This window comes from Erpetoichthys calabaricus, chromosome 4 (genome assembly GCF_900747795.2).
Source record: "Erpetoichthys calabaricus chromosome 4, fErpCal1.3, whole genome shotgun sequence".
Taxonomy (NCBI): Eukaryota; Metazoa; Chordata; class Cladistia; order Polypteriformes; family Polypteridae; genus Erpetoichthys; species Erpetoichthys calabaricus.
This window is the reverse complement of record NC_041397.2, coordinates 121,211,562-121,499,919: the sequence shown is the minus strand read 5'-3', so window position 1 is coordinate 121,499,919 and position 288,358 is coordinate 121,211,562. Positions and strand designations below refer to the sequence as shown.

Here is a 288,358-nt window from a genome sequence, read left to right as displayed (position 1 = left end):
TCGAGGCTGTGAGGGAAAAAGGAGAGAAGACTTTTAGCTACAGTGCCCCCTTTCATCCTGGAGAGGTACGACATAGCTTAGGTGAGTCTGGAAGATGTCCCTCTGACACACATGCGTGACATCACATGTGACACATCATTTTGGACTATAAGTGTGTTATTTGAAAGCTTATACACTCACCCTTAGAATACCAGACAAAATAATACATGAATAAAAATCAATAAGTAAATAATACACTGTTAATTATGTTGGGAAAAATGTGAAAGAATATTTACTTTAAAATAAACATACAAAAGAGCCATTAAAAACAGTAAAATGTGTAAATTCTTGTTTGGCACCACCTCAAAAAAGACATTTATAAAAAGTTTTGGGGCTACGAAATTGAATACGAAATTAAGTTTGTCTGTTTTACTCATCCCAGAAACTTCTCAAAATAACCTGGCAGCTAAAAGGTGCCTGCCTACTTTAACTAAACATGTACAGGCATTCTACCTAAGTTGACCATTGCAGAAATTAACAACATTTAATAAAATGACAAATTAATATGTACCCAATACCCAATAGGAGAAAATCATCAATGCAGATTTCATGCACTGACCTGCTGTTTTGGAGTGCGCATGCATTTTATTAAAGCTTGTGGTTGGCGAGGTGGTGTGAACTGCATTATGTGAAATTTGAAACTTTTAAAATGAAAATATTTCATGCAATTTCTAGTGTCTAGAAATCGCTAGTATAAACTTCAGCTTCTCAACTTCAAATTTATTGTTATATGTACTCAGTACAATGAAAATCCAGTATAAATAAGACACAGTATGTTCATGTAATTCTTAACATTCATACTAATCCTTCTTGTTTTTGAATTATTATTGCAAAATATAAAAAAAATGTAATTGCATAAAAATAATGCCCTTAAGAAAGTGCTGCTCAAGATGATTTCCTTGTCACCTCACCCTATGTGCCAGCCCTGCCCACCATAAATGTCCAGATTCATGTTTGAGAAATCTGTTAAATGTAATTATATGAGCTAAATTTTTTCATAATAATGTCCTGATTTGCTTATAAAAAAATTAATCAGATGAAAAATTGTATGGTTCAGTTTTGTTGGATTTAGAATGAAACATTTGAATTTGGTTCTCCCCATGTCTGTGTGGGTTTCCTCCGGGCGCTCCGGTTTCCTCCCACAGTCCAAAGACATGATTGGCGATTCTAAATTGGCCCTAGTGTGTGCTGTGTGTGTGGGTGTGTGTGTGTGGGTCCTGCGGTGGGTTGGCACCCTGCCCGGGATTGGTTCCTGCCTTGTGCCCTGTGTTGGCTGGGATTGGTTCCAGCAGACCCCTGTGACCCTGTGTTCGGATTCAGCAGGTTGGAAAATGGATGGATGGATAGACATTTAAATTTGATTGTGTAGAAAGTGGTATTATCATCTGTAAAGTAGCTGTAAAGTACAAGGTGAGTCTAGCATTTGAATGGCGGAAACAATTCATTCACAAAATATATTTCGTATGTGCAAGATGATTTACAGGAATGTCTCAACCTGTTCAGCATCATGTTCAACACATTTACCATATGTGGCACATAAATTGTCCACAAAAATTGTACATAAGTATATACTGTACATAGCAGTACCATTAGTGTTAACATAATTTTGACTCACCCTGTATTTCTTGAATTGTTGTTATAGAATGTCTTATAGCATGACCTGTAGGATTTGAAAGTAAGGATCTAAAGTCTTCTAAAATCTTTTATAGTACACACTTTTTTAATTAAAATATGATATCTGAGTCCACACTGAATTCCTTCAAGGACTGGTTGTGATCCTGTTTCTATATGGCTTAATGTCATTTGGGAAGTTATTTAACCATATGGCCCTATACAAAGTGAGTCAGTAGGGTATCAAGAGTAAGAAGCACATTAAAAATGATTTTTTAGCAAAACACATAGCAATGTGCCTTGTTGTGCCTAGGTAGGCTACTGCTATCCATTCCATTTGTATATAATGTATGGTACAGATCTTCAAATGAAGGTCTGTTTATAATTTCAAGAGCCAAACTGAAAAGAAGTGGTGAGGTGGCCTTTTGCGGTTATGCATCTAACATTTGGACTACTTTACCAATAGAAATTCACGAGGCTAATAATGTAGAACAATTTTAAAAAACTGCTAAAAGCCATTATTTTAAAATGGCTTTTTTGTAGCTACATTTAAGCTGTATCCGTATTAGTCTTTATGGGCATTAAATTATCATTTTCCTCTGGGTTCTGCAATTCCGTACTAATCTGTAATATTGTCTGCTGGCTTTCCTGGTTCTTCTGTGGTAGCGATCTGCGCCACCACCACCTGATCAAGGCACCATGCTGCACATGTGTTTATAGTGTGCTATATGTTCAGGGGGATCAGCCATGGACTGTGCAATACCTCCCCCTGGATGCTAGATGGCTAGCCTCCCTGGGTTGGATCAGTGCCTCGCTTTCCTGCAGGACTCCATGGGAATTGGAGTTGGGTGCAGCCCTGTTGGGACTCCTGAGCCCGTATGGGCAGTGTATTCGCCACACCCAGAAGGGCAGCCGGAACTCGGCAGTCAACCACCTGAAGCACTTCCGGGTGGACTATAAAAGGGGCCAGCAGCCACCACTCAATGGCTAGAGTTCGGGAGGAGGAGGATGAAGCTTGGAAGAGGAGTGGTGGTACTAAAAAAGAGTGTTTTGTGCTTGTGTGTTTACTTGTGGAACTGTGTTGTGCCTGTGGGGATCACAGGGAAGACGTGCCCACAGGTGAAGAAAAATAAAAAGTTCTTTGTTTTTATCCGTGCCTCCGGTGTGAGTCTGTGTCAGGTCAGGGGCCTATATAGCACCTTGTTACAATGGATTGAATGGCGGGTGTCCTAGATGTCCTCATGACTATCATTATCAGATTCTTTCATGTGAAGCCTGTAAACCATGAGGACTGATTTAGAACATCTATGTTAGGTAGAATGCCCAGTGGGGGCTGTGTGGTCCTCTGGCCTTGGAACCCCTGCAGATTTTGTTTTTTTCTCCAGCATAAGTGGAGTTTTTTTTTTGTTTGCTTCTGTCGTCCTGGCCATTAAACATTTTTCCTTGTTATATATAGGCGGCACGGTGGCACAGTGGGTAGCACTGCTGCCTCGCAGTTGGGACACCTGGGGACCTGGGTTCGATTCCCGGGTCCTCCCTGCGTGGAGTTTGCATATTCTCCCCGTGTCTGCGTGAGTTTCCTCCGGGTGCTCCGGTTTCCTCCCACAGTCCAAAGACATGCTGGTTTGGTGAATTGGCGATTCTAAATTGGCCCTAGTGGGTGTGTTTGTGTGTGTCCTGTGGTGGGTTGGCACCCTGCCCAGGATTGGTTCCTGCTTTGTGCCCTGTGTTGGCTGGGATTGGCTCCAGCAGACTCCCGTGACCCTGTGTTCGGATTCAGCGGGTTGGAAAATGGATGGATGGATGGACATACTGTATAATATTGCCTTCTCTTGTTTATCTATAATAATAAAAGGCAAAGCCCTCACTGACTGACTCACTCACTCACTCACTCACTGACTGACTCACTCATCACTAATTCTCCAACTTCCCGTGTAGGTGGAAGGCTGAAATTTGGCAGGCTCATTCCTTACAGCTTACTTACAAAAGTTAGGCAGGTTTCATTTCGAAATTCAAAGCGTAATGGTCATAACTGGAACATATTTTTTGTCCATACACTGTAATGGAGGAGGCGGAGTCACGTATCGCGTCATCACGCCTCCTACGTAATCACGTGAACTAAAAACAAGGAAGACATTTACAGCACGAGTCACACGCGGGAACGAAGGTAAATGACGTTAATTTTTGACTGTCTTTTAATACTGTGTAAGCATACATATTAACACATGTGCAATTAAACATGTGCATTTACGGGGTGATTTCTCAGGCTTAAAAGCTCACCTTTTATCAAACGCGGGAACAAAGGTAACTGACGTTGTTCACTGTCTTTTAATACTGTGTAACCATACATATTAACACATGTCCAATTAAACGTGTGCATTTACGGGGTGATTTCTCAGGCTTAAAAGCTCGCCTTTTACTAAAAAGGTAAATGCAAAACTATTTTCAATCAGTTTATTGAAACGCTCCAGTTAAGGATTGCAATAACATATTCGCGAGATAAAAGAACGAAGTAGGGGGAAATGGAGGAACAGCCGCAAACAGCAAAGAGCAAAAAATTAATTAAACAATTGAGAACGGAGCGAGTTAAGCATACAAGCATGTTCATAAGGGAAACAAAGCACGGTGTAAAACGTAAGTTTAAATTAAGTTTATAGAAACGCTCCCGCTGCGGATTGCAATAACATATTCGCGAGATAAAAGTTTAATGAGAAGACACGAGGTATAAACGAACCACACGCCGTGGCGCAACGTTAGGGGCAACAGTTTCAACCATTCTATGATCTGCTTCTCGCAACTGAAAGACGGCACATGGCGGATGTTAGCCGACTTGCTGACCGCAACGTTAGGGGCTTCAACTATGGCGCTGACGCCACATCTCAGTGCCAACACTTTGCAGACTGTACTTAAAAGACACGCCCTCCTCACTGGACAGTTAAAAACACCAATCAAACTAACGATGACATCAAGTATTACCCAATCAAAACTAGGAAAGGAGGCATCTTCATAAAATGCGTGTGGGATGATTTGCATGAGACGCTGCTTTAAAAAAAAAATGATAAAAAAAAATACGGGATAAATCCCGTCCAGTATTGATTCAAAACGGGACGCGCAATTTCATTCTCAAACGCGGCACGATTCCGTATTTTAAAGGACGGGTGGCAACCCTACACTGCCAGGTAACCACCCATACAATCAGATTGTGATTCAGACTAGGAATGCAATGAATGTAATTACCCCGATCTACATACAAGGCGAAAGTCTTGCAACATTCAAAGATGATGGTTTGGGATAAGTACACCATACAACATAAAAGAGCTTATGAAGCCTTGAACCGAAAAAAGCAAGATCTCAGAGATCGTAAAAAAAAAAAAAGGAGGTAATGTCGTTTTACTCGCTGTAGATTTTATTCAAACATTACCAGATATTCCACGAGGGAGACCAGCAGATGAACTCAACGCGTGTTTAAAATCCATGCTTCTCCCATGCTCTGTTATATGTCGCGTGTTCTCGGGTAGGTGCACCAAAAAATTTATACATTTAAGCATGTAATGGGCAAACAAAAAATGAGGTATACCCGAAGGCACTGCAGTAGTACTTAATGTAACTTTACTTCTTAAATGTTAATGTTTTACTGTTTAATAATTTATACGCTTCTTATATGTTGTTCAAATTCTTTTATCAAAATACCACTGACAGCGCAATGCACGATAACATGGAGTGAATACACCATATGCATCCGCCCACGGCTGCCCTGCTGTGCGCAGATAGGAGTTGATTCTACAATAAAATAAAATAAAGATAAAAAGAGTAAAACAATCATCACCCATAAAGCGTGTGTGTGTGTATATATGTGTATATATATATGTTGATATGTGGATGTGTATATGTATATATATATATATATATATATATATATATGTAGATATGTATATATATGTGTATATGTATATGTATATATATGTTTATATGTGTGTGTGTGTATTTTATATATATAAAACACAGCAACACTCATAACAATGACAACACAATTACATTGACAATCATGTTACGTTATTTTTAAAATGTTTCCTTTTTTTTTCATAAACTCTTTAACACACTACTTCTCCGCTGCGAAGCGCGGGTATTTTGCTAGTGTTTTATATAGGGTGGTCCAGATCTAACTATGCAATTATTGCATTGCATTAAAAGTTGCATAGTTCAATCTGGACCACCCTGTATATTAACTTCCTTTTATTTCATCTTGTAAAGCATGTTGTGGTTGTTGAACTGCTTATGGCCATTTAGGCCAAGTCCACAAAAAACCCACCTTATTAAAATGATAAGAGCTTTTGTGTCTGTCCAGTTGCTATGTCTCTGTCATTTCAAAAGATGGTGCATCACAAACCTTTTTAGTAATATAATACATTTAATTTGTCATTCCAACAGATGGCACATCACAAATATTAACAATGCTTATACGTATCCCATACCAAATGACATGAAACAGAGACGTATGCATTGCATGGTGCACTGCAAACTTAAGTGATGAGGTCTACGTTGCTCACTTAGATTTCGACCCATCTTAGACAGGTAACACAGCTAGTGTGTAATGAATACTTGTGTGCTGGTCATGTTGGTTTGCATGACATGGAAGATAGCTGCAATGTCTGCACACAACTCATGTATATTCATTTTGCTTATGGTGGCATCTTTTCTTCTTGACTTGCTACAGTTATCAGCTGCTAGACACTTTACAAAAAATATCAGAGATGTATCAAGTAATCCCTTTCAGAGCACACAGAATTTTCTGCCTATCACCTTAAGCACACTGCAGCCAAATAAAACATGGCACAACAGTGGACATTTGTGACAGCGTGCCTCCATGTCTGCATATGTGTCTGTGTGCTCTCAGAGGAAACAAGTGGGACTTATTTAGCAGAACTGTTTGAGCTCAGATTTGATCTGAGAGTGTTTCATTCTGCATTCACCTGCCCAAAGAATAGTGCCCGAGCAAAGTTACATATGTATAATTGAAATCGTTGCTACATTGCCTATAAAAACAGTAACTGCTGAATAAGGATTTTCTAAGCTCAGCTTGGTTAAGTCCAAATCCAGAAATTTATGTGGACAACTAAGGCTCTCCGATCATCTGATTCTGTACATAAATAAATATATCACTAAGAACAAAGATGAAGTCATTGCAATCTGTCAAAATATGGGATCCAGAACTCTGCTTTTGCTGTTAAACCCAGAAACTGACAAGACCTAGAAAGCAAACATCTATTATTGTTATTCTTGTTCTGTCTTTATTGCTTAGACATCATATTTCATATAGTATATATAAAATCTCGGTATACTGAATTTCATGGCTTTGTATTGTGAACATTTTACTTTTCCTTGCTGAAAATCTAATGGTGATCTATGGTACTGGATGATCAAGTTATTGGCTTTTTGAATATTTCATCCACAATGAGACTGGAACTCTTTTGTTTGGTAATGCATCTTTTAATATTTGTTATATTTGTAAAATAAAGTACTGTATATGCGCAGTGGAAGGGGGCCTTTTCTGATAATCCAACATAACGAGCATTCGTGGACATACATTTTTGCCACATTTATGAAAATTACAGTGCCCCTTTATCTTGAAATTAAAAACACAGAAATGAAGGGTCACACTAATTTGTATCCAGTGCTAAAATGTAACACTTTCTGTCCCCTTATGAGCCAATGCCTACCAAAAGGTCAGTGCAGATCACTGATTTAAAGCCTTATTTTACTTAGTCCACTATAGGAAACCACATATTCAGTATTTAAATTTATCATTCTGTATCTCTTTTGGCAACATTCTGTGTTGTTACCATTGCTATGTAAATATCAGTTGACTAACCATTATTATTGTGTGCTTGCTGTTTTCACACACGTGAGCCTGGGGTACAGCTTAAAGGCTCTGGTGGTGGTAATTCCTTGCCGATCAGCATGGTGAAGTTGTTTACTAACACGTCTTCTCTTCCTCCCTCTACAGACTGGATGATTACCTCTAACGTCACTTCTGGTGTCAGTCCCCCTGGACCTGCCTCTTCCTCCCCTCCCTGTACTTAACTGGAAGTGTTACCATCTTGTAGCAGTCTCTTTGTCGATGTGTTAATAACATCACATTTATTTTGAATTAAATGGGGTTTGCCTGTGCGTGCCCCAACTCTTTATGTTTGTGTTTTTCATTGCACTGTGTAATTCATGAAAATGTATTGGTAGGTACAGCAGGAAATATAGATTAAGAATGAGAAATGTCTAGTTATCTATACATGCTGCTTGACAAGTTACACCGCAAGTTCACCCTAATAATGCTTAAACTGAAACATATACAGTAGACCAGCATCACCAGTTAATAAGAATCAACCTTTTACTAATCACAAATATGCCACATTACATTAACAGAATGTACAGTGGTGCAGCTATTTTTACATATAGGCTAGCCCTACTCACATGAATATTTGAATTATAAAATAACTGAACATACTGTATATAAATTAAATTCATTCTATATGGAGTATTTGTGAAAATTTAGATCACATTATCAGTCTTTACTGAGTTTTTGTATGTGTTTACAATTGGCTTGAGTGGAATTACAGACAGAATACAGTGTGAGATTTTTGAGTTCTGTTGTGATCCTCTCCAACGGTGCTGCACGCAGAAACGCAGTTGACAAGTCTGTCAAGGGTTGGCTGTCCATCGCCAAGGCAACCGTAGGTTCCTGGTGCCACCAAGGCACTGCAAGTTCGTAGCCTTCCCGGGTAACACATCTGTCGCCCGATGGTTGATGTAGGGAAAATTCTAACCCGGCCACCGACCTGGCCCCGTCACTGCTTTCTTGCTATTTATGTGTGTATTAAAGTGGTAGCTCCCATTTGCATAATTACTCTGAATGTTCCTGTTTTGATTGGAATAAAGTTGGTTTTCTTAAAGTCTTTGGACTCAGCATAAGATAGTGACTCATACATCACAACAGGAACAAGAAGCCACAACATAGTCACTGTTGTTGAAAAGAAAGCAGTTTTCTCTCATGTATATTAATTTATCCAAATACCATTCACTTTAAGTCAAAGTACAGAGCAATACTAATCTTCACCACTGGGTATCATAAAAGCAGCTATCCAGGTTTTAAGATTGTAAGGATCAAATTCAATCAAGTAGAAGAAAACAAGATGTACTCACCAGCAGGCTGAAAACAGTCCAGGAGTAAATCAAAGGCAAGAGAGTCCGAAAATCCAAATATAAAAATAAATAGTTTAAAACTAATTGGAAGTAATAGAAACACGGATATAAAGTTAAAGCAAATCTTATTTTACTGGGCATGTTTTTAATTTGATAATGACAGCAGGAAAGTGTCATGACTGAGTATCAATGGTTGACCCAGGATTAGGAACATTCATAAATCAGACACTGAATCTGGGCTGAAGATTAGCAAAAAAAAAATATTATGAAGTCCACCCTTACAAGTATGTACACTGTAAGAACAATACATGTGATTTACGGCATTTTAATATGGACATGGATTTCATTTTTCTTCTAGTAATATAGTTTTATAATTCAAAGTAAGACTCTTCTTTGGTTGAAAAATAAAGTCTTCTTGTTTATTTATCAAAAACAGAGAATATGTCAATTGTGTGAATTTCATATCATAAGCCAACCCTTAACATTGATCACTATTTTTGTTGAGCTGCTGTAAAGTCTTATTTTCCCTTGGTATTATCTATCTATCTATCTATCTATCTATCTATCTATCTATCTATCTATCTATCTATCTATCTATCTATCTATCTATCTATCTATCTATCTATCTATCTATCTATCTATCTATCTATCTATCTATCTATCTATCTATCTATCTATCTATCTATCTGCAACAGTCTGGAATTTAGTGAATGGCCAAAAATGTAATGACTGCTCAGACATGTGAAGCCATAATCATAAAAGGTTTTAAATTAAGGTTCAGGAGATGAAGTCAGAAAAGCAAGCTAAGGCTGATGCCAGTCAGTAAGAAAATTAGTCTTTTAAACAGAGCCCAAAACATGAAGGAGAAATCTGAGCCATAAAGGATGCAGTGAGAGGATCCAGGAAGTCGAGTACAATTTATTAACGAATAGAAGAGGCAAGAGTCCAAGACAGGAATCTGAAACGAGTCAAAACTAAGAGATCAAATGTATAGAATAAGTCACACGGCAAGTTCTTTGAAGTAATCGGAATACTCAGGTGCCAACCTTTATCCCATTGTGGAGATGATGCTACATGACGTGCACCTCCAAGTCAATAAGCCTAGCAACAGCCTAGCAGCTGCACAACAACAATGGCAGTGTTTATACAAAACTGATATAGCGTTATGGGAGAAAGAATTCACAAAGAAATCTCCCAGAGAGAGAATAGTTTATAAGGAGTAAGGTTCAAGCATCACTCTAGCTAATCATACTTCCATTGTGACCAGTGTTTATATACAGTGATTGGCCTGTGGTTTATGTTGCAATTGACTGGTTTCTCTATTACCTTTAGCATCTCTCCCACAAGTTGTTTTTTTGGAAACTATAATATTGGATAATTATCTAGCCTTACAAATTTCTGCAAAACATAACATGCATCTATGCCTATTAATGTCTACTGCTTTAATAACCAGAATTCATGCTTTTAAAAAAATCACTTCTTTCCTTCCAGTAACTAGCTTCACTAACACTGTTGCATCCTGTTTGGGTCGCACAAAGTAACTTAATTTAGAATGGAAGATGAAATTTTGCAGACTATATTGTTACACATTCTGCAATACACAGTTGCACATAATATGATAGAGATCAATTCAAATACAGTGAGTTGGTATCAGGTTTTCTTTGGCTTGAATACGCTTTGAAAACATCGTAAACTGAGAACACAAAAGCTTCTTTCATTGAAAAGATCTCAGTCGTTACTTTTGCCAATTTTTGTACAGTTCTAAGCACATGGTATGTAATAGGGACTTCACTATTGATATCACTCTGTGCCCTGACCATAAACTAATAACAATACCAAATAATAAACACCTGCCTTTCTCACTCCATTGTTTGTGCTTTACTAAACACTTCCTTAGATGTCCAGCAGCCTCCATTACTATGCATCATTAAATGTTTTCAAATTCTCAGCCTAACTTAATTTTGCTTGCTGTGGGCACTACCATATTGCCTTCTGTTCTATATGCTCCTCTCCCAAGCAACAGTAGTAGTCACAGAGTTCAGTGAAATTCTCACTTTCATGCCTACCAACACTGCCAATCTCTGGTACAAGGATAAACAAGAATTTATTAAAAGAGACAAGTTTAGGGTAACTTATTTAGGTGATATATTGGAAGGAGCATCCAGAGATTGCATTTGGGGGATTCTTCAGTTGCCAAAGCCAGTTTCTAGAGCCATCACACACTGCAGTGGGTACTCCACTCATGCAAAATGCCAGAGAATTTTACCTTTGTTTGCTATGAGCTCTCATTTTCACTTTGTTAGCCTTTCTTTTGAATTCTAGTAGCATCTTCTGGACTTGGCTTTATACTACAGGTTTACAGTTGCAACCCATTCTTGAGTTCACAGTAAAATAGATAATAATGTAGAAGATCTTAAAAACATTATCGTGCATCACCTTCAGGCTCATCTGATGTATGTAATGCCCCTCCAGATCCTCTCCCTTTCCCCCCATAGTGCCGAGAAGATGCCCAGTTAGAGTAACTGACCCTGCCCCTTCCAGTCACTTGCCCACTTGTCGGCCGGAAGAAGGCGTCATTTAGCTGACCGATCAACCCACAAGATGGAGATCTCTAGCCAGACAAGAAAAGAGAGAGAAGCCTTATTATTATAAACCCAAGAGAAGTTGTTTTGTTAAATTATTTATGTTACTTGTGTCATTGAGTGCCTTTTTTCTGCTTTTGCCATAAAGGACATTGAAGTAAAAGTGGAAGACCATTAAAGACTTCAGTCATAGCTGTTCTGCAATATGTTTTGATCCTTGGCAAGTCATTTTACATGCTATATCCAAAAGCCTGGCTAACTGTCATTGCCTTCTTTTATTGTCCACAGAAGACATCTTACAAGTTGGCTGGGATATCCTACACGCATATAACTTTCTCTTGTAGCATCTAATTTTGGAACCATTCAGAAAACAAGCCAATATCAAGAACGCTGTAAAAGCTGTTATATAGCACATATTGGTTAATAACCATATACCAATGGTTATGAAGCCTTCATACAATAGGAAGATGACTCGATTGAATAAGACAAACAATGTTTGGAGTTGATGCATTCTAAACCAAAAAAGTAATAGTTTGCAATAAACATTAGTAGCATTATATTCCATCCATCCATTTTCCAACCCGCTGAATCCGAACACAGGGTCACGGGGGGTCTGCTGGAGCCAATCCCAGCCAACACAGGGCACAAGGCAGGAACTAATCCCGGGCAGGGTGCCAACCCACCGCAGGTAGCATTATATTGATATTCATTAATAAATTTGAATTATATTAATGACATATCCTAATGTACATTCAGGGTCAGATTTCCCATAAGGCCAACCTAGGCCATGGCCTAAGGCACAGCAGTCAGGGGGGCGTATATAAAGAAGAAATAACAACCAAATATTTACAAATTTTTCAGTATTATTTTGAAAAGGCCTTATAAAATGCTGTTTTTTAAATTTACATCCATATACTGTACATTAAATAAATTGAGCGGTACATTTACGTTGCCCACCTCTACAGCTTGCGCTGTGTTGCTCAGTCACAGGCAAAAAGCATTTGCTATTTCTCTCTCACACACTCAGCGTAAACCACGTGTTAAAGGAAAATTCCAAATTTGGCATTACAGTAGTGATTCCAAGTGATTCATTACGCTCATATCGCTTGACTTCTGCATATCTACTGATAGTAGGTACGTAAAATATATATCGTGACTACTTTTATATACTGTTTAGTTTACTCAGGGCCATAAGCCTGAAAACCGTAAGCAGAAAAAGTTGACAGGGATGTTCGACCAATTTGTAAGGGGGGCTGAGATTTTTATTACAAAGCATGAAACATACACAACCTATGGCTTGTTTATACAGCATCATTTAATGTGGTGTAATGTAAGTTTGACACAAAATGCAAAAGATTTCAATAAAATTCTATAATTTCAGATAAGAATCGATGTAAATCTTTTGCATTTTATGTCAATTTTATTCGCTGTTTTTCGTATTGAATACGCTATCTGGGTGAATAATTTGAACTAATCAAAGAAGTAATCGTCAAAGTGGCTACAAGAAAAAGGATTCCAAACAGTTTATTCAAACGTTGACATTTTATTAAGAATGTTTGTCTGCACACCAGTGACGAATTCCTCGAAAAGAATCAAAGATCATTTAAGATCTATGATGTAGTAAAATAAGCTGAATGCCCTTTCACTTCTTTGCATTTAAGCAGATTTAACAAGATCTGTTGACTTCAATGAAACAATTGAAGCCCTTTCATGGACAAGAGCGCGAAGGAAGAAATTCTAGTATGTATTTAAGATGACTTGAAGAAATTCGATGGAAAGTTTTTTTGTAGGTGTTAATGTTATGCAGTTTCATAAGTAGTATAGTAGTGTAGTTTTGAATTAAAAATATAATGTGGTTCAAAGAATATAAATATTGTATTAAGTGCTTATATGTTTCAAAAATAAACTATTACATATTAAATTGAAAATTATAAATCAACTTTGGGGGGTGGGGGGGGGGGGGGGGGGGGAGCGCAGAATTACGTACTTTGGCCTAGGGCGTAGAAATGTGTAAATCCGGCCCTGTGTATATTTTATTACAATGAGCTACAGAAATAAATACGGATAGTAATATAATTTCTGAACACAAGAATTGACTAAAGTAACAGTAAGTCTACACAGCTTGATATCATTCAGTTCTAAGTCAAAGTCAAAGTGAACTTTATTGTCATCTCAACCATATACAAGTATACAGATAGATGAAATTGTGAAGCTCAGGGTCCACAGTGTAACAACATGACGTGCAAATAATAATTTAAAAATAGAATTAAAATTTAAATTAAAATTAAAATTAAAACACAAACAAGACAAGACATTGCGCAAAGACAAGACAAAGACAAAGAAGTAGCAGCAATATTGATGTGTAAGATATGTAATATAATAAATAATAATAAATAATAGATATACATAATATAGAAATTATCAGTGTATGATAATAGTTGTTTAACACACATGTAAACAATGACAGGTCAGAATGTTTCACAGCAGAAGGATAACAAGAGTGTCAAAATACTTAAGGGTCAGTAGGAGATTTCCAGTTCTTGTCTCCATGCACACTCGTCTTTGCAGTAAAGTGGCTCACATGTATAAAAGTTCTGTTTTTAGAGGTGGTTGAGGCCATGTGGAAGGTCCCAGGGGGCAGCCTAGTGTTAAGGAGTCTAACAGCTTGGGGGTAAAAACTCTCCTGCAGCCTGGCAGATCTGGCTTTCATGCTGCAGTATCTTCTCTTGGAAAGCAGAAGTGTGAAAAGTCCATGTGAGGGGTGTAAGGGGTCCTGCACAATGCTGCAGGCCTTGCGTACACTGCGTTTGTACCCTGTAAAATATGTCCTGTAGTGAAGGGAGAGGCACCCCAATAATGTTCTCTGCTGTCTTCACTATCCTTTGCAGGCGCTTGCGGTCGGATATGTTGCAGTTGCCATACCAGACAGTGATGCAGCTGGTCAGAACACTCTCAATGGTGCCTCTGTAGAACATGGTGAGGATGGAAGGGGGAAGACTTGCTCGGGCTTTCTTGTTTAGTGATGAGGTGTTATGTGTCCACATAAGTTCCTCAGTTATGTGCACACCGAGGAACTTGGTACTCCTAACAGTCTCCACATCTAAACTGTTGATGCTGAGTGGGATGTGGGCAGGATGTGATTTTCTGAAGTCCACGATTATCTCTTTTGTCTTGTCGACAATTGAGAGATAGATTGTTGTATTCACACCATGCAGACAGCTGTTCCACCTCATCTCTGTATGCTGTTTCACCATCCCTGGTTATCAGTCCCAGCACTGTCGTATCATCCTCAAACTTGATGATGTGGTTGGTGTTGTGCGTGGCTGTGCAGTCGTGAGTCAGCAGGGTGAAGAGCAGTGGACTAAGCATGCAGCCCTGCGGTGCTCCAATGCTCAGTGTGATGATGCTGCAAGTGTTGTAGCCCATCCGAACTGACTGGGGCCTCTCTGTCAAGAAGTCCAGGATCCAATTGCAGAGTGTGGTGTTCAGACCCAACCTGCTCAGTTTTACAACCAGCTTTGGAGGGATGATTGTGTTGAAGGCAGAGGTAAAGTCTATGAATAGCATCCTGACATATGTGTCTTTTTTTATCCAGATGTGTCAGGGAGAGGTGAAGGGCAGAGCATATGGCATCCTCAGTTGACCTGTTTGAGTGGTATGCAAATTGAAGAGGGTCAGGGGAGGCAGGGAGATTAGTCTTTATGTGTGACATGACTAACCTTTCGAAGCACTTCATTATGATTGCTGTAATGAAGAGTTGGATGGAAGCAGGGAGTTAGGCTTCATTGCTAAGTGACCACTGAGTGACAGCCTGTTTTAAGATTGCATGTTCTCCACCTGTCTGTCTGTCTGCCTGCCTTATTTATTTATGTATTTTTATTTATTCAGTGGATATGCAGGTTTTCATTCAACATGTTAAAAAGCTAAACGATAGTCTGATCACTCTCAATTGCTATGGTCACAACTTACAATTACTGGCGTCAAATGGCAACAACTAGGATGTATTGCTACGCTCAAAATGGTCAATGGCACTAATGCAAAACCAACAAAAGGGTGGTAATCGTAATAATGAAAAAACAGCAACCAAAATAATAAATAACTCACTTAGCTGTGTAACACTAGATGGCGCTATACCAGTGCTTAACCCGACACACAGACACTGACAACACGTTTTAAAACACCAAGAAGCTGTTTAATTTCTTTTACCTTCTTGTACAGTGCCCAAAGCACCTCCACCACAATAACCAAATACACAAAATAATACTCAAATCTCTCCTCCACACCTCCCAGCAAGCTCTATCCACTACCACCCAACTCAGCCTTGGCTTGCTGGGTTCCCATCAGTTCTTTAAATAGTTCTTGACCTGGAAGTGCTTCTGTCCTTCCGACCACGTGACTGGCAGGCACTTCTGGATCTAATGAAGAAAGGAAAGAATATGTCCCCAGGTCCTTCGACAACTCCTGGCAGCACCCACGGCACCCAACAGGGCTGAGAATTCGAACACCAAGTCCCAGGATGCCCTGCGGGTATCCGGGGCACCGTTACACTCCAAGGGAGCTGCCATCTAGCATTTTGGGGGAACCAGTGTCGGCAAGTAGCTGCCTTCCCCCATCCTTCCATTCCAGGGGCGTCCATCACAGCTGATATCTAAAAATAAATGATCAACAGATTATGAATTATTAAAATTATCGAAAAATAAATGAATGCTTTGCTTTTACATGCATTATAAACTCTTATGGCATGGTATAATAAACACAAAAAAAACCTCAAAATTCTGAAAAGTTACACAACAAATGATAAAATCTAAAGGAATACATTTTAAACATGTAACACTATTTAAGTATAATTAAATTGTTTTTCACTTGAAAATGAGCCATTGCGAGCATGGTAGACAGATACCGCTCTTTCCAACAACTACCACCATTACAGCAGAACCATTCTTTTGTTTTGGGATAATAATTGGTTCTAATCCCACTGCTGACACCAGTGTAACAATCTAGCAGGATGAGAGACAAGGGAATGGATTCAACACCCTGACAGCAACAGATGACCCTTAAAAAAGGCTTTTTGGTTTTTTTTTCACAGCCGAAACCAACATCTTTTTTGGCCACCCGTAAACTCCACTGCAGCCATCTCGATCTTCCACAGCTCCTTTCAGGTGTTCTCATCTTCCACATGCTGCACATTCACATCACCACCTCCTCCTCACTCCTCTCAGAGGCTCGCCATTTGCCTCACATTCTACACTTCTAGAACAAATCCAAGCCAGGAAATTTCCTGAGACTTTTCAGTGACTATACAACCAGACCAATGGACAGTACCAATGGAAAAACACATCTAAAGTGTTTTGAGGTAAGTAGTCAATATCTGTACTCCCCTTTCCTACACTGTGCATGCTCCTTTTATGGCTTCTCCAGATCTCTTTGCCACTTCTGATAGTCTATAGACTGAACAACTTGTCTTTCTAAGGTACACTCCAGGGATCTTCCAACATAATATAGCTAATATTTTCTATTAAATGGAACTTTGAAACAATGAAAAAACAATTAGCAAGAGGAAAAATAAATACATTTTAGACCTTAAATATGCCAGTCTCTGAGTGCTGTGCATTGTTGGTAATGTGTGAACTGGTCTGAAGTAGAATGGAAAAGAATAAACATCCTGCTAAACAGCACTAGCTGGCAGCATGTGGCCATGCAAAAGTGATGAGATGGACATCATTTTGCTTTTGTATGTGGTTTAATACTTGAAGGGATTTCTTAAAAATCCTAAAAGCCTATTATATACATATTGCATTTGTTCAGTTTGGAATTTAAGCAGCCTTTGTACTTAATCTCCATTCTCTTTAACTTGTTCGTGTATTGACAAGTTTGTACTGAGACATGTGCAGGCTGGCATCTAATGTCTGTGTAAGAAGTGAATGTTGTGAAAACCTGAGTCCAAAATGAAGCCTTTTATTGTCCTCAACATAGGCTTCATGAAAACACTGAAAATACTAACAAAATGTATTCTGTAAGATGTGCCCCTTAAAGAACCAGTGATTTACCTTCATTTCTCCTCAAGGTGGTATGTGTGAAAAGCTGGGCAGCAAACCGGTTATTCAGCTGCCATGGTAATTTTCCATAGCTTTCAGCGAGTGCCTCAGAAAACACCCCCTATTCCCAAGTGCAATACTTGTAACGTAAGCAACTGAATAGGAAACCTCACGCTCCCACCCACCCACACACACAGGCTGTCTAGCTTATTGTTTCTATTTATAGCCGGGCAGCTCTGCTCTAAAGGCAGAATCTACTCTAAATCCAATATCCCATGTCACTGAAAGTAAATATAGAATACATCGACTTTTGCGGCTCCCTCAAATAAAGCTTACATCAATAAAACAGCAGTTAGTGTGACCTTTATAATGACTCTACACATGCATGAGAGTGGGCTGGAGAAAAAAAAAAAGAAGAAAAAAACCAGGATGTCGCTTCTTTATAAAGCAGACAGCTTTGATGGGTGGCACACTGACATCATGGAGAGTGAGAGTGAAACACACTGGGATAGTCCTATTGAAAGCAGGGCAGACCAGTTCAAGGTTAGAATATGATATGCTATCACGTCAGCCGATCCCTCCATCTACAGTCACGCAGCACTCTGCCGCTACATGTGACCTGATGGCAGAATGGGAGTTTCGAATTGAAGGAAGGAGCTTTGCAAAAAACAGGACAAGGCTTTCCAAAAATAAATAAATGTATGTGCATAGTTTTCTCATTTCTTTAAAAGTGACCAAGACTTTATGGCACATGATTATTTCTTTTATATGAAAAAGGTATCATGACTGACTGAATTGTGTCTGGTTTGTTACCCTTAGACCAGTAACATCATAAACGTTTTGTCTATACATTAATATTTGCAAGATTCATGTTTGTTTATTTGTTAAAATCACATAGTGGTGCAGTGGTTAACACTGCTTTTATGCCTCTCCAGAGTACTGGGTTCACACCTTAGCATATTCTCACAAGTGTTGGTGTGGGGTCTTCTCCGGGAGCTCTCCTGGTACTTATATCCTCAGGACATGCACCTTAAGTTGACTCAGATTTCGTACTGTATGGCTCAATGGAGATGTATGTGTGTTGTCACAGCAATGAACTGGCTCTCCTTCCTGGTCTGGTTCAAGCCTTCCTATGAATAATACAGACATAGTCACAGGCTTTTTCTGTCTGTAGGCCTGTTGTGAAATCAACAGATTTAAAATATGAATGAATATGCACACAATTCAGTATAACGGAGGCTGGAGCCTGTCCCGGTGGCTTTAGATACAAGGAAGCAGCTGACACTGGATTGGATCATGCATTAAGTAATTAGTAATTAAATACAACATGTTTATATAATGGTAATTATATCAGTGTGTAGAAGCAAATCTTTTAATTAAAAGAATCAATCATTTTAGCATAGAGTAACCCTTGTTGTCTAGTGAAGCTGTTTGTATTTTCATTAATAATTGCAGCTGCTACTATTATAAGCAATTACCATTCTTTTTCCCCTTCCTAATGTTGTTCGCTGGCACTAGGCTTTACTGTGGTTTTGATAAAGTTACCTCTAAAGCACTTATAACCATGAGAGTGTATAAAAACATAAGAAATTTGACAAATGAGCAGAGACCATTCAGTCCATCAAGCTCATTTTGTTTTGCTAATAGCTTAGATGTCCCAATATCTCATCCAGATATTTCATAAAGGTTGTCAAGGTTTCTGCTTCAACTACATGTCTCAGTAATTTGTTCCACATTCTCACAATGCTGTGCATAAAGAAGTGCTTCCTGGCTTCAGTGTTAAATGCATGCCCCCTTAATTTTCATTGGCGTACCCAAGTAAGTGATTCACCGTTACGTTGAAAGAACTCTTCTGAATCTTCATTATTAATGCCTTTGAAAGTTTTGAAGACTTGGATTAGGTCCCCATGCAGTCTCCCGTCTTGAGACTAAATGGGTTTAATTCTCTGTCAGAGAAAGATATGTCCTTAACTCCTGGGATGTATCCTGGTTGCTGTTCTTATCTGCACAGCTTCAAGTGCTGCTATGTCTTTCTTGTTGCACGGTGGTCAGAACTGCACACAGTACTTAAGATGAGGTCTCATAGTGCATTATATTGTCTGAGCATAACGCCCATTTATTGAACAGTTTTTATGATATAACCTAACATTTCATTTTGCCTTTTAATAGCTTCCACACAATGCTTAGATGATGGAAATGTTTTGTCAACATAACCCTTAAATCCATTTTACAGATTCCTGTAAGACAGTATCACCATTTTGTATGTATTAATTTTGTCCACATGCAGCATTTGCATTTGACAGTTAACATCATCTTTCTTTAAAAGATCCACTATCTGACTCTTTTTTATAACCACTAAAATGCCAGTCACAAGCCTGTGTCATATTTACTTAGGTCCATTGCTCCTCTTAGAATGTAGACCATTGACCACAGTTCTCCAGTGTCTTTTGTTCTGTAGTACCATAATCTGTAGTACCATAACCAGCTGCAGCCATGCAAACCCTGTCAGTTTACCATCTTCATTGAGACCTCTTCTTCACAGGTTTCTTGGTCTTCCTACTTTCCTTTTCCCTTTGGGTTTCCATGTCAATAACTGTTGCGTGAGTGACATTGAATAATGGGTTTTGTTAAAGTGTGTCCAGGCCAATCCCATCTTCTCTTTAGGATTTCCATTTAATTGCACACTGCTATATTCTTTGCCACCAGTCAGTGTTGCTGATAGTTTCTGACCAGAAAATGTGCAGAATTCCTCATATAGGCAATGCTCTGCAAACATCTGGATCTTTTTCATGGTGGTCTTGATGATTCTCCAAATTTGGTTTTTGGTAGAACAGTCCATCTATTTAGATCTTTAGATGTTTGTGGTCAGGCTGATTGCTGCTCTTGCTTTGCTGATTCTAGCTTTAGCGTCCATTTCTGAACATCCTTATTTGTTTACCACATTTCCCAGATAAGTGAAGCCTTTGACTTCTATAAGGGCACTTCTCTCAGTCTGATTTGCTGTTCACAGTCTGTATTCACCTCCAGAACCTTCACTTTTCCTTTTGTGGATAATGAATCCAATTTGGGCTGAGACTAAAAGCAGGTCTATGACTTTTCTTGCATATGTTGATGGCTCTGGGACACAAGTGCCGGATTACTGGCAAAATCCAGATCATCAAATTGTGACCATAGTTTCTGCTGCATTCCATTTCTCTTATACTTGATAACTGTTGTCATTATCCAGTCTATGACCAGCAGGAACAGAAACAGTGAGAATAAGGGCCCTTGTCTGAGGCCAGTCTTCAGCTCAAAGCTTCTTGTCAGTCACCCTTCATGCATGTTATTCCTTCACATGAGTTTCATATTAAATTGGCAATCTTCTTGGTGATCCCAAAGTGCTGAAGCAACTAAACAGTATCTCTCTTTTTTCACTGTCAAATACCTTCTGATATTCCACAACATCGATATAAAGTGGTGAATGCTTCCACTCGACAGACTGCATCATAGAACTTTGTAGAAGGTAAAGGCAGGGGGTTGGGAGCCATTTATTTATTCATTTTTATGGACACCAGAGTTTTAATTTTCACTAGGATTTGTGTAGACTGGAAGCTTGTTTCCTCTTCTCAAATTCTCATTAGATCTTAGGTTATATAGAGTATTTTCATTTACTTATCACATTACTTTTAGAAGCATTATGAAAATAATAAATACAATCGATAAATACTTAGTTTGTATGTACTGTCGTAAGAGGCGGTGCATTTAGGACTGAAGCCGAGAACCGTTTCTTTATGCAAAGAGTTATGGGAATCTGAAACAAACTCCCAAAACATTTAGATAAGAGAGAACCTTTAAGAAGTACCCGAATAAGGTATTGGTATAGCTTAGCTATTAGTTAAACAGACTAGCTTGATGGACTGAATGGTCTCCTCTTATTTGTCAGATTTCTTATGTTCTTATATAAGGAGAACAGAAATAGTTAATATTGCAGATCCTACACACTGCATGACCTTACCCAAATTGCTCAACACTACTAGGGATGGCATCAGAGGCGGCCTTAGGGGTTTGCGGGGCCTAGGGCTGACCAACCCCCCTTGGAGCAGGTTATGTCAAACGCTGTTACCTGTATGTGTGAACTGTATAAACATGCACGCGATGTTAATAAAAATAATGTTTACATACACCGGATTTTCTCATTACAGTATTCAGCTACATTTTTGCAAGATGACATGCGGACTTTATCAAAATATAACTGGAGAATATAACTTGACAAATCCGCTCGAACAGGACATGCAGACCTCAAAAGTGGGGCCCCCTTAGGCACGGAGCCACCCCCAAACGCCGCTCTTGGATGGCATTTACCACAAATGGAACTACAGACAGTAATAGTGGGGAGAGATGGACTGCATTCTAATTATCATTGCTACGAATTTAGAATCAATTTTTCCATGATCTTGCACTGAAAAAAACAAGATTTGGAAATTGGAAGAATTGTATTATGGAAATTTGTGTTTTCATAGGGATCATGTTCTTTTTTAACAATACCAACATGTTGTTCATAATTAGTTTCACTTTGTTATAGTCTCCAGGCTGTAGAAGAAAAGAAATTTATAGATGATTACCCTAAACAATATGTATAGGACACCTATGACTGGACGTTTTGCCTATAATATTATAGAGAACCTCTGTGCTGTTAATTCAACATTAACACATTAACAAGTTTAGGCTAACAGAATTTTAACACATGTCCACTAAGATCAACAAAAATGCAGGATGGTGCTCTTTGCAGTATTGGTTTTCTTTTACTCTATCATTCATTAACATGTTCTCTGTGTGCAGCTTATAGGCTAGATCAGGGTGTCAAGCTCAGATCCTAGAGTGGCTGCAGTGATTTCAGATTTTCTTTCCAGCCACTTTCTAAATAAGCAACGGGTTACTATTCCCAATTGAACACACTTTTTTTGCCTTAATTATAATTGACTTACTATTTTTTTTCCCTTAAACCTGTCACATGAAGCCTGAAAACCATGAGGACTGCTTTAGATCATGTATGTCAGACAGAATGCCCAAAGGGGGCTGGGTGGTTTCTTGGCCTTGGAACCCCTGCAGATTTTTTTTCTCCAGCCCATTTGGAGATTTTTTTTTTTTTTTGGTTTGTTTTTTTCTGTCCTCTTGGTCATTTGACCTTACTTTATTCTTTGTTACTTAGTATTGCGTAATCTTATTTTTGTTTCATATATACTGTAAACGTTTCTTTCTTCATCTTGTAAAACACTTTCAGCTACACTATTTGTATGAAAATGTGCTATAGAAATAAATTTTGTTGTTGTTAAACTGCAGCCAATCAATACAGACATTCAGACATTCAATGTAAGCCAACAGATGACCAGCTATACTCAAAGGGTCCTGGAAGACCACCAGTTTCACTCCAATCAATGCCCCATTTAGCTATTAGTGAAGCCCATTACATAATTCTTTGACTTGTTAGCTTTGTCTTTCCAAAACTCATTTACTTTTATCTGTTATCAGCATCCTAATGCTTTGCGGACTACACGATGTCAGTATTTCCCAAACCTTCACTTTTTAAGTTATAAAATATGTTGTTGAGACCTGTTGAGTGAAAGACAATAGCATCTGAGTTAGCTGATCATCTGTTGGCTCGCTTTGCCTTTCATTATTGTTGGGTTGCTAATTAAAGAAAAAACTGAAACAAAATGCAAGTCAATTAAAATTAAAATGCAACATAGTATGTTTAAATAGTGCTAGTAACAGGTTACTGTAGCATGTTGGAAAACTAATTTTATGATGACATTGCACCGAACGTCCTGTGCAGCATTATGGGCAGGGGAAATGAGTCGTGATTGGAAGAACAGTACCAGTCTCTTCTCATTTATTGTGTGTTTAAACACAATAAAGATGACTCCAGTTAGATTAGATTAGATCATGCTTTATTTATCCCCAAGAGGAAATTAAAATTTACAAATTTTCCCAAAATAAATAAATATAATTAGTACAAACAACAACCCCCTCCACAAACACATATAAAAACTTCTGGCTTGGATAACAAAGAGATGCTGCTGTAGGTGTCATAAAGATCTGGTTGTGCTATAGGTTTATATTTAAAGTCCTAAATATCTGGAAAGAGCAGATCCAGCTTGCAGTGTCCACAAATGGAACATGCCTAATAGACACTGTATTCCTTGTTTGAGGTCACCGGCATTCAGAATGTTTCATCATTAAGATACTGGTACAGAGTGAATGATTTCTGTTGCTGAGTCAGGCAGGATGATGTAACTTGTTTTCCTGAGCAAAGACATAGATGAATTCAGTCCACATTGCAAATGTCTAGGTTACACTTTTTCTTATTAATTGTGCTTTGCTCCCTTTTTCATCATTCCACATTCACAAAAATCTCCAATCCCCCTCCTGATTTTTCCACTCCACTTCCATTCAGAATTAAAATAGTGTCTGTACCCAAAATATCACAGTACCTGAACTTGCCTTATGAGATATCACAGTTCAAACAACTTATATGAGAGTAATAGTACACATTAGATGAACTCAAGCCAAATCTGAATCCTTTCCACCTTACTTTTATTCTCACTCTGGATCTTCGCCTCTTTCATCTCCAGATGAGTTAGCAACTTTTATCCTGGCTGTGGATATTCACCCTTTTAATTTTTACATGAGCAGCTCTACTGATAGGCCGTAACAGAGTTCTACTAGATGTACTGTATAAGGAAATGTTTAAATTTATCCAGCTTTACATTCCTCATAGTCTCTTATATTCTCAAATGTTATAGACTTAGGAAGCCATCAGATCTTTTACTCTCACTGCGTGACATTTGTCAAGTTTGCAGCTTGTCTGAGTGGCAGTTGAGGTGGGCTGGTGCACTGGCCTATATTGACAGCAGCATCTCTTTAGTTTATTTTATTTATTCATTCAAAAATGTATAGGCACAAGCCGGAGGCCAAATCTTAACATTACTTATTAATAACATTAATTAATTACATTAAAACATTAATAATTCTTAAAACATTAAGAATTATTAATTAAAAAAAAGAAAAAAGCTACTGTAAAAGCTGCTGCATAGCATGGCACGCAGAAGTACAGTATATAGTTGGGCACTTCTGTGTCCTTTATTTCTTCTGAATTGCACACGCAACAGCGCTACAGTTACAATACTAAAGGAAAAAGTTCCTGGAACAAAAATTTGTAGCCACTGCAGCCCTCCAGGACCTGTTTTGACATTCCTGGTCTAAATCTTCTTTCACACAAAGAACTTTGGCCATACTTGGATTAATTGTCCCAAGAATTTACTGGGATTTGTCCATTTACACGTTTGTTTAATTTCTTGGTTAAATGTTATTCACACATGTAAATCCCATTACTGGAAAGTTAAGGAAACAATCTGTGACTCTGTTATAACAATTGTTTTTCATCTAAAAAAAGGAAACTGATGTTGATCAGCAAAGTTCAAGTTCTCTGTTTCTGTGTTCACTCAAATTATTATTTGATACAAAGTATCCATCCATCCATCCATTTTCAAACCCGCTGAATCCGAACACAGGGTCACGGGGGGGTCTGCTGGAGCCAATCCCAGCCAACACAGGGCACAAGGCAGGAACCAATCCCGGGCAGGATGCCAACCCACCGCAGGACACACACAAACACACCCACACACTAGGGCCAATTTAGAATCACCAATCCACCTAACCTGCATGTCTTTGGACTGTGGGAGGAAACCGGAGCGCCCGGAGGAAACCCACGCAGACACGGGGAGAACATGCAAACTCCACGCAGGGAGGACCCGGGAAGCGAACCCAGGTCCCCAGGTCTCCCAACTGCGAGGCAACAGCACTACCCAATGCACCACCATGCCGCCCTGATACAAAGTATGTGCAACACAATTTGTTAATAACCCAATTGTCTCACTGTGTCCAGGGCTTTATTATTTGTTCATATGCTACTGCATCTTTTAAAATTCTGAAAGCTGCAAAATAGTTTCATCCCTGGCTTGGATGAAAACCAGCACCTTTATCTCAGAGCTCATCTGATTTCCAGACACATTTTAAACATCTGCTTTTTACATTTTGCACTTTTTTTAACTCTCAGGCCAGCCACTTACACAGGTCATGTTATGGGGAGTGCACTTGTATTAACAATATTACTTCTTATTTAAAGCTTTCATGACATTTTGCATGTGTAACATGGCAGTTTTACCACTTTGATAATATACACCCAAAGAAGGTTGATTCAAGGCGATAATTGTAGGGTCTCAACCAACTAAAGAGAATTGCTGGATCGAATTTCCCAGGATATCAACTATGGCTTTTGTTTACATATCACAACAATGCAGTAATACTTGGGATAACAAGCACGTCTGGCAGTGTAACCTACAAGTGGGCATCTTCTGTCAGCAAGAGAATATCGGATAATATGGGCATTGAGTCACAATCTTACAAACTTAAAATAACAAATGAATCAATGTTACAGTGGTTGAAACATTCTAAAAAGTATCAATTTTATCAAATTCTGTAGACTGTTAGTATTTGTAACAATCAGTATATATGGATTGTGAACTTACACCTCATGTACTGTACAGTATAACTGAAGCCACTGAGTTGAGGCACAGTACGTTTCTGCATTGATTGAGAAAATAGTTTGGTACGTGGGCAAAATTACTAATAAAAAGTGCAATGAAAGAAGCATCATCAGGTTTCAAGAATAATTTCACAGTCACTTGAAAGACAGTTCATTTTTAAATACGATAACATTGCACTGTAATCTTATGATGGCATTGCAGAGAATTCTCTGAACCCAGAACAACTGAAAGAAACCAAGAAGTATAAAAAAATAAATAAAACACAGGGGAGAGTTTACATCCTGGGACAATACAGAGTATTAAATGCACAAAAGAAGACAAGCAACCTACTGCCTCTCTGGGTCTCGCTATTAAGGTTTTCTTCCTGTCTACTGTTTGATGAGCCTGAAGCACTTACTCATTTCCAGAACTAAATAAATGTGCTGCTTCTCATATCCGTCATCCTTCTTCCACCTGTGGCCTCTCCTTCGCCTCTATCTCGCTAGATGAACTTTTAAAAAATAGCCCAAGAACACCTTTGGGGTCAATAAGTGGTTCTGAGTGGCTCCTTGATCACTTGATAGACATGCTGCTGTCTTCTTAATGGACAAGCTCCTGTACTTGGAGTAGAGCAGAGTAGAGTAGAGTAGAGTAGAGCTATAGCTTCCTTTTGCTACTGAGTGGCTGGGAGAACTATCTGCTGCCCTCCTGATCTCCCCTGGTACCCTTTACTGCCTTTAACATCCCGTGCAGGCAGTAATCTTGCTGAACTCCTGGGCAGCTTGCAGGCCTCCCATCTCGGCACCTCTTGTATGGCTCAGCAACATCTCGTCAGATGTGTTAGATGTGATCAAACATAAAAGGTAAATATTGAATAAACATTACTTGTTTTTCAATACATTCATTTGTGTTTGTTTAAAATTTGTCATTACCTGCTGCTTAGCGACCGCTAAAAATGTCTGGCCAGCTAAATTTCTTAGTTTGAAAATCTGGCCCAACTGAATTTGTATTTGAATAGCCCTGCAGATAGGTGTCAGCAGACAACAACTGGACTACTGTGTATAGTTTAGTCTGTCTAGAATCTCTCCGGGTTCTGCATATACATAAGAAGCTGGGGGTTTCCTTGGTCTTTAGGGCAGACCCACCTGTAGTCATTAAGGGTCAGTTGCAGTGTACCTGAGATCACACTACCTGCAGACCAAGACCAGACTACATAGTACAGTACGAAGAGGAGACAATCCTCAGGTCTAAGTGCTATTGTAGTGTACAGTGAAACAAAATCAATACCAAGTTTAACTAATTCACAGCTAAATATAAAATATGTTTTCATATTTGTATTGGCATATTTGTGCTTGTTCATGTTTGCAACAGTCTGTCTAATGTGTGCAGACTTTATATTGTAACATGACTTACTGTACTAAACCTGCTCACAAGGTGGTCTAAAGTAGTATGCAGCTTTGTTCCCCTTCTCCGACTGCAGAAGAAGACTGCAGCTGCACTTGGTCTTGGTGCTGAGCCACTGTTAGTCTGCAGCTCTGAGGTACACTGTAATGGTGCTAATCCCGAAAGTTAGTCTTGTTACCATAAATATTTACTACAACTAGACCAGTAGGGGATGACCACCAGCTCAGTGGACACTAGAACTGACAAGGTGTCTACTTCAGTGTTGTGCATGAACTAGCTCAAAGTTCAGTTCACACAGATTAAAATGAATAAATTCACGTTCATAGTTCACCATTTCAATTTTGAACTAGTTCATTTTCAGTTCATTTTGTATTTTTAATGAGTGAGAATAAGTGACCCATGAGTTTACTTTTTTCAATTTTGAATGCCTTATATTAGGCTATTACAGTGTTCGTGAATAAAATACAATAATTATGAAAACTTTTTTATTTAAATACACTTTATTGAGTTATACCCAGCAACAAACACATATAACCATATATGCTAATATCAAAAGAGAAATGAAACACATGCAAGTTGTCACACACGTGTGTTTAGGGGACAACCTAAGGGCCTTAATAAATGTAGTTCCACGCCAGACCAGGAGGTGGCAAAGTGCACTGATTCTCTCTTTCAATTCCTTGCAGACCATTCTCAGGAAATTCCGCCCTGTTCTGGGGCAGCCAACGACATCACTTCCGGTTCCGGCCCTGATGACATCACTTTCCCTGCAAGGGTTTAAAAGCAGCCATCTTAAGATGATACTCAGTTCTGTTTTGGACTCGATTGTGTGAACATGTCTTTGTATTTGGACAGATTTTGCAGCCGGGAAATATTATACGAGTGGCTGCCCCAAACCTTCCCAGTGTCTCTGGGGTTTTCTTGTTACAAAGTATACATATAAATTACCACTCTATTTCCAACCGTGTGACACAAATGGTGACTGTGGAACCAGCGTGTAGGTGAACTAACTTATTACACTGCCTCTCAAAATTCGCGTCACATATTGCATGTCAAAATTTTTAGTGAAGCAGTATTTAGTTGTATGAACTTAAATCAAATGTGAAAAACTGGATGTGCAAAAATTTGGGTCCCCTTGTAATTTTGCTGATTTTAATGCATGTAACTGCTCAATACTGATTACTTGCAACGCCAAATTGGTTGGATTAGCTCGTTAAGCCTTGAGCTTCATAGACAGGTGTGTCCAATCATGAGAAAAGGTATTTAAGGTGGTCAATTGCAAGTTGTGCTTCCCTTTGACTCTCCTCTGAAGAGTGACAGCATGGGATCCTCAAAGCAACTCTCAAAAGATCTGAAAACAAAGATTGTTCAGTATCATGGTTTAGGGGAAGGCTACAAAAAGCTATCTCAGAGTTTTAAACTGTCAGTTTCAACTGTAAGGAATGTAATCAGGAAATGGAAGGCCACAGGCACAGTTGCTGTTAAGTCCAGGTCTGGCAGGCCAAGAAAAATACAGGAGTGGCATTTGTGCAGGATTGTGAGAATGGTTACAGACAACCCACAGATCACCTCCAAAGACCTGCAAGAACATCTTGCTGCAGATGGTGTATCTATACATCGTTGTACAATTCAGTGCAATTTGCACAAAGAACATCTGTATGGCAGGGTGATGAGAAAGAAGCTCTTTCTGCACTCACACCACAAACAGAGTCGTTTGTTGTATGCAAATGCTCTTTTAGACAAGCCAGATTCATTTTGTGCTTTGGACTGATGAGACCAAAATTTAGTTATTTGGTCATAACAAAAAGCGCTTTGCATGATGGAAGAAGAACACCACATTCCAAGAAAAACACCTTCTACCTACTGTCAAATTTGGTGGAGGTTCCATCATGCTGTGGGGCTGTGTGGCTAGTTCAGGGACTGGGGCCCTTGTTAAATTCAAGGGTCGGACGAATTCAACCCAATTTCAACAAATTCTTCAGGATAATGATGAGGCATCAATCACAAAGTTGAAGTTACGCAGGGGTTGGGTATTCCAACAAGACAATGACCCAAAACACAGTTTGAAATCTACAAAGGCATTCATGGAGAGGGAGAAGTACAATGTTCTGGAATGGCCTTCACAGTCCCCTGACTTGAATATCATTGAAAATCTATGGGATGATTTGAAGTAGGCTGTCCATGCTCGGCACCCATCAAATTTAACTGAACTTGGGAGATTTTGTATGGAAGAATGGTCAAAAATGCCTCCATCCAGAATCCAGACACTCATCAAAGACTATAGGAGGCGTCTAGAGGCTGTTATATTTGCAAAAGGAGGCTCAACCAAGTATTGATGTAATATCTCTGTTTGGGTGCCCAAATTTATGCAGCTGCCTAATTTTGTTATGATGCATATTGCATATTTTCTGTTAATCCAATAAATTTAATGTCACTGCTGAAATACTACTGTTTCCATAAGGCATGTCATATATTAAAAAGAAGTTGCTACTTTGAAAGCTCAGCCAATGATAAACAAAAATTCAAAGAATTAAGAGGGGTTCCGAAACTTTTTCATAAGACTGTATTATACACCAATGAACAAACGAATAAACTTAAGTGGAGTTTTACTAAGATAGTGGAAACTAGCAGATCATCTAAGGACAAAGAAAAGGACTGGATGATAAATAAATCACAAATCGAGAGCACACAGGTCGAAGTCAGAAAGTCAAAAGATTGTTTCACTAAAACCCAATATATTACTACACTTGATGTAAAACAAATACACAAATAGTTCCTGGTTCCATGGAAATATTTTAAACAATTAGCTACACAAGGAAAGTCTTTTGAAAGATACATAAAGTTTGCCACTGAGAGTAGTGAGTTGACATTGTATATAAGTGGGGAACAATGGCTATATGGCACAGGAACCTTTGTCAAGTAATCAGAAACAGGCAGACAACCTGGCTAAGTCAATGCAAGAACACACAGAATGGCTGTGCTGGTGAAAATAAATCAAAGTACAAAATGGTAAGGCAATGACATTATGAAACGATGATAAAATAATGAACAATATTTGAGAGAGAAAGGTTGGGACCATGCACCACAGAACAAACCTCATAGATTGGAACCTGAGTGCAGCAGGTGACACCTCAGCTCCTCAGTAGAACTGTGTGAGGTTTTTTACAGTGGGTGAAGTGCCAATCCTGCCACCAACGCCCAAGTTTTCCCTGTAAGTTGGAGGACCTGATTACTTGCAGAGATGGATGCAGATTAATGTCATGCCCAGGATGAAGCAATTGCAGTTTAAGAGCCTTGCTCAAGGGCCCAATGGAGTAGAGTCACTTTTAGCATTTATGGGATTCGAACCGGCCACCTTCTGATTGTAGGTGCAGATCCCTAGCCTCAGAACCACCACTCTGCCCATATAGTTGGGAATAAAAACAAAAGTAAAAAATAAGCACAGAAATTAATGCAAAGCCACATAAATCTTACATGCGTCTATATAAGTGGTGATGCAGAAGGCATGTTCCTCTTCTCCAGTGTAAATTCAGCATTAGGCAACTTTCGGAAACTTCAAGAAAATGCAAGAGCATACATCTTTGGGGCTTTGCTACTTTGTTAAAACTCTTCTATTTTTCAATTTCTGTCCCATTTTATTGTTTCAATCTTGAGTATGTATGTATAACTCAAGTGCATTATGCAAAAAAAAAAAAACATTTGGAAAACAATAGAGAAAAACAAACACACTACTTGATTGTTAGTGCTCATCAGCCTGTAATGTTAGTGGTCACAAAACTTTGCAAATCTTTGAGGATTGCTGCCACAGAATTGTCATCCTGCATGTAAATACTATCGACCTGGGAAATTACTGCATCATTCGGGTATGTATGAATGAACAAATCCCACCGAATCAAAGAAGCCAGATGGACTGAACACTTCTTACACATTTAACTTCCTAGCAGTTTCAAGTCTGCATTCTTCACAGATTCAATCTGCTTTTAGTATTTTCTTCAGTTTCCTCCTACAGAACACATGCTTTCTTTTAATTGGCCTTTGTGAGATACATACCCGTAGGCAACAGGCTTTCTCATCCAAGATACAAATTGAGGTTTGGCTCTGTTTTGCCAGCACTGATTCTACTGAACAATGCCAGCAGAATAATTCAAACTGTATGTATTCCAAGAAAATTACTGGATGCATCCCCGTATTTGTTCTTATTATAGCTAATATTGTATGAAAATAATATTGCAAATGATGTGCATAGACCTTGCACCAGTATAATGCAGTCCATTTAATTTCCTGTTTTTGATATTGTAAAAGACAAATTGCTTAGGAGACATGCTTTAAAAAGTGTAATATTTAAAACTTTTTCATGAATGTATAATGAATAATCCACTTTTAGACCAAGTGATCTTAGCCTGATATTTAGAACTTTTCTATATTCAAAAGATTATAAAAATAATATCAGAAAGCAGACAAGTAAATAATTGCTGTACTGAAATCTGATAAAATATAAAATAAAATGAATTTTTTACATCAATGAGAAAAATGCGTTCTGTGTAATTTTAATAGGCAAGACATATTTTAATAATGTTTTGTCCATTTGTGCTAGTACAATTTCAGAAAATGGGTATTGACTGACACTTCAGAATTGCACTGAAGTCAACGTGTTTGGATGTGTTTATATGTAGCTTGTGGCCAGTATGTCGCTCTAGGGTCATTCCTGAAATCCAAATGAAAATTAAGGAAGGCCACAAAAATGATAAAGTATAATTTAGTAATGAAAATAAACAAACAGAGTAGATAAACTGAGAATAAGCAAAAACAGAACAAAAACAGAGAATAAGAGATCCTAACGTTTCGCTGGGACTGCCTAAAAGGAATAATGGGTCCCTTACTATCACATAGGGTGACTGTTCCACTCCCCAACAAACATCCAGAAATACTAGAAATAGTCCTTGCTTACCTTCCTTTCCTATCTCTTGATCCAATTGAGCCTCTCCTCTTCCTCTATCCAAGTTGAGCCCTTGCCCCTCAGTACACTCCTGACTCCAAACTTGTGAGCTTGTAAGAACCATTTGAAGACTATTGTGCTCATTTAAAATTACTTATGAACACTTTAAATGCTCCTCCTGAGTCACTGGTATGTGAAAACCTCTGCATATGATATAACATTTGACTCGTTTTGATGTCCATTTATGCAAGACATTGAACTTTTTTGGGTTTTTTTTTCCCCTATTTTTGGCCCTCTACACATGAAAAATCCTCCCTTTTAGGCTATTTTTGGACCAAATTTTCTTCAGGAATTTTAGCATTATGATAAAGAGTAAATTAATAGATATCTTTAGTAAAAATGATCAGAAGAACTTGAAGATGGGTATGCCACATCAATTGATCCCAGAGGGATATGAGGGGGCAAAGTTACTCCATTTCACAAAACTGAAAAAATGGGGAACGGTAATATAGGATTCTGGAGGGTTGTTTTATGTTATTCTGTGGTTGCTGATCATAAATGATCATCAGACCCCTCATAGACCCAGTGATCATCAAAGGTGACTGTGTGCAGATGGTGCAGACCTATAAATATCTGGGAGTGCAGCTGGATGATAAATTAGACTGGACTGCCAATACTGATGCACTGTGCAAGAAAGGACAGAGCTGGTTATACTACCTTAGAAGGCTGGCGTCCTTCAACATCTGCAATAAGATGCTGCAGATGTTCTATCAGACAGTTGTGGCGAGTGCCCTCATCTACGCAGTGGTGTGCTGGGGAGGCAGCATTAAGAGGAAAGACGCCTCACGTCTGGACAAACTGGTGAGGAAGGCAAGCTCTATTGTTGGCATGGAGCTGGACAGTTTAACATCTGTGGTAGAGCGAAGGGCGCTCAGCAGGGTCCTCTCAATTATGGAGAATCCACTGCATCCACTTAATAGTATCATCTCCAGACAGAAGAGCAGCTTCAGCAACAGACTGCTGTCACTGTCCTGCTCCACTGACAGATTGAGGAGATCGTTCCTCCCCCAAACTATGCGACTCTTTAATTTCATCCGGGGGGTAAACGTTAACATTTAACATTATACATAGTTATTGTCTGTTTTTCACCTGCATTATTATCATTCTTTAATTTAATATTATTTATTGTATCAGTATGCTGCTGCTGAAGAATGTGAATTTCCCATTGGGATTAATAAAGTATCTATCTATCTATCTATCTATCTATCTATCTATCTATCTATCTATCTATCTATCTATCTATCTATCTATCTATCTATCTATCTATCTATCTATCTATCTATCTATCTATCTATCTATAATAATATTTTTGATATATTGATTCTTTACAGTTGGTCCTAGCCATCTAAGAACCACTCCCTAAAGTTTAAAAATGACAAATTTCAAACATAAGCATGTGGGGTATTGTTTTAGACAATTTTAAGGTTGGTGATTATGCATATGATGTGTTTTTTGATTTTTGATTGTTTTCTAAGGATTTGCATGTTTAATTTTTGCGATTTCAGCTATTCACACAATTTAATTTGTAACTTTTTTTACTTTCACATTGGCAGCCTCACATTCACAAGCTTTGCAGCTATGCTTAGTGGAGAAGAAAGTAAGAGGTACAAGTTTGGGGAATGGTAATAACTTTGTTTTTAAGAGAAAGAAATTTTGACCTTCCACTGATCCATAGAGAAGGAGGTGTTCTAATGTCGATTTCTGTACAAGCCCTGATTGTAAAACGTCACGGATTTCAAATTTTGATTGATATTTTTTTCCATCAGGGATGGGGTGACTGAATTGGACACAACAGGCGTCTTGTTCACCATATTGGTGTAGAGCACCCCATGCATTTGTGCAAATTTTTATTGTTTTGCCTAAAATATCAAATTGTATGCTCCAATTATTCCCCCAAAGTGTAGTGTGCATCCTTCAGGCTCTAAGTCCAAGTGTGCAAAGTCAGTAATGCAACTTAGTGAGACAATAAAGGCATCAGATAAACTTTGTGCCAGTATGTTGACAGCCGCTGTTTGGTATTAATGAACCAACCAGCTGGCTAGAGACACTGAGGCGGCTGATCTCATCATCACTGCAGCCTCAAAATTAAACTTCAATTTACCTCTGCCATGCGATGAAGCTCTTAAGAATCTCAAGTGGCATATGAAGCAGACATCTCTGATGGACAATTTCAAGACAGTGTGACCTTCACAATCTCTAACGCCATCCACCAGCTGAGAAGGATAGAGTGTTGAAGGTGATACCTTCCAACAGCAGTGACTTATATATTTTTTTTTTTTTTTTTGTAGATGTTAGCACAAAAGGTCACGGAATTCTAGGGAATGACTACCGAGACAAAATGTTTTTTGCACCAATTTTATTTTGTATACTACATTTTATGGGTTACTGTGTTATGAAACTGCGGTGGGCTGGCGCCCTGCCCGGGCTTTGTTTCCTGCCTTGTGCCCTGTGTTGGCTGGGATTGGCCCCAGTAGACCCCCGTGACCCTGTAGTTAGGATATACCGGGTTGGATAATGGATAGATGGATGTGTTATGAAAAGTGAATATCATCGAAAATAGTGTTTTTTAGAAAGAATTTCATGAAGAAACGTGTATCTAGCCAAAGATTACATTTTTTGGTAGTCACTGAAACTAAACCCCCTATTTCCCATAGGTTCAATGGATTAACATTTGTGTCTTCAACTTTCATATCATTTCCTGAGAACATACAGTTAGGTCCATAAATATTTGGACAGAGACAACTTTTTTCTAATTTTGGTTCTGTACATTACCACAATGAATTTTAAATGAAACAACTCAGATGCAGTTGAAGTGCAGACTTTCAGCTTTAATTCAGTGGGGTGAACAAAACGATTGCATAAAAATGAGAGGCAACTAAAGCATTTTTTTAACACAATCCCTTCATTTCAGGGGCTCAAAAGTAATTGGACAAATTAAATAACTGGAAATAAAATGTTTATTTCTAATACTTGGTTGAAAACCCTTTGCTGGCAATGACAACCTGAAGTCTTGAACTCATGGACATCACCAGATGCTGGGTTTCCTCCTTTTTAATGCTCTTCCAGGCCTTTACTGCAGCGGCTTTCAGTTGCTGTTTGTTTGTGGGCCTTTCTGTCTGAAGTTTAGTCTTCAACAAGTGAAATGCCTGCTCAATTGGGTTAATATCAGGTGACTGACTTGGCCATTCAAGAATTTTCCACTTCTTTGCTTTAATAAACTCCTGGGTTGCTTTGGTTGTATGTTTTGGGTCATCGTCCATCTGTATCATGAAACACCGCCCAATCAATTTGACTGCATTTAGCTAGATTTGAGTAAACAGTATGTCTCTGAACACCTCAGAATTCATTCGGCTGCTTCTGTCCTGTGTCACATCATCAATAAACACTAGTGTCCCAGTGCCACTGGCAGCCATGCACGCCCAAGCCATCACACTGCCTCCACGGTGTTTTACAGATGATGTGGTATGCTTTGGATAATGAGCTGTTCCACGCCTTCTCCATACTTTTTTCTTGCCATCATTCTGGTAGAGGTTGATCTTGGTTTCATCTGTCCAAAGAATGTTTTTCCAGAACTGTGCTGGCTTTTTTAGATGTTCTTTAGCAAAGTCCAATCTAGCCTTTCTATTCTTTAGGGTTATGCGTGGCTTGCACCTTGCAGTGCACCCTCTGTATTTACTTTCATGCAGTCTTCTCTTTATGGTAGACTTGGATATCGACACACCTACCCCCTGGAGAGTGTTGTTCACTTGGTTGGCTGTTGTGAAAGGGTTTCTCTTCACCATGGAAATGATTCTGCAATCATCCACCACTGTTGTCTTCCGTGGAAGTCCAGGTCTTTTCGTGTTGCTGAGTCCACCAGTGCTTGCTTTCTTTCTCAGGATGTACCAAACTGTAGATTTTGCCACTCGTAATATTGTAGCAATTTCTCGGATGGGTTTTTTCTGTTTTCGCAGCTTAACGATGGCTTCTTTCACCTGCATGGAGAGCTCCTTTGACCGCATGTTGTCTGTTCACAGCAAAATCTTCCACATGCAAGCACCACACCTCAAATTAACTCCTGGCCTATTATCTGCTTACTTGATAATGACATAACGACGGACTTGCCCACACCTGCCCATGAAATAGCCTTTGAGTCAATTGTCCAATTACTTTTGAGCCCCTGAAATGAAGGGATTGTGTTAAAAAATGCTTTAGTTGCCTTACATTTTTATGCAATCGTTTTGTTCACCCCACTGAATTAAAGCTGAAAGTCTGCACTTCAACTGCATCTGAGTTGTTTCATTTAAAATTCATTGTGGTAATGTACAGAACCAGAATTATAAAAAAGTTGTCTCTGTCCAAATATTTATGGACCTAACTGTAACACCCATGAAGGTTGATTATTTGACGCAATTTCTTCTTCTTCTTCTTTTGGCTGCTCCCGTTAAAGGTTGCCACAGTGGATCATCTTCTTCCATAACTATTCTTGTTTATTATATACTTCTACTTCATGAAGTAAATCTTTACATTTCTTATAATTGCCCCAATTAGAGCTGCTTAAGCTAATTCAGAGTTTTTTCCAGGTTAAATGGTCAGTGATGCTGTTCAAAACTCTTTGGGATGTCCTCTTAAACTCACCCAGAAGCCCCAGGAATCCCTGCAGTCCCAAGTCCCAACTTACGCTAAAAGGGCCAGTGAACTGCTTAGAGGCCTGATTAACATAATAAGTAGCAGGGTGCCATGTGCCTGTCCCTGCTGCTGGCTTAAGGGACTCATAATTGATTCACTTACACCCTCATTCATTTTCCATTATTATACTGGGAATTCTTCTATTATATAAAGATATTGTGTCTCTCCAAACCAAAAATCTTTTTTGCACTGTAGCCAATGCCATTTATGCCAGGACATCTCAGTAGGCATCTTATGCAGTAGGGTGGACAACAAGTTGTAAATCCAACCCTGGCCACAATAATGTAACATCTGTAACTTTATAAGAAATACTTCAAAAATAGCTACATGTTTTAGAAACTCCTTGGTATCTCATTTATGATTTAAACAAGCACAATTTTAGGGAGAGTAATATTCTTTTACCTTTAATCCTATTGATAATTCTTCCGTTTCTTGAGAATAGATGTTATTAATGCATCTGTCTAATTTTTGAATCCACTTTTGCCAATGCAGAATTGTTGAGAGGCAGTACCTAATCCAAATGCATCAGTTGCACTGCAGGGACCAACCCTGATAAGGCTGCCACCACAGGGCACACTTATTCATATAAGGCAGATTTACAGATTCAAATCACCTGAAAATTCTTGCCTTTGGAGTTTGGATAATTCAGATACAGGAGTTATAAATCAGTAGCACTAACCTTTACACCTCCATGCCGCCCTCCAGTATCCTTTAGAGAGACACATCACATTCATTTACAATAGCCTCTTGTTAAATCTCTAAGACCATCTCCAGCTGGAAATCAGAAAATTGAAAATATTGATCCCTTGTTTCATGAAGTGTGTGGAACACCACATCATAAGGCTTTCATTTATCACACTGGAAGAATGTAGTAGTGACCTTTGCTGTGGAAGAACATATCTGGCAGGTCCAGCATCCTAGAGAAATTCTTTAGCACTATAAGTTTATAATGATTCATAGATGCATATGCCACATTACCTTGACAGAAGTGTGTTGCCTTTTCTCTTGTAGAAAGCTTAATTTTGTTTCCTCTAGCTCTTTCATGCAAAAAAGTAGGATTCAGTGAGTCATTTTCCTTTGATATATTTCAATATGAAGACTTCAAAAGAATGATTAATTTTTTTTGATGCCGCCCACTATATTTAACTTGCTGAACTCCTTTTGTTCTAAAGTGCTCTACTTATGCCATTTAGACTTTTAGAAACTGAAGTTCAATTCAACTCCTTGCAATTCAGTTATTTTTTTTGTTGTTGTTGTTTAATACTTGGGGGGGTTGGTGGCAGGGTTGGCACTCCAGCCACTGTAAAAAACCTCACAGTGTTCAGTGTGGTGCTGAGGTGTCACCCATTGCACAGCCCGAGTGGTGGGTTCGGCAACGTGTAGTAATCAGTGCATGCTCCCAACCTCTCTCTTACAGACAACCAGTGGCATCTCTGCCTTAAGGGCAAGTACGGCACTGCCCACCCATCTTCCACCAGATGGCAATGTTGTGCAGAAATTAAAGTAAGTAAACTGACCTCAGTAATCAATCCATCCATTATCCAACCTGCTGAATCCAAACACAGGGTCACGGGAGTCTGCTGGAGCCAATCCCAGCCAACACAGGGCACAAGGCAGCAACCAATCCCAGGCAGGGTGCCAACCCACCGCAGGACACACACAAACACACCCACACACCAAGCACACACTAGGACCAATTTAGAATCACCAATCCACCTAACCTGCATGTCTTTGGACTGTGGGAGGAAACCGGAGCGCCCGGAGGAAACCCACGCAGACACGGGGAGAACATGCAATCTCCACGCAGGGAGGACCTGGGAGACCTCAGTAATGCATTTTAAAAATGTTTATAGCACACTTGATTTAATCATAACATTACATGCTTAATGCAATTTCTTGTCTAGAAAAAAGGTTTCTTTTTGAAATATACAGCATTTTCTTTGTGCCTGGCACTACTAGCCTGATTTTAGATTGCTCATACCTGGCAGTGTTTTTTGCTACATCTTTGCTCATTTGTGCACAGTTTTCAGTTCCACCTTGTGGACTGAGAAATTCAGTCACTTTAAGTGGCCCATTGACTGATTTTTTTTTTTGTGACACAATGCAAAGCATGCAATGACTGGTGCATATTGTATTATTTTGGAGTAGTTATCATCCTCATCATTATGAATCATGTCTATTACTTATGTACAATATGAACTTGCATTTTGCCCATTGGACAAAGCCAGAAATGTATTAATCGCAAACTCAGTCCCATTCAGGGTCATCATGCCATCTTGACAACACCAGGCACAAGGCAAGGAACAACTCAAGACAGAGTGGTAGCACATCTCAGGGCTTAGCCACACATACTGTACACAGAGGGACCAATTTGGAATCACCTGTTAACTTAACCTGCTGATTTTTAGAAATTTACGATAAAAACCAGAGTACCCATGAAGATGTAAGGTTCATTTGTAAACTGTATACTCCTGGGTGCCAGCTTCAAAACCACTGCATAAACATTTTATGTTATAGTTTTTTGGATAGTAGCCAACATTTTGTGATTATCTCACCATGGTCACAGCCACATTGCATACAGCTGATATGTGCATTTCCAGTCATGTGACACAGAGGTCACATGATACAGTATATTGAGTCAACATTCCCAACCGACAGTATTTAATACTTGCAGTGTGCATCTGTGGGCGTTAATGTGAGTTAGCAGAAAGAAACCCAAGGTAGTATTATAATTTCTGGCTTCTAATCTACCTAGAGGAAGGCAGGCTCTATTGTAGGCATGGAGCTGGACAGTTTGACATCCGTGGCAGAGTGACGGGCGCTGAGCAGGCTCCTGTCAATCATGCAGAAGCCACTGCATCCACTGAACAGTATCATCTCCAGACAGAGGAGCAGCTTCAGTGACAGACTTCTGTCACTGTCCTGCTCCACTGACAGACTGAGGAGATCGTTCCTCCCCCACACTATGCGACTCTTCAATTCCACCCTGGGGGGTAAACGTTAACATTATACAAAGTTATTGTCTGTCTGTATACCTGCATTGTTATCACTCTTTAATTTAATATTGTTTTTTATCAGCATGCTGCTGCTGGAGTATGTGAATTTCCCCTAGGGATTAATAAAGTATCTATTTATCTATTTTTTTGACTACCATTTCAATTTTTGTACAGTACTTCTGTTTTGGTCTGTAAGTTTAATTTGCTTTGGGTTTCTGGTTTTTGAACTCCTACCTGTCCCATGACCACATTCTAGTCTCTTCCCAGTTGACTCTCACCATCTCTTGGAATTCTCCATTCTAGTTAAAATCTTAATTCCTTCACCACTATCCACAATAGTCACAATTCAAATTCAAATTGGGTGTGTTTCATACATATATGTAGTCTTACTCAAGGCCAAGCCACGCATTCTGATATTGTCAAAAATATGTTTATCAAAGGAAGAATCTTAGAAAAAGAAAGCTTATTTCTCTACTTTTCTTTTTTTTTAGTTTTGTTTGTTTCTGACTTTCATTTTGCCATTCTTATCAATTAATTTGGAAACTTTCTGTGTTGTATTTATTTTCTCTGTATTTGCACACATTGGCTCCATTTTTTCATAAAGTACATTCTGTATAGATTGATTATACTGTAAGTAAGTTCAAGTGTGAGTGATTGTTCTCTTGGCACTCTGTTTAACGTTGGTTCGTGTCTTTCTTGTACAGGACATAAATTTCTACAATCCCGTGTTGAATTTAGTTTGCTTTAGAAATGTGAAAAGAGTGAAAAATATTCAGTACATTCTGATTTATTATACGCAGTATCCTAATTGTGAGTTGGTCTTCATTTTGCCATCAGAACAGTCTGAATTTATTAGAGTACAGACTAAACAATAAGCTACAAGAATTGAGGTCCTATACAGTAGTTGCTACAAATTAGCTAGTGTAGGATCTTTCCTCCAAATAGCTCCCTCCATGTCATCCATAAGATCCTTGATTTGACTGAGATTTTCCGATTGGGTGCCAGTTTTATTAAGATGAATACAGTGTTATGTTCCCTTAACCTTTCTAAGGCTTCCTTAGCCTAGTGGTATAGATCATAATTTCACTGAAAAAGTGTATTCTCTGAAGGAAAACAATAGAACGAGCAACAATGTTCAGACATCCTGATACATTCAGATATTAATCTACTCGAAATAAAGTACCCCAGCTATTGCACTGCCATCACTAGTGTGATGACCTGATACAATTAATTCATGGATGCAGTGATTTAGCCATACCCCATCAGTAATAATCGGAATGTGTCAGACCAGCTCACTAACATCTGTGTTTATTAACTAACCTTAACTTCCACAGCAGCACCTCTCTATGCGCTGCTGTCGGGAGAAGAAGCCAGTTGGGTCATTCATTGCAATACACCATCTTTGACAATGCAGAATACGCCTCCTTCAGCACAGCTGTTGTATTCAACAGTTAGTTGACTGACTGCAGTCTGTCACTTGCTCTTCAGTTTTACTTTGTCAGACTCACGCAGTCTGTTTCTCATCTCAGTATTGCCATTCAATAGATATTTTTGAGATGTGGCCCATCGCCAATATACGTGTGAAAATTCTAGCAGGGTGCTGCAGTGAAAGTGAAAATTTAACTTTGTTAATTTATTATCAGCCTTGCCGTCAGCAATGCCAGTGGTCAATTAAATAAATTGGTAAGGCACCTACTTTACTTTTCGTACCTTTCTCTGTTGTAGGAGGCAGTCTTTGGCCACTGCACTTATATCAAAGTATAAATGAAGCACACTTGTTTTAAGAAACAGATCAACACAATTTATTGATTAACACAAGGGTTATAAAAATATGATAACTACTGTGGAATAAGGACACAAAGAAGGATAAAGTTTTGGGGTTTTTAGCCCCGTATACTGTAAAGTAATTGTCAATTTTGTTTTGCATAAACTCAAAAAGACATTGAAGGGAGGGAGGACAGACATTTTATGCTGGCGGACAGGAAATTAACGTGATGGATGCTGGGAAGAGTCGTGGTGGATTCTGGGAGCATGCCATCATCATAGGACAGCAGGGGGAAGGAATGAATCCGGAAGTGTGCGCTTTCTAGAGCCGTCCGGGCGCTCTTTACGGTTGCGCCATCTCTGCCTTTCTAAGGAAGTAAAGAGAGAAAGATTAGTACACTGCCGTTGTCCCCCCGCGGAGTATTTTACACAGCAAACCGGGTCGATCGACTGTTCCCCAAGCGCTCGTGCGTGACACTACATATCTCTATACACACGATGGCGCAGTGGTAGCGCTGCTGCCTCGCAGTTAGGAGACCTGGGTTCGCTTCCCGGGTCCTCTCTGTGTGGAGTTTGCATGTTCTCCCCGTGTGTGCGTGGGTTTCCTCTGGGTACTCCGGTTTCCTCCCACAGTCCAAAGACATGCAGGTTAGGTGCAATGGCGATCCTAAATTGTCACTAGTGTGTGCTTGGTGTGTGTGTGTGTGTGCACCCTGCCCGGGATTGGTTCCTGCCTTGTGCTCTGTGTTGGCTGGGATTGGCTCCAGCAGACCCCCGTGACCCTGTGTTAGGATATAGCGGGTTAGATAATGGATGGATGGATGGATGGATATCTCTGTATATACAAAATCCAACATCTGTATGTCTGTCTGCTTTTCATGAGAGAACTACTTAATATATTTAGATCGGGTTTTTTTTCTATAATTTGTTTGAACATTCTGGTTGATTTTCCCACTTCTCTCATCGAGCTAAGTATCATAGTTCGCTTGTGGTACTAATTTATTTGTGTGAATCTGAGAGACACACAGTGGGCTGAGGGGAGAGGGGGACCTCCTCACTCACACACCAGCTTCGGGGAATTACTTACTTCCGCTTAGCTAGCGAACAAGAGAACTACTTAACAGATTTAGATCGGATTTTTTTCTATAATTTGCTTGAACATTCTGGTTGATTTTGCGACTTCTCTCATCGCGCTATCATAGTTCGCTTGCAGGAGTGATTTATTCGTGCTAATTTGAGACAGAGGCTGCATGCTGAGGGGAGGGGGAAGTGTAACGTCAGGAGTAGGGAGCCAGGCAAGGCCCTCCTCACTGTCCTGTTTCACTACTACATGGGCGGAGCCACGGGGGATGGCTAGTATATATATATATATATATATATATATATATATATATATATATATATATATATATATATATATACAGTATATATTGACATACTGTATAAAACAGTATGCAAAATAAACAAAACAAACATATAACATAGAAGAGGCTGGCTGTTTACTGACTATTCAGATTTCTAATATTACTTGGCACAGATAAATAGGTTTACAATAACCAGCATTTAAAGATTATGTTCAATGTTGTGTGGATCTGAGTGTTGTTCCTTTTGGTTCAAGTGGAGGATTTTCATACATTGAAGTGCACTCTTTCTCTATGTGACATGGTCTTTGGTTCAAGGTGTGATGTGCTTTCCTCACCTCCTTGTTATTTAATATGTCATCTGCAACTTCACAGGAAACACATTAGTCTTTCTGATGCAAGAGTTTAGATGCGGAAGTTCCCTTATTGAAGTAATGGTTGGTTTTTAGTCTTCTTGGAAGAGTGGGTCTGACAAGATCCATAAAAAAAAAAAGATTGTCAGCTTTCAGCTCCTCAAAGATAAAGCAGTTCATCAGCTTCTAGGTTTCTGAGAGCGGTCATTTCAGAGAGTGCAAGAGGGTATTATGGAGAGTGCCAACAGAGTTTTCCTGTGTGAAAAATTGCTAGTTTTTGAAGGAATGGGTAACCTCTGGTAATTAGATTAAATTCACTTCCAGTTACAAAATCAGTGCCTTCTCATAGGCACCTTTTTATCCATCACAGTTTTCATTTGTTGAAATATAGCTTTTTGTTTGGACTCTAGCTTTCATTTCATGCCTTTGGTGAGAAGGAGCCCCTGCAAAGATGTCTGTTCAACTATGATTTATACCTTTGTTATTAGAAGAAGTACAATTTGAAATTGGTACCAACTGCCATTCAGCCACTAAGTTTGAAGTGTAAGTGGGGTTTTGGTGCAGATGGATCTCTGCATCCCTGTTAAATCTGCTGCCTTATAATATAAGAGTACATGAATAATAGATCCATTTTTGCAGTACCTAAACTAAAGTGTTACCAATGATCTCTATGTATGTGTCAATGCTTGTTTTAACCTTATCTCATGTGGAGAAGTAGGAAAATGTATGACTCAGCATATTACCTCACATGTTGTAAGGGCATTGCAAGTCTGGTGCAAAATTCAAGAAAAGATTTGTTGCGATACTTCCAGAACTTTGCCATTGCAAAGCTGTATTTTCCCTGTGGCCAAACATGTACCGTTACCACCAACTTTTATTTCGACTGGCAGCACATGGGTTCTCTGCATAGATGGAGCAATAACTTGTACTTAGAGCGATTTGTAACAAATATTATTCCATCTTTGCAAAATTAATATATCTTTTTATGAGTTGTTTTCCAGAGTTTCAAAAACATTCCGCCTTTCGTAGGATGTGCATACCAAACTCTGCCTGAACGCCATTATGACAGCTCACAAGCTCTCCTAAATCTGTGGTGTAGTTAGGCGCAGTTTCCTAAATTAAGAAAATTGATAAAATGGACCGAATTTGTGTCATTTTGAGAGTTTTGAGCCAGTTATGACCATTTTCCTACTCTGCTTGATAAACACAGGCACAGAAGTACAGTTACTTTCTACTACAGTTTAAAGTGTTATAATTATTTTATTTTCAGTATTTCCTTTTCCACTTCTAAAAATACTTGGCAGACATATGGTGGCGCCGGGGTTGATGCTACAATAGCACAGCTCCAGGTTAGGTTAATGAAGGACTTGGTCTAAGTGAATGTGTGGTAGGGTGGTTTGTTGTGAACATTTGTCTGAAGCAACTGGGCTCCTGGGGGACCCTGAACAGTTTGTGCATAAATTCTTTATTTTTGTAATGGAGTCATATGTAACAATATTGGTAAGAATGGTGGCGGCAACTGAATGGCGCTACAGAAGGTAGGAACACATATTGACCTGAAGCAAGCGGGTCATTAAGCAAATTAGCATTCTGCTTCTTGTACCTGACAGCCTGCCACAGGATAAAATCAGCCCCTCCACGTCAAATAGATTTCAGTTCTTCCACTGAACGGTCCTTTTAAAGACAGTAGTCTGAAATCCACGAGTACACAGTCTTGTGATCCTGTCCATAGAATGGGAGCTGACGCATCAAGTCAGTTTAGCGGAAGTCATTTATGACTTTGCAACTGTAAAAGCTCTGGGGTGGATTCTGTAAAACTTAGTGCATTAAGATAGGACCTGATTTTAACTGTGTTTGATTTTCATGATGTTTGAAAGATATTTTGTTTTATTTGGTTTGCAGTGTTACAAATACGAGCTGGTAATCTTTTGCATTTGGATTGAAACTGAAAAAAATAAATGTTACACAATATGTGTTGATAATGTTTTACATTTGGTTTATTATTATGAAACACGCATTGATAATATTCTGTTAGGAACAGTGCTGATAAATGGCTAATACTGTATGTTGCGAGGTTGAGGTGAGGCCCATTTCTACAGTTTTCTCCAGGCTCTGACATGCATTGCGCTGCCCCTGAGTGTGGGTACGTATGTTAGTGCCTTCTGTGATGGCCTGGAATAACTCCAGGGCTGGTTCATATCCTGCTGGGAAAGGCAAATCAGAATTTATTGAAACAAGGATGCATAATGGATGGAAGGGAGAAACATTAAAGAAAGAAATGGCAAGGGATTTCTCTTTTGGATCCATCTGTAAGAGTAAGTCTTAAATGTTATTTATGTACTTTGCAAGCCTTTCTCATATAATGTATGTTTTTTGTAAACAATGAATTGGACACCAGCAAAGGGTGACAAACAGCATAACATTTTTTATTGCACAATAAACATTTACAGATTACAATATTTTTTTTCACTCCTCATTTACTTTTCCTGGCATTGAATGTTTCCCACCAACTAAAATGTGCTAGTAATTTTAGTTGCAATTACATTGTCTCATTTTAAATGTTTAAGATCATTTTGTTGTTATGGTTTGATGAAAAAAAATATATACAGCATGCAATGAAAAAGCAAGAAAACAAAGATTATTTAAAAATTAAATCATTAATGATTATTAATTAAGATGTGCACTTTGTACTGTATTACTTTATTGAAAACAATTTAAAAAAATACACGAGAGCCAAATATGCGATGAACTGCAGTGTGTTTTTCTTACTCTAATAAACTGATATAAACAACAACCTACTCAATGCTTTCAAGAGCCAAATGAATATTTAGTGTGAAACAGCAGCTAATAAACATAAAAACAGCAAACTGTAACATCGTATTTACAGCAAATACAGCAGGTATTCATACTTGCCATAAAGCCTCTATAGGTTCTCTGTGGTAAATACAAATAATTACCTTCACCTACAGCTGCCCACATTTATGAGCAGTTTTCTATTGAATATGCCTTAGATTCATAATATTTTTCTTATTGATGAAATTGCTCAAGTTGTTTTGAAAGAACGTAATAAAAAGTTAACAACAGGCCATTCAGCCCATAACAGATTATTATTAGCGCACTCATTTCTCTCTTCCTGGGGGTGGCATAGATGTGGGAGCCGGGGGGTAAAGCGAGCAAAAGTAGAAACAGGATAAAAAAATGCTTCAAGAAAGTTAAAGAAGCACAAGTGCAGAATAACAATTATTCATTGGCACACTAAGAAACATTGTGTCTGTACTCTAAGCTGAAATTGAAAGAGACCTGCTCAGAAAACTAACACAGGTAGAGCATGCAGCAGATGGCTTCTGGGTATGGTAACTGAACCCACAATGCTTGAATTGTAAAACTGCACGCCATGATGGTTCAAAGTCATACTAAGCAGTTACTACAAATCAACATAGGCTTGAATTCTTCATTAAACATGTAGTTCTAAATAAAGTCAAAGTTTTGCTCAGAATATGACTCTGTGTGTGCCGATGTGTAAAAATGGGTAAAGATGAGAGGTTACATAGGCATTGTATTTGTTGGTGTTTATGCACAGCTATGACATGTAGTACACATGACCAATCCTAGACACCTATACATCATTAGAATGCTCTGATCCTCAGCTATCCAGTGGTAATGAGCCTTTTACAGTATGCAGCTCGACGTAGGAGGGATGTTTGATAAGGAAGACTAACTTAGTTGTGACGCACTGATTGCCTCAATGGTATGCAAATCACATATTTTAATAATGAAAAAGAACAGACAAAATGGAAACTTATGATTTATTTGCAAGAAAACACCTTTCGGAGGGACACATCGTGCATAGGTGGTTAAGGACATTAAAAATATTGCATGTCTTAGTGCAACATATTTATTGTTGCCACCATTCTGTAAAATTTTTGTTTATGCTTGCCCTAATGCTGCCATGCTCAGACAGCTAGACATGCATGGCATGTCACTTACATGACAATTCAAAGGTCAGTGTTGTGCCCTACCTGAGTATTCAAGATTGCAGATTCTTCTCAAAAAGATGTAGTGGGAAATTTTCTAGAGCTACTCATGAATGAATCTCTTCTTGTGAACTCTAACCACACATTTAGTCTTGTGTTTTGGCTTGACGACCCACTTTATTTTCCTTTATTTTCATCCTAGATTTTTAAACTTTGGCTAAGCCTACGGTGATGTTTTTTCTACTGGTCTTATTTAAGAAGACCATATTCTGCCTTGTTCCTTTCACTGAGGGAACAGCCACTTAGCAGTGATAGAGCTTTCTTGTGCAACAGCAAGTGTGTCTCTCTCAGCTTCACTGTGTGCACACAACTGGTTACCTCATCTCCCTAAACCATCTGCCAACAATGATCTCAGCTCTGAAATTTTCTCTGTAGTCTTGCAGTGATCAGTATTTACACTGTGTCACAAAAACGACCATAAGACATTGAGAAGGTTTGGGGCAGCCACCCGTATAATTGTTCCCGGCTGCAAAACAGATTCAAAATGAAAGACATGTTCATACAACTGAGTCCAAAACAGAACTGATTCTCTTGAGACAAGATGGCAGCTTTAAAGGCCAGTGGAGGAAGTGATGTCATCAATACCGGAACTGAAAGTGACATCATTGGCTGCCCCAGAGCCGGGCAGGATTTCCCTAAAATGGTCTGCAAAAGATCAAGAGGGAAAGTTAGTGCACTTCGCCACCTCCTGGTCTGGCATGGAATCATATGTATTCAAGCCCTATAGTCGTCTCCTAAACACACATGTGTGACAACTGGAAAGGCACACTTTGTGTGTGCAATGTCAGGCTGTATTTTTTTGCAGTCCTCCTCTTGTGTGTGAACCTGGACTGTAAAAATTAGTTTTGGATTTGTCTTTTTGAATCTTTATTATACTTATGTGTTAATTGCAATTTCTGCTTCCTTGTATTTTGCACTTTTACTTGTTATTTTACATTTAGTTTTTTTATCTCCTTAAAGTTCTATTCCTTCATTTCTCTTTGTATCTTGAAGCTGCATTTCTCTTGTATTTTTGATTCTTTTTTGATTTATTTCCCTTTTATATTAGTGCTTTCCCCTTTGTCCTGTTTTTGTACTGTCACCACTAGGTAGCAGCATTATATAAATGAGAATGGAATCAGAGGACAGATCGTGGCTTTATTAACAGGAAAAGGACAATACTGGGACAACAATAATCTTAAAAAATAACTTAGGACATGAAACCTATATCTTAATTCAAAGAAAATAGTGAAAGCTAAACCTAAAATGGAAGAAGAAACTTATAGTCTATTAAAAATAGAATTTTGTTGCTTAAAATTACATCAAAGTACTAATGAGAATACTAAGTCTTTTCTTTTTTATAACCAAAAACTTAGACAACCAGGAAGTGCACAAAGCTTACCTTTATACCTTCAATCTGGAGGTGTCACATGACCCCCACTTCCAGGTGACTTTACCTAGTAATGGCATAGCAACTGTCAACAGAAAGGTCCCAAAATGGCTTCTCCAATAAGATAAATAACATGGTTTTGCAGAAGAAGACATTTAGTTTTAAAATTTATTAAAATCACATTGAAAAATAAAAATAAATGTAACCACTGAATTCCATAACCCCAAAATGATGCCTTAAATACTTAGACACCAAGGAATAGCTGTAAAAAAAATTAAAAATTAAAAAAACAAAAGCCAGAATACGACAGTTTGTGTTTAGTTACTACCCATTTTGTCTTAATGTGCTTAAATAAATCTTATGTGTTTCTAGAGTGGCCAGGGTTTTTCTCCATGGTTTCCCTCTCTTTTTTTGCATTTTGTGACAACACTCATTAAAAGATTATTAATTTCTTTGGTAGAAGTAGAATATTTCGTCTTAGGAAATATCTGGCCATGTAGATGGTGCATTGACTACTACAACAAAGACCTCATGCATAATGCCGTTTGTAGAATTCACATTAAAACATGGTGTATGGACAAAAGCAGAATTGAGCATACACACAAAAAAATCCAGATGCATAAAGCTGTACGTATGCCAACTTCCACATTTTTCCACTCCATAAATCCCAGTCAGCATGAAAAGTAATGCACGTGCACGCGCCTGCTGCCACTCTCCAAACTCCTCCCAGAATTACGCCTCTTTGAATATGCAAATCAATATAAATAGCTCTTAAGCTCAGCATTCTGTGAAAAGACAATGACAAAAGCACAGGGGGAAAATAGAAGAATTTCAGCGAATACCAAGTGGAGGCAAGGAAAAACGTACTATTTGTTGATTTAAACAGTGGTATAAACAACAAAAGGAAGTTGGTTGAGTGACATAGCGTGTTGAAGAAACTTGAAAACTCAAATTCACAAAGTCGCACAGTGCCTGAAATAAAAAAGAAGTTGTCAGATATCAACGTCGCCATGAAAAGACGAGTCGTAGCCCACTGTCTGAGTGTCATATGGAAGCTTATTAGGGTACAGAGAAAAGAAAAAAAAATAGGCACACAGTAGGAAAAAAGCTCGAAATGTCAACTTTAATCTCAAAATTTCCACTTTAATCATGTAGTTTATTTTGTCATTAAAGTAGAACATCATAAACTTCATCTTTAAATCGTTTAATTTACTAGTTTCTGAAATACAGTGGAACCTTGGTTTACGAGCATAATTCAATCTGGAAACATGCCTGTAATCCAAAGCACTCGTGTATATAAGAAATTATGGAAACTCAGATAATTCGTTTCACAACCCACAAATATCTACGTATATAAAAATGATTAATACAAAATATAAAGTAAAAATACGTAAAAGAAATTAACCTGCACTTTACCTTTTAACAGAATCGTGGCTGGTGTGACGGAGACGAGAGAGAGGAGAGGAGAAGAAGGAAGAAAGTTATTGTGTAGGACGACTTTGACTCTAACTAACAGAATCACTGCTATCTGTTGGCTCACTGGAATCATTTTTTTTTTTTGCAACTTTAACAAGAAAACCTATCCAATGACAACTGCTTTTGCCTGAACACTCACTACACTTGGACACAAAATAAAAAAAATGCTTTAAGCACTGTAAAGTTTCTAAACTCTTTTGGGATCTCCCCCCCAATGAGACACGCAAAAGAGCTTCCCGAAGTAACCGCAGGCTCCCAGCGCTGTAGTGAATCAGAAAAGATCATGGTCAAGCTATAAGCGCCTGCCGTTGATGGGTGATGCAAGGAACATCATAAATGCAAGAGCACAGTATTACTTAGCCACTAACCTGGTCACGACCCTGCCTGATTGCTGTGTCTCTGTATAGGAGAGCGGTAGATCCCGCTACAATAAAAAAACGTGCTTATTTCACGCCTGAATAACGCTGGTTTTGCTAAAGTAGTGAGACGCAGCCTCGTGAACAGGGTGCCAGCTCGTCGCTAGTGCTGTGACACCGTACATTTTATCTGTATAATGTGATAAACATATTTTGCTGCTTTTCGTCATAAAAATGATATCATCATCATATGTAAATACGCGCTTTATAAAGTGGCTCAGGTTGTGCAATATTAGAACTGTATCGCAAGTTTACAGTGAGGTAATTGTACTTATAAGTACAAACAGTTTACAAGGAGCACTTGATGGACTGATTGAGTGCGGTTATAGTTCTTGGGATGAAACTGTTTCTGAGCCGCGAGGTCCATACAGGAAAGGCTCAGAAGAGTTTGTTGTATGAGAGCAGTTCAATAGACAGTGTGCATGGCTGAGGCAGCGTGTGCTTGATGCTGTATACCGATAATTCTCTTTCCAATCACCTGCTGTAGAGCTGTGATTCCACACTCAGATACAGTGGGATAAATACTTGAGAGTAACAACGCTAAAGCAGCTATGATATTTGGAATAGATTGGCCATTCTGTGGACCATTTTATTGTTACAGGTTAATTACAATCAGATGCCTTAAACTAATAAACAACATACGGTTAATTTCAGTGTATTTGATGAAGCCGCGTCAGGGATGTGGATCTAAAAAAGAAAGGGAAACCACACTGGAACAAAAGCACTGTTTTGTATCTGAGTGCTGCCAGTTTGCAAAACCAAGTGGAGAACTTGCGTAAGCCAGGGATTGAGCTAGCGTGAAAATGTGCGTGGCTTTACACCAAGTTTAGTTATTATACATTGAGATGTGAGTGTGGAAACGGGCATACGCAACATTTTTGTGCATACGCACCGTTTATACATAAGGCCCCATATCATAGAATAACCTGTTTGTGAACCATTTGCTAGAATGTACTCAGCCATTGTCTTGTGTGAAGAGGAGCTTGTTAGGGCTGTTGCCAAGATTGTTGCTTTTTAGAATAAAGCCTTTTTTTACCTTCAATTCCAGGTAGTCATGTAAGTGTAAAGGATAAACCAGACATTTTTGCAACTCCCAATTTTCCCTTTAGATTTACTTTAGGGACTCTTAAATGGAAATTAGGTAGTTTAATCATTCTTGTGTTCCACATGATACAACCTTAGGAAATTTGTAGCTGGTCATTTTAGATTGGGTGTAGGGCTGTGAATCACCTTTGGTGGGCAAATCATTCAGTTTTCTTTTATTCAGTTTTCTGTCATCAAGTTTAAGATTTGTCTAGATTGAAATAAAACATGTGCTATGTTTAAAGGTTCAGTTGGATCACTGTTTATGTTTTTTTTGACTCAGGTTGCATACACAGGAATTGAATTGAAATGTGTTTATTTTCAAACAATTATGTAATTAAGGACATCTACAAATTATGCCCATCATTGAAAATATACAGCTGCTATGGTTAAAACACAAGGGTTTGAAAATGGGATCTGCTGTAGGCAATCAGTAATCTATGTGAAATGCTTCAGATATATATTGTTATGATTAAAAGTCAATTTTCTTTTATTACTTTTGTCATTTTTAATACTAGTTTTGTTTTTTTTTTCCCTTTCTGTACTATGTTGTTCTTTTCTTATCTTGTATAGTAAGTGTTTTATATCTTATGTTACTTGTGTTAGTTATTGTACTTGTGATGTTCCATGTTTGTTGTATGTTCAGCCTATGGGGATGGGGCCACTCCTATGATTTTATAACACTGGAAAGACCTAGGGCCCAGTTCATTCTTGTTTCTCTGGCTCTCTCTTGTTTTTGTATACTTTTCTAAGTACCCAATTATAGAATTCTGAGTTTTGATTCTTTACCTCTGGTATGTTTCTATATCACAAACTTAGTTTTGCCTGCTTCTAGGTTTGCCTTTTGGCATCTTTTTTGATTACGTTTTTTTTTTCTTGTACTGAATATCTGATAATAAATATTTAATTATGAAGGACCATTGCTTCTTTATTGTTATGGGCTTCTACACCTTATTTTCTTTGTATTTTGAACACATTTTGTTGCTGAGCTTTTATTTTTATTTAATTTGTTTTTGCTATTGTGTTAATTTCATTGCTTTTCAGACATTAGCTGTTAGCTACAGGTTTTTGCAGTTTTTTTGATTTGACACATTTCCCCAGACCACACTACATACTCTTAATACAGCTATCCAAATCCTTCATTTTTTGCACATCCGATTGTACATATTCATTGCTGCCACATAAATTTCAAAATATATTCAACATACATCCCAATCACTGCACAGAACATTCTCCAAACCAAGAGTTATAACAACCATCTAAACTCTTAATAATTGTTTCAAATGCAATAACACATTTGTTATTGTTTGGACACATATTCCTATGAAACCTCCCATCTTGGTATATTCCCATTTCATTTGTCACTAAATTGAGGTTAATCAATTAAGAAAGACAGACAAAGCCTGAAGTGCATTTTGCTTAATTTTTCACTCACTTGTCAGTGCTTTGATGACTATACAAAGTATCATATGTGGAGGTTCTTGATCCTGAAGTGATGGAGGAAGGAAGAGTGAAAGGAAGCTTCAGTATGAGAGAAGGAAGACATAGAGGTGGGTGTGGGAGAGGAAGAGAATAGGGAAGATGTTAGGAAAGGGGACAGGTGATGCAGGTACAGTAAGTTGAGAGGGTGAGAAGAGAAGGACGAGGAAGAACACACAGAAGTGTGTCAGATTAATTGAGGGCCACAATCATAGACCACATACTCAATAATGTTCTTTCCCAGATGTGTGTAGATTGACATTGGCTTCAGTTATGGTGAAGTGAGCAAGTCTTCCCCCTTCCACCCTCACCATGTTCTACAGCTACACCATTGAGAGTGTTCTGACCAGCTGCATCACTGTCTGGTATGGCAACTGCAACATATCTGACCACAAGAGCCTGCAAAGGATAGTGAAGACAGCAGAGAACATTATTGGGGTGCCTCTCCCTTCACTACAGAACATATTTTACGAGCGCAGTGTCCGCAAGACCTGCAGCAATGTGCAGGACCCCTTACACCCCTCACATGGACTTTTCACACTTCTGCCATCCAAGAGAAGATACTGCAGCATCAAAGCCAGATCTGCCAGGCTGAAGGAGAGTTTTTACCCCCAAGCTGTCAGACTCCTTAACACCAGGCTGCCCCCTGGGATCTTCCACACTGCCTCAACCACCTCTAAAAGCAGAATTTTTATACATGCAAGCCACTTTCCTGCAAAGACGAGTGTGCATGTAGAAAAGAATTGAAAGTCTCATACTGACCTTTAAGTATTTTGACACTCTTGATATCCTTCTGCTGTGAAACATTCTGCCCTGTCATTGTTTACACATGTCTTAAACAACTATTATCATACACTGATTATTTCTGTATTATTTATATCTATTACAGGTAAAATTCTGTTACAACGAACTCCCAGGGACCTAAAAAATATTTCGTTGTTTAATGAAAATTTTGTTGTAATGAGATTCTGTATTTGTTGCTATAGTGCTTTCTTTAACTTGCGCTCAGGCGTTTGCAATCATTTCAGTAGCTTCTTTTGCGTTAATTTTAATCTCCTCCTGCCTACAAGTTATGCTGATGAGAATTTTTCTCAGCATTTCCTTGTGGTAATACACTTTCAGGGTGCAAATGATGCCCAAACCCAATGGCTGAAGCACTGCCATGCAATTGGGTGGGAGGAATTCAACTCGAACATTATCTAAATGTGGAAGCATGTTGTGGGCAGCACAGTTATCAATCAGAAGCTGAATTATCCTTTTTTTTTCATATTGTGAGGTTTCTGAACTCTTTTGAGACCCCCCCCCCCACTCCCCACCCAATGGGAACGACACGCTGAAGTGCGTCCCAAAGCGCGATTGCTGTGTCTGTGGAAGCTTGTTTGTCTGTTGCCGGGCAGGGTAACAGCAGGCTCAAAGCGCTGCAGTGAAGTGACACAGAAACAAATCATAAAAGATCAGGGTCGCGCTATAAGTCCCTGTCTTGCACCCCAAAACACAAGGCTGAGTCTCAGTACTATAGCAAAACCAGCTTTATTCAGCTTGAAACAGGAATGGCACACTTATTTATTGTAGCGTGATCTGCCACTCTGCTTTACACAGACACAGCAGATCAGTGATCAAGTTACCTTTTACCTGCATTTACAATGTTCCTGGCATATCACCCATCGATATCTTTTCTGTTTACTTTGGCTGAGAGACTCAGCACAGCTTTAAGCCGGCTGTTGCCCCAGCAACAGATAAACAGTCTTCCATAGACGAGGAGTTTGGACTTCGGGACGCTCTTCGGCGTGTCGTCTAGTTGGGGGAGGTCCCAAAAGAGTTTAGAAACCTGACATTTTCTTGATTGAGTGCCGTATTAATAGGAATGTTTCTTGAATGCGCATCACTGTGAATTTGAATGTGAATTTCCCATTGGGATTAATAAAGTATCTATCTATCTATCTATCTATCTATCTATCTATCTATCTATCTATCACTGAACCACATAAAAACTGCTTTTTCGACGTCTTCAAATGCAGCAGTTCACATAAGTTTGCAACCTGAGATTTTTCTTCTTTTTTTGCTCGGTCTTTCAAGAAAGTTGACAGCGTCAGTAGTGATAGCGAAATTCCGAATTCATTGGCAACGTCTTTTTTCTTTTTGCCACAATCGAGTACTGCAAAAAATGTAAAGTTTTTTTTTTCTAATATGAACTGTTATCATTTTTTCGTGTCTGCCGTTTCTATAGGAGGGTGACAATGAGTTAAACTTCAATGGATGTTTTTCAAATGTTGACGAGCAATAAATAAAAGGTATCACTGAAATCCGCAGGAAACAAAAAAGGCAAGAAAAAAAAAAACTACAAGGAAAGTTCGAAGAAAGAAAAAATTTTTACAATGTTTCTGTTTGGGGGGTTGTTGTGCACAACTGAGCTGCGATCGCAGAACTAACTGCTCTGCGGATGATTCACTCAAGCATTTCAAGGTCTTTTGTGCACTTCGTTGTAATGAAAGTATCTACTGAATGTACTTCGTAGTAACGAGATTTCTATAAACTCACGTCATATGGGGACGCTGTCGGGACAATAAAAACACTTTGTTGTAATGAAAATTTTGTTGTAAAGATATTCGTTGTAACGGAATTTTACCTGTATTTATTATTTATTTATTATATTACATATCTATTGACTATATTTATGCATCTAGATTGCAAATACCATACATTGCATCAATGTTCATATTGCTAACTATACGTCAATATTGCTGCTACTTCTTTGTCTTGTCTTTGCACAATGTCTTGTCTTATCTGTGTTTTAATTTTAATCCTATTTTAATTTTAATTTTATTTTGATTTATTTGGACTTCATGTTGTTACACTGTAGATCCTGAGCTTCACAATTTCATCTATCTATATATTTGTATATGGTTTAGATGACAATAAAGTTCACTTTGACTTTGACTTGAGTTATTCCAAAGTTGCTGAGAGAGAATAGGTCAGTGCACACTGGGCATTGGAATTCGGAACATTAGCACTCCATTTTTTTTAATTGAACGTTTGCTGAAGTGTGACAGTTGCAAATGTTTAATATTTTTTCATACGTTTCTCATAATGGAACCAAGATCACATTCAGACAGATGTGCATGTCTACTGTCAGAAAAACAAGAACATGCTGTAGTGAAAATCGTGTTATAGGATAGCACCATTCATCTTGCAGTAATCTAGAAAAGGTTTGTTCAAGTCAACACTGTTTTTCACAATATTCAGCAATGTAGTGCAGCCACACTTGACCATGTGAACAGAAGAAATGCTTTATGCATGAAACAAGTGCATAAAGTGCCCTTTGAAAGGAACTCAGAAAGAGTAAAGGAGCTGTGGTTTCAGTTTGTTTGGATGAGTGTATTCAGATTCTGTATTTTTTAGAGGAGAGCACATACATTGGCCTCAAATGCACTGTCAGCTATATTCTTCCATAAGCAATAGTGTGGTTCTTTTCAGAGGATTTCAGAGTTGGACGGCAGCCAAATAAATCATGAATACATTGTGAGGTTTCTGAACTTTTTTGGTACTCCCACCCAACCCCCCTCACCCCAAATTGGATGGCACGATTGCCGCATCTGTGGAAGATTGCTTGTCAGTTGCCGGAACAACCATAGGCTCACAGTGCTGCAGCGGAGCACCGAGGAAGCAAATCTTATCCGATCACAGTTATGCTATAATGCAAGGTGATGCAAGGAACATTATAAATGCAGGGAACAGTATTACTTGGTCATGACCCTGCCTTACTGCTGTGTCTTTGTGTCTTTGCTGTGCTTCTGATCCCTCAGTCCATGTGATTTCCTAGCACTTCCGGGTCAGATCAAAACTCTTCTTTTTCTTTATCCCGGAAGTACATCATTTCTTCCACTCCCATAACTGGGAAGTACTTCTAGGTTATAGGGAAAGTAGCAGTCCCTGCTCCTCCCTGCAGCGTCCCCTGGAGGCCCCCATGGTATCCACCAAGGCTGTGATGTAAAACTCCACTGTCCATGATGTCCTGCTGGAACTCAGGGCACCTCTATGTTGCAAGAAGGGCTCCACCTGGCGGCCTGGGGCTATTGGCTGGGATGAATGGCCAGCTATATCCCACAATGTGTTTCAGACAACAATTATATTGTATAAAATTTACTACTATCCCTCATTAACTATTGAATTGGTAAAGTATGTCAATAGTTGTACAAATTGCCATTTTGGTTATAGGTAACAAACTTCTTTTGAGGAAACATGAGGGAATGTTATAAATGTATAAATTCATTGGGTTGTCCTTGCTGAATAATATATGTAATCAACCAATGACAATGTGGTGGTTTTTGAGGCAAATATTTACTTTTGAAAAACTATTAACAGAAAATAATGCAGCGTTACAATTTGTACTTGAGTTGTGCTGTTGTGCAACATGAAACATCTGTTTTGATGGCTGTGTTAATTGTTCAGACAACCTGGTTGTTTGTTCAGGGAAGTATATGACATCGACTGAGAATAACTGTATTATAGATAGGCACCCACTGTGACTGTGTAGAGTCAGGAATCTTAGTGTATGGCTGCCATGTAGCTTCATATTTCTGCCTAATCTTACAGCCTGAAAGGTGTTCAAGCACCATGTGCTGTCACCTTTCATTTGTTTCCCTGTCAATGCTTAAATCCAAGCTACTCAGTGGTATTTTTTTTATCCCACCACAAAATTAATATTTATTTTTAGATGCCTGATGGTGTCATGACAAGATTCAGCAAACTATTCCCATAAAACCATCAAGAGATTTGCTCAGATTTTCTTCTAAGATTTGAAAGTGCACAAAATAGAATAAGCTTTTTGACATTCTTGGGCTTGCCTGTCAGAATCCTACATGAATTAAATTTATTTTGCATTCTTATGGATTTTTTTGGTGTTTGTTTCTCTAAAAATGTATGTATCATCTTTAATCTTTCTTATCATCTTGTTGCTGATGTGATTATGTTAGTTTTGTTAGTTTGTTTTGTGTCTTAGGATGTTTCCCTGCTGCCCACTGTGCCTTAGTGCATGCACCATATCATTTAAGAAGTGAGAGGCTGTGGTAACTGCAGAAAATAAAAAATCTCAAAATCAAAAGAAGTAACTTGTTTTATATGTTCTGGTAATAAATACAGTGGAACCTCTAGATACGAGTTTAATTCGTTCCAGCACTGAGCTTGTATAGCGAATTTCTCGTATCTAGAACAAACTTCCCCATTGAAAATAATTGAAATCCAGTTAATCCGTTCCGCACCCCAAATATATTAACATAAAAATCAATTTTCCTAACAAATAACACTGATAAATTATATATACTGTAGTCTACCTTTAATAAATAACACTGGTAAATAATATAACTGATTATTAAAAGAATCAAAACAGGTGTCCAAAGTGCAGTAGAGCATTCAATAAATGTTTAAATAAATAATCCTTAAAACAGTTGTGAAGTGGAGGTTTAAAATACACAAGAATAACAATCCTTTAACACGAGGTTAAAAAGTCAAAAGGATGCAGTCTTTAAAAAACAGACGACAATCCCCGGTGCTTCTTCTCTGTTAGCGTCTCACCTGCGGGCTCTGCAACAGGCGAGACACTCTTAATGCAGCTGACCTTCTCTACACCGTCCTGCTTCAGCTGTTTGGCTCGCCTGTTCAGCTCACTGTTCAGCTACACGCGAGCCTGCACTCGTTCGCTCTCCCGCACCGACCTCCTGCTGCCTGCCTTTTTTTTTTTCCTTCTTCTCTCTCTCTCTCTCTCTCTCTCTCTCTCTCTCTCTTAACCGGCTCGCGCTTCTCTATATATGCGGGGAGGACATGGCAGCTGCAGCCCATCAGCCACAGGAACAATCATGGATGTGGGCAGTTTCCCACCTGTGCACTTAAGTGAGAAACGCAGACACCGCAGATCGCGGCTCGCAACTGCTACCACGCCCCCTCGCTAAGCCGCGAGCTATACCCACAGCCTGGCTCGTGGCTCGTTACACGAGCCAATGCTCGCATTTAGATCTGAATTTTTCGCTCATACTTTCCTCGTATTTTGAATTTCTCGTATACAGAGGTGATCGTATCTCGAGGTTCCACTGTATTTGCTTCCTTGACTTTGATATTTGCTTTACAAGATTTTTCACTTGATCAATTGACTCTTGCCTCTCCAACAGCTATGGTTTCAGAATTTTTACTCATTGCTTCTGCATTCATTACCACCACACTGTTACAGTATATATCATGAAAGTTGTTTTTGCAGGTCACATTTGTGACAATGTAATAATTTTGTAAATGCTTTCTGCATCAATTGTCTTTGTACAGTACTCTTGCTGTGATTGGGAGATAGGAATATTGTGAAATGATGTGTAAGGCCTCAGAAAGTAAGCCACAAAGCATAAGATGCATCAGCCCAAGTCAGCCAGTCCCCGACTACTAACAGCCGGATTTGGCCTAAGCAGACCCAAAAGTAGGTAGCTGGCTTTTAAAGTTCAAAACACATTGAAAGTCCCAAAGTATATCAAGAAATGTCCTACAAAGTGGAGGGTAATCGTAAACCACTAACTTGAAATGAATAGGCAACAATGAAACTTTATAAATGTAGATGTATTTAAAAACATATAACAAAATCATCAAAAGAGCAAAAAGGGATTTGCCAAAAATGCAAACTAGATTCAATGAGTCCCAATACTGTAATTCCAAAGGCAAAGCAAAATTCCACAAAAAGACCAGAAAATCCAAAAGAAAAATAAAACTCACACTAAACTCCACAAACTCAATAATCTGTTCCTGAGATCATTTCTCTGATTCTGACTCGAATATATGGCCAGAGGGAAGTTCCAGCAGCAGTGCCGTCAGGTTGGCCCTGTCTCTTGGGGTTCAACCCACAAAACACAAGGATGAGCAAAATATTTAAAGATATAGTACAAAAAATCATAAACAAATAACATACATTTAATAAAAAATATGAAAAATCCAAAATAACAAAAACAACAATACACAAAGCCCAGGCTGACACACACAAATTCAGCATAGTTTCATAATTGTTCTTATTTGTCCTCAGTCTGGTAAAGGCTGTTCAGGAATTTCTGGGTAAATAGTGGCATCATTTGAGTTCCATAGATGTCCTCTAAAGTTAGGATCATAGTCCTTCACAATGTAGAAGAGGAAGATATCACTCCAAATAGTATCCTTAATGGTAAAAGAGCCTCATTATTTATAGTATTAGAGAAACAAACATAATACTTCTACTCATTTTCCCCTCTCCCTTTTAGGCTGTTCAATGGAAAACACAACTTCTAAAAGCATAACCATCACCATAGCTTGGCTTACCATGTGGGGTGCAAGCCTCAAAAATACCCTAAACCAGACCAGTATTCAGCTGGTGCAAGCAGCCTGAACTCAAACTCAAGAAACTCAAGACGGCTTCAAGGTCTCCTAGACCCAAAATGGGGCTTGGGGTTTTGAAGTTCAAAAATGTATTTAAAATTTCCCAAATGTACCTGCCTTTAAGGGGAGAGGAACCCAAAGAAATCTGACCTAATGAACAAGGCCAACACAGAATGTTTTTAACTGAAGAATTTTTTCACAAAAAAAGGCAATAAAAGGCAAATAAGAAAAATAAATTTGTATAAAAAAGCAATACAAAACAAACAAGGCCAAATACTTAAGTCAAAATCAAAATCCATCCATTATCCAACCCACTATATCCTAACTACAGGGTCACGGGGGTCTGCTGGAGCCAATCCCAGTCAGCAAAGGGCGCAAGGCAGGAACAAACCAGGGCAGGGCGCCAGCCCACCGCAGGTCACACACACACCAAGCACACACTTGGGACAATTTAGGATTGCCAATGCACCTAACCTGCATGTCTTTGGACTGTGGAAGGAAACCGGAGCACCCGGAGGAAATCCATGCAGACATGGGGTGAACATGCAAACTCCACAGAGGAAGGACCCGGGAAGCAAACCCAGGTCTCTTTACTACAAGGCAGCAGCGCTACCACTGCACCACAAAGGACAAAATATAATATGTCCAATAAAGACATTTAAAAAGCATCAGAGTACATTAAATGAAAATCAATTTAATCCAGAGTTGAAACCCTGGCTAAAACATGATATCTGCTTCCATTTATTTAATTTGTTTTCAATTCCATCTTGGAATATCAGTGAGGAGGGAGAAGCTAATTGGAAGTTCATTTTCTCTTGAGTTCTATTGTAATTTGTTTATTTTATGCCAGCTAAACTGGATACTTACAAACAATGTGTGTCCAATAAAAGGAGCATTAATGTATGAACTTGGCATTTAGCTTTGTTGTAGTACATCACTTTGGATTTTCCAGTTTTACAAGGTTGGTTTCAGGTGCACACTTTTGATATTTTTTCATAGTTTATTTATGAGATGATTTTCATTGCCACTATTCTTCTTTTTTAATTGCCCTATTTTCAATTCAGCAGTTGCCAAAGGGATTTTAAGACCATTGTCTTTCACCTTTGGATCATAGCCAATCCAGTTTTATGTGGGTACCTACAAACATGAGGGGTGACTCAGTTGTATGCAGACAGGAGATAGTCAGATGAACACACTTGCTTCTGGTGGGATGAACTTAGTTTAGGCGATTTTTATTCTGTGATGAATATCTATCAGGCTTCTCAGACCTGAAATTAATGTGTGGTAGTTGTACATATTTTACAATTTACAATACAATACAATTTATTTTTGTATAGCCCAAAATCGCACAAGAAGTGCCACAATGGGCTTTAACAGGCCCTGCCTTTTGACGGCCCCCCAGCCTTGACTCTCTAAGAAGACAAAGAAAAACTCCCAAAAAACCCTTGTAGGGAAAAAATGGAAGAAACTTTGGGAAAGGCAGTTCAAAAAGAGGCCCTTTTCCAGGTAGGTGGGGCATGCAGTGGGTGTCAAAGAAAAGTGGATAAATACAATACAATACACAGAACAGAACACAAGAATCCTCAATACAGTATAACAGTAAAATAAAAATATTACAAATACAGAGCAGAATTTAACAGTAGATGATATCACATAATATGATTTGGCGCTAGGCCAGCCAATCCGATGAAAGGACCTCTCCATCCCACGATTCCTGGGATCCACCATCAGAGATGACTTTACCTTAGGCAGGCAAAACCACTTGGCAGGTGGGCAGTGGCACCAAGTGCCACATTTGAGTACTGAGAAGAGAAACAGAATAGATGAAGGTTAGTAACAAATTATAACTATCACTTAAATGTGTTACTTATGTTTTAGTGCTAATGACCAACAACAGAAATGCAGTCTGTACAGCTAATCAGCAGCTCTAGTCAGGGTATGCTAAACTGAAGTAGTGAGTCTTCAGCCGGGATTTGAAAGCTGAGACTGAAGGGACATCTCTTATAGTATCAGGCAGACCATTCCATTGTTTAGGGGCCCTGTAACTAAAAGCTCGACCTTCCACTTTTATTTTATTAATCCTTGGAATCATAACGTGACCGGCATCTTGAGATCTTAATGTGCGTTCTGGTTTGAAGTCATGATAACAAGCAATATCCTCTTCCCCTGTCCCCTTCTGTCATTACTTCCTTTTTGAGTTGTTTTTTTTCACTTTAAAGATTGATAGGCTGGAATTGTCCAGAATTTATAGCAGTTGTAACTGTGTGATAGTGAATTATCAGAATAATTGAACCCTTATTTTAAAGCTGTATACCAGGATTTCATGGTGTAAATGCAACATTACAATACAAATATTAATAGTAGTATAAGACAAGGGCAACGCTGACTAAAATTATTTGGTGCTCCAACAAAAGTAATCTGAATCAAACTTTTCTTGTGCCAAATTTTTTTTCTTTTTCCTTTCTTTGAATACTTTTTTTGGTGCTCATTCCGTTATACTCTCTGTAGTCTTCGTCTCCAATACAAAATTCACCCTGTCTGTAATTATTATTTCCCCCTCTAAAACGATTATGCGTTACTAAGCAATGCCAAATGTAAGCCTGAGTGATGGATTGCAGATACATGCTGTGTCGTACACAAACAATATTTATAGAAGCAGTATATTGTGACTGAAAAATACATCTTTTCATTGAAATTTGTATTTTTGGCTTTTTGTTGTGGAAAATGTTGTTATCTCTTAACTACAAAACCAAAAGCATAAGAAAGGCAGGTTTGATATGTTAAGGGGCAAATCAAGATACATACTTTCATTCTGTTGTGAGATTGTAGCCATTTTACCAACAATCCATTGCTCTATCACAACAATCCACTGCTAAACCATGAACTGTAGCAAGTGTTGTAAGAGAACAGGCATCCCTGGAAATTAGTGTAACGTTAGCATGAATCAGGTCAGTAAAATGCAACAAGCTTAATGGGAGAAGTAAAGAAAAATTAATCAAAAATGGAAGAAAATTATTCTAAACTACCAAATGTACTGTATTTTAAAGTTCTGTAGATCCTGACAGAGGTCATTTCACATGAGTAATGTGAAGAAAGTCCTCACGTAGACTAACATGCTCAATCATTCTTTACCCTATTCAGCAACTATGGCTATCTCATCTAATTCTTAGAAGACACAGAAAAGAAGTAACAGCAGAAGGGGTTGTCATCAGTCCTACAACGTTGTACACACAGTATGAGGAATATCAGGATTTAAAGGTATCTGTAAAAGTACACCAAGCCTTCACTTCTCCTGTTTGAACCTATACGTGAGATAGTGATTCTCATTACTCTGACTTGTGAATGTGCATCTCTGTCACATAAACTATAGGAATTTTTAACATCCTTCTATGTACGGGGAAACAAGAAATATCTACTGAGTATGTATTGCCAATGTATATAACCACCAGAAAACAGAGGGTTGAAAAATTTAAAAAGAAGGGATACCACATCATCAAAATGGACAGCATGAAATAATGATTTATTGGCTGTACTCAGAGTGCAGCATTGAACAGTCACTGCCTGTTCTTTCAAGGAAATTGATTGTAGATGTTTCAGTCTGGTCACTTTTCATTCCCAAAAATCAGGTTAAAATGTTTGAGATAGCATGGCAGCAAATTTTGATCTTGAAAAAAATTAAGTAATGTATGTATGTAAGTAATATTTATTAGTGTGTGCAGGTGTTCAGTATTTTAAGTGTCTTCCTTAAGCGTAACCCTGGGGGCTCCAGTAGCTGCATTTTTTTTTTCAACCAAATTGTTTAATTAGAATGCAATTCTTGTTTAACTTGTTTTATAATTGTATGTCTTGATAGAGTTTTCATTATAGAACATTAGGTAATTCTTATATCATAGATGTTTCCTTTCTGAAGCTATCATACAAATATGGAGCAGATTAGTAATTCTGAGTTCTTCATTTTTTTTCTCTCTTCCATTTCTTTCCAAATATTTTCTTAAAATAAGATGAAGATGATAAAGGAGCCAGTGGTTAAGCTTATAACTTGCTTCCATTTACACCTGCATGCTCCTCTTTTTCAAAATGACAGGTGGTTAAAAAAAATTAAAACAAGGAGTAGTTAAAAACAGAGAATGCATCTGTTTAAAGACCTATTCAGAGTGGATTAATATTACACTAGGAGGTGAAGTTAAAGTAATTTTTACAGGAGGGCCTCTGTAATATTAGTCCTGTCCAAACTGTTCACATCGGTAACTTCTTGCAAATTGAGAGTTTGCATTTCAGTAAAAATTACCAAGCCTTTTACCTTCTATAAAGAATCTGTAAAGAATAAACAAGCTCCTTGTAAATGAACGTGTCAGTAAAAGTCTGTCATTTCTGGTGAAAACAGCATTTTCCCCAGGATTTTAGAGGTTCAGCGGAGTGAGCAATAGTTTCATAGTTATAATGTGTGCGATTCTTCTGAGGTGATGACATTATGTAACACCATAGAAGGAATGTCTACCTGTGTAATTTTTCCAGACATATCCTGTATAAACCCATTATAAAAACTCACGGCCAGCGAGCGTTGTTTGTTAACTGTGACTTTATGGACAAATATCCTAAAAGCTTATCCTATCTGACTAGGGGGGTATTTTCCTTACGTCACTTATATCATCCGAGATCAGGTGCCTCATCTTGGATGAGTTAATGCCAGTGAAACTCATCTGGGATAAGTCGGTTTTTCAAACGCAGCCATGTATTAGATTAGTCTAGATGGATCTAATCATACGAGATGAATGAGTGAAAAGCCCATATATATTGAGTCTAGAAAACATGATCAGCAAGTCTTTGATAGGCTGTAACAAAATGACAAAAGAACGGGCGCTTTTTTTTTCACACACGCGGCGCAAGACCTTTTATTCAAAGGACATGAAGAATTTCAAGATTTAATATGCACAAGGGGTAACACTGCAAAAGCAGCCCAAACCAGAAAAGACGGCTAGCAAAAAGTGGCCGACAAATTAAACGCTAAGTAGTGTGCATTGTACTTACTGAATGCAGCGTTTCATTTCCTATGTGTCAGATTAATTATTATTTAATATGTCATAATTCCAGATCAAACATGAGCACAAGAAGAACCTGGGAACAGGTTAAAGTGAAGTACAAGAATATACTTCAAACTGGTAAATATTGGTATATAACTATTTAAAGAATTGTTGACATAAATAATCATAATATAAAAAACATTAATTTTAAAGCTAATAAGAAGGCAGACAAGCAAAAAACAGGTGGAGGTCCACGTGGTCCAGACCGAACCCCTGCAGAAGAGTTGGCTCTCCAGCAAAATGCCCATCACCCTGTTTCTGAGGGCATTCCAGGGGGAAGCTCCTCCTCAGTACCAGTAGCAGGATGCAGTGGTCACTTCATTTCAGGTAAAGGATGGTCATTGTATATATTTGTCCTCAATGTGTGCCATAGGTATGTTCCATATAACCCTCTTTTTTTTGTTGGGTCAGTTGCAGGGAATGTCATATCCCTAGAACTTGTGTCTGACCAACGAGATATTGACGAAGGTCAAATATTTGATGAAGACATTGTCTCTGATTATTCATCAGGAGGAGAGGTACATTTTCCAAATAATGTTTGATCAAACTCCACTCTGATCAGTCCCATGTGCCCCAATCACATTTGGAAATCCTGGGTAATGAGAATGTTAGGCTGATTGTGAGATTCTTTATGGAACTGTGGGTGTTTTTGCCTGTGTATTACCTACCTACAATGGCATGAAACACCTCTTTTATTGTCTGTACACGCAGGTGTCCAGGAAACACTCTGAAAACCCGAAGGAGATATTTCAGAGCCAAACAGACTTTACTAATTGCCTGGCAAACTACACTTTTAGATAGATTTTACGCATCGCCTACACTATATAAAAAAAGTGCCGCTTGCAAAAAACCTCAAAGCAATGCATACTGTCTATGTGGCTGTGAGAGCCCGACTTCGCCTAGATTGACACTGAATATAAGGTGCTAATAAATCTTTGAGGTACAATATTCCCCCTCGGCTAAAGCGGTATCTTTTGAAAAGAATTTCCTCCGGGAGCAATAAAGGATCTTGCCGATCACGCAAAACCCTCTCTATATGAAATTCCCTTCTTATAATTTGCGCACCGATATCAATTGGTCGGTCATTCATGAAGCCATGACTGAATGAATTCCATGCACGGATACTGATTAAGTGTGTGAGCTAATCCTTGTTTACATAGAACAAACCTGCTCCAAGCAGGTTTGAGGATTTGGATGTGCTGCTATGACAACACATCCAGCAAGAGTTTCAAAAAACCGATAGATCCAAGATCAGGCCAAATCGTCAACAATTACATCCGGCTAAACGAGTAATCCACAGCCCCCAAGGGCTGTAGAATAAAAGAACAACAACAACGATGCATTTCTTGCCCAATCCAAAATCACACAGGGAATGCCTCAATGGTCTTTAACATTCCTTATTTTTTGACAGCCCCCTAGCCTTGACTGTCTAAAAAAAACTCTTGTAGGGAAGACACAAAAAAAAAAAATGGAAGAAGCCTTAGGAAAGACAATATAGAGAGAGAGACCTCGTTCTAGGTAGGTTCTTACACTCTATATGTTTTGGCTCTTTTTCACAGACTGACATGTACATGTTTCACAAAAAAAAAACACATAAAAATTAGCCAAACATTTTGATGGCTGCCTTTTTGTCACAAGAAGTGCACACAGCTGTCCCAAAAATAAAAGTCAGCAGTTTTCTCCATGACCTTATGTTGGAAAAACTATTTTCAGATCATATACAAAGTAGTAAAATTTTAAAAAGCATATTGGGAGGATGTCATTCACACTTCAATAGGTCACTTTTTGAATTCAGAGAAAAATTACATTTAAAAGATCTCAGTTGCTCTTGAGTACATCATATCATTCATAGTAAGCAGTTTAATAAAGGATGCTTTGTATACTTATCTGAAATACATTTTAAATATACATTTTAGAATGGTGCACAGATGTGACCTCAGTTGGCATGATTAGCTAAGGAAGGTTGAAGATTTATAGAAAACAACATTGTAACTACATCCATTACCGTTGTTCAGCCAGCTTATTAAAGTGCTTCACTGGTGCCAGATAATTGCCCAAATAGATAATAATCTCACAAAGCGAACCCAGGAATACGTCAATGGGATCCCCTCAGGGAATTTCCAGTGTCCGTATGACTCATGTTCATTGTCTCTTGACAATTATTTCATTTTGTGTGGGGTTCAGAAGTCACATTATCTAAATTAACGTTGAATTGTTTTCTGTAAAGCTTAGTTGCACTGCACTGCTCTGTTTTCATCACAGGATAAACCCAAATGTTGTCATTTAAGCCAGGAATGTGTGAAAAGATTATAACAGAAAATACAGTACATGGCCACTGCTCTAACTGTAAATGTGCAATTGAATGGTTATTTTCGGAAATAAAGGAATGAATCCTGACACCATTATTTCTAGCATTTTTTACAGTCTACAGTGATAATATTTAAAAAAGGTATTGTATACAGTGCAATAAGTAAGAATGTCTAGAAATAACAAAATCAAAGTCCATCCCTGGTCTATAATGAGGGAACTTCAAGTTTCAAAGTGCCTCACTTTGCTGGTCTGTATGAGTCTGAAGAGGTCTTCTGTTGATGGGTCTTATATCATACATGTGGCACCCATATTAAATTTCAACTTGTGTTTTAACATCTTTTTTATACCAGATTTAAAAAAAATTAAATATATAAAAACAGATTTGGACAAATTATTAAAATATATTATTACTGAGAGGCGATATTATAATACTTAAATTATGTTCAGTGGACACCTACCAACTCCAAGACAAGGATTAATAGCTAAATTCTTTCAATGTGGCCCTACATTAAAATTAAAAACATTGTTTAAAGAAACAAAAAACAGCATTCTTAAAACAAAGATGGAACACAAGCAATTAAACCACTGTGTTAATGTTACTATATCACTTTTATTATTAAATGAGGTTCGTTGTTTAACTTTTAGCTGTACTGATTGGTTGCAAATAAGATAGTTGATGCCAGATGAATTTTTATCTGTTTTTGTCTTTAGAACTGGAATTCTTACTCATACATTTGCCGTCACTGGAGCAGACCCTCAGGTCAGCAGTGCAAGTAGGTGTCCCCTAACACAACAGGGGGACTAAACTTGCAGGATGAGGAGGGTGGTATGGCCAGTGTCTTGCCAGCACTAACAGAGGAAATTGGGGGTCATAAAACCAGAATTCTTCCCTTCCATTTCACCCTCCTCTACATAGTATGTTTCTTTCAAATGCCCATATGATAAACTGGGTAAGTTTCAATTACTTATTAGCTCTTGGACTGATTATTCTCTTGCTTCAGTGTTTCATTTTTCACATACTTGGCTGGCTGATTTAATCCTCAATGAGGCTGTCGGTCTTACTGGATATAATCTTTTTAGAGCTGATCGAAGTTATGATCTCTGCAGCCAATGTTAAGTGTGCATCTTTCTTAACAACTGAAATGTCAAAGTGTTTAAAGAAGCTGCTTTCCTCATTTGGAATTTCTGACGATTAATTGCAGACTATTTTATCTGCTTAGAGAGTAGAGGAATGAAGGTCAGTAGGATCAAGACAGAATACATGTGTGTAAATGAGAGAGAGGTCAGTGGAATGGTGAGGATGCAAGGAGTAAAGTTGGTGAAGGTGGAATAGTTTAAATACTTGGGGTCAACAATACAGAGTAACGGGGATTGTGGAAGAGAGGTGAAGAAGAGAGTTCAGGCAGGGTGGAATGGGCAGAGAAGAGCATCAGGAGTAATTTGTGACAGACGGATATCAGCAAGAGTGAAAGGGAAGGTCTACAGGACGGTAGTGAGACCAGCTATGTTATATGGGCTGGAGACGGTGGCACTGACCTCTGACTATTGCAGTGCAGTTTTTAGCAGATTAAGTCTCAGCTGCTGTGAATACATAACCTTTTGTCCACAGTTATCATTTTGGTTGACTTTAAAAATTCCTTCTTGGTATCTGAGCAACCCAAGTACAAAGCAGCTGGTGGAATGTGCTGCTGAAGAGGGGAAAAACTCCGGGCTTGTGCTACAGATGCTTATCAAGTCAGCCCACAGGCAACTTTGATACCACTGACCATGCTATATTTTTTGTTCCTTTCTATAGACAAAAATTAAAATCAGCTAAAACCATTAATAAAAACTGCATAATTGTTTTAGTAAAACTATGGAAATGCTAGACCTGAAGTCTACTCTGTGGGAAGTGTTAAAAGAAGTTTGTGTTTCATTATATGAGTGTACAGACACATTTACTCATCACACAGCTTTTTGCCAGGAAAACTGTATTCCAACAAAAACAATAATCAAGACAAAGCTTACCAAAGAGAGACAAAAAAGCAAAATATTAAATAGTCAAGGCAGTTAAGGATCCTTAAAGCAGATTTAAGACCAAGCTGGAATATAATCTTTTCCCTAATGACTACTCCCCTGTCTGGAAAGCTCTTCACAAAAGTATTAGATATGCACAACCCTCCTGCTAGAAACTCATCTCTCTCGATCTTCTCTATGTAATTAGCTAATCAGTTTCTATTATTGATTTGAATAATGATTTATGCTAAATTAAATTTGCAATGTAATTTAGTTTCATTTGGCAAAATAATTAGGGTAACAAATGATGACCAGTGAAAGTTGTGCCATTGACACAGAAAGAAAGGTGTTCAGTTCTTGTCTGTGAATATTGTCCTGAATTAATTTCACATGCATCTATTTAAATATTATTTTATTTATTTGTTTTATTATAATATTTATTTATTTAAATAAAGATTTTGATTGAGAATAAAATAAATGACCCATGTGTAGATGAGCTGAAAAATGTGTATTGTGCTTGTTCTGGTAGAATGATGCTAACTTTTCCAATTTTGATGTCAAATCTTAGCAATGGTAATCTTAAAAATGTGTCAGAGACAGAAACAATACACAAAGCTCCATGCAGCTTGAAGCATAAATGTCCTTACCCTCTCCCACAGGAATTAAAAAACAGGAAAGGGAAGTTATTAGTGTTATTTATATGCATCAGATGGTCACCCTCCGAGTTCTTCCAAGGTATGTAGTTCCACCATGGACCAAGAGTGGGGCAATGCTGCTAACTAATTTGTCTTCCTTTTTTACCACTGTACCGAGAAACTACCCAAGGAGGGCAACTGACTCCATCCCTTCTGGTTTCTGGGCCATAAAAACACAACCACCTGGAAGGAGGCCTCACTTCATGACTGTGTAGCTGGCAAGACAAAGCTCATTTACTACCTAGTAGGACCTCTTTGCCAGGACCTAAGGAGGAAATCTTTTGTTATAGTCTTGACGCCATCATGTGCTTGTTTATTTTAGCTTATTATCTGGAAGTAAACAGGGACTGTTGGGTTGGTGCACCAACATTTATCTTTGTTCATGACCTCTCATTCCCTTGGATGACCACACTAGATGGTCTGTGGAGAATAAGCATAAATTTGCATTATGATGTGTTTCGGTTTGTGTTTGCGTGGAAAAAATGTAGCATGTCGCATTTTTGAAAAGCAGACTATATTGCTCTGAGATGGTGTGAACGAGGGCCATAAAACAGCATTCATTTTACTTGTATGCTTTAAATTACCAGTGTTCTGCCTAAAAATACTTTACAAACTGCTGAAAAGCTCTTTTTAGAGAGTTCTATGCTTCAGTATTGCAAAATTACATCTAAATATAGCAACAGGTTCACAAAACTGTGTTTGAAGCAAAACTTGGCTGTATTGCTTGTCACTATTTTCTATTGCACATTTAAGAAGCACCCCTCCAGCACTCAGGACCCTGTGTTTTGGCCCTGGACCTTCTCTCTTTTACAGTCTAACTCCTCCTTCCCCTTTTAATGTTTCTAAGTATGAAGTGCAATTGCTCATCAGGAGGCAGAAATGTTGTAAAGCTCCTGGTCCAGGCAACATCTCTCCCTCAACACTAAGAAACTGTGCTGGTCACTTAGCTCATGTGTTTAGAGACAGTCTTTGGCTCAAAGCAGAGTCCCTGCCTGTTTGAGACAATCCACAATCATCCCTGTTCCCAAGAATAAAAGTACTTCTTATCCTAATGGTTCCAGCCTAGTGGCATTGACCTCTGTCATAATGAAGACATGTGAATGTCTTATTGTTGTTATGATTATCTACAAGGCTTTAATTTTTGTGTTTTCTGACCACCGTTTTGACCGCCTGTTTACTGAATAAGTGTGTTGGCTCCTTGACCATTTTTGTTTGAATTTTCTGGGGTTTTTTTTCTCTTATTTCTGGTTCTTGACACTTTGTGCTCTGTGGTTTTGGTTTTATTTATTCTGGATCATTTTTTTTTGTTTTTGGAATTATTGTATTACTTTTGAATATTGTCACTTGGACAATTTTAGATGTTTCTGACTGGTTTTTAAACATTTTCTTTATTTAATAAATATTTTTAAAAGATTTTTGGTTGTTTCTTTGGGCCAGGAGTTTTATGGTTCACCTCTTTCTTAATGTGAAGTTTAAGGTCTAGGCATCTTTTGAAGATTTCAGGCCTTTTTTTGTTGTGGACACCAGATCTTAAATCTTCAGTATCTCAAGTCTGTTTCAGACTCTGTCTTTCACCAACTTGTAAAAGAAATGAGTGGGTCAAGGGAGGAAAGAAACACACTATAGTTTACATACTTTGCCAACAGGTCAGTTGAAGATGAAGTAAATATGACTCACTACTAAAAGGTGCAGTATTCAGACCTTCTAGGTACTTACACAAGGATTGTAATAGTGAATTTACGTTAGTATTTCACACAAAGGTGATGTAGTGAGAAGCCAAGCAAAATGACACCTTTTATTGGCTAACTAAAGAGATTACAATATGCAAGCTTTCGCGGCAACTCAGGTCCTTTCTTCAGGCAAGACTACATTCATAATGGCTAACATGGTACAACACCCTAGTACTACACACAAAGGTGATGGAAAACATCTTAGTTTTATCTTTGACTTTGCCATAAGTCGCTGGATACTTTAAGAGATCAGACAGTGAAGCTAGGCAAACATCAGTCAGGGTCTTTGACCCATAGAATTGGATCATCTCTGGGATGAACACTCACTTCTTTCTGTTTCTCTGTCTCTATACCACTGACTGCACCTCCAGTAAGCCATAAAGCTGCTGATGTTTGCTTGTGACACCACTCTGACTGGCTTGACAATAGACAAGAATGAGGTGCCATTTTTCAGGGAGGTGGATCAGCTGCCCAGATATTGGCACCAGCAGTCTTCCTCCTAATACTTTGAAAACTGTAGAAAAGTTTGTGAATTTTTAGTGCAAGCTTTAATGCAAACCCATTCAGGAGATGCTTGTACTTTTAATTAAATTAGTTTTGGACTTTAAAGATCCTTAGGGGCATAAAGCTACTGAACATGGATATGAGGGTGGAATCTGGAAAAAAAGTTTAGCTGTTTGGAAGGAAGAAAAAGGTTTTGAAAGCTGATAGACATGGTGATTTTTGTTGAATTTGTAGAGTGGTAAATATATAAGATACCCCAGAGACAGAGAGGGGTTGTGAATTGTATTTGGTCCAGTGAAGTGGCCAGAATATTTGATACTTTTTTTTATTTGACACTTTATTATTTTTTGTGTTACCCCCTCTTTATATTCATCATTTCATAAATAATAAGAGGTTGTTTCATAACTGTGGACTCTTACTCAATGTCTGGGGATGGCTTGTGAGTACCTCTATTATTTACACTACTAAATAAACACAACTCATCGGTTCCTTAAAACCTTCCAATCTGATCTGTAGCCACCTTATGAAGAGGTGGAGTTTCATGAAAAGGATTCAACCTGTCGTAGTACAAACATATAGAAAAAAACCAAGTATATGCTAAATATATTCTGCATAAGGGCTACAGACAAATAACAAGTTCTCTGTCAGCTTTGGTAAATCATCCAACTGGGTCACAACACAGTTTAAAAAATGGATTACAACTCAGCATGGGAAGCTTGTGTGAATGAAACTACAGTACATAAGACTCCATAAACTTCAGTTATTTGTCCCCTGAGAACAGAAAAGGCATTGGTTAAGCTGGGCTTTCAATAACTGCATGCTGTACCCTTCATACACAGTATCGTAATTATAAGCTAGTAATTTACAGAGAACCATAAATATGCAATTGCCAGTATTGTGCTAAGTAAAACCACAAGCAGATCTTTTAGATTACCTTTTTTATAAAATTAACTTTAACAGTATATTTATAAAGCTTTATATTTATGTATAATTACATAATTAAGTTTTTTAGATTTACAGTTAATTATATGTCTGTATCCTTATTGTTTTCAATTACAAACATTTTTGTATATATGCTAAAGAATATTTTTTCTACATTTCACATGATCTTACACTATAATTAACCCTGAAATCACAGGGGTTTAAGTTAATTTTATTATCAGAACATCTTATTGGAAGAATACAGATTTTGATGAATTGCGTAAAGAACAGGAGTGCAATGACAGTTGTGGTTCTTTTCTGTGTTCCAGTTAATAGTGAATGATGTGCTATTTCTTCATATTTGAAAGGGATTCATCCAAAGCCATACTACTGATAAATACATTGTAAACTGCAGGGGGCACTCTTGAACAAGCCCCAAATTAAAAAGACACACAGACAACAGGCAAACTCCAAAACAAAGAGGAATTCATGGAGGTTGGGTAGGCTAAAACCAGCAAAGGGTGAAAAGAATGAGAGACCCATGCTATACAAGAGAAAACCAGCCTCATCCAGGCTTCACTGCAGTTTTACTGTCTCACTTTGCCTCTTTACTATTGTCTTGTCCTTGATCTTGCCCTTTTCTTTTTCCACTGCAGCTCAGCCCTTTCCCTTTTCCCACACTCGACTGTTGGCTCACCTGGCAGCAGGACAAGATATTGTTTAAAGGACAACCCATCCATACGTCAGTGGTCATATCCAGCTGACCAGCACATAGTGGGTCATCTCTTACCTCTTGAGAGGTATGCAGCTCTCTCATTAAAGAGTCCAGTGTCCCTATTTGTGGTGAGAGTGTACTGGTAACCTCCTGCACTGCTTGAGTAGCTCAGAGGAATTACTGTTCACCTTCTGAGCTCCTCTGGCAGCCTTAAACTCCCTGATTCTTCTATCTAGTGTGTGGCTTCCTGTAACTCCTGAACAGCTTCTGGGTATCCCATCCTGGCTGTAGTCCAGCTCAGCTCCCAGATGGCTCTTTGGTTTCCTTTACTGGCAGTGGTCTAGCCCAACTTCCAAGTGAAACAACATCCATGCAGTGCCTCCCCACACCTTGCCATTCCTGGCTATTTTCAGTCATGAACAAAAAGATTCAAGGACGGATGAACAGGAAAAACGTTGTGCAAGATTAGTCATTTACTGGACAAATAAAATAGATATGTTTTCTATATTGTAAAAGGTAAACATAACTTGGTCATTTTAGAGCTGAATTGTTAGTTGTCATTTAGAAATGAATTAGATATGTAAAAGGCAAAACTATCAAAAGAGGCATTGTGTTCAGGAAGGCATGTCTTACTGATAAGAGCAGCTGTGTTTTATTATATTATAAATGCTTATTTAATGTTCCCACTGAGTCTTTAGGAAATTGTGTTAAATGCTGATTCAGGATGTGCAATGGAACCGATTGCACAAGAATGCTTTGTTTTAAAACTCATCATTTCTGACATAGTTTACAAGCGACTTGCTGAATGCAAAGCTGACACTTCCATATTCTATTTGTGATGTCAGAAATGTGAATTTAGTTTGTATGAGCTTCATATATCAAAGACTGGGATATTTTATATTATATAAGCCCAGAAAGCCTGGACTAGAGAGGATAAATCAATTTCTGAGTCTGGAAGAGAATCAGGTTTGAGAAGGCAGTCTATGACCTAATGACTGGTTATCCTTGGTTTCTTGTTTGTTTGAAATTGGACAGGATGCTTACAAGAAGTAAAAAAGCAGTTGAAATGGAAGAGTGAGTTATTTCTAAATAGGATTGGTCACTGAATTAGAAGAGTCAACCTACACCACTATGCTTCAATGGTCCATGAGGTGTGGTAGATAAACCAAAGCCTGACCAGTGACTAATCAGCATAATAAGATAGAGAGTCACCTGGTTGCTTGTTTTCAGGTGGTATTATTTTAACAACACTCATTGCACTCTGCTATTTCTGGCATATTATCTACTAGCTGCCCCCCCCCCCCACCCCCCGTGGCTCCGCCTGTGTAGTAGTGAAACAGGACAAACTTTAAAAATCAATAAACAAACAGGTATCGCTAGTAAGTGGAGGCAAGGTACACTCCAAAACATGTCCAGAGATAGACCAATTCGAACGGAGGCTGGTGCGTGAGTGAGGAGGGCCCCGCCTGGCTCCCCACTCCCAACATCATGCTGCCCCCTTCTCTCAGCCCACAGCCTCTGTCTCAGATTAGTGCAAATATATCGATCCTCCATGAACTATGATACTTAACTCAATGAGAGAAGTCGCAAAATCAACCAGAATGTTCAAGCAAATTATAGAAAAAAAACCTGATCTAAATCTGTTAAGTAGTTCTCTCATTTGCTAGTTAAGCGGAGGCAGGGTACGCTCCGAGGCTGGCCCGTGAGTGAGGAGTCCCCTGCCCGGCTCTCCACTCCTGACGTCATGCTTCCCCCTCCTCTCGGCCCGCAGCTTCTGTCTCGGATTAGCGCAAATAAATCGCTCCTGCAAGCAAACTATGATACTTAACGCAATGACAGAAGTTGCAAAATCAACAGGAATGTTCAAGCAAATTATTGAAAAAAACCCGATCTAAATCCGTTAAGTAGTTCTCTCATGAAAGCAGACAGACAGACAAACAGACATTGGATTTTATATATATACAGTAGAGATAATGAATAAATAAATGTATAACTTTCTCTCCTGCCTCTTCTGGGACTCCATCTAATTGCCTGGGTTATAGATGTAAAAGAAAGGAAGAAATATTAAACTACAATAGCAGTCAATCCTGATGGTGTGGTAGAGTATGGGATCTGGGGCACTCTGTTATGGTCTATGTAAAAAAGAGTATAAAGGGGAGAACAGGGCCACCCTAGGGCCATACCATGACAAAACACAACTAAACCATGTTTATCCACTACATTCAACATCAGAACTCCATGATTCCCTGTATGTTCCGGCTTGATTGCCTTCTGCAGAATAAATAAAAAAAACCTTCATACAGTATATGGCCTGTTGCTTCTTAAAATATGTAAATCTCTTCATGGTTTTAACCAAGAAGATAAGTCCCTATTTGTTTAATGGGCTGAATTTGAGTAGACTGTTACAGTCTCTAAACAACATCTATATCTCTTTGTCAGCTACTTAGGTAATCTAAGCTGTCTTTACTGCTTCAGTTCCTCCAAAAATAATGAGAGGAGTAGTGGAAGCCAAAGTGCTGGGGAAGTGAGGGTTGGCAGCAGTAGTTAAGCTGGGTTCTTTCAGGCCAAAAGGGTTCTCAGCCCACTTACCAATTTTTCTAGTATCCTATCTTTCCAGTTGTTGCTTTTGGTGGTAGAAGCAAAGCCTGGATCTGGAACTCCTGAAGAAATTCTTATTGTTATGGCTCTGTGGAAGTCCTGTACCTGGGATCCTGCAGTTCAATCTTGAAGGGGAGCTGCAGAGCTTCTTCCCAGTGGGCAGCTTTTTTGCAGAATTTCTTCTACAATGGAAGAGTTCCACAGATGTTCGGTTTCACGGGTGGTGCAATGCAGATTCTCTTCCTCATCTTCTAGGATATTTTACCCTTCCTTAAAAGACCAGATGTTCTTGCATTTGCCTTTAAAACTATTACACACTATGTATTCCTTTAAAATAAAGGACTTTCCCACTATTAACACTGGCAGGCCAGTACCAGCCAACCTATCATGGACACCTTAACTGTAGAAGCCCTTGGTAAGGAATTAGAAAGGTCACAATACCTTGTTGGTAGCATGATCCCAAATAGAGAGAAAATAGATATTTCACTTCTAAACATTACGCTTTATTTCAACAGGTCACCCTAAGGTGCATTTGTACACCTTCACTCCAAAAGACTCCTCTCAAAACTCTCTTTGTACAGCTACTGCTGCGGCATCAAGTGTAGCTTACTCTTTCTTCCAAAGAACATCTAATCAAAAAAGAGAGAGGCATGGTCTCTATAATAAACTAAATTATCTACTATGATGCAACTTTTTGTTCTCATCAAGTCTTTATACAAATTTAAAACATACTGTAAACCATTAAGGTTTACAGAAGCTGTATAACTGTATATAGTTGTTTGCAGCTTTTTAATTTATTTTTCTTTTTAGTTTTGCAAAGTTTGACAAAAAGTTTTGAATAAGGGAAGACACATTTGAGCAGAATCTATTTTGTAACATTTATGATGGTAGGCTATATCCTGATTTAACAAAGTTGTGTTTTGTGATGAAGTTCTAAAATAGTTAAAACAATTTTAATATTCATGTTTTGTACAAAAAATCTGTTTCAGTCAACATTTGACATGACATATCTGACAGCTCCATTTTATAGGGATAGAAACATGTTTCAAAGTTCGTTTTGAAACATGTTCAACTCTTGCAATAAAATTCTTTTTCCCATTGACACAACCCTTTCCCTATTTTGGTTTGTGACTTTTCAGAGGTAGGCTGTTGTGCAAAAAATGTACTTCTTTACTATAAGTCATTTACTGGACAATGAGAAAAATAGATATGTGAGGCTATGTTATAAAAAGTAAATGTAATGTAACGCTGAAGCACTACTCTGTGAATGGGGTCCATTTTGCTGGGATAAAAACAGAAGCAAACATATGAAGAAAATTTTAATTTTAGCTTTTCATTTTTCATTTTCTAGGTGCATAAATTGTTATTAATTTCTTGCACAAGGTATATAATTTAAAGATTTAGGAATAATATTTTAGTATGAAATTAGGCCCAAACTCCCAACTTTCTAAGGCATCTAAATTCTCTGTTTCTGTTGATGGTACACTTGTCAAACCTGCTCCTGCTGTCAGAAATCTTGGTGTTTTGTTTGATTCACCACTTAACTTTGAGTTATACATTAGGTCTCTTTCCAAAATTTCATTCTATCATTTCTATAACATTTCCCGCCTCCATCCATTTCTGTCCTTTAATGATGCTCAAACTCTGGTTCATTGTTTCATAAAGTCTTGTATTGATTACTGTAATTCCATCTTCATCAGTCACCCTGATAAATTTTTACAGAACCTACAGTATATTCAGAACTCTGCAGCCAGAGTCCTCACCCACACAAAGCGTTTTGTCTCTCCCAGCTTCACTGGTTACCGGTTCCATCAAAGATTAAATTCAAGATTCTGATTCTCACCTTCAAAGCCCTGCATAACTTGTGACCCCCCCTACTCAGCTCCTAGCTCCTTACACTCTTTTTCACTCTATCAGGTCCTCGAGCAGTAATCTCCTTACTATCCCACACACCAGACTCTTCACCCTGGGAGGCAGGCCCATCAGTGTTATGGCCCTTCAACTCTGCAACTCTCTTCCTCAGTCTCTCCGAGATTGCTCCTCTTTCTCCACCTTTAAATCTCAACTGAAAACTTTCCTCTTCTACAAACTTTTGTCTTCTGTGTATTTTTTTTTATTCCATGTAAAGTGACCTTGGGTTTGTGAAAGGTGCTCTATAAATATTATTATTATTATTTACTATTAGGGAAAGTATGAACATGATTCCTGAAAAATGTACTTTGGAGTAAGTCTACTCAGTCATACATTTAAACATCATTGAACAAATCTGACATGCCCCACTTATTTCCACTACATCCATTAAAAAGGATTTGGAAATGTAAAAAGGCCTGGTATTAGTGGGTGCTGGTGTGTCATATGTACAAATTAACGCAATGTTTTTCTACCATTACAACAGAGCTTCTGCTTTATGGTTGCCTTCTTTTCTGTTCTTCTGGCTCTTCCCCTCTGGTTCATTATGACTCCAATTCAGAATCTGTAGTTTGTGCAGCAAGCACTGGTTCTTTCTGCGCTGTTTCACTCCATGAATACAAGGCTAGCCTTGTTCTGCAAGAAACCTTTTTGGGGCATCAGGATAAAGGAGCAGCTGATCAATAGTAAAATGACATTTCCCTTTAATAATGGCATCCTATTTATTAGGGTTTTCTTCTACAGGGTAGGTCCAAAAGCTCCATTCCCACATATTTTAAGCTGAAGATGGTGAAGAAGCTAAGGACCTTTGATCAAGACCTCTACTATTTGATTATTTAATTTTTCAACCCAAAACAGGAGATTTGCCAATACATTTACATTTACTTATTTAGCTGATGCCTTTATCCAAGTCAGCTTACAACATTTATGATACCACCAGTTACATTTCTTTTAGGATTTCCAATTGGAGCACAGGCAGGTTAAGTGACTTGCTCAGGGTCACAGTGTCAGTAGTGGGATTTGAATCTAAAACATCAGGGTTTGAAGTCCAAAGCCTTAACCACTACACCACACTGCCTATCTGCAGTTATAAAAGTGGTTGCTTCACGTGAACCTAAAAGTCACAACAGGTAAATTACCAGGTTGATGTTGTTTTCATTATAAAGCTTTATTCAGCAGTTGTTTAGACATGGGGATATAAACTGCAAATCAAGCAATACACATATTGTAATGTAAGGACTAACTGAATATGATATACATTACTGAAACCTTTTAAAATAACAGTGTTATCATTTCAAATATAATGACAACCAAGAAAGGGAATTGCACAGATATTAAAAAGATTTTCAGAGAAGAGACTTCTAAATTTAAATGTGCCATCTACTCCAACTCCATGTACCTGTACCCAGATTTCATTATATATATAATTTCCACCTGAAACTGAAAAGCTGTGCCATGAATTACAAAAAATTCATAAAATCCAGTAAGCGAACCAATGTTGTCTTCACACACAAGTAGATAGTTCAAGCAATGAATCTATGGTCAGAAGGGTGACAGGTCCTTGGTTTGACTTGAGTAGAGGATCATTTTGCTTTCAAAAATTTTCAAAGCTGCAGTCGAATTCTGTCATTCGGCATACTACATATTTCCATTGGCGATCTCTGAAAAAGGAATATACAGGAGACATAATTAGTTTGAAATCTTTTGTTTTTCATGCATGGTCAGCATTTTCAAAGGCATTTCACTCTCATATGATTCTGTTCCTCAAAATTGTGTAAAAATGTTTTAAAAATCCACTGAAATTGTTGTGAAGTTCCTTAGGTTCCTTAATAGTATTTTATTAATCTAAGATGGTGCAGTGTTTAGCACTGCTGCCTTACAACTCCAGAACTCAAAATCCAACCCAGCTCATTCCCAGCATGAAATGACAAAGGAAACAGAGAATTACTAATCAGTTGCAGTCCACAGAGTATTTGGATGATAATCTGAGAAATATCAACAATATAGGAATGCCTTGACATGACAGAATGAAAGCTCTAATGAGCCATAAAATGAAATAAGATGCCTCGTTATCAGTTAGGATTGATTTCTAATTAAGAAAGTGAGTTGGAACAAATACCTGAAGACAAGTTGAAAAGTCAAGTTTATAACAATAGATAAGGAGAATTGTATATTTTTAATTGATATCATTCACATACAATTGCTCAACTTTACTGCCATGTATATTTTCATTTGACCTAGGTAAAGCAACAGCCAGCCGAGTGTGGGCTGGGCTCTCTGGAAGACAAAACATCATAAGAAGAGTTACAGTATATCCTAATCCTCCAGACTTATCTGTCAACAGCTCTGAAAAGGCCATGACTTTGTCTGTAATGCATCTAATAGTGGAAACATATGACTCCTCAAGAGCATCCAAACCCAAGATAGAACTGTTGAAAATTGGAGTTTCAGACATGTGAGGCATCCAAAACTGTCCATTTTTGTATAATTTTAATGGGTATAAAATTAGGCCAGAACCTTCAATAACATGCACAGTTGTAGACTCACACATAGGTGGGCAGTACCTAATTACTACCTGTTGGCCGCGGCATTTTCCATGCTCAAAAAATGGGAATATAGCTTAAAATGGTCAAAATATTTCTTAATAGTCCCAAAATATACAAAAATGCCTTACTAGGGAGAAGGTAACTGTAAAGGCCTGACTTGCTAAGACAAGACAAATCAAAAATATTTATAAATAATATATTGAAGAAAAGCAAAATTAGTTCAAAAATACAATAAAATGGAAAAGGGGTAAAAAGGATTTTCTAAGAAGGCAATCCAAAACAAACTAGTACAAATGCACAATCTAAAAGCAGTACTTCAATAAACAGAGTAAGATAATTTAGTAATGAGAAATAAAGCAAAGACCAGCAATATTCATGAAACTATAACTCTTACTGTCCCACTGCTGGGACCCTCTCTCTGATTTCAAAATAATGCCTGAGGGAGGACTCAGCAGACCTCAGCCTCCTTTGGCACCACCCACAAAGTAGGAACAAGAAGAAAAGGTTAATGGATGAATATTAAATGAGAAGGGGGTAACGTTACTAGTACTTTAATATGTCAGTACAAATCTGGTCTAAGAAGGTGTACTATAAGGCTAAATATATTCAAATGAATTTTGACTTCAGTAGTGGGTATAAAAAATTACAACAACAACATTTATTTATATAGCACATTTTCATACAAAAAGTAGCTCAAAGTGCTTTACATAATGAAGAAAAGAAAAATAAAAGACAAAATAAGAAATTAAAATAAGACAACATTAGTTAACATAGAAAAAGAGTAGGGGGGGGGGGGGGGGGAAAGAAAAAACAAAAAAAACTCCAGACAGCTGGAGAAAAAAATTAAATCTGCAGGTGTTCCAGGCCACGAGACCGCCCAGTCCCCTCTGGGCATTCTACCTAACATAAATGAAATAGTCCTCTTTGTAATTAGGGTTCTCACGGAAGGAATTGATGATGATGATCATGCAGACTTCTGGCTTTTAATCCATCACTGTTGGAACATCACAGTGCTTTGAGTAGATGGTGGTGGCTTGTGCCACCACCAAAAGGACACCGGAAAAGGAAACACAAGAGAGAGTAGGGGTTAGTATAGATTTTAGAGCCACCATGAATAGTTATTATTATAATGAATTGGATATACAGAGTATCAGGATTAAATTACAGTGAAGTTATGAGAAGGCCATGTTAAAGTAATGTGTTTTCAGCAGTTTTTTAAAGTGCTCCACTGTATTAGCCTGGCGAATTCCTACTGGCAGGCTATTCCAGATTTTAGGTGCATAACAGCAGAAGGCCGCCTCACCACTTCTTTTAAGTTTTGCTCTTGGAATTCTAAGGAGACACTCATTTAAGGATCTGAGGTTACGATTTGGAATATAAGATGTCAGACATTCTGATATATAAGATGGGGCGAGATTATTTAAGGCTTTATAAACCATAAGCAGAATTTTAAAGTCAATCCTGAATGACACAGGCAACCAGTGTAGTGACTTCAAAACTGGAGAAATGTGCTCGGATTTGCTTTTCCTGGTAAGGATTCTAGCAGCTGCATTCTGCACTAGTTGCAAACGATTTATGTCTTTTTTGGGTATTCCTGAGAGGATTGCGTTACAGTAATCTAGCCGACTGAAAACAAACGCGTCAACTAATTTCTCAGCATCTTTCAATGATATAAGAGGTCTAACTTTTGCTATGTTTCTTAAGTGAAAAAATTCTGTCCTAGTGATCTGATTAATATGCGATTTAAAATTCAGATTACAGTCAACAGTTACCCCTAAGCTTTTTACCTCCGTCTTGACTTTTAATCCTAATGCATCCAGTTTATTTCTAATAGCCTCATTGTATCCATTATTGCCAATCACTAAGATTTCAGTTTTCTCTTTATTTAGCTTGAGAAAATGACTATTCATCCATTCTGAAATATAAGTCAGACATTGTGTTAGTGAATCGAGAGAATCGGGGTCATCAAGTGCTATTGATAAATACAGCTGTGTGTCATCAGCATAGCTGTGGTAGCTCATGTTGTGCCCTGAGACAATCTGACCTAATGGAAGCATGTAGATTGAGAAGAGCAGTGGACCCAGGATAGAGCCTTGTGGAACACCATATAGGATATCATGTGTGTTTGAGTTGTAATTACCACAACTAACAAAGAATTTTCTCCCTTCCAGGTAGGATTCAAACCAATTTAAGACACTGCCAGAGAGGCCCACCCATTGACTAAGGCAATTTCTAAGAATATTATGATCAATGGTGTCAAATGCGGCACTCAGATCTAAGAGGATTAGAACAGATAAATGGCTTCTGTCTGCATTTACTTGCAAGTCATTTACTACTTTAACGAGTGCAGTTTCTGTGCTGTGATTTGTTCTAAAACCTGACTGAAATTTATCAAGAATAGAATGTTTATTGAGGTGGTCATTTAACTGCATAATGACTGCCTTCTCCAGAATTTTACTTAAGAAAGGCAGGTTAGAGATGGGTCTAAAATTTTCAAGAGCAGAGGGGTCGAGGTTATTGTTCTTAAGTAGGGGTTTAACTACAGCAGTCTTAAGACAGTCTGACAACGAAACAATGAGTGAAGAGGTCAGCAGTCCAATGGCATGAACAATGTGACACAGCAATTTGCAGGATGCTATTTAAGAAGTCTGGAGTTGAAACTTCATGAGAGTTTCAAATAGAAATGCTTTCTCCTTTGTGGTACTCACCTTTGAAGGTGTAGGTTGATAGACTAACTGAACCACAACATTTTGCTACAACTTGGACCAATAATGTCTTAAAAACGGATGATGAAGTGGCTGTGTCCTTATTTTGCACAAGAGAATTTCCTGCCAAATGACTGCAATAAAACTTAACAGGCATTTTCTCAGTGGTTTACCTGTAACCTGTATGTCTAATAGTATTTCCAATCTCTTCACCCGCTAGAATCAAGAATATATGCTGTTAGGCCAAAAGTGATAACAAAAGCTTATGTTATGGGCTAACATATATCATGTATACTGCTGGCATAGTTTTTCTTTAAAAGTTACATTGTAACTATGATGTTCTTGTCAAAAGGTAAGTTAGGTATTATTTTAAAAAAGAAATGATTTGTGAAATAAAAGTCTATTATTTTGGGAAAACAATGTATGAAATAGAAAAAGAAATACAGAAGTAAGTCACATTTCATGTGCACAAGTAAGAACACCCTAGGTTTTATTGTCTCCTAAAGTTATTACAGTACATCAACTAAATGAATTATCAACCAGTAGATTGATGGGCCTGGCTTTATATACAGATGAGAATAGGGTGGACGAGCTTGTTCACCTCAATGGCCTGTTCTTGTTCTAACGTTCTAAGGAGAGATTTGGTCTGCTTTTGTCATAACCATACAGATGTATGGTATATTCTGCCATAATTAATGGCAAGATCATGAGGTGGGGCTGTTTGAACTATGATAGATGGTAGCTCTTTAAGTCCAAATACAACACCAAGTAGGCACAAATGAACTGAAAATGTCACTTTTATGAAACAAAAATAAGCTCACAAGATAGATCATCAAAGGAAGATCCCAAAACTACAAATAAACTAAGGTAAAATAGTACAATCTGGCTACTAATAAACATTTGAATCACTCTTTATCTGGTGGGGTACCTGGCATATTTGGCCACTACATTACCACCCCAAACACTCCAACCCCCCATTTCTTTTTCTTTGTCTCCACACTCTGGCCACTCTTCATGTATCATCCCCCCTTCTTAGCTCGGGCTATGAGATGGAAGAATCTTCCAGCTAACAGGATAACAGCCATGGTCAGGATGACCCTCCATCTACTCCAGGGACCTAATACTAGAACTTCCATGAGTGGCTCCTGTTGTCCCTGCACATTCAATGCTTCAATCGACCTTAACACTAGAATCCCTGAAGCCTACGAAAATTTCACTAAAATATGAAAAATGTTTCTTTTTTAGTTATGTGTTCCACAACTCCTGCCTCACATTTCATCCTACATTTACACAGATCTTTGTAGACACAAAACACACATGAAATGCATTTATTCCAAATAATGATATACTGTATTATTTACCAAATACAACTCCAGGCACCTCACACGCAGATAAGGAGCCTTGTGCTGGGAGAACTTTTTGCCCGAGTTGAGCTCCATTGAGGGGGGGATAGGATAGCAGGCTGCTTGCTGCTTGTGCTGATCGACTCATTTATAAAACATAAGACGCTGATGGAGAGGTGCAAAAGGATTTAAGGTAGGCTTCAGGGATTCTACTGTTAAAGAAGGTCTCCAAGGCAGCTCCACAGCTGAGACAGAATTGCCTCTGGTTGCTCAAAGATGTTTCTATTTCTACCATTTTATCCCTGGCTTCACATTTTCATTTTTTCAAATGGTTCGACATCCACATGGAGTATTTCATGTTTCAACCCAGGCAACATATCTTTCCTACTTTCCTGTATTGATGACCCTGTGTAACACATATAGAAGACATACCACTTTATATTTGGCTCAAAGAAGGTTTCTTTGCTGGTAGAATTTCAGTGGAACTTGCTTAGTGACATGCTGTGGTGTCCTTGACCTTGACAACCCTCATAGTCTGCAGTACCGCACGCCATGCCCTGTAGATCAAGCTCTTTCTTTCACTTTGACCACACTGACATTGCAATGTGAGAGATGCCTTTTAGATGTGTCAGTTTTTACCTGGGGTTTTTGGAGAGTTCTTTGAGTATCTTTAAGTGAGTGTACACAGGCTGATATTTATAGAATGTCGGTGGGCTTGAGTGTCTCTTCTTGTGAATATCTCTTTCTGTTCTGGAAAGAATGATGTCTGCATTTGTTTGTAGCTCCTCTAAAAACATATTGACCTCAGCAACATTTATTCTGAGTGTATTAAAAACATCTATTGAGCAATCACCTGTCTGTTTAAGAACAAACAAGACAAAGCTTCTCATTTTTATGTTAAACTGGTCCTTCATTCTGTGATTTCCAATTGTCTATATCTAGTATGTTGCACCTGACATAAACTATAATCAGTATTTAATGATTGATGCAGAGGTTCACTTACTTTTGCACTTGAGCTAATTTCTGTTTATTTTAATAGTGCATGCATCAGTGTACATAAATCCTTTCATCCAGAAAAGTACACACTAGCATTAATTAAGCAATAACTTGCCAGCAAAAATGCAATTTTTAAATAACTATAAAATAGAAATCTTCATATATGTCACATTTTACAATTTTCTTTATCTTTCTTTGTCTAGCACTTATTTTCTATAATAAATCTGTGACGAGAATTATAGGAGGGAGAGTTTTAAATTCGATGGTTGACCTAGATTAACATTAGCATTCTTATCTAGCCCCCTGGAGCTGTTCCCACGGTCATAAATTACCAGTACAGTGTTTTAGTAATTGCATTTACTCATCATACTGAGTAATATATATTGCAGTGGAACAGTTTGTCATCAGTAAAATGTCTTCCTTTCATCAAGTGATTTGAGCTTAATCGATTCACCTAGAAATTACAGTCTGATTATGCTTTTTTTTAAACACTGTGATCTTGATTCTGCATTTAATGTTCTTGGACACAGAGTGTAGGTCAGACTGATCTGACACAAATTGAGCTGAATATCATAAAGTTTAATAGACTTCCTTTGGCAAAGGTACAATTGTGAATGTAGGAAGTAAACAGGAACCAACTTATGGGGCCTTGAAATGTGTGCATATGGCCCTAATAGAGCAGTTTTCAGCTCTGTGTTTTTGGCAAGATATCACCAACAGGTGACAGAAGCTGCACTCAGATAAACAGGTTATGTTTCAAAAATGAATAGAATGCAGGTGGAAAGGATCAGTGAAGCTATCTTGAATCCCTTTACAACAATCCTTAATTTTATTTAGGGATTTAAGTTATTTAGGAATTTTTTGAATGAGACACAGTAACTACTTTACCAGATTTCGAAGATGTTATTTTCACTGTTTTTGCATAAGAGGTACAAAAAGTTCAGAATTTGTGAAAAGCCTCTAGTGTCTTGTCTGGTTTCAAGACTTAAAGAATTAATGATCTGTTAATATATTCTGACCAAAAAGCTGTAAGTGACACATATATACTCTATCAATAACTCATTCCAAGAGTTTGATCAGTTTGACAGGTCAAAGGCTCTACAATTAAAAATGTTCCTCATGTAACTCCTTTTAGGGCAGTAGTGGAGGTGTGTTAAAGGTCTTCCTCTGACATAAAACAATTCTTTTACAGAAAAGCTGCATCTTTTCTGTACTTCTCTATTATCGTGACACAAATCGGTGGGGCTGCCACCCCGGTTACTTAATTTTTGGATTTTAAATGATTAGACTGGCCTACTCCAACCACAAAAAATAACCTTAAACTTAGTGGGGGTGGAGCATAGTTACCTATAGGTCCCTAATGTTAATGTCCCCTTTGGGTGTCTAATCTTATAAACGATAATCCGATTTGCGTCACGATAATAGAAAAGTACCTCTTTTCTTTCAGTGTAATCTTATATGATGAAACGAATGTCGACAATACCACAAATTTTGAAAGGCATGGCATGTCACATGACAATTTTTGGAATAAATAAAAAATATCAGATAAATTGTAGATAGTCTGATTATTTTCAGGGTCTGCATGTCCTTAATGTCTTTAATTTAAAATGACTGGTGAATTGTTGCAAAGTTTTTGAAAGTTACAATTTTTATGTTATTTTTCTCGTATTTGACAACAGACAAAATGTGTTGTGCCCACTTCTTTTAAAAAGCTGACCAGCACCTCCACTTCCTCAGATATTTGTTGACAGCTCTCATTTCTTCATCTCTTCTCACAGACTTCTTTAGGTGCATGGTGGAGACCGTCCTCACTGGATGAATTTACATGCAGGTTCAGCTCCTGCTCAGCTAAAGAATGTAAAGCACTGAAGAGGGAGGTTCTGAAGGCACAGAATGTTTTCAGCACCCAAGCTGCCTTATTCTCAGGACCGATACAACACTTTTTGTCTTACAAAATCAAACAGTATTATTAGAGCAATCATGGACATTTTTCTCATTCCTTCCTTCTGCCAAACTGTCAGGGCTATTAGCACTCACACCAGTAGATTTAAGCAAAGTTTATACCCATAAGTCATAAGGTTGATGAACGGTCAATCATAAGAATTATATATTGCTATGTATACTATTTTTTTATTTATTTTTTTATTGTATTTTGTTAATGTTATGAGGAGACATGAAGGTAAAAACATCATTGTACTTTGTGCACTATGTAGTGTCACACTTGTGCACCTGGAGATATCCTTTCTAGCTCTTCTAAGGTAAAGTGATAACAGTCTGGGATGAGAGGAGGTACTGTTGCTGTCTATCTTTTCTCTTTCACCTACAGTTCTGAGAAGTCACCCAGTGAGGGTACCTTACCTCACACACAGCACATTGAAAGGTGACATTGCATTTAGACCCGGATCTCGCGAAATTCAGAGCTCCAGCATGATTCTTCCTTAAAGCCGCACCTGACAGAGAATCTTACCAGTTTAACCACTACATAGCCATACTGTGGTGCAATTTTTGTCTTTTTTCTTGTTAATTAAACAGGGTCAACTAGATGGTGCCCAGACACATTTTAATGGATTCTCATAGTTTTTAGTCATGGTCACAGTAGCTATACACATGACAGTGAACTTGACTTGACTCGACCTAACTTGTGTGTGTTAAGCCACACAGATCTAATAGAAGTGATTTCATTCAAAGTAATGTCAAACCTGTCAATGTTTGAACAATTGCAAAACCCTGAATCAGTGGCGTAGCTAGGGGTGGGCAGAGGGGGTGGTTCACCCTGGGTGGCACATTTTTTTGGGGGGGTCATTATTGGCCAAAAGGCTCAGTACAATTTGTGTGTAAGCAGTAGGGTTCAGTGAAAAAAGTAAATTTCTCAGATTTTTATCCACAAATGCTTCTAAAATAATTTTCAGACTGACCTGTGACGGCATCAGACACAGTAGTTGACATTTATGAGGCGATAACAAAAATAAACATAAACATTACACCGATAATAATTTCTAGGAAGATAAACAACTAATTTACAATTTATAATTTTGTTTCGTTATCAATCCTAATGCGTTCTTGCTCTGTGCAGAAAACATCCCCACCTATCACTTGTACACTACACTGATTCTGGTTTTTGCAGCGTAAATATATTAAACTAATAATTAAAACACGGCTTATCAGTGCATCTATACTATACTGTATCCCAGAACTGTTGCATAATCGATAAAAACAGTTAAAATATGTAATAGGAATTAAAGGTCTACTTAGAAATATCATATGTTTTAATGGATACAAATTAATTAATAGCAACATCTTTTAATTTTTTATATCATCCTAACTAAATCCAAACTATTACAAATATTTCTCACGTTTTCCTATAAAGTTTTTCTTTCTAGTTGATGTTTTCAAATTGAAATTATGAAATTTCAAAGCTTCACATTTAAAATAATACCAAGTATGTCTACCAAGAGGGCCCTTAGGTATATTAAAACAGATCAACTGCTGCAGAGGTTTGCCCTCATCCTGGAAGAGCCATTAGAGCATCCCTTGTCTGCTACAGACTAGATAAATGATTATTGGAGTTAAGTGTGCCTCATCAATTGACATTGTGCACCAGAAGTGATTACTCCAGTGGTGCTGACATAAAGAGAGAAAGGTTGAAGGGAATGAACTGAAGGACTGAAGAGTTCTCCTAATCATTCATGGCAACAGATCCCCTGCATGGAAGACGTTTGGACATGTTTCAGGTTTTAGAACATATATTGTTGTGGCACCACTTGACATCCTTAAAGTCATCCATTGAGATAAGGCATGAAAAAAAAACTTAGGCCACCAGAAGGATCTCTGAGAAAAAATGAAAAAGATCTTTCTAGACACATTTTCGATCCTGGAAGTGGTTCAGGGATCGGCCCGGGACACAGCCTTAAAGCTATAACTATAGGCTTTTGAGCTTAGAGTTATGAAGCAAAGTGGATAAGGACTGAACCAGACAGAGTTAAGAGAGGATATGCAAACTTGGGAAGGGTTGAGGGAGATAATTGGTGTTTATGGATAGTTTGTTAGTAAGTTAGGGAATGAGTCATAATGTCCTTGTTACTTTATGTTCTCCCATTATCTATCACTTTCCTGTATATTTAATTTTGTGCATTAAATAGATTTTTTTTTTTTAAATAAATAACTTGGTTTTGGGAGTTTTCCTTTCAAGTGCTGGTGGCACAAAGAAAGAAAGTCCATCACATTACCCGTGACATAATACAAATGCCACCTATATTTTTGCTGGTACTGCAGCTCGTGCACATGTCGTGCTAATTTCTGATAATGCGCTCAGAAGACGCATCAAAAGAATGCTGGGAATGCGTGGCAGCCATGATGCATGCATTTAAGTGTTCTAAGCATAAAGTATAAACCAGCCCTTAGGCTCAGCAGACAAATAGCAGAAATTCTTTGAATTTGAAATTAATTGAAATTCTTAACAAACAAACAAACACTCATTAAAGAATAATAATATAGAAAAAGAAAGAAAACAAAATTTGTTTAGAATTTTAAAACAAAAATATGCAAAAAAACAAAAAATGAACAAATTCAGATATCAAAAGCTAAAGCCAGGGATGGAGTCCTGACCAAACCATCGCAGTAAGAATTTTACACTGAGTGTTTTTGGCTACTTCAGAAAACCCTGCTTCTTGATATAGCAACTGTATGCAGTTTTGGTCTCCAGGCTACAAAAAGGACATAGCAGCACTAGAAAAGGTCCAGAGAAGAGCGACTAGGCTGATTCCAAGGCTACAGGGGTTGAATTATGAGGAAAGATTAAAAGAGCTGAGCCTTTACAGTTTAAGCAAAAGAAGATTAAGAGGTGACATGATTGAAGTGTTTAAAATTATGAAGGGAATTAGTACAGTGGATTGAGACTGTTATTTTAAAATAAGTTCATCAAGAACACGGGGACACGGTTGGAAACTTGTTAAGCGCAAATTTCGCACAAACATTAGGAAGTTTTTCTTTACACAAAGAACGATAGCCACTTGGAATAAGCTACCAAGTATTGTGGTAGACAGTAAGGCGTTGGAGACTTTCAAAACTCAGCTTGATGTTTTTTTGGAAGAAATAAGTGGATAGGACTGGCGAGCTTTGTTGGGCTGAATGGCCTGTTCTCGTCTAGAGTGTTCTAATGTTCTAACATTCTCAACCTCTTGAATTATGTGAAAAGGGCAGATTGTGAGAAGCAAAAAATAAAGAATGAAGAAAGAGGAAAAAAATAAACTGCATAACAGTGCAGAATAATATACAAATATAAATATTCTCAACCATCAATTATAACAGTCTATAATGTATAGTCTTGACACTGCTTGTATAACCTTAATTCTGCAGAAGAACTGATTATAAGCGATTTTAGAAGTAATGGACAATCAATTTGATAATAACAAGTAATTGTAAGCTTTTTGTTTTTCAGAAGCTCTTACATCTGGAAGAATAATTATAATCCACTTGCAATCAGTAAACTGCCAACATCCTTACACATTGCTTAGTAAACTTGCTTCCTTTTATAGAATAACAGAATAATGGATTACATTTTTGCTGATGACTTGACAAAAGAGTTTTCTTAGAAAGTGAAACTTTTTCCTGTAAATTGATTATATCCATTGTATGTTAGCTAGCAATTTACTGAAATTTCAAATCAAGAATGAAAGATTTGTGAAAATAAAATGACAGAAGATTTACTGAAACAATACCTGCTCAAGCTAAGAATAGTGTACTGGATACAACATATATATATATATATATTTATAAATTAAAATTTCTTCAGTTTATTATGTATGCTTAAAATTCATACATAAAGGAGTACAGGAGAAAATGGGACACTAAGAACTTAAAAAGAAACATTAAACTACTTTGAAGTACTATATTGATAGCTGTTCCAACTGTGGAGTGGGTTTAGTGCTTTGTGAATTTTATGATATGCTGTATTTTAATATTCATAACATGTTGCTAGATTCAAACTAAGGGACTCTCTATGGCCTGTTTCACCAAGATCAGAAAATAATTAAAGTTTCTTGGAAATAGTCAGTGTGCTATTGGAGGTTATAGAAAAAAGATGAGATGGCCTATTATCAGTGAGTGTAGATCGCGAGTGTGCAGCGTGGTTTGGTGCCCAATTCAGGGTTGGTTTCCACCTGTACCCGATGCTGCCAGGACAGGATCTTACATTTGATGATTTACTTGTATTAAGCAGATTCTAAAATGGTTGGATGAATGGAACATTTTAACTGCCCTATGTACATGTTTTCATCAAACTTCCCGTATTGAATCATAGAATATCCAACAATCCATTTTCTAAAACATTTCCTGCTAAGTATTAGAAAGACTGAATGTCTTTTAAAACAGTTTCTAGGTCACGGCACTTAGTCAAACCATGGTACACTGCACTCAAGCCTGGACAGTGTCACCTTGTCTTTAATTCAGCAAATTGACAAACTACTGTACATTTAGTTCTGAATAGTCAATCAATAAATGTTTATTAGCATTAGTACATAATGAAGTAGTATAAAACAGTTTAAAAATACTGCTGTAGAACAGAACTGATCAACATAGCCAAACCAGTGTATTTAGACCTTGATTTCAAGGATGGCTGCATCACAGAGTCTAATATAGGTGTGTGAAGGATTAATCTTCAAATAAATGGGCATAACATTAAACATCTTTGTACTGCTTTTGTGCTGCATCATATTGGTTGGCAAGAATGTCAGTCAGCTGAGCACATTTTATTATTTTTCTACTTTTACACAATTTATATTCTTAATTATTAGTTTCTTTATTGCTTGGATGGTGTTCTTACTTTGTTCTAGAGAGCAAGATAATATTACATCTGATGAACATGCCTTTATGATGTCATGCAAAACGTTTTTGGAAAAAAATATTTATGGGCCCATTAAATTAAAAATTAAGTTTGGGTAAGAGAGAGTTTTAAAAATGTTTGTTCTCAACTTTTTAATTGAAATAATTTTGGGCACGGACTGAAGCTCAAAAATCAACTTCTAGCCACATGCTTGGTGAGTACATGACGTCCAAGGTAATGCTATACCTAAAGTTGTGTTTCTTTCTTCAGATAAAACTTCTAATGATAGGAAATAATGTTAACAGTACCATATCTCTATTTAAGATGTCACTGGATGACATCCTGAGATGTTTGACCAATTAAATGAAAAACATCTGATCACCCAGATAGTTTATCAACTTTTTAAGCATTCTTATGTTCATCAAAGTGATGTCTATGGTCACATTATTGACTTAATTAAGGTCAGTTTACAGAAGACTTCACTTTACGTAATCCAGAGGTAAAACAAACCACAAAGTCCTTACTTTCCCAGTTACATTTTCCTTTTAAGTAAATTAACAAATAATGGGTTGAATGACTGCATCAGGAACACTTGGTCTATTTTCAGAGCAGCAGAGGGTAGAGCAGCTCTTCACAAACAGACATATAGATAGATTGATAGATGGATAGCTGTGTCCCATTGACAGCACGTCAAGCACTCTAGTCCGTCAGACCAACAAACTAATCATTTCTTATTCATCAGTACAACACTGGGCTGTAGCACTGTTTAAATGACATGTCTTTGTTTCCTCCTATGCCTGTAGTTTCTCAGCCATATCCACTGCCTTTCTTTAAATCAAAGTTCTGCAAGTGCAGTATCCCAAACTAAATCCACCCTTAAATCAATGGTGCCCTATAATTGCAATTGATCATAGCAGAGTGGTTCATGTATTTTATAGTTAAGCAAGAAAACACAATGATGTAAAACATCAAATATCAAAGACCTTTATGCAGCTTCCACCATCTTAAACTAAAACAATACTTTTTTAGGAGAGTGTTTCTGTTGAAAATGTGTCCATGATGATTAAAAGATGCAAGAAGATGCAAACATTTCACTGTTCCATGTAATGTAACAATAATGACTATATAAACTTACAAACCTATGGTCTGAAACCATAATAATAAAAACAAGATATGCAAGCACAACAGGCTAAACAAGATATAACCAACTCTGCTAATTACGGCTGCTGTGGTGATTGCATTTCTGATCAACCAGGAGGTTTGAAATGTCTTATGAACCAGTAATGTCCATTTTCAGATTATTGCCTTAATTAAAGTGGATTTACAGAAGTAATCCACAGGTAAGACAAACCGCAAAGCCCTCACCTTCCCATCTACATTTCCTCTTTAAGTAGACTATTCAAACTGGACTTGTCACTTTTTTCACATTTTGCTGTTGTAACCATGTGCTAAAATAACTTACATTTATTTTTTTCCCCCACATAAAACAAGACTTGGTTCTGCAGAGTGACAGGATTTTAGAAATTTGTGCAAATTAATTAAAAAATAAAAAAAACTGGAATATTCCATTGACCCTTTGCTATGACACTTGAAATTTGGCTCAAGTCCATCCCAATGCATTGATCATTGTTGACATGTTTCCGCATCTTGTTTAGATTCCACCTGTGGCCAATTTAATTCACTGGACATGATTGGCAAAGGCACACACCCATCTACAGAAGGTCCTACCATTGACACTGTGCTTCAGAGCAAAAACCAAGCCATGAGGCTGCAGAGCCTAGAAAAAGGATTATGATGGGGTACTGATCTGGAGAAGGATACAGAACATTCCTGCAGCATTGAAGGATCCCGAAAGCACAATTGCCTTCATAATTTTTAAATGGAAGAGGTTTAGACCAACCATGACTCTTCCTGGACCAGGCAGCTCAGCCAAACTAAACAATTGTGATAGATGGTCTATAGTAAGAGTAAGAGAGATGACCAACATTCCTACAGTCACTCTGGCTTAGCCCCAGAGAACCTGTGTGGAGATGGGAGAAACTTCCTGAAGGACATTGATCACTGCAACATTCCACTGATCTGGACTTTAGGACAGAGTGGCCAGACAGAAGCCCCCCCTCAGTAAAAGACATACTGTAGCAAAACAAAATTAACATAATTTCAGGAGGAAACCAGACACCTCTCATCACATGTGGAATACTATTCCAATGGTGAAGCACTGTGGTTACATCATCATGCTGGGGGTTGTGTTTTAGTGGCAAGGACAAGGAGACTATACAAGGTTGAAGGAAAGTGGAACAGAGCAAAGTATATAGATATCCTTAAGGAGAACCTGCTCCAGAGTACCCTGTACCTCAGACTGGGTTGAAGGTTCACCTTCCAACAGGACACTTACCCCAAAGCAAAGACCAGATAGGAGTGGCTTAGGGACAACTCTCTGAATGTTCTTAAATGGCCCAGCCAGAACCTGAACTTAAACCCAATCAAACATCTCTGAAGAGACCTAAAAATTGACAGTCTCCATCTAACCTGACAAAACTTGAGAGGATCTGCAGAGAAGAATGGAAGAAATTCCCCAAATCCTAGTGTGCAAAACATGTTGTGTCATACACAAGAAAATTATTGGCTCCAATCACTGCCAAAGGTGCTTTAACTAAGTGCTAACTAAGGGGTTTGAATACTTGCGGCAAAGTGATACTTTCAGTTTTTTGTTTTTAATAAATTTGCTTTTTTCATTAAGGGGCATAGGGGTGTTGCTTGATATGATAAAAAACATAATTAAAATGATTTTAGCACAAGACTGCAAAGTTAAAAAAAAAATTTGAAAAAAGTGAAGGGGTCTGAATGCTTTCTGAATCCAAAGACATAAATACAGAACCAGTGAAATGTTTTAGGACATCCACATGTTTTAAAATTTTAATTGATATTTAAGCAGTTCAAGTCCAGTGAATAACCAAAAAGAGGTTCTAAGGTAAGTGGTAAACTGCCAGAGGTTTAAAAGAAAGCTTAGGTTGCCAAATATGGGAAAATACTGTTATTTTCAGAGTAATACAAAAAGACTGTTTACAGAAAACAATTAATGGGTTTATAACTTAAAGCACTGCTGTAGCAATGGAAATCAATTAAGCCTATAAAGCTGATGCAAGCAATTCCTTCAGGTGCCCCAATGTTTGTTGATTACTTACAAACCCTCTGTCCGTATAAATGCAGTGTTGAAACAAACTGTGTTGCTGCACCCTCCCAAGTATTATTTGGTTCTGTATTTTGCTATGACAATGGAGAGAAAAGGGCAACTTATAATGGAAGATAGTCAAACCATTATAGTCCTTAATAGTGTTAGTGTTTTCTTTAAAGAAAATACAGAAAACTAAGGTGTTAGTGAGTATAGTTTCCTACACCATCAAAAGGAACTTGGAAACTGGAAGAAACACTGACAGGAGCAGGTCTTGCAAACCCACAGCCACAACCGTCACGGCAGCTTGAAAGTAATGGTAGCAGATTTTAAGAATTCTTTGTGCCTGTCAAATTCTTACTGTTAAGAGGCTGAAGTTTCATCAACAGAACCAACAACAGAAAGAATTTGTGACCCAGTATATCACTGCTTTATGAGAGCTAGCTCTCTGTGACTTCAAGGTGTTTGAGAAGGAAATAATGAGAGACTGGTTCATGCAGAAGACCAGCTGATATAAGAGATATCAGTACCTTTCTAATTGGAGAAAGCAATTGCAATTTCCAGTACTGTTTTGAGGGATGTTAAAGCTTATTTAGCTTATTTTAAGTTTGTTTTGCGTTACTACCTCACACCTCCGGAGTTCTGAATTTGAATCCCAGCCCAGGCGTAGTGTATTTAGAGTTTGTACCACCTGGCTTTTTTCCTGGTACTTTATTTTCAACAAACCTTTACAAATGGTTGGCTAGTGGTGGAACAGAATCCTGTCCTGGATTGGTACCTGTCTTCTGCCTGATGTTACTGTGATTATCCCTGTATTAGAGTCTTCTTGTTTGAAAAATGAATGAATGAGTTTCAGAATTTGAAAAGTTCTGTTCTTTTAATATATACTGTTAAGTGAGTCGAACAATTTGACATAAAAGTATTTGTTATAAATGATCAATTTTGTAATCACTAATTGATGTTCAGGATAGAAAACAACAATATAAGAAACTAAAAAAAATTGATATACAAATAAAATGTTAAGGTGGGGCCATGTGAATGAAGTTAAAAAGGTAAACCATACCAAATGTGTTTATATCCAACCTAAACTAAATGAAATAACATAGATTATCTAAATAAACTAAAAAACTAAATGAACTGAGAGCTCAGAAAAGATTAACCTCTGGAAGGATTTAGATGAAGCCTCTAAGTTGGCTTCTCTCAGTGCACTCACCTATGTACGCCACTGAAAGTAGTACTTGCTCCCCTGATGAAGTATCCATAGTTTGTAATGACAAAGTCTCCCTCTTCTTTGTAGTGCTCTGGGACCTCATTAGTCATCCTTCATAAACAACAAAACAGATTACAATGAATAAGCAGCTGCATTCCTTTCCACTATTTTTTCTAATAGATTATAGACTCTGACAAAAGCAGCTGACATAATTTACCCATTCATAATACTGCTGTATTACACTGAGGGTCACAAAGAGAGCCAAAGCTTATCCTGGCAAATACAGGTGAAAAACAGAATTGAATCCTGAATATGGCTTTTCTTTATCACAAGGAGCACTCCTGCAATTCGTCAAAGTTGATCAGTGTGATAGTACTACTTTAAACTTTATGAAGAAATCAGAAAGTCTTAAGGAAACCAATTGGAACGTCGGATAGACTATCAGACATCACTACAAAGACGGCCTGTGCCAACTTTAATCCTGATTTTAACATAGTGACGCTAATGTCCACTTTGCCCAGCCTCCCAAATTTGCGCAATGAAAATCACAGTTGAAATAAATTGAACATAATCCAAACATTGAATTCAAGAACAAAAATTAATATAATGCAAGAGAAAGAAATGAAAAACACAGAACAGTTACAGGTAAACTAAGCTACACAAAAACTAATGTAAGTAATAAAAAGAAAAAAAAACACAGAACAGTTACACATAAACTAAAGTACATAAGAAAGTAATAAACTAGCAATACCATAGGAGGGGCATTTAACTTGATTGGGCACCTAATCGAGAAATAATCTTGGACTTATCCTACTCTCTGTATACTTGTAACAAATATTGACTCATGATAATAGATTTTGTTAGGTTAGGCTTGTTGCTTTCACACGTTCTATTGATTTGAGAGGAAACAGAGTCTATAATTCAAGAGCCAGATAAAATATATTTCAGGTCTGACTATAGCTTTGAGAATTGAAAGCAGCATATCTGGTACTATGGCATTGACAGAGGAAAGATAAATGCCTTTAGACCTTACAGCAATGTAGTCAGCAAAGTGATAAGCAACTCTAGCAGTTTGTTACTGTACACATGAAAAGCAAATAACATTTTCGTGATCTAGCATCAAGTAATCTAAGGTTTTCAGAGAACATTAACGCTTGCCTGAATGTATTTATGCTGTATAATCATAATACTGACAGGTTAAGGAAATAAATATCCTTCTGTTCAGCCATCATCTAACCTGCTTTATACAGTTCAGTGTTGGGGTCCAAGCAAAGAAAATATGGAGGATATACATGTACAATATTTTTAAAAAATTCAATATGTAATAAAATAATGAATGAAAACTTTACAAATGAATGTATTCTAATTAAAAGCTTTGACAAACTATACACAAAATGTGCCAGAGTTAATCTAGCAAAATAAATAAAGAAACAAACACCTTTGTAAAAGACCTTAAATTTCAGTCCAACTAAAAATAAACAGCTGAATAATGTTTTAGGGAATATAATAAATAATGCAGGATATATGTAATGAATCGGTGACACCTTGTCCAAGGATTGTTCGTGCCTTGCTCCCAATACGTCCTGGGATAGGCTCCAACCTTCCTGCAACCCTGCTCTGGATAAGCGGCTTTGGACAATGGATAGATGGGTGTAATGAATTAAATAATTGTTTTACTCAAAAATTTACTAAGGAAGAAATGAAAGTGTTGTTCCAGTCAAAATTAATTATTAAGCTTTGAAATTATGGATTTATATAAACAAGCAGTACATACTGTATGCAGGTGACATAAAAGCAAAAAAAAAACAAATAGCTCAGACAACATTTTAACTTTAGTGCTAAATTGATTAAAAAATGTTACTATATTTCTTATTCTAGCTGTAAGTTAGCATGACATTCTCATACCTGTTTAAACCAGTTTAAGGTTGCAGTAAGATGAAGCCTATACTGGCAGGACTGGGCACAAGTCCCAGAACAGAATGCTAGTAGATTCTGTAACTAAATAGTCTCAAATGTATTTCCAAAATGTAATTCTAGTAATAACTAGTCTTGCAGGATCAAATGTACATTGTGAATATATATAGAAAACAAGAGAGAAATGATGAAGGGTTGGAGACCAGCCGGTGCCCCGTTTAGTCTAGCAAAAAGAATGTAAATCAAAAATACCAGCAACAGAAGGAATCATAAATGTGAATGTCTGATGATGCCCCTCTCTCTAGGCCGCTCTGGTTGGAACAATTGGAACTCCATGCTTTTTCTAATCTGGTTTGCCCACAAACACTTGACTACATGGACTTTTGGTCTTTAAATCACACACAGGGCCGAAGCAGCAGGATTTTCAGGGCCATAATAGAGTTCATTTTTTAGGCTGCAGTTGAAAGTTGCCATTTTGTGAGTCCTTACCTCCAAATTGTTGCTTGGATGCTCTTGATTTGCACCCATGCAACAATTTGTTATGTCTGGAGACAAGTTTAAATGTGGATGGAAACAATGAGAATGTTCCTTGAGTGTGATGTTTTTAAACTATTCAACTCCTCAAAGTAGCAGTCGGGATTTAAGCAGCAAAGAACAATGGTGCCGAGTCAGTGTCGTCCAACCAATAGCAAGACAGTTACAATAGATGAATCTATAGATGTTAAACATATAAACATGAGACATATGTGTATAAAGTTCATGGCATTTAACATTACTAAACTAGTGGTAAAAGTGAATGATGCATTGCAGCCGACTGTATGAGGTCTTTGTCACATGCTGTTACAATGACACAGTCAGAACAAATGTGAGGTTCATAGAATAGGCAGCTATATTCATGAAAAGATGAACTCTTGAATGTGCTAGATGGTGTGTAGTCACAAACTGCAAAAATTAGATTGAAAACAGATGCTGTTAAAGCACAGGAGATGCAGATTTCTGTAGTAAGTAGTCCTAGAACAGTAAATGTGCTCTGACACCAGCAGAGCCATAGACACGGCTGCACAGCATCCAACTTCTGACTGTGCATCTTAAGGTTAAAATTAGTAAATTTAAACACCAACCATGCCAACCCAGCTTGGACCACAAAGCCTAAGAGAATGTTATTCTTAAGACATCCATTTTGAAACACTACTGTTAGTGTTGCCTTAAGAAACTTGATAAATTTTGCCATCCATCAAGATTGTTTTCGGTTGTTCCCCAAACATTGGAGGTGGCTTTTTAGAAATAAACTTTTTTGGCATAGCCTTCTCAGTTGTGAATTCTACTGCTCTCCATTAACAAGTGGGAGAGCAAACCCGACCACAGACAGACAGACACCGTTCTTAAGTCCACCACACAAGGTTTATTTACAGTTGTCAAAGTCCCACACAGCACACAGTGCTCCCGCACCAAACATCCTTGTCTTGGGCTTCTCAATGGTCCTCATCGGGCCGCCTTCTCATCCCACTCTGAAGCCTTGTCCTCGCTTTTTGATTGTTGGAAGGCGGCCCCTTATATGCTCACCTGGATATGCTCCAGGTGCCCATTAATGAACCTCCAACGGCACTTCCTGGTGTGACGGAAGTGCCACTCGAGCACCTGGAAGCACTCCGGGTGACCACAGAATTCCTTCTGCCAGCACTTCTTGGTGTGGCGGGAGTACTGGCTTCCAGGGCTCTAGGATCCACCGGGCACCTCCTAGCAGTGGCCACGGGTCCCTATAGGGTTCCCGTGACCCCCATAGCAACCAGGGTATAATCCCTCTCCCAGTCCTTCCAGGCGGCCCGGCTAGGTATGGCGCCCAGCCACCCGCCACAGAAGATTTTAGCAAATTTGTTCTCAGATGTGTATTCTGGCTCAGATAATACTTGTCTGGCCCTGTGACACTGGTTAACGACAGTCTAATTACAAGGAATCCTACATCTGAATCCATTTAAATAAGGAACACATACTGAGAAATAATGTCTTTATCTGGTATACAATGCTTCTAAAAGCCTTGCTCCAAAGGAACCAATTTTAAAATGTATAAATCAATAAGGTAAACATTCTACCTGTTTAATTAGCAAAATAAATGTATTCCCTAGAGGATGACACATACTGCAGAATCATCAAGGCAGCAAAAAACTATTTATCAAAAAACATTTTGGTAACCATGCCTATTTCTCTGAATACTCCCACTCCCCTAAATAGATCCAATTTCAATTTTGTAAAGTAAAGTAATAACATTGCCTGCAAAGCTATAACATGCATATTTGTGGCCTGCTGAGAAATAAAACTGAATAGGGCTGTTATATAAAAACAAAGAGATGAGGAGTAACTGTGGCTAAAAGTAAAACATACCACTATGTTTTGCTCCTTTCCTTCCCCATTGCAATGCTCTAGGCCTACCAGGGCCGGCTTAATGTATGGGCGCAATGGTACTGGTTTGGGGCCCCAGGAACATAAGGACCCACAATGTTTCTAACTCCTATGTATGTTTCTGTTTTACTACGAAAAGAGGGACCCCAGCGCACTACTTTGCCTGGGGGCCTATGATTCTAAGATGATGAAGATGTTATGACAGCCATGGGCCATACCTCCCACAAGCAGTCGTATATACCTGTTGCTTGGCATTTTCAGTTAAGGCACACACACACGCACGCACACATCATTTGGTCAGTATGTAAAAGCACTGCAGCTTGAGGGTGGTATCAGTCAACCCTGAAAATAAACTATCCTGCTAGTCTTCATAATGAGACATGGAGCTTTAGCTTCATAATTTTGCAGACTTACAGGAAATGAAATGGCTCAGAATGGAACAAAAGAGAGACAGACTTAAATGTGAATTTTAAAATGACATGTGTTGTTGAAGTACTAGACAATCAAAATGTCAGAGAATCAAGAGGATCAAAGCAACACACAAGGACTTGGTAAGAATATGGCAAAGGAATGAGCAAAGTAAGAGGTCTATACAAAATTGTCATCAGAATGAAAATAAATAAATAGAAACAAGCAGGCAATGAGATATATTCGCTAAGGCACTGGACTTGAAACCACAAGTTTACCAGTTCAGCTCCTGCCTCTGAATCACTATGTGACACTGCTCAAGTCACATAAGGCTGGCAGCATACTGCACAACTTTTGAATTGGAGAGTATGTCAAATTTAATGACTGCAGTTGCTGGATCTTGTCACCTTATGAATGTCAGATAACCCATCTATCACAAGGGATGATGAATTACAGAACTGCCTTACAAGTTTTCAGCACAGTTTCAAATTTCTGAACTATCATGAGCTCTTCAAATTTTGATAGCAAATTAATGTGCTGCCTAAGATCTCTGGTAGCAATACAAAAGTATTCCAGGTATGGTGAGCTGGCTGCCGATTTTCTTTTCTGTTCTGTCACGTTACAATAAAAATTAGCCAATTGACAGTTGAGCCTCTCTTCTGTTACATAATTCAAAACACACATTTTTCTTCTTGCCTTGGGGGTTCATTGTATGCATCTACTTCCAGAAGAGCTCTCACTGCTTGTCAACTCTTGCACACTACTACAACTTCTTAGAAAATCAAACCTGACTGCCAGGGTTGGTGCTCCCTTTTCTCCATGGTTAATAATGGATTCATCTGTTGTTCTGTCCTATAATGTTTACATTTCTCCATGTATAAATGTGATTTCTACATTTTTTTAAAAGGGTTCTAATCCCAAAAGGAAAGAAAGCCAGTATGTTACCAGTATTTTTTCTATTATTGTTTTCATACTGCATTGCATGCTGGTTAAAATCTGCTATTCTTGAACACCTTTAATATGTATTCAGGTAAGTATTAACATTCATTACTGAAAAGGCTGTTCCTCTTCTACTATATAACATTTCTCTTATCACACTGCGGAGAATTTCGCACCATCCTTCAAAGTGGCTTGTTAATATTGTAGATGTGGCGAGTACAATTTAAGTATTTATATTTTCTTTATTCTTAAAATGAGACCAAATAAGAGTGAATATTATTATTGTTATCAAAAAATCATTTATTTAGCAGACACCTTTAGCCAAATAGACTTTCACAAGTCATGACATGACAACGTTGAATGTCAATAAAATTCAATTTCTAAAGGTTTTTACTCTGTTGCACAAGAATGTAAGTTTGAAAGTTTCTGTTGATGTTTAGCTTGTGCAGAAATGTTTGAAAAGGCATTTTGCTTCCAGACAATGGAGTCATTGATCTGTAACAACCTGGTCTATGGGGTGATCAGTCATGTGAGTTTGGACTAAAATAGTATTTATAGAACAGTTCATTAAAGCTTTCAAAGTAGAGCATAGTATTATAAATATTTTCTAGCCCTTGGCTCAGTTTTAAATAAAATGATACACTGTTTAGTGGTCAATGGAAGTGTATGAATTTGCTTTTCTTACAGTATTCACAAATATATGCACATTAAATCTTTGAAGCACATGAGCATCATACCTTTGAATGTCAGAGAACTGATAGTGATTGCTAAGTCGCTAAATGAAACAGACAGATTTAGCTGAGATTTTTTGTTTACCTTGACATAATATTATTTAAATATATAAATCAGCAAGAAGCCATATGATTCAAAGGAAGCTATTTTAACACCAGCAGGCTCCTACTTTAAATCATGGCTTAGCTGTCTCTTCACTGTGTGAATCTAAGAAGAAGCCAGAGGGGGGCTGAATAGTCATTTTATCAAAAGTAGCTCCACTGCAGGGTGACAGTGAAATCTAAATTAAATGACCACATTCTAACAAAATTTACATGACAGGGGTGAAATAGTAGAAGGTTACGCTATAATTCAAAAAAACTCTCATAAAGTACACAGATTAGTAGAATGGGCAGAATTCAGGTTTCAGTAATGAAACAATCCTTGTATGAAACAATACAATTTAAATAGCAATATAAAACTAAAAACTTGCAAAGAAAGAAAGAAATTTGACTGTGCACTCCTTACGAAGAGGTGCAACTTAACCAGCCATCTACTGTGTACTGTATATGTTTTCAGCCAACCCTGCAGTTGGAAAATAAGTCATGTTATCATTTTAAGTGGCAAAATGAATGCTAAATATACGTAAAATCAAACAGATTTATTAAAGGATATTTGCTCTCTGTTCACAGTGTTTCTAATGTAATTTTTGAGCATTTACATAAAAATGAGTTTACTGGTATTACATTATACCTGCAAATATGAGTAAGTATTCTGAGCTTTTACTTAGTGAAAAGCACTATATAAGAATAAAGTCGGAGTCACGTGATGCCTCTCCATGATGGCTGCCCAGGGCTTGAGCTCTGACTCCTCACGCCAACAAAATCCACTTTTCTACGTTTTTCTCCCACCTTACTTTTACTATTAAATCGACAGACTGTACCATATTTCTCACAGTCACCGAGAACAGATGTATTCTTCAGACCCCATTCTTAGCCAACTAACTCACCAAAGAAGCTTAAACATCCTTTAGCAGAATCCAGTGCCAATATGAAGACATACTGGGGCTCAATGTAAATTCTCCACCTCCAATACACCACCATGTTGAATACTACAATTGAGACCAACTTCACTGAAATAAAGGCCACCTGAAAGCTATTAAAGAGGAGCAGGCAAAACTGAGCAAGGATGTTCAAGCCTTACAGTCCACCATATCCCATCACGATATGGAGATGAAGGCGGTCTGTAAAGAACTCACTGACTTGAAAGATAAACTGATCAATCAAGAAGACAGGGCTCAAAGGGACAATTTAAGAATTGTTGGACTTAAAGAAGGGGCTGAGAAAGACAATCCGTTTAACTTCCTCTCCCAAATGTGGCAAATGTGGTTACCAATCCTCTCAAACTTTGAGATCATGCGGTGTCATCATGTGTACACTGGTCATGCTGATGCTGTCATCTCGCGGCCTCTTATAATAAAATTTCTGAGGTTTTAGGTCCACCAACAAATTCTGTCTTAGGCACACCATGTTCAAAACATTTATTTTGAAGGCTCACGGATTTTCTTCATCCCAGATTTCAGTTCATTCACTGTGCAGCAAAGGAAAGCCATGGCCCCAGTTGCACAGAAAGCTCATGCCGCCAGTCTTCAGCCATATTTGCTCTATTCTGCAAAACTGAAAATAAGTCTCAGCACATCACCTGCTCGATTCGCAGCACTCTGAAGACCTCTGAAGCACTCGCAGTGATTGACGTTATTTTGATCTATGTGTTCATTTTGTTCTCTGCACTGCGCATTCTATTTCAAGAAATAATTCATTCCTTTTCATTAATTAAGTGAGAATGAGGATCAGGTTGTATGGGTGGTTTTTGGCCACTCTTCTTGCCCTAATTTTATGGTAGTTTTTTCTGGTTACACACCTGAGAGGCCTGAGTCCTGGGGTGGTTTGGGGATTGGTTGGGGATGGGATGTGTGGGTACTGGGGGTGGTTTGAGACATCAGTGCTTGCTTCTGCTTTTATGCATTTACTTATTGTGGGGTCCCTGCCACTGGGGGTAGTTTGTAGGTTGGTCGGAGTGGGTTTGGGAGGGAACCTGAGCTGGGGAGACTTTTGGTTTTTATGTTTGTGATATTTCCAGTTGCCACACAACTACACACTAATACTTCCTTTTCTTGTGTTTCCATTCTATCTTCTGCCAGTCTCTTTTCTCAGTCTAATTATGGCAAAGCTTAACATTATATCATGGAACGTTAAAGCCCTGAACTCAGGTCAGTGGCGCGCTTGCCTCCTCAATCTGCTCTACTGTAACCACGTGGACATGACTTTAAATCACGAGTCACACCTGTTGGCTGCCGACATCTCCCGCTGTAATAATAAGTTGTACAACGCTGTGGCATCCTACTCCACTCACTCTAAGAGATGTGGCATTCTTATTCTGCTGCACCTTACAAATTAAGGTTGTGGAATTAGGTATCAGCGGGTAGATTTTTTTACTTGAAGTCCAAGCTAGGAGGTTGTAAATTACTCCTCATTTCCACCTATGAATGTGGATATACCTCATATCAGCCCTCCTTTTTCCCAGACCTCACCATCCGTCTTCTTAAGTTCTCTGACTGTGAACTTCTAGTTGGCATTGACGGAAACGCCGTCTTAAACCCATTGCTAGACAGATCTCCACAACTGGTCAGCAAGCGCACACCTCATTCTACATATACTTATGCAATTTTACTGCCAATCTTAATTAAATAGATTAATTTTAATTAATACTTAATCGTTTAGTCAAAGAATTCTCTTTTTTCTCTTCCTGTCACAATTCACAGTCTCGCATTGATTATATTTTCACATCACACAACCTGGTTTCATTGGTTTCAGATGCTTCATTGGTCTCATCTGCTATATCTGATGACAAATGTAATAATTTACAGTTTATCTTTCCCTTTTTAACATCTCGCACCTATAGGTGGAAATTCAACACGTCTTTTCTGAAAAACAAATCGTTTTGTGAACAACTTGTTATCAAACTAGAGGAGCTCTTATCTTTCAGTATTGGCTCTGTAGAAAATGCAATTGCCATCTGATAGGCAATTAAAGGTTTTATTCAGGACTTTACTATTTCCTTTTCCTCACACTTGGCACATACTAAACTCCAAAAACTAAAAGATCTTGAGTTTAATCTTTCCTCCTTAGAAAAAGCATGCCCCTTGTGGTTAATAAGGAACATGAATTACGGATTGCTAACACCAGATCCAAACTTAATAGCCTTTTAATCCAAAGAGCTGAATTCTTAATCCACCGTACTAGGGCTCACTATTATGTCTTTGGGGCCAGGCTGAGAAGACTAAGATTAAGAAAAATTCCTCATTCGCCTCTATACCTTCTATCCATACTAAATCTGGCTCGATCTCTAATGATCCCCAGATAATGAATAATGAAATCATAGATTACTACTCTAAACTATTTACTGATAACTCTGGCACCACTCCCTTAGATATCCAATCATTCCTTAACACCCTTCCATTCCCCTGTCTCACTAAGGAAGATGTTTGTCTCCTACTGTAGGTGCTCCCATCTCTTTGCCTGAACTTAAAGAGGTGTTAGATTCAATGAGCACAGGCAAGTCCCTAGGATGAATGTGTTTCTGTCTGAGGTAATTTTCACATTCTGGAAACACTTATCCCTTCCCCTTTTTACGATGCTCAGTGAAGTTGATTCCTCTGACCATTTAAACCCTAGTATTAATATTGCAGTTATTACATTATTTTTGAAGCAAATTAAAGACCCTACTCTGTGTCAGAGTTACAGACCCCTCTCCCTCATTAATATGGATACAAAACTGCTAGCTAAAGTTCTGGGCCCTCCTTTTACAGAAAGTCATTAGCAAATTAATCCACCCCAACCAGTCTGGTTTCATACATTCACGGTTAGCCTCAGATAACATGAGAAGACTTCTGCATGTCATTAATTCAGCTCTCTCCCTTCCCAGCCCTGCTGCACTCTACTGTGTTTGAAATGACTAAACTTTCATAAATGCAGTTTAGCACTATGCATGTAAATGTACACCACATATAAAATCAACTTTCAGATTTCAAAATGAAAGTTCCTACCCTTGTAGATCACAACCTTTTTGTTTCACAGTATGAGTTCTTGCTTTTTAAGAAATAGCCCAGGGTCACTCTATAAGAGAGAGATATTGTGTAATATTTGGTATTTGGCCAGATCAGATCTTTAAATGGGAATGTCTTTACCTGTATATTTCTACGCTGATGTGGTAAGTTTGACTTACAAAGTACATTTCTGCAGGTCTGTCTTCTTCGTTCTATTAACTGCTTCCAGAACAGTGCAAAGGCAGAACCATTTAATTCAGTTTGATTTGCTGCATCATCGTAATCCTATCACAAGATGAAAGTGCTGCCTTAAGCCTACTGGGCTGCTTTTACAGTATATTATAAAACAGTATGGGGTTAATAAAGTGGTTAGCAGAAGGCTTGTAAATACAACAACTAGAATATATTTGTTGGTTTTAAAATTAGACTTTTTTGAATTGCCTTTCGTAGTATACCAATTAATAATTTCATAGTAGTGTATTGTTAAGGCAATTTAAAATACCAATGGATGCATGTTATGCAATCATTCTTTTAATTTTCTGTTTCCTGGTCCCAGCACTAGGGCATTATCTGAGGCACATGATTACCGCCTAATTTATCATACTGTCTTAATGCTGGTAAATGGCACTCCAACTAATTTCCAAAGGTTGTACAATCCTGCAGTTTCGGAAAACAGCTTGCAATTAAGTGGTTCTCCTTAAACCTTATGTTTCTGTAAGTGACCTTTCAGCTTTTTTCTTGATGATTATAGTAGAAAGCACTTAGAGTGAAACTGCAGCAGTGGTTGTTATATAATATCTAAGAACACTGATATGAAATGTAAATATTATAGCAATATACTACCTTCTGCATATTTCAGACACCAGGATAGATCTGGTAGTGCTGACCTTTAGAAAAGAGTTGCTGGGCTAATTTAATTCCACTTAACAAATATGAAGCATATAAATGAGTTATCTTTCATTTGATCAAAGATTGCACATGAGAAGTTGGGCACCAAACTAAAAAAAAATAAAAAGGAATTCAAGGTATAGTGTATGAATACTTTAGGTGCCAATATTGGCTAAAATGTGGGATGCAAAGGATTAAAGTGTGAGGATCCTTATTAGAATTACGTGATGATAAAATAGTGTCTGTGAAGGTTCATTCCTGGGGTCACTACCATGTTTAATATAAATAAACAATCTGGATGGAACATAAGGGACAGGTTAAGTTTGCAGATGATACCACAGTGGGATGGCAGATAATCTGGAATCAGTACATTTGGAGCTTAGATAGAATACAGGCTTGTGGCAGATGAAATTGAATGTAAGTAAATGCAAGGTTGAAACGTAAGTAAATTACATGTAGGAAATAAAAATGTTAGATTTAAATAAACATTGAGAGGGTTGAAATTTGAAAGTATTCCTTATAAGAAGGACCTAGGAGTCATAGTGGGCTCATCACTATCTACTTCAAAAAAGTGTACAAAAGCCATTAAGAAGGCTAACAGAATAATATGTTATATAGCACAATGTCTAGAATATAGGAGGAAGGAGGTTATGTATTAGCTTTACAACTCAATAGGGAGTATTGAGTGCAGTTTTGGTCTCTGGGCTACAAACAAGACATTGCAGTATTAGAAAAAGTCCAGAGGAGAGTGATTAGTTTGATTCTGGGATGGAGAGGTATGAGCTTTGAGGTGCAATTAAACAATTTCAGTTCAAGTAAACAGAGGTGATATGACTGATTAAAATTATAAAAGGAAATAGTACAGACAGTAATGCAAAATATGGAGATTCAAAAAACAAAGAATCAAAGTTACAGTAAGGCATTTATAACAGAGAACTAAAAAAAGCAACTGTAAATCCTTATGGTGGTTGTGCAGTTTTATATGTGTTTATTTATTTACTGTGTATTACTTATAATGTGATCAATATGATCAAGAAAAAAATCAATTATAATCTCACACAAAGACAGCATATGTACATATAGTGGGAACAGAGCATTCTCTGTTTATATGACCATGCACCATTACGGTATATTATTACATATCATGGTGGTTGGCACTGCTGTAGAGTGGATCAACATCTTGGGTTAAGGTCTCAATTATGGGTTTTCCTTTATGTGGGATATGAACATTCTTTATGTCTGAGTGGGTTTTCCACCCACATACTTGGGTGACTCTAAATTAGCCCCAGTGTAAGTGACTGTTGATGTGTTTATGTGAGTGCTCTGCCATAAACTGGCAGGATTCTAGCATGTGGTGCTGCCAGGATACACTTCAGTTTCCCATGACCCTGAATTTGATTAAGTGGGTCAACGTGTGGCATACTGGTCACACATACAAGTATAAATGTTTGTGCACGTTGTATACTTGGCAAAACTACTGCTACTACTACTATTACTACTACTGTTACTTCATAATATATTTAGACCACCTTACAGACATCACTGCTTCTAAAACTACCAGCCATTAAGCTTGTATTTGGTGGTCCTTTTCAATTTCTCCATTGTCAAAGAAATTAGACTTCCCATGTCAGGCAGACAAATGTTTTCCAAAGCAATGTAAGCTATTGTTCCAGGACTTTCATTTTTAAATATAAAAACTATGCAGCTATGTAGCTCTCTCCACTTCTGGAAATTGGATTGACGAACAAATTGCAAAGGTTTGTTGTCAGATATATCACCATAAACCAAAATGTGAAATGGTAATGCATCTGAAGGATGATCAGTATCCAGCTGCTCTCCATTGATTCTTTTTGTAGCGGTGCAATGCAGTGTACAAATGTAAAAGAACATTGCAAAATACACTTCAGTTGAGTTATTTGAAACTGAGGGATGCATTAGTTCCTGTAGAAACTAAAGCTGCCTTATGTTATGTTTCATTCAGGGTTGTTTCCCTGGCTAAATGCATCTTTTGTTAATTTAATCCTTTTGTTGTTTTTTAAATATAATTATTTATATTTTTCAATGAATTCTATTATTGTTTTGCCTTTGTTTCATTTATTTAGAATAATGATTTTAGTTATTGTTATGTATATTGTGTTAATGGTTCTACTTTTAGTGATGTATGTATACTGTTAACCATTATGTGTGCATATGCCCATTGATATAAGTTCTCTTGGTAATACAGTAAGTTACAATAAAAAGAAAAACATAGAAAGCGGTTATTACACAGCGTTTCTCAATTTTATATAAGGTAGAATGTTGTAAGACACAACAGTTATGTTGTGTTTAGTACCTGCTTTTCATTTTTCTATTATGTTAAGTTTCAAGATGTTGGCTTTCGGTGTTATTTGCCCTGCCTCCTTTATGTTAAACCAAAGGAGGTGAGGCCACCTGATTATGCAGCTAGATGGAGAAGCTTCTTCAGCATTGCTCTTTTTGAATTCCCAATTCTTGATTTTGTGATTCTTGTTTTGTATGGATACCCTGGTTTTGACTCGCAGCTTTGGTTAAGTTTTTGTTTTCCATTTAGGCTATTGGCTTTGTTTGCTTGTAGGTAGGCGGCACGGTGGCGCAGTGGGTAGCGCTGCTGCCTCGCAGTTGGGAGATCTGGGGCCCTGGGTTCGATTCCCGGGTCCTCCCTGTGTGGAGTTTGCATGTTCTCCCCGTGTCTGCGTGGGTTTCCTCCGGGCGCTCCAGTTTCCTCCCACAGTCCAAAGACATGCAGGTTAGGTGGATTGGCGATTCTAAATTGGCCCTAGTGTGTGTTTGGTGTGTTTGTGTGTGTCCTGTGGTGGGTTGGCACCCTGCCCAGGATTGTTTCCTGCCTTGTGCCCTGTGTTGGCTGAGATTGGCTCCAGCAGACCCCCGTGACCCTGTATTCGGATTCAGCGGGTTGGAAAATGGATGGATGGATGCTTGTAGGTATGCCTTCTGGTAAATACATCTTTTGTTTTGTTGCCAATTTGTGCTTCTTTCTTAATTATACTTAATTAAGATTTAAAATAATAAAGCAACTTTGTTTTGTTGACATGGGCCAGCATTTTTTTTCACATTTTCCTTCACTCCTTATATTTTGTGATATTTAGATCTTTAGCCCCATTGGCTACCTGAGGTGGGGCATATTCTGGGAGAACAGATGTTTTGGAGGCCTGCTCCCATTTTTGAAAGGCAGGATTTAAACACCTTACAGTAAGAATGAAATGTGAAAATAAATTAGAGGCATGGGGGAACAAATAAGCTTAGTTAGATATTACATTTTAGAAGGTCATCGTGTTTTTGTGTCTGCTTTCTCCATAATTTTAAAACCTTCCTGCATGATTAAACAGATTAAACTTTGTTTATTGAGATTAAAAAATGTTGTCTCAGCCATCACTTCAAGCTACATGGGGTAAGCATCAAATACATAGTATATTTTTTGGTTGAAGTATTATTGTAGGTCACATAACACATTCAAATTGCTTAAATCTGAGGGTTTATAAAAATCCTGCAATGAACTGACCCTATACTTGCTGGGATAGGTTCCAGCTCCCTGCAACCCTGCTAAGGATTAAGCAGGTTTAGAAAATGGTATGGTATAGTTTATGAAAAGTCAATAAACTTTTTTATTACTGGAATAACATGGTCATAAAGAAAACTGACAGCTGCAAATCACTGAGATAAAAGCAAAGTCCTTGATATTGTGCTTTTAATGTAACTTGTGTAATTTCATTAGTGTTTCTTTGGCATAACTTTTCTGAAAGTTAAGTTTTGAATCAGCGTTTTCTAACCTTTTTGGTGTCACTGCCCAGTTTTTCAAATATTTTCCTGACCCTGTTAGACTTTAGTAGGGTGTGTTTCTTCAAAGCAGTTCCCTCACGATCACCAGTGTGAATGCTTTTCCTCCTTGGTGAATCAAGTATCAATATCAGAGCTGGGGTTGAGGAGGTTGTCCAGGATTGGCCATGATCCCCCTTCCATGCTGCCACTGTGAATCAAGTCGATCGTCAGAGTGGTGAAGGGTGTGAGAAGTTTCATCTGCAGTTGGCCGCTGAGAAGTTTCATCTGCAGTTGGCCGCTGCCCACCAGCATTGCCGTTACAGCCCACCACAGGTAGGGAACGCTGTTTTAGGTGATGTATAAAATGTATGTGAGCTTATTATAAACTAGACTTTTAATAATAAACATGTGTTAATAAAAACAAAATAATCACTACACACTGTCAATCAAAATAATAATAACAATAACAAAAAAAAACATCTTTTATGTTCTGGGTATCAGAAGATTTTAAAAGAGTGTGTTACTATAATGTCCTGGGTATGACGTTAAACTGCCTCCGGCCCTGCAAGCGGTCCTCCAACTTGCAGGGAAATCATGGGGATTGGTGGCAGGATTGGCACTCCAGCCACCATAAAAAAACTTCACAAAGCTCCGAGACTACAGAAAGGACTCCTTTTTGCTCTCCGCGGAAGTAGCTCTGCTGCAGCTACCCACAGGAAGGCTGCTCACATCATGAAGGGGATGGAGGAAAGCCCTCGGGAGCCCCATCCCCGGAAGAGTCGAAACCGTTGGAGAGCCAATAGGGTCAGGTCTGTTGGGGATCGCAACTGGTGTGGTGCTGAGGCGTCGCCCGCTGCACGGCAGCACCTGGGTCCCAATTTGAAGCGGCCCATACGGGTGGGTGCATGGAACGTCTTGTCTCTCCAGCAAGATGATCATCTTCCTCTGCCGTCGGAAGAGCTGCGTAAACTTCTTATTTCAGTGGAGGCACTCTTTGAGGTGCGCAGACTGGGGACTGGCCAGATCTCTGTAGGTGGATACACCTTTTATTGGTCTGGTCAGTCTGATGGCTGTCATACTCGGGGAGTAGCTGTTGCTGTAGAGGATTGACTTCTTCCAATGGTGTCCGATGTCACTCCTTTCAACAAGCGTATTATGAGACTCAGATTACTGCACTCTCTGGGTGCCTTGTCTGTTGTCTCAGTGTATGCTCCGACCGCGGTGAGTGATGTCTCAGTGAGGGAGACATTTTATTCGCAGCTTTGCTCGGTGGTTGATGGGTGCCCACAAGGTGACACTCCTCTGGTCATGGGTGACTTCAATGCAACCACTGGCACTGACAGGGCTGGCTATGAGGATGGTCTCGGTCCCCATGGGTCTGGTGACCGTGGTGAAAGTGGCTCCATGTTCCTTGACTTTGCAAAAGGTCAGGGGCTGCGAATTGCTGGATCCTGGTTCCAGCTCCCTGAACCGCATCGTTGGACTTGGTACTCCAATACTGGTGGTGTGGTGAAGGAGATCGATCACATCCTCTTGGGCAGACACTGGATGCTCTTGCAAAACTGCAGGGTCCACAGAAGTGCCCAGTTTGTGAATTCTGACCACAGACTTGTTGTTGCTACTCTTAGGATCCAGCTTAGGTCCAGTAGGTTACCACCTACTAGGAAAATGAGCCTGGACTTGGCCAGACTCCAAGACCAGGCTGTTTCCAATGGGTTTGCACACAGTTTGTGTGAGGAACTTTAAGATTTGTGTACGACTGCCGATCCTAATGTGATGTGGGAGACCTTCCGTGACAAGACCCTGAAGGTTGCTGAGGATTGTGTTGGTGTTACCGGTGTTCCCAGAAGGAGGTGTTTCATCTTGCAGGGCACCCTGGATATCATTGAGAGGAGTCGCAGTGCACAGCTCAATGGCAACTCTGGTCTGTACGGGGAACTGAGAGGGATGGCTACAAGGGCTCTGAGGGCAGATAAAGAGGCGTTTGTTAGAGGAATCTGTGAGCAAGTGACACACCATCTGTGGTCTAGCAACCCACGTCCTGCATACAGAGGACTTGAAGCATTACGCACATCTGAATCTGTTCCTTGGAGAGTCGTAGTCAGGGTAGCTGATGGAACGGTCCTTACAGATGACATTGCAGTTGTGACCCGCTGGGCTGGCTGCTTTGAGCAGTTGTTCAAGCTGATACTCTGGTTAGGATGTTGGATATCTCTGGATCCACGATTCTTGAGGCTGATCCTCCAATTAGCTGTGAACCACCCAGTCTCACTGAGATTACACAGGTCGTGAACCAGCTAAGGGAGGGAAAGGCTGCAGGGATCTGTGGTATCCGGGATGAACTTCTCCAGGCTGGTGGTAAGGCTGTCCTCCTGGTATTGCAAGCAATCTTTGCTTCCATTTGGGAGACTGGCATCATCCCAACTGACTGGAAAATGGGACTTGTCGTCCCTATCTGGAAAGCGAAGGGTGATCGCCTGGATTGCAGCAACTACAGGGGGATAACACTGCTCTCGGTGCCAGGTAAGATCCTTGCTAGGGTCCTCCTCAATAGGATCCATGATCACTTGCTCACCAACCAGCGGCCGGAACAGTCTGGTTTTAAGCCTAAGAATTCTACCATCGACCACATCCTGGCACTGAGGGTTCTCATGGAGCGCAGACGCGAATATCGGCAGAGTTTCTTTGCAGCCTTTGTCGATTTTCGCAAAGCGTTCAACTCAGTTGATTGAGCTGCCCTGTGGGACATCCTGAGGATTTTCGGGATTCTCTTGAGGGTGTTGGATATCATGGCCGGCCTATACACTGGTACTGTGAGTGTTGTGCAGAGTGGAGGCAGGACCTCTGCATTTTTCCCAGTTTATTCTAGGGTTCGTCAGGGGTGTGTTCTTGCTCCTACTCTGTTCAATGCTTGTATGGACTGGGTGTTGAGCAAGGTCGTGGAGTCCAGTGGCTGTGGGGAATCTGTTGGTGAAGAAAGATTCACGGATCTTGACTTTGCTGACGATGCTCTGATCAGGGCTCTCAAGAGACTGAGTGAGGAGTCTGAGTGTCTGTGCTTGCGAGTGTCCTGGATAAAAACCAAGATCCAGGCCTTTAATGACCTCTTGGGCACAGCCATCAGCAGTGTGTCCATTTGCGGAGAGAGTGTTGACCTTGTTGAGAGGTCTACTTACCTTGGCAGTGACATTCATGCCTCTGGTGACTCTTCCTATGAAGTCAGTAGACGGATTGGGTGAGCATGGGGGATCATGAGGTCGCTGGAAAGGGGTGTGTGGTGCTCCCGATATCTATGCAAAAGGACAAAGGTCCAAGTCTTTAGAGTTCTGGTGCTTCCTGTCTTGCTATATGGTTTTGAGGCATGGATGCTATCCAGTGACCTTAGACGAAGACTGGACTCCTTTGGTACTGTGTCTCTCTGGAAAATACTTGGGTACCGTTGGTTTGACTTTGTATCTAATGAGCGGTTGCTCATGGAGTCCCGAATGAGGCACATTACCTGCATTGTGAGGGAGCATCAGTTACGGCACTACGGCCATGTGGTGCGTTTCCCCGAGGGCGATCCAGCTCGTAAAGTCCTCATTGTTGGGGACCTGAGGTGCTGGAGCAGACCAAGGGGTCACCCATATAACACCTGGCTGCGGCAGATAGAGGGTCATTTCCGGAGGGTGGGACTGGACCACGTGTCTGCCTGGGTGGTTGCAAACTGGGATCCCGAGATGTTTCGTTGTGTAGTTGGTGCGGCAATGCACTGTACCAGTGCATGCTCCTCAACTTGACTTGACTTGACTTGTTACTATAATATCTGTTCAATAATGCAGCTGACAGCAGAGGACCCAAGGAGATCCTTGTTTACTGCATTAATTACAGAAGTGAACTACCAAGATAACTAAAAGACACAGAACTAAGTGGAAATGATTAATGGAACACATTAGTTGCTCATCAATGCAACATTTCCAAAAAATAGATGCATCCACAAGACATTTGAAAAAAAGATCTCTCATAAAATACATCAGACTTTTTACCTTTACACAGCAATTTTTTACATAAGGAAAATCTATAGACTTCACCCATTTTCCTAACTTATTTTTTCCATTACATGGGTGCATGAATGTCCATTCTAGTAGAACTGGGCTCAGTGTTGGTACATTCAGGCTACTGTTAAAAGTGGATAACAGAGATTGACAGTTTGTTATTGTTTAGTTTTAGAAAATAACTAGACATTCAGGCATTGTCATAATTCAAGTACCGTATATACTTGCATATAAGTAGGGCCTTGAAACCCGAAAAATCTATCATAAAATCAGACCCCGACTTATAGACCCGTTAAAAAATATGACACTTAATTTTTATTTTTTTTTTACATCTTCTTCGTTCCTCCAATCTTGCATCAGTTTCTCAGACAAATCAAATTTTCTTTTCTTTCGCCACTTCAATGACTTTTAATTTAAAACCAGCTTCATACTTTCTTTTGATTGAATGCTCCATCGTAGATAAGGGATGCTCTTACGATAAAGGTGTATGAGAATGTGAGATACAAAAAACACTAAACAATGCAAACGTCGCTTCAGAATAGTTCAAGTATTACTGTGTTGTCATGTAGGCAGAAAACATAGAAAAAAAGGCAGTGTACTCCATGGTTACCCTTTCAGGTGGGCGTTAACATATCATAATCTCATGGACCAATAGCGTCAGTTTTCCGCATTTGATTTATACCACCGACATTATAAATAACCGGAAATAATATGGTAAAATCAAGCCCACGGGAGAACTTAAATGCAAGTACATACGGTATATACCCAAAGCTTGTTCAACTTGTGATAAGACTTGCAAAAAAAAAAAAAGGCAAGCATTAATAAAACAAACTTCTGCAACCAAAAAGTCTACATAAATATGCAAGTTTGCTTTGAAATAAAATAAAAGCTTGAAAGTGACACATTCTGGCAACATGCAGCATCACAACAAAAAATTATGACCACACCATGAAAATGGAGTGTGAAGTGGTGGCACTGTTTCAAAATTGTAGTGGATGACACCATTGTCATAATAATAAATTAAGCGATATAAACAATTTTTGAAAAAATGTAACAAATAAATTTTAAAATATGCACATATGTGGAATGTGTTATTGTGTGGACAGGCCTGCTAAAACCAATGACAGTTGATCTAACCCACATATTTCATAAAAGGATTTCCAGCACTTTTAAATTACCTTATCTATATTCACATTGCAGGTTGTTGACCTGGAACATCTTAAAAGAAGTTAGTCGTCCTGTGCAGTTGCCTTTCACCTTTTCATTCTGCAGACATTACTAATGTGTAGGGCTCCAAAATGAATTACAGCAGCTCTTGTCTAACTGATTCATTTTATAAAATGGAAAACACCTCCTTCTGTGACCTCTGCTGGAAGAATTGCCATAAATCTGGTGAACAGTTCAATTTTTTTAGAAAGGAAAAAAAAGACACAATTTCTTAGTGCCATAGCTCAGACATGAACCTGTTTACTATTTTTGTAAAAAAACTTCTTCATATTGACAATTTCTTTGATTTGTAGCTCGATTCTGTTTTTTATTTTGAAGGCTACCCTTGATTTTCCTTGCCTTATTTGAAGATAAAATAAAAATTTCAACAGAATATAAATGTTTTATTTCCCATTGATATAAGCTAGTGCTTCTTTCTTCATCTTAAAAACACAAAAGCTATTTGTTCATAATATCAAACAGAACTAAAATTATTGCTTTATATACAGATAACTGAAATTGTTACCTTACTCTAAAGTACATTTACCACTTTGCAGCCGGAATAATTTGAATTGGACGTTTGACCCTAAAACTCTGATTTAGATAGATGGAACTTTATTTGTCCCCAGGGGAAAATATGTTTTTTTATGAAAGCTCTTAAAATACATAAATGCATAAACACATAAATAAATGAGGGCTGGGAATCTATAAAAAAAATTAACTAATTAATCACATAAAGGTATGAAATTAATTGTGATTAATTGCATCTAACAGTAAAACATGTAATTATAAAATGAATACATAAATCATGAAGTAAATACACACTGAATCATAAATATAATTTAGAATGAACACTTTTAAAAAAATACAATGATAAATGAACCTACTGTAGGGGACAGAGCCTTTAGGTGTAGGACTCTTGAGTGGTGCAATGATACCTCATTACATTTGACTTTAAAATAAGTCCGAGAACCCATTTTATTAGAATGGAACATTCCTGTTAGGGCTGCTGGTGTGGCCAATCACATATATTTTTCTTCTTCTTCTTTTTTTTACAGTAATTGTGGTTGCCATTATGACCAACTATTATTAAGCCACTCTTTTTCTTCTTGGTGACCTGCAATTATATTTGACATCATTCTAACTTTATCTAAGTTTTGCCTCTAGGTCTTGGAAAGGAACCAAATAATGGATGGGATAAAATGGTGTCACAGTTGACTGACCCAGGTTTAGATCATTGTTATATTACACAGAAATCACAGACTTTTGTCCTCACTGTAGAACAATGCAGAACTCTGTGGGAGAGGCATGAGAGCCAGTTGGCCTACATAGGATTAACTTTGATTTCTTTTCTCATGGCATCTGTATCTTCAGAGTGCTTTTTGTCTTTTGTTATTTTAGTTTCGTGATGTCATGTATAATGCCTACTGGCTTTTTCTACCCACCACAAAAGTAATTTGATAACTAAACTAGCACCTAGACGTTTCTGTAGTTTACAGTAATCTGTACAGAGATTAAGAGGAGGATAATTGATGTATGGTGTTTAAAATACTGAAGGTAACAAGTAAGTCTGATGACTTTTGCCACAGAATTTTCCATTGACATACTCATTCAAGGACTCTTTTCAAAGTAACACAAATGGGATGGAATGCTGGACTGGAAATCTAATATACTTACAGTACCTGTTGTTCTCTCCACATTGAAAAAGACAACATGTCACCAGTGAATTTAGGTGTATATTTCCTGTCTCCTCAAATTTCTGATAATCTGGGAAGCGACAGACAGAGATTTGCTGAAGGATAACAGTGGGAGAGGGAGAGAGAATGAAAGGGAGTGCTAGCTGAAAGACAGTGTTGCAGTGTGGAGTTGAACAACCTATCTACTAAATAAATCATTGTGTGGTGAAGCTTGTTACTGGTCTATGATGGTGCATTATTTTAGCAATAAAACAGTGTGTCTTTGACTTAATGGGTGTGGGCTTGTGAAAAGCTGTGTGGCCACAGAGAATTTGATGAGGTAATGCTCTTAATATGTGTCATCGTAGCTCCACAGGACACTTGCTGCACCTACACTCACAAGAGGTAAAAGCAGTCTGAGCAGGATAGCAAGGAGATGAAGAAAAGAACGGTATGAATCAGGAGATGGTAGTCAGTGTGGCGGAAAGGAGGCAAAGCGTTCAGGAAGAGGCCCTACGGGGAGTGAGAGGAATGGTACTCCAGTAGAGGGATGCTCCTGCTGGGCATCCAGGAAGCAGGCACGGCCAAAGGGGTTCATCCTATGGATGCCTAAGAATGGTGACGAGACAATGGAGCCGGGCCTTGAGTATCCCAGTGGTTGGCTGACTGAGTTGGCCGGGACGAAAAATGGATAATCGCATTTGCCAGTGTTCTAGCCTAACTGAGAAGAACCCAAAGGAGCAGGAAAGACGAGGGAGAAAGATGTTCTGGGCATGCAGGAGAGAGAATGTAAGAGCACACAATTTCTGTTTTATTCTTCATTCATTTTACCCTTTACTTGCATTTGTTTTTTTATTGGATTATTTATTGGTGAAATATTTAAAGTAGAAATGCACTGCACTCATTTATTTGCATATCGTCTTTTTCATGTGAATAAACTGGACTAAGAACTTCTGTTGCATCAGTCTTGTTGTTGTGTGTCCTCATCGCCCTAGTCTGTCCTGGTCATGACTATTGATGTCCTGTGTTCAAGAAGATGCCAAGGCTATGGGAACAATGGGGCATCACACAGTGAAGAAACCTTTTTCATTTTGCCTTGTTATACTCGGGTCATAAAAGATCACAGCTGGCATACTGGTGAGTGTGTCTAACCTCAAAGCCAGGTATGGTCTTAGGTGTAGAAATAATAATGGAGAGGATATCCCCAATAAGGTCCTCCTCATCATGTGACCTAAGGTTTTCTTCACTATCCACCTGTTGACTAAAAGGAGGATTCAGATTTGTTTATTGAGTGGCACAGGAGTAAAACGGAGCTGAAAATTTAATTGCTGGAATCTTCTGTATCTCACAAACTGTGTCATCACAAATGATGATTTTCAGTGTTTCAGTTTATAGGGGAAAACATACAAAGCAGAATATCATTTACTGGATGAGCACAGTCCATGAGATTCAGAAGCAACAGGCCTCTTTCTCTGTATGCTGCATTAAATGGATGCATCACCTATGACATGAAAGGGACTGGGAAGACTGAGAAGAGATAGATCTTAAACTGAATTGGCATGACTCTAGTCCTAAGAAGTATCATCTATAAATATCAGTTGTTGTATTACAAAAAGTTTCTGAAAGAACTGAAATTTAATAGGCTAACTAATAGCGAACTGCAAATCAATATTCCAGTAGCCAAAGCTACGCATCCAAAAGCTGTAAATGACTTCAGATCAATGGTCTTAACCTCTAATATCATAAAAACATTTGAGATTGCAGGAAAGACAAAGACAGGATAGTTCCGGAGAGATGCTATAAACAACTTAGCTGCAATGGCTAGGAGAGAGAAAGGGATTAGGGAGAGTTGCTAAACAAAATGCAGACCATCTGGATTCTTACCAATTGTATATTTGTATTTGGAAGGATCAAAAATACATGCTGTTGATGTTTATGATTTTATATATGCTTCTGGTACAATCCAGCATTAGATTTTAGGCGACCAACTGATTGATAAATTATGTTTGGACCCTAACTTGGCGGGGTGAATTCTGTACTTTTTAACTTATACAACACAAAGATGGAATATTGATGGATGTTTTTCTAATATTCTTACTCAATCCACTTGATCACCTCAAACCTGCAGTTTGTCTTTTATTCTGTTTATTTTTTGTACACAACTGACTATAGGAGTTCACATACAGTAAGCATAGGCATATCTTGAAATTTGCAGATGACTGTGACATTGTAAATCTGTTGTAAGAGGGACAATAATGGACCTGTTTTTGATAAATATGTTCAGTAATGTGTTTACTCATTTTTACATCTAAATATCTCTAAAAGCCTTGCAACAAGACACAACTTTTACAGAAATTTCCAGTCAGAGACTTTATTTTTTAGAAATGAGAACAATCTGGGCAGGCCATTCAGTCTGACAAAGCTTTCCAGTCATATCCATTAATTCTTCCAATATAACATCAAGTCTATTTTTGAAGGTCTCTAAAGTTCTGCCGTGTACCACACTACTAGGCAACTTATGTGTTATGGTTCACCGTATGAAGAAAAACTTACTAATGTTTGTGGAAAATGTACCTTTAACAATTTTCCAACTGTGTCCCATTGTTCTTGATGAACTCATTTTAAAATAACAGTCTCGATTTACTGTACTAATTCTCTTCATAACCTAAACATTTCATTCATGTCAGCTCTTTATCTTCTTTTGCTGAAAACTGAAAAAACTTTCCTCCTTCAATCTTTCCTCATAGCTCTTTTCTGGACTTTTTCTAGCACTTATATGTCTTTTTGTAGCCTGAAGACCAAAACTGTACACAGTACTCCAGACGAGAGTGACTTGTACTCCACACAAACATACAGTCAGAGCCAGTCACAGAGTGTCCCCGTGGTCAATAATCATGTAGTATGACAAACTCAGCGACTCAGTCCAACTAATCTTCAACTCACCCTGACAAAATCAAACAGGTTTTTAGTTTTTATGCTTGTGACAGCTGACAACCAGTGAGCGCTCACCCAGAAGTTCAAGGTATATAATGCCACTATTAGGAATAAGGAACATGGGTGTTTAGCTTACAATACATTTGAAGTGTGAAACTGTGCTACAGAGTAATACACAATTTTCTAATTTAACACACCCTGTAACTTTTGCTCTGTAATCTGACATCCTTAGGCAACAAGATTAGCAACTGCAGTCGCCAAGTTTGACATTCTCTCCGAATAGAAGTTATGTAAAGTGATATCAGCATAAGATCAAGGGTACTAGGATATGGCTTTAGAGTTTAGGTGTTCCACTCCTTACCACATCTCCACAATAATAAAATGGAAGAACGTGGACATGATGGAGTATCACAAATATTTAGGAACAATCATTGATAAGAGGCAAACCTTTGATCTCAATGCAGAACAAATTTGTTAAAAGGAGCAGCAGTAGTAGTAGTAGTAGTAGTTAAGTTATGTTTAGTTGTAAGTCTTACCATTAAGAACATAAACTGTGTTAAGCACATTGTTAAAATTAGTAGTATAGAAAATAAAAAGTCATGTACTGGCATGGATAAATGTAAACATAGTAAGAATGTCTATAAGCATTAAACTTAGTGTGAATTAGGTATGTCAAGTGTCATACACGTGTGAGTAGGAGGCAGCTAAAGGGTCTGAGTAATTGTAATAAAACATCCGACCAGGGGGCGGCGGAATGCGCTGACTGTCTTTCTCAGTTCCCTACAGACATTTCCCGGGAAATCCTGCAAGGTTCTGGCGCCTCAGATAACGTCACTTCCGAAGCCGGCCCCTTTGCTGACGTCACTTCTGAAGCCGGCCCCTTTGCTGACATCACTTCCAGTCCAGACGACATCACTTCTGGTTCCAGCCCTTTAAGTGATGTCAGTTCCTCTACGGGCCTTTAAAGCCTCCATCTTTGTCTGTTGTAATCACTTCTGTTTTGGACTCTGTTCTATGCACATCGTGCTACTTATTTCAACCTTTTGCAGCCAGGAAAAACAATATACGGGTGGTTGCCCCAAAACTTTATGATGTCTTGGACTCTTACTTGTTACACAAGTAAATAGTTAAATAAAGGCATTTGCCATATTTCTTTTTTAGTTAAGCTCAGAGAGAAACCACCAATATTTACTAATTCAGAAAGACAGAGAAAAGGAAGAATGACGAACAGAAACTGCACGAGGTCAGAGAAGGGGGAACACCTGTTGTTTGAAGGCCAGTTAGGAAATAAGGGAAGCAAAGAATGAAAGTAAGAGATAAGCTGAGAACAATATTGGTGGCCAAGAAAGGGCCCGTGAGAATCCAGCTGGAGTAGGAAGTCAGGATGAACAGTGCATGAATTGTTTCAAACGAGGTCAAGATGATAAGAAATGATTATATAAACTGATTTTTGGCTTTTTCAGGGCTCAGCTCAGTTTGGCCTAATTGGGTTGAGTCCATGTTATTGTTTATTGCAATAAAATTAATTACTCTGCCTATTCTTCGACTCCTAGAGCCTTCTTTCAATTTGAGAATCTTCGGTGTATTTTACACTTCCACAGTACTACAATTGGTTTGCATTTCTATTGGGGCTACATTAAAAACAAATTAGAAAGACAGCCAACTTATTTCTTTTTCAAGGGTTTCATTTATTGCAAACAGGCTGCAGATTTAGGTTCCTCAGATTCAAGAGCAACAGATTTAAAGAACTCTTTTACCCCGAGAGCTATTAGCGTTTTGTATTCTAGTAGTTGTAGTACCCTGCTTTCTTCCTAAATTATTATTGGGTATTGTTAAATATAATTATTCTTATTTGTAGAATTTTGTAGAAATCTTGTGGATGTGTATATTGAGGATATGTATATTGATTATAAAATGCACTGTCATATTAGCACATTACATCAGTATTGAAGTGCACAAAAAGTTTAAGACCTTGCATTGCAGGATAATCTAAATAAATGGAAAGCCAGAATGAAATACATAGTAATTTGGAAGCAGCATGGTGCACAGCTGAGGCCAAAAGGCATGTTTGTGTAGCAGTAGACACTAGCCTGTGACAAAAAGCTGTTAAATCCCTGCTTTCTGCATGAACGGGCACCTGCAGGCAATCCCCATAAAATGCCATTTTGCTGAATATCTTTGGCTGAAGAGAATGTGAAGTCTTGTCCTGTGTTATTTGTAAATGGTATTTTGTCAGGAACAATAACCTTATTAACTTCATACAGCCACACACAAAGCCCGCCAGCAATAACTATACAACACAGGAATCCACAGCCTCATACAGAAAATACTTTGTATCAGCACAAAAGACTAGTGTGTAAACAGAGAATGTTTTTGGGTATCGTTCATTTCATACAATGGCCCATGGGTAAGTACTGTATATACAGTATTGTAACCAATGACTACAGGTTTCTAGAGGCTGCAATGGCCAGAAACCATCCCTATGATCATTTGTAGATTAGTAGCAAACACATTCTTTCTCCTTTTGTTCCATCTGTCCAGCTGGTTCTTAAGTATTTTTTGTCACACTTTTTTATTCCATGTAGCTCACTGGTGCTTAGGGTGAGTCAAATAATTGTCCCAGGGTTATTAGTAGTGCATTTTAGAAGGGCAAATTAGATTTGATTAGATCAATGTGGAAATTTGTTTTGCTCTTAAAGGTCATCAAGTTTCTGCTTCAACTTCTTGACTCAGTAGTTTTGTTCCAGATTCTCATGGCACAGTAAGTGAAGGAGGGCTTCCTGGCTTTTGTCTTAAATGTACCTCCATTTAACTTCCATGATTTGCTATTTAGTTGAAAGAATTCTGTTGATCTATTTTATCAATGCCTTTGAGAATTTTTAAAACATGAATTAGGTCTCTGCATGGCCTCCTCTGCTCGTGATTAAAGAAGTTTAACTCCTTGAGTTGGTCAAAATAGGACAAGCCCTTTATACAGAGTTGGACAAGCACTTGGTTGCTCTCTTCTGCACACCTTCAAATACTTTTAAAATACTGTAATTATTTTAAAGCGGTAAAAGATTTAAATTTCACTACTAGCTCAAAGTGTGAATTACACCTGACATATGATAATATATTATTGTATAAAATTATCATTGTAGAATTTTAGTAGAATACAGTATTTTTGCTACTGTATAATAAGTACTGTGTCATGCTAACAATACATCCCAGGTTGACTGATTTTTAAACTTACTAAAGTCTGCCATCACATAACTGAACTGGTACCACTCTACTACAGGATCATTAATATGTCATAGCCTCATTCCTTACAATACTTCATTTGCTGGTTAAATAATTATTGAAAACAATGTCAGGATACATCACTTTGTTGCAGTGTTTTTACTTTACTTGATAAGATAAACAAAGAAGTAAAACCCTTTAAAAAGTCTATTTACTTATTTCTGACTAGACATCCTCATGGCTATTTTTCAGTAATACTCACCAGCATGAATAGGGGCATCGTCGGCTGTACCTACAGCAGTAAAACTGCCATTCTCGATCCAGGACGGCATTGAAATACTGGCTCTGAACACCTGCAACCAGCCCATTATTGGAGCACAAGTGGTACCTGGAAATAGAACCCACAAATGTTATTTTTGAATGCATCACTTTACAATACGTACCATGGCATTATGTGATTCACCCACATGGGAGCTAATTTAACTCATGGCTACTAAGCCCATGCTTGTTACAAGGAGGATTAAGAGTGGCATACTGTTACGTATGTGAGTCATTAAGGCATATTATAATCCAGAAAAAGGAAATTATGCTGAAAATAATAATAGCGCAGAATTTTTTTAAGAGTATCAAATGACTAAATTCATCTATTCCTGCCATGAAAATAATTGACACAAAATCAGGGAAATATTTTCAGTATATCATAATATTGACATACAGTGGAAATTGAATTCCCATTCAGTTTAGCAATCCAATAAAATTTGACATGTCATACAAAAGAATATATAATAATTTTCACATATAAGGTATTGGCAGCAGTATCATTTTTTTTAACCTAATTTCAATTAAAAATATCAAAGCAGATTAAATCTATGTACAGTTATCCTGTATTATCCATGAAAAGTGTGTTAGCTTTATCTTTAATAGTAAAACCAACTAAATATTTGTAAGGACATTTAACTGTGGCAACAAACAACAATGCATTTGTAATTGTAATGTATTTGTATGTGATTTATGTAATTTGATCTTTTGATTCTTGGGGGAAAACAAGTAAAAAAAAAACAAAAACATTGGGATGTGCTTCACGTTTGTGGGACTTTTTAGTCCATCTGGGAAGGTTTCTACCGACTTTGATCAGCTCTGTTCAACCAAGTTAAAATCAAGCCATGTGCCTACAGCCAGCCATTTCCCTTTCTGTTGATCAACAGACATTTCATTTTCTGAACAATAAGAAATAAGAAGAAAAAGAAATGAGGTGTGTGTCCAGGACTCAGGAAGTTTCAGCATTAAAGAATAACATTCCCTTCCATTGCCTCAGATAGTCTATAATTATTAAATAGTAAAGCATGCAAAGCAAATCCAATCACAATTATTGTTCAGAAGCGCCTTTTGATCTATTCAACTTGATGACTAAAAGAGCAGAAAATCAATGGTGAGATACCCATGAGATCTGTCTGCCTACTGTATGTCTTAATGACATTGATGCATTTTTCTTCATCATTTAACTGTATTTTGGTTTATGTGCCTGCCCAGGATTGGCTCCTGCCTTGTGCCCTGTGTTGGCTGGGATTGGCTCCAGCAGACCCCCGTGACCCTGTAGTTAGGATTCAGCAGGTTGGAAAATGGATGGATGGATGGTGCCAAAAACAATATTATTGTTTATTTTTGGCTTGAAATTATGTTGCCAGCTGGGTCTCTGATGTCTTTGTAGATTTTACAGAGGGTGCCTTAAGTAATTTTCCATTTTGGAGTTCATGTATGTCTAGTTTGACTGTTCTCTGCTGTCTTTTTTATAGTTATGTTATCAATCCCATTTTGATTTGTCTTGTATTTTGGTCATTTGTGTTGATCTTTGCATGGCAGAGGCCTTATTAACATTTTTTTATCCTAATTTCCTGTTATGTGACATGAAAATCATGTAAAGTGTCATGTCATCTTACCCTACCTATAAAAGCTACTCTCATCCTTATCTGATCCATTCTCTGTGTCTGTCTTTAGTGTAGAGTAACCTAAAGGACCTTCCAAAAACATATCAGTGTTAGAACCTTTGCTTTTTTCTTTGAGTATGTTTCTTGCTTTTGTATTTTGTATTTGGCTATTGTTATTTTTCTCTACTTTATGTCTTTGTACTAATCAGCCTGTCCCTAACCACAATCTTCCTAATCCCTGTCAGTGCCCTTTCCCAGATAACATTATTCTTCTGGCCTTGCTTCTTGTCATTCATGCATACACAACAATATTTTGTCTTACTCCTGCTCTATGCCTGCAAGAAACAGTCACAGTTTAGTTGAGGAAATAACCAGAAGACAGAGGGTGAAAACAAAGTCTAAAGATGTGACTGGGTCCGAAAACAAAAGATTTAGCTAACCGAAGACAAATCATAGTCTTTACTGGAAATATAGTGCACTCAAAAATTGCTCTAGCTATCCTCAGAATTTCCTCACAACCTTGGACAACACTGGACCTGTGTAATTTCAATATATAAACATTCAAAGTTAACATCATAACAAGGCGAATGTGCCAATCACAAGTGCAGTGCCACATTGTTGTCATAACAACAGCTCATGGCTGCTCGGAAAATACACAAAATGATGGCACAAACATCATATAAATATATACATTTTAATTTTAATTCAAAACAAATTGGGTGAAAAAAATGAAAAAAAAAACATACATGAAACCTTTATAAAGTAATCCAAAAGTCTAGAAATCATAACTGCTCTATCGATTGCCCTAAGGATATGCTTTTGTCCCATTGCTGTAGGTGCTATATAAATCAGTGAACAAGCTTTCACTGCTCAGGTCTAATAAATTAATATACAGACAACTATTTTATTGTTAACTTATGGCAAGGGGAGCGGTAGAATCGTATGTCAATCGTAATGGAGTTAAGCCCTTTGGTATTAATAAATGTTTCCAAAAAGTAAAATAAGATTAATAAATAAAAATAGGTAGGTTAATACCACTGTACCTTTAAATCAGGATGGCAAGTTAAGTTTTGGATTAAAGGTTCATTGTACAGTATTTAAAAAAAAAGGGTAATGATACCTGGTTAAGGAGGCATGGATGTTTTAATACACATGACTGATGGCTGATTATGTTGTATCTGGCTTTAATTTGATCAACTGGTTTGAAAAATCTGAACCTGAGTAGTAAAATAAACTTGGGAATGATGTTAAGTGATGTCAAATAGTCATTGGTGCTAACTCTAGGTCACAATTGAAGGAGGACCTTATGAACCCTTTGCATAAACATAAGTAAGAATGTGCTAAGTTCAAAACAAAATCATTCCCATTCATAGCTACAACTGAACCCTTGGTGAGTGAATGTTTACTTTATGTTTAAATGTATTCCTACAGTACATTTGCATCATCAATGCTCCACCAACATACTTGGTGCATGCTTGGAACTTGGTGCGAAGCTATTATAATGATATGTTTTGCTTTGCATTGCTACCAAACAAGTCACCTTTGATCTTAAATATCCAAAGGATATTGTTCTACAAGTTTTCTAGATCATTCAGATTTAACTTTACAAACCTAGCGAGTTTCTCCTGGGTAAACTTCCATGGAAACAATATTTGTTCAGTCTTTTTCTGAGAGCAAAGTCATGACATGTAACGTTTACCATATTGTCAGAGGCCTCTGGATACACATTTTGGATGTTTTACTGTTTCTCTGAGCATCACATTTAGTAATCTCTGAATGAATTTACAGAAACATCCAGGAAGGTTGACAGATGTCTTGAATATTGTCCATTTGCCAATATGTCTCCTTGTTGTGGATTGTTTAAAATTTGTAATCTATTTTTAAATATTCCCAGACTGATGAGCTGTAACAGTTGCCTCTCTGAGATCATTGCAGGTGGTGGAGCTGTAACACAAATATGAATGTACCAAATAAAACTCCCCACAGTTCTGTTCTTACAGAAAAATTAACTTGTAATTATATATTCAGCTGTAATTACTGGACTGTAATTACCTCATTTTTTTGAGGACTGATTATGATTATTTAGACCATTGATGTTAGGTAGAATACCCAGTAGGGGCTGGGTGGACTTGTGGCCTCGTAACCCCTGCAGATTTTGTTTTTTGTTTCTCCAGCCCTGTGGAGTTTTTTTTTTTACTTTTTCTGTCCTCCTGGCCATTGGACCTTACTTTATTATTTGTTACTTAGTATTGCCTAATCTTATTTTTATATTTTTCTTTTTTCTTTCTTCATCTTGTAAAAGCACTTTGAGCTACATCATTTGTATGAAAACAAGCTATATAAATTAATGTTATTGTTGTTGTTTTCACACATTGCTTATTTTTATTGAATAACTAATAAGTAAGGAGAATCCTTTGTGTGTTTTTCATCAACTGACTAATTTTACAACATGGTGAAGTTTAGATAATTCTTAGTTATATCCTACTATGAAATACCATAGAATTGAAAGAGAGTGCACTTACTGTTTACTATATGTTGCTTTCCTCAGCATAAGTACAAACAGAAATGAATTTTTCAAAATCACGCAGTACAACTTGAGTTGCCTTGAGGCAGTCTTGCTTGGTGAAGCACTTGCTTATGACCCGAATAGTGTTCTCTCTAAATTGAATGTATGAGCAATTGCTTATACATTTTAGGAGGATCATTCACAGATTTTACATGGTTGCACACAAAAAGACCCGACTTTCACAAAAAAAAAATAACCCATTAAAATAAAGTAAAAATGGATTAAACTGAATCAAACTGACCTGTCACTTCTACTGCTGTTTGTTTGTCACTTAAACCATGTCTAAACGTAAAGCTGAAATGAGTTCAAGTAGTACATCTAAGAAACGATGTTTGGGGTTTAAGATGGAATGGGTGACAGAATGCTTTCTTAAAACAGACTTACTACATAGTGACAGACAGCACACGCTTCTGGGAGAAATTTTTAACTACTCTGAGATCGATGGTATAATTTGCAAAATATGCTTGAAAGTGGGATCTTTTAATGAATAGACTTCAGGGAAGTATTAAATGACTCGGAAACTGACCATATCAAACAACATTTGAACCAGAAATCTCATATCAATTCAGTCACAAAACTTAAAAATCAATTGAAAAGTTTGTTCAAAACAATATTAACTAATCTAAATTAGTTAATCTAAAACAATCTAAACAAAAACATGACAGAAAACAAATTCTGCACCAAAAATATATGATACCTGATGAGGTAAGAGTTTAAACAAATGTTTTGCTGACTGTTAAAAAAATTCTCCTATGTTGGCTGTCCAGGATATTCAGGCATTGTTGACAAACACATGAGAATATTTGAAAGTGGGCAAAGTAACAATTACAGTACATCTTTGAGTTCATCGAGTGCATAAATTCAACAATCAAAACCAACATGTTAAGTGAAATTGCCACACTTTGATAGTGGATGTATCAACTGACATAACAGTTTCAAAAATATTAATTTTATACATTAACTTTAGAAATGAAAGCAACTCGATGAATAAAACTTTGTTCACTGGTATAAAATCCATCCATCCATCATCCAACCTGCTGAATCTAAACACAGGGTCACGGGGGTCTGCTGGAGCCAATCCCAGCCAACACAGGGCAGGAACCAATCCCGGGCAGGGTGCCAACCCACCACAGGACACACACATACACACCAAGCACACACTAGGGACAATTTAGAATCGCCACTCCACCTAACCAGCATGTCTTTGGACAGTGGGAGGAAACCGGAGCGCCCAGAGGAAACCCACGCAGACACGGGGAGAACATGCAAACTCCATGCAGGGAGGACCCGGGAAGCGAACCCAGGTCCCCCAACTGCGAGGCAGCAGCGCTACCCACTGCGCCACCGTGCCACCCCGGTATAAAATAATTACAATAATGTGTAGCTTCTGTTTTGTGCCAGTCCATTCCATACTTATCAGAGCAACATTGTATGGCACATCGTGAGGACCTGAGTACAGACATTACCCTGATGATCGACATTGTGACTTTTGTAAGAACTATTTGAACCTTTTTCTGCAGGTAATCTGGTAAGAAGGCAAAATTTGAAAGACTTGCCCAAAGCTGCAGATGCAGATGTGATTGCGTTAGAAACACTAAATGAATTCAGGAGACTATTCAGATATTTCAAAGTAAATGTTGTGGTTAGGAACTATGATGTATTAGCGAAATACTGCAAAAAATTTTAAAAGGCGACAATGATCCTATTCACAAATACTGCTTGGATAAATTGCAAAATGCAGAACATCATGGTGCTATCTTCATACTTAATAACATTCCAGAAGAACTGGCAGACATATGAAAAATTCTGCAAAGAAGTGTACTTTTGACTGTTGAAGCTTTCCATTGTGGAAAATCAAAAATAAGGAACTTAGGTCACAGTATCAGGGAGACAAGCCGCATTTCTGAGAAGAAACATGTGATCTGTGCTTTCATTTCATTTCCAGTTCAAACAATGACAATGATTGCTTTTATCCAGTAGATATGAGACCATATGGACAATTGGTTTCCACTTGAAGAACTGAAAGATTGGTTTGCTTTTCTACATCTGCAAATCTGGAAAATATCTGTTTGGATTTGAGCAGATGAATAAGCTTGCCATCAAATACTGTGCTCAGCTGAAAAAAAAAAGATGAATTTCTTTCTAAAGGAGGTACTGTATGTAACCAGTTTCCAGAGTTCAGATATTACTTAAGCAAAAATTAGAAACTGGAATTTTAAAGACATTTTCAGATAAACAACAAGATCATTTCAAGTACTTATTTTCATTTTTGGACATTTGTGGCATACTCCAGGCACCAAGTACTGACTGTGAAGGAGGATTTAGTCAATGAACACTATAAAAACAAAATCCATAACATAAATGCCGAGCATTTGGACAACTTGATGAGTATTACATTTTTAAAATTCTGTTAATGTTAATAGAGTTTATAATTTATGGAAGACAGAAAAAGTCACATTCAGTGAAATTTTGAATAGAAATAAACTCTAATAAAAAAAAATTATTATACCAGTTCAGTTAATTTTTCGATACTTAACATTACAATACAGGTTATAATCATGTGTAATTATTTTGTGCTATATACAAAATGCATTACTAACATTGACACTCAAAAATCGTTGGTTTGTAGAACTTTTCGCTCACACACACACAAAAAAATTGCATGCACCAAGCCACTCCTTAGAGGGAACATTGGACCTGAAACACTTTTAAAATATGTTTTTATACGAAGACGGGAAGCATTCAACAAATTTACTGTAACTTTGCATGACCACTAAGGTGCCTGTGGTACAGGGTGGAGGGTGCCCTTAAAACATGAACAGCTTACACTACAGAGCATGGTCCTCATCTCAGCTGTGCTGAGTTCTTTCGACACTATACTGGTATCTTTTGAATTTAACTAATATAGTATTTTTCTTTGGAACTGGCTAATGGTTAATAAAATGAATGTTCCTTTACTATGACAAAAAATGATGCTCACTGTCAGTCTTTGAGAAGGACAGGTTTCCTTACTGTTTGGTGTGTTGCATATCTTCAGGCAATTATTTACTGGAAGTTGTGCTTACCTCAAGCTTTTTCGTCTTCTAAAGACACCAACAAGCAGCTGACTGTGTCTTCGTGTACCTGGCACTATTACTAATATAATATTTTGCCAAGCGGCACCTGTTTTTGTTGTGACCCATCACGATGATCATATGTTCTAGCCTGTAGTTGTGAAACCTCTTGGTTATTGATTGCAGTACAGTTTTCCAGCACAGAGTGATACTGCCTTCCCATTCACCCTGAAACATCACCAGTAATATATGCAAGAAAACCATCATGACTGATAATCTTAGTACTGCAATGATCCAAGAACTGGTACAGAACTGGTTTTAGTGTTAAACTTAACATTGGAACAATGCAATGGTGGTTTAAATTTGAACTGTGTTTGACTTTTTTGACTTCCTCCCTCTCTCACAAATGCTTTCTTTTGACAGATCCAAGTCACTTTTAAAGGTTTCTGGGTCAAATCTTGTACCTGCTCTAGTTCCACTTCTTTCTTTTTTTTGATAAATTCTGGGGACTCTGCTACTTGGGTGTTTGCTTGAGTGATGACAAATCATTCTCTGTGGTGCTGATGAAGTTCTCTGCCAAATATTAACTGAATTTATGTAAACCTAGTGGTAATGGGTACTAGTGTTCTGTGCAGCAGCAAGAAGGAGTAAAAATTGGTTCCAGTTTTGCTTTAGTTGTCATGAATATAATACATAAACCATTGTTTTATAGATATTATGCTGTTCTCAGGCCGAATGACAATTCACATTTAGGTATTGAATGTGTATCTACTAGTGCATACAGAGTGAGCACATCCCCGATAGCGCATTATACCTGCCAAGCTTCCAACTTCTCCCGCGTCATGGAGCTCTCGGGGAAAACGAAAGGAGGCGGAATCTGTTTCTACATAAACGAAGGTTGGTGTACAGATGTCACAGTACTAATCAAAACATGCAGCCCTCACTTAGAGTCTTTTTTCATTGACTGTAAACCGTTCTATTCACCGCGGGAGTTTTCCTCGTTTATTCTGGTTGGTGTTTACATCCCACCTCAGGCCTGTGTTAGTGAAGCATTACAACACCTGGCTGACCAGATAACTAACATGGAGCACAAACACCCGGACTCCCCGCTCATTGTTCTTGGTGATTTTAACAGAGCAAACCTCAGGCAAGAACTGCCAAAATTCAGTCAGCATATTAAGTGTCCTACCAGGGACAAAAACACACTGGACCACTGCTACACTACATTAAAGGATGCTTTTCGCTCTGTCCCTCGTGCTGCCCTGGGACTCTCTGACCACTGTTTGGTTCATCTTCTCCCGACTTACAGGCAGAACTTAAGATCTGCAAAGCCTGTGGTGAAAACGGTGAAGAGATGGACCAACGAGGCAAAGCTGGAACTACAAGCCTGCTTTGACTGTACTGATTAGAGTGTTTTTGAGTCTGCAGCGACAGACCTGGATGAGCTTACTGACACTGTGACATCCTACGTCAGTTTTTGTGAGGATATGTGTGTGCCCATGAAATATTTTCGCACATACAACAACAACAAACCCTGGTTTACTACAAAACTCAGGCAGCTTCGTCAGGCTAAGGAGAAGGCCTACAGACGTGGGGACAGAATCCTGTATAATCAGGCCAGAAACACATTGACAAAGGAGATCAGAGTAGCAAAGAGGTGCTACACTGAAAAGCTAGAAAATAGGTTTACAGCCAACGACCATGCATCAGTGTGGAGAGGTTTGAAAGACATCACCAACTACAGGAAACCATCTCCCCATACTGAAGAGAACCATCAACTGGCCAACGAGCTGAATTTGTTCTACTGCAGGTTTGATAATCCCTCTTTCACACCTCTCACCCACGCCAATCAAAATACACTCCCAGCACTCACTACCAAGCCCCTGCCCTTCTCCACTGACACCATACCTGCACTCAGGATCTGTGAAGGGGACGTGAGTCAGCTCTTCAGGAGACAGAAGATCAGGAAGGCACCAGGTCCAGATGGTGTGTCACCCTCCTGTCTTAAAGTCTGTGCTGATCAGCTGGCCCCCACATTTACACAGATCTTCAAAAGATATCTGGAGCTATGTGAAGTGCCCTCCTGCCTTAAGCGTTCCACAATTATCCCGGTTCCAAAGAAAACCTCCATCACAGGGTTAAATGACTACAGGCCAGTCGCCCTGACGTCTGTGGTCATGAAATCCTTTGAAAGACTGGTGTTGACCTACCTGAAGGACATTACAGACCCCCTGCTTGACCCCCTACAGTTTGCTTACCGAGCAAACAGGTCAGTGGATGATGCAATCAACATGGGACTGCACTACATCCTGCAACATCTATACTCTCCAGGGACATATGCTAGGATCCTGTTTGTGGACTTCAGCTCGGCGTTCAACACTATCATTCCAGAAGTCCTCCACACCAAACTCACTTGGCTCACTGTACCAGCTCCCATCTCCCGGTGGATCAAAAACTTCCTGACAGATAGGAAGCAGCAAGTGAGACTGGGAAAAATCACATCCAGCACACGAACAGTCAGCACTGGCGCCCCCCAGGGATGTGTCCTCTCTCCTCTGCTCTTCTCCCTCTACACAAATGACTGCACCTCAAGAGACCCGTCTGTTAAAATCCTGAAGTTCGCAGATGATATGACAGTCATTGACCTCATCAAGGACAGTGACGAGTCTGTATACAGACGAGAGGTCGAACAGCTGGCCCTCTGGTGTGGTCAAAACAACCTGGAGCTGAACAAGCTTAAAACTGTGGAGATGACAGTGTACTTCAGGAGGAGTCCCCCAGTGCTGCCCCCTCTCACACTTACTCAACAGCATTGTGTCTGCTGTGGTAAACTTTAGGTTTCTGGGATCCACAATTTCCCAGGACCTAAAGTGGGAACTAAACATAAACACAATTGTTAAAAAGGCCCAGCAGAGGTTGTACTTCCTGCGCCAGCTCAGGAAGTTCAACCTGCCTCAGGAGCTGCTCATCCAATTTTACTCTGCAGTAATCCAGTCTGTTCTCTGTTCATCTATCACAGTCTGGTTTGGCTCAGCCACAAAACAGGACAGGAACAGACTTCAACGGACAGTCAGGATTGCAGAAGAAATCATTGGTGTTGATCTGCCCTCCATTCAAGACTTATACAGATCTCGAGTCAGGAAACGGGCAGAAAACATCATTGCAGACCCATCACACCCTGGTTACAACCTTTTTCAACTTCTTCCCTCTGGTAGGTGCTACAGAGCACTGTACGCCAAAACTACCAGACATGTGAACAGTTTCTTTCCTCAGGCCATCACTCTCATGAACACTTAAGTCAATCTCACAGCATCAGGGACAATACTAGGTAAAACCGGAGTCCAATTCCTTGTATGTGTACATATACTTGGCCAATAAAGCTGATTCTGATTCTGATTCTATAGAAACAGGTTCTCTTGTTCCTGGAAAGCTATGGTGTAAGCTTTATGAAAGGACTTATATCTCTAGTGTTAATGCAATAGGTAATCTTGGAAAATTATCCAGGTTTATTGTTACTCGTTGTGAAGATAGAAAGTTAAAGTTAAAGTAATGCAGTAAGCTTTTTTTTATCTTCTGCTGAGCTCATTAATGGATGACTTTGTAGACTTATTGGACATCCGTGAGCACTTGCAGGATGGATTAATGGGTATGTGCCTTGCTAATTTTGTTCTGAGTTTACTAAACAAGACTGGTTTCATTTATGCAAGGATACTGAAGTGGATACTGCTGCATTTTGTGAAGATATTGTGCTTATTTGAAATGGTACACATTTGCCTATGCACACCAGGACACTCCCTAGAGACAGACCATGTGGAAGGCCTGCTGGTTTCCGGGCTGCTCTGCCCCCACACCCACCAAACTTCACCCCCCCAATATGTGCCACTCACCATAAATGGAATTGCAAAAGTACCCTATGTGCTTTACTTCCAATAAAGATAGTTCTCAGTGCATGAATAGGCAACTGAGAAAGGTTGATCATAGACTGGAGCTTCAGCCCATATAACTCCCATCTCAGTGACTTGCTGCCAGTATCACTGCTTGTGTGCCGTACATCTCTCTTCCTTATTATTCTCTTCATTATACATCTTTTTGTTCTTTATTATTCTTTGCACACATGCACTGGGTTAGAACATCACTGTTTTTCCATCCTTAACTGTTTATATAAGTCTAGTGGGATGACGGTTACTTCAGATTTGCCATCTACAACAGCCTAAGCGGGGATGCCGTTGATGACGACAGGGGTTTACAGACTTGACCCTGGCACAGCTGTTTATTTCCACACTAGCAAATGAAAGAACTGTTAAATTACTGGATACTTTCTCCAAATTGTCTGGTGTGACCACCTACACTGTTGACTTGTCCTTCCTAAATGTCTGGCTTCTAGCATTAATTTTCTACTTGATTTGTTACCCACAGTGACCACAGATCCACTTGTCTATGACAACTGCCTTTAGTAAAAAGAGCTGGGTGGTTTACATAGGACTAAGGGGGTCAGGTTACTCTGTTTTTGTCTTTGTCCATGTCTTATATGTCGGTGTTTCATGGACTGGAGGGTGGTCAGTGAAAAGCAGACCCACTGTTATTAACTCTTAGCTTTTAGGACCAATTGAGGTCTTTCCATTTTGTACATTATGACCTGCAGCTGCCACCAGTCCACATGTATCTAAGTTAGAATCCCCTGAGATTGAAAAAGTGTTTTTTATTTGTCTCATTCAGTCTCAAGTTGCATTATTGAAGTAGCACTGATAGCTTGGCCGTCTAGCTCTCTGAAGAGGATTACTTGTATTTGGGTTTTGTGTGTTCTATTTACCCCATTTTTTGACACCAATTGCATGCCCAACCTACCTGGAAGGAGGTCTCTCTCTCTCTGAACTGGCTTTCCCAATATTTCTTCTATTTTTTTCCCCCTATAAGGTTTCTTTTGAGAGGAATTTTTTCTGGTCTTTTTAGGGAGTCAGGTCTGGGGAGCTGTCAAAAAACAGGGCTTGTTAAAGCCCACTGTGGCATTCCTTGCATGATTTTGGGCTATACAAGAAATTGTTGCTGTCATGGATGTGGTTGGGGAGTCTATGTGCCTTAGGTGTTTCAACAGTTACATAATGTGATATATCAATTTTTGATAAAAGAGGGTCAAATGACTTTTTGCGGTCTTTCCCCTTTTATTTAAAATTCCACAATGCTCTTGTTTTAAAGCTTTCAATCTATGACAAAGTAAATATGCCAAAACACAAAAGTACATTTTTAGAAAAGATAATCCTGTGTTGGGCGGCACGGTGGCGCAGTGATAGCGCTGCTGCCTCACAGTTAGGAGACCTGGGTTCGCTTCCCGGGTCCTCCCTGTGGGGAGTTTGCATGTTGTCTCCTCCGGGCGCTCCGGTTTCCTCCCACAGTCCAAAGACATGCAGGTTAGGTGGATTGGCGATTCTAAATTGGCCCTAGTGTGTGCTTGGTGTGTGGGTGTGTTTGTGTGTGTCCTGCAGTAGGTTGGCACCCTGCCCGGGATTGGTTCCTGCCTTGTGCCCTGTGTTGGCTGGGATTGGCTCCAGCAGACCCCTGTGACCCTGTGTTCGGATTCAGCGGGTGGATGGATAATCCTCTGTTGCATGCAGTGGAAGTGAGAATACGTACTGCATAACTGGCTCTGTTAGTTGCTTATACTGTACAGTTAGGTAAGAATAACTAAAATTGAGTAGTTAAAAGGATCAGGAAAAGAGGCATTGTCATTAAACAGGAAAAGATCAGAACCGGAAAAAATATAATTTTTTGACAAGCCCAAAATGATAATCAAAAATTTAAGTCAAAACTCATGCAAGAAAGTCAATAACCAGAATACACAAAAAGAATATTAAATTGAAGCACCAAAGAGTAAACAGAGCTTGCTTAAAGACAAGACTTGAGTAGTAACACTTTATTCCATTGCTCCAATGATGTCTAGTGCCTCACGGTTTTAGGTCATTTCCTGGGAAACATATCAACAAAAGGCATCAGAACTTACTTTATTCTTTGTTACTTAGTATTGCCTAATATTACGTTTGTTTTTTTATAAACTTTTGTTACTTCATATTGTAAAGATTTTCGAGCTACACCATTTGTATTAAAATGTGATATATACTGTAAATACATGTTGTTGTTGTTGTTGATCCCTCCTGGGGATTGATGTTGGTTAATTCCATATATATATATATAGTTTGGTTGAGCATTGTTGTCAAATAGTTGTCACAAGCATCTCGCATCCTAGCTGTAATGGATTATGGCATCTTGTTTGGGAAGTAGTGACATACTATGGAATCTGTAGCAGGATCTTTCATTGGATGGACTGAAGATATGTAGACTGGTGGTCAGCCTAGCATATGCAGATTGCACAGTGCTGTCATTCACAGACAAGATTGGGAAACGCTGGGTCTGATCAGCTGGTCTGACAAAGAAAAGCTGGGTCTTGCTTGTCCTCAAATATGAGATACATAACTACTGTACACCCTTGAGCCTTTTAGGGATTAGGGCTGCCATCCTGCTGGATTCTGAGAGGCGATAACATATGCTATAAGTGCCGCTTTTAGTCAGAGTGGTAGTCTGGAACTGCAGCCCTTTCAACTTTTAGAGTTTTTTCTTCTGCTGCCTCTGTGATGATGATGATTATTATTAATTTCTCTGTCTCACTTGCACAGACATTGATCTAAAATATTGAACATTTTTAAAAATCGAAATATATTCTAAGATCTTATTTTCCTTAGTTAAAAAAGCACTTCACAAGATTTATCTATGATATTATGTTTAATAAGCATACTATAAACATCCAAGTAAGTTTAAATGCAAAGAAAGAAATAGAGCAGTGCACATTTCACTAATGTATAGTAATAAAAGACATTTTATAACATATGAAGTTGCACACACAGAGTACACAAGATGCAACATACAGCCTTGGACATGTTTCTGTTTTCTTTTAAATGGATAAATTGAATCCCCATATTTTATCTTGAGTACTTACTGCATTAAATATATTCATTGCCTCCCTACCAATATAAATATGCTAAGCTAAGTTCAGGTTCATAAACACAGCAATTCTTTATTTATATTGACAAAGTATGCAGCAGACCGTAACTTGCTCAATTATACTGTGCATTCTCTAATTCTTGTGTACCATGAAAAAAGTCAGCTCCACTCAGATTTAATCTCGTGAATTAATTATGGTCTTGTACCGTAAGTGGATTTAAGTATCAGCAGGGTGAACACATGCTAAGAACAATTAATTCAGCTGAATGAGACCGGATTATATCAACAGTATTAGTTCAGTAAACCCGCTCTGGTGTTGCCATAGCTGTTTATGTGTGGAGAAGCCATATTGCATCTTCTGATGTGGTTTTCAATAAGCCATACATGGAAAAGCATTTAAAATGTATTTATTTATCGTACTGGACAAAGTTTACAAAGGTTTCATGACACAGATTAAGGAACTAAGTAATCGAAAGAAAAAACAATCACCGTTCTCCTTAAAGCAATGCTGCTTATTTTCTCTGCTGCTTGATTGAATGTGATTAAAGTCCTACAGTTATTGCATATGGAGGACAATAAAAAACTCCTAAGATAATCACTCTGGCCTTAATGTATTCAAACAAGAGATCTAAGGCTAACAGTGCTATTGGGAAATGGACCCCACTCGTTACAGGCTAAAAATAATTATTATTTTGTGTACTTTTAACGGTAATTCTTCTTCTTTGCACTAATCTTGAGTGTGTATATGTATGATAATACTGGTTGTCAGCTGTGTCTTTACATGTTTTCTTGTATCTGTATAAAAATGCCTTACTTGTTGTACTTTCCTGCTGCAAACACATTTCTCAGTGGGATAATAAAGTCTACCTAACCTCACCTAGAGAAATGAGATCAATTCAGTCTGGACATGTTTTGTCTTTTAATATTTAACAAGTGATCAAAAACAGTACAAGGCAGTGGTGCTATATTCTGTCTCAGTGAGTCTACCATTAGACACTAACCATCTTTCTCTTGAATATATATATATATATATGTATATTTTGACTTGTCATGATTGCACAAAAACTAAGTACATATTAGATATGAAGCATAGATGGTATGTTAGCATTTCACATTGCATGGTGAAATCCAGTTTAATTTTAAATAAGAAGTCAAGGGGTATTTCTGCAGTGGTTAAGCAATGCTCTGTTGTTATCTCAAAGGAAATGTATATGTTTACATCCTGCATATGAGTGTATATATTACTTTTTAGAAAGATTTTAATCAGTAAAAAATATAACATAGGGGTTGAATATTGCTTTGCTTTGTTTTTCCATTTTGTATTCAGTTCAAAGTAAATGGTTGTATCTGTTATGTTATTATTATTATATGTTTGATTGAGTAGCATGCCATTGTAATGTAGATTAAGGCAATGTAACATAAGACAGTGTTCCATGAACTACTCCAAATCCTCACGGAAGCAAAGTTGGTCTGTCACAAGAGCACAAGGACTGGCTAAGACTTGGAAATCCCAAGTGGTGCCTGCAAAGCATGTTAGCTTCAAGCACTCACTTCCAACTGTCACATGGTTTGGCTGTGCCTGAGTCCTGCTGGTCTACTGTTATGATCTTAGAAAAGGCTGCTGGGGGGCAAAGGCATGATTAAAACAGAAGGAGATGGGAGAAGGTACAGGTAGAGTCAGGAACAGGCTATGTTCTGAATACTGGAAAAGCCAAGAAAAAATCATTAACTAAATAGAAAATGTAAGATTCTAGCCAAAAGGCAAACAAAAAGTCCAGAAGCTAACTTGTTTAAATTCTATCTGTTTTTTGGTATGTGACCCAGTATTTGAATGGCACAAGCTATGAACCAACATCTTATAAAGGTGTGATGAAATTAAACATGACCTCCATATTACATGACCAGTAAAGGTTGTAGCAGCTATAAATAAAATGGCCACAAGCCATGCAGTGATGAAAGCCTAATGATGACCGTGAATAATGAAATGACACTGCCAGAATAATGAGAAAACATTCAAAAAGTTTAAAAAAACAAAATGTATATAACACTAAAACATGTTCTAGGAGTTCATAAATCGTGTTTACATCAACAACTGTCACTATCAGACAAATTTGAGATAACCAGAAGTTCTTTCTTAATCACCCTTTTTTGGGTAGCACCATATTTTAATTATTACTTGATCATGATGAAGTGCACAACACTACTCGGCATATTCACTGTCTCCTTTCAACTGTACACTCATCTGCTGTAATATAATAGAAAAATGATGTTTTATATGACTTAAATGTACAGAAAATTTGATTTATATCAGAAAGAAGTTAAAGGTTTTTCATATGCTAGGCCGGTAAATATCACTTTTACAGTAATAAGTGCACATGCTCAGTCGTTGCAAGCCATTTTCTCCTTTCTGACTTTTCCTGTACTAGTCCCATTCCTGATCTCTCTGCTTCTCTGTTTACCGCTCTCTTGATTTGTGGGGAATGGGTTTTGAATATAACAGCTGAATGGAGCAGTTACTAAATAATTCAATTTGGTGTACTGAATTATAATGTGTATTTTTATTGATAGTTCAAAATCAATAAAAATAAGAAGGGGGAAACAAAGGGAACAAAAAAATAAGCTTTGCCCAAAAGATGTACTATCCCTACAACTGAGATGTAAAGTAACAAGCAAATGGTTAATAATTCAAAGAAATGTAATGTAATATGACCTTTAGTTTTGATAGCCGCTACAGAATTTAAGCCCTGTGAGCAATGGAAGGCATCTGTATCGAAATGCGACTCCCTGAGCAGTGGCTGCTTTTCACACATATCAAGAAGGGCAAAACGTGCAACTTGGAGATTAGATAGCAAACTATACACAACAAAAAGTATAAATAAATAAATCCAAGTTCTTATGCTGATCATTCCATTTAATGGAACCTGGTGGTGCAGGGAGGTCATTCCTGGTTGTAATGGGAGAAATTCTGGTGTCACCACTTCATCGGCAGACAAACTCAAACCCACTTCAAAGCATGTTTTTAAAGTACGGGATGAAAGTGGAGACCCTTTTCTTTTAGCTCAAGTATGTGTGAAAGTGGCAGTGCTTTTCCATTTCCCTAGCAATGCAGGGTGAGCCACTATCATGACAAATATATTTAGTGTGTTATTTAATAGTTGAGATCTATGGAAACACAAGATAACCAGTGTTACATAAGAGTTGTATTATGAACTCCATTAATCCACCCATTCATTTTGTGAAATTGCTCATTCCTATTTTAGTGGTCTTGAAGTGCCAGAGCCTGTTCTAGCAGCATTGAGAAGAAGGCAGTGTAAAGGGTGCAAGATCAGGACTGTAAATGCAGCTCAAAGGGGCTGCCACAAGATAGGGTCATGACAATAAAAGAAATAATGGGCTCTTTAACGGCCTTATGGGATATCATAAGGTAGTATATATTATTTATGAGGAATAACTACTCCAGGGGAACCACTGTTAAAAGAATGGTAAAGAGAAATGAATAATAATGTAATTTAAGTCCCCCTGTTCACTAGACAGCAATAAGTTGCCCCTCTACAGTATTTATAGAAGCCTGCTGTGTACTGGGAAGGGAAGACTGTCTGGGAAAGCCTGCCTCTACAAGCGAAAGCAACTGGTGTAACCATCACACACATTTGTCCATAACTAAAAGAAGTCCTTAAGTTTTCTTTATGTGTTCAAGTGACAGTTGTTAAAATGGAAGACTGAATCAGTTACCATAAAACAAGTGAGCATGATGGATTGTGAAAATGTTGCTATATTTTTATAGGTAATTTTTGCCATGTGTGTGCATTCATAGGTGCAGTGTATGGTGATGGGGGAATATTGATAATGCAAACCCCCCCACCCTCCTATCTTAGAGTATTACTAGAGAAAAGTAAGAGTGGTAGAATGAGATGAAAATTTTATACAGGTTGCATTTCAGTTTTTATATTGCTTCGGGCTACCTAAGGCTACATTCAGACTACAGTTAAAAGTGACTCGATTCTGATTTTTTCGCTCATATCTGATTTTCATGTATATGACTGTTTAAATTAATTTTGCAAGTGATTCAGTTCCAAAATGACTATGTACTGATAACTATTCTGTATTTGTGGAGTAGCAAGCAAGGGTTTTTAAGGAAATCAAAATGAGAAGAGTGGCGCTCCAGTATCAAAACATCCATCCATTTACCAACCCGCTGAATCCGAACACAGGGGTCTGCTGGAGCCAATTCCAGCCAACACAGGGCACAAGGCAGGAACCAATCCCGGGCAGGGTGCCAACCCACCGCAGGACACACACAAACACACCCACACACCAAGCACACACTAGGGCCAATTTAGAATCACCAATCCACCTAACCTGCATGTCTTTGGACTGTGGGAGGAAACCCACGCAGACACAGGGAGAACATGCAAACTCCATGCAGGGAGGACCCGGGAAGCGAACCCGGGTCTCCTAATTGCGAGGCAGCAGCGCTACTACTGCGCCACCGTGCCACCCAGTATCAAAACAAGTATCAAAAATCTTAGTGGAAAATTCAACAACAAGTTGAGACCAAAAAGAAGTTTAGAAAAAGCAGTGTGTCAGTATCTGCAGTGGGCTGGCGCCCTGCCTGGGATTTCTTCCTGCCTTGTGCCCTGTGCTGGCTGAGATTGGCTCCAGCGGACCCTCGTGACCTTGTGTTAGGATATAACAGGTTGTAAAATAACTGACTGACTGACAGTTTGTCAGTATGTCAGCAATTGATACCATTGACTGGCCCCCACGCTCGCCTGACCTAAATCCAATAGAGTACGTCTGAAACATTATGTTTTGGTCCATCCAATGCCACCAGGTTGCACCTCAGACTGTCCAGGAGCTCAGTGATGCCCTGGTGCAGATCTGGGAGGAGATCCCCCAGGACACCATCCGTCGTCTCATTAGGAGTATGCACTGACATTGTCAGGTATGCATACAGGCACGTGGGAGCCATACAAACTACTGAGTGTGATATTGAGTTGCCGTAATGAAATTTCGGCAAAATGGACTAGCTTGCCTCATCATTTTTTCTCTTTGATTTTCGTGGGTGTCTTTGAATTCAGCCCTCTGTAGGTTGATAATTTTCATTTCCATCAAACGATGTGGCATCCTTTCATTCCTAACACATTTCCCAGTCCATATCAGTATATCTGTAGTACTAGGGTGTTGTACCGTGTTAGCCATTATGAATGCAGAGAAAAACCAAGCAAAATGACACCTTTTATTGGCTAACTAAAAAGATTACAATATGCAAGCTTTCGAGGCAACTCAGGCCCCTTCTTCAGGCAAGATGTAATCAATTGCCTGAAGAAGAGGCCTGAGTTGCCTCGAAAGCTTGCATATTGTAATCTTTTTAGTTAGCCAATAAAAGGTGTCATTTTGCTTGGTTTTTCTCTACATATCAGTATACATATTCAGCATGATTTTTTTCCCATTGAGATCTAATGTGTTTTCAAAGTGTTCCTTTAATTTTTTTGAGGATTAGCACAATGATACAACAAGGAGACTGGGGTTCACACAGAGGCAAAATCTGCATGGAGCTTGCATGTTTTCCATGCGGGTTTCTTCTGAATACTCCAGTTTCATCACACAGTCCAAAGACATTCAGGTTAGGTGGATTGGCAGAGCCGAATTGGCCCGAGTGTTAGTGCGTGTATATGTGTGTGTGTGTATGTGTGTGTGGTTTGACTCTGTGATGGACTGGTGCCCTTCCCAGGTGCTGTTCCTGCCTTTCACCAGATGATTGCTAGGATGGGCTTCGCTCTGGGTAAGCTGGTTAGCAAAATGGATGGATAAGTTATAATATAACTAGATGTGTAAGCCTGTGTTGTAAAAAGCCTGGGCTCTTAGAAACCATGGATTCTGGCACTTCAATCAATCAGTCGCATCAGTTGGGCATTAACGGCTAAGCGAGGTTCTCTTTCCTCGGCAGTCTCACTTTGGCGACAGAGTTGTTTTCTAGGAGTGTCATTCTGTAGCCTTGTACTTCCAGGCCGGACAGCGACACACACATTTCCATGCGTAGGCGTTTATATATAAGATGGGTCGGTGGATGCTGCAGTATTCTTACAGCTTCAGGGACACAAGTGCAATCCTTGACTTCTTCCTTGTCTTTGTTGAGTTTGCACATTCTCTCTGTGTCAGCACAGGTACACTGGCTTTACTCCTACATCACAAACGTGTGAAAGTCAGACTACAAGACAAGTCTGTATTAATGATAAGGCTGTGTGTGCACAAGTCTGAGTAGCAATGCACTTGAAAACCTCCTGCACTTGAAAACCTCAAACACTTCTGTATCACCTTGAAAGTAGAGCTGTTTGACAGAGGTACCACTGCTATCATAGTGCCAGAATGATTCAATGTAGAGCCCAGTGCTTAATCAATAAACAGTCAGGCAATCTTAAAAAAATAAACTCTTGGGTATAGAAAAAGACAACACTTTTCAGTGTAGAATCACACTATGTATAAATCAGTCTCAAAACTTCCTTAAAATTTATTGTCGGGTGCTTTGTACATTTCCTATAAGCTTGTACTACATTATTCTGGTGTCTGAAGTAGTGTCTGGGTTCTCTTATAAAGTGAAATAACTCCTGCCAAGCAGGGCAGACAGCCACATACAAAACAACTTTACTTAGCCCAGTGGGAAAATTTGTTCTGAGGAACATGTTTTAGATAGGACAAAGACTTGGGCAAGCCTTGTATATTAGACAGAGTAGATTTGAACATTCTGTTTGGAGAAACATGTTTTGTTTATTGTATACATAGATATATTATTTAAATATTGATACATATGTGTTTGGATCCACAAACGTAATTGTGGATAATCTGGCAAAACAGAAAATACAGAGTTTGACAGGTTTGAATGCTGCTCTTAGTTAGTTATGTGGAGACTGATGAAGTGAGCTAACATATTTGATTTCTGTGGCACAAGACCCTTTTGGCAAAGTGGACTTTCTGGCCAAAGTCAGAGGTGGTTGCAACCCCCTCTTAAACCCAAGGGTGTGCTGCTGCTGGGGCGATGATAAAGCTGAAGGAGCAACTGAAGAAAATGCAAACAGATGTGGAGAGGGGCTTGCCAGGTTTAATTAGATGATCCTTAACTAACAGTGCAATGTCCTCCCATAGAAACTTTATTTTAAAGATCCCAGAAAGATAGCAACTACAGTTCAACATGTTTATCTTTATGAAACTGAATTTAAAAGGGTTATTATGAATACTGTTAATTTTACACTGGAAAAAGACTGTAAAGGAAAATTATTACTGTAATGGAAAGATGTTTAATTTTTCTAAGAATATAAATATTTGTGCATATCTAGTCTACAGTTGTTTATTCTGGTCAATATTTTATTCTGTATATAGACTTTTTGAATGTTTTGACAGTTGAATAAAACAGTACTACATATCCAGTGATGAAAACAGATATCTTTCCTCTTGAGTTTTATAGCTACAAATAATGGAAGGGTGAAAAAAAATGTTTTGAGACACTTATATTCCAAATTATGAGTAACTGAGGGAAATCACATTAGGAAAAATAACAGATGATTTTTCAAGATCTTTGTGGCATGGAAAAATATTAAGTGGGCCAAAAGAATGCATTATAGTTTGGCAAATAACAACGATTCAAACACTCTCATAATACTAGGAGCAACTGGTGCTGTCAAATTGTGAGGATAGTTAACATACATAGAATTTAAAAGCCACACTTTCCACAACAGTAGAAGTCTGCTTTTCAAGTGGAAGAAGGGCAAACTGGCTGAGTCTTCTGTCTCTGTCAGTGGGTGGGCCTCTCTGGTAATGTCTTTAATTGGTTTGAGACTTAACAGGTAGAAAATTCTTTGTTAGTTGTTGTAAATATACTGTACTTCAGAGACACATGATATTCTATATGGCGTTCCACAAGGATCTGTCTTGGGTTCGCTGCTTTTTTCAATTTATATGCTTCCATTAGGTCAGATTATCTCAAGGCATAACGTGAGCTACCACAGCTACGCTGATGACACACAACTGTATTTATCAATAGCACCTGATGACTCCGACTCTCTTGTTTCACTGACACAATGTTTTCTCAAACTAAATAAGGAGAAAACAGAATTCTTAGTGATTGGCAAAAATGGATATAACAAGGATATTAGAAATAAACTTGATCCATTAGGCTTAAAAGTCAAGACAGAGGTAAAGAATTTAGAGGTGATCATTGACTCTGACCTCAGTTTTAAATCACATATTAATCTGATCACTAGGACAGCATTTTTTCACTTAAGAAATATAGCAAAGGTTAGATTCCTTATAACTTTGCAAGATGCTGAAAAATTAGTTCATGCTTTTGTTTTCAGTCGACTAGATTACTGTAATGCACTCCTTTTCAGGATCAATCGGTTGCAACCCGTGCAGAATGCAGCTGCCAGAATCTTAACTAGGAAAAGAAAATCTGAGCTCATCACCCCAGTTTTGATGTCACTACACTGGTTACCTGTGCTATTTAGAATTGACTTTGAAATACTGCTTATGGTTTACAAATCCTTAAATAATCTCGCTCCATCCTATATCTCGGAACGTCTTTCACCAAATCGTAACCTTAGATCTTCAAATGAGTGTCTGCTTATAATTCCAACAGGTAAACTTAAAAAAGAAATGGTGAGGCAGCCTTCTGCTGTTATGCACCTAAAATCTGAAACTGCTTATCGATAGAAATTCGTCAGGCTAATACAGTGGAGCACTTGTAAAAACTGCAAAAAACTCATTATTTTAACATGGCTTTCTCATAACTACATTTTAGTGTAACCCTGATATTCTGTGTATGCATTGAATTATCATTTTTATCAAGGCTCCGCCAATCCATACTAACCCCTACTTTCTCTGCTGTTCTTTTTCCAGTTTTCTGTGGTGGTGATCTACACCACCACCACCTGATCAAAGCACCATGCAGTCCTTACATTGATGGATTGAAGGCCAGATACATATTACCATCGTTGTCTGATTCTTCAATGTTAAGCCTGAAGACCATGAGGACTGATTGAGATCATTTATGTTTGGTAGAATGCCCAGTGGGGGCTGTGCGGTCTTGTGGCCTTGGAACCCCTGCAGATTTAGTTTTTTTCTCCAGCCCTCTGGAGTTTTCTTTTTCTGTCCTCCTGACTATCGGGCCTTACTTTATTCTTTGTTACTTAGTATTGCCTAGTCTTATTTTAATATTTTTCTTTCTTTATATTATAAAGCACTATAAGCTACATCATTTGTATGAAAATGAGCTATAGAAATAAAATGCTGTTGTTGTTGATCCTCTCCCTCTGTTTCTTAACTATGACCATTGTTTCATGCCCCGACTCTTGCTTATTAGATTATTTGACTTGTGCTTACAGCCTTGGCCTGTTTACCCCAAAATTATTCTCTCCCCATTTTTCAATTCCTTAAAGCAACAGCAATTCCTTGCAGTACATTACAGAAACATAGACCATTAAAAATGTGCAATCCTGAGATGGGAGATTAAAAGCATTAAAAATAAGATGTTGCCACGGAAGAACCAAAAACGTTACTGACATAAGTAAAAAATGCATTGAAACAAAAAGTAAATGTGATCATCAGATTTGTGGATGTCAAAAAACTCAAAAACGATGCTTTTTTATTTTTAAATTATTTTAAAGCCCCAAGAACCATTTCGAAAAATTAGAAAGAAGACTTGAATCCTGATGCATTCTTGATGCCTGCACTATTTTCTACTGTTTCTTGAACATGCATATCATCATATTTACAATGTTTTTCTGCTGTCATTTTGTGTTTTGTTTTTTGAATGCTCGCCATCATTTTGTGACTGTCTGCATGAAATCAACCCTTCTGCTTACAGGTAGCTACACTTTTTGCCAAGTCATCATTACTGAGTTAGCATTACGTGCCTATAAAAGATGGCGACATGCTGATTGTGACACCCATGTGTCTAAAAAGCAAAACTAATTCTGTGGATGTGGTTAGTTCTTTTCTCAAGATTTCACATGGATGATTATTAACTAGTTTGAGTGGATTTGATATTTTGGTTTCAGCCTTAACTCATTTCAGATTAGGTTAATTCTCCCATCTCTACCTTCTTTTTGACTGATGTAGTGGCAGTACAGTTTTTAAATATAAATAAATCCCTTCTACCCTCTCATTCATGGCAGTACATTCTCCATGAATATTCTCCGTGAGTCACTATATATTGTCGTACATGGCTGAGGGTCAGACCCGGCCGGGACACCTGGAGGAACCGAGAGGTGGCATATTTGTCCTCCGGGCCACGAGGGGGCAACCGCCCTGGAGCAGAAGTGGGCCACGGAAGGGGAGCAGGGAGGCTCAAGTCTGTGGAGGCCTGTATCCACCGCCAGGGGGCGCCCCGAGCCTCATGGAGCCCGGGGCTTATTTACTTCCGCCACGCCAATGGACGTTGATCCTTCCAGGGTCACCCGGAGTGCTTCCGGGTGCTCTCCTGATGCTTCCGCCACATCAGGACGTGACATCAGGTAGAGCACCTGGAGCTCATCCCGGTGAGGATAAGAGGGGCCGCCTCCCTCCAATCAGGGAGCTGGAGTCGGGAGCAGGACGAAGCTCCTGGAGAGAGAGGACAGGTGGCCCAGGAACGAGGAGAGAGAAGGCCCAGGAGAAGGGTGACTGGGGCTAGAGGCACTGTGAGTTGTGCGGGACTGTGCTGTGTTGAAGGAAAGTAGAAAATAAAGCATATTTTGTATAAAGATGTGGTCCTCGACTGGTGGTGTCCTGGCAAATATCACAATATTTATTGATTTGTATGTTTAATTTACTATAGGTAAGTTTAAAAAAAACACTCATCCATCAAAATACTTAGCAATGCAATTTCAAATATTGCTATACTTAAGTGTGATCCAAAGGACTAGTTGGGCCATTCAGGACCAGTGTTGGGGAACATTACTTTTTTGTTTTTTTTTTAAATTTTATTGAATTTATTAAAATCAAATAATATTCCATACAAGCAAAAACTAGGTTTGAAACTAATCAACCCCAATACCTGAGAAAGAGTGGTAGGTTAAAAGAAAAAAACTTTAATAGTCGGATAAATAAATAAATAAATATAGAATTAAAAAAAGGGAAGAGAAATACGCTTCCTCAATTTAAGTGCTTATTCCAGAATGTTATTAATTAGATCCTGTCACGTTTTGAAGTTTTGTACAGATCCTCTAAGTGAGAATTTGACTTTTTCCAATTTTAGATAATATATAACATCAGTTATCCACTGACTTAAAAGAGGTGAGTTAGCAATCTCCCAGCAAGATAAGTCTACTGTGCTAATAGTGAAGTAAAGGCAATTACAGTTTGTTTGTCCTTCTACACTTTAAGCCCATTTGGAAGTTAAAATTAACGTAGTTAATTTACTCATTACATACACAAAAATTAACTAAATATGTTATATAGTTACTGATTATGAAATATTATACATTGCAAAAAGTTCATTACTTTATCAGTACATTTTCTTCTTTTGTGTCAAACAGTTCTCATTTCACTGGCCACCATTTGTTATTAAATCATATGCCCGTATACGAACCTTAATGAAACTGACCTGAAACACAGTCACGCATGATAATTTTCTTGTGGTTTATAAATACACTTAGTTTTTCATATGCTGTGAAGTAAATAACATTCACCTCATACATGAGCCTCAGAAGATTTGCTGTATGAACACTGACCACTGCGCCACCTGATCACACTGTTTCAATGTATCTATGGCAAATAGCAGACTAGAAATGAAACAGACACTTTCTCAATAGATTTCAGTGACTGGATTGCATGCAGCATACTCTTTTCTGCTTGGTTGTGCAATTGAGACCTGCAAAGGACTGCTTCTTGCCTTATACTGAGAGGTGTTGCAATAATATGGGCTTCCTGTGATCCTCAACTGAGTAGATTCAATTTACCCCTGTGTTCAGTTCTTTTCACATGATTGCACACTGTGCACATGTTTAATCTCTTCCTTGATGTCACCAGATAGCTGGAGCGCATGCTCAGATGATGTTATTAACCCCAACCGGCAAAATCTTTGAAAAAAAACACTTTTTTTTAGTAGCTTCTGTAGTAATATAGTAACATATACCGTATCTGTTTTTTCTATGTAATGCAGGAATCATTAATTCAATAAAATAACTATTACCGGTACATTATGTTACTTATTACTTTAAATAGTAATTTATCTATTGCACATTACTTTTATTGAGTTACCCCAACAATGCTCAGGATGGCTGTGGTGGGCTGGCGCCCTGCCCAGAGTTTGTTTCCTGCCTTGCGCCCTGTGTTGTCTGGGATTGGCTCCAGCAGACCCCCGTGACCCTGTAGTTAGAATATAGCGGGTTGGATGATGGATGGATGGATGCTCAGGATGGAAATACTCTGTTGCTTGTGCTTTACTAGGTACTTTAAGCAGTGATGCATACATCACGTGCTGCACTTGTATGTTAACCCCCTTGTAAATATGCATACATCTGCCTTGCACTGGGGAACTTGCTAGGAGGGAATCTTTCATATGGACTTGTTATTGTGTCAAAATACAGTACAACATATAATTACTAGGTGCTGTAACAAAGTAAATAGCATTCTCCTTAAGTAAGCCCAACACAAAACAAATGCAACATACCTGATAATTCTGATTATGGAGGAAACATTTGTACTTCAAACCATCATAACAGCTGACGTATCAACAAATTGGATGTTTAAAAGACTAATACATTTTGGTTTAAATATAGAACTTTTGCTCACAGTGGTAGAACATGTTTATCACCTGCTAATCTGCATTTTAAAATGAACGTTAATTGTCTCTGAATTCTTTATCATTGCTCAGTCTGTCTAACTAGCCACTTCTAACTGTCTACGCCTTGCTATTTAGAGCTTGTGACTGACACCATAATGCATTTAACGTAGTGAGTCACTGCACTTAATATCTCCCAGGCAGCATGTGAGGCACATTTTGCTCAAAGAATAAACCAATCTATAACACTCTGAGTGTTTTTGCACCAAGCAAGATAAAGTAAATGTCATAATTTCATTTCCATCTCAAGGTTTTCAGCAGTAAACCTAGAATTAGTATTCAACTGCAAACATAAGAAAAACAGGACTGTTGGGAATCTCAGAACAGGAAGTTCAGATGTGATTTTAAGGTAAAAAATGATGTTAAGTTTCGAATATGAAAACAATAAATAAAACAATCTGGGTAATAACTAATTTATTCATTGGTTAAAATATAAGTGCTGTTACCTTACAGTGATCACTAGAGTATACAGTAACACAGATGTTTGTCGTGCATAAATTTAATTTAAGTGGCTGAGCAGGGGTTAAACCAAATTTGCTGTATGTGTGAGGCAGCAGCTCAAACATGTATTACCTCATTTCATCCGCCTATTTTTTAAGTATATCTAGTTCCTTTCTTTTTCGTTCACATCAGTTTGAAAACATAACTTAGTACAATTCACTGCCACATTGGTCTTGATTATATACTGTATATTACCTTGCACTAGTACACATTACTAAAAATGAAAATAAGGTAAATGGAATAAAAACGAAAAATGAATGCGAAAAGAATTGAATACATTTTCGAGATGTTCTTTTATTTGATACAGTCGAAATACAATAATTTCCTAAAAATGTAACCCAATTTCCCATTTCAATAACTGGATTCCATAGTTTTGTCCCCAACAGATTATGACATGTGGGTGGTTCAGTGGCAGGCGCTTCGACCTCGCAGATGTAGTACCTTAGGTTTAAATCCTGTGCTTGGTCACTACCAGTGGGGAGTTTGCACAATCTCCCTTTGTCTGCATTGGGTGTGCGGGGCCTAGGGCTGACCAACCCCACAGGGCTGATAAATGCTTTTACTGGTATGTGTGGACTGTATAAACTTGTGCGCGAATTTAATAAAAATAATGTTAACATTCACCGGATTTTTTCATTACAGTATTCAGCTAAATCTTTGCAAGATAACACGAGGACTTTATCAAAATATAACTGGAGAATATAACTTGACATATCTGCTCGAACGGGACACACGGACCTCAAAAGCAGGGCCCCCTTAGGCGCGGGGCCTGGGGCAGCTGCCCCCAAATGCCACTCTTGATTAGGATTCCCATTTTCCTCCCACATTTCCAAAAATCCCAAGTTGGCCCTATAATGGACAGACCATTGATGTTTCCTGCCTTGTTCCCAGTGCTGATGGAATAGGCTTATTATATCACCTGAATGAATTTTGGCATGGTTTATTTTGGAAATTTACTTGGAGTAATTATCAATTCCCCTAACTATTAAATTAAAGTTAAACAATAACACTACAATTCTAGAAAATATTTTAAATTTAGTTTAAGAAAAACACACACAATAGTTCACATGTGAAATCATTCTTTATTTCTCTGTACCCTATAATTTAAACAGTGTTCAAGCCACAAAGGAGTACATGGCTCATAAACAGCTGTTTTTTGTTCAGTCTGGTTGCACGCAGAACCTGCATAATGAAATGAATTACAGATGAAGCAATAGAATTTACTCGTTAGACTTAAAAATCTGAGGTGGGACATGTCCTTATGAGGATGGTTGCACCAACAGGCAGTAAACTGTTTTAAAACAATGAGATGAATTATCTTCTCGATCACATGCTGAGAACAAGTTTTTCCCAGCTGGAAATTTTATGATAAAATCAGGTACAGTATGACACTTTTCTTATCACTAATCTTTTTTGCTATGTGATGATAACACCATATTTTCATTTTTTCAAACTACAGATAATACTGTTTTTCAATGTAGTAAACAGCTTGTGTTTTTATCCTTCCAATGAATTTCAGTCTTTTTTTAATATGAGATTTTGTACTATCTACAATGCCTTTTATATACAGTTATTTTTAGACATCTGTTTTTATCACAGCAAGTCCAGGTGTCACCTTTCAGTTTTTTATTTATTAATCATATTCCGTGCAATTTTAATTAAAAGCCAAATACACTATTATGAGAAATACTTTCTAATATTAGTGCCTTACAGCTATGCCTCTAACTCTAAGTACTGCTGCTGTAAAATCAAGCAAATTAATTTAAGCCCAAATTGTGCTAAAGAAATATGAGTGCATATTAACCTTTATAAGTGTAATTAGTTTATTCTTATTAAGATAAATGTTTGCTATAAATGCTGAAAGCTCCAAAATAAATGGCTTTGTCATACTTTACTTTATCTTTTGCCTTCAAACCTGATTAATCCACTTCATGGGTGACCAAAGCCTACTCCAGCAACACTGGGCAGGAATCACCTCAGATTAATGCACTTGCCCCAGTTGCCCATCTGGAGAGGTTGGAATAGGACAGGACTAATACCAGGCAGGGCTGTGCAACAGCAAGGAAAATTTGCCATGGTACTGGTTATGTTAGTATGGAAACAAGGGCCCTGCTGGGGGTGGTAAGCCTTGAAAGGTCAATTGGAAGAGATGAGAGAGGTGTGATCTGGGTGGAAATAAACAAAGTTTTCCAGGATGTTAGGTGATGCAGGCATTACCAGGGATGCATGAACCTTCTCATATTATATATAAACTTCTATATAAATTATGTAGGATAAAGCAACGGAAGGCACTCAGGAAGACAGAATGTGTTTTGGTCAAACAGGACAAAAATGAGACATTCCAGAGTCAGGAATTCAGAGTCAGGTCTAGAAGGAATGGCAGGAAGCTAGTTCCCTTCATTTGAAGATACATTGGTCCCTAAACTGAAGGAATGGGACATGTGTTGCTGAAAGAGTAGGTAATCTGACTCTTCATCATCCGCCTGACATTAATTAAAACCATCCTGTTATAGGCCCAATCTATCCGAGATTGGATTAAAAGAACCTGATTATGAATTCATTTTATTTTGGTGCTTTTCTGGTTGTTTAGCCTCTCAGTTTGGTTTCTAGATTTTGATTTTGTAAATAGCATTAGGGGCTGATGACAGACATTGTCTTTTTGGTAATGACTTTCGCACAAACTTTTAACCCAGTCCTTACCATAAAATGTTTTCTTTGTCTCTTTCAAGACTCTTTTTCTTTCTGCTTAACTGGCCTTCTCTCTCTCACACTTTTTCACAGAAATTTGGTACACCAATTGACACACCAACTTCATGAATAAACACAGCAAAAGTGAAAATAACTCTTACAGTATTTACTTCTTACCTAAGTAAACACCTGGCTAAATATAAATACTATTTATATATATATATATATATATATATATATATATATATATATATATATATATATATATATATATATATATATATATATATATATATAGATATATATATAGATATATATATATATATTTAAAGTAATTACACTGTAGAAATCCAGTCAGACTGAAGTATGGTCAGTTACTTTAGCCAAAGCATTGTAAGGTTGATTACATGGTACAATCACCATCCCTATAACTTATTTTTTACCATCATCATCTGTTTTAGGGGCTTAGGCACATATAAGATTTGGAACACTAAACATTTTATATATGGCCTCATTTTGTCTTCTGCTCTCTTAATTTAAAAAAATAAAGGATAGACTTACTCTCATGTAGAAAGAAAACTTTTGTTTGATTAAGAATTATAGGTTCTTGATTAAAGCACTCTCTTGATTACAATTTATGTCTTACCCCTTCATGAAATTTTACCCTATCATTGACCCCCACTAGTCTGAAGGTTTCAATTTGTGGTTTACCAGTTCAAACTCTACCACTTGGAAAAATAAACCAATGTTTTGCTCCTTGTTATGAGAATCATTCTTATTGGCCACACTAACAGGAAATGTAGAATTGAATGTTATATCCTTGGTTAATGACATACCTACTATTAGCTCAAAATTATTGATTCCTAATTTTATAAAACCATAATAAAAAAGGAAATACCATCATACCCACATACATTCAAAAAAATAGATGTACTTTATATTTTAGTGATTTGAGAGGAATATGTTCCTCAAGTGGCTGAGGACTGTCAGAAAGGGTAGGGATACCTGGAGAAGATGGCCATAAAAGCAGTTCAAGAGATCATAGGTGGAAGTGCAGACAGAACACTTAGAGAAGCACTTCAAATGCTATAGTCCATCAGCCTCAGTGTATGGCTGCCGATGAGCCTTGGATTTGGACCCTGGTCTTGGGTTGACTCTTGAAGCCAGGGTAAGTGTGGCAGATGGATTGCCTTTGAACCTGGTTGAGCAGATTGAACCAAGGCTGATGATGGTATAAGTGCAAGCACATGGACTAAGTACCCAGGAGTGTGGGGTGCCACAGAAGTCCTGAGTGGCATTGAGGAGAGGCCGATTAAGATGGTAGCAGGTCCTGCCACTGAAGAACCCAACAGTTCTTCTAAGAGTCAGCTACCACCAGCTTTGCACAGAGTTTTCACTTTATACCTCAATCTCTTGCACCTCTTGGTCATTACAGTATTGTAAAATGCCATCATTGTGCCAATCATAGTCAGTACCCTTTAGGCCTCTAGCCTACATCCAGTCAACTTCCAGTCTGTGTTGTTCCAAAGTGTCTGATATTTAATTTTTTCACTGGTGAATATGCTTTTTTTGACCACTGTAAACATTAAACTGTTGATCAGTAAGTTAGTATCTGTTTAATTGATATTCTTTTAGCTTAAAGCTTTTCTCAATTCTGCCAAATACAGATGAATCTTTAGGATTTCCTTATTCTCCACCTGAAATAAACACAATAATTCAAGTTAATTTTCAATAACAATGTCCTAGACAGAAGCTGGTAACTGATTGACCAATTGGGCTTATTTATATAACAAGTGTTATGGCCATGTATTCTTAATACTGTGCATACTGCATGCATTTATACAATTGTCAATACATTATTCCTTCCAGTTTCTATGTATTGTTATTTAGTAAAGTTATAGCAATGAAAAAGACATTATTGCTAGTTATAGTCCACTTAAAAACATCTAATATCTAAAGATTTGGACTTGGAAAGTGCAAGGTTAGAATATCAAATTTAGCTTTTCTTTCCTGACGTTTTCTATACAGTTCCTGTAATTCTTTTTTTCAAACAGATGTCTTTAGTAGTTGCACTATCATGTCAGTCTACTAATGATTTTTAAAATGAAACCAACACCCTTCAAAGTCAGTTAGAAACTACAGAATAACTCAATTAACATACTGGCAGTGTTCATGCATACTGTAATAAATGGCCATTGGTAGACCTTTACATAAGCGATCATACACTACCTGGCCAAAAAAAAAGTCGCCACCAAAAAAAAAAGGTCACACACTAATATTTCGTTGGACCGCATTTAGCTTTGATTACGGCACGCATTCGCTGTGGCATTGTTTCGATAAGCTTCTGCAATGTCACAAGATTTAGTTCCATCCAGTGTTGCATTAATTTAATTTTGTACAGTAGGCACTAGGCATGATGGGTGCATCACTTCATCTGCCTCTCTTCTTACCCTGATGCGCCCATCACTCTGGAACAGGGTAAATCTGGACTCATCAGACCACATGACCTTCTTCCATTGCTCCAGAGTCCAATCTTTATGCTCCCTAGCAAAGTGAAGCCTTTTTTTCCCAGTTTGCCTCACTGATTAGTGGTTTTCGTACGGCTACACAGCTGTTCAGTCCCAATCCCTTGAGTTCCCTTTGCATTGTGCGTGTGGAAATGCTCTTACTTTCACTATTAAACATAGACCTGAGTTCTACTGTTGTTTTTCTTCGATTTGATTTCACCAAATGTTTAAGTGATCGCCGATCATGATCATTCAGGATTTTTTTCCGGCCACATTTCTTCCTCGAAGACGATGGGTCCCCACTATCCTTCCAGTTTTTAATAATGCGTTGGACAGTTCTTAACCCAATTTTAGTAGCTTTCTGCAATCTCCTTAGATGTTTTCTCTGCTTGATGCATGCCAATGATTTGACCCTTCTCAAACAGACTAACATCTTTTCCACGACCACGAGATATGTCTTTTGACTTGGTTGTTTAAGAAATGAGAAGCAACTCATTGCACCAGTTGGGGTTAAATAACTTGTTGCCAGCTGGAAGATAATCGCCCATGCAGTAATTATCCAATAGGAGGCTCGTACCTATTTGCTTAGTTAAATCCAGGTGGCGACTTTTTTTTTGGCCAGGCAGTGTATTTACCTTACAATATTGCTTACAATAAATTGGCGAATTTTAAACAAGCCTTTTCTTACTAAACTCTTTAAAAATCAATAGGTTCTCAGTTCCAGTTTCACATTAAACACTACATTTTATTAATACTGGCATTTCATCTGGCCATACCACAAAAACAGCCATTACTCATATTGACAATGGCAGTTTAATATCCTGTGATACAGGAAATGTTGCAATCATGTTTTTAGCTTTAGGTACTGCTTTTGACACAATTAACTACAGAATTCATTTACGCAGTCTTGGCAAACATGTCGAACTGTCAGTCACTGTTTGTCATGGTTTGGTGTGGGTCTTACCCCTCGGGTTTTATTTTATTCTGCTTCTGCTTCTTTTCTTTTCCCAGAGATTTCCTTGGTTTAGTTTTATTTTTATTAATGGCATTATTATTGCCAATTACTTTCTTATAGTACTTTGTGTTAATCAAATTAATGTTCTGTGTGTGATGAATTAGTCATTTAAAGGGTTTATTTGTTTTTGATGAAGGTGAGGCAAGGCTCATAATTAGACAACAGGCCCCAGAAACTGTAATTACTTGTCTGTATAACACCCAGGGTAGTCCGATGAAGTTGTATTTAAACTAATTTTGTCTTCAGTGTTCTTACACCTCTGTTTTTCACTCCTGTTTTAGTCATTTTCTTGTGTAGGTGTTTTGATCATTTACGTCTTTTGCTTTTCCCCCTTAACCTACAAAGCATACTAAAGCCTAGATGCCAGAGTAGACAAGATGATCACAAGACATCCATAACAAGGATAAATAAGTCTACCGCCCCAGATAGAACCTTTAGATATGGAGCTCTCAAACTGTAGTTTAAGGGTTGGTGCCTCAGCTTCAATATTAAATCCAGACTCACTTCTTCAAAATCTCATACTCTTGTAAGAGATGCTCAGCTTCTCATTGTGCAAAAATGTCTGTTATTTATTTGCCTTAAAATAAAATTGTGGCACTCATTATGAGCCACTGTTACTAACCCTTTCCCATTCCTCTTATTATCTAATTGTTTGATCTCTTGCCCTGTGGCAGTCCTAGAAATCTAGACACCTTCTGTTTCTCATGAAAGAGTACCATGAGTAAAAGAACATTCTGTTTTGATTATTCCATAATACGTGGCTGATTATGTAGGGGAAAAACTGATCATTAAATGAAAGGCAAAAATATACCACTCCTTGGAAAATAAGATCAAATTTCATAAGAGAACAAACCATTTAAATCCCATGTACACACTATAGTGAAAAGTGGACGCCAAGTATGTAAAAGGACTGGTAAATTATGGATTTAGTTCAAATACATTTTCCACTTATTAGATAGAGTCACACATGTACGATTGGGAGACAACTTCAAGGCTTGTCAACTGGTAATACCACCCCAGGCCAAGGGTTGGCGCTGTCACGTAATGCTCTCTCCTCTCATTCTACCTGCAGATCCAGCGATTGGAAGCAGGCTGCTGAGCGATGTCCCTTCTGGTTACCACTCACCTGACCCGCCTTGCACACCTCATAACCAGGGCTGCCACCATCATGGAGTCAGTCAACTTTAGGACTCCCATCTGGACAATTAAACTCTTTTTGTTATTTTTCTTTCAGTGTACAGGGTTTGCCTGCAGGTGCTCCAAATCTTTATCATCTCAAATGTGTTTATTTTCATACAATGGATATGACTGGAAATGTTTCCCACAGAATGAACACTCAACTCATATCAGTATGTAAATCTAAAGCTTGCAAGTTTAACAATTTCTATTTGGAAATGTTTGGTTTTCTGATGTTCCCCTTTTTATCAAAGAACAAAATATACCAAGATCTTGATCATAATGTAATTTTGCTGTTCATTATTCTTGATATAAATTCTGATGACTATCTTCAATATACAGTAGGTACACCATTGATGTTAATAAATATTACATTTGCCCTTATCTTTAATCAGTCATTTGACATTTTAAAAGGAAAGTCTAAATCATAATGAAAGCCAGCAATATTATTAATAGCTTTGAAGTTTATTATGATTGGATAAGTTTGGTGTTGTAACATCTAACAGTGCTCACAGATGTTGTTTACCCATTTTGGTTATAGTTCTTTTATTATGCTGCTATACACAGTGAGAATTATTTATTGTAAATTGGGTGCTTAATGTGACAACCCAAAAATTATTTACATTATATTCAAAATTATGAAATGTTAGTATATGTTTTCAAGAAAAAAAAACTGCAGGGATGCATGATGGCAGGACAGAAAACTGCTTCAGTATTTGTAAGTCAAAAGCAAACTGGGCACATAAAATAATATACTGTATAAAGTAGAACATTTCCCTGGTTACACTTTACATATCTCAATTTATTTGTTTGTGTGTGCATTCTCCAATTTTACACAGCTTCTGGAAGCGAAAACAACTCGAGGGTTGCTGCCACACATATGGCTTTCTCTGATTCGACATAAAACTGCTTCAGCATTTATTGAAAATATTATATTAAGTCAAAAGAATATTTTTCTATATACATTGAATAGTTCATAAAATTACAGAATTATTTCATAGATTATGTAAGTGAATGGCAGACAGCTTGATGTACTAAGTATAATGCTGTCCACATCACCAGTCTGCTATCATTTTTGCAGTCTGAGTGGCTCCTGCACCAAAAAGGGGTGCACAAGATTCACTTTTATTTTGTTGCTTCTGTGTTCTGCACTTCTTCTGCACTTATAAAGCATGATGCAGTTTTGCACAAAGTGTGCTAACTGTCTGATGTGGCTATAAAGATGTCAGTATGCAGAGTGCACAACCCACATCAGGTTTACGTGGGGAATAGAGAACATGTATGATGGCACATTGTGGACAGAGCAATCAACATGCAATGTTTTCACAAGAACGACAGACCTGATGAGTGTCCAAATACAATAATAATCTGTTGGCTGTTTTTGTGTGAGTAAGCAATTCATGTAATTGCATAATTCATGCAATTTAAATCATGCACAATATAGCTTTACTCAAATCATCCTAAAGGACCAAGTAACACATTGCATAGGTCCTTCCATTTTCACAAAGAAAGACCACAATTTATTCAATGCATTCATTGTCAGCCTGCAATGTCTGAAAACTTTGAGAGTGAGCCACTGTCCACTGTGACTCTCTTCACTTGCGGCTCAATCATACTGTCCACTATGTCCTATTTTCACATGTTCTCCCTTCTACACCTACATTCAAAATGTGTGCGGTGTATGAAAAACATTGCAAGGTTACTTCAAGTGAGTTTATAGTCATGTTTTGCTAAAATTAAATAAATGGAGCACCAGCAGTTTTCTGATTTCTTCATAATGAAAAACAATGTGTGTATTGTAAGTGCAACTTTTTTGTTCTTTATTTTATAGGATTCTGATGAAGACAGAGAGCAATTCACATCTAGAAAACAATGTTCAGTAATGCCAGTAACAGCTACAGGAGAGTATTTGCCGAGATAAAAAGGACATGCAAACACAGTCAAGTGTGAGTGCCACTGGTAGCAGAATGAGGGGCATTTGAAACTGAAAAAGCAAAGGAATATATCATCAATCACATTTTAGGAATAGAGTTTCAGAGTCACAACAACATAGACATTTGAAGTGCAGGAAATCAGGAAAAGTCAAGGAAGGACAGGCGCGTGACATCCACACTGATGAAATAATTAAAGATTTAAGAGCACAATGCCAATCAGCGTTGACCATGGCACTTCTTGATAAAAGCTAGGAACAAAGTTATTTTTTGCTTTCTTTTTTAAGTGTTTAGCGTTTACTATTGTGAAGCACTTTGAGCTAATTTCTTGTATGAAAATAAATAATAATTCTTTGCATTTATATAGCGCTTTCTCACTACTCAAAGCGCTCAGCAATTGCAGGATAAGGGCCTTGCTGAAGGGCACAACAGAGCAGAGTCCCATTTGGCATTAACGGGATTTGAACCGGCAACCTTCCGATTGCCAGTGCAGGTCCCTAGCCTCAGAGCCACCACTCCACCTAAGTAAGTTAAATAATTTATCTAAATAAGTAAATAAACAAATAAACAAACAAATAAATAAATGTTGTTAAATAAATATCATGTAAAGCTAATTGTGCTAGACTGTTAAAATATGTAGTTTAAAGATATTTATATATCTGCAGTGGTAGCGCTGCTGCCTTGCAGTTAGGAGACCTGGGTTCGCTACCTTAGTCCTCCCTGCGTGGAGTCTGCATGTTCTCCCCGTGTCTGTGTGGGTTTCCTCCCACAGTCCAAAGACATGCAGGTTAGGTGCATTGGCGATACTAAATTGTCCCTAGTGTGTGCTTGGTGTGTGTGTGTGTGTGTATGCATGCCCTGCAGTGGGCTGGCACCCTGCCTGGGGTTTGTTCCTGCCTTGCGCCCTGTGCTGGCTGGTATTGGCTCCAGCAGACCCCTGTGACCCTGTAGTTAGGATATAGCGGGTTGAATAATGGATGGATGGACTGATGGTGAGAGGAACAATTTCAAAATTAGATAATGTTAAAGCTAGTATCTCCCTACGATCATGATATCAGCATAAACGATCATGATAACAGCATAAAGAACAGGCTTGGTTAAGTCTGCAGATGTTACTAGACTAAGTGGAATGGCAGATAATGTGGAGTCAGATGAATCCCGGCAGAGGGATTGTGACAGGTGAAATTAAATGTGTGTAAATATGAAGTATTATATAAATGTTAAATCTGAATACATAATGGAAGGTTTGAAGCTTGAAAGTACACTTTATGATAGGAGTCGTAGTGGACTGATCACTGTTTATGTCTAGGCAGTACACAGAAGTGATTAAGAAGGTTAATAGGATTTTTCAGTATATAGCCTCATCTGTAGAGTGTATGTCATGGATGGATATGCTTAAGCTGTATCATACACAAAAGAGGCCTCACCTAGAGTACTTTGCACAGTTTTGCTCTACAAATTAGAAGAAAAACATAGCAACACTAAAGAAAGTCCAGAGGAGAGTGATTAGGCTGATTCTAAGACTAAGAGGTGAGTTATGAGGCGCAAATTACGCAAATGGACATTAAGAGGTGATATGATTGAAGTGTTTAAAATTATGAAAGGAATCAGTACAGTGGAGTTCTTCAACAAGAACACAGCAACACAGAACAAGTTTTGTACCAACATTACAAGGTTTTCCATCATGCTGAGAAGTATATGCATGTTGAATAAACCGCAAAATAGTGTAGTTGAGATTGTTACTTCTGGGATTTTCAAAATTTGACTCAAAATTATTTAAGAAGAAGTTAGAAGTATACGACAGGCATGCTTGCTGGGCTGCATGGCCTGTTCTCGTCATAATTTTAGTAATCTTCTAAAATTGTAATGTGGACATAAACTGGAGAAAAGCTAGAGAAAGTGCAAACTCATCATGGACCATGACTAGGCTAGGAACAGAACCACATCACTGCACCTTTGAGACTGCCCAAAGCCTATCAAGGTCTTCTCAATATCAAAGTGAGCACATTAAGAGAAAGAAAACTGTTGGCATGCATACCTTAGGAAAGGAAATTCAAAGCTTACTAAGTTACAGCTTACGGAAAACAAAGAATGGCTTCAAGGATTTAATGTCTTTCTCCCTTTATAATGCCGTGAATAGTGTGGCTTATTTCTTAAAAACAAGTAACATTACAAAATATGACTTTTTAAATCCTTAGGCATATTTATTTCCTTCTCAGAATTAAGTAACAGAAAATGTATTTTTGCTGCCTTATGTGAACCAAATAAAGAATTCAGATCTTATCTTTGATTGAAACAGTCACGCTATCACTCATCATATTAATACACTGAAGGGCAAACATGATAAACATTTTGTGACAATCTGCAAAACGAGATACTTGACATGTAGAACAGGCACAGCAGAGTACATAGAGTAAAGGGAAGAATTACTGGGGAGAAACTGACTCTTTTGACCTAGACAAAACTTTTGTCAAAGCAATTGAAATAACAGGAACAACCAGACAAAAATACCAGGCTTTAGTAAAATCAAATTACAAGGTAACAAAGTTTCTAAAATTTCTGTTTTACTGTGGTGCCTGATAAACAAACACTAGTTAATATAAAAGTAAAAGGTTATGGCTTCAAATGGTAACATGAGTCACTTCTCTAACCAAAGGTATGCATTCACAACTAGGGTGAAAACTGATTCCTGCTAGACTTCACATTACTAAACCTTATTTTTCAATAAAAGGAGTCTAATCTCCAAAGTGTTCATTTTTTAGTATTTTATTTAACATGAGAGACTTGTATTTCTTGTAAATATAAAGATTTCTGTGTCTTTGCAGTCTACTGCTAGATCTTTCTGTACAGTGTGGGGTACAGCCCGGACACAGACAGGTAGATGTGATGTTTTTACCACACACGTTTATTTTACACTATATACAATAATCAAAGTGAGCACAAATCCAGTGCCGCAGCACCAACCACCCCTTAAGTCCTGGCCTTTCACAATGCCTTTCACTGTCTCTGGTCCGCCTCCACTCCTCTCCTCCGAGCTCTGTCCTCTTCCACCCGACTCCAGTCATTGAATGGAGGGAGGCGGCCCCTTTTATATCCACCCGGATGTGCTCCAGGTGTCCTCCAGCAATCTTCCATCGACACTCCCCTGTGTGGCGGAAGTGCTGAGGTCCAGGGCTCCCAAGGCATCGGGGCGCCCCCTGGCGGTGACCACAGGCCCCTACAGGGTTGAGCTTCAACGCTCTGTACCTGTGGCCCCCAAAGCAAAAGGGCGGTAGCCCCTTCATGGTCTGGAGGAGGCACAAGCCCTCCTCCGGTCCTCCTGGGCGTCCTGACTGGGTACCACCCCCAGCCGGGTGTCACAACAGTTAGTAATGTAGTTTTGTTGAATGCAGCATATCATGGACTGCGGGATGTGCAGTGGTTAGCACTGCTGCCTCATGGCATCCAAGACCTAGGTTTGAAAGCACAATCTTTCAACGTCTTCATGGGTTTTCCTCCTCTAGGTTACTTGTATTTTACTTCCATAGCTCAAAGACAGGCAGATTGAGTTAATTGGCTATTCTAAAATGGGCCCTGTGTGAGTGATTGTGATGGTGCCATACATTGTACTGGTGTCTAATTCAGGGATGGAATCTGCCTTGCACCCAGTGCTGCCAAGATATCTACTGTCTCCTGACCTAGAAGATTACACAATGAATGGAACTGATAGGCTCAGTATCACAAGTAGCTAAACATTCAGATTCATTTGCTTCTACTTTATATGAGATTACAATCATTCTGGCTCAAAGATCACTGTTTTCACCTAGTGGGTTTGAAATTCACTGCATAGTCTGGGAACTGAAACACAGCCTTAAACACTATGTAAACTGGGAGGTTGAGATCCATTCAAGTGACAGATACAGTATATGAAATCTCACCCAATAAATGGGACACAGCTGAGTATGTCATAATCTCATTCATCAGTGGACTGCTCACATGTCGCTGGAAGAATTATGAAAGCATGTAATAGGGTATATAGTGTAACATCTGATGTCTGAATCTATGACTATATCTGAATGTTTTTTTTTCTATTAAAAGAGTTTTAATATGAGCAAATCTTTTTTGTTTTTAAAACCAAAAATACAATGAGTTGTTGGACACAACATCCAAATGGCATTACAACTAACTGGCTAGTGAGAACTAATGAAATGAACACAATTCAACCACAACATGAATGCTCATTACCTAAATATTTATTATAGAAATAATGTATTTACTAAGTAGTGAAATTCTATTTTGTGGGAATTTGTTGTCAAAAATATTTATAACCAGTGTGAAAAATGCTCTAACGGTAATTGGTGCCTGGTTAATAGTCAGTAAGCATGTTGGCTGAACAATGGCATCTTTCTCTGGTACTAAGGAACATATTAAATAAGTTAGCTAACTTGAATGCATATCTTACTTCAATGACTTGCATTACACATAGATAGACAATCTACAAATAAAAGCCACAACAGTTTGTACTTCTGTCAAACGTTACACAGAGCAGTCACTTTTAAATTAAACATTCACATTTAGATGCTGTTCATGCAATGCTAAAAGGGGTATTTCATTATATGCAACAATTTAATTTTGAGCCATGAACCAATTCATCATTATGTTTTGCTAGCTGCAGGTCTAGTTAGTTAAAAACATGTAAAGCTTAAACACATTATATGGAAGGTAACACAGTGTTCCCCTTCAACGTAAAAACTGCTGGTATCACTGTCTCAGCTATATCCATCACTTCCTGCTATACACCGACACACAGCACAGCACATTGCTGCACCCACTACATGACAAACCAACTCAGGATCTCAGACTAGGACCCAAGTGCAGCCATGCAATGGGTGACACCCCAGCACCACACTAGTTCAGATGGAATGGAACCGTGTGAGTTTTTTTATGGTGGCTGGATCACCAGTTCTGCCACCACCCCCACAGGTTTTTCCCTGCAGGTTGGAGGGCCTTCATGCAGGGCTGGATGCAGATTAATGTCCAGGATGGAGCAATTGCAGGTTAAGGGCCTTGCTCAAGGGCCCAATGGAGTAGAGTCACTTTTGGCATTTACGGGACCTTCAGATTGCCAGTGCAAATCCCTAACCTTAGAGCCACCGATCCACCTCACCAACACACAAGGAAAGCATTAATGTCTACATGGGGATGTTATTTATGTGTTCTTTCTAAAAGTCTCTGCCCTGTTTTTTCGAATCATATTGCGGCTTGTCAAAGGATATGCTTTTGGATGGGCCTCTGTCGCTCATCCATTTAATCTGCTCCATTCTGCTACAAGATTTTCTCACAAACCCAAAAAAGGGCACTGAATGAGTTATACCATCATAATATGTTTTTACATATTTTTCCAGAATAAGCTCACTCCCTTCGTCCTTCCATTATCGAGGTGTCCTGGCCGGGTAAGGGCCCCAGTGGTCCGCCACAATATCTTGTATATAAATGTCTACGTGTGGAAGTGTGTGTGTCTGTTCAGCCCAGAAGTGAGAGGTGGAGTCGGGGTAAGGGTTCTGCCAAGTATACTCAAGCATGGCCAGCACGTCGGCAAAAAGAAACCCCCGAAGAAAGTCACTCGCTTAGCAGCTAATACATAAGCAAGGCTAGCACATTGGCAAAACAGTAACCCTTGTTACTTATCCTCTCGCCACTAATACACAAGCGAAGTGAGCACATCGGCAAAATGAAACCACCAAAGAAAGAAAAAGTCGCTTAGCCACTAACGCACAAGCGATGCAAGCATGTCGGCAAAATGAAACCTCCTAGGAGAGTGATGCCCAGAGTAGTTCCTTTCAATTACCTGACATCTCTACATTTCAATTTTTTTTCTGATGATTTCAATAGTTTCTAGGACCCTGGGTTTTTTACAGCACGGGATTACACAGCAAGTACTATATAAAAACCAGCTTTTATTCAGCTTGAAACAAGAACAGCACGATTATTCATTGTAGCGGGATTTACCATTCTGCTAGACAAAGACACAGCAATCAGGTAGGGTCGTGGCCAGGCTAGTGGCCATGTAATACTGTTCCCTGAATTTATAGTGTTCCTTGCATCACTCATTGACAGAATGCGCTTATAGTACGACCGCCATCTTTTTGGATTTGCTTTCACGGTGAGCTGCTACAGCACTGTTGCCCTGGCAACTGATAGGTTCTCTTCCACGGACACAGCGATCGTGCTTCGGGATGCTCTTCGGTGTGTCGTCCCGTTGAGGGTACTTCCAAAAGAGTTTAGAAACTTAGTATATATATATTGTGGAAGATGATCCGGACACAGACAGGCTGACACGTTGAAGTCACCCAACACACGTTTATTATAGTACTCCATATTTACAAATGTGACAGACAACTCCACAAGTCCCCAAAGTCCTGGCCAACAAACGATGCCTCACTTTTTCAGGCCACCTCCTTGTCTCTCCTCCCAGACCTTGTCCTTCCTCCACTCCCGACTCCAGCCCCCGAATGGAGGGAGGCGGCCCCTTTTATCCACACCCGGATATGCTCCAGGTGTCTTCCGATGAGCTTCCGCCGGCACTCCCCAGTGTGGCAGAAGTACCGGCTCCGCACCCGGAAGCACTCTGGGTGTCCCTGATCCTCTTCCCCCCAGGTGTTGCGGAAGTGCTGAGGTCCAGGGCTCTGTAGGCATTGGGGCGCCCCTACAGGGTTGAGCTTCAAAGCTCTGTACCCGTGGTCCCCATAGTCACCAGGGTGGTTGCCCCTCCATGGTCTGGGGGATGCGTAAGCCCCCTCCGGTCCTCCGGGGCGTCCCAGCTGGGTCGCCCCCCCCCAGCCACCTGTGACAATATATAGTATATATATATATATGTATATATATATATATATATATATATACACACACACACATACATATATATATATATATACAGTGCATCCAGAAAGTATTCACAGCGTATCACTTTTTCCACATTTTGTTATGTTACAGCCTTATTCCAATATGGATTAAATTCATTTTTTTCCTCAAAATTCTACACACAACACCCCATAATGACAACATGAAAAAAGTTTACTTAAGGTTTTTGCAAATTTATTAAAAATAAAAAAACTGAGAAGAAATGAAAAAAAGGGCTCAGTTGTTTAACTTACACATTTCAAGAACTACATTTCAGACATTGTTTAGAATTCAGCATTAACTTTCTATCCCATGGCTTTTAATAGGTCTGAATTGAAGGTTCATAAATCAATAGCTATATGTCACACTTGCTTTAAAAGGTGATTCACTTTCAGTCTGGAACTAACTTCATTTTGCAACCTAATCACTAAGTTATATTTTTAAAACCTATTCATTTCAAATGACATCTAATATTAGTGAGAAGTTAAGCAAAATGACACGTTTTATTGGCTAACTAGAAAGATTACAATATGCAAGCTTTTGAGGCAAATCATGCCCCTTCTTCAGGCAAGATGTAATCAAAATGGCCAAATGACATCTAATAAATACAAGTTAACCAACTGCATTAACATAAAAAATGACTACATCAAGAAGGAGAACAAGGAACAAATGATAAAGAACATAATATGGAAACAATTACATTTTTATAGATTTTGCTTGGAATTTTAAAGCATTCGTCAAATGTTCATTAATTAGCACATCTTTCACCGTTTCCCATCTGCATTTTAGTTTTGTGTTATCAAATGATGCTGTGAATGAGGTTGTATATTAAGCACAAAATTGTTACAACAGTTTATTAAAAATGATAGAGTTATGGTAATAATAAGAATGATACCTTCAGCTCACAAGTAGGGTGGCTTAGTGAGTAAAGCCCTTAATTTTAAACCCCTTAAGCATGCCTGTGCTCCAATTTAAAATAAAATGCTTTAAAAGAATTCAACATACAGTAAAAGACACTACCTGAAACTGAATAGATAAATACTGTAGATAGAACTTTATTTGTCCCCAGGGGAAAAATATACACACATTCATACACACACACACACGCACACACACATATGCTTGAGTCTAAATACACATCAAAATGACTAAAGAGAAAAGAATATTTAAAAGAAAGAAATCTACTGACTTGACAATCACAGTCACAGTAAGATTTCATGCAGGTATATTGCTGTTGGTATAAAGGAGCCCCAGCAGTTATCTTGAAACACTTTTGCTAAATAATTCATTGGCTGAAAGTCCTCAGTGTTACTGTGTCAGAGATCGGATATGCAGCATTATTCATAATGGCACTCAGTCTTGTTTTAATTCTCTCCTTTGCTGCTACCTCCGAGGTATCCATAACTGAGCCTGCCCTTGTAATTACAGTAGCTTGTTGCTTTGGTGGGCTTCTCTTGAAGTGATGTTACCAGATCAGCACACCATAGCATAGAACATCACCCTGGCCATGATAGAGTTGTAGAAGATAGGAAGGATGTCATAAAAGGAATGCAGTCTCCTAAGGAAAAATAGCCAAATCTGCCCTTTCTTATATACTGTAGTTCCCCTGTGTTACAAGACCAGTCCAACATGTCACTGATGTGGACTCCCAAGTACAGTACTTGTAGGAATGACTTAGGAGGAGAGTTTCAAGAGATAATATAATTAAAATCATGCAAATTTCAACCAGATTTCAGGAAACATTCACTAGGACAGTTAAGTGGTATTTTGGGGTATTTCAGATGGGTAAATTATCAAATTAGAACTAATATGCCATAGTGGAAACTTTAAGAAGTTTAAAAACATGACCCCAGAGATGGCAGATTTAGACACAGAATGACTTACTTAAGTAATATTTATTTAGTAGTGAACACCTGAGGATTGTATTAAGGAAGGAAGAAAAAAAATAGACGTGCAACCTTGACTGATCATTAAGTTAACTGAGTAACTCTGCTCTTGCTTGCTGATACATACTGATATTCTGTAACAATTTGTCGTACAATTTGACTGAAGGAAAATCACCAAGTGACTGAGAATGCTGCCTAAAGTTGAAAACATTATTAGCACATATTTATGTTCAATAATATTACAGCATATACAATATGTGTTCATGTTAAGTTAAATTTAAATCAACCTTCTTTGAAAATGTTTAATTGAAAATGTTTACCTTTTTACATCACATTCTCAATACAAATACCGTAAATGAATAATTGCATTTTCTTCCAGAACAGAAAGTCTAAGGAAATAAAAGCTTTTTTTGAAACATTTATTAATGCTAAGAATTTGTCAACTATGCAAGATCATGGTTGCCATTCTATGAATAAAACTTTCACTATCAATTACTCTTTAGTTTAGTTCCAATTGTGGAGGATGAGATGCCTCCACGCTGGAAGAACCGGGGGAGCAGGCTTGGCCAGAACGTTACTTTCCCCAGAACGCTAGATGGAAGCCCCACTGGGTTGCAGTGGTGCCTCGGACTCCTGCAGGGCTTCATGGGAGTGGGAGTTAGGTACTGCCCTGTTGGGATCCATAGGTGCTGCCAGAGAGTGCTGCAGGTGAGACAGGAGGCGCTGAGCCTTGGAGAACAGCTCTTCCACCACACCCAGAAGTGCTGCCGAAAATAGGTCAACGAGCACCTGGAGCACTTCTGGGTGACCTATATAAGGGGCCAGCAAGCAGTAGTCGTGGCCAGAGTTGGGAGGAGGAGCATGAAGCTTGCTGAAAAAAGTAAAGAAGGTGTGTGTTTGGGCTGTTGGGGACATTGTAAAATAAAATTCACGTGTGTCTGTTTATGTCGGGTTAGCACATTATAGCGCCATCTATCCTCCACACCATGAATTTTACACAATCTGCTTTTTATGTTCTTATGACACAAGTAGCTTGTTTAAAATTATACAATGTTCAGACAATATTCTCTGAAAAAACAGAACAATCATAATTTAAGAGAACAATAAATTAAAACTGGTTTTGCTTTTCAATAGTATTTGTCTAATCACTCTTTTCAAGAATTAAAAAAATCAGGTGTTTTGAACATAGAGAAAGAATTGTAGTAGTAGTAGTGGCAGTAGTGGTATTGTCACATGTGCAGAGTTCTTACTTATATGTCTAATCAAAATGCATCGTGCCAGTTTGGCACAGTGGTTCACAAGCATGTTTTAAATGATATGACTTAATTATATTTAACAGAAACATAAATAGAGGGATAAAAAGTAAATGCATATTATTTATGTATGTATGTACTTGCTTCTTGAATGAGAAAAGAAATAGTTCACTCAAATAAGCATAGACTAGAACAAATAGCACACACTCATCCTTAAACAAAGGGTGGGCTCAAAGTATGGCAGAACATGAAGCAGCAGCACTTTCTATCATGCCATCTGTTAGTTAAATAATAGTACAAGCAAATTTCTTTAGTGTTTTATGAATTAAAATAAAATTACTAATACTACTGTATTTGGTCATCGTCATTTTTGACTCATGATGAATATAAGTAAGAAACGACTTCATTAGAAAACACTCAGATCTTCTTCTTCTTCTTTCGGCTGCTCCCGTTAAGGGTTGCCACAGTGGATCATCTTCTTCCATATTTTTCTGTCCTCTGCATCTTGTTCTGTTATACCCATAACCTGCATGTACTCTCTCACCACATCCATAAACCTTCGCTTGGGCCTTCCTGTGTTCCTCTTCCTTAGCAGCTATCTTTAGCATCCTTCTCCCAATATACTCAGCATCTCTACTCTGCACATGTCCAAACCAACGCAATCTCACCTCTCTGATTTTGTCTCCCAACCGTCCAACTTGAGCTGACCCTCTAATGTACTCATTTCTAATCCTGTCTATCCTCGTCACACCCAGTGCAAATCTTAGCATCTTTAATTCTGCTACCTCCAGCTCTGTCTCCTGCTTTCTGGTCAGTGCCACCGTCTCCAACCCATATAACATAGCTGGTCTCACTACCATCCTGTAGACCTTCCCTTTCACTCTTGCTGATATCCATCTGTTACAAATTACTCCTGACACTCTTCTCCACCCATTCTGCCCTGCCTGCACTCTCTTTTTCAACTCTCTTCCACAATCCCCATTACTCTGTACTGTTGATCCCAAGTATTTAAACTCATCCTCCTTCGCCAACTCTACTCCCTGCATCCTCACCATTCCACTGACCTCCCTCTCATTTACACACATGTATGCTGTCTTGTTCCTACTGACCTTTATTCCTCTCCTCTCCAGAGCATATCTTCATCTCTCCAGGGTCTCCTCAACCTGCTCCCTACTATCGCTACAGATCACAATGTCATCAGCAAACATCATAGTCCATGGGGACTCCTGTCTAATCTCGTCTGTCAACCTGTCCATCACCATTACAAATAAGAAAGGGTTCAGAGCCAATCCCTGATGTAATCCCACCTCCACCTTGAATGCATCCATCACTCCTACCGCAGACCTCACCACTGTCACACTTTTCTTGTACTTATCCTGTACAACTCTTACGTACTTCTCTGCCACTCCCGACTTCCTCATACAATACCACAGCTCCTCTCGAGGCACCCTGTCATATGCTTTCTCCAAGTCCACAAAGGCACAATGCAACTCCTTCTAGCCTTCTCTAAACTTCTCCATCAACATCCTCAGAGCAAACATCGCATCGCATCTCACTAATCATCACCTCCCTTCTTAACCTAGCTTCCACTACTCTTTCCCATAACTTCATGCTGTGGCTCACCAATTTTATCCCCATGTAGTTATTACAGTCCTGCACATCCCCCTTATTGTTAAATATTGGCACCAGTACACTTCTTCTCCACTCCTCAGGCATCCTCTCACTTTCCAAGATTCCATTAAACAATCTGGTTAAAAACTCCAATGCCATCTCTCCTAAACACTTCCATGCTTCCACAGGTATGTCATCTGGACCAATGGCCTTTCCATTTTTCATCCTGTTCATGGCTGTCCTTACTTCCTCCTTGCTAATCCATTGCACTTCCTGATTAACTATCTCAACATCGTCCAACCTCTTCTCTCTCTCATGAGAAAACACTCAGATAAAAAGCTAAAAATAAAAAAACAAAGGTGCTGGCATTTCAAATAGTTCCAATGATAGTTATAAGGTTAATTTTAACAACATTATGGTTTCTTTTTTGGTTGACTAATAAGAAGTCCCATGGAAGAATCTTAATATTTAAGACCTGTTTCAGATGTATGCATATATGGAGACACGCTTTGACGCATGCTTTTTCCTTGTATTTGTCAGCACTGACATATGTTTCTAATGTGTTAACACACATAGGTTTGTACTGTATGTTCTTATGCACTACTTCCACATGCAACTCCCTGTCATTTTATATTTAAATAAAGTTATTGAAGACATTTCTTGTCACATGCAGACATTTCTTAAGCTGGATGATGCGTGTTATAGTGTAGAGGTAGCACCACACATGCATTGCCAATTATGATACTAATCATGGTGACTTCAGTCCTAAAGACGCATCCGAGTTAAATTTTTTTTACATTTCTTGTGTGTTTTTGTCTAGTTTTAAGATTTTGTGTATATGTATTACATTTCTGACCTCCTCAAGTTCCTGTTTGTATTATCACAAAAGCAAGAATCAGTGACATCAGAAATATTTACGGTTTAAATAAAGGTGCATGCCAGCTTTAATGTCCATCACTGGATAATCTACACTTCAAAAAACTTTTAACAGTAGTTATATTCTTTTACAGGTAAGCCCTAGTATTAGTTTCTTCTTTTTATCTCGATTGCACTTCTGTTGTTTACTACTCGTTTGGCTTTGCACTAGTCTCATGAAGTGGTTTTGTTTTTAATTTATTGTGAGGTTTTCGTTATGTTTATCTTAGATGTTTTACAGCCATTTTGGAGTTTGACTATGGAAGAACCCAAATTGTGCAAGGGCATTAGAATAAAAGAATTTATTTACTAAATGTTGAAATAATGTTGACCAAATTTTTGACATTATTTTGTCATTTTGTTTCTCATCGCCATTTTGTGGCAGCTGGTTTTTAAGTGTTACAGGAGAAATTTACTGGATGAATGTGGTATACGGTGTCATCAATGCATTGAGCTAAAGGTCAGCGCTAGTGTCTCTGCTTCATCTGAAATTGGTGATGGAACTTCAATCTGAAGTGAATCTCCTTGTAAAAGTTTTCCTTTATAATACATCTTCAACTACATTTTTCTTGTTCAGGTTTTGGTTTTGATGACAATCGTCTTAATCCCCTTTATTGACTTAGCCTTTGTCTTAGTTTATTTCTTTATTTACATTCTCTAGCACAACAACTTGGTTTTGATTGTCTTTCCAGCACTGAACTTGGACATGTCTTTGACCACATCATTCGGCTTTGTTATCATCTCCTTCTCTTCTTGCTAGCTCACAATAATCTTCCGACATTTTATTATGTCCATATCCTCTCCACAACACTTGGAGCCTTTACTGTATGTGCTTGGCTTCATATGCAGGAAACAGGAAAGGGCTTTTGCTATGAAATAGCAAGGGATGAGCTTCCTGAGTTGTGTATTTTCCTGCAAAAAAATACACAAAAATGCACTTTGGTACCTTTTCATGTGGAAAATAGGCAGCATGTCACCTTTTTGCAAAAAATGCACTGCACTTCTCTATGATGATATGAATGATGGCCATTGAATATACTTGATTTTGCTGAAGTGCAGTGAATCACCTGCAGATTATAAGGCAGGGAAATGGTGAAGTGTGAATGAGGCTTAAAGGATTAACTTTAGCATGCATGTGTTTAGTTTTTCAGGCTATTGTACAGTATCTCATTCTAATTACCTCTTTTTTGTGTTCTCTGTACTTTTAACCTTTTAGACTGTTTTTTGATTGAAACTTGTCTTAGTCTCTGTAAAGATGCTTACCTGTTCAGTGACTTTCATCTTTCATTTATAATCAAGTCGTTGCTGCTTTAAAGCTACCTGACTGCTGCCATTGGGCCAGCCGTACCAGGGCGCCCCAGAAAGATTAGGTTTTCTATTTTAGTGCCAGAGAAAAGGAAAATGACCAGTTATAAAAAGGAAAATCGTAGGGTATAGAAAGGAACATTAGTTTAATGATGTCAAAAAATAAAGTGAGTGAAATTGAATGGAAATGCATAATATTCTTCTGAATGGAAATGCATAATATTCTCCAGTCATACCATATCGTTTAATATACACATTCCTAAAAAGAGTCTAGTTGAGTTAATATTTCCTAATAGTGCAGTTTTACCCATTTAACCTGAACAATAGAATCTGCTAAACAAAGAAACACAAAGTCCTCCTTTCCATCAAGTTAGACAATACTGGTGTTGCTTCTGTTTGTCCACTAGGCACACTCACCTGTAACTAACACTCAAAAACTGCTTATCTTTACCTCCTATGTTCTCTAAATTGATTGTCATCTACATCACTGCAATCCTGTGTTTGCCAAACTCACCACCTTATTCCAGAATCATTGAGGAATATTGAAATCATTAATAATAATAATACTTATTCTTTACACTTATATAGTGCTTTTCTCACTACTTCAAAGCACTCTCCACTCAGGGAGGACCAGGGATGTGAACCCATTATCTCTTAACTGTAAGGCAGAAGCACTATCACTGCACCACTCTGCAAGTTCCTGCAACTGAACACAAGGAGCTGGAGAGGGCAGTCTTCTCATTCAATTACAGCATCACACTGGCACATCTGTAAGACTTCATTGCAACTTCCATCAGTTAATCATCTTCAGGGTACATTGGATGCTTTGTTTGAGAGGCATTGCTGATGCAGGATACAAAATAATGTTTTGGTATATGACGTTGTACACAGTAAATGAAGACCTAATGTAGAAACAGGAAGGAAGTGCAATGTCTTGCACTGCTGGCTCACAATTCCAGAGTCTTGGGTTTGGATTTTAGTCTGGTCAATGTCTCTGTGCAATGGAAACATTCTCCTAATATCTGCATGGATTTTCTCTCAGGTACTCCAATTTTCCTCCAACATGACTTACTGTAACACGAGTGTGAATGCGCCCCATGATGGACTGGTGCCCAATCCAGTATTTCTGCCTTGTGCCCAATTCTTCAAGGGTAAACTCCACCTCCCCATGGCCCTGAACCTTTTTCAAAATACAGACAGGAGTCAGACTTAAGATGTAAAGGGGCACATTTTTAAATATTTTTTTTCTCAGCTGCAAACATGTTTTCAGGGGATTCTTTTTTCATTCATAATAAATATTCTGATCAAACAATTTTAATTAAACAGGGAATGTGGCACCACCCTGATTTCTTTTTCTGCCAAATCAACATATCCTAGAAGTCTCCAAAATACTATATGGTTGGCAGTAATTGGTTCTACTTTTTTAGTAACTGGTGTGTATAAAGAAATTCTCTGAATACTTGAACCCCCTTACATTTTCTAAACTAAATTTTCTATTGTAGGCCTGTAGGAAACTGGATCCTATTCTGGCAGGGGCCAACCAATATACACACAAGCAAACCCATTAGGACACACTGGCGACATCAGTTAATCTATAGTGACACACATATTCTCATATATGGGGAGCCAGACAGAAAGAATATGAAAACTCAACACAGACAATAGCTTGGCCTAAAATCAAACTTGGGTCCATGGAGCTATGGGATAACAATAGCAACGACTGCAGCTCTGCTGTTTCCCACGATTCCATTAAGAAATAAGAAATATTCACAACTGACTTTTTTCTATTTTAACACTAAAAAAGATTTGCTTCATTCTAATTTTTTCAAGAATTGTGTAGATAATGAAGCTGAAAATCAAAGTTCATTTTGATTTATGTTCTATCTGTTGACTTTCCTGCACACTGAGAATATCTGGTATATAAGTCTTACATTTTTCACCACAGTGACTGTCTGTATATTAATAGTTCTATGTTTATTACATATACAAACAAATCACCAGAAATTTCAAACAGAATAATTTGTTTAAAGTGAAGAAATTATAGAAACATCTGAAAAATACATCTGGACATTAAAACTTGGTCTCATCACAGCTTATCTTTATGATAATAGCTCTCAGTTAATCATAAATTGGGTAAATAGTTTTATTGTTCTTCAAGGCACAGCTTCTGTACAGTGTCCTTGACTTTAATATTATAATGTGTTGACAAGTTTCACTACGTGGCACTGAAACATCCACCATGTACCCTAATATACTTAAAAATGAAAATGTGATGAGTGCTTGCTATGATCAGTATCTTGCATCTCTGAAAATGGCTCAAGTTCAGAACATCTGTCGGCATTTCTTTTCAGGACATATTTGTAATAAATCCAAAGATTCAGGATGTGTTTATTAAAGTGACAGTGGCAGCCCATAATTGTAAAGTGATAAATGTTAGTTAAGCAAACAGTTTTAAATTTTTTCATGGAGTATGTCTGCACTTCAGAAATAAACCAATGCAGTAGTGCAATCTGACAAGAGTACTGTATTTTTAAAATCGCCTTTGCAAGTTAAGGTCCACATTAGATTAGTAATCCTTACTGATCATAGTTGACCGTGTCGTATGTTGGTCAGACATGACAGGATAAATGTCACCACAAACTTTAACTTGAACTTAAACAGAGGAACACCTTAAGAGACATACTGTAGTGGGATTTTCTTTTATCTAATGCTAATACCAAATTCATATGTGCATTCTTGAATGTTTATCTATCGTTTGATCCCTTTTTGGTCAGAATGTTTACAGAACTCACAGATTTAACACATTCTTTGAAAATATGTTCCAAATTACAGAGGCCCTTTAATGTTACCGGATAAAAGGAAAGTCTGGTCTGATTTGTGGCATATCCTCAACTTTCGGTGTTTCAAATTTAGAATAAAAGTCAACAAAATATTCAAAGTTGCAATATTATGCAGAGATCACTCTTCATTTCCAGTGGTCTTCAATCCCACGTACACTATAGAAGTGATGCATCCAAGACAAACATGGGAAACTGTTGTGCTTTCTATGAAATACAATGAAGTTATATATTTTGATACATTTGTGGTTATCTCAGCACCAGAGAGGGCTGACGTTTTGTTTGACATGTAAGTAAGACTTTCACTATAGTCTGCACACAATGACATTACTCTTACAGGTTTATAGGGTCATTATAGTCACATGTGCGAGTATAGTGAATTTCTTACTCGCACATGCTAATCAGCACACAACATATCACCACTATCCCGCTCAATGATTGCTATTACTACTACTGCTATAATAAAATGAGAACCTGTCGAGTGTTTTTTGTATTATTTAGGGTTCTCAGTGTTTTCTTGCCAAAAGCAGGTAACAATTCTGCAATGAAGTTTCTGTGGATTCTCTGACTTATAAACATGTCCTTGAAGCCAATGTCCCTCCTAACATGGACAGCTCCAAAAACAACTTTAATGATATTGCATTAATATACAATGTCCCAGTTCTTATATCACAATGAATTAAAACATTACAGCGATGGGACAGTGGCAGTACTTTTGAGCTTAGAATAGTTAACTCCTAATATAATAAGATATCTGCACAGAGGCAGGACAGATTTGGCAGTAAAGTGAAAAGAAAAACTCAACTGGACACATTGCTCTTATATTTTTGGATCCAGAGTTCTGGTCTGGAAAGTGTATCAGTGGCTGCAGGTTTTTGCTTGTCAGTTTTATCAAAGTCCTGGTATAAAGCACTCTTCATTTCCTATGTTCTGAACTTTCCAGCAGGAGTCCCACAAGTTTCTGTTTACCTTTATCAAAAAATATAGCAACAAGAGCTGGGTTTACAATGTTTTATTATAACATGTTATTTGTCCTGTTACAGGAACAGTTGCCTTATTTTCTAATGCATTGTTGTTTGTTAATTGAAGTTTGATAACTGTTATAAAAAGTATTTTGGTGAAAAATAAATTATTCAGTAGAATATTAAATGCACATGCTAAATTATGTTTTGGGCACTGAAGTGTGTTATAATGCACTTTTTACCAAATGCTTTAATCTGCTGAATGCAGACATACTACTGGCCAGTTGGTTGACTGGTTGTCAACAAGCCGTAGTTCAACAATTAATTCATAGATAGATATTGTTAGGTTCTATTTATGTTAATTAGTTTCAAACTAATTTACTTACCAGTCTGGTGTTTAAACAAATCTGTCTTTATGCCTATTCAGTATGTAATTAGTAATCTGTAATGTGTGTCATAGCATTTACCTGACAGACTGTTTCAGGTCCCTGAGCCTGCATACAGTGAAGGGTGCAATATAAAAGTAAACTGAAACTCAATGAACGTCAGTAACCAACATTTCATTGAGATATTGTCAATTAATGTAAGTTCTCAACCCATTGCCAGGTTGTGCAAACCCTGAACATTACCCAAAAGCTAAAAAGGCATGTACAATCCATGCAACAGATGCCAGTCTAGTAATGGGCAAACTCAAGCACATCCCCTCATTCACACAGTGTTCTCTCAGTCACTTCTTAAGTTAACATTGTCCTGTTTATAAAAAGGTACATGAAAAGAGGGACAAAATGCAAACTGAGTGCTAAGACTCACCATGGCATTCTGTATAAGATTATGCTAAAGTCTCCAGCAAATAAAATGCGGGTTTAAATCTTCTAAGTTTAAATCTGGGAGAAGGGCTGACTATTTCAATTCCTCACATCTATAACTGTAAAGTAAAAAAAAAGACACCACTGTGTATTTTATGGTTTTCTGCGTGCACTTCATTTGTTTTTCTTGTTTATGTTCTGCACAGCCAGACTGAAGACAAAATGCATGGGACATATGTAATAAATGGCTTTCAGCCTGCGATCTGTTTAACTTTATAATGCAGTACTTCGCTTTTGGCATCCTTTGTATAAACCTTCATTTTGCCCTCAGGCATTCCTAACATTGTACATACTGTAACAGCATACAAATGCTTTAGAAACAAAAGGAGGCAATTCAATGTAAGTGAGCCTATCACTATCAGTTTTGGAAACAGAATGTAGTCTCCAGCACAGACTGGAAAAACATCCATGGAAACGGGATGAGGAAAAACCTACAGCTGTACTTTGTTTCAGGTTTTTTTTTTTGTTTTTGGCCCTCATGCAGCTGTCACTTTGTGCATTCAGAAAAGTTCACGTCACTTCAAGGAAAAGACTGACTTTCAGATAAGTTGATCAGTTTGGAGAAGGGACTTGTCTGAAGAGTGTCGAAAGTTCAAAAAATGATGCTGTGTTCATGGAAATGAAAAAAGAAATACCAAAAAAACAACTTACTTTAAACTGGGTTTTCCACTACAGGTTTGAGGTGAGCTTTAGCTTTGCCAAGCAACACTGGGGCAATGTAGGATACCACGAGAGAATGCCAGTTTATTGTAGTGCACACTAAATCATATATCCAAACTATAGAGTCATTTATCAGTCTCCAGTTTAGTTAACAAGGCAGGGCTGAAGAACTGAAGAGGCCTCGATTTCAAATCAAAACTGGTATTGCTTGTGTGCAGTTCATTTTTAAGGTGTTTCCATGGGTTTTCTCTGCATATGCTGGGTTCCTCAAAACTAAAAGTAATGTACACATTACGTTGATTGGTTGGTAACTCTACATTGGCTTTGTGAGGGTGAATGTAGGAACAGTGATGGAGTGTGTCCTACAGAGGACTGACATCCTCTCAAAGGCTGGTTCCTCCCATTTCACTGATGCTTCCCACATACTGTAGTTTAAGCAGAAAGAAATAAGCGGATTAAGAAACTGGATAAATTGATACAGTAGGTCAGGGATTCCCAACCAGGGATGTGAAATAACATTTCACGGGGTGCGTCAAAGAGGATGGCTGCATTGCAGTTAACCAAAACTGAGTGAGGTGTGTTGTCCAAGTTTATTTGCAACTGGTGTCTTGCAGTGTACCATCATTTGCAGGTCATCTATTAGATTACTGTTCCTGCTCTATGATGTAAAAAGAATCAAACACTGTGCATGCAGTTGTCACTTGTGACAGATCCACAGAAATGCGCGTTCTCACAGATTTCTTGCTGCAGACGGAGCATTCATAAATGCAAATTACTTTTTTTTTTTTTTAAGAATGGAATTTAGAATTTGCATTGATCTGTAGAGAAGGGTGAGGTCTAGTATTAATTTCTGTGCAAGCCCTGATCTTGGAACATCACTGATTATGAGTTTGATTGACATTTCCGTGGGGAAAAAGGGGATTGAACTGGAAGCAACACCTGCTGCTTACATTCAGTTCATCTCTTTTTCTAGCAGTCCTGGCAGTATTGCAGCAATTTTAACTGTGTGGCATATCTGTTTTAAAACTGCAGTGCAAGTGTTATCTGGAGATAAAGCTTAGCTTAGTTTACCTGTGTTTCGTAGCTTAGCAGCCTGCCAGCACCATTTCCTTCACAGGGGTCTCCAATCCCTAAACCTCCTTATCATTGATTGCATGTTAGAAATTTGATTTCTTCATCTTCAGATATAACATTACTTTTGTAGGAGGTACGAACATAAATCAAACATTTACAAGGCACAGAAAAAGTTGGGAACCACAGCAGTAAGCGATCTAAGCATAATGGCAACAACAATAACTGTAAAAGTTGACAAGAAAATTGATTAACTTAAGCTGAACCAATTGCCTATTTGCCTTTGATGTAGCACAGTCTATTATAACACATATAAAGATTAACCATATACTTAGGCCAGTCATATTGGAGTTACTGCAATCCAAACTCCAACATCTGTCACACTACATGGCGTCTAGTTGGAGAAACTATCACACTTAATGATTGCAATTGTTGAATCTTGTTGCCATGTCAAATGTTAGATTGCATAGCTAGGAAATACAAAGGATGATGGATTAGACAAATCCCTCATGACTTCAGTTTCAGATTTCCTACTACACAGCAAAAGAACAGCAAGTTTGACACATTTTGGTAAGTAATCAACATGGAGCATCTTTTTTCTGTTTGTACTCTGTAGTTGTATAACAAAGACATGACCTCAAATAGACATTTGTGCTGGCTCCTAGGTTCCATGATCCTCTTCTTTGTGGGGTCCAGGACAACCCGTTTTTTGTATGTTTGAGGCTGCAATTGATTTTCTCTGTGGTCTTCTTCTTATAGATATGATCGGGTTCTTTTTGTTTGTAGCCATTATATGCATTATACTTGTTGCTGAGTGCTCAGTGGTTGTCACAGCTTGCACAAACAGCAGCCCGTCCCATGAAATCTTATAGCAGTTGCAGCTTGCTATGACTAAGTTGCCAGGGGTGTCATACTGCATGAGTGGAGGATCTCATGAGTGCACACCTCAACTGTTCACAGGTTAATAAGTTTACATAAATGAAGACTACAATTAAAAATCAATGAGAAAGTAAAAGAAAGAAAAACGGAAACATTGGTAATGTGTGTTACATATGTATTATCATTTTATAACAATACTACTATAATCGTTATTATATTGCTTCAGTAAAGTGTCTCTTTTTAAGACTTTTCCTATTAGCTTAGTTTCAGCCTTATTTGCCTTAAGTAATAAATCTAAGTAAAACAGAATTGTTGTAGTTCCCCTAGACTAAAAAAAAAAACAAACAATTTAAACAAAATGGACAGAGGCATGAACAAAAAGAGCTAAAACATCAATAGACAAACAAATGTACACACCACTTCTGCCTTTATAGGATATTAAAACATAATTTTCTCAAATCCAGTTTAGGGGCCTTAACCAATCCCAGCAGCATAAGGCTCAAAGTAGAAACCACACTGCCCACATTCACACTCACATGGAGACACTTTAAAATTATCAGCTATACTACCATGCATACCATGCATGTCTTTGGAAGGTGAAAAAAAATACTCACAGACATGGAGAAGCCAGCTCCACACACACAAAGAGCTAACTACTGTGTCACCATGTTACCAGCCTATTAAAACAATAAAGCAAATGTAAAACTCTGAATAAAAGCACACCTCATTAGCCAGGTCACCACAGATCTGCAATTCAAGGATCCTTCAATAACATCAACTTGCCTCCCCATCTTCACTGACGTTAATCAGAGAGAAATTTCGATCGACAGAGGGATTTCTCTTTAAGTAAGCATGTGGGTCCAAAGCACTGCACATCACATCACATGGAAATGTCTCTGTCAGTCATATTTACCCACCTTAATAAAAGGACAAGTGTCTGTGTATCTCTGTGTCTGTTCAATTGCTATGTACAGTATGTCATTCCAACAGATGGTGCATCACAAACATTTGTAGTAATAAAATGCATTGCATTTGTCATTACAACAGATGGCATACAACAAGCATTAAGACTGCTTTTACGAATCCCATACTAAACGGCATATTACAGAGACATATGGATTGCATTTGTCATTTCATTGCTACAAATGTTTGTGATACGCCATGTGCTGGAATGACAAAAGCAATACGTTTAATCACTACATGTATTAACAAATACACCTTAATAGATGGTGCACGGCAAACATTAACACTGAGGTTTGCATTGATTACTTAGATTTCAACCTGTCTTAGATGGGTAGCACAACTAATTAGTTTCAGAATTCTGCAATAATGTACTGATTGATAAGTCTGAATCTTTGTCTATGACTATTGTCTTGCCTGAAAAATAAACTTCTGAATGTCCAGCTTCTGTACATCATCTGCTATGTTTCTTGAGTGCCATAGCCTAGTAGACCAGACTCCACTGTGACTAGACATACACAAAAAATCAGAAAGAAGAAAACTTCAAAGGAAGACAAAAAAGGACAAACATTTTTACTTCAGTGCATTTACATAGTTATGGCAATCCATAACTTATCCAATTACTAAGCAAGAACACTCTAAACATAGTATGCAAGTAGTTAATTTATCACCCTTAGTCATGTCTGTATATAGTGGGAGAAAAACAGAACAGTTGAGATGCACTCAAGGATACAAAGAAAGAGAGAGTGAGAATGTAAAATCTCCAGACATAAGCCATCACAGTATGAGCAGAAACATCATCCATTATGATACTGAATGGAAACCTCAAATATTTGTCTGATTTCTGCACACACTTTATCTATTTTCCTTGAGATTAATAAAATATCTATCTGTCTGTCTGGAGGAAAAACATGGAGCCTGTCTTAGCAACAGCAGATTCAAAGTAGAAAGAAATTCTAGAAGGAAGAATCACAAGACAAGTACATACACATAAACCTCATCTCACATAAACATAACACCCCAAATTATTAAGTTCCACATCTCTTTCTATTCCTATAATAGTTGACCAAAATTCTTTGTTCCTATTTTTTCCTTTTCATATGTCCCTTGTGACAGATGGCTGGGGCCCATGCCTGGCCGGGACGCCCCTTCACTACATCTGCCAGGGGGACAAGGGTGGGAAGCCCAGTATCTCCCCCTGGATGCTAGATGGCAGCCTCCCTGGGTTGCAGCGGTGCCTCAGACTCCCCCAGGGCTTCATGGGGGTTGGAGTTCTTTGCAGCTCATTGGGGTTCCGCAGGCGCCAACAGGGGGTGCTGCAACAGGAGCTGTTGGCCCCTTTTGGGCACTGGTTTCGCCTTACCCCAGAAGTGCATCCGGATGTTGGAAATCAACCACCTGGAGCACTACTGGGTACCCAATAAAAGGGAGCCAGCGACCACCAGTCAGCAGCCAGAGTCGGGTGGAGGTGAACAAAGCTTGCTGAGGAGGAGTGGTGGTGGAAGAGTGGAGAAGAAGAAGAGTGCTTGGTGACTGTACTGTGCTTTGGGACTGTGTTGTGGCTGGAGGGATTACGGGGAAGACATGCCCTCCAGCTGAAAAAAAATAAATACTTTATTTGTTTTTACACGTGCCTCTGTGTCAATCTGTGTCGGGTCAGGTGCAATATAGCGCCTTTCTTACACCCTCTAAGATAAGACCATTTCTTCCTATTAAACTACACTATCATTTAATCAAGGATGTTAATAGCAAACAGTGTGTGATTATAATAAACCTAAGTGCGTATATCAAAGTCCAGTTTAATGGAAGTTTAAGTGAATTGGTACTAGGCTAGAAATTTGGACTGAGCTAATGTTTTAGTTATTTTCAGAGTATTTCTATTCCTTAAAATGTCTGAAGTAAGAAGTAGTCTAATGTATAAAATTTCATTTGACCAGCAATCTGTGATAGCCAAGGCTGCCCAGGGATTAAGAAGGTCAAAGCAGTATAAAGCTAACTTTAATAGGCATGGTTTAAACATAATCAAGTTAGATAAAACAAAGTATGGCTTATTTGAGCTCAAGGCACATGCACACCATATTATTACACCTTACTTATTTGCATCGCGCTCTTCATTGACTACAGATGCAGATCCGTGTGTACAATTCTTAGTTAAAATACAAGTATAGATTATACTAATTACTAAATGCAGAACTGGTACACATATAAATGCATTTTTGTTATTTAAAAAAGGATGAAGTCATTTTACTCATATAAGGTATCTGGTTTTAGCATCTGCACTGAGATTATGAATGACTTACAGAACTTCAGTTCATACTGACCTCATGTCAGAACATTTAGTCTCGACTAGCACAGTTCTGACCTCTCAGCCAGGTGCCACTTGTAAGGTCAAGCCTCATTAGGCAGAGGGCAGAGAAAAGTTGAATTATTCCAGTGGTCATTTTCACCAATTAAGATGCATGTCATCTTACATTTTCCACTACAATAAAGTTAGCAGCAAGCAGAGAAAAAGAAGCAAACAGTAATTTGCAGAAATCAGTAACCTGGAAAATTAGAGTTCACAAAAAAGAAATAAAATGTTGGCAGATTTTCAAAGCTCCCACATTTAATGCTTTCTTTTATACCAGTGTGCATTACACTCACTGAAAAGTCTGAATTACATAGCAATTTATATGACAAGCAAGCAAATGATAGCAGATAGAAATTCAAGCACTCTGGCAATATCACAGAAGCAGCCCATCAACAATTTATTATGGTTTCCTTTGGTAAGAGTATGTTGTATATTGATGCATTCCTGTTTATAATATACAATATCTGGGTTTTTCTTCCATCCGCACTTAGCGGCCAATTTATTAGGTACACATGTTCACCTGCTTGTTAACGCAAAAATCTAACCAGCCAATCAAATGGCAGCAACTCAATGCATTTAGGCAAGTAGACATAGTCAAGCCGACCTACTGAAGCTCAAACTGAGCATCAGAATGGGGAAGAAGGGCTATTTAAGTCTTTGAAGGTGGCATGGTTGTTGAAGTCAGACAAGGTTTGTCTGAGTACTCCTGAAACTGCTGATCTAGTGGGATTTTCATGCACAGCCATCTCTAGGGTTTGCGGAGAATGATCCAAAAACTGAAAATATCCAGTGACCGGCAGTTCTCTGGGTGAAAATGCTTTGTTGATGCCAGAGGTCCACTGGTTCAAGCTGATAGAAAGGCAACAGAAACTCAAAAACCCACTCGTTACAACCAAAGTGTGCAGAAGAGCATCTGTGAATGCACAACATGTTGAACCTTGAAGCTGGTGAGCTATAGCAGCAGGAGACCACACCGGATGCCACTCCTGTCAGCTAAGAACAGGCAACTGAGGGTATAATTCACACAGGCTCACCCAAAATGGACAATAGAAGATTGGAAAAATGTTGCCTGGTCTGATGAGTCTCGATTTCTTCTGTGACATTCAGACTCATAAAAGCATGGATCCATCCTGCCATGTATCAACGGTTCAGGCTGCTGGTGGTGGTGTAATGGTGTGGGGGATATTTTCATGGCACACTTTAGGCCTCTTCGTACCAATTGAGCATTATTTAAATGCCACAGCCTACGTGGGTATTGTAGAATCATGTGCATTCCTTTATGACCACAGTGTACCCACCTTCTAATGGCTACTTCCAGCAGGATAATGTGCTTTGTCACAAAGCTCCAATTATCTCAAACTGGTTTCTTGAACATGACAATGAGTTCATTGTGCTCAACTAGCCTACAGAGTCACCCAGTCTCAATCCAGTAGCGCACCTTTGGGATGTGGAGGAATGGGAGATTCGCATCATGGATGTGCAGCCAATAAATCTGCAGCAACTGTGTGATGCTATCATGTCAATATGGAGCAAAATCCCCAAGAATTTTTTCCAGCACCTTGTTGAATCTATGCCACAAAGAATTACGGCAGTTCTGAAGGCAAAAGTGGGTCCAACCTGGTACTAGCAAGCTGTACCTAATAAAGTGGCAGGTGAGTGTATTTTGTGCAAAATCTGCATTGGTTAGAAGTTGTACTGTGTAAATTCAGAAACTTAACTGAATGTGCTTGTATTACAAGTAAAGTATGCACAAAGTCTTCTCGCTTTCCCAACATTGAAAATAATTGAAATTTGTCATTCATCCTTTTATTGAATCAGAATTTCTATATAGGAAAAAGGGACGCTGAAGTCTGTCCCAGCAGCATCAGGCATAAGACAGAAGCCAGACCTAAGAGATGGGAATCAGATCCCTCAGAGCAATGGCTATAATATGTTAACTCCATTAATTCATTCAAACTTATATCTGCTTAGTTCACTACAGGGGTTACGAGAATATCCCAGTGTTGGGAAGCAGGGAAGGAATCAATCCAGATCAAACACTAGTCCCTTGCACAGCAAAAAGCTCCTAGATTTGTAACTTTGTGCCAAGTGGCCTAATTTTGTGTGATCATATTTGTAAAAGTTAATGCCACCCTAGTTCAATCAATTTATTAAAACTTTAGAACATTCTCATGGCTAATTTAGCCCATAACTGTCATTTCATATCTCTCAGACTTTGGCATTCATTGTCACAATGAAATTCCCATCAGATATATTCTAGAAACATGTTCTGTCCAATTTAAAAATCGCTATGATACTGAGTTCCAAATATAACAGATAAGATAAGCCCTCCAAAAATCTCCACAAAAGGAAGACCAAAACCTTCATGAGCTCACTTCAGACCAGCTTTCTCCAGAAATCTACCTGCAAGCTATAGCCTAAGCAGTCTCCAAAATGGGCAGCTGGCTTTGAAAGTTCAAAAAGACATTGAGTCCCAAAATATACTAAAATGTCTTAAAAGGAACATTAATCTGTTAAAACTGTGGCTTGCAAAGATAATCCCAAACTGTAATGTTTATAAATTGAGTTTTTCTTTTTACAATAATTGGAGAAGTCATAAAGATGACCAAAATACCAAAAAGCATGTGCCTAAAAAGGCAAAACAAGGCAAACAAGTTCCAATACAGTATGTAATCTGTTAGCAGAAAACCCAAGCACAGAGCAAAAATAATCAAAAATGCCAGCTAAACCACATAAAAACACAATATTTACTATTAACTCATTCATACTACAATACCCTGCTGCTAACTCTTTTCCTCTGGGCTACTTATCAAGCCTGAGAGAGGACCAAGTACAGTAGCGGTAATATCAGTGTGGCCCCGCCTCCTTGGGCTCCACCCACAAAGAACAAGGAATAGAACTACATTTAAAGGGACATTACACAGTTATCACATCACATATAAAACCAACAGAAATAACATAATTACATAAGAAGTAATATCCCCAGATAAAATGAAAAGACCCCAAAATAAACATACAAAACACATGACACATAACAAAAATATGTCTGCAGAGCTAAAGAAAAAAGTAACATTTAAAACAAGGAGAATATTAGAGAAATAGTAAACATTGTCAAGAGATAAATACTCCATCATAATTAGCACAACCATGACACGTTAAATTATCCAGGAAATTCCACAAGCCTGAAAACGTGAAATTTCCTTAGCTTGTGCCTTTATTTCTGAACCCACCTTTAGATGAGTATTGTACTGCTCCAGAGATGGGAGCAGAAGGAGAGATGGATCAGGAGATAAAGACATAACCAAGGAAAGAAGCAGGCTTGAAACCAGGAGATCACTTTTAAAGTTAAACCAATTCACTAGACAGGACATTAGTCAGAAAACAGGGAATGATGTTCTTCAGAAAGTACAAGCACAGTAAAGACTTTAAGGTGTATCCATAATCACTGATGAAGAGTCTGGCACGATGTCTGCTTAAATAGCATAGTGCTAGTGACTCATGTGATGCTACTTTCAGGAGGCATGAAACTGGATGTCACATTCAAGCAACTGCAGCATCCACAGAAAAGAAAATGGCATCACATGGACTCCTGAACATAACGCTAAAATTAAACAATATCTCTGAATACTTGTATAAGTTATTAATAGAAAACTAAGATACCATTAGATTCTCCATTTTTCAAAGCCAAACAAAAAATGGAGAAAAAATAAACAAAAATTCATTCAACCCAAAGTAAATGAAAGAAATAAAAGCTAACCTACAAGTACAGTGTAGAAATGTGATGTGGCATAAGAGGGAATCCTAAAGTGAAAACTTGGACTCTAATTCTTGTTTTGAGTTTGTTGAAAATCACTTAGAATACACCCAAGACTCCAGGAGGACTGTTCCATGAAGAGATCAATCAAATGTGTAGTGTCTTATGTAATCTAGATCCTATTACCTCATGCCTGTTGTCTACCATCTTGGCAACAGTAGCTCTCATGATCCAGCTGGGAAAATAAGAAGAAATTTATTTGATATTTGCCCATCAGCCTTCACACATTATACAGTTCATGTCTACATTTTGTCATTTATTACTAAAACATGAAAAACGTTTCTGTTTTAACGATGTGTTTACATAGATTGTTGTAGACACAAAACACACATCAAATTATTTCCCCTTACAATTCTGGGTAACTCACTCCCAGATAATCAATCAAGGCAGGAACTGGGAGAACTTCTTGCCCATTCTGCTGCGGTGGGGGGGATGGCTGGGGATGCCTGGGCTTATCGACACATTTAGAAGACAAAAGACGCTGACAGAGAGCTGTGTGAAGGTATTTAAGGTGGGCCAGATTTACGAGTTTTTTCGTTGGCTCTGGTAATTCTAGTGTTAAATGGCCAAGTTGAGTGAACGCAACTGCTCTGGCAGTTAGAGCAAGCAGCTCACATTAACAACAACAAAAAATGTTCCTGAGCTGCCATGAAAGCATAAGATAAATTTACTCCAAAGTGTTTTGTGGGACCAAGGAATGATTATAAAATGTATTTACCTGTAGCTATGTGTGGTGCAGCCACTAATGAGGTGAGAAGTAGTTTTTCAAAGAATGTGTCCATTCTGAGTGTCCTTTAATTACAGTAATTATGATAATTTGACAGTCAAAAACCAAGATCAAGTAAAAGACAAAAATACTTCAAGTATCAGGATCAGTCCCGCTGCTAGGCTATTTTGTGCCCTAGGCCAAGCTTATTATTGCACCAACTGACTCACCCATCCAGCTGGGCCCCTCTGCCTTATGATCTGTGCCCTAGGTGAATGCCTAATTTGCCTTAATGGTGGCGCCGGCCCTGATCAGGATTTGTATATATTTTTTTTAAATGAACCACCTGTACATATACAGTATAAATCTTCTACATTTACAATGATCTCAAACTTGTTAAGATTTCCAGTGTTAGATCAGCATCCATCTTATTTTCATGCAGTGACAGATGACCTCTGTCTGTAGCAATAGCATTTGGAACAACTTTTGAGACAGTTGAACAGAAAGATTTGCTATGCAAGTAAGTAAACTCAGTTTTTAAGGGTGAACAGGCAAAGCACAGCAAAATAGAGATTACTAATCAATTTGAGAATTCCAAGAATGAGATACCAAAGCAGTCTGAAGTCTAAGTAGTTTGTTGTCCCTCTTAATCACTACAAAGATGACTTTAGCTTGCAGCTTTGTCAAATTCACAATTATAAGCACCAATAAAGTACCTCCTGCACTGAATTAAGTATACTGCGCCTTATTCTGAGCTGTCAATTTAATTAGTGCCCAGTCAATGTTCTTAATTAATGTAAACACCAATCAACAGAGGTTACTTTATACTTATTCTTTTATAAGCAACAGTGGGTGTTTTCAGACTTTCCATCTATGGCACCGTTTGTAACCCTGACCCAATGATAGCAAGAGAATGAACACTGTTTTAACACTGAGCAGGGTTAAGCAACTTGATTCATTACACAAGCAAAAACAGACTTTGGGTCTAGTTGTTTTGAAACTGTTTTAGGAGGAATTAATCTTTGTAAATGAACAGCTTTACTGTAATTAGGTTCCTAGTGACCTAATTAAAATGTGCTCCATTAAAATAGCAATAAGAATTTTATTAAGCAGCTTTCCACACACTGCACAGTATCATGGGACCCAATGGTTTCCTAGATGCCAGCTGCAGAACAGCAGCAGACTTCCTGGTCCTTCTAAATAAAATTGTCTGAAAACAATATTTCCAAATAAAACTGTCAACTATTCATATATTTTCATATGTGTTATTATTATTATTATATTAGTCAGGAAGACATTTACAGATAACTGGTCTATGGTAGGGCATCACCATGAGAGAGCAGTTACTTCTGCTATTTACCTCCAGAGAGCAGCATTCAATAGCTTCTACAGTGTTTGTGTTATGGAGCTTGCTTATTCACATAGGCATTTCCTGAGATATTTTGATTTCCTCCAACACCATAATCACACATATGCTAGACTTATTTGTAACTCTCAAGTAGCTAAATATGAGAAAGATTGGGCGTGAGTGTTTTGTGAGTCTTCCTCCAAGAGAATGGACATCTGTCTAATGTAAGGTTGCTTCCTCCCTTGCATCTCAGTATGAGGTCATTTTTACTCTTCCAGAAAAGCAAGGAAATCATCAAAATAATGTTTCTGATAAACATGTCTTTTGAAATGCCATGTAAGTATGCTTTTGAAGTAAGGAAAATTAACTACCAATCATGCGACTACTTAGTTGTCACTTAGGTTTGTGGCTTTGTAAAGCTTAGTGCAGAAGGAAGTTGAAACACTCACGTTTAGAACTATTTTCAGACAGTAAAGGTAAGCAACACACTTCTTATTATGCAGTATAAGACTCAATTTTATATGAATCTGTACTCAGTGACCACTTATCACTTAGGAATCCCTATCTAGTACAGGGAAGGATCTTCTTTTGTGTCTAGAACAGCCTGAATTCTTTCATGCATAGATTTAATAAGATACTGTACATTTCATAGTGGTTTTAGTCTATGCTGACTCAATAGCATTGCACTGTTCCTTCAAATTTTTCAGCCACATATTCCTGCTGTGAAGTTCCCATTCCACTGCATCCCAAAGGTGCTTTATTAGATTGTGATCTCAGGATTATGAAGGCCCTGGGGTAGCCTGCAGTCACTATTGCCTGCGTGAAACCAACTTGAAATGCTGTGTGCCTTTGACATTTAGCTGGAAACATCCATTTTGAAAAGGGTACACTGGCATAAAGAGATGCACATGGTAAGTGTAATTTAAGCTCCCATGTCGTTGATGAGATAAAGTTTAGTCATGGGACTGAAGCCATCAAAGCAGTGCAGGGACGGTGGACATGTGTGTGTGTAGGTGCGTGTGTATGTGTGTGTGTGTGTGTGTTTGGGAGCAGGAGACTTAAGAGATGCAAAAGAAATTTTAAATGTATGTGTGTTTATCAACTACATAGCTAACACATTTATAACTTATGTACATCCAGCACTGCAGTATGAATCCTCAGTACTTTACTCTTAAATGCAATACTCTTCAGAAGTTGACTTTGGTTCCTGTGTTCTAGTGATAACAGCTCCCAAATCCTAACTCTAGAATTCAAATACTCTAAGCAATGTTTAGGTATACTGTTGCATTCAAATGACAAACAGCATTAAGAGGCCTAATGTATGCCAAAAAAACACTAAAATGTATTTTTGCTGACGATTTCACAATTGCAAAATGCAAAACTCACTAAAGAGTTTTTGGGGGTTTTAAAGTTTTTTTTTTGAGGTGGAAAAAAGGAATACTACTTTTTAAAGCTTTGTTCACACTTCCATGTTTATCTGTGTTCGTTTCTGAAGTAGTGTAAAATCTATTCTATTTATGCCTCTTGTTCACATCACTGCAGAGAAGTGCAGTGTGTTTTTTAAAAAGGTGACATGCTGCGTATTTTTTACACAAAGACAACTCAAAATGCACTATCATGCACATTACTATGTTTTCTTTACAGAAAAATTGAGTACACAGAAAGTCACTGCTGCCAAACACCACCCTCAGACTCCTGTCATTCTCTCACAACCGCCTTATCCTATCTAAGGATATGGGCACTTCCAGTGATTTTTTTTTCACTACATATCTTTCACTAATATACTAAATGAAAATCAGATGTATGTGGAATTAATTTATGAAAACACCTCAAGACAGGAAGTAAATGCCTTTGTTCTTGTGTGAATGATTTGCTGTAATGTAATTTATTTTGTGATTTATATGTGATGTCAAATACTGTATTTCACGGCAAATTGTGGGCTGACTCCAGGAATTCATCTAGTTTACTCCAAATTCCTGACATGGCTGCGGTAACCAAGATAAGTCAGATCATATAACATTTTACCAACCTACAAGGTTCCAGTATTGGTGATCACATATGTACTCCTTTTTTGGCTGACAGGATTGGAACCCAATATGGTTTGTTGCTGTAGCCCATCCACATCTTGTTTCAATGTGTTGTGCATTCAGAGACACCCTTGTTGAGTGTCTTTCTCTTTCCTTAGCTTGAATGAGTCTGTCCATTCAATTCTCTGCCATTAATAAGATGTTTTCACCCACAGAACTGCTGCTCATGGGGTGTTTTTGTTTACCGTATGATTCCTTGTTAATGCTAAAGAATTTAGTGGATGATAATCTCAGACAGGCATCTGTTTCTGAGAAGCAGAGACCACCATATCTGCCACCAACAGTCATTGTATGGTCAAAGTCACATCATGTGTCTCGCCCATTGTAAAGTTTGTGTGAACAACAACTAACCAATGGTGTGGTACATATTTTCGATTAGGATATTGTTTAGGTTTCCCTTAATTTGATCATAGAAAGAGATAAAAAATAAAATCAAGCTTAAGGTAATTGAGCACCAATTAATAAATCATTCATCAAATTCCATTGTGGAGTAAAGACTGTAACTTCCCTTTTACAGAAAACAGCAAAGGATGGCTAATATGCTAGAATACCTTCAGAAGCAAAATAAATATTTGAAACTTTTATCGAAAACTTCAAATTACATTGTCTGAACAATGTCTACAATTATAAAAGTGTTGAAGAACCCTAGCTCGAGCAACAGTTAATCTAAAGGAACCTCCTCAATTCACACCAATTAAGTGTGAGGTTACAGTATATTGATGTACATATGGATTGTCCAAATCTGGTGTAAATTTAAAGAACATTCAACAAGTTACACAGTATATGTTTATATATTTATACTCCATTATAAACTGTCAGTAACCAATCAATCTTTATTGACGTAATCATATTTTTGACAAGTGTTTGAAATTTTTTTGGAATCTGTTACTTTGTAAATTGTAATTTGTATTCAATTGCAAGTGTTATCTCCATTACATTTACTTTTGGTCTGAACTCTTACCATCATAATTCATTCATCAGTCTGCGATGACAAAATAGATAACTTTAAGTACTGCTTATGAGGAGGAGGTGAAACAGAGTTGCTTTATAGCTATCACTTTTTCATCTAATGACTTTTATTTTGTTCCCAGCATAAGAGAATAATTAAATGATTTAAATGAAAAGAAATAAAAGCGCAAGCCTTGCTTATACTGTTTTTGTTGATTTTGATTGCATAAAGGAATACTCCACTTAAAAATGATCTTTTTTATCTTTACTTAACCTCATGTTGTTGTAGTAATGGCCAAGACCAATTTTTGCTTTCCGCCCTCCCCCACCTATTGTCTATGGGGGAAGAGCAAAAGCTTTAGATTTGTCAAAAATGACAATCTCTAGTTTTCGATGGATCTCAATGTTTTAGGGTCACCTGATACCAAAAACATCGATATCTTGATGGCTGGTGTGTGTTTGTGTCTGTGTGTTTCTTGAGGACAGTCTAGAGCTAAAATGGCTGCACGGAAAAATACCAAACTCGAAACTTTATGAGTTGTGAGATGACAATGTGCTGATTAGTTTCTGAGCCAAATCACGCAAGAGAAAGAGGCACTCCAGAAGAACCCTCAAATACCATAATTCTGCAATTAATTATGAATTCTTGTCATCAATTGCTATCGTAATTACCTATTTTATGTTCAGAAAGGTCAGCAGAACAGTAAATAATTACTGAAATGTTATAGAATAGTTCGGCTAACTTGTTTCCTAGGGCGCAAAGCTTACTGACACTCACGTCCAAATTTTTTTGTCTTTTGTTTTTCTGGAGAATGGACATAACAAATTTCATGACACAACAGGCCTTTATGGGGACCACAGCTGTACAAGCAGCAAACAATATCAAAATGTCCATGAAAAATATTTCAATTTCCGCCTGATGTATAATTTCCACGTCAGATATCCACTTGTATGTTCACAACGTGCCAAAAACAAGTTTTTTGGCTAAATTATTGTTAAATAATAAGCCTTCTTCTCATTCACTGGTCTGGAGTCAGGTCCAGTAATATTGTAATCATAAATTACCATGGCTTTTCATGTCATATCAGCACTGCAGAGTTTGGTTTAAGACACTTAGGAAACATCATTACGTGAAAAGTATTCCGCTTATTTGAGCATATCTTAGGTGTTTCAACATGCAGGTGGTCTATTCAATGGTGCAGTTTCACAAACTGCCAATAAAAAATACAAAACACAGCTTTGTGGTTTAAAGACCAATAAATGAGAGGGGGGATGGATCAGGTTTTAAATTCAAAGGCTTGGTTCCATTTGAATGAACTCCTCAGCAATTCACATATGCGTCATTTAGCAATATTTTCACAAAAGTATATGTGTTTGGGATGCAGTAAACACACAACTGGATATCACACTTATGCGATATGAGTGAAAGTTTTAGTATTATTTACTGTTTGTATAGGGCTGGTCCAAGTCTATTTTGTCAAGAAATTAGCTTAAAATTATTTCTTGCCGATTGCTACAAACAAACTGTAATAAGTAAAATGTTCAAAAATATCACTTTTAGGTGGAGAATTCTTTTAATAGGGCTAAGCAGGTCTTTGATGGGTTGAATGGGAACTACAGGACTTTACCCAGGTTATGAAATAATACTTAGCTGTTAAATTCTTTTTAAATGCACTTGAGAAGCACTGTCATTCAATTGTGTTTGTTCCACATAGAGATGGCTGCAAGAGTTTTGAACATTAAGTAAACGTCTAACATATCCTTATATTCTTGCCTTGAACTTTTAAATTTTGTGCTGTTCTTGTTTTATCCAGTGATTCTTCTAAAATAGCTTATACCATCCAAACCAATGCAGAGCTAATAACAATACACAAATCTATTGCTCCAAATTGAATCCACCCAATACAAAACAAAACGTATATAATAAATAAATAATATAAGCCCTTCAACATTCATTGTAGGAAAGTATAACGGTTTTAAAATAATTAAATATTGTCTATACCAACCACAACAGGTGGCAACATCGCCATTAAACTTGTTTGTGGTGTAAACTTTACACTTAATGCTAGACAGAACCATAGCAAGTGCTGCATCTTGAGACCCATCTGGAAACACAGATAGTATTTGTGGTTTTTCTAACTGAAACAACAAGCTGCTGAACGACTTCACTTAAACTTATCTATAGGCTTACCCAAACGAGTACATTGTGTTAAACGTTTTTAGAACAGACGCTCATTTTCTGTGGAATGAATACAATGCTCCATGTACAATAACGTAACTTTATGGGTGACTTGTGCCACAGGCAAGAAGGTAGACCTGAGGCAGACACAGCACCTTGCTTCAGTCCAAAACAGCCAGATTTAGAGCGTAGTGTTGTTTTTCAAAAATGACAGCTAGTTAACATAAGAAGGTACATGCAGCAAGTAAAAATGAGCAATTGTATGTCATGTTAGGTCAGATTGGTGAGGACACGAGAGGTCTATACTTCATTCTTTCTAACAGCAGCATGAACAGCCATGTGAAAGAGAGATGGAGAAAGAAGGAGTACAGCAGGCAGACAACTGCCTTGTTTGCAGACTACCACTACATGCCAGGTTGGGTGACACAGCAAGAGACCACACAGAGGACCACTTCTTGGTTCTTCTTGTCCAGCTGTTGATATGATCAAGTGAGTTTAAAGACAGAATGCATTTTTCTCTTCCTCATGCCCTCATGTGATACAGTGAGTGTGAGTGAGTAAGAGGGGCACTGGATGCATGTCTTACTCAATTTCACATCACTATACAGCAAAGCAAGTGAATCATGACAAGTGTATGTAGGGGGTGTGGGAAGAGTACCTGGTGGGTGTTTCCTTTTTCCTAGGCACTGCTGACTAAAAGTGCAAGAATATTGTAGACAGTCATCCAGCAGTGTCAGAGTCGCATCGACAGGACGAGAAGCTTCTTTTGCTCAATATAAGTAAAAACCCTGCACCTTAATTTCAGTACTCATCTGCTGTAAAACTATTGTGACTATGTGATTCAAAGCATGCCCTAGTGCTGGCAGAACTGCCTACTCAAATCATACATGTTTATTATACCATAATCAATGACTCAAATTGTATTTTTATATGCAATGCTGGTGCAAATACTGGATCACATATAGCCACAGTGTTTAACAGCAAATCCGTACTTAGATCTGATTTTATTTTTCCTAAATGGTGCCTTAAATACAGTTATGTTCCGCATTCTTGTACATTATTGGGTCTTTTGTGTCTATAAAAGAATAAGTATGCCACCCTACCAACATTGTACTCTTCACCCCCAGCTTGACCTTTCCACTCTGTACCCCTTCTCTTTTCTTCACAGGAAAATTGTACCAAGCTGTATGGTAATTACTCAAAGTGTGTACAAAAGCATTTTAATGCCAGTTCTGGGGATTTTATAAACAGCTCTGCCAAACTGAAATCATGAAGAGCAAACTTGCAGCATAGGGTGATTGCAACAAGAGTTTCTTTTTGCCTATTACATTCTGTGTTGCTATATTTTAAATTGTCCACTGCATTTTCTACACCTAACAATAAACATGAACTGAACTGATTTTAGTACATTGCAATTTTTTATCAAAACCTTAGACTTTGTGAAAGAAACCACACCACTACTAAGTTTACGGGGCCAATCAACACTCAGTATCACCCACTTTCTATGAGATATTGTGTGTACGCACAATAAAAAAAAACACTCAGTAAATGAAAAATGCAGCCTATGTGATAGAGATAAGCCTCAATGAAACAGATTGAGCACCACAACCCATATATTGAATTTTATAGCACCTTTTTGTGTTGCTCTTGCTAATGATATGGTAATACAAGAACAACTGAGGACAATATTTTTGAGTAAGTAAAAGTAATTAGTAACCTCGACTGTTCCATCTTGGTAGACATTTACTCATGCTCATATTATGATAAAGTAGCTCTGAATGATCTTTTAATTGTTTTTAATAATCATCAAAGCATTTGTGAACACTGCTGCTATTGCTGCCCCATGTTAATATGAAATTCTGGAGAAATCTCTATGTATTCACAATCACCCTCCTGCTGCAAATGCTTTCTGGGGTCGTTGACTGAAATAATTGGATTTCCAACAGTTTTTTCAGATTTCGCTATGATCCCAGCAGTGTCTCTAACTGCTTCTTTCTCTTTTCTTTTCTTTATTTTTGTAATTTTCCCTTTCTCCCTTTCCTTTATACTGTTTTAGTTTTAAGTTGGTAGTTTTACTCAAGTTTCTTCCTCAAAATTGCATCTGTCTTCCAGCAACCTAAAGCCTAAAGTTGTTTTCTTGTTTATTACATTCAGTTGTTTGTTGTTTTCTTTTTCTTTGAAGGTTTTCTTTAAAGTTTGTTTTTTAATCAATTCTTTATATAATGTAGTTGTATGTTTATTTTTCTAGTTTAGCATTCGGTTCATATATCTCATTTAAGTAAATGTTTTTTGATATTCCATCCATCCATTTTCCAACCCGCTGAATCCGAACACAGGGTCACGGGGGATCTGCTGGAGCCAATCCCAGCCAACACAGGGCACAAGGCAGGAACCAATCCTGGGCAGGGTGCCAACCCACCGCAGGACACACACAAACACACCCACACACCAAGCATACACTAGGGCCAATTTAGAATCGCCAATCCACCTAGCCTGCATGTCTTTGGACTGTGGGAGGAAACCGGAGTGCCCGGAGGAAACCCACGCAGACACTGGGAGAACATGCAAACTCCACGCAGGGAGGGCCCGGGAAGCGAACCCGGGTCCCCAGGTCTCCCAACTGCGAGGCAGCAGCACTACCCACTGCACCACCGTTCTGTATTTTTATTAATTTGTCATATTTTTGTTTATTATATTTATTGGGGGGCAGCACGGTGGCGCAGTGGGTAGCGCTGCTGCCTTGCAGTTGGGAGACCTTGGGACCTGGGTTCGCTTCCCAGGTCCTCCCTGCGTGGAGTTTGCATGTTCTCCCCGTGTCTGCGTGGGTTTCCTCCGGGCTCTCCGGTTTCCTCCCACAGTCCAAAGACATGCAGGTTAGGTGGATTGGCGATTCTAAATTGGCCCTAGTGTGTGGGTGTGTTTGTGTGTGTCCTGCGGTGGGTTGGCACCCTGCCTGGGATTGATTCCTGCCTTGTGCCCTGTGTTGGCTGGGATTGGCTCCAGCAGACCCCCGTGACCCTGTGTTCGGATTCAGCGGGTTGGAAAATGGATGGATGGATGGATATTTATTGGGAGATGGACACTCCAACAATGAAATTTAAAAATCTAGAAAGTCAAAACTACAAAACCTGGGCAAAGTACAAAGACAAAATTCACAGCAGACGAGTACACACTAAATTCATAAGACGTAACAGTAACATACACTATAGACAACAATAAATACTCTATTTTTAAATATCCAGAATCTTGGACAACCAGGAATAATGCAAGGTTTATATCTTTGCAATAGTAACACCATGTGTTGTGACTTCTAGTAGTTCTATGGTATCAACCATGTTAGTAACAAATAAACAAACAGTACCAGAAAATGTGAGTGATCATAAGTAAAACAAATTGGTGGCCTGCCAACCTAAAACCATTCTAAATCTGAAGAAAATTAAAGAATCAAATTCAAAACATAAAAAACTGTAAAGTGAAAATAGAACTAAGAAGATACATAAGGTGTTAAAAATTAAAAGGTGTCTAAAATCCTACCTGGTTTCATATATACTGCATACTGTATATCTCTCTATTATATAAAATGACAATGTGATAAGACGTGACTTTCTCAGAGAGACACTTTCACGTCCCGTGAGGGAGACTTTGTGCCAAGAGATTTAACGACGCTCAGGGCCGGAAATAAAAGACAAGGACTAGATGACAAAGTAGAATGTCGTAAAGAATTGAAAAATGTTAGCGCAGTACACAAGCAGAGCAGGTCAGAGATAATGAAAGTACGAAAATTCGAAAGTCTCAAAAAAATGATAGTAAAGATTACATTAGTGCAAACAAATGGAAATTATTACTTGGTGAAATAACGGAAGAGTGAAAAGAGATCGAATATATTGTTTAGATTTAAACTTTAAGTCGGAGACATGTAGATCGTCTAATTTGTGCTGCCATCAGGGAAAATTAGTGTTTCTTTCCAATGAAGAGGCGTATCCGTGAGAATTAAAAGATTTGTTGTTTGGTGAAAGTGAAATCCACATACACTGTCATGCTTGGGTCACAGAGTTGCACAGATACACAAGAGATTTTAGAGACAGAAGCATTGTTCAAACCCTTCAAACAAACATAAGTCTCTTTCAGGAGTGAATCGAGCTGTAGTCAGAGGGGACAGTTCCATCTCTCAATTAAAAGAATAGAAAATCTTCCTCTTCATTGGGGCGCACCTCGGGAGCGGGGCCCCCAACAGTAGCAGAGGATGTCAGGGGAAAAGAGAGGCAAGGCAGTGAGACAAAAGGACAGCTGCTGTACAGGCTTTTAAATGTTCGAAGGGCCGCGCAAGATGCAGATCACGCAGCACAGCAGCTGCAACAAGGCAACAGCTGATCGAGCAAAGATGAGGTAAAAAAAAAAACTGTATTTGTTTCCCACTGTATCACTATTTATGAGGGGGTTTCGGAGGAGTGACCGCATCTTCTCCTTGGGGTGTGTCTTCAGACCCCCTCTTCACAGAGTGAGCAGTAGAGACATGAAGTTGCTGGTGCGTAGTGCAGGCCAGGGGGGAATTTGCGGGCAAAGCAAGCAGGAGGCGAAGACCCAAGTATTCATAATATATTGACTGTGTTTGTAAACTGTCAAAGCTAAAAAGTCAAATTCTTTGAAGTAAGGAGATGAGATTGAATAATTCTTCTGTTTATTAAAGCTGTGTACAGAATTGCACTTTGTTAAGAAATATGAAATAAGAAAACTGGAGTATATCTATGTGTTATGATATAAAGACCCTATATTGCACCTGATCCAGCAGAGATTCAGACTGAGGCACATGTAAAACACTCAAAAGACCTTATTTTCTTCAGCTGGATGGCACGTCTTCCCCGTAATCCCTTCAGCCACAACACAGTCCCAAAAGCACTCACAGTAACCCAATACACTTTCTTCTTTCTTCACCACCACCACTCCTCCTCCCAGGCAACCTTGTCCTCCTCCACCCGACTCTGGCCGCTGAGTGGTGGTTGCTGGCCCCTTTTATAGCCCACCTGGAAGTACTCCAGGTGCTTGATCACCCGTTTCCTATTGCACTTCCGGGCGGGGCTGCAGAGTCGTCCATGCAGGCTCAGGGACCCATGCAGCACCCCCTGGTGGCCACCCCAGATCCCAACAGGGCTGTGGAGAACTCCATTGTCAGCCAGGGAAGCTGCGACCAAGCGTCCCGGGGGAGGTACTGAGAAGCCAATGGTTGCTCCCCCAGAACATACGTAGAAGGGGCGTCCTGGCCGGGCATGGGACCCAGCCACCCACCACGGTGTACAGTACCTAGTTTAACAATAAATAAAATGAAAGATGACAATCAACTGTAAGCTTAGTTAAAATGAAGAAAAACAGTAGGCACATAAATCTAAGGAGACTAGAGTGGAACGCTACAAAATTCCTTTATGTATGTAATTCCACTTGCTGCAATATTTACTTTGGGAGGTAATACAAAATATATTTTTGTCTTGCTGTCTAATGTTTGTTTTCTATATGCAAAGTGTTTGATTCAAAAGAAGAAATGGATATGCAAGATGTTTGTAGTTTCATGTAAAATAATTTATATTTACTAAGTGCTTCTACTCACTGCTTATACTCCATCTTAAAAATGGTTTTAACATTTTTAACACAATAAAAGCAAGCAGAACATGTAATGCCTAATCAAATGATGCACAATAGGCTTGCACTGTTTTCATCCAAGAACACTTCAACTTAATCCAGGTATTTAAAATCCTTAAAGGCATTGATAAAGTAGATTCAGCAACATTCTTTTGGCTTAAGGGAGAATCATGTAGTCAAGGACTTAAATAGAAATTAAGGGGATAATGGAAATTAAGGGGAAGTGCATTTAAAACGGAAGCCAGGAAGCACTTTTTTATGCAAAGTGTTGTAGGATTCTGGTACAAACTACCAAGCCATGTAGTTGAAGCAGAAACCTTGACAACCTTTAAGAAGAATCTGGATGAGATATTGGGACAGCTTAGTTATTAGCTAAACAAACGAGCTAGATGGACTGAATGGTCTTCTCTCATTTTTCAGATTTTTTATGTTTCTTTTGCTGCAATTCCAATACAGTACAATCAAATACACTGCAATAACTCCTTCTGTAATCTCTTTCACTCCTCAATAGATGAGTTTTGTCCAACTACACTCCTGATTGTGACATACAGTGCATCCGGAAAGTATTCACAACGCATCACTTTTTCCACATTTTGTTATGTTACAGCCTTATTCCAAAATGGATTAAATTCATTTTATTCCTCAGAATTCTACACACAACACCCCATAATGACGACGTGAAAAAAGTTTACTTGAGGTTTTTGCAAATTTATTAAAATTAAAAAAACTGAGAAATCACATGTACATAAGTATTCACAGCCTTTGCTCAATACTTTGCTGATGCACCTTTGGTAGCAATTACAGCCTCAAGTCTTTTTGAATATGATGCCACTAGCTTGGCACACCTATCCTTGGCCAGTTTAGCCCATTCCTCTTTGCAGCACCTCTCAAGCTCCATCAGGTTGGATGGGAAGCGTTGGTGCACAGCCATTTTAAGATCTCTCCAGAGATGTTCAATCGGATTCAAGTCTGGGCTCTGGCTGGGCCACTCAAGGACATTCACAGAGTTGTCCTGAAGCCACTCCTTTGATATCTTGGCTGTGTGCTTAGGGTCGTTGTCCTGCTGAAAGATGAACCGTCGCCCCATTCTGAGGTCAAGAGCGCTCTGGAGCAGGTTTTCATCCAGGATGTCTCTGTACATTTCTGCAGTCATCTTTCCCTTTATCCTGACTAGTCTTCCAGTTCCTGCCACTGAAAAACATCCCCACAGCATGATGCTGCCACCACCATGCTTCACTGTACGGATGGTGCCAGGTTTCCTCCAAATGTAACGCCTGGCATTCACACAAAGAGTTCAATCTTTGTCTCATCAGACCAGAGAATTTTCTTTCTCATGGTCTGAGAGTCCTTCAGGTGCCTTTTGGCAAACTTCAGGCGGGCTGCCATGTGCCTTTTACTAAGGAGTGGCTTCCGTCTGGCCACTCTACCATACAGGCCTGATTAGGTGGATTGCTGCAAGATGGTTGTCCTTCTGGAAGGTTCTCCTCTCTCCACAGAGGACCTCTGGAGCTCTGACAGAGTGACCATCGGGTTCTTGGTCACCTCCCTGACTAAGGCCCTTCTCCCCCGATCGCTCAGTTTAGATGGCCAGCCAGCTCTAGGAAGAATCCTGGTGGTTTCGAACTTCTTCCACTTACGGATGATGGAGGCCACTGTGCTCATTGGGACCTTCAAAGCAGCAGAAATTTTTCTGTAACCTTCCCCAGATTTGTGTCTCGAGACAATCCTGTCTCGGAGGCCTACAGACAATTCCTTTGACTTCATGCTTGGTTGGTGCTCTGACATGAACTGTCAATTGTGGGACCTTATATAGACAGGTGTGTGTCTTTCTAAATCATGTCCAATCAACTGAATTTACCACAGGTGGACTCCGATTAAGCTGCAGAAACATCTCAAGGATGATCAGGGGAAACAGGATGCACCTGAGCTCAATTTTGAGCTTCATGGCAAAGGCTGTGAATACTTATGTACATGTGCTTTCTCAATTTTTTTATTTTTAATAAATTTGCAAAAATCTCAAGTAAACTTTTTTCACATTGTCATTATGGGGTGTTGTGTGTAGAATTCTGAGGAAAAAAAAGAATTTAATCCATTTTGGAATAAGGCTGTAACATAACAAAATGTGGAAAAAGTGATGCGCTGTGAATACTTTCCAGATGCACTGTATCTGACTAAAATGGAGGAGCTTCTTTTAAAGCTGGACCTGGATGTACTGGATGTACAACAATATTGCACGCAGGAAGAAATGGTCATGCACAACCACTTGAAGCATGGGAGTCTCACTTCCAGCAGCTCTCTCTTGTGGCATTCAAGGACCCCAAAGGGCTGACCATTGGAACTACAACTGCCATGCAGCCTTGCAGCTTTCTAAATTAGAGCATCATGACGTGGATGCTACCACCCAGTGCAGGAACATATGGCCCCAAGAGGTAGTGTCCCACCGCCCTTCCATTATGTTGGATAATGGAGGAATACTGCCACCCGCTGTGTTGGGGAAATACATATCCTCGGTAGACAGTTACCTTTTGTCCTTCCTTCAAAATGACCTCCCGATCAGTAAAGGCACAACTAACCAACCCAGTTGGGATGTCTATCCCTTGATATTCTTCCTTTATCATCGCTTCCTGGCTGGGTAAAGAACCATCCACCCTGGCCAGGGTGCCAGTCAATCCATGTCTTCTATGAAAATATGTATGTCCGCACACACAGAATTTGGATCACCATCATGTTAAGTTGCCATTGCTACGACACTGTGTCTGTATCTACTGAACATGTCTCTGAAAGTACTGTAATTAATGTAATCAATATGATGATATCAAAAGTGGTGCATCAGACAAGTCACTATCCAAGTTTGCAGATGCAGTATCTCTAAAAAAACATCTTTTGTATGTGTGTGTTTAGTTCTTGTGCTTTAGTTTTCCTGGCTCTTTTCTTCTGTGTCCTAACTACAATTCTTTGATTAGTGTTTTGGTAGTGCAGATCATGCAGAGATAGTACAGATCTCTGGTATAGACCTAGGCTTCAGTTAATGTTTCATCTCACAGTCATCCCCATTTTCAATCAGCCTTACTTTGTGAAAAGCATAACACACATATACCTATAGTCATAGACTGATAAAACTCAGTTTGTCATCCAACTATCTGAATCAAGGATTTTTCTACCCTACATACATTTTCTTATGCTAACACCTTCAGTTAATCATTAATGGCTTATGTAGCTTAACTGTAAATTTGTCTTAGAGTCCTGACAGTTTGTCTTTCTCCATAAGCATAAACATTGTCTTAATTCCTCTACCTTTCTTTCTCATTCCCATTTTTTTCTATGACCTTGCTTAAAACAAATTCAGTCAAATCTCATTACAACTGTCTTTGAGAAGCAATGAAGTGGTCAAGCAACACATTAAGAGACGTCTTTGATCACACCTCCCAAAGTGTTGTTAGTCTTTTGCCATGCCTGCAATTTGCAATACTAACTGTCTATCAGCTCAAGCTGTTTTGTTGTATATCTGTCAATTTTAAGCCTTTTTAACTTACCTAATTGCCCATTATTTGAATATTTGATGTCTTTGGTTACTTTATCTTAGATCTGAATATCTGACACATTCAGTAGTTTAGATAATCAACAATATTTTTAACCTATGATGCGGCCTATGTTAATTTGTTTCATTTTTTTGTCCTTTTGCTAAACTAGACTCTGGCTGTTAATCTCAATAGTATTAATCCATCTGTTGTCAAAATTGTTAGCTGTCTCACTAATCCCATATTTAAGTTTTTCATATCCACAAAATTGATTTCGAGTGAGTGCAAACTGTGCTGAAGATCTGTCTTAGACTGGACAGAGCATGAAACAAAATCACAGCTACCTATAAGGCTTGTACATATGCAGGGTTAAAAACAAGCAGCTTGCCACAGTCTAAAATTTCTCCAAATGCCCTTTCAGTCTGACATAGCTAAATATGCATTGATTTGCTCAGTGCTTTAGTTAGCTCTGATTTCACATGATGGTGTAATGGATAAAGCCGGTTCAGAGAATGAAGAGATGAATAATATGAATTGATAGCACATGAAAGGAGTACATTGAATATTTTATTGGTATTACACAAAATCAAATTAAATATTGTGAGGGACGGCAAGGAGTCTGGCCCAGACATCCCTCCCAATGTTAAATAATACAGTTTAACAATGATGTAAAACAATGACAAATCAGATTTATTGAAACAGTTTAAGCAGTAACTGCTAAAATCAATTTTTTCATTTCCTGAACCATCTTTACATTACATTAACATCCTGTATGTCCCAAAATGTATGGGCGCAAGTCAGGGACCAAAGTTAGGCACGATGCCAGTCCACCACAGGGTATAGTTACTTACACCAGGTCCATTTAGAGTTATTAGTTTTAAAAAAGTTGGAAAACATCAAGACGAAGACGAAAAAGAAGAAGAAGAAGAAAAAGCATATGTTTGAGATATGTCTGAAGCTGCCCATGCAAACATAAGAAGAGCATACAAAAGAATCTCTGTTCCTGATCATTTAATGAGACAATGGTAAGTATGGCGTCACAATTTCATCTACCCTTTAAATCAAAAGAAAGACAGAACCTTCATGTTTAATATTAAATTACTTTCTCTTTGAAGGGAATTATTAAAAATAAAGTAAATATATGTAACTCAAACTGTGCCAGGACTCTTAATTTAAAAAAATGGGAAAGCCGAACAAACAATGCATGGGAAATTTCTTACAGGCAATAAAAATGTTTACAACTCTGGAAAATGTTATTCTTTAATTGGTACTTTCTGTATTTTTAATGCTGTTGCTTGTCTGAGCTTTGGAAAATTTAGTAACTGTTTTTAATAGATTTTTTTTCAATTTTTTTCCTATTGGAACACTTTTATCTGTGTTTTATACACTGAAAATGTGTAGAAGACATAGTGACACCACATAAATAAGTGCAGAGGCTTTCAGCAGCTCAATTTAATGTGTAGTGACGCCTTTATTTTAATATATAAGAACAGTCAGTGAGTAGAAACAAATATGTCATGAAACATTGTATTCAGTGTAACAAGGCACTAATATGCGCCCGACCCAACACAGATTCACACTGGAGGCACACGTAGAAAATAAATAAACGTTTTATTTTCTTCACCTGTGGGGCACGTCTTCCCTGTAATCCCCACAGGCAGAATACAGTCCCAAAAGCACCAAGTACACCACACACTTCTTCTCCTGCACCACCACTCCTCCCAGGCAACCTTGTCCTCCTCCACCCGACTCTAGCCACTGAGCGGTGGTTGCTGGCTCCTTTTTTGGGCACCCAGAAGTGCTGCAGGTGCTTGAATACCGACATCCGACATCCGGTGTGGCGAATATGCTGCCCAGACAGGCTCAGGAGTCCCAGCTGCAGCACCCCCTGGCGGCGCCTGCGGGACCCAACAGGGCTGCACCCAACTCCAATTCCCATGGAGCCCTGCGGGAAACCGAGGCACTGCTCCAACCCAGGGGGCAGTCATCCAGCGTCCAGTGGGAGGTATTGCACCATCCAGGGCTGCTCCCCCTGAATATACAGTGAAGGGGCATCCCAGCTGGGCATAGACCCTGGCCGTCCGCCACATCAGTTATTTACAGTGTAAATAAAATGTATTGTGCAAGGCAGGCTGCACATCAGCTACTCTCCACAGTAAAACAAAAATAAGATTGTGTTCTGTGAGGAAATAATTTAATGACAATATTTAAATTCTCCTAAGACAGTGACTTTGGTGTGGTGGTGGGACTGGGGAAGGTAAAGTAGAGCTATATCATCCAGTATTATGTGCTCCAGATAAGTTTAATATTGATACATTTGTCTAAAAATATAGATAGACCAAGATTAATTAAAAAATGCAACTGTCAGAATGTTTTTTTTAATAATCTTGATTGAATTCTACTCTGAATAGATACACAACATTAGAACATTAGAAACAATTGATGAGAACAGGCCATTTAGCCCAACAAATCTCCCCAATCCTGTCCACCTAATTTCTTCAAAATAACAGTCCCACTCTCTTCCACATTACAGTAATCCCTCGCTATATCGTGCTTCGCCTTTCGCGGCTTCACTCCATCGCGGATTTTATATGTAAGCATATTTAAATATATATCGCGGATTTTTTGCTGGTTCGCGGATTTCTGCGGACAATGGGTCTTTTAATTTCTGGTACATGCTTCCTCAGTTGGTTTGCCCAGTTGATTTCGTACAAGGGACGCTATTGGTGGATGGCTGAGAAGCTACCCAACTTACTTTTCTCCGTCTCTCTCTTGCGCTGACTTTCTCTGATCCTGATGTAGGGGGATTGAGCAGGGGGGCTGTTCGCAAACCTAGACGATACGGACGCTCGTCTATAAATGCTGAAAGATTATCTTCATGTTGCTACCTTCTGTGTGCAGCTGCTTCATGAAGCGACATGCTGCAAGGTGCTTCGCATACTTAAAAGCTCAAAGGGCACGTATTGATTTTTCTCTCTCTCTCTCTCTCTCTCTCTCTCTCCCTGCTCCTGACGGAGGGGGTGTGAGCTGCCGCCTTCAACAGCTTTGTGCCTCGGTGCTTCGCATACTTAAAAGCCAAACAGCCCTATTGATTTGTTTGCTTCACTCCTTTGAAGAGGAAGATATGTTTGCATTCTTTTAATTGTGAGACGGAACTGTCATCTCTGTCTTGTCATGGAGCACAGTTTAAACTTTTGAAAAAGAGACAAATGTTTGTTTGCAGTGTTTGAATAACGTTCCTGTCTCTCTACAACCTCCTGTGTTTCTGCGCAAATCTGTGACCCAAGCATGACAATATAAAAATAACCATATAAACATATGGTTTCTACTTCGCGCATTTTCTTATTTCGCGGGTGGCTCTGGAACGCAACCCCCGCGATGGAGGAGGGATTACTGTACTCAGTAACGTATTCCATGTATCTATGGTTTTCTGTGGAAAAAATAAAGGATTTAGGTGAAATTTACAGTTTCCACTGTACTAATTACTTCCATAATTTTAAATACTTCAGTCATATCACCTCTTAATCTCAGTTTGCTTAAAAAGTGCCAAAATGTACTCCTGAAACCTGGTTCACATTAACTTGGACATTAACAACAGAAGTATATAGTGTTAAAGTTAGCCCCGGACACAGACAGACACTGAGGCCGCCAGATGTCCAAACCACACACGTTTTATTTACAGTCCAGCACACTCAGTGTCCATTTTTGAGTCTGTTCCTCTCCCTTCTGGACTTCTCCGGCCGCCTTTCCTCCAGTCCTCCTGAGCAATGCCTTCTTCCTCCCGACTCTGGCTCTCTTGCTTGCTTGCTCTCTGATGAACCTCCGGCGGCACTTCCTGGTATGGCGAAAGTGCCTCATCAGCACCCGGAAGCACTCTGGGTGGCTCTGGAATTCGTTCCGCCAGCACTTCCGGGTGTGGCAGAAGTGCTGGCATCCAGGGCTCCACAAACCTGCGGGCGCCCCCAGTAGTGACCATGGGCCCAAATAGGGTTGAGCTTCCATGCTCGGTTCCCGTGGCCAGGGCGACTGCCCTCTCGTGGTCCAGGGAAGGTATAATCCCTCTCCCGGTCCTTTCAGGCATCCCGGCTGGGCATAAGCCCCCAGTGGTCCACCACAATAGGCTCTTACTTTATATAATAACATAAGAAATTGGGGCAGACATATACCATAAACTAATGACTGTTTTGTGTCTACTGTACGGATGCTTTCATCCATTCATTTCCTTCATCTGGTTTTCAATACAATGCAACTGGAAGCTGAAGTCAGTCTGGCATTGAAGCTCTAATGCAAGAACAAACTCTGGAAAGGATACCATTGTATTATAAAACCATTTACACTTGCACAATTTAATCAATGTCACTTTTTTTGAAATGTAGGAGGACTGGAGGAACCAAACATGAACATAAGAAATGATTGCATGAAAGCAAATGATGGGTGACAAATTAAAGTACATAAACTTCCAAATTAATTTAAGAGTTAAAGCTTCCTACCACCCTACACCTTTGAACATAATTACATTTTTTCCTAACCATAAGAATGGGCTATTAAAAATAATTACATTTTGGAACAATACTCTCAAAGGTATTCAACCTTCATGCATTAGAGTCATGATATTCATGATAGTTGCAATACCTGAAATATTTTAGTTATATAGAAATTATACTCAGGCTTGTTACTGTTGGCTGACTGCAGTCAGGAAAGTCTAATATTGTGACATATGCCTGAAATTAAACAGTAATTACAATGATTAATTTAATATCTGGCACTTAGCACAACTCAATCAAAATAATTTCACAATTAAATAAATAAACACTAGTCATGTTTCCAGTACAAACTATTCTTCTACCAAACTACCAGAGGCTTAATCTTAGTATTAGTGTCCACACTATCTGCAGAAATCTTTTCATGGTTTCAGTTGTAAAAGAATATTGAAAACACTCAACCCCTCTTTGGTAAACTATCTGAATGATGAAACTCTGAAACATTTCTTAAAGAAATACTCCACACACAAAAAAAAGGTGTATTGTTTAAATATGTTACTTACCCCATGCATTTCGTAGTGATGGCTGAGAAAAATTTTTAAACTCATTTATTTGTGCAAAATGAAGAGTAAAAGGTTTATGATATAATGGAAGTCAGCGTTGACTAGTTGTTGTCAGAGTATTTAAATCCAGTGAGCAATTGTTACTTATGAAGTTTTCTGATGTAAGAGTCTTTCATTAAAGTCTTTCACATTATCTCCATAGTACCTTTCCATGTAATATTTAGGTATTTACTTTTGTTTCTTAATAATTCAAATCAAATTCTATTTTTTGACTAACAAGATGTCAAATTTCTGAGCAACACTGGAATCAAAGAGAACCAAAAAAAATCATCTTTGCTGAAACAAAAAAAAACAGTTAAAGCTGTTTGGCTTTTCTTAGCAGCTTTGGACATTGATTCTGCAGAAGATAATTATCTCCTTGGTGAAAATAACTTAAAAGTTGAGCATCTCTGGTACACCTTACTAAGTTTTGTTAACTCATCTTTTTTAGAGAGAGATAAGGGATTTGACAAGAATGATAAGCTAACGCCATATCATTAGTATTCATAAAGCACATAGACATGACAATGAACTACGAGGAACTTTTTGAGATCTGAGATTGACTGTGCCGAGGGTATTAGAGAAAAGATGGGTCAAAAGGTTCCTCAGATTAAAAAAGAAGCTAAAGTTTGCATCTTAATCTTTAAGGAGTGAAAATAAAAGAACTAAAAAATGTAGCCAGTACGGTCCTAATGTAAAAATTTTCTTAGTCAAGTCCACATTAAAATTATTTGAAAAGTGTTGGCCATCTTTATTTTATTCCCATAACAGGGTCAGTCAGTTTGAATTTGATTAATAAAGCTCATACAAACAACACAATACAAGCATACAACATAAGTACCACAGAAATGACTATGCCAACAAACAATTTAAAAAAGCCAGTTAGACATATGCATTCAATTATTGTAGAAGGTTCTTAAGGCCAAGATGCTAATTCCATATATTTTGGAGGCTGTGAGTAAGTATTGTAATAAAATCTTATAGACCTGACTTTGATTGACCTGAGCTGTTTACTGTCAGGTTTATGCAAATTATAGTCTCTAATTCAATAAGCAGGCAAAACTAAAATTACACCCCTGGTCGAAGATAACACTGAGCTACCATTTGTACAGTACGTGTGTGGTACTCGTACCGAGCCTCAACACCTGCGGCACATTACAAAGATCTTTTTAGCAGAAATAAAAGGAAATTAGAAACTTTGCAAAAATACATTTTATGAACATATGAAGAAATGAAGGATGTGAATAAATCTCTCTATATACAAAACACAATCTCTGTTTGTTGGTGTGATCTTTATGTGCAGCTTTGTTTTTGAAGCCACAGACCTGAATAAACCTTTTTTAGCTTTTTAGTGGGGTGTGGAGTGAGTGGCAACAAATTCGTGATGGCGGTGTTATGGTTAGCGTGGCAGCCTTTCAATGAAGAAAACTGTCACCAATCCCACCTCAATGTAATTTTACTTTATCTTTAATCAAGCATTTCCCTCACTGTTTTTGTCACGGTCCCAAACAGTTCCTGGTGGGATCATTTTGTCTTACATTGCCAGTCTGCCCTGAAAAGGGGAAAAGCACAAACCAAAAGGATTATGGACAGCGGATTTCTCCCTATCCCTGTTAAGAATGTTTTGAATGTACAGATTCTGGCATCTTTAAGGACTCATCTGCAGATACTGATGAGCTCACGGATGTTATTGGTTGTTACATCAATTTTTTACTAAGGATATGCTAATCCCATTTAAGACTGCAAGAATATATCCTAACTGTTAATTCTGGTTTACTAAAACCCTGAAGGATCTCTTGACACCAGATGACTGGGGCTTTCAATGAAGGTGACTTGATTGAGAAGTGCAGATTACAGGAAATTAGGAATGTATAAACATAAATGTTTTATTGTGTGAAAATGTTCAAAAAAATTACTTTAACCTTTAAGGTTATTTTTATATTGCTGGACAAGTTAATAGTGTAAATTCCTCAATTATTAGTCTTGATTTACATATACACCCCACAGCACTTACTTCTTTAACATTCACTCATCACAGCAGACAAGGGCTAAGGCTGACTACATCATCTTCAATCACTCGGGAACAGAAGGGGCTGCCTACCTCAGTTTCAATACCTCATCAAGGGCCAGGAGTTGCCCTCACTCATGAGCCACAATCCTGTCGGGATGCCTGAATCACTAACCCTGAAAAGGTTACATTTTCAAACTACCTTAGTAAAGGCTAAGAGCAGGTTCTCTTGCTGGGACTTCCTAGATAACTACCTTTGAAAGGGCTAGAGCACTGCTTGCACCCAAGCAAACATGCAAAGCACACTCCAGCCAGGCCAGGAGGTTATCCAGCAAGGTTGCCTTTATCCTTTGGTGTCTTGGTTGCTACCTTTGAAAGAGCTAAACAAATAATGGATCACTTGGGGCAGATGATATCATTAAACAAGGCAAGTTTCAGTGAGATGTCCAAACTTTATTTTAATCATGACTTGTGTTTATTGGCAGAGACACCAGGCATCAAATACTAGAACTCAGAAGTAGAAGAAAACATACAGCCTGAACAATTCAAATCAATGTTCATAAATGTAAGCTGTGCTTCAGTATAACAGAGAAAGATGTGAATGTTATTAAAAGAGTCCATTCTTCTTAATTCAACTAAGACGTTCTTTAAAAAGTTAGGTGCCTTCATGGTGTAGCCTTTGTCCAATCCTCTGTCCTCTGACAGCTTAATGTATTCAGTGCATCTTCAGAATCACCTATGCCCCCACACACACACACCAAACACTGTGTTCTCATATTAAACGCTGCATGTCATCCATCCATATTAAAAAACATATGTCATCTGTCTCTCTCAAAAGATGTATAGGGTCACGCCAGTAGGGGTGCTATCTTTTGTACAAAATTAGACAACTTTTCTTGGTTTTTCTTCCTATCAACATGAAGTTATTTTAAGCTAATTATGAGATACAATAACTACTTATTTCAAATACAATTACAAGCATTTACACACAGGTTAGTTTATCTGAGTATAAACATAAAAAATTCTCTTCCTAACGTTTGTTTTACATTTGCATACATTCTCAAAATGCACACCATTTGCATGCCTATTTACACCCCAGAATACAACCCCCTGTTGTAATAAATGATTATTCCCAGCAGTTCTGTTTAGCTGATGGTTCAAAAGAACAACAGATCCAATGGACCCCTTTTGTAAAGTGGTCTCAAACTTGGCCCACAATGTCTTCTAAACCGTTTACTTGTAAAGAAAGAAGTGAACCTCTGCAGCTTTTCCCCTTCACATTGCTGTCACTGGCAGTATGACATCATTGAGCTAATGACCTGCTCGTCAGGACTTCCTGTCATGTGCCTGCATTTTGCGTCTCTTAGCAGAAGGGTGCTCCTGTTTTAACTAAAGATAATGCTAGTTTTTAACATAGATATATTGTAGCCATACAGTGTATTCACTTAAAATCTGCATCTTATCTAAATAATCCTACAATAAAATAAACAAGTTAAATATTACTCTTATTTAATAAACTGAAATAAATGCTTATTTTTATACCCCATTACAATGATTATAAGAAAAGATGAGGCTGGTTATGATGTAGGTAATCTGGGCTTGGTCTGACAGTCTTTCTTCCAAATGTAACAGAAGTAGTGAGCAGAATTAGATGGATTTGAAACTTGTAGGCAGCTGGTAGGATTTATGTTGGACTTATTGTTGTGAAATCAGAGGCATTAAAGCTGTTAGTTGCTATGGTTTGAGGCTGGTAAAACAAAGTTATTTAATGTCAGTAAGGTGAGGAAATGGCCTGGCCAAGATAACACTTGGGCATCATATACATAAGACCTGTGCTAAACAGCCGAACACTATCTTTAGTGTCATCTATATGTCGCTTCTGGTTTAAAGAGTATGAATAAGACCTTGCCTTCTAAAAACTTAAAATGATTTTAGACCAGATGTGCTACCATGATTAGTGGGTGAGGGAAGAGCTGCTGCTAAAAACTATTGACTAAAGCTCTGGAATGATCTCCCTTTGCCTATTCGAACTGCATCCAATTGACTTCAATAGGCGTTTTTTGAAAACACAAGTTTTCGTTAGATATTTGATAACTGCTTAGTTTCTCTTCTACAGGATGGCTGTTGCTGTACTGACAAAGAGTTTAGGATGCTGATTTCTGTTTAGGTCAGGTTGCAACTATAATTATACAGTATAGCAGAAGTAGTACTACTTGCTCTTTCTCATTTTTTTACCATGTCCTCTGTTGTGTTTGATGTTTGAACCTTCTGTTCTAACTTGTATATTGTAGCAGGACACCCCTTCTATATATGGTCCGGGGGAACAGACATGTGCTGCACAATATCTCCCCCAGGTTGCTGGATGGCAGCCCCCCTGGGTTGCAGCGGTGCATTGGACTCTCACAGGGCTTCACGGGAGTTGGAGTTGGTTTCAGCCCTGTTGGGATCTGAGGATGCTGCGAGGGGGTGCTGCAACAGCTGCTGAGCCCTCTTGGGAAGGTTTTCTGCCACACCTGGAAGTGCTGCCGGAAGTACGTCAACAAGCACCTGGAGCACTTCCGGGGGTGTTACAAAAGGAGCCAACAGTCATTACTCCAGGAGCCAGAGTCGGGAGGAGGGAGACAGAGCTGCCAGGTGGAGTGGAGGAAAGAAGATTTGATTTGTGCTTATTTGTACTTTTGTGTTGTGCTTGTGGGGACTGTGTTGTGTCTGTAGGTATGGGGAAGACGTAGCCCACAGATGAAGAAAATAAAAGTTTATTTGTTTTATTAAGTGTGCCTCCAGTGTCAGTCTGTGTCAGGTCCGGCGCCGATATAACCCTTTGTCACAATATATTTTAACTTGCTTTGTAACTTGCCATGGATAAAGGCGTCTGCTAAATAAATTAATGGTAATATTTTAATAAAGCCCTTAACTGCAGAGGCCATGACACATTTCATCATTTTTTGACTATTGTAGTAAGTACTCACACTGAATAGGGGTTTGTGATTTTTCAGCTGGCCTCACCATATAAATATTTGTATATATGTAAACTATATTTACATTCTGTCAGTTAAAGTAAACTGCATAAGGCAAACATACTGTATAAACAAGTGCAACTCAGCTAGATTACATGTTTGTAATTAAAAAGGAATAGAAGTAAATGATTTAATTAAAACTGTCTTTGAAAAGCACAAGCTTTATCTCAGCAAACACTTGCACACCACTGGGAAGTGATATCCCTCAGCTGCCATATTTATGATACTTTCATATTATTTTTTTAAAACAAAGAGAGCCACATATACTGATAATCTGTGGAATTGTATTAGACCTCCAGTAGGAAAAAAAGACTAATGGTGTAAGAGGTGAAGAAAATCTTACATTCCATAAATAACCTATTGTGCTTTTTTAATTTTTATAACAAATTTCAGAGACAACCATGTTCTTCTGTCTGAGTGGAGTTTAGGTTTAAATTCTGGCAGAAGGGTAAAAAACAAAGACTGTGTATTATAAAAGGTATATAGGCCAGCATATTCATTGCATAGCCCTAAAATGTAAGGTGTACCCAATGTGGAATCTGATATGTGTCACTACATTACCGTAAAGATATTTCTGTTTAAAATTCCAGTATACAGCTCTTAAAGCATAAAAGAGATATTCCAGTCAACACGTGTAATTGTGTCTAACAGTGTAGTATTACGGATCAAATCACTATTTTTATTTGCGAAAAGATGCATTAGATACTTTTCTTACTGTATTGTATTCACCATTTTATTATGGTGTTTTATGTTGACTAAACTCTGAGGGCGTTTAATCAGCCAATAGGGTGTTTAATTTTTTACAAATTAAGACTGCTCATGCCTGTCACTTTGTAGTCAGAAATCACAAAAATTAAAAGTGAAATGTTTATTATTACATAAAGCACAAATCCCGGCACTAAATTACAGCAGACACAATACAATACACAGAAAAGCTGAATGTACTATTTCAATGTGTTAGACTTAATCTGTGAAACTCTTTGACTTATATTTTCTCTTAATTTCATGTATCTGAATATATAGATATTTATTTCTCAAGGTTTAAAGGAAAAAGAATGGCTAAAGTCGATTGCAAAAGAATGGCAAAAGTCGATAGAAAGCACAAGACTTGCTGAGTCAATAAGTTCAAGATAAACTAAAATCATATTTTAAATTACCTTGAGTGACCAATAGTAGATTTAACCTTTTCCTTGAAGCAATACTGTTAAGTGATGGAACCAGATTAGTACTAACTACAAACAGTTTGATGGAAAATTGCTTTAAAAATTATAATTTTTTCTTTTGTGATTTATTTGCATTGTATGCAGGAAAGAACAAATAAAGAGTGTTTAGTGTTGTATATAAAAACAATCCGTTAAAAGCAAAAAGCACAGTCCAGCAAAAAAAAACAACAAAAAAACCAAAATTAACTAAAATAACGTGTCAAGTCTTTCTTTGTTCTTTATGGTGATGCTCACAGCAAAGCCCTTATAAGATTAATTTTACCAGCTTATATAATTTTAATTTAGGGCACTGCTGAAAATACCTGCCGAAAACAACTTCTTTTTTACTTATTAAAAGTTCATTTTTGCCTTACGTATTTAACAAAAAAAATATAAGTAAAACTGTAAATATTTAAAGCAAAAAATATTGCCAGACTTTCAAGAAAACCCTCTGCCAGTGGTTTATATGGATGTCATTAACAGTAAATGGTTGATAAAAGGCAAATATCATGATACTTCATTCACATTAAAGGGGAGTCATCAGCAATTAAATTACTACACATTTCTTTCAGTGTATTGCCTTCAGATATTGCAACCCATTATGAGACAACTCTTTAACTTTTGAACCCAGAAACAATAAGTCAAAAGATTCTTCCAGAGGCAGCACAATGAAGTATAGCCAAGACTGTATCATGTAATCGGTGCATGAAGCTTACTTGCCACGCACAAGCTTATATCAACACTTGTATACTGCCCCTAGTATTTAAGGATTAGGGGACCAGAAGATGAGATGCGAGTCATAAAACTAGCCAAATTTGTACCAAAAAGATCTGCCCTAACCAAATCCAAAAACTGTAGTAAATAAAATGAGAACAAAATGACTTCTGCTAGGAACTCCAACCAGAAACACACAATGAAGATCTCAAGGGCCTATCTGTAATCTCTGATAACCAGGAAGTGTGTGTCCTTTCCTGATTATCTCTTGGTAGAAATTCTATAGCAAAATGTTAACAAATGACAGCTCCAATTGTAAAAATCATGGTGTCACAGACATTAATAATTTTCTATTTTATTAAATACACTTTGAGTGTGAAAACAAGCATCAGCAATATGTGATGATTAAAAATCCCAAATAAGAACCCCATTTTTTTTGAAAAGTGCAAAAGATACACAAGCAAAAATGAAAAGGAAACTAGACAGAAACAATTTCTAACTGACACATGTTACAATATCTATTTTTTAAATCAATCATAATCCACTATGTCTTCAGGGTCAGCGTCACAAAAAAGTTTCTTTCCCTGGAGAACAGTTGCTCCAATAGGTTACTCCAGATTTCTCAAATTGAATTGATCGTTTCTTGCCTATCCATCTTGTTTCGACACATGTGATAACATACTTTTGTCAAATTTGATCAATTCTAGGTGAGAAGCAGTGTCTGGCTCTAGGCGGGAACCAGTAGTGGATAGCCATCCGTCTACTACAGCCTGTGAACATATTTTAAAACGAGAAGGCCAAAACCAAAAAAAAATCGTTTTCAACTAAAAGCTTAATTAAATCAATACTATAAAATAAATAACAATTCTAGATTCAGAGGAAATTTTAAAAATTCAAATCAATAGACAGTAAAGAGAATAAATATTATGGTTAAAGACTAAATAAAAAAGTAACAGAAAAATTATTCAAAACTGGAACAAATATGAAATAAATTAAATAAGAAGAAATAACAACTCAATGCTGAATTTTAATAAGATTAGAAATAACAAATTAACAGAGGTGGAAATATGAATTCCAGTAATTGTCCCAAAATTTCAAAAACCAAAATCAAATCCCTAAATAAACAAAGCTAAAGAGTTTTTTTTATTAATGAGTTAACACAACAGAAGCCATGAACAAGCACTGAATGCTGGCTAGTGCCACAGCCAATGGAATATAGAAAGCAGTTGTCTTAAATAAACCTTTCAGGTAAATGCAGCCCTAATCGCCACAGTCCCTGACAGAAGTAATTCATTTAGAGACCCCATTCATGCAACCACAGAAAACAATACAAAAAATGAAAAACACAAAATAAAAAATAAACTAAATTAAGGTAAGTAATGGTTGGGGGGGGGGGGGGGGGGGGGGGGGGGGGCTAAAATTGCTGAGACACTGCTGTAAATCTAACACAGATCACTTCACGAGGGCACTCACATTTGTGTATTCATTATCTGATTTTTTTGGAATTGCTTATTGACTTACAAATTTACAGTTAGCCGAGTGTGAAATGCCACTGCTTTACACTCATGCATAGTTCTGCATTTACTCGATTCATTGCCTCTGTTGAACTTAACGCAACATTTTAGGATGTAGGCAAAAAGTGTAATACCCAGAAGGAAGGCTAACTGAAGGAGAAAATACAAGTGAGGCAGCTCTGACATTCCTGCAGTTGAGCAAAGCATCATTAACATGGCTGACTCCATTCTCTATTTTTACTGTAACATGACAACTGAATTCAATCTTTAGCTAATTTTTCCATGAAAGAATAAAAAAAAAACTGTCCTCTTCACAAAAATTCTGTTTTAAGCCTACACTTCTAGTTAAAAATGAGCGCATTAATTCATTTACATCATCCTAAATGTCTGCCAAGTGTGAGTCCTGTAAATGGAACCCAAATGCATTTCAAATGGCAAGACACCGGGAGCCAAAATAAAGAAATGACTGCACATCATGAATAGAAAGGAAGTTCTGTTTAGAAAGCCGGCACACAGGAAGACAAATCTTTCTTTTAGTGTTTGTGAACAAGCTGTAAGACCACGGGCAATTAACTGTTTGGCATTGTGAGAGAACACTGAGGTCTCTAAAATTGTGACCTCTTAACTATTAAAACAAATTTATAGAGAAATGCCAGAAATTGATATTTAAATCTGTAAAGGGAATTGCTTTTTCATTTTCAAGGCTATATTTCCTATAATCTCAAAACTCCAAATAAATATGATTTTCACAACCAGTATTCAGTAGTTGTTGTCAAAGTGTTGTATCCATGTCTTCTGAGTAAATGCAGTTATCCATCATTCTCTGAGACAGCTTGTGCTGTTTCAAGGTTACAGGGAGATTGGCAGATTCCAACCCTGTATAAGTCAGTCATCCAATATGATGCACAAATAACCGCACACCTAGAATGGACATTAAAGTGGCTAATTAATCCAACTGCATGTATTTGGAAAGGAATGAAACTGAAGAAAGCTCTAAGAGCTTAACATAAACACTTTACACTGACAGCAACTAGACTTCACATTGAAACTGGAGCTTTAAGAGAGCAGGGCTAACCTCATCATCCCCTTGTGCCCTCAAAGTAATTTTTGTTTTCATTTTTCCAAGCTCTCTTACTATAGCGTAGGATTGCAGAAGAGCAAAGTCTGTCCCAGCAGCAATGGGAGCACAGCAAGAACTAACTCATTTATATACCTTACACTCACTCCCAACTAATCATTTAAGAGACACCAGTCAACCTAACTTACACATCTTTGATAAGAAGGTTGAAACCAGAAACAAGGAGAACATGCAGCCTCTACACCGTCTGTGACTGGGTAGTGAAATTTGAAGCAGCAGCTCTAACCACTGCATCTCAAAGCCACACAGGCACCTGGAGATGCTCCTTTGAAAAAGACTTTCTCATTTGGTGCAACCGCGTCAGCTAAAATGAGTATTAAAATACACCATCTTTGCACCTTTTATAAAAATCACACTAATGAAGTTTATAACAAAAGTAAATAAATAGAACTCCAAAGCTTCACACATTAGCGCAGTGCCAGAACCTTTCTCTCGTCAGTACAGAAAATTCAAATCCTGTGGCTAGTCTTTGTTCATCTGGAGTTTTCAAGTTCTCCCTGCTGCTGTGCTGCATTTTTCTTCTGGGACTCTATGTTTCTGCCCTTAAACTATGCCACTTATGCTTATTAGAGATTCCAAATTGGCTTTTGTGTGAGTGTGGATGTGTGTGTGTGCGTGTGTGTGTGCATGTGTGTGTGTGTGTGACAGTCTGGCTCCTTGTCCAGGGCTCATTCCTATCTTGCTCCAAATGCTGCTGTAATAGGCTCTGGCCCCCTGCGACCCTGGATTGCATTAAGTGGGCTTGAGAATGTTATATTATGAGAAACATTACCTGAACTCATTAATGAAGACTCCCCTTTCAGCAATTAGTTGACACTTGCACAGACAACAAAATTTCTATCATGCTTGAAAAATGGAGGAATGAAGGTCAATTCAAGGAGATGTCATCTGATGGCTATTATTTCACAAAACCTTAAGGGCTTGTAAGAAAGTAAAACAGGAGGATTATGTGTGCCTTTAAATCCTCACTCTTTAAAAGCTTTTGTGGTAAACTGAAATTACCCAATTAGCTCTCCTGCAAGTGAAGAGCAATAAGTGTGGCATGACATGCCAGCTATGGTATGGGGCTGACGTAAATCGTAGGGCAACTGCCCAGTTTGTTAAATGTTTTGGCTAATGGGTTCATTTTTCCAGTTAGTTATCTTCATTTATGAGCATTAGAGGAATACTTGCAATAAGCACTGGCACTGTTCTGTAAGTGAAATATTAAATTAAAAGAAAATTGCTCTTTAAAAAGAAGCAGGTTCTTCAATTAGCTGTACTTTCCAAACAAAGGTGAAATTCTTTACTAGTAACTGGTTTGTAGTTCTAACAGATTAATGTAACGTATGCTGTACACTGCAATTAAAAAAAATGGTTTAGCCATGAGCTAAAATCTAAAATAAATGTATAAAATGCTAAGAGTTGTTTATCTGTTATGCAAAAATTCATGAACGACTGGGCCTTGAACCTTGATCTGGGTCTTAATCGAGAGCTTATGACATGACACGAGAATTGGAGCAGTAGCCACCTTGGCCATGTAATTGGGGTTTAGGTCCTTCTCACGCCGAGCAGTGGGGCTCAAACGTGTCATGGCTTACTGGAAAAGAACAATGGTGCAGGTATGAGGAATCACCAACAGGAAAAGGACCTGGCAACATCTACTGACAGTGAAGTACATTGTACAGGCTGGCAGATCGTTTTCATCACAAATTCAAGTCGTACACTCTGAGCGCAAAAGACTGACACACACACCATTTAGAGCATGCGTGGTAAGGATGGCAGTACACTCAGTGGCATAGCTGGGGGGGGGGGCAAGGGGGGACATCTGTCCCTGGGCGCAGCATCCAGGGGGCGCCAAATTTCCCTTCCCCATTGCATTTTGGCAAACAGGAGGGGGCGCAAATTCTTCAGTTGTCCCCGGGCGCTGAAAACCCTAGCTACACCACTGGGTATACTTGGTAGAGTGACATGGAGTGCTGTGTTTTTTTAAGAAGCACATGGAGGTCCAAGTGTTTCCTAGTAATACGTACAATGAGCAAAACATGAAACACAGCATCAATGTCCTGGGTTGAAATTCTACACCTGGTTCTTGTCTGTGTAGCATTTGTATGTTCTCCTGGTCTCTGCATAAGTTTTCCTCTGAGTACTTTGGTGTTCATCTCACACTCCGAAAAACTTGCAGTTTAGGCTGACTTGTGATTCTATATTAGCCTCTGTGGGTAATGGTGTGTGTGTGAGTGGACCCTGTGATGGACTGACACCCTGTCCAGGGTTGCTTCTTGCATGGGTAGGCTCTGGTGACCCTAAAGAGCTGGAGTGGATTAAGCAAGTCTGAGAATATTCTGTTGTGTTGTGTAATTGTTTTAGGCTTTTAAATATTCTATTTAGAATAAAATAGCACTCCACAGAGATTTTTTTCTGCTTTAAACATTAATGCAATTTTCTTAATAAAGTAACTTTACAATATATAGTGAAAAGTCAAGCAAAGATGTTGCCTGAAGAAGGGGCCTGAGTTGCCTCGAAAGCTTGCATATTGTAATCTTTTTAGTTAGCCAATAAAAGGTGTCATTTTGCTTGGCTTTTCTCTACATTCATAATGGCTAACACGATACAACACCCTAGTACTTTTCACAATATATACAAATTTATACGAGAGATTAATATTTTATGTGAAGTGATGTAATCACCCATTTTTTTCCAGTAATTCAAGTACTAAAGCAAACAGAAGACAAACATTTTTCTTATTTTGCCTTTGCCAAAATATCTAATTGTTAGGGGAAACATGTTTGTTTCAAATATTTACAGGCATAATTTTCATTTTTAATTAAGCTTTCTAGTATCAGAGTATTAGTGTATATCTATTGCAGCAGCACACTTGGCTGCTCTGTTTTTATTATTAAGCAATGTAACATATTTCTGTATAATTAAAAGTATAAACACAGTGTTCTTTCCTGTGACACCTGGACCGCCACCCATTTATCCTGTATATTCTGCTTTTGCTTTTTCAGGGTCTTGGTAATAAAAAAAATGTTTTTGCCAACTTTTTACTTCTTAACAGCCATTCCCCAAATATAATGCCTAGTTAATTTGACAAAATGTTACTTACACTAACTTATTCTTGATTAAGAAATTTACCCTTGAAAAAGTGAATAAGAATAAAACTTTTCCAAGAATGCATGTTGTCATGTCGTTAAAAAATAACACACACACACAAAAAACTACATATGATAACATTTGGACATGTAGACAATTGACTATCTAAATTCGTAAGACAATCCAGGCAGTTTCCAGTACTTACCATTCCTGCCCCGCTCGATTGATATCATCCCACCAGCATTCAGTTGGCTCTCCCATATTGACTGGTGTTGCCTGGCATTCAAAGGTCCAGAGGCGGTCTGAGCCCTCATTCTCATCAAAGTAACTCCTGATTGCCATAATGACCTCACCGTGAGGACATTGGAAGTTGAACCCCTGCCTAAACATGTTCACCCATTCCTCATCTGGGATATAGTTAGGCTGCCCGCAAACCACAGCCAACAAGGGTATCACAAACAGCAAAAGAGCCAGAGCCATGATGTAGAGTTGGTGTCAGCGTGTATATCTGTCTAGCTGCTCTGGTTTTGCTGGCTCTGTTATAAGGGTCTTGGACATTTGTTTCACAGATGTTAAATAACAAGATCCAGAGGCAATGTGTCATTAACTAGAAAGACGTTTATAGTTGTAAATCAGTTTTGGTCCAAGGTATAGTTATTTTAGGGCGGAATATTTGCCAATTCTAGAAGAGGCGGTGACTAGTTACTGTAATTTTAAGGAGGACTGCTGCTAAATGTCCTTTATACAACAACACTTCATCTTTACATTACAGTTTAAGTGTTAGTTGATTTTGCATCCAGTTCTGCAATACCTCAGTAAACGTCAGGCTTTCTTTTGTAATGTTTAGCAGTATCAAGTACTGAGAGTGTGCAGTGCTGCTCAACATCTGGTGCTATGGTGCTAAAGTTGTAGTATAACTTTTACTTTCATAACTTAATAGACCAAAGTTATATCCATCCATTTTCCAACCCGCTGAATCCGAACACAGGGTCACGGGGGTCTGCTGGAGCCAATCCCAGCCAACACAGGGCACAAGGCAGGAACCAATCCCGGGCAGGGTGCCAACCCACCGCAGTCAAAGTAATATTTCTTTCTAATTATTATTGACAATAAGGCATTTTTTTCTTAAGTGAATTGTTTATTAATACCATTAAATAATTGTATGGGCAGCACGGTGGCACAGAATAAGAAGATCTATGTTTACATTCCAGGTCCTCCCTGTCTGGAGTTTATATCCCAGTTTCCTCCCACTGCACAAAGAAATGCAATTTAGGTGAATCGGTGACACCAAATTGGCCCTAGTGTGGTGTGTGTGTGTGTGGGTTTGATCCTGCCTTACACCCTCTGCTAGCTGGGATTGGCACCAGCCCCGCCTCTCATGACCCTGGTTTGGATTAAGTGGGTTAGATAATGACAAGGTATGACAAATAATTGGACTGATTGCTGTAACTTACTTTACTTATGATTGCTGTCACTTCTGGTGCATAGGCCACCAACAAGAACCTTCCAGGCACTTTGGTCTTGTGCTTTTCTCTCAAGCTGGCTCCAGGTGAGACCCATGCTGTTGATGTCAGCGTCAATGTTTTGGCACCATGTGCTCCTTGGCTGTACTCTTTCCTTATCCATTGTGGATTCCAGTTCAGGGATTTGTGGGTGATGCTGCTTGCTGGTTTTTGAAGCTTGTGACCAATCCACTTCCAGTGTAGTCCACTGACTTCATCCTCGATTTGCAACTGTTTGGTTTTCTGTCACAGGTCTCTGTCACTGATGGTATTCGGACAGTGGATATGGAGAATCCTTCTTAGGGAGTTGTTTATGAATACCTTTGTGGTTGTCGCTGTGTTGTCCTCCATGTATCGTTTTGATGTAGTTGAAGTGACTTGATGGTGCACTGGTTGCATTGGCCTTCAGGATCTTGTTTTTTTCTTTGTTTATATGGAGTCCAGATCATTTTGAGGTGTTCATGAACATGATGGCAGGTGTAGGATAGTAAGGCCAAGACATCAGCAAATTCTAGATCCTCTAATTGAGTACAGAATATCCATTGGATTTTGATCTTTGACTGAGCTGTGGACATTTTTATTATCTTGTCAATAGAGTAAGCACCCCTGACGAACTAGGGTCTTTACTTGGAAGGCAACTTTAAGCTGACCTCCATGGACTACTCTACAAATCAGCTCTTGATATGTGCTCCTGATAATGGTGAAGAGCTTTGCTGGCATGCCTTAATGCCTGCAAGGTTTCCAGAGGGTTTCTCTGTGCACACTGTTGCAAGGTTTCTTATAGTCAATAAAGTTGACATGCAGAGGATAGTTTCATTCCATCAATCACTCAGCAATGATAAGTAGCATTGTAGTAAAAAAATGAATTATTAATTGCTGTTTTATTTCAATTATATAGGATAACATAACAGGTTAATCTAGTTCAGGGTTGCTCAGGGCTGGAACTTACCCAGGCTGGATTGGTTGAAAGCCTGGACATGTCACCCAAGAGGCCATTGCAGAACAGACGAACACTCACATTCACACTGAGACCAAACCTAACATGTATGTCCATGAGAATGCATGGGGGAAAATACTGCATTTCATCAGTAAGTACGCATCAAGGCATTCAACAGAAATCTAAATAATGTGTAATTGCAGCAAACATCTGATACAAAGTTCTATTCTGAATTTTCTAATGCCTTACAAGGTATGCACATTTGAAGAGAATGTAGCTTTTTGCTATTAATATCACTGATTTAAAAAGCAGTAGAGGGGTGTATTGGTGCTGTGAAGGTAAAACTAATGCTTCATGCAGCAGTACATATTGCATATTATGTTTGTGAAAAAATATGGATATGTTCACATTTCTAAATAATTAATTTTTGGCAGTCATTTTTAATATGCAGATGTAAAATATTTGAAGTATGATGCAAAATTGTGTGAGAAGGGCTGTACTTTAAAATTTCATGCAGCATAATAAATCTAGCTATTTCTAAATATCCAATGTTTTCCAAATTTATGCTAATCAGCACAAAGACAAAAGGCTTTCCTAATATGATATGGTATCACCTAGGCATTGCTCCAAGTTGTAATAAAAGACTGGAACAGATTAAAATTTAAATGATAGTATGTTCATTAAATACAACTGCAAAGAATGGATGGAAAAGGAGAAAAACAAAGTACAAGTGAAAAAGACAAAATGCAAACAAAACAACAGTTGTCTAACTGAACTAATTATACACAGCCAACCTAAATTCTAGTGGGGTTACTCACCTGCATCGTGTCACCTCTGGCCTCTCACTCACTTTTTAATGAGCTGCTAAAAGAAATACCACATGGTGCATCAGAGATTCAAGGGAGTTACTATAGTCTAGGATTTACGTCTTTCTACTGATCATACTGTATACTGTATGATCAGTGTACTGTAAGTGCCTGTCTATTTTAACTTGCTCCTAATGAATGCATGCATGCATCACAATGCTAAAAATACAGGAAAAACAAAAGTAATAACAAACTAAAACAAGGAATGAGAACATGGAAAAAGTTCAAATGTTCACAAAAACACACAAAGCAAAGTAACAGCCAATAAATGGCATGGGAACATCACGGACACTGTGTCTCACTCTCCAAAAAAATCAAAAAGGTGACAGCTTACCTGGAATACCATGTCTCTTTTATGCAAAAGTCCAATAGCTAGTGTTAAATTATTTACATTTATAAATTATTTACATTATATTTAAATTTTTTACATTACTACAATGTCACTATGCATGGATTACTATGTATTGTGTGACATCACCACCAAAACAACATAAAAATCCGTCCTGGTTATTCAAGATTGCAGTTAAAACCTCTATTCCTTGGCATGTGCTTTTCAAATAATAAGGCTCTAGTAATCGCCTATTCAAATGGAAGTAACTTCCAGGTGGCCCAGCCTGTGGTCCCGCAAACACATTTTGCGAGCTTTCAGAAATTCCTACACAAATTCCTACAGTAGTGCAGACCATGAATGCAACACTCTGTGTAGCTTAGCAACATTCTACTCACAATGCAGCGCGTTGTTGTGTGTCTAGAAGTGGTGGTGGTGGTAGTATATGATACAGTCATTTTTTTTTTTTGGGTATGGTACACTCAGCTGTGTCAGTTTGTTCTGGAATCTACTAGATATTAAATGATTCTATAATCATTTCTGTGATGAGTCTTAGTTGTATTCCAGTTTCATCAAGTAAGTGCAAATGTGGGTTTTCACAAATGAATCTAATTGTTACTTCAATGAGAGCCTTGTTACTGACAAGCACTGTCTCCTCACTTCTCTTCATATGATTTGTTGGCCTTGCACTCACATGTTTCGATCCTGTGGATTCATTGTTGTTACAAGGATGACAATCAGCCATTGACACTCAAGGCAAAGAACAAATTAGAAAGACCACATTTGATGAAAACATGCAAAAAGTTTGGAATTTTCTTTAAAACTCAACCCAATTAAGCACTGATTGCTTTGGGGGACTACATAACAACTTTTTTGTACACTTATGCAGGTGGTGTTATGGTAAAGAGATAAAAAGATCATAGGTTTGCATCCCAGGTCCTCTGTGCATGGAGTTTGCAAAGTGCTTTGAGTAGTGAGTAAAGCACTATATAAATGTAAAGCATTATTACTATGCTTGATGATTTGTCAATTTCAACTTTTAAACATTATTTTTCACCAAATGAACAGAACATATAGTGCTAGAACTGTCAGCATCTATATGCCTTCATAGTACCTCGAATTTGATCTAAACGCAACTTGTGCGTACCGCCACCTTTTAGTTTACAAAAAAGGCACTGCTAATCAAACATGTGATGATTTCAAATGAACTGATGTTCCCTCAGTGTGTAGTAGATAGCATGTTCATGTGTGTTAGTTATTATTATCACTTGTTGAAACAAATGTTATTACTATTACTGTACACCTTTTTGATTGTATGCACTTTGAGATGTGCCTAGGTCAGAGATGACCAAAATGTTTATTTTTTTTATTTCAAAAGTTTTAGCTTTCTTATTTTTTTTATGCATTTTTTGATGTTTCTGTCAGATGTTACCAACATTTTAAAGGGAAACAATGAATAAACATTGCATATTTTTTAATACTTTCATTTGAGTTTGCTTAAAATTTGTCATTACCTGCTGAAAATGTCTGGTCCAGCTAAATTTCTTGACTTGAAAATCGTGCCCAACTAAATTGGTAATTGAATAGCTCTGCTCTAGTGTTTTGGCTTCTTGCTGATATAAATTACAGTTTTGGGGTTTTGACGGAAGATAGGGCTGATTTGTGGCAAATATCTTGATTTGTTTAATGAGAAGCTCTAATCTTCTGGTTCCTTTCATTTAAAAATTAGCAAAATAACATCTGTTCTGTGTCACCCTTTAGCAACCTATGCTCTTGGAAAGCTTTGAGCTTTCCATATAGTCTTATGCGTTATATTTTAATTTTCACTATTTTCCAATTATGGGATAACATACAGTAGTACAGTAGTTGCATGGCTTCCATAGGGTTCTACAAGACTGCTTTTGAATTATTGCCTTGGTCACTGTATATACAATATACACCCTAGGCTTTCTGTCTGAATGTGCACGTATTTTTATCTGGGTTCTCTGATTTTCTTTCCATATCTCAAAGAGATATGTTATGTAGATTTGAAAACTAAATTGGCTCAATATACAGTCATATGAAAAAGTTTGGGAACTTCTCTTAATTCTTTGGATTTTTGTTTATCATTGGCTGCGCTTTCAAAGTAGCAACTTCCTTTTAATATATGACATGCCTTATGGAAACAGTGGTATTTCAGCAGTGACATTAAGTTTATTGGATTAACAGAAAATATGCATCATAACAAAATTAGACAGGTGCATAAATTTGGGCACCACAACAGAGATATTACATCAATACTTACTTGAGCCTCCTTTTGCAAATATAACAGCCTCTAGATGCCTCCTATAGTCTTTGATGAGTGTCTGGATTCTGGATGGAGGCATTTTTGACCATTCTTCCATACAAAATCTCTCCAGTTCAGTTAAATTTTATGGCTGCCGAGCATGGACAGCCTGCTTCAAATCATCCCATAGATTTTCGATGATATTCAAGTCAGGGGACTGTGACTGCCATTCCAGAACATTGTGCTTCTCCTTCTGCATGAATGCCATTGTTGATTTCAAACTGTATTTTGGGTCATTGTCTTGTTGGAATATCCAACCTCTGCATAACTTCAACTTTGTGACTGCTGCCTGAACATTATCCTGAAGAATTTGTTCATATTGGGTTGAATTCATCCGATCCTCGACTTCAACAAGGGCCCCAGTATTTGAACTAGCCTCACAGCCCCACAGCATGATGGAACCTCCACCAAATTTGACAGTAGGTAGCAGGTGCTTTTCTTGGAATGCGGTGTTCTTCTTCTGCCATGCAAAGTGCTTTTCGTTATGAACAAATAACTCAATTTTTGTCTCATCAGTCCAAAGCACTTTGTTCCAAAATGATTCTGCCTTGTCTAAATGAGCATTTGCATATAACAAGTGACTCTGTTTGTGGTGTGAATGCAGAAAGGGCTTCTTTCTCATCACCCTGCTATACAGATGTTCTTTGTGCAAATTGCGCTGAATTGTAAAACGATGTACAAATACACCATCTGCAGCAAGATGTTCTTGCAGGACTTTGGAGGTGATCTGTGGGTTGTCTGTAACCATTCTCACAATCCTGCGCATATGCCGCTCCTGTATTTTTCTTGGCCTGTCAGACCTGGGTTTAACAGCAACTGTGCCTGTGGCCTTCCATTTCCTGATTACATTCCTTACAGTTGAAACTTACAGTTTAAACCTCTGAGATAGCTTTTTGTAGCCTTCCCCTAAACCATGATACTGAACAATCTTTGTTTTCAGATCTTTTGAGAGTTGCTTTGAGGATCCCATGCTGTCACTCTTCAGAGGAGAGTCAAAGGGAAGCACAACTTGCAATTGACCACCTTAAATACCTTTTCTCATGATTGAACACACCTGTCTATGAAGTTCAAGGCTTAACGAGATAATCCAACCAATTTTGTGTTGCAAGTAATCAGTATTGAGCAGATACATGCATTCAAATCAGCAAAATTACAAGGGGACCCAAATTTTTGCACAGCCAGTTTTTCACATTTGATTTAATTTCATACAACTAAATACCGCTCACTAAAAATCTTTGTTCAGAAAACACCCCAGTACTCAGATATTTCTAGGAAATGAAAGACATACCACTATTATCTTTTTTGTTGAAAGTAGAGTTAATTATTATGCAGGCTGAGAGGGTTACCAAACATTTTCATATGACTGTACATCAGTGGGACTGTGTGTTACTATGAATTTTAACTGACTGGTACTCTCTTTGGTTTCGGTTCCTTGCATTCAGTGCTACCAGGATATCCCAGCACTCCGATGACCCTCAATTGGACGAAGCTTGAGGAGACAGCAGATGGATTTTCCTGAAATTATCTAACTGTTATGAACCCATGCAGAGGATAAGACTACCATTTAATGACAAGGGGCAGCAGCTTTTCAGTTTAGCTTTTAAAACATTGTTTTTTTATTTTTATTTCTTTTAAACTAAGTTATAATGTTGTGTTTTGGAGAGCTGCCATTCAGACTAAATCTTTGAACAAACTGAAACTAATAGCAATTTCTAATGCCTCCAAGCCTTTTCCACTTCGTGGCATGTATTGATTAAATATTCCCTGGTCACATATGTTCTGCATTTTAGGAAAACAAAGAATATATTAAAAAATTAAAAAAATGAAAGCAAATCATGGCATGTGACTTCTACACATCAAGTAAGCCAACATCTTGTTAGAGCTTTTTAACATAAAATTCCATGCTGTAAACCTCAATAATTAAATTACATCAACCAAGGAAAAACATCTTCCATGTTATTGCTAAAATCAAGAAATCTTTAAGGGGGTCTGTTCAACATGTCTTTTAGAATTTTTCCTTTTCCTTGACTCGCCAAAAATGCATTGAGCACTTAACTGTTCTAGACAAAATAAAACAAATAACTCGTGAAACCACTCTTAAAACAAGGGGAAAAAACTTGGCCATAAATTACTACTGTGTTTTGTCATTTTGCAGCAACTGTATTATCCTGTGTTTTGTTATGTTTGCCAAGTTTTCTAACTTATTACTTCCATATACTGTAGTGTGCTTGTTTTCAAATGGCTTGGTTAAAGATACTGAATTGGATACCGTATTTAGAAGTGTTAAAATGCTTGTAGGGTTGGTAAAGTGCGTAGAACCATAGCCTCACAATTACAGGGACCTGGGTTTGATGCCCTGAGAATGTTGCCCTCATGAGTATACTCAAGCTTTTTATTTATTTGTTTCTTTTTTTTTCTTTTTCTAAAATAGAGCATATCAGGTACATGAAGAATTCAACTATTTTCTCCAGCCTTGTGCCCCCTGCTGGCAGCATTTTATTGAGCTTAGCTGACAGATGACTGGAAAGTTCTTGTAATAATTTACCTGACATCTTGGGCTTCACAGTGATTTTAACATAATGGATAATGAAATTGAATTTTATTGTACAATAATGGCACAATGGAGCAGTGGTTGGTACTGCTGCCTCATGCATCCTGCACCCTGCATTTGAATCCTGTGTCTGGTCATTGTCCGAATGGAGGTTGCCCATCCTCCCTGTGTTTATGAGTTTTTCTCTTAGGCCAGATGATATTAAAACAGAAGGTGATGCAGATGACACACAGCTTTACCTATCTAATAGCACCTGATAACCCTGAAAATAAGTGCCAGTGCTATGTATAATAATCTACAGTAGCTACAAATCAAAGGTGATGAAATAACGAAACATGAATAAAAACTTTCTTCCTCCTCCTTCAACTAACATAATTAACAAAAAATAAAAAACTATTCAAAAATAAAAAAGTGAAAAATCAGACACAAAGAAATACTGTGAAAAAGCACATAACCCAAATCACAAATTACCTTCACCAAAATATTTACAATCAGAAGTAAATCTGTCTATAATACTATGTACAAAATTAAGAGTTGTTTCTTAACTGCTATGAATACAACACCAAATAGCCTAAGGACCAGTCAAAAAACAACCCCTAGTGGCTTAGGCTGCATTTTTTTATGGGATGCCATTTCATTTGGGCCAGTCCTCACTCACACTTTTTTAGGATAACCATTCTCTGATCAGGTGTAATTTCTCTATATCTTCCTACATTTCGTTCACTCTTTCGCTATGTTATTCTGTGACCTTTAATCACTCTATTATACACTTTGAACTATGTGTGAAGATAGATAGATAGATAGATAGATAGATAGATAGATAGATAGATAGATAGATAGATAGATAGATAGATAGATAGATAGATAGATAGATAGATAGATAGATAGATAGATAGATAGATAGATAGATAGATAGGGAAATTTGTATATTTCAGCAAATCCATTGAATGCTCCATGCTTTTCTTTTCCTGGCCTTTTCGTCAGTCCAGTTTTAACCTGAAGATACGCATGCAGCTCATTCGTAGGCCTCTGCATAATTTGTAAGCATGTGGGGAAGCGAAAACCTATGCGATTACATATTGCCACTGTATTGTCCCACCACAGAGTGCTAAACACCTTTTAAATGCATTTTCAGTCATAACTATTTATATTTTTTATTAATTCACAATAAAAAACTATTAATACAATACAATTTACAATACAATTTATTTTTGTATAGCCCAAAATCACACAAGAAGCTCCGCAATGGGCTTTAACAGGCCCTGCCTCTTGACAGCCCCCCAGCCTTGACTCTCTAAGAAGACAAGGAAAAACTCCCAAAAAAAACCTTGTATTAAAAAAATGGAATGTCAATGCCAATGTCAATTTATTTATATAGCACATTTAAAACAACATAGTAATGCTGTGACCAAAGTGCTTTACAATTATAGAATTAAAGAAGAACAAAACAATTAACACAAAAACATAAATAGAAATAAAATATATGAACATAAAATAAGATCCGTAATAAATAGAAGTAATGTTATATAATCACAAAGAGCAAACCATCAGTATTACTGAAGGTCACGGAATGCAAATGAATAGAAATGAGTTTTTAATCTTATTTTGAACAGTTCAACTCCTTTATATGATGAGGTAAAGATGAAGTGAAGAGCAGCAGCTGCAAAGGCCCTGTCCCCCTTGGTTTTACACTTGGTACGAGGGACAACAACAGACAACTGATCAGAAGATCTAAGCACTCTGGATGGCTGGTGTAAAACACACAGATCAGATAAATAGGCAGGAGCAAGCCCATGTAAAGATTTAAAAACTAGCAGCAAGATTTTAAATCAATTCGAAAACTGACAGGCAGCCAGTGTAAAGAAGCTAAAATAGGAGAAACAGAGGCATACTTTCTTGCCCCAACCAGAAAGCGAGCGGCAGCATTTTGGGCCAGCTGTAACCTGTGTATCAGAGATTTGTTAATCCCAGAATACAGGAAGAAACCTTGGGAAAGGCAGTTCAAAAAGAGATCCCTTTCCAGGTAGGTTGGACATGCAGTGGGTGTCAAAAAGAAGGGGGTCAATACAATACAATACACAGAACAAAACAAGTCCTCAATACAGTATAAAAATAAAAAAATACAAGTATGGAGCAGAATTTAACAGTAGATGATACCACATAATATGATTAGGATTTGTTTAGAGTCCTGGAGACCTCAGCCATCAAGCTGCCTCCCCTATTTGGCCATTCCACAACTGAAACTGCTCTGGACCAGCCAATCCGATGAAAGGACCCCTCTACCCCACGATTCCTGCGATCCTCCATCTGGGATGACTTTTCCTTAGTCAGGCAAAACAACTTGGCAGGTGGGCCGTGGCACCAAGTGCCACATTTGAGTATCGAGAAGAGAAACAGAATAGGTGAGGGTTAGTAACAAATTATAACTATCATGTTACTTATGTTTTAGTGCTAATGACTAACAACAGAGATGCAGTCTGTACAGTTAATCAGCAGCTTTAGTCAGGGTATGCTAAACTGAAGTAGTGAGTCTTCCGCCGGGATTTAAAAGCTGAGACTGAAGGGGCATCTCTTATAGTAACAAGCAGACCATTCCACAGTTTAGGGGCCCTGTAATTAAAAGCTTGACCTCCAACTGTTATTTCATTAATCCTTGGAATCATAAGCAGACCGGCATCTTGAGATCTTAATGTGCGCTCTGGTTTGTAAGTCATGATAAGTTCAGATGAGTAAGCCGGACCTTGGCCATTTAATGCTTTATAGGTTAAAAGGAGAATTTTGAAATCTGCCCTAAAATTAACCGGGAGCCAGTGTAAGGATTTAAGAACTGGAGTGATGTGTTCGTATTTTCTTGTTCTTGTAATAATTCCTGCAGCAGCATTTTGGATTAACTGGAGGCTATATAAAGAACAGTTTGAACATCCAGTGAACACAGTATTGTAGTAGTCAATCCTACTAGAAATAAATGCATGAATTAATTTCTCACAATCCTGCTTATTTAGAAAATGCCTTAATTTCCCAACATTTTTAAGATGGAAGAAACATGATTTGGACAACTTTGTAATGTGCGCTTTAAATGACATGCTAGAGTCAAAGATAACTCCTAGATTATGGGCTGATTCAGTAAAATTAATGGGGATTCCAACTGAGTTAAATGATGACAGAATATTGTTGTGATCAACAATTAACATCTCTGTTTTATCTGTGTTTAAAGACAAGTAGTTCTCATCCATTCAATCCTTTAATTCACTAACACAACTAATTAAAGACAACATCAGAGAAACTTCATTTGATCTAAAAGAAAGGTATAGCTGGGTGTCATCTTCGTACGAGTGAAAATTAACATTATGTTTCCTAATGATAGATCCAAGTGGAAGCATGTAAATTGAAAACAGTAAAGGTCCCAGTACTGAGCCCTGCGGGACACCATATCTCACTTCTGTGTATAATGATGGAGTACTGTAAGCACATTTCTGTACATATTGAAATCGATTTGATAAATAAGAACCAAGCGAGCACAGTGCCTGTAAGGCCAACATCATTTTCTAGCCTGTGCAATAAAATAGAATGGGGAACCAAAATTTGGGGACCAAATTTGACAACTGCAGTTGTTGATCTTGTTGCCTGAGTATGTCACATTACTAGAAATAATGGGTATTGCATTGCAACTTCCAAGCACATTTTCACATTTCCAAAGTATCACAAGCTTTCACTTTTGACAGCCAATAATGTGCTGCCTGACGGAGCAAGTGAGCCTTACAAAGGCTTTACAGGTATGGCAAGTTGAGCCTCGAATTGTTTTTCCCAACTTTTCAGGATTTGTATATTTATCATTTGCTACTTTGTATAAGACTACTTTCCTATTTTGTTTACTGAATTTACAATTGATGCTATGTTTAGTGTGCTAAGATAGCTCAATTTGTTTCACTCACTACCACATGCATGCTCTTCTATTTGCATTCTCAGTTGGGCTCCAGGGATTGTTAGTTATCACCAGGATGATGTGATGGATAGCTGTCACTAGATTAAAGTGCTAAATAGGAGGACATTGAATAATATATTAGTTTGAACAAGTGTACAAATAGCCTATGTTTTTCTTTGGCTTTGTTACAAGGTGCTGTAAGACTTTCTATGATATGTGTTGCAGTTTGACAATTCCAAAGTGTTAAAATATTCTGAAATGATAAAAATCTAGTCAAAACTTTGGCCTCCATTCATTTACTGAAATCACTTTCACAAAACGTTTTTATCACAGGGACTTAAAGCCTATCCTTTAGCAGCACAAGTCACATATCACAAACAAACACTGATCGATCAGATGATCACCAATCCAAGTGATGTCACTTCCGGATCACCATTTGTTGGCCCCGCCCCTTCATTCTGGCTTTCACCTTTGTATTAGTCCATAACTTGACTCCTGCCTGAGAAGACCTCTAACATTTTTTTGCCTTGTTTTTCATCAATTATGCAGTGTTTACCAACTCTTCATCTTTGTCTTTTGTACTTCTTACTATATATATATGTATACACTGTATATATACTGTATATTATATAAGTGTATACATGATATAGACAATAGCCCTGCAATTTCCGCTGGCTTCCATTAAAGTAAAAAATGTCAAAAGCTGAAAATGTGAAATTCAAGTGGCGTATACATTTTTTTAATGAAGCTATTTTATTATATTTCAATTTTTTATGCATAAGCCTTATTTTATGTCCATTAAAAGTGTAAATGTAAAAATGTCATTTTTGGCACCAAATATTTTTGCAAATTTACATTCCGTTCACTTTTGCCAAAATGTTTTTATTGAGTACATGATGTAAAAGAGAATCCATTTAGTTGTCTGTTGTTTCCTCACACTGTAAGTTAAACTTTTAGGCATATCTGATAGCTTAGCTTGACTTCAGTCCAGAGGTAAAAATTGGAATATCTTTTAAACTCTGCTGCAAACTTATGAAAAATTAATCAGTCTGTCTGCACTGTGAGGCACCCTTTTGTGCCAGTAGATCTGGCCACTGTGTTTCAAAATCCATTTAACAAATTACAAAGTAGGCCTGATACTCAGTTAGAAATTTGTTCAAATTAATCTGACTCACGATAGCATATGCCCAAAGCGGTAGCCAATCGTCCCATCTTAATATCACTAATTTGTAAATTTTAAAGAGTTGTTCAGGCACATTTAGTATTCTTTCACTATTTATTTCAAGCAGTGCAAGGAATGTTTTATCATTTATAAGTCAATGCTACACTCATGTAAATGAATTTATATACAGTATTGTAATATGATAAATCATATCAAGGTATACATTTATATCTATTGCTGAATAAAAATCTTCTTGTAAAATAAACCATTTTCCACTGGAAAATCTTTTTCATTATGTGTTTTATGTGCCTGCCAATTCTAAATGTTTACGTTAACACTCCCTACACAGCACGAACATGTAAATATAGGTGATACCCTACATATATGGCAGGTACCTTGTTATTTCAATTGCTGCTTTGTGAGCTCTTTATTTATGTGTGAGCACCTAATATCTTGCCAAATATAGAATCTGAGGTCAGCATTAAGACTTGTGAGGGAGTAACAGCTGTTTGCCCACCATGCTGTCGGGTTGACATTATATTCAAGGACTTGGCTTTCATTTATTTTCTTCCTGCTTTTGACGAGGGGTTTCCCTGCTGGCTGGTATTTGTGGTTGATTGGTTTGTCATTTCTGTTTAAATAGGGTGGCTCCATTTTTATAGAGTTAAATTTGGCATACATTGAACATTATTCATTACACAATTGACATCATTTGAAAACAGTTAAAGTGAATGTCATACTGCACTGATAATACCATAATTTATTTATTTTAACATTTTTCATTTTTGTAAGAAAAAAAAGATGAGAAGCATTTCAGAAACATCATTACTTTTCAATGGCACTCAAAAGTAACTTTATTTATTAAACATTAATTTAGTTTAATTAAGCTAATTAATTATACATTAATAAAGGGATATATTAATTCAATGCTCAGTTCAAGGCAAATCATTTTAAATCAGGTAAACTGATACATGCCAAAAGACTTTGTTGTCCAATGACTCTGAAAATTTTTAAATATGTGTTCAGAAAAGCCTAGATAGATTTTGAAAAATTTGATTTGGTGAAGTTTATACAATTTAAATGTCAGTAAGAAATCATGCAAAATAAGAGCAAACATAACCATGCTGCAATTAAAGACATGTATTTTAAAATTTTAATCAGAAAGGTGACCATTTAAAAAACTTTCAGATTCAACCTGTTATGTATTTCTATGCCTAGACTGCTGATTAAATTGTGCTTGCAGATAAACTGCATCTTAGTTGTACATCTCCTGACATGGTTAAGAAACAGTTTCCCCCAATTTCTTTATCTTCATACAGTAGGAAAGAACAATCAAACTACTGCTAATTTGGGGATGAATCTGTTAAACAATGTACTGAGCTTAAAGAAAGCACTAATACAAATGGATTCATGAAAAATCATCAGCACATTCAGAATGCCAAGCACTTGTAGTCTAATGAGCTTCAACACCAAGCAAAGCTGTAGCAGCGCTACGTGACTTAAGAACTTCAACTCCTGGCAGACCCTGCTGTGGCCCTGTTTGGACATCTGAGGAGAGCGTAGGGGCTGCTGGGGACAAGATCGCCCAGTGGAAGCTTTAAAAAGGGAGGTTCAGAAGTCTGGAGTTTCTATTTCTTTTCACCCATCAGTTTTGCTGTCAGTATCATCTGCCTTTTGTCGTGGATTAGCACACATGTATGGATGTATGGACTGCTTTGTGCCTGCCTGTTGTGTGCGTGTGGTGTTGGATTGTTTTTTTTTTTCTTCATCAGATTGAGTGCTTCCAATCTCATCACCCCTCAAAACAGGAATACCGGTAGAACCATTTTACATTATTTACAGTGAACTGTTCTCTGGATTATCTCTTCTACCTCATTTCCACATCATCAGTTGCTGTTTCATATGGACAGTGTATTGGACTTTGTGTTTATTGTGCGTGCTGTTGTTTACGGGTTTTGTTATATGTGTGATCACCGGTAGGGGACTGAGGGTAGTATCGTTTTGTTTTGTTGTGTAGTTGATTATTCCTGCTATTTTTTGTTTCATACATTCATGTTGATTATTGTTCAATCCATTTGTTTCTGTGTCTGTGTGTTCGAGTAGTGCAACTTGTGCCAAGGCTAGGTATGTTCCTGGGGTCTCCACCAAAAAAATAAATAAATCACTATCCTTGCAGCAGTGTGAATCTTAGGCCGGGTTTATACTTCATGCGACACGATGCATGCTGCAGCAGACGCTCCTGCTACGTAAGCGTTGAAGTGTTTATACTTGCGCACGTACTTTACGTAAATGTGGAGGAATTGTGAGATATTATCACGGTGAGAATATGTTCGGCTTCTCTGTGTTGTGAATTGCCTAGAACACCCATTAAATTCTAAAAAGAAACTTTAATGATTAATTCCATCAATCCAGGGATGTGTCCATTCCAGCAAGCATTGGGCACGAGTGAGAAACAATCCGTGGACGAGGCCTCAGCTCATCACAAGGTCAATACAAGCACACACGTACACCAGCGTCATTTTAGCGGCACAAAATCCCCAAATCTGCATATGTTTGGAAGGAAACTGGAGCACAGTGTGGAATCCAAGCAGGGAATACCAGTGACATGACTCCCTGCGAGACAGCAGTGCTACTGCTCTGCCACCGTGTCATCCCCATGTGTGTAATTATTAACAGTATTCATTATTTAAATGAAATTAATGATTTATCTGTAAAATGTAAAATACACATTTTAATGCATTTCATTATGAAAGTAATATCAAGTATAAATCAAGTATAATATCAAGTATAATCAAAGTAATATCAAGTATAAAGTATAAATTAGGGCGGAGTGGTGGCTCTGAGGCTAAGGATCTGCGCTGGTATCCAAAAGGTTGCTGGTTCGAATCCCCGCCACTGCCAAAAGAGATCCTACTCTGCTGGGCCCTTGAGCAAGGCCCTTAACCTGTAATTGCTCCAGGGGCGCTGTACAATGGCTGACCCTGCGCTCTGACCCCAAGGGGTATGCAAAAACTAACAAATTCCTAATACAAGAAATTGTATAAGGCGAAATAAAGAACAAAAAAAAAAATCTAAAGATTCTAAATGTGCAGAGAGTTGGAATATCATACATTTATTGTGTTCTGTGTGGTGATCGACTGCTGCTTGCCATAGCGATTAAAAACTGGGATGACGTTTACGATGGTCTGCTTTAATGATAAAGTAAACTACGAGGTTAAAGTGGACATTTAGAGATTAAAGCCAAAATTTCCACTTTAATAACAAAATACACGTTTTCACCATGTCCTTAGTTTTTTTTCTCAATAGCTCAAATACAGCGTGGTACATTATGTTGCTGTTGTGAAGTTGCAAAAAAAAAAAAAAAAGACGGCACAAAAGATGGTATGTGAGACTTTTAAAATGAATCATGTCATTATGATCGGGAATATGCAACGCTTGAATAGAAAAGCACCACGAATGCATCTGTATGTTGGCATTTTGCTTCACCACATCAAACCATTCATCAAACATCGAAGCGCGCACATCGATCCCCGTAGGATCTGCATAGAGGCTTTCTGTCACATGTAGATAGTAAACAGAGACTCTGACGTCACGTCCTGACTTTTATCACACTGCGCCCCCCGACTTTTTGCTGGTACTGCAACTCACGCATGCGTTGCATTAATTTCTGAGGACCTGCTCAGAGGATGCGTGAAATGAACGCTGAGAACGCGTGGCAGCCATGATGCGGGTGCGTATGCGTTCTGAGCGTGAAGTATAAACGAGCCCTTAGCGGCACTGCACCCGCTGCAAAGTTATAAAATTTTTACTTCATGTAATCATTGTACAAGTTATATCTGCTTTAGTGCTCTTGCAAGTAATAGAAAGACATCAAAAATGTAATGATAGTCTACAGTGCTATAGTTCGCTATCTGGAAGTGGAAACAAATAATTGCTGGGACTCACTGGTTTTGTCGGCTTCTTACTATTTTTGCAATGCAGTGTAAATGGTACACAGTTTCATAATTGAGTGTAGGAGGATGCACCCCCTCAGAGTTTTAAGCCCATTGTCAAACATTCATTACATCAAAGAGGGGGTACTGGAGGATTCAAGCACACTAATAGAAATATACAATAACAAAGTGTGGGGTTAGTGCTACAAGCATGATGATGGAATAGAGGTGGGGGGCAGCCCTAGGTGCTAGTACACAACCACAGCATGCTGAAGCAGCTTAATTACCAATCTCATTTCATAACAATATGCAATAGGCTTTAAACTGTGGTCAGAGTGGTCAATTTTTGTATAAAGTCTACAATAAAGCCTGCTTTGAAAAGAGATGTGTCATGGTATTGCTTTTGCAACACAGAACACCATAACATGACAAGTCCTATAACATTTACTAAATAGAGCAAGTAACAAACGGACAAGGCAAATAGCTGAACTATGGAAGCACAAAGTTACATCTTAAACCCAATATCGCAAAGACACCAAAATGAAGAAAAACAGATAGAACAGTCAATTAATAAAATATTTGTTTTTTATTATGTCTACAGCATCCCCAGTGTTGTTCAGAATGTTTAGTGCATTAATTTTCGGGTTTTATTTGTTTTCTGTTCTTTAGTTAACTCTAGACTGGCTTCTGAGTAGAAAGTCTGTTCTCTTAATCTTCCATTGATCAGCTTTAGTGTAAGATGTCTGCCTATAGTGGCTGTGACCTTTTGTTAAGAACAGTCTCTTCAATCTCGTGCTTAATTGATTACCGAGTTAATCTGCATCATAAGTTACACCCAGCGATGTTACAAAATTAAATACACTCCAACTTTAAAAGCAGTTAACCCAATCCTGAATGCACCTGAATGTTACAGCATACATACAGTACATTCTCTGACTTTTTAAAAAAATAAAATTGTTTACCTTTACAATTATAATAAGTAGACAAACAAACTTAAAAAGTAACATTTTCTGTCATTTCAATATCATTAACTGTACTTGTTTTCGTTTTAAACTTCTAAATTTTAAATGTGTAAATATGAAATTTATTTTATATCAGTATATTAATTCATAATGTGGCCTAATTTGATCCTATACTGCTGTTTCACTTTGTTTTGAATTAAATAAAAGTGTAACATGATAATTAAAAAATATGGAATTTTAGTCTAACATATCATACTTTAAAATACTCAAAATCATTAACAGTTGAGAACATTTGCATTTATTAATTTCTCTTATTTTTAAGTGTGATCAAATTTTTTATTTGGGATTACATGTCCACTACCACATTTCAGTGTCCTGTTGTGTACGTTCCCACTCAGCGTCTGTTGAGACGCTTTCCCAAGCCTTATTCATTCTGTCTTAAGTGAATCTGCAGGGGTTCCTTAGAGCTGCATTGTTCTATTTGAGAATTAGCAAATATGGGCTGGAACTAGTTAAATTCTAGTCAAGGCCTGGTTCTGAGCTCACTCTTGGACTAAGTGTCGCTGTCATTTGGACTTGGTCTCAAACCCCCATAAGACTTGGTCTTGAATAGTTGCGGTCTTGGACTTGTCTTTGACATAGCAAAGGTTCTCTGAACTCTGAACAGCACTACACTCTGATAGACAGAAACCCTTGCTTGGGAAAGACCGTTAGCATTAGGGGAGTTTTATCAACATGAGAACCAAGACTTCAGCCAACATCAGTTGATTCTGCACCCAACTGAATCAAATGCAGCAGACAGTGCCACAAAAGCTGCGGGCAAAGGCAAAACCAGCACTTTAAACTGTCAGTTTAAATTTAATATTGATGTAAGAGACATTTGTTATGTAGTTAGTTAGGTTATGTTAAATTGCCAGAAGTATTTTCTTAGTTATGTTGTTTGCATATATATTAATGTATAGTAAATGGGAGGTTCTATTATAATCCCTACAAGCTAAACTGAAAATGGAAGAATCTAATTATTTCTTATCATTCTGACTAGTTCAGTTTATGATCTGCCTTGCAGTTAGTAAGGCATGGAGTGTGAACAGTTTCAACCCGTAGAGAATGCATTGAATGTACTGATGTACTAAAGTTTGCCACAGAAAAGTAACAACTTTTATGTACAGAAAGTAACTGAAGTTTAATAAGAGAAAGCTACGATTGTAACGAAACAAACTTTTTTTCCCCTATTCTGCATGTGTAATAACTTTTTTCAGAATTTTTTGTGATTTGTTCCTTTTTTTAAATTTTAACTAAACTTTTTAAAACAAACTTTATGGACTGAGGGATTTCTTTGTCAAATGTTTAGTTCCTGGTGGATCCTGCGTTGCCAATTCAATAGCTGGTTGACTTTGGCAACCTAGGAAAGATACGTTACAATTCATATTTTTAATTTGATTCTGATGCATATTTACTGATATGTGTTATGATAGCTTGTTACTGTTTCTTTGTTTACCTGTGTTGGATTAACTACGAACCAGTAAATTTTCATTTGGCCCTCAGGAGATACTTTTCATTTTATTCATTGAATTTAAAAAAAGAATAATTTGTTTAGGGCGGCACGGTGGCGCAGTGGGTAGCGCTGCTGCCTCGCAGTTGGGAGATCTGGGGACCTGGGTTCGCTTCCTGGGTCCTCCCTGCGTGGAGTTTGCATGTTCTCCCCGTGTCTGCGTGGGTTTCCTCCGGGCGCTCCGGTTTCCTCCCACAGTCCAAAGACATGCAGGTTAGGTGGATTGGCGATTCTAAATTGGCCCTAGTGTGTGTTTGGTGTGTGGGTGTGTTTGTGTGTGTCCTGCGGTGGGTTGGCACCCTGCCCAGGATTGGTTCCCTGCCTTGTGCCCTGTGTTGGCTGGGATTAGCTCCAGCAGACCCCCGTGACCCTGTGTTCGGATTCAGCGGGTTGGAAAATGGATGGATGGATGGATGCATATTTACTGATATGTGTTATGATAGCTTGTTACTGTTTCTTTGTTTACCTGTGTTGGATTAACTACGAACCAGTAAATTTTCATTTGGCCCTCAGGAGATACTTTTCATTTTATTCATTGAATTTAAAAAAAGAATAATTTGTTTAGGGCGGCACGGTGGCGCAGTGGGTAGCGCTGCTGCCTTGCAGTTGGGAGACCTGGGGACCTGGGTTCGCTTCCCAGGTCCTCCCTGCGTGGAGTTTGCATGTTCTCCCCGTGTCTGCGTGGGTTTCCTCCGGGCACTCCAGTTTCCTCCCACAGTCCAAAGACATGCAGGTTAGGTGGATTGGCGATTCTAAATTGGCCCTAGTGTGTGCTTGGTGTGTGGGTGTGTTTGTATGTGTCCTGTGGTGGGTTGGCACCCTGCCCGGGATTGGTTCGTGCCTTGTGCCCTGTGTTGGCTGGGATTGGCTCCAGCAGACCCCCGTGACCCTGTGTTTGGATTCAGCGGGTTGGAAAATGGATGGATGGATGGATAATTTGTTTATTTATGTGTATTGTGCCTTGCTCTTACACATAGCCAGTGTAGCAAGATTTTGATGTAATTGCTAGTGAACAAATCATTTTAAAAACCTTTGTTTTTTTTACATTAATTACATTGTTCTTCTCTAGTGCTTTCTTCATTTCTTTCCTGGTAAGCTTTGGAAATATTTATAAAATGTGTTATTGTTATAGACATGTGGATTACACATGCATTGTGAGCTTTGGGATCAAAGATTTGTTCACCATATATTATTATGTGAGTCTTTGTATTTATTCAGAAATGCTTATGCTTTGAACTGAAATTTGATTCATGCCTTGTGATAATGGTGCTGATTAAAACATCTGAAGAAAAACTGTATGGTATAGTTGTTATTTTTGGAAATGCTAAAATTCCTTCAGTGTCATTTATCCTGACCTTTGTTCAATTACAATGTTTTTAAAAATATTGTCACTATCCAAAAAAACTAAGACCAATTCCTATTCCTCCACACAAATCATATCTGTTGAATGTTATGACCTTTAATAAAAACAAACTAAGAGCACACAAAAGTGAAATGCAGCTTCAAAACCTTTGAAATTGAATGTTCAACCCATTTAAATCACACTAACAAGAAATGTAGGTGTCACATGCATGCTTGTTTTGTTTTCAGTGAAAGTAGCTTATTATGAAAGAAAGAAAAATTAAAGGGTCCAGATATGAAATTAATGGTATGCAAGATTGGAAACACATTTTATTTGGTATCTTTAGTGGTGGGCTTTCTATTATATTCTAGTGTGCTATCTGTATACTGTTCCTATCTCCGTAGAATTTATGAAAGCTCCTAATGAAGCTCTATATGAATCTGAGAAAATAGTTTATGTAGATGGGAGCTTACTATTCACTCAGGCAATAACTTCAACAGAAATATAGTGGTCAAGCATATTTATGAGGTACTCACTGTTTTATCTTATTTGTCGCCTTTCTTACTATCCGCCCCTGTGATGGCTTACATTTTGATTATCAGACGTATGCTGCTTTTCTGAGGAACCTTTGTCAACATGATGTCATTGATTGATTTCAGCCAGTATGAGAAGTTCAAACACTGTGTCCCTGAGCAATGTTTTACACGCTAATGTTTGTTGTTCTGATTATCATGTATTTTGCAGAGTTCTCACTTTTTTGTGTAAAATTGAATCACAAGTACATTAGACCGCACTCACTACATAATGGGCTGATGACAACACTGGGTACAAATAGTAAACTTCAATCCATATCAATAAAGTTTGTAGGTAACTATCAAAGAAGCTGAAAAAAAATTAAACAACGAGGGAAAAAAAACTCAAAATAAGAGAGTTGTATTTGGTGCAATCAATGTGTAATTTCAGTCCGTTTTAGTTCTCTTAATTGTAATAGAAAAAAATTAATAGAACCATACTGTCCATCTGGTTCAGTTCATTTCAGGAAACGTGTCATTCACGTGACTGACTCAATGTGTACTTGCACATGAAAACCATTAACTCCACCTTGAAAAGTAAATAAAAGTTATATCTGCAATGTTTCAGTTGTTGAACCTGCATCAGATGTACCATAGCAGCTGAAGGTTTGTATTTCAAATTTTGTTTAACCTTTTTTTTTACTTGAAATTAATTTTCATCTGTTTTTACATTATGCTTTCCTGTACAGACTGGCATGCTATTAGCCAGTTTGGTCTATCCATGAATATGTCGATACACCCATCTTCAAACCTACTGGTATTTAATTGATTGTCATGAGAGACTGTAAGTTGTCCCGGCAGCCTTAGATGGAAAGTAGTATGTGCATTGCAGACTCCAGTCAAGTACAATATCATTCAGTTTAGACTCACCAAGTAACCTAAAATGCTTGTAATTGGGATATGGGAGGAAAATCAGAACACCTTAGAAAAAGTCACAAAGGCACTGAGAGTACAGTGGGGACTTACCATTAAACCACGGTTAGTAATAAAGTAAAGTTCCAATACATAATCCTGAAACAAAGTCAAAAACAGAGCATGGAGTCAAAAATCCAATAATCACATTAAGCACAAACTGAGAAACTCACCACTCCCAAGCACATTTGAATGAACTGCAAGGGACTGTGAGTCATCCCCACCTTCATAGGGATGAGGACAGTCCAATGTAGTGATGGTCAGGTGGCCACACCTCCTGGGGAACCACCAACAAAACACAAGGAACATAAACACAGGTAGAGGGAATACAGCAAATAGTAAATAAAAGTAACATTGACACAAACCAAGTACTCAAAAATGAACAAAAAAGGCATAAAACAAAAATCTGAACCCCAACCAAGGGAGGAACCCTGGCTGAAATATAACTAGTAAGAGTTTATTCCAATCATGAAGAATATAAAGTGTTTGGCAGAAAGTGAAAACATGCCAATTAAAAAGTCATTAAAAAAATAAATAATACATAAAGCTGTCATTGTTCTGGTGTGTTTAAAATATACACTCCTATAAGCATTAAAATACAAATCAGAAAGGTAAAATCACTGCCGTCCCTTCATGCATTTTTTCTATCCTCATCAGAACCATGAGCATTTCCCCGGCCGCAACTCACCACATCCCATCAATAAACCACCTCAGCAAATACCCGGAGCTGCCAGCTCAATGAGTCTCAGTAACTCCCAGGGTGCCATGCTGTCTCCCAAATGCCTCTTTGTTGGTAACCCATCCTTTCATGAGCTCCTGTGGTCTTTCTCCCTCTTGTCACCGCTGCTTTTCAGCCAGTCAGCTGTAAAGAGCGCATCCACCTGTTGGAGCTCACTCAGCCCTCCATCCTGCTCTCCATAAACTTTTCAATAGTCAGGATGCTGTTCAGCTTGTCTTCTTCCATTTACCTCTCCCACAGTCAGTGATCACTTTCTCTCCTACTTTCCTATTGCACTAACACCTCTTTCTTTTATTCTAAAATAACACTCAGCTGGTGCCTCCTGATAGCCACACTGCTTTTGGCTGGCAAACATTTATCAGCCGGCACGTGCACACCCAGCACCAACACAAGCTAAAAACGGGATGTGCCTCCACTAAAAAGGAGTAACTTTTAAACCCCATACTCATCTCACAACAGACACTTGCTAAGTTTCTTTAATGGTAAATGTCCTCTTCCACATTCTCAACATTTAATTCAAATTGTCTTCACAGCACAGCAGACATAAATTGTGAGTGTTATGTTCATCCTACAGTAAGGCCCAGTATTTAAAGAGACATGAAGTATAATAAATGCCTCAAGTACACAAGTAAATCACAAATTATTAAATCCAGATCAGTCTGTTTGTATTAAGTGCACAGTACTTCCATTATTGCACTATACAATATTCCTATTGCATGCTATAGTATAACATGGAATGACACAATGGCAACATATAAATAGGGAAACATTATACATTACCTGTATATACAATGAAATAGACTACAGTACACTATACATACATATGTGGGATTATTGTTTTCATCCTGATTCAATCTGTTGTGGATTAGCTGTACTTTGAAATGGTTCAGTCTGTTCAATCTATAGGAAATTGATAAAGAATGTTTATAAAAAATCCAGAGGATACATTCACTCAACATTAACATATATTAAAATGAAATAGTATTAGAAAGCAAATATAACAGACTCCGCAGAAGCTCCAATAGGAGTAGGCTGTGCTAAAATAACAAGTCTTCAGGCTTGGTTTCATTGCTGAAATATTGAAAATTTATAATGTTAAGATTAATAAGTGGATCACTCCAGTTTTTTCATGCCCTATAGTTTAAAGTCTCTGTCCAGGAGTGGGTAAGAATATGTTTTTCTAATCAAGTCAAGTTATTGCCATAAGTACTAACTTCAATGAAATTCATATTTGTATGTCTCCTCAGAACAGCTGATAAAATTACAACAAAAGAAAAACAAATAAATAAATAAAAACACTATACTAGTTGGCAAGCAATATATATATATATATATATATATATATATATATATATATATATATATATATATATATATATATATATATATAAATTTTAAATAAATATATATATATATTTTTTTTTAATTATGTACAACATATACAAAATGTAGAGCACTTAATATATTTTAGAATATAAGAGGTGGATAAACTGTTTATAACCTTGTTTGAGAGAAAGATGATTTTTAAAATTGACTTTAAACCTAACAGGATATCAGTGAAGTGATTTAAAGTTAATAATAATAATAATAATAATAATAATAATAATAATAATAATAATAATAATAATAATAATAATAAGTTACATTTATTGAGTGCCTTTCACAAATTCAAGGTCGCTTTACATACAGAGTAAAAAAAAATTACACAGATGATAAAGTTCGTAGAAGAGTAAAGTTTTCAGTTGAGATTTAAACGTGCAGAAAGAGGAGCAATCTTGGAGAGAGTTGCAGAGTTGAGGGGCTATAGCACTGAAGGACCTGCCTCCCCAGGAGGAGAGTCTGGTGCGTGGGACAGTAAGGAGATTACTGCTCGAGTACCTGAGAGAGCGACAAGGAGTGTAAGGAACTAGGAGCTGAGTGAGGTAGAGGGGGGCAAGGTTATGTAGGGCTTTGAAGGTGAGAAGCAGAATCTTGAGTTTAATCCTTGATGGAACTGGTAACCAGTGAAGCTGGGAGAGAACAGGGGAGATGTGAGCAAAACGCTTTGTGTGGGTGAGGACTCTGGCTGCGGAGTTCTGAATATACTGTAGCTTCTGTATAGATTTTGCAGGGAGACCAAAGAAGAGGGAATTACAGTAATCAATACAAGACATTATGAAACAATGAACCAGAGTTTGAGCATCATTAAAGCACAGAAATGAACGGAGGTGGACAATGTTACAGAGATGATAGAATGAAATTTTGGAAAGAGACGTAATGTGTAGCTTAAAGTTAAGTGATGAATCAAACAAAACACCAAGATTTCTGACAACAGGAGCAGGTTTGACAAGTGTACCATCAACAGAAACAGAGAAATTGGATGCCTTAGAAAGTTGGGATTTTGGACCTACCAGTAACACTTCAGTTTTATTGGCATTAAGTTTGAGAAAGTTATTTTCCATCCATAGCTTAAGATCAGTGATGCAGTCAGTGAGTGTGCTGGGAGGTGAATCTGTACTAAAATCTAACTGTATATCGTCTGCACAACAGTGGAAGTTAAGGCCATGTCTGCGAAAAATCTGACCCAAAGGAAGGATATAAAGTTAAATTTATATGGCTGTACTTCTTATTACTAATTTTGATCTTTGTTGTCATGTCTTGAATTAAGAGTAGTTAGAAAATTATTTTGTCTTCTAATTTGTATAAGACTGAAAACTCTAATGTGAATCATAGGGTGTATGAGAGCCTGAGGTCAACCATCAAGAAGCATATTAGGGAGGCTAAAAGGCAGTTAGAGAGGAATACTGCATATCAGGGAAAAGATGACCTGAAGAGATTCTTTCAGTGTTTTAGTACTAAAAACACAGTCAAGAAGGCATCAGGAATAGTAAAGGGAAATTAAAATATACAGTGAAAAACTGAATACAGTAATCCCTCCTCCATCGCGGGGGTTGCGTTCCAGAGCCACCCGCGAAATAAGAAAATCCGCGAAGTAGAAACCATATGTTTATATGGTTATTTTTATATTGTCATGCTTGGGTCACAGATTTGCGTAGAAACACAGGAGGTTGTAGAGAGACAGGAACGTTATTCAAACACTGCAAACAAACATTTGTCTCTTTTTCAAAAGTTTAAACTGTGCTCCATGACAAGACAGAGATGACAGTTCCCGTCTCACAATTAAAAGAATACAAACATATCTTCCTCTTCAAAGGAGTGCGCGTCAGGAGCAGATGTCAGAGAGACAGAGAAAAGCAAACAAATCAATAGGGCTGTTTGGCTTTTAAGTATGCGAAGCACCGCGGCACAAAGCTGTTGAAGGCGGCAGCTCACACCCCCTCCGTCAGGAGCCAGACAAAGAGAGAGAGACAGAGAAAAACAAACAGTCAAAAATCAATACGTGCCCTTCGAGCTTTTAAGTATGCGAAGCACCGTGCAGCATGTCGCTTCAGGAAGCAGCTGCACAGAAGGTAGCAACGTGAAGATAATCTTTCAGCATTTTTAGACGAGCGTCCGTATCGTCTAGGTGTGCGAACAGCCCCCCTGCTCAATCCCCCTACGTCAGGATCAGAGAAAGTCAGCGCAAGAGAGAGAGAGAGAAAAGTAAGTTGGGTAGCTTCTCAGCCATCTGCCAATAGCGTCCCTTGTATGAAATCAACTGGGCAAACCAACTGAGGAAGCATGTACCAGAAATTAAAAGACCCATTGTCTGCAGAAATCCGCGAACCAGCAAAAAATGCGCGATATATATTTAAATATGCTTACATATAAAATCCGCGATGGAGTGAAGCCGCGAAAGGCGAAGCGCGATATAGCGAGGGATTACTGTACTCTAAAGTTGTATTTTTCTGTGGTCTTCACATATGAGGATATAGATTATCTCCCAGTGGTAACAGGGACTACTAAGAAGGCACTGGGAGATTTGAAAATTGTAGAGGGAGAAGTATTGCTTAGGTTAAATAGGCTTAAATAAAACATATCACCAGGACCAGATAATAATTATTCTTGAGTACTTAAGGAGGTTAGTGAGTGCATATATAAGCTCTTGATGCAGATTTTTTGGAAGTCACTGTGCACAGAGGAAATTCCAAAGGACTGGGAAATGAAAAATAGTATCCCATTATATAAAAAGGGTGATAAAGCGTATACAAGTAATTATCGGGCAGTAAGCTTAACGTGCATCACAGATAAATTAATGGAAGAAATTATCAAGGAAAAGGTTGAGCAATACATGACAAGAACAGGAGTTTTACTGAACAGTCAGCATAGGTTCAGATGAAGGAAGCTGTGTTTTATTAACATCCTCGAATTCTATGAGGAAGCAAAAAAAGGATATGATCAGAATGGAGCATATGATGTTATTTATCTTGACTTTAAGAAAGCATTTGATAAAGTGCCACATGAGAGTTTGGACATCAATGTAAAATAAGTGTGAGTTCAGGCTGTAGTCTGTAGATTGATTAAACATTGGCTAAAACACAGGAAGCAGAATTATAGTGTGAGGAACCTTACCAGAATTTGCTGATGTTAACAGTGGTGTCCCTAAGGAGTCAATGCTAGGGCCGTGGCTATTTTTTATACATATATAAATGATTTGTGTAGGAATATAAATAACAAGCTGGTCAAGTTTGCAGATGATACCAAGCTAGGTGGATTGACAGATAATCTTGAATCCGTTAAATCAGTACATAGGTACTTAGAACGACTACAGGATTGAGCAGATTTGTGGCAGATGAAATTTAGTGTAAGTAAATGTAAGGTATTACATGTAAAAAGTAAAAATGTTAGGTCTGAATACACAATGGGAGGTCTGAGAATTAAAAAGTACACCTTATAAGAAGGATTTAGGATCTGTTGTGGACTCATCACTATCAACTTCCAGATGTGTTTGAAGCTATTAAGAAGACTAAGAGAATGTTAGGTTATATAGCACGATGTGTGGAGTACTAGTCCAAGGAGGTTACACTCAAGCTTTATAATGCACTGATGAGGCCTCATCTGGAGTACTGTGTGCAGTTTTGGTCTCCAGGCTTCAAAAAAGACATTGAAATGCTGAAAAAAGTCCAAACAAAAGTGACTAGGCTGATTCCAGAGGTACAGAATATGAATTATGATTAAAAAAGATTAAAAAAGCTGAGCCTTTATAGTTTAAGCAAAGAAGTTGATTAACAGGTGACATGATTAAAGTGTTCAAAATTATGACAGTAGATTAAGACTGTTACATTAAAAGGAGTTCATCAAGAGCACAGGGACACGGTTGGAAACCTATCAGATCAGTGCAAGGGCAGCAAACAATTAAAGAAAACAGTTTTCTACATATAGTGCATCCGGAAAGTATTCACAGCGCATCACGTTTTCCACATTTTGTTATGTTACAGCCTTATTACAAAATGGATTAAATTCATTTTTTTCCTCAGAATTTTACACACAACACCCCATAATGACAATGTGAAAAAAGTTTACTTGAGGTTTTTGCAAATTTGTTAAAAATAAAAAACTGAGAAATCACATGTACATAAGTATTCACAGCCTTTGCCATGAAGCTCAAAATTGAGCTCAGGTGCATCCTGTTCCCCTGATCATCCTTGAGATGTTTCTGCAGCTTAATTGGAGTACACCTGTGGTAAATTCAGTTGATTGGACATGATTTGGAAAGGCACACACCTGTCTATATAAGGTCCCACAGTTGACAGTTCATGTCAGAGCACAAACCAAGCATGAAGTCAAAGAAATTGTCTGTAGACCTCTGAGACAGGATTGTCTCAAGGCACACATCTGGGGAAGGTTACAGAAAAATTTCTGCTGCTTTGAAGGTCCCAATGAGCACAGTGGCTTCTATCATCCGTAAGTGGAAGAAGTTCAAAACCACCAGGACTCTTCCTAGAGCTGGCTGGCCATCTAAACTGAACAATCGGGGGAGAAGGGCCTTAGTCAGGGAGATGGCCAAGAAGCCAATGGTCACTCTGTTAGAGCTCCAGAGGTCCTCTGTGGGGAGAGGAGAACCTTCCAGAAGGACAACCATCTCTGCAGCAATCCTCCAATCAGGCCTGTGTGGTAGAGTGGCCAGACGGAAGCCACTCCTTAGTAAAAGGCACATGGCAGCCCGCCTGGAGTTTGCCAAAAGGCACCTGAAGGACTCTCAGACCATGAGAAAGAAAATTCTCTGGTCTGATGAGATAAAGATTGAACTCTTTGGTGTGAATGCCAGGCGTCACGTTTGGAGGAAACCAGGCACCACTCATCACCAGGCCAATACCATCCCTACAGTGAAGCATGGTGGTGGCAGCATCATGCTGTGGGGATGTTTTTCAGCGGCAGGAACTGGGAGACTAGTCAGGATAAAGGGAAAGATGACTGCAGCAATGTACAGAGACATTCTGGATGAAAACCTGCTCCAGAGCGCTCTTGACCTCAGACTGGGGCAACGGTTCATCTTTCAGCAGGACAACGACCCTAAGCACACAGCCAAGATATCAAAGGAGTGGCTTCAGAACAACTCTGTGAATGTCCTTAAGTGGCCCAGCCAGAGCCCAGACTTGAATCCGATTGAACATCTCTGGAGAGATCTTAAAATGGCTGTGCACCGACGTTTCCCATCCAACCTGATGGAGCTTGAGAGGTGCTGCAAAGAGGAATGGGCGAAACTGGCCAAGGATAGGTGTGCCAAGGTTGTGGCACACATTTTTGAAAAGACTTGAGGCTGTAATTGCTGCCAAAGGTGCATCGACAAAGTATTGAGCAAAGGCTGTGAATACTTATATACATGTGATTTCTCAGTTTTTTTATTTTTAATAAATTTGCAAAAACCTCAAGTAAACTTTTTTCACGTTGTCATTATGGGGTGTTGTGTGTAGAATTCTGAGGAAAAAAATGAATTTAATCCATTTTGGAATAAGGCTGTAGCATAACAAAATGTGGAAAAATAACAAAGGATGCACTGTACATATGTGTTCCTTCCACACCTGAGTCTGTGCTTCTTCGAAACAGTAGCATCATACTGCTGGCTTCTTTCCCACAAAATGGAAGCAACATACGTAGGCTTCCTTGGAGGCTTCAAATTTAACACGATCCTCCTGAGCAGCAGGTGAAAACCAAGATACAACACATAATGTCATGTGTGCAAAGCTTACCTGAAACTGATCTCCTTTCTTGTTTTAATTACTGTGACTGTCTATAAGGAAATATATGGTACCTCTTTCATTGGTGTGTTCTGCATGGCCTCAACTAGGAAAGCATGAACTGGAAGTGCAAACAAATGATTTAAAAAACAAAAAAGCAATAGGCAGATTTTCATTTTAATACCGGTCAATTTTAATTCATTTTGATATAAACCTTAAAACACCATCATTAAATGGAACGTTTGGTCATGCGTGAACACACCCAAGTGTATAGACAACACTGCAGGGTTAATTAGTTCAGCCTCTCACCCAGCACAAAGTCAGTTTCACATATTTCAAGAAGCAGTAGGTTAATCACTACATGGAGTATTGATAGAAAACTGGAAAAAACACCGTATAAGAAGACAAAGCTGAGTGTTATAACAAAAATTTTAATGTAAGTTAATTCCTGAGGGAAGCTTATTATGTATTTTGCTCAACATCTAGTGGCATCATTCCCCATGTGTCCTTGAAAACAGAAATGCCACTGAAGACAAGAAGACACTGTAGGACACTGTATCAAACTGCAGACAGGAATGGGGGAGGACTACTTTCATACCGCTGTAAAAGAATATTTCAAATACAAAAGAGTATAATTTACAAATGGTACACATATTAACAGAATACAAAAGGTGACCTTCTTTTTCTACCATTGTCTTTATGGAATATGTCTAGTATCTTCCTTTCTGTAAGTCAATGTTACTTGTTACTATGTATATATTTACCACCTGCTATCCTAAGTTATTGAATGCTTTGCTTTTAATGAGAAAAACAATGTTTGCACAAGTCCTTACATTTGCTTTAACAACGAGAATAAGTATTTAATACTAATCCTAACCTGATTTGCAGTCCCTGTTCTTGTAATACTCGGAGGCCATCACCACTGAAGCCTACTTTTTGTACAAAAAGTAAGCTCTCAAATGTCACATGTTCACCTCCTTGAAATCAGCTAAACAAGATCATTAGCCCCTTGGAGTACAAGGGATCATGAGAAAACATTGTGACCCCCACCCCCTCCCAACTGCCTTCATCTGAAAAGCTTGTTAATCTTATTAAGGTTTTTCCTTCTTGCTATTAAAATCCTTTCAATAACAGTGTTGCTCCAACTCAGAGCTAATGCTAAGATGAATAATCTTTTAAAAACAACCATACATATTGTATGTCACATATGCTGTAAGTACAGTAACAGTGTGAGCCAAGAAAGTCCTGGGAACAAAATGGACATTGGGTGTACAGATAAACTGGGAAAAAAAGACTGGGAGATTAGACAACTGAGCAAATGCTACACTAAAGAGGCAACCACCTACAGACGTTAGACTATGCAGCAGGATGTAGACAGCCCAGGATCTCGGAGATTTTATTCAGAATGATTGCACACTCTTATCAACTCACCCAACAAACTTTCGTTATTGTTTAGAATAGAATGAAGATATTTATAAATAAAAACTTTCATTAAGCAGTTCTAAAATAACTGCAAATAATTACTTAACCTACTTAATGTATAAATAAGACAGAATAACATTGAATTTCATAAAGTATGAAGGTATTAAATAATAAAGCATTATGCAACTCTAAGCAATTACTAAGGACAAAAAAATGAGAGCAAGACGACAGACTAAAAAGCGACTTTTATTTAAAATAAACTGAAATAATTGAAAATTATGTCAATTACATTAAGGTACCTCTGACATTTTTCTAATTTAGACAGGCAATTCATTCATATTAAGAACTAGCAAAATACTCGCGCTTCGCAGCGGAGAATTAGTGTGTTAAAGAGGTTATGTAAACATATATATACATATACATATAAACATATATATATACATATCTACATATACACATATCTACATATACATATATATACATATATACATATTTGGTGACTAAGTGCGTTGTAACACGGGCTGTGATTGTTACATGGGAGGGAGACGACAAATCACAGCTTCCCGCTTTCTAATCGGGCCTGTGATTGGTGCTTTGACTGATGCCTAGATCCCACAGTATCTCCCCTTAGGAGAGGCGTTAGGCAAGTGTAATTGAATAGCGGTGCTGCAAGTTTAGTTTCTTTTCAATAAAGTCAGGCGTTAGGCAAGTGTCATTGAATAGCGGCACTGCAAGTTTAGTTCCTTTTCAATAAAGTCAGGCGTTAGGCAAGTGTCATTGAATAGCGGCACTGCAAGTTTAATTTCTTTTCAATAAAGTCAGGCGATAGGCAAGTGTCATTGAATAGCGGCGCGTCATTGAATAGCGGCGCTGCAAGTTTAGTTTCTTTTCAATAAAGTCAGGCGTTAGGCAAGTGTCATTGAATAGCGGCACTGCAAGTTTAGTTTCTTTTCAATAAAGTCAGGCATTAGGCAAGTGTCATTGAATAGCGGCGCTGCAAGTTTAGTTTCTTTTCAATAAAGTCAGGCGTTAGGCAAGTGTCATTGAATAGCGGCGCTGCAAGTTTAGTTTCTTTTCAATAAAGTCAGGCGTTAGGCAAGCGTCATTGAATAGCGGCGCTGCAAGTTTAGTTTCTATTCAATAAAGTCAGGCGTTAGGCAAGTGTCATTGAATAGCGGCGCGTCATTGAATAGCGGCACTGCAAGTTTAGTTTCTTTTCAATAAAGTCAGGCGTTAGGCAAGTGTCATTGAATAGCGGCACTGCAAGTTTAGTTTCTTTTCAATAAAGTCAGGCGTTAGGCAAGTGTCATTCAATAGCGGCGCTGCAAGTTTAGTTTCTTTTCAATAAAGTCAGGCGTTAGGCAAGTGTCATTGAATAGCGGCGCGTCATTGAATAGCGGCACTGCAAGTTTAGTTTCTTTTCAATAAAGTCAGGCATTAGGCAAGTGTCATTGAATAGTGGCACTGCAAGTTTAGTTTCTTTTCAATAAAGTCAGGCGCGCTTTGCAGCGGCGAAGTTCTGCTTTTAAATTTTTATTAAGAAGAAAAGAAAACCTTTTTAAACTGAGGGAAAATATACCAATAACAATTTGTTAAGGATCTGTTTTTTTGTAAAGCTGTCTTTACACAGCTTCTCCACTGTTTTATAAACGAACGCCATATAAGTCCTTCCTTTCTGCTTGCTTTGCGGTTCTGTAGTGGTTTATTGTTCATCTATTACAATTGTTTTTATAAACGAACGCCATATAAGGCCATCCTTTTTCCTTGCTTTGCCAAGGAAGCAGCCTTTTTATTTAATACACGGTTTCTCCATTGTTTCATTGTTCATTTATTACGATTGTTATAGTTGTCTTTGTATACCACATTGTCAGTTGAGCACTCCGGTTGGAATATGATGAAGCCGTGGAAGCTTACTGTTGAGAATGCAACGTATAGTTGTACAGGAGAAAAATGGCAATCTTTTGTAGGTCTATGAACTTAATTTATGTTTGAATAGTGGCGCTGCAAGTTTAGTTTCTTTTCAATAAAGTCAGGCGTTAGGCAAGTGTAATTGAATAGCGGCGCGTCATTGAATAGCGGCGCTGCAAGTTTAGTTTCTTTTCAATAAAGTCAGGCGTTAGGCAAGTGTCATTGAATAGCGGCACTGCAAGTTTAGTTTCTTTTCAATAAAGTCAGGCGTTAGGCAAGTGTCATTGAACAGCGGCGCTGCAAGTTTAGTTTCTTTTCAATAAAGTCAGGCGCTAGGCAAGTGTCATTGAATAGCGGCACTGCAAGTTTAGTTTCTTTTCAATAAAGTCAGGCATTAGGCAAGTGTCATTGAATAGCAGCGCGTCATTGAATAGTGGCGCTGCAAGTTTAGTTTCTTTTCAATAAAGTCAGGCGTTAGGCAAGTGTAATTGAATAGCGGCGCGTCATTGAATAGCGGCGCTGCAAGTTTAGTTTCTTTTCAGTAAAGTCAGGCGTTAGGCAAGTGTCATTGAATAGCGGCACTGCAAGTTTAGTTTCTTTTCAATAAAGTCAGGCATTAGGCAAGTGTCATTGAATAGCGGCGCGTCATTGAATAGCGGCGCTGCAAGTTTAGTTTCTTTTCAATAAAGTCGGGCGTTAGGCAAGTGTCATTGAATAGCGGCACTGCAAGTTTAGTTTCTTTTCAATAAAGTCAGGCGCGCTTTGCAGCGGTGAAGTTCTGCTTTTAAATTTTTATTAAGAAGAAAAGAAAACCTTTTTAAACTGAGGGAAAATATACCAATACCAATTTGTTAAGGATCCTGTTTTTTTGTGAAGCTGTCTTTACACAGCTTCTCCGCTGTTTTATAAACGAACCCCATATAAGTCCGTCCTTTCTGCTTGCTTCGCGGTTCTGTAGTGGTTTATTGTTCGTCTATTACGATTGTTTTTATAAACGAATGCCATATAAGGCCATCCTTTTTCCTTGCTTTGCCAAGGAAGCAGCCTTTTTATTTAATGCACTGGTTCTCCGTTGTTTCATTGTTCGTTTATTACGATTGTTATAGTTGTCTTTGTATACCACGTTGTCAGTTGAGCACTCCGGTTGGAATATGATCAAGCTGTGGAAGCTTACTGTTGAGAATGCAACATATAGTTGTACAGGAGAAAAATGGCAATCTTTTGTAGGCCTATGAAGTTAATTTATGCCTGTATGCGTCAGTCGCTTCATATTCTTTTCGTACCTTATCAATTGTGTAATGTGTTTTTTGAACAGGTTTGATTCATCGAAATGATCACTCGTGCTGTGTTCAGTCAGTCACTCGCTCGCTTCTTATTGTGTCGCTGCCTTCTGAATTGTGTAATGAATGTTTTCTTCATCGCTCTTTGTGGCTGTTCCTTGTTTTCAGTTCACGTGATTACGTAGGAGGCGTGATGACGCGATACGCGACTCCACCTCCCACGGCCATCGAGCTGCACTCCATTACAGTATATGGACAAAAAAGAGGTTCCAGTTATGACCATTACGTGAAACCTGCCTAACTTTTGTAAGTAAGCTGTAAGGAATGAGCCTGCCAAATTTCAGCCTTCCACCTACACGGGAAGTTGGAGAATTAGTGATGAGTCAGTCAGTCAGTCAGTGAGGGCTTTGCCTTTTATTAGTATAGATATCTGCCTAAAGATTTATAAGTATTGTCCTCTTTCTCTTCTATCAACAATAATGAAAAGGCAGACAGTTAGGATGTTAGAACACTAGAAATAATTATTCATCGATCTGAATGAAACACAAATTAGTGGGCAGGGGCAGATAATATTGTGCCTTTTTAAGGAACCAAATTGATTTAAACTAGATAAAACTATAATATTGCTCTTCTATAAGCCATTTATTCAGTTTTTTGGTATTAGCTTTAGGTGAAACAGTCAAATTTTGATTCACGAATAGTTTTGCAAAACTAACCCTAAAACTTGCTTTGTAGGTGTTTTCACAATTGCAAAATGTGAAATGCACTAAAAAGGAGTTTTGGGAGGTTTAAAAAATTTTTTGAGAATGGAAAACAAGGATTGATGCTTCCTTTTCTGCAGCTGTATAATTCATGGTATCTTTTACACACCAGTAAAATCAATTCTATTTATACCTGTCATTCATACCACACATCACATATAACATGCTTGTTGCATGTTTTCCAAACCAAAACACACCAAAATGCTATATTTGTACTTATTACATAGTTTTCTCAACATGAAAATCTCACTGTGTGTTATAATATGCTGTTATATTTTTGTTGCTTTCCTTGAGGTCAGCATACAAGTCGTACATAAAATATATGGTGTTGGACTCCAAGGATTATGATTTTTACATTTAATTTATTTCATTATGCAATATTTATAATGTTTAAATCTGATAATGTTCTATTCTAACCGCATGGTAACTCGTTGACTGTTGCTACGGTAACCTTTCCCAGAATCCCTGGGAATATGACATGTGACATCATTTGGGTTTTCTACTCTGCTGTATCAGATATTCCTGTGTTGGTGTAAATTGCATTATTTTGATTAATCTCTTATTGTGTACAGAGTAATATTTTTCTGGTTTAAATAATTTTTGTTTTAACATTTTAAACTTGATGATTGGTTGGCTATCTTTTCTGGTTTCAACTCTTGCCTGTTTTCTTTCATTAACACGTTTTACTGACTCTTAAATGACAAACAGATTTTTATGGAATTAATGTATGTAAATGCTTTCAGGAACTAAACACCTTTTTTCTTTTGTCAATAGCATGAATTTTGCTGCAGGCAAAACACAATTTGTTTGAAGCTAAACAGAATTTTGCTTCAAATTCATCTTTGTGAGAATCATTGCCTCTTTATCTGATCACTATTTGGGGAGTGGATGTAGAAGTGGTGCACTCCTAAAAGTACTTTGGGGTCCACATCAATAACAGGGTGGACTGATGTTGTAACACAGAGGAACTATATATGAACAGGCAGAGCAGGCTGTTTTTCTTAGGAGACTGTGTTCTTTTAATGTGAGAAAAGTGATATCCTTCACATCTTCTAAAACTCTGATGGCTGCTGGGGTTTTATATGCTGTGGTGTGTTGGGCTGGTACCATCACTTCAATAGAGACCACAGAATCAACAGGCTGAAGACTCACTATTTTTGTATAGTATACTCTGACTAGAGCTGCTGATTGGCTGTGTTTGTTGGTGATTTTTAGAAAAATAATACAATAATTATAAACTGTTACTAACCCTCTTTCATTCTGTTTCTCTTCTCAGTGTCCTTCTGTGGCACTCAGTGCTATTACTGTTCTGCCAACCTGCTTTCCTGTTCATGCAAAGGACATCAGAGATAATAGGGACTTTAGAATCCAACAATGAAAGGATTTTTTTGTGTTATTAGACTGCCCAGCATTTACTTGTTTAGCTTTAAAATATCTTTTAGTGTTTTTTTTATTTATTTTTACATTCTATTTTTTAACTTTTCTGTTTATTTTTTCAGTTTTTATTTAGCTTTACATTTTCAGAAATGTTTAGTTCTTGTTTTGTTTTGTTACTTTTGATTTGTTCACCATAAAATGTCCACACGGACACTGTTTTGCAATTATTAAAGGCACGCTTTTCTTTACAGATGCCAAATTATATAACCTCTTGCATACCAGTCTAGTTAATTAATATAAGTGAATACAAGAAATATATAGTTTGAAAATCTAAGCATTGCACAATTTTATTATGATAATATGAAAGTTTAAGGCCTCCAGCATAATAAGAAAAATGCAGGAATCAAATTACTTGTATATTCTGCTGTCACTTCTTATATTAACTTGCAACAAGTTTAAGCAAATGGCTATTTCATTTCAAAAGCATTTTAATCTCCAGTTGTGCAATTCCCTTTGTGAGCAGTAAGATGTTTGCAATGAAAATAACCTAATCATGCTGGCATGTTTCTGTAGGTAAAGTAGCCTAAACTGGCAGTCCAAAAGTTCAGTTACTTTAAAAAATAAATAAAAATGCTCATTCAAAAATTGACATTGGTAAAGATAAAGGTATCAGGTCAAAAAGACACTGACGTACTCAAGTTAGCATGGTTTGAGTTCGACTTTAATCAAGTCAGATCAAGACAAACTAATCCAACTAAGTTGAAGAACCTGGAGCAAGTCTACCTCGAAGAAGAGGCCAAAGTCACTCCTGAGCAGCAAGCAAAAGCATTATATGCTTATACCAAAAAGATTTATAGCTGCAAATGATAGCTTTATAAAATATAAAAGTGTGAAGGTTGAAAACTTATGCAAAACAGCATATTTCATTTTTTTTCTTCTTAAGATTTTTTTGCTAATATAAAATAATATTGCATAAAAATTGAGTAATAGCAATATCAAATAGAGCAAGATTTAAGTGTAGGATTTATTAATCTGTAAAGTGGGAGAATTGGCGAGTAGTCTAGGTGTTTTTTCAAGGAACTGTATGTTGGTTGGGGATTCTTAGTGTTAAGAACAAAAGCTTTCCCAACAATACTACCACCATTCACGGTTAAATTATTCGTCTGCAGCGGTCATTTTTCACTAAGGTATATCACAAGCAGGTTGGAAAGAGAGCCACCTTTAATCTTTTTTTGAAAAGTTTACATTTTTGCCATCAGATTGTTGTTTTAGATTACCATCACCACCAACAACAACAACATTTATTTATATATCACATTTCCATACAAATGATGTATCTCAAAGTTCTTTACAAGTTTATAAAATATATAAAAATAAAAATAAGAAAAAACAAAGAATAAGAATAAAGTAAGGTCTGATGGCCAGGAGAACAGAAAAAAAAAAACTCCAGAGGGCTGGAGAAAAAAAAAATCTGCAGGGGTTCCAATGCCATGAGACTGCACAGCCCCCACTTGGTATTCTTCCTAACATAAATGATCTAAATCAGTCCTCATGGATATCAATCTTCTTGTGAAAGAATTTGATGATGATGGTCATGTGGACATCTGGCCATCAATCCTTCAATGTATGGACTGAATGGTACCTTGATCAGATGGTGGTGGCACAGATTGCCAACACAGAAAATATGGAAAAAGAATAGTGGAGAAAGTAGAAGTTAGTACAGATTGCGGATCCTTCATAAAAATGATAATTCAATGCATATACAGTGAATCAAGGTTACACTAAAATGTAGCTATAAGAAAGCCATGTTAAAATAATGGGTTTTTAGCAGTTTTTTAAAGTGCTCCACTGTTATTACCCTGGCAAATTTCTATTGGTAAGCTATTCCAGACTTTAGGTGCATAACAGCAGAAGGCTGCCTCACCACTCCTTTTAAGTTTAGCTCTTGGAATTTGAACATCTGAGGTTACGATTTGAAGTGTAAGGTGGCAGGCATTCCAAAATATAGGATGGAGTGAGATTATTTAAGGCTTTGTAAACAATAAGCAGTATTATAAAGTCAGTTCTAAATGGCACGAGTAACCAATGTAATAGCACAAAAACTGAAGAGATGTGCTTGGACTTTCTTTTCCTAGTTAAAATTCTGGCAGCTGCATTTCTGCACTAGTTGCAATTGATTGAAGTCTTTCTTAGGTAGTCCTGAAAGGATTTCATTACAATAAAAATACGTGAACTCATTTTTCAGCATCTTGCAAAGTTATAAGGGATCTAACCTTTGCTATATTTCTTAAGCGAAAAATGCTGTCCTAGTAATCTGATTAATATGTGATTTAAAATTTAGGTCAGAATCAGTAATTACCCCTAAATTCTTTACCTCTGTCTTGAATTTTAAGCCTAATGGATCAAGTTTTTTTCTTATATCCTCACTATATCAATTTCTGCCAATAACTAAGATTTTTTGTTTTTTCCTTATTTAGTTTGAGAAAATTACTACTCATCCATGCAGAAACACAAGTAAAACATTGGGTCAGTGAACCAAGAGAGTCGGGGTCATCAGGCGCTATTGATAAACACAGTTTTGTGTCATTAACTTAGCTATGGTAGCTCATGTTATGCCTTGAGAAAATCTTACCTAATGAAAACATGTAGTTTGAAACAAGCACTGGATCCAGGATAGATCCTTGTGGAACACCATATAGGATATCATATGTCTCTGAAGTATAATTACCACAACTAACAAAGAATTTTATACCTGTTAAGTAAGACTCAAACCAATTTAAGACACTACCAGATAGACTCAGCCACTGACTAAGGCAGTGTTTCTCAACCTTTAAGTATTTGCGAGCCGAGTGTTCATAACAGTTTTAATTGTGCCCCCCTAATGTTTTTTGAAACCCTAATAAAATTTATTCCTATATTTTTTGCTGCCGATACACTACTACAAGTAGTTTCCATATGAATAGCGAAATTATGCCACATATGGCAACATTCGTGCCCCCTTTTTTGTTACCCCACAGGTTGAGAACCACTGGACTAAGGCAATTTATAAGAATATTATGATCAAAAGACCAAAGACAGATTTACAAACTGTTTTATTCCCGATGCATTGGAGTTCTAATGGCCTTAGCCACTGAGATAAAGTCTAAATTATTACAATGTACTTCTGTGAGTTTAACATCATTATAATTTATGTTTATGTATTGTTGTTCCAAACAGATTTCTCTCTGAGATAATTTAATTTCAAGTCAACTTAACCTTACCTAACCTATCATATGATGATATTTATGGTATTGAATTAGGCTGCCTTCATTGACTTAGAGTATCAAATCTTGTTATGTCACGGAAACACGAAAATGGCATGATGGATACGTGTACATCTGAGTGCAGATTACCTGACTGCATATGTGTCTTTGGAAAATATTCATAAGTATATAATATTTCTTTCATTAAAAAAGCAATAGGTTTCCAGAGGCAGTTCTTGTTATGTTTTTTGAATTTTGTTGTTTTCTCTGCAAGAAGCAGAATTGGGCAGTGAAATCAACACATATATATGCATACAGTGCTACAAACGTCTTAGGCATCTCTTGGTATTGTTATATATTTTAACAAAGTATATCAAATCAAAATCAAGTCAAATCAAATTTTGTCAGTTTATTTTTTTTTTTGTCTTCTGCATTAGTGTGTCAGACGAAAAGAACTAATTTCAACTAATTTCCAACATTCATTTCCCAAAAATTTAAAATGTGTAGCAGATATGGCGTTTGTCCACCTCTCGAACCCTCAGGTACCACTCTTGAGACCAGGTGAAAGTATATCTAATATTCTTTTTATTATAATACAGTGCACCAAGCACTCTCCTCCCCACATTCATTAACTACAATAAACTCTACAATAACCACAATCCTCCTCGCCCAGACACGTCGCCACCCTACCTCCCAGCTCAGCTCAGTGTACTGGGCTTTCCTTAGTCCTTTTATAGCTCCTGACCCGGAAGTGGTTCCAAGCACAACCCACAAGTCCATTTCCTTCCGGGTCAGGGCAAACAGTCCTCTTCTTCATCCCGGGAGCACGTCGCTTCCTCCAGTCACGTGACTGTGACGCACTCCCGGGTTATAGGGCACGCAAAAGACACTAGCCCCTTTACAGCGACTCCTGGCGGCCCCCAAGGTATCCAGCAGGGCTGTGTACAGAAACTACAAAGTCCATGAGGCCCTGCTGGAACTCGGGGCACCAATATGCTGTCCAGAGGGCTCCTCCTAGCGGCCTGGGGGTGAGGGCCGGACTGGAAAGCCGGCAATCCTCCACAGTTCCCCCCTCTCAGCGAAGCCAACTTGGGCGGAGCGTTGATCCCCGCGAGGGACATTCTCCTCCAACAGGACGCGTCGTCCGGACCCTGACGACGATGTCGAGACCCCCCAGCGAACCTTGGGGGAACAGTGTATCTGTTATCCAACCGCTCCCCTGTCCTCCGGGGACAATTTTCGCCATAGGTGGCCCGGTTGACGGCAGTTGTAACACCGCCGCCGTCCTCCTGGTCGCCTCTCTTCTTGGGACCTAAAACACCTTGGGAATTCCGTCAGGGTTAGCTCCGCCCTTTCCTCCGCCAAGGAGGGAATTATGGCCGCTTTGCTGCTCTCTGCCCTTTTCTTTATTTTGTTAGGAGACCCTCGTTTTAATTCGGGGATCTCCTGCTTTCTCTAGGGCTTGTGCACAGTGTGAGGCTCTCTATGGAAAAGAGAGAGCCTCTTTGCTGTTTGCACACCCGTTGTCCTATGCAAACTCGGAGGCGGCATCATTAGTATCGTATCGCTCCGGGTAACAGCACTATTCAGCTGCACCGGGGTGATCGGTACTTCCCCCGCCCCTTCAGTAATAAGCGACAATCCCCTCTTCATGCGGGTCGGGCTCTTACGGTCCACGTTCTCCCGGAGCGGCATCTGATACCGCCGCCCCAGTTCTATCGGATCGTTGCCCGACCACTCCGTCATTGTGCCACACTCCAATGTCGGGTTCACAGCGCTTTGGCAGCCGCTACTTTTTAAACGCGGTGCCGGTTCACACTGTGTCCCCTTATTATATACGGTACAGAGGGCACCTACCTGCACCGCCGCATTAATCGAGGCCGGGGCTTCACGGCCTAATCGCCACAGGTATTCATACAATCTCCTCAGCGGCGCTTCGACTGTGGCTCCCAGCTCCTCCAAACGTCTCCTCAGGTCCTCGATCCCCTGAAAGAAACCCATTACGGGGTCGAGTACCTCTTCGAGATCCCGTACAGTCATATAGTTAGTTAATTCGACCGGAGGTAAGTACATTTCCTTATTTTGATCACCTGCCAACCGGGAGCCAATGAGCACATCCGCTCCTGGCACGTGCTCCGCTGGGGTTCGCAAGGGCTCCTGGGACTTGGAGTCCTTAGAGGAGCGGGTAGCCTCCCGCAGCTGGCTGCGGTCTGCCTTTTTAACTTTGCCTGCAGACACTACAGTCACTTCCCGCCCCTCTTTACCTTCGTTGTATTTCGGCGCTGCTCCGCTCGCCGCCCCCTTCCCCTTCAGGGAGCCCAGACTTGTCGGGGAATTATTGACCTCACTGATGGCTCGAAATGGACCTTCTTCCTGGTCGCCGTCGCGCGTGGTCACGTGGACATCGTCAGCAAATGGGCTTCCTTTTTGCGGACGCCTAGACTGGCTTGCTTTCTTTTCCTCGCGGCCATCTTGTCTAGGTGTGAGGCGGGCGTGCTCTTTGTCCGCTTCGTGCAGACAAGCCTCTGCAAACAGAGAAAAACAAGCTCCCGGCGGTTCGCGTGCTTCCCCAGCACTTACCTCGGAACGTATGCGGTCTCGCTCCAACTCCCTGTAATAATCTTCGGGAGTCGCAATCCTGCAACGTTCCGGCTGTCGTCCCGCTCGGGTTTGCTCTGCATTGAGCTGCTCCCGATCTTCCTCACTGCCCGTCAGGTAAGTCCACAGCCTCTCCACTGGATCTGGGACAGAAGTCTTCTGGGCAATTCCAGCCTTCTTCCCAGTTTTCTTCCCCATAACTGTCTGCTGTAGAGGACGGCTCACAGCTGCAGCGCTCTTGGTCGCGGGTGGAGTTTTCACCTCCGCGGTTACTAGAGGGACCTTCCCTGGGTTCTCTGCCACAACGAAATTTATATTTAAATGCAGGTTTCTGCCAACGGACGGCCAGAGTCTCCTGCCGACTACGCCAGTGTAGCAGATATGGCTTTGAGCCACCTCTCGAACCCTCAGGTACCACTCTTGAGACCAGGTGAAAGTATATTTAATATTCTTTTTATTATAATACAGTGCACCAAGCACTCTCCTCCCCACACTCATTAACTACAATAAACTCTACAATAACCACAATCCTCCTCGCCCAGACACGTCGCCACCCTACCTCCCAGCTCAGCTCAGTGTACTGGGCTTTCCTTAGTCCTTTTATAGCTCCTGACCCGGAAGTGGTTCCAAGCACAACCCATAAGTCCATTTCGTTCCGGGTCAGGGCAAACAGTCCTCTTCTTCATCCCGGGAGCACGTCACTTCCTCCAGTCACGTGACTGTGACGCACTCCCGGGTCATAGGGCACGCAAGAGCCCACTAGCCCCTTTACAGCGACTCCTGGCGGCCCTCAAGGTATCCAGCAGGGCTGTGTACAGAAACTACAAAGTCCATGATGCCCTGCTGGAACTCGGGGCACCAATATGCTGTCCGGAGGGCTCCTCCTAGCGGCCTGGGGGTGAGGGCCGGACTGGAAAGCCGGCAATCCTCCACAAATGTTACAGAAAAATTTTCGTGTTTCATTAAAGTAACATATTAAATAGCAGGTCACTTTTCAGAAAAAATTTAATGACTTTGTAGGTCTATAGGCCAGTGTGTGATTTAACAAAGGTAGCTAACAAGTGCTGATGATCAATTGCACCATGAGTTGACTACACCATACAAATTAACTGAATCAAAAATTGGTGTATAAGGAACCAAACTGGATGAAAGACAACAAAACTAAAAGAGAAGGATGTTAAAGACATAACAGTCAGATCATCATTTCTTGCACCATGGAACAAGTGAGCATAATAATGTCTGTAAAACTCCTGAAGAATTATATGTGATGGAGTGTCTGCACCCAACAGTGAAGCATGGTAGAAATTCCTTGCAAGTTTGGGAGTGAATTTCTGCAATTGAAATTAGTGATCTGCTCAGAATTAATCAAATCCTAAGTGATGAGACGTACAAACAGAGTCTCACTGTTCACACAATATCAGTTTGAGGGCATGTCATCGGTCCCAACTTCATTTTGCAACAGGACAATGATCCAAAACCCTCAGCCAAGATAAGGAGCTATTCAGCAACACAAGAACAGATATCTGCAACAGATGGTATGGCCTTCACAAAACCTTGATGTCAGTGTTTCTATCTGCACATATAGCTATATAAACTGCAAAAAAAAAATTAAAAGAACACTTTGAAAACACATCAGATCTCAATGGGTAAAAAATCCTGCTGGATACCTATACTGATATGGACTAGGTAATGTGTTAGGAACAAAAGGATGCCACATCATTTGATGGAAATGAAAATTATCAACCTACAGAGGGCTGAATTCAAAGACATTCAGAAAATTGATGCAGCAGGTTACTCCATTTTGCTGAAATTTCATTGCCGCAAACTCAAAATCGTACTCAGTAGTTTGTATAGCCCCCATGTGCTTGTATGCATGCCTGACAATGTCGGGACATGCTCCTAATGAGATGACGGATGGTGTCCTGGGGTATCTCCTCTCAGATCTGGACCAGGGCATCACTGAGCTCCTGGACAGTCTGAGGTGCAACCTGGCGGCATCGGATGGACTGAAACATAATGTCCCAGAGGTGTTCTATTGGATTTAGATCAGGTGAGCGTGGGGGTCAATTCCTTCATCCTCCAGGAACTGCCTGCATACTCTCATCACATGAGGCCAGGTATTTTCATGCACCAGGATGAACTCAGAACCCACTGCACTAGCATAGGGTCTGACAATGGGTCCAAGGATTTCATCCCAATACCTAATGGAAGTCAAGGTGCCGTTTCTAGCCTGTAGACGTCTGTGCGTCCCTCCAAGGATATGACACCCCAGACCATCACTGACCCACCACCAAACCGGTCATGCCGAACGATGTTACAGGCAGCATAACGTTCTCCACGGCTTCTCCAGACCCTTTCACGTCTGTCACATGTGCTCAGGGTGAACCTTCTCTAAAAAGCACAGGGTGCCAGTGACGGACCTGCCAATTCTGGTATTCTATGGAAAATGCCAATTGCACTCCATGGTGCCAGGCAGTGAGCACAGGGCCCACTAGAGGATATCAGGCCCTCAGGCCACCCTCATGAAGTTTGTTTCTGATTGTTTGGTCAGAGTCATTCACACCTGTTCCTCCTTGCCCAAAGGAGCAGATACTGGTCCTGCTGATGGGTTAAGGACCTTCTACAGCCCAGTCCCGCTCTCTTAGAGTAACTGCCTGTCTCCTGGAATCACGGCCATGCCCTTGAGACTGTACTGGGAGACACAGCAAACCTTCTGGCAATGGCACGTATTGATGTGCCATCCTGGAGAAGTTGGACTACCTGTGCTACCTCTATAGGGTCCAGGTATCACTTCATGCTATCAGTAGTGACACTGATCGTAGCCAAATGGAAAACTAGTGAAAAAACAGTCAAAAGATGAGGAGGGAAAAATGTCAGTGGCCCGAACCTGTTAAACCATTCCTGTTTTGGGGGTCGTCTCATTGTTGCCCCTCTGGTGCACCTGTTGTTAATTTCATTAACACCAAAGCAGCTGAAACTGATTAACAACCCCCTCTGCTACTTAACTGACCAGATCCATGTCCTAGAAGTTTCATTGGCTTGATGCTATACTCTGAATAAAAAGTGCTGCTTTAATTTTTTCAGCAATATTTATTTAATATATACAGTACATATATATAGTCACAGTTTGCTCTTCCTTCTTCTGTGGTTCTGTGGAACAATGTGGGACACCAAATGCCACAAAGCATGTTCTGCTTTCTATCAGAATCCAACTGAAGACACAATGAAGATGGTCCATCACAAGAAGATTGACAGATGGGGACTGGACAAACCATGCCCTGAAATGTCTCCAGGAAGTTGATTCAACTTCCCATCAAATTGACATAGAACAGATGTGAGAGATCAGGGCAGAGGGATAGCAGTTTACTTCCAGACAGAGAACCTGGACAAACTTTGCTGCATCCAGTTGTACACGTTTGATGCATCCAGATGTAATATACAGGAGAAAGGAACCATAATCCCACCTAATTATAACAGCTTCACCTGAAAAAGAAAAATGTGTTCATGTAATTCTGTGTATGAACTAAACAGTCCACCTCTGATAACTAGGCAATGATGTGGTCTTTGCTACACTACAACATGTTTAATAAATGCCTTCCCTTATGCAGGGATAGATAACTTAACATCAAAGTAGTTTTATCAGTTTTATGAAATGTCCACTGTTTAACCTTTCCCTCTTCTTCTCCTGTTTGTCACTACATATAAACAGTAGCAGATTGGGCTGAACTTGCTCTGTACTTTAAAGAGAAGACCAATCTGGTAAGTGGAGAACTTTTCACATGGCACTATGGGTTCAAGAGGTGCTCCTAAAGTACTAAACTAAGAAAGAAGTCTGTGAACATTAACATAAAGCTGGGTGAGTTTCTTCAAAGTCTTATTTGGCAGCAGAGAGTTCCTCCAAGGAAGAGGTCAGGCTATGTTACATGCTATAAAGAATAGGCATGAGTATATTTACCACTGGTGCCTCAATTTTTACATTTCTTTTTGGACTTAGAAATCTAGGGATACACAGCAGGTGTGTCTGACCCAGGAAGTGATTCAGAGGATAGCCCTAGAAGTGATCCTGTAATGGGGTACAAAGATTCCACCCTGCTAGTCGTTATTTGGGCTTAAAGTTGAAAGCTAAGCATGCAAAAGGCCCAACTAGCTGAAAATGTGAGTCAGAGGACAGAGAGATTAAGAGGAGAGTAGGAGAACAGTGTGAAATGTGACACATTGTTTTTTGGATGGTGGGCAAGTGGGTAAGATTTCCAACTTATAGATCAGGATTTGGGCTTGTTTATGGAGGCTTAGTTCAACAGAATGTGTTTTGTTTTCATTTCTTCTCCCTTTGACCATCCCTCCCATGTGTGTAGTGAAATTCTGGTTCTACTTGTCCCAGGTATACACAGGTTCCCCCATTTTGTTTGTATTATATAATGCCTAACAATATCAAGCCTACTCACCTGTGACAGAAGGGGATTCAAAATAGAAACTATGAAACACCAAATGGGAACATTATTTACTGTATCATTGTGCTGTGATCACTTGTTATCTGTTTCGTCTGCTTTTTCTCATCAACACCCAATGTAGCATCCTTTTTAGGAAGTCAGTTCTTAATTCTAAACTAAAGCTTTCACTGCCAAGCACTGCGTATATTAATTCTTTGTGTATACATCTGCAAGCAAGATTCATGGAATCAGTAAAGATTAGATCAGGGTAGAACTTTAAATAAAAAACTTTACACATACAATATAATCACTGACGTCAATTCTATAACAATTTGTGGTTGCCCAGCGACAATGTTTCTGAGGTTGCAAATAGTTCATATAATACTGCAGAGTTGGTGGCAGAGTATTATTTGTTTTGTACTGAGCCAAGACAGCAATTGGACACGTGTTAATAAGTAGTACTTATAAAGTATGTATAAAATCTTCTTTCTTATTTTCTTTCCATATTTATTCGGTTTTTAACATTAGGGCCTTGTAAAAATTTGTGGGTTCTCCATGCACTGTAGTTAACAAAAAGCAAAGAAAAAAAATCTAATAGTTATGTTCTAGACATTTGGGTTGTTAGTGTGCTGACTGTTAGACTAACTTTGAAGAGCCCTGATATGCACATGATCATACAGCTGCTTTATTGGGGTTTTAAATTACCAAAGATGACCAGAAATTATCCCAAAATTATATTGCGGTTCACATTAAACCCCTTCGTGTAGAAGTAGTAGTAGTAATAGTTGTATTAGTTTATGTTTACAAAATGCAGTGGAAGTAGTCAAGCATTGTCAGACTGAATTCTTTGTTAACCAACACCTTGTTGATATCATATGTCTGGATATATCTATTTAAATAAAATATTTTGTTTGTTTACCAATCAAGCAAAAACGGAGGAACTGACTTTTACGATTTTTGACATTAGTCGAAGCTAAAATATAGGCTATATGGCGTATTGTGGAGAGGAGATGTCATAGTGGGGCAATCCAAAAATCAGTGCCAATGCAAGGACTACAATTCCCACCAGGCAACAGAAAAGCACTGGGCTTGAGAGGATGACACCGTTATCAGCTTGCACTATGATTTCTAGCAGCCAAAGTGGGAATTCATCTAAGACCGCAGGTACAGACTAATTTGGATAACAGTGTTATTGTTTCACTGGATTAAATTTTTTGTCTGAGATTATGTCACTTTTTCTCACTGTGAGTTATGTTTAACCATGTTAAATTTGCAAAAGACAGTTTTTCCTTATTTATTTTCATCTGGACTCTTTTCTGAGAAATATATACAGGTCCAAAAGAAGTGTGGTGTTACCAAACCCTTAAGGAGCAATGTTCGTTTCTTTCAACCCTTAGAAAAACTTTTAAAACTTCAAAACACCCTTTTAGTGAGTTTTGTGGTTGTAAAATCAAATGCGAAATGCAGTTTATCATTAACTTTGTGAAACTGTTTGCGAAACCTGTTTTATTTTTCAATTTGAACTATTGTGTGATTTTATATTATAAATAACCAAGAGCAAGATTTGGGCTGACAGACAAGGACGGTGGTGGCCTGTTCCGTATTTGTCAGATGTGCAGATTGGAATGTTATTCCACATGTGACAATAACTCTGAAATTAACTGATGACGCTACATTTTTAATGAAAGCAAAACCTTACATTTTCGAAATGGCCAACCCTATCATACACCTGCAGATTGTTAGTAAATGCGATAAAGAAGAGTTGTGATGAAACATAATTTTTAACCATTCATGGTTCCAACACAGCAAGGAGTTACTGCAATTATGGAATCCACTCATACTCAAAAAGAACAAATCTTTGACTCATGAGAGCAGAGAAACTGATAATTATTAGAGAGGTAGTGTATATAACAAGTGAGACACTTGTATTTCAGCTGGCAATGACAAAACGGTCAACATTTAAAAAAACACATAATGATTTGCTTACTCACCTAAACCCATTATACAAATAGACCTGCGCACAATTTTTAAGTTACTCCACATAATGATTTGCTTACTTACCCAAACCCATTATACAAATATACCTGCGCATTATTTTGAAGTTACTCCACATAATGATTTGCTTACTTACCTAAACCCATTATACAAATAAACTTGCACACAATTTTTAAGTTACTCCGCATAATAATTTGCTTACTTACCCAAACCCATTATACAAATAGACCTGCACCTTATTTTGAAGTTACTTCACAGCTTACTTGTTTGCACTTTTCCTCTTTAGGTAGGGAGACAATGAGTCAGAACAGCAGCAGTAAACCTGTTCTCTTAGTAATTTAGTGATGAAATGTGTTAAGAAGAGTGTAATGAACTTATTGAATTAATAAATTTATATAAAATAGCAACATTTTGAACTCCACTTTAAACCAATTCAGACACAAAGTGATCGCTGAATTTAGGAAAGTGAAATAAAAAGTTTGAAAGTTATTATGAAGCATACTATATGAAAACAATATCATTATTATACAGGTTGTCTCAATTATTTTTCTGAATCATGGGCCATTTGTTAAGAAACCAACTTTTTTCTTTCTTTTTATTTATTTATTTTACTTTTTTTCATCATGCAATTCAAGAAGCCAGTCACCTGAGCAAAGTTTAACCAGAGCTCTACAGTGTTAACAGTATAATGCCTGACTGTTTGGATTTAGTCATACAAGGCCCCGTAATGTACAGGCTCCCCATGATTCTGAACTGCACAAAGGTATATATGTATTTATGTAAAATGGATATTTAAGTTTTGAATGAGTTTTGTTTACTTATTTCATCATTTTTGTAATCTGTCTATGATTTGTGTTATCTAGAATCACTAACTGTTCCCTTATTGTATCATCCAATTGTTATATTACCATTATAATTGCAGAATTATAATAGTATTTCTAATTTGTGATAATGAACTTGTTGAAGGAGTTTGTGCTTTTATGGACAATATTATCAAACGAGATTTGCTGTATTATTGGAAGAAAATAATGAAGTCTTACACGTGTTAATCTGTGGTGGCAAGGAGACTTTAGTTTTACAGGATGATTCCAGGATGATTACCACATTTTAAAGACATGCAGGTAAGTTTGACTGGTAATTTTAAATTGGCTCTAAATGAGTGAGTATTGGTGTATAAATGAGTGTGTCAGTGATGGATGAGTGTCTGATCCCGGACTGATTATTGTTTTATGCTATTACTGGTCAGATAGAATCAAGATCACTGCAGGCATGCTGAGTAATACATAGGGACTGGAAAATTGAAGAAATGTTGCAATATAACACAGAAAATCTGTACTGTCTCATGCCAAGATCTTTTCTCTCCAAGAAGTATGAGATAATGAATTTCAAAAAGGTTTGTGTGAAACCTACTATTAATATTGACCATTTAACAGTCAATCAGTTTCCTGTGTATTCGTAATGCAAGTTAAATCTTACTGGCAGCACTGGATGCAAGACAGGATCAGCCTTAGATGAGGCACCAGTTCTTTTCAGGCCACTCTCATGCACACACACATGCTCAGTCACACCAGGCCACCAATTTATTGAACACAGTTAGAAACTGCAAAATTCCTAAACAAATATTAATTTACATTATTTACATTCCTAAAGTTGTTAATATAACTAAATTAAATGTGAAATATATCTTTAGGGATGTTAACTTCATTGCAATTTTTATAGTCACAGCAGAATTCTCTCCACCAGAACTAGATTTTTCCTGCAGTTAACATATGTTTTAAAGCTGTCATAAAGGAAATTCTTCCTTTTTCAGCATATGCTGCATTTCCTCTTTGGTCAAAGCGAATCATCATGTTGTAGCCATACATTCAATCGGTCCTCTACTAACAGCTAATTTTCCCAGTGTGAACCCGCTCTGGAGTCTCAAATATTTCCATAATAAGCTTCTTTCAGTTTAATTTTCCCTTACACGTTTCTAAACTTGCTCTTGTTAATCTCCTTGAGGGTGCAACACTTAAAGGTGACGGTATTAATTGCTTGTTGGTTGAAACCTAATTCCTGATGGCGTGTACCGATGAGCTATGTGTCTCAGGTTTCTGTGTTTATCGGTTGCAGGGTTGAGAAACCTAAATATAATCCCTTAGGAAAAGTGTTTGCTAAGCACTTTTCTCTACAAAAGGACACCTTGGATTGTATTAAACAAAGGTGTCACTTTTCTTGTATTATGAGGGCTCTGTTTTTTGACAGACCATTTTGCCTTTGATTTGATACAATTGGTCTGATGGCCACAAATATTTTACAAGTTTTTTTAATTGTCTCTAATTGCATAGACAAAATACTGTAGGTTTCATTACAGATCGTGTAACACCCAAGAATAATATTACTGGGATGTAAGATCAAGTGAAGACTTTCACTGAGAAAAATGTACCAGCATACATCACTAATGAAGGAAGACAACCTTATCACTGCACTTGAAATTGTAGCTCTGTTGAAAAATTACACAGGTTTTGTTTTCTTAACGGTTTTTGGACCTTGCAAAAAATGTGCAGAATTTAGAGAATCACTATTTGAGTAGAAATGAATATTTGAAACTTACCCAGTTGCAGCAGGGGTAACACTTTCAACCACCATAAATTATGCACGTGACAGCATACACAAGATATCTTACATGCCTTCTTTTTACGTGCTACAGTTATAGATGACTCTTCATGTGTTTTTGTTTCTGAAACACCAGGCAAAATGGAATCCATTCTAGAGAAGCGAAGTGGAAATCACTCACTTAAAAGAAAACGATACTTGCTTTTGTTTGGTCAGAACGTTCTGCAACAATGGCTGAGATGTACCCTATTATGTCTGGAGAAAACTAAGCCTGTGTAAGGTTTGTGAAGCTGGTTTAAAGTCGAGGACTCAGGTTTCCTTCATACTAATTCTAGATACTGTTTTGAAAACATGATGAGGTTTCATTTAAATATACTCCATTATTTTTATTTTAGCATTAGGATGTTTGATTTGATAGTTAAATTATCACAAAGTGGACAATCATATTATGGGGAAGAGAAAAAAATGAAATTCATTAACATGCGCAGGATGCTGTAATGAAAAATACTAAAACAGGGTGAAGTCAAGATGGAGGCTTTCTGGATGACTGAATGACTATGAAATGATAAACTTGTAATTATTTGTAACTTTTTAATGAGATAAAAAAATGAGACTCTGTGGAAACTGTTTTGTACTCATGTGGGGTTTGATACTTCCTTTCACCTAATACCCCTTAACAGAAACAAACAGGTCTGATGAATTAACAAATGATTAAATAAATGGCAGGTAACTTCTAAATAAATCATTAAATATTATTTTAATACAATTTGCCAATTCTATAGAATTTGTGTGGCCTATATACTGGCTGTTTTGTATTGTGACAACTTCCCTTCTGCAGATGAAAACTGAGTTCACTTGGTGTCTCCTGGATTTTCTCATTGAGTCCCCAGTACTTATGCCTCAGTCAAGGTGGCCATAATACCCACATATTACAGTGAGAACCAGATACCTATGACCAAGCAAGGTGGTGGTAGTGTCATAGATTAGTAGGATTTTGATTGTTCATTTCAATAATGAAAACCAGCCTGCCTGGATCAGATTGCCAGTTCTGTGCATTCTTCTTATGTGTGTCACATGTCCTGTTCAGATGTAACCCATGAGGGCTGGAGCGGAATAATAATTTATAAGCAGTTATTGAAATATGTTTTGACAGTCCTTAAAGGAAAACAGTCACAGTTCTTTCATGTAGAAGCTTTGAAAAAAATTAGAGCATGAAATGATGCTGCCAGTTTTGGTATAAATCACGAGAACAGAGCAGAACAGTAACGTCATTTGTCTAGTATTGAGTTGGGGGAAAAGCTCAAAAACGGTTAGTCGGTGGGTTGGCCATGTATGGTGTAGGTTTTTCTACTCAGCAAAACGTCTGGCAGGGAGCATCTTTGAAAGAGCAAGTGCAGGCACTGTTGCACAAAATTATTATTAAATTAATGCTGTTTACATGTTTGTAAGTTATTTCAACATTTAAAGGAGAAATCTAGAAAAATAATAAGAAGTAACATAATAGAGTCATTGCTTGCTATTTACTGGGCACAGGTTCCAAGACCTCCCATAAAAAATTGAAACATATGGATATTGGACAATCATCACCAATACAGCTCAGATGCACAAAAGACCCTCCATAAAATCAAACCAATATATTTAATATTAACTGTGGCACACTGGCTTAGCATTGCCCTTCACCCCAATATGCATGCTTAGGTCTTACTTAATAAAAAAGTTAAAAGTATATTTAGTAAAAATCTTTCTTAAAAAAAGATTCATGCACATGCTCAATGAAAAAATCTTTCAAATTTAAAAATCTTACCTGTAATCTAGACTGCCATGGTGTTCAAATCCCCAACCAGGTTTGGAAGTTCTCATTTTGTCTGTGTGAATTTTTATCATTTCTGATTGTTTTAATTATGTGTTTTGAAAGTTTTTAATGTGGTCAAGTGTTATCTGATCACATAATCAGACATCATCTTCACAGGATTTGATGCACCAGCAGAAAAGCCTTCAAAATTTTCTTTTTATTTCATACTAGCCATCCCCTGCGGCTTCACCTGCATAGTAGTGAAACAGGATGAAACTTTAAAAATCAATAAACACACATGATTCGCTAGCTAAGCAGAGGTAAGGTCAGCTCCAAAATGTGGTGAGAGATAGAGCAATTCGAACGGAGGCTGGTGCGTGAGTGAGGAGGGCCCCACCCTGCTCCCCACTCCTTACATCACGCTTCCCCATCCCCTCGGCCTGCAGCCTGTCTCAGATTAGCATAAATATATCGCTCCTGCAAGCAAACTATGATTCTTAGAGTGATGAGAGAAGTTGCAAAATCAACCGGAATGCTCAAGCAAATTCCAGAAAAAAACCCGATCTAAATCCGTTAAGTATTTTTCTTGTTCACTAGTTAAGCGGATGTAAGATATGTCCCGAGGCTGACATGTGAGTGAGGAGGGGCCACCCCCCCTCCCCTCGGCCCGCTGCGTATCTCTCTGATTCGCACAAATAAATTGGAACCGCAAACAAACTGTGATACATAGTGCAATGAGAGAAGTCGCAAAATCAACCAGAATCCATCCATCCATCCATTTTCCAACCCGCTGAATCCAAACACAGGGTCACGGGGGTCTGCTGGAGCCAGTCCCAGCCAACACAGGGCACAAGGCAGGAACCAATCCTGGGCAGGGTGCCAACCCACCAGAGGACACACACAAACACACCCACACACCAAGCACACACTAGGGCCAATTTAGAATCGCCAATCCACCTAACCTGCATGTCTTTGGACTGTGGGAGGAAACTGGAGCGCCCGGAGGAAACCCACGCAGACACGGGGAGAACATGCAAACTCCACGCAGGGAGGACCCGGGAAGCGAACCCAGGTCCCCAGATCTCCCAACTGCGAGGCAGCAGCGCTACCCGCTGCGCCACCGTGCCGCCCCATCAACCAGAATGTTCAAGCAAATTATAGAAAAAAACCCCATCTAAATCCATTAAGTAGTTCTCTCATGGAAAGCGGAAAGACAGACAGACGTGGGATTTTGTATATATAGAGATTAATGTAGAAACCTGTGAACAAATTCTTTGCCATACAGGGTGGTCTAGATATAACTATGCAACTTTTATTGCAATGCAATGCAATAATTGCACAGTTAGATCTGGACCACCCCATAGACACAAAGAAAAATCTTTCTTTTATCATATTCATAGGTGACACTTCCTGCTTTTATTTTGTTTCACTTGCACTAGAACAAGTTTAAAGTATTTCCACAAAGTTAAATTTAGTTTACGTGCAAAAGTGAAAATCAAGAAATGCAGTGCACATGCATATGTCTCTTTTCTTTTTTTCTACTCATGAGGCGGCTAGCGATCAGTTAGGTTGTAATTTAATTTGCAGGTCAAATATTTGGAGCAAAAAATAAACTGGTGCCTCACTAGTCATGGCCGTCACGTTTAGCTGTGTCAGGACTTAAACGACTAGCTATGAATTCAGTTCTGCATCCAATGATTCTTCAAGAAGACATGAGTTCACAATTTTATGAGAAGACAATGCATTATGGAAATGATCAGAAACATACCAAAACATTGTGTGAAAAAGAACAGTTATATATTGGCCAAGCGAACGAAAAAGAAAAAATAATGTCTATAGAAAATATCAGATGGTAGTTAATGAGGCTAATGGTTATGTATGTAGGTGCTGAGATCCAGGATTAAATGCTGTAAAAGTAAATAAATAAAATATGCATCAAAATTCTGTCTTTATTGTTCACGTGAGTCAGGTGAGTGCCTTACCGGGACCAATTTGGTACAAAGCGAGAAGAAAAGGGGGCATAGCAAAGACAATGAGTTGTCTTCAACTTCGGCTCTTATAGTGGAGAGAATCCTGGCAGAAGAACAGTGACATCACACCCGCGTCACCCTCAACTCCTCCATCTATCTATATATATAAAATTCTTTTCGCGTTTGAAACAGAAATTACGTATGACCACGTGATATGGAAATTACGCATGAATTACGTATGACCACACAATATGGAAATTACCTATGACCACAGAACATATTATAATACAGGAACTAGCCAGGCGCGTTCTGACAGAGAAGTTTTATTTATTCGTCCACGTGACTGTCACTGAAACTGCCACATTGTAACTTTTTTTTAGTTGGCAGTACTTGATAGTAGAAGAGATGAGGAAAACAGCTTTTCATCTTTCTACTGGTTAACTGCGCCGAGCTGTAAACCATGTGAAGACGAGACCGCCTTCAGCTGCGAGGGGTCGTGAGAACAAAGTGGATGCTGGGAGGCGCGGAATGTCGGGCTGCTCCGCCGAGCTGAGAGCTTCACAGTTTCGGGCAGCGTCCTCTCTTCTCGCACTGTTTGTGACACTTCAAGTCCCCCTTCGGCTCCTGGGAGAGTGGAAATCTTTGCAAATGAGTGTAATCGGCGCCATTGAAGCAGGACTTTGTTTGTAAATTGCCCTACACAACTACTTACTGTCCCTTAAGGTAAGTTCGGGTCACTAAAACCCCACAACATTCAAGGTTGCTTTTGTGATTAATTATTTTAACAAGTAAATCACAGGCATGTAGTGCAAGGTTGTCAGGCAAAAATTTGGACGATCACACAGAAAATGTAATTTCTATACCACAGCGGTCGTGTAGCGCCTTTCACAAGGGATCTACTACTTACCTTATTATTATTATTACCTGTTGTGTTATAGCACCTTTAAAATGTAGTTTACCCGAAACCACTCCAGTAGTGCTCAATGTATCTTTACTTCTTAAATGTTAATGTTTTACTGTTTAATAACTTATAGACTACATTTTATTTTTTTCCCTTGCACTCAGTGAGTGAAGCCACTGGGTAATCAACTAGTTTTCCATATAAAAGATGACTCAAACTCAAAGGGGTAATCCTTTGATGGCCCAGCATTGTGTAGAGAATACTTTAAATGTTTCTGCTGACATATGTCAGGCCTTTACCCTAGGTCTGGTCAAGTTGAACAGGAGTGCAGTTTATGCTGGGAGAGTTGAAATACAAATCAAGATTTCAGGGTGTTTTGCTTATTTATGAGCTTTAATTTCCAGGAAACTTACCTTGACCTGGGTGTGGGACAAGTTCACTGTTTATAACCGTGAGTGGTAATGACGTTTTTAAAGATTTTGTTTGTTTTTTTCTCACCTACTTTCAATGAAGAAAGAAAAAAGTAAAGTTTTGTGAAATAAATTCATTTGTCAGTGGCCTTGATGTTTTGTTCATAAAATTGTGCTGCAAAATACACTGTTGGGTATAAATCAGGATTAAAAATGAATATGTGAGCATTTATTGTGTTAATACCATCGTAATATTTCTTAGTTAATATGGAAAAGGTTTGTGGGTTCTTGTTTGGCAATTATGTCCCACAGGAAAAAGCTCTTCCACATTTTAAAATGAAAGGCCAATTAAATGTTTGGCTATTGAATTGAATGATATGCTTGATTATTTTGTCATTCTTAGTCTAAACAAACTCGCCAACAACTAAAAGTATTTTCATTGGACTGCTTGATTAGACCACCACCCGAAAGACCTACTAGAGAAGTGCAATGTGCTCCTTCTGCCCTTATAGGAAGCACAAATGTCCCTCTTTTCATAACCTCCACCCTGACATATAATCCTTTATTTTCAATACAATTTATCCTTTCAATTTTTAGATCAGTAAGAAAATATGGCTGCGCAAAGCAACAAATTATTTTTGTTCAAAAAGCAACAAAGTTCAAACATAACATATTCTCACCTAGCCTGGGTCACAGAGTGCAGGAGCTATGGGAGCAAGACAGAAACCAGCGTATGACAGTGTGCCAGTCCATCACAAGGTCTACTGCAACAACAACATGTATTTCTCTAGCACATTTTCATACAGAGGATATAGCTCAAAGTGTATTACAATACTTATAAGAAAAGAAAAACAGATTACATTAGGTAAGAATAATGAATAAATAAAAATAAATACAGGCTTACATAACTTAGATATACAGTATATTAGTAGAAAGGCAGAGTCCTTATATACAGTATACTGTAGTATCATATTCTAAGTCTTTAAGGATGAGTACAATGATAAAGTCAGAAGGAAGAGGCAATTGAAAAAATAAAAACTCCAGATAAGCTGGAGAAAAAAAATCTGCCAGAGTCCTAAGGCCAGAAGAACATGTAACTATACATCTCGCCCACCCCCTACCACCCCCACCAAACTGGGCACTCAACGTAACCTAGATGTACTGGAGTCATTCCTGGTAGTTTCTTGGCTTCATCCCGAAGGATTCGATGCAGTGGGTCTCTTCGACTGTCAGGGCACACGCCTCACTTTGAGCACAGATGGCTGCACGGTGCCTCAATAAGGTAGAACAACTGGACAAGAAAGCAGGGAAAATTAGAGATTTGGAATGGTTGTGATTCCACAAAGAATAAGAAGGTTCTATACATGTAGAGCTTATTAGGAGTAAAGCTAAAATGTAGCTATGAAAAAGCCATATTAAAAATGTGGGCTTTTAGGATTTTAAAATGATCCATGATATTAGCCTGGCATACAGTATGTCTGTTGGTAAAGTATTTGAGAATTTTGGTTATTAACAGCAAAAGGCCACTGCACCATCCATCCATCCATTTTCCAACCCGCTGAATCCGAACACAGGGTCACGGGGGTCTGCTGGAGCCAATCCCAGCCAACAAAGGGCACAAGGCAGGAACCAATCCCGGGCAGGGTGCCAACCCACCGCAGGACACACACAAACACACCCACACACCAAGCACACACTAGGGCCAAGTTAGAATCACCAATCCACCTAACCTGCATGTCTTTGGAATGTGGGAGGAAACCGGAGTGCCCGGAGGAAACCCACGCAGACACGGGGAGAACATGCAAACTCCACGCAGGGAGGACCCGGGAAGCGAACCCAGGTCCCCCAACTGCGAGGCAGCAGCGCTACCCACTGCGCCACCGTGCCGCACCGTCTCTTTTATATTTAGGTCTTGGAATATAAGCAGACCACTATTAGAAGATCTCAAGGTAACAACTTAGACAAGCATTCCAAAAAATAGGAAGTAGCAAGATTTAAAGCTTTACATACCATTAATAGGAATTATAGTCAATTCTAAAGGACACAAGTAACCAATGTAATGATGCTAAAACTGGTGAGATGTGCTCAAATTCTCTTTTTCTGGTTAAGCTTACTCACATTCACACCAACACTGTGCCAATTTAAAATTGCTAGTCAACTTAATCAGCACAAAGACATAGGGAGAATGTGCAAAATCCACACAGACAATGATGTGGAATTTGAACACTTAATCCATGAAATTGCAGCACTATAACTACTGTAGTACCATGCCAAAAAATATAAAGCAATTAATTACAGGAAAGCCAAGAAAAAGAGAAATAGGATAAAAAAAATATTATCAACGACAAATAAAATAAATCAAAAACAAGTAGAAATATATATGAATCTGACAAAAAGTTAATTTAATTGCATATATTGTGCGATGTAACAGAACAAAACATGTTCAAACCCATTTAATTCAGTTCAGGCAGCACTGGGCACAAGGAGGGAAAGAGGCATTTACAGAGTGCCTGCCCATCATGCACACACACACACGCACATGCACACACACACACACACACACACACACACACTGACATTCACAAAGGGGCCAATTTATAATCACCAATTAAACTCACCAGCATTTCTTTAGAGCTGTGGAAAGACACCTTTGTCCCAGGTTGATTCCAGTCGGATGAACTTTTACGTTTGCTTGTGTTTTAGCTCTTGCTCCTGAGAAATAAGTGAACTCTCAATGACTCAGCTGAGGTAATTCTTTCCTGGTCACACTGTGCAATCTAGCGGTGCTCTGTGGTCTATTCCTACTGCGTTTGCCTGTTCCTTGTAATGTTTTGAATGAAATATATAAAGGCACACAACAGCTTTGCAGTATTCTGGTCTCTTTTAGGCTTGCATTCCTTTTATTTTAGCTCACTGTGATTTACAAAGAGGAATATTTTTAAATATGTGTTAATAGAGAGCATCATTACTTGAGTTATGTTTAATTTAATAGTCCTTTAGAAGACGGAAATTAATAAGGAAAGATATCTTCCAGTATCAATCAGCTCAGCAAGGCCAAACTAAATTGGGCCTCTAGCTTTATGTTTCGATTACCTGCATCTCTCCAGTCTAAGAGTGTATAAAGAGAGACCACACTCTCTAGAGTCTATCCAACTTATTAGGATTACTGATTTCTTTAATAATTTACTAATAGAAAGAGTTTAAAGCAGAGGTTCATGTTTAATCTTTCACAGTTGTAAGGCATTCGCAGATGTTAGACAGGGTAATGCAAACTTTTTGCTTGCTTACTTGATATATTAACACAGTTTAAAAAAATTGTGGTTACCAGCAGTTTCTGGCATCTCCCATAGCAACCAGATGGCCACAGAGGCAGGTGTTTACAATAAATATAGATTTATAATTTTCTTCCAACTGCATCACAGTTTGCCGCACCCCATCTGTCTCCCTCTCAGATCTCATTTGTGTGTGTCGGGCTCTCAACTATTGTACTTTCCTTTCTATGAACCTGAACTCATTTTTGAAGATGAATTTCAGACATCTGTGCAAGCTGCTGAGTTTGACTGTTCTACCACTCTGTTTAATATGGAAGTGACTGTATTGGCTAGTGATCGAGGGATTATGTCACACATCAAGAAAACAACATTGATAATAAATGAAAGACAACACTGCCGTCTGTATTGAGAGCTATACTATCATCTGTTACCAGAGAGACAGTACTGAAATTCTTCGGCTGCACCTAATAACCATGATCTTTTGAAAAATGCTTCCCTTTTTATGGTTGAAATTTGATGATGCAGTCAGATTCTCTTCACAAAGGCAGCAGTCTCTGTACATGTCATCCCCAATGGACCCCATGAACACAAACTCACATGTCTCAGGCTTCTGGCTCCTGACTGAAAGAGTGTCCCTTCTTCTCAGTGAATTTGTTCTATTTTAGCCTTTCTATATTAATATGTTCTAATTTAGTACAAGTAAATTAATAATAATTACAAAGTTCCAAGTAATTTTGACTTGTGCTACATGACGAAAAAATGACTAACTGGTTTTTAATACAATAAAGTTTACAAGATTACAAGGCTTAAAATGCAAAAGAAAGATGAGATCTATGTTATTTTTAACCTAGAAATAGTTAATGGCCTGTGGTGGGTTGGCACCCTGCCCGGGATTGGTTCCTGCCTTGTGCCCTGTGTTGGCTGGGATTGGCTCCAGCAGACCCCCGTGACCCTGTGTTCGGATTCAGCAGGTTGGAAAATGGATGGATGGATGGATGGATGGATGGATGGATGGATGGAAATAGTTAATGGCCAACATGTGTGATAAATAAGAACACCAGACATCATAAAGGTTTGGGGAAGCCACCCGTATAATATGTCCTGGCTGCAAAAGGTTGAGATGTCAAACATTACACTCACAAGACTGAGTCCAAAACAGAACTGATTAACTAAAAGCAAGATGGCGGCTTTAAAGGCCCATATAGGAAGTAACGTCATCAAGAAGGGCTGAACCGGAAGTGATGTCATCAGATGCAGTGGAACCGCAGTTGGCATCTTTGGGACCAGAAGTGACGTCATTGAAGACATTGGAACCGTTAAGTGACATCATTGCAACCGTAAAGTGATGTCATCAGAGGCATCATAACCTGGCGGGATTTCTCAGAAAGGGTGTACAAGGAACTGAGAAAGACAGTCAGTACACCCCGCCTCCCCCTGGTCTGATGTGGTATTACAATTACTCAAGCCCTTTAGCTGCCTCCTACTCGCATGTGTGTGACACAGGTCAAAATGAAAGGTTTACTAAATCAATAATAACCTGATGGAATGAACAAAGGGATAATTAGGGTACAATTAGTAACAAAGGGAGAATTAAGGCAAAATGAAGAACGTGACAATAAACGTCAATTTGAACAACAATAACTTGGAACTCTTCTGGGCTTCCTAACACAGATTTTGTGTACTGTCCACCCCATCGGGGAGCTTGTTGTTTTGTCATGGCAGGGTATGATGGTGACCCTATCTTCACCTTATGACATTCCAGGTAGATATGAGTATTCTAAACCTTTGACTGTTCCTCTGTTAACTCACACTTAACCAGCCTGTTATGGAGATGCAGTCTACAGC

At 38.3% G+C, this 288,358-nt stretch overlaps 1 protein-coding gene and 1 long non-coding RNA gene across 2 annotated transcripts; both read right to left on the bottom strand.

The window, feature by feature from the left end:
- Positions 1-80,402: 80,402 nt before the first annotated feature.
- On the bottom strand, positions 80,403-226,477 carry dpt (dermatopontin). Its single transcript, XM_028799730.2, has 4 exons — positions 226,064-226,477; positions 126,536-126,661; positions 98,051-98,158; positions 80,403-80,916 (listed from the first exon to the last, which is right to left on the bottom strand). Exons 1-4 carry the CDS (start codon positions 226,336-226,338, stop codon positions 80,850-80,852), a joined length of 576 nt encoding a protein of 191 aa, XP_028655563.1. The 5' UTR covers positions 226,339-226,477; the 3' UTR covers positions 80,403-80,849.
- LOC127527421 (uncharacterized) lies at positions 157,139-159,019 on the bottom strand. The gene is made up of 2 exons (XR_007934738.1): positions 158,924-159,019; positions 157,139-158,143 (listed from the first exon to the last, which is right to left on the bottom strand). It is a non-coding gene; the product is annotated as an uncharacterized LOC127527421 (long non-coding RNA).
- Positions 226,478-288,358: the final 61,881 nt, after the last annotated feature.

Coding starts and splice junctions, on each gene's coding strand:
- dpt (XM_028799730.2), bottom strand. CDS start 226,338: ATGGCTCTGGCTCTTTTGCTGTTTGTGATACCCTTGTTGGCTGTGGTT. Junction 126,662..226,063: donor AATCGAGCGGGGCAGGAATG/GTAAGTACTGGA, acceptor TTCTATTTCCAG/GTACCACTTGTGCTCCAATA. Junction 80,917..98,050: donor ACTTTCAGTGGCGTACATAG/GTGAGTGCACTG, acceptor TTCCTTTTTCAG/AGATCGCCAATGGAAATATG.